The 253,590-nt window shown below is 49.0% G+C and overlaps 4 protein-coding genes and 2 pseudogenes across 8 annotated transcripts; 5 read left to right on the top strand and 1 right to left on the bottom strand.

Annotated features, from left to right (window-relative positions):
* Window positions 1-29,593: 29,593 nt before the first annotated feature.
* LOC131480291 (uncharacterized) lies at window positions 29,594-137,456 on the top strand. Its single transcript, XM_058664178.1, has 5 exons — window positions 29,594-29,693; window positions 97,150-100,350; window positions 119,896-120,201; window positions 127,852-127,978; window positions 137,281-137,456. The coding sequence occupies exons 1-5, from the start codon at window positions 29,655-29,657 to the stop codon at window positions 137,454-137,456; spliced, it is 3,849 nt and encodes a 1,282-aa protein (XP_058520161.1). The 5' UTR covers window positions 29,594-29,654.
* Window positions 102,549-102,674, top strand: LOC131480411 (U2 spliceosomal RNA; annotated as a pseudogene).
* Window positions 137,457-141,181: 3,725 nt separating the features above from the next.
* On the top strand, window positions 141,182-209,493 carry LOC101524019 (rho guanine nucleotide exchange factor 4). 3 transcript variants are annotated; one of them, XM_058664370.1, is made up of 11 exons: window positions 141,182-141,734; window positions 193,470-193,609; window positions 203,116-203,295; window positions 204,182-204,358; window positions 204,441-204,620; window positions 205,262-205,494; window positions 205,760-205,889; window positions 207,185-207,316; window positions 207,871-208,092; window positions 208,794-208,871; window positions 209,289-209,426. In XM_058664370.1, the coding sequence occupies exons 1-10, from the start codon at window positions 141,302-141,304 to the stop codon at window positions 208,833-208,835; spliced, it is 1,869 nt and encodes a 622-aa protein (XP_058520353.1). In that variant the 5' UTR covers window positions 141,182-141,301; the 3' UTR covers window positions 208,836-208,871; window positions 209,289-209,426. The 3 variants fall into 3 exon arrangements, with proteins under 3 accessions (XP_058520353.1, XP_004589391.3, XP_058520354.1); XM_004589334.3 differs by having other exon boundaries at window positions 141,185-141,734; window positions 207,871-208,114; window positions 209,289-209,493; XM_058664371.1 differs by lacking the exons at window positions 141,182-141,734; window positions 193,470-193,609 and adding an exon at window positions 199,837-199,967 and having other exon boundaries at window positions 207,871-208,114; window positions 209,289-209,493.
* LOC101523779 (small ubiquitin-related modifier 2-like) lies at window positions 171,159-171,445 on the top strand (annotated as a pseudogene).
* On the top strand, window positions 199,784-199,954 carry SMIM39 (small integral membrane protein 39). The gene has a single exon (XM_058664380.1). The coding sequence runs from the start codon at window positions 199,784-199,786 to the stop codon at window positions 199,952-199,954; it is 171 nt and encodes a 56-aa protein (XP_058520363.1).
* Window positions 209,494-214,116: 4,623 nt separating the features above from the next.
* On the bottom strand, window positions 214,117-247,173 carry FAM168B (family with sequence similarity 168 member B). 3 transcript variants are annotated; one of them, XM_058664376.1, is made up of 7 exons: window positions 246,890-247,173; window positions 239,718-239,798; window positions 228,356-228,439; window positions 218,040-218,182; window positions 217,761-217,959; window positions 215,466-215,591; window positions 214,117-215,219 (listed from the first exon to the last, which is right to left on the bottom strand). In XM_058664376.1, exons 2-6 carry the CDS (start codon window positions 239,785-239,787, stop codon window positions 215,479-215,481), a joined length of 609 nt encoding a protein of 202 aa, XP_058520359.1. In that variant the 5' UTR covers window positions 239,788-239,798; window positions 246,890-247,173; the 3' UTR covers window positions 214,117-215,219; window positions 215,466-215,478. The 3 variants fall into 3 exon arrangements, with proteins under 3 accessions (XP_058520359.1, XP_058520362.1, XP_058520360.1); XM_058664379.1 differs by having other exon boundaries at window positions 217,761-217,938; window positions 246,890-247,167; XM_058664377.1 differs by lacking the exon at window positions 246,890-247,173 and adding an exon at window positions 246,547-246,576.
* Window positions 247,174-253,590: the final 6,417 nt, after the last annotated feature.

Here is a 253,590-nt window from a genome sequence, read left to right as displayed (position 1 = left end):
TCCACACACAAACTGTCAAGATCCCTGTCCCTGACTGTGAATTGCAAAAGTTCACCTTGGCTTAGAGCTTATATGCCCAAGACCCCAAAAGCCACAGCACAGCCAGACACAGCCCTCATGCATCCAAGATCATGACGAGAGGAGGCAGCTGGCATGCCTGGGAAAGGGTCAGTAGTATGTCCAACCTGGCCAGCAGGTGCAGGAAGAGACAGCCCGGTCACATTATCCAAGATCAAATTCTACCTCCGCCGAAACACTGCAGCGAGATGCCAGCAGACACATTGCCCGCCAAGAGCAGCTACCAGATTTGTTCCTGGAAGAAAGGCCCATCGGCAAACTGCCTGTGGTTACAGGTCTTGTTCCATGCTGAGCTTCTAGGCAAGCTGGGGGGCTCTGCTCTGACCATGATGCAGGCAAGGAAGGATTCCTGCAGAGGACTACAAGCTGGAAGGTGGCACAGGTACCAGGCGCCTCCCAACCATCACTTGGTCTCAGGCTGGCAAAACCCCTGGATACGATGTTCCCAGCAGCTCAAGGGCCTTCTATTGGTGGGCTGCAGGAGGCTCAGGGGTCACCCCTCTTGGGAAGCCCTCCATTGCTCCCCCAGAACCTGTACACAGGGTCATGACAGTGTCACAAAACTCTGCCAGTAGCAGCCTACACACTGGTCAGTTCTCCTGACCCCTGCCTCCACCACAATGCATTTCTTGCCTTCATCTTCAGACTATGAGGTGGGAGGTCCAGGTGGGAGAGTGACTCACCCCACGTGTGTGTGTGTGGCTATCGGCGTGCAACTCCCAGGGCTGGGATGCAAGGCCTGGCTCTGAACTTCCCACTGAACTCCTGTGGCCACCGGCCTTCCTGAATTCTTTCCCTCTCCTACTTGTCCCTTCCATTGTCAGGCATGTGGGAGCCCAGGGGGTCAGCAGGCACCCTCCCTTGTTTACAGGGGGCTTCTCACTCTCCCTGACAGAGTAAGTGTGCAGTGTATGCTTGCTGAAAGAATAAATGTCAAAAGCCTTGTGTCTGCAGAGAGATGGGAACTGATGTTTAAACAAGACCCTGGGTTGACACCCAGACACCTTTGCCGATGCAGAGAGACAGGATGTCTCCTTGCTGCAATGGTGACCCCACATGGCGGGTGTCAGGGTGGGAGGCGGCAGCCAGGCCAAGAGCAGAGTGGGTGGGTCAGGCCCAGGCATCAGGAGAGCTTGGGGTCAGCTGGAGAATATCAAATCCCCCCCTCCTTCTCCATCACCCCAGGATCTAGTGATCATGGCAAAGGGAGGCATGCAGTGACCCAGCAGGCTGGCCCAAGGCTCTGCACCTGGCAGGGCACCCTTTAAACAACTGCAGTGCCCTAAAGAGTCTCAGCAGTCAGGAGAGGCCTGTGGGCGTCTTGCTGGGAGAAGGGGTGGTGGAGACAATGGAAGGGGCTTCTCCCTGCGATCTGCGCCCCCTACCCAGACAGGGAGCAGGCACTGCCCACCCAGCCAGGCTCCGCCGGCCCCTGGGGGGACCCATGGAGAGGGCAGAGAGAGTTGGCACAAGCCTGCAGGGCTAGGGCCAGGCCCAGGCTGGGAGAGTCCTGCCTCAGTGGACGTTTTCCAGGAGTCTCCAGTTGTGGCTGACCCTCTGGCTCACGCATGCAGCAGAGGTTCCTGCGGGCTTTGTCCGTGGCATACGGCATCCTGAGCCCTAGGTCCAGTGACTTGTGCCAGGCCCCCACAGCCCTGGTGGTGGTGGTAGGAGCTGGGTGCTGTTCTTCCCAGCCTTCCTTGGGGGTCCTGGGGAAGGAGGGCATGGCTGGGTAGGGAATGTGGTACAAGTGGGTAGGGGTGACAGCTGATAAGAGAGGAACAGAGAGAGGCTGCAAGGGGTGCCTGGGAGAAGCAGAAGAGGTGACTTTGCACAGCTTGGGAAGAGCCTGGCTTGTGCATCGCAGCACGGAGCTCTTTTTACCTTTTCCAATTTCCTCTTCTGCTTGGTTTAATTCTATGGAATGGGAGTCCAAACCGACAAGTCCCAAAAAGCAGTGGCAATCATGTCTCCTTGCCCCCTCCCTTACCTATCTGTTACTGCAAAATGAATTTTCTCTGTGACAGGCACTCCCCAGAACCCCATGTCCCTCGGTCCATGTGTGTCCCAGAGACCTTGTCTGGTCTGCTCAGGAGGTTTAGTCCTCTGTCACCTCCTGCAAAAGGCATCCCTTCTCCTTTCCCATTCCTGGAATAGCTGCCCGCCCCTTAGCCTTCTGCAGGCTGCAAGGATCTTAAACATTCCCAGGCAGATACACAGGCATTCATGCAGGATCCATGGAATGTTCTCTGGCCAAGTCCTCTTCACAGCTGTCCAAATGCAGCTTCCCAGGCCAGAGATGCACTGTTTACTCCACAGTGCCTCCTGCTGCTGGGACCCTGTGTTCTCGCCTGACTAGCCCCAGGCCCCTGATGCTGAAGCCCAGGCCGTTTCCAAGTGAATCCTGTCAAGCAGAGGGCACAGGTGGCTTTCTGTCACTATGCGGAAACATCTTCCCAGTTGTCATTTCCAGCCTTAAAGAGAAAAGTGACAGGGGAGGCTTGGACCCGGTAGTTAGAAAGAGTCACATCTCGTATCAGTGTGTGTGGGTTTGAATCCCGCCTCCACTCCCGACTCTAACTTCCTGCTAACGATGCAGACCCTGGGAGGCAGCCGGTGATGGCTCAAGTCCTTGGGTCCTGGACACTCACGTGGCAGGCCTAGATTGAGTTTCTGGCTCTTTCTTTTAGTCTGACCCCACCTCATGTGTTCTAGGCATTTGGGGAGTGAACCAGTAGATAGAATCGAACTCACTCCTCTTTCTCTCTTTTTTTCTGTGTATCTCTCAGCTTCTCAAATTAAAAAGAGGTGAAAAAAAAAGTTTAAAAGTGTTGGGATACAGGGTGAAACCAAGAGCATCCCGTCTCCGAGTCCAGGCTGCTCTGCTTGGGGTCCAGCTCTCTGCTAACACCTGGAAGGCAGTGGAGGAGGGCCCAGGTCCCGGGGCTCCTTCGACCCACATGGGAGCCAAGGATGGAGTCCTGGAATCCTGCTTCACTCTGGCCCAGTCCAAGCTGTTGCTGCCAGTTGGGGAGTGAACCAGCAGATGAAGGATCTCTCTGTCTCTTCTCTCCACCTTCTCCCTCCTTCTTCCTCTCTGTTGTCTCTCTCTATGCTACTCTGCCTATCAAGTAATTCAAAAAAAGCATAAAATTAAAACCAGCAACCATTCTGAGCCCAGTAGAACACTGAAATTGTAGGACAAATGATCTGTAGAAACCTGGAGAGACAGGGACATGGGGAGAAATCCAGTAATGGATCTGGGGTCTGGAGCGGAAGTCAGAAGTCAAGAACGGGGCAAAACACAAGAGAAACAGCTCAGACAAGTTGTGGCAGGCTGGGTGCGGAGCGGGAGGCAGGGCTTACCCAGGAATCACTCTGCTCTTACCAGGTAAATTTGCCAGAAGATCAAGGGGAAGGGAGAAGGGTCATTGAGAAGCCCCTCTAACAGCCAGTCTCCCCAACACAGGCCTCCCTCGCAGGGGAAGGGTGACCTCAGAAGGCTGTACTGAGGCCTTTCCAAGCTGAGCAACAGACACCCCCAGCCTCCAGTCTTGCCCAGCCCTCCTGTGCCAAAACCAGGAAATTTGTAGCTATGATGAATACACGCTTTAAAAAAAGAAATAATCTCAAATCAATAACTGAGTTTTACACTTCAAGAGAGCAGAGAAGGAAGAGGAAATGAATCAAGGCAGCAGGAGAGAAATGCCATTAGAGATAAATGCAGATGATCAGTGAAACCAAAAAATAGGTTGAGAAGATTAAGCCAGTTGGTGGGCGTTGAGCTGGATGGACTGAGGAGAGACGAGGGAATGACTCAAGCTGCTAAAATTAAAAATGAAAACAGGGACATTCATGCCAGTTTTACAGAAATATTTCCATGAACAGTTTTTAGAGATTGGTTTATTTGGAAAACAGAGAGTGAAGGAGAGGGAGTGAGAGAGAAGGAGAATCCAGGAAAGGAAGAGAGAGAGAGAAGGAGGGGGGGAGAAAGGGAGTGGCGGAGAGAGAGATCTTTCATACACTGGGTCGCTCTCCAAATGGCTGCAACAGCCAGGATGCGCGAAGTCAAGAGGCTGGAACTCCATCTGAGTCCGCTGTGTGACTGGCAGGTACACAGCACGGGAGCCATCTTCTGCTGCTTCCTAGGACTTATTAGTGAGAAGCTGAATCAGAAATGGAGTAGCTGAGATTCAAGCAGGAGTTAGAGCAGAGCATGCTGGCATTACAAGTAGTGGACTCACCTGCTGAACCCCAATATCAGCCCTGCGGTGAACATTTGTACACCAACAAATGGGATAACCCAGACGAACTGGATGAATGTCTAGAATGCACATCTACCAAAATTCAATCATGACAAAATTAAAAAAAAAAATCTGGATAGAGCTGTATTTAGGATATTGGAACAATAACCCTATCATGTAATAGAGAAAAGCCAAGGACAAGAAAGTATCACTGGTGAATTCTACCGCTTAAGACAGTGCTTCTCAGTCTTCCAAAACAGATGACGAAAAGAGGAAATACATCCTAGTGTGTCCCCTGAGGCCAGCGTTGCCCAGGTACCAAAGTCAAATGAAGACCTCCACACCAATGGCCCTTATAACACACAGGTGGGGAAAAATCCTCTACAAAATACTAACAAACAAAGCCCAGTAGCGTATTAAAAGCACTGTACACCAAGCCCGAATGAGTATCATTCCTGAAATGCAAACATAGTTTGGTATTTGAACATCAAACTATGGGCAGGGAGTTTGATGTAGCAATGAAACCACCTGTTGTTATATCATGTCCTCTATCGGGAAGGTAACAGTGATTGGGCCCTTGCACCCACATTAACGACCTAGATGGAGTTCCCAGAATTGGCCCTGACCCAGTCCTGGTCTTCATAAGAATTTGGGGGAATTAACCAGTGAATGGAAGTTCTTTCTCTCACACATAAATTTTAAACTTAAAAAAAATATATCAGATTATAGACCACATTAAGAGGATGAAGAAATAAATTCAGATAATCATTTCAGTTGATGTGGAGAAAAACAGTTGATGAAACCTAGCATTTTTTGTGATAAAGACACTGGAAGACGTTTTTCAGTGTGCTACAGGAAATTTAGGAAAACTTCACAGCTAACTTCACCCTCAAGGGTGGAAGCCTAAAAGGTTCTCTCATAAGATCAAGAAGAAGATAAGGAGGTATTCTTCTACCACTTCAACTTAACAAAGTGCTGAAAGTTTTACCCTGAGCAAGAAGGAAAAAAAAAAATTGTATCTGTCCCTAGGTAGCATGGGATTTTATATATAGGAACTGCCATAATCCCCTGCTTTGAAACCTGTTAGAACTAATAAATTAACTCATCAAAATTGCAGATAGGAAATTCACACACAGAAATTCGTTCCGGGGCTGGAATTGCGGCACAGAGAGTTAAGCTACAGCCTGCAGCGCTGGCATTCCATGTGAATGCTGGTTCAAGTCCCACCTGCTCCACTTCTGCTCCAGCTCTCGGTTAATGTGCCTGAGGAAGCAATGGAGGACGGCCCGAGTGTTTGGGTGCCTGCCTCCTTGTAGGAGACTTGGGTAGAGTTCCAGGCTTTTAAATCCAGCCTGGCCCAGCCCTGGCCATGTGGCCACTGGGGAGTGAACCAGCAATAGATGATTTCTGTTTCCTTCTCAATCCTCCCTCCTTCTGCCTCTATAACTCTGCCTTTCAAGTAAAATATTTCTCTCCCTCAAGAAACCGGCTGCATCAACTTTTAGAATATTTATTTATACATTTGAGAAGGATTGATTTCTCATTCATTGGTTCCCTCCCCGAATGCCATGCAGAACTGTGCCACGCTGAAGCCAGGAGTCAGTGACTGAATTCTGGTTTCCCTCATGGGTGATCAGGACTTGAACTACAGCTTTCCAAAATGTGCATTAACATGGGCACTCGAAAGAAGGCAGGTAAACGTGGAATGTGGAAGTCCCAGTGGCAGCTTAACAGCTATGCCGACTGCTCACCACGAAGTTGACTTTAAAATGTAGTTATTTTTATTTTAAAAGCAGAGAGAAGGAGAGACAGAGGGAGAGGTCTTTCATCTGCTGGTTCACTCCCCCAAATGGCTGCGATGGCCAGACCTGGGCTGATCTGAAGCCAGGAACCAGGAGCTTCTTTCAGAGTTTCCAGCGTGTGTGCAGGCCCTCGAGTCATCCTCTGCTGATTTCCCAGGCTGTTCCTATCCAGGAACTGGTTAGAAAGCAGAGCTCCCAGGACTCGAACCAGCACCCATACAGGATGCCAGAACCACGGTCTGAGAATTAGCCTCCTGTGTCATAGCACTAGTACCCAATTGTGATGCTTTAAAAAGTGTGGTACTAGTGTTGTAGCATTGTCACACGCGGCTCCACCATCCCACACTGGAGTGTCGGTTCAAGCACCAGATGCTTTGCTTCTGATGCAGCTTCCTGCTAATGTGACTGGGAAGGCAGTGGCATGTGGCCCAGGGGCTCGTGAGACACCAAGGAGGAGTTCCTGCTTTCCATCTTCCACCTGACCCAGATCCGGTTGCTGTGGGTGTTTGGAGAGTAAACCAGTGGATGAAATATATTTCTAGCTCCCTTCTCTCTTTCTCTTTCAAATTGATTCACCTTTAAGAAATAAATTCAAGGTGTAGATCCTGCTCTTAAATTCATCCCACAAATTCTTTTTTTAAGATTTATTTTTATTTTTATTGGAAAGTCAGCTATACTGGGAGAAGGAGAGACAGAGAGGAAGATCTTCCATCTGCTGATTTACTCCCCAAGTGGCCACAATGGCTGGAGTTGCGCCAATCCGAAGCCAGGAGCCAGGAGCATCTTCCTGGTCTCCCAGGCATGTTCAGGGTCCCAAGGCTTTGGGCCGTCTTCAACTGCTTTCCCAGGCCACAGGCAGGGAGCTGGAAGGAAGGCAGGGCCGCTGGGACATGAACCAGAGCCCATATGGGATTCTAGCGCTTGCAAGGTGAGGACTTAAACCGCTAGGCTACAGCACTGGACCCCATCCCACAGATTTTAATCATTATAGCAATTTGATGTCCAATACCCAATTTTATTCTTTTCAAAAGATTTATTTAGTTGAAAGGCATCATGACAGAGATGGAGACAGAGAGAGAGAGAGAGGAAAAAGAGAGAAAGAAATCTATCTGCTGGTTCACTCCCTAAATGCTTGCAACAGTCAGGGCCAGACGAGACAAAGCTACGCGTCAAGAACTCTGTCTGAGTCTCCCAGGCAGTTGAGCCGGGTGCATCAGCAGGAACTTGGATCAAAAGCAGTGCACCCGTCGGGGCTTGAACCAGCACTCCCACCTGAGATACAGGAGTCCCTGGCTGAACCACAACATACATCCCATCCTCCAATTTTTGAAAAGGGGTTAAGTGCTTCTTTTCATTTTACATATTTTTTTCTTATTTTCCAGTTCTGCTTCCTGGGCAGAACTTTCTCCCAAAGTCTGTTTTGTTTAGTGCCATCCTTAACATAATGATTTTGGATGTGAGATATAGAGACCGACAACCTGGGCCCACTTGGGTGGGGGCGGGCAGCGTGGGGATCTGGTGGGCTGACATCCTGCAGGTGTCTACAGATGCGGGTGATGGGAGGGCAGGGGCAAGAAGGGGTTCCCCTGGAGGGTACCAAGGTGTGGACACAGGAAAGGTCCAGGGAGGAGAATTTGAGGCAGAAATAAGCCTGGGGCGGAAGGGTGGGAAGGAGACAAAGGTGAGTGCCTCAACCTCCTGGAGCAAACAGACCTGGACAGGCTCTAGCAGAAGAACCACAGAGAAGGGGTCATGGGCTCGAGCGCTCTAACAGGAATCGGACAGAAGCAAAGCTTGTGTAAGGCAGCAGCTTGTCCGAGGCATACAGTGTGCATCTGTGTGCTCACAGGCGTGTCTGTGTTTGTGTGTGAAGGAAGGGCGAGATGGAGTGTTTGTGGTACTACAATCAGTATTGCACAATACCTATTGTTACTCCAGTGGGAGAGGGTGGGGAGAAAAGCCCCCCAGGTGCTTTTACCAAGAACCCACTGCACTTGTACAATTTCTATTCAGGGGAGGAAATAGTTGCAACGGTAGCCAGGGAGTTCATTTTAGCATGGCTGGTGAGCAGATTCAATTTCCTGAGACAAACCTAGTTGATCACCTGGAGTGTTGTTGAAGCCCGTTTCCTATTAGCAACATTCTGACAAATGCAATTTCCTGAAACAAGCCTAGGAACAAGGTTTTTGGATCCAAGTTACAGATCACAGGAACGTGAGGACAGCTGTGATTATAATTGCTACAAGCAGGAGTTCCTTCATTTCTCAGAAGCAAGCCACGCTGCTCCTGTGTCAGCTAGTGTATCGCCTTATAAGGACAAGATGGAAACATTAAAACAGACCTTCAAGAGCCCTTTGCCCCAGAACTTAATACCCTGTTAGATCTAAATACCCAAAGTGCCAAATTTCTTGGAAAAAAAGAGGTTGTATTTTTGTACCACTGTGTCTTTACAGGAACTAAACAGTGTTCCCAACCCCCTTATGGTATCACAAAGAGGATTTGGGTGTGGTTTGAGCAAGCATCCAGGTGCTGGGGGCAAGGCTGAGGTGTTGAGGGGATGTAGATTTCTGGAGATGAGGCCCTGGGGCAGGTGTTAGCTAGCAGTCAGGATACTGGTTGGGTCATCTACTTACCCTGTTGGGATGTTCCCGACTCCCAACTTCCTGCTCATGGGCACCCTGGAGAGAGAGACGCCGCAAGGGCTCCTAGCTAAGGCAGCAAAGGCGCTGCATTTGGGGCAATGCATCAGTGGATGGAAGTTTTCCCTCTAATTCTCAAAATCATAATAACAGAAAGGTAGTGGGAGGAGTGGGACTCGGCAGAAGGTATCAACGCTGGTTTGACTGAGTGTGTTGGTTTGGTTGTGGGGTGTGAGCGAGATCACACCAGACATGTCTAAGGTTTATTAGGGAGTCTTTATTAACCAAGCTTGGTGATAATAGAGCATACAAGAAATAGCAAATCACAAGTCCATATGGCAATCCAACCAATCATAATCCAACCAAACATAATCCAAAGAGGAACAAGTGGTCATTATCCTGAAGTCCATCCGTTAAGCTGAAGACCTGTTTCCCAGCTTCCCCAACAATTTAAGTTATCCTAAGAGACATGCAACGAATAATCTGGACACACTTACACAGCTGCAGACATTCATCTTTCCCTGGCTTCTCTGCCCACATTCCATCACTGCTAGGCCTCACCTCTCCTGGAACTCCTGATAGTACACAAACCAGAAATAACATTACTATATCCATTGTCCCATCTAAGCATTGCACAGGGTCCTGGGTCAGGTAAGAGTCAAGGTGCCAGAGTCACCGAAGTGGCTGACGAGAGAGGAGAGAGAGGAGAGAGGGAGGGAGAGGGAGGGAGAGGGAGAGAGAGGGAGAGAGAGGGAGAGAGAGGGAGAGAGAGGGAGAGAGAGGGAGAGAGAGGGAGAGAGAGGGAGAGAGAGGGAGAGAGAGGGAGAGAGAGGGAGAGGGAGAGAGAGATGATTAGTGCTCATGGGATGGCAGGAACAGGAACTGGGCTTGTAGCTAAAAACACCTGGATTAATTGGACTCATCTGCATCCAATATCCTGCCTAAATTAGGACGTGAGGGGAGCGGCTGAGGATGGAAGTAACATTCCATTGCTGTTGGGACCCACCTTCAGGACAGAAGGTGGGGGGCACAGCCGCATTTCATTTGCCCACCGTCAGTGGGTGCTGGCTATCACTGGCTGCACCCCATAACAGTTTTTCTGGCAATGGATTGGCATAAAACAAGTTCAGCTGTCTGTTCTCCGACCAGGTCCCTACTGGATGGTGTGCTGTGTTCCTCACTTGCCCACACGACAGGTGACACCAGCTGTGGCAAGGCCTTCTCCGGGGCTGATGTACCAGTGCCATGTACCAGGGGTTCCTGAGATCACAGCTAAGCCAGCCTGTCTTCTTCAGGAAGCATCCAGTCCCAGGTAGGTTGTTTTAGGAATATACAATGGACTAGAACATGGGGATGCTATGGACATGGGGATGCTATGGACATGGGGGTGCTATGGACATGGGGGTGCTATGGACATGGGGTGCTATGGACATGGGGGTGCTGTGGACGGGGTCCCTGCAAAGTCACAGCTGGGAGCCCTAGCTCCCAGTATTGGTCATACTGGGGCAAAGGGCCTCTGAGGCGGTAACAGGTGAAACCAAGAGCCAAGTGCACCCTAACCATGTGTTTCCGGGTCTCATGAGGCGGCTCACTCCAGGCTCTGATGTGGTGGCTGTGACGGGCAGGCCTGTGCGGCTGCCTGTTCCCCTGCGGTGGCAGCTCCAGGGAGAAGGACAGATGCAGACCCCCAGCTTGGCAGGTGGGGTCCAGCCATGGGCACAGTGTGGGCTCAGGCCCCAGGTGGCCATCAGGCCTCTAGAGGCGTAATTAGACAGCTAGGCTAAGAACAGGACGGTTAGGTAGCAAGGAAGTAAGGACAGAAATTTCCCTGAGACGAGCCCAGTCCTTGAGCCACTTCAACTGCCCCCTCCCCTGGCCAGACCACCTTCGGTAACAACCCACAAACTGAGAGTAGTTTTGTATTATTATTATTACTAAAGATATATTTTATTCTTTGTTGGAAAGGCAGATTTATTGAGAGAAGCAGAGACAGAGAGAAAGATCTTCCATCTACTGCTTCACTCCCCAGGTAGTTGCAATAGCCAAAGATGAGCCAATCCGAAGCCAGGAGCTCTTCCAGGTCTCCCAAGTGGGTGCAGGGTCCCAGTGCATTGGGCCGTCCTCAGCTGCTTTCCCAGGCCACAAGCAGGGAGCTGGATGGGAAGTGGAGCAGCCAGAGCTTGAACTGGCACTCATGTGGGATGCCAGCACCACAGGCAGAGGCTTCACCCCTAACGTGGTGACACTGGGTTCCAGTATTTTCAAGACTGACCAGTGTTGCACATACCAGTCTCCCCGTCCTTTCTGTGGCTGTGGCATTGGACAAACTGCATTTACTTTAACCACTCTTCGCTTGATGTCTGAGTTGTTTTCCTTTTTCTACTGTTACACATCAAGTAGCAATGAATACTGATGTCCGAGTTTTGATGATGTGGACTCCTGCTGGAGCTTCTCTCGGGTAGACACATCCGGGAGCGGAGCTGCTGGGTCCATTGATACCTGCTTGTTTACCATTTTTTCCAGAAACCTCCAAGCTGTTTTCTCTAACAGTCACACCATTGCCCATCCCTCCCGGCAGCCTAAGATATCTCGGCATCCTGGCTCTTGCCAATCAGCTGTGCCGGCGAGGATGCAGTGCGAGCTTACCGTGCTGATGGAGCTGAGCATCCTTTCCTGATCCTATCAACCACGTTAGGAAACATGTATTCAAATCCCTGCCTGCCTTAACTGTCATGTTTGTCTTCTTATTGTTGAACCACACGAGCGCCTTATGCATTTTTTATCTTACCAGATATAATTTTGCAAATTCTGTGGACTGCCTTCTCATTTTATTGATGATCTTTTGAAGCACAAAGCTTCTAATTCATTTGAATGCTTTCTAATTTGTAAAGATGCATTTATTCATTGGAAAGGCTGAGTGATGGGGATGGGAGACAGAGGGAAGATAGAGAAAGGGATTGTAAGATGGCTGAGCTTTGTCAGGCCCTCTGAGTCTGCACGAGTCTCAGGGTGAGCAGAAAAACCAATGTTCAGTTAGGGACACATCTGCTGAACTAGAATATTAGAAAGACACCTACTATATACTTAGAACCTTGGCTAACTGCAACACTGGCTTTTCTGAACCACATTTGTTTTCTTGCTCGCTTCTTTCAGCCCCTCGCTGCCCAGCAGGATGTAGCTCTTAATCCCTACAAACACTTGCCCAGGGGCTAGCTTGGAGTACAGGCTACAAATGGACCACCAATAAATGCTACATGCTCCATCAGAGGCCACATCACACTTTTTTTTTTTAAAAAAAAGACTCTTATTATTTTTTATTACAATGTCAGATATACAGAGAAGAAGAGAGACAGAGAGGAAGATCTTCCGTCTGTTGATTCATTCCCCAAGTGGCCGCAACGGCCCGTGCTGTGCCAGTCCGAAGCCAGGAACCTGGAGCTTCTTCCAGGTCTCCCACACAGGTGCAGGGTCCTAAGGATTTGGGTTGTCCTCCACTGCTTTCCCAGGCCACAAGCAGGGAGCTGGATGGGAAGTGGGGCTGCTGGGATTAGAACCGGAGCCCATATAGGATCCCAGTGCATGCAAAGCAAGGATTTAGCCACTAGGCTATCACACTGGGACCCCACCTGAAGGTTTTTAAGCCTTAAAATTACATCCTGTTTGACAGAGACCTTCCAGAGAGCAAGAGAGAGAACACAAACTTCGCAACATAATGAACAGTCTTACTGTTTCTCCTAGTGGTGCCTGGCAGTTGGATTGCAAGTGGTCTCCCCTCTGCTTAGCCTCAGATTAGCACTCAGCTACAAAGTTTCCCCTGAAAGTCCAGGTCAACACACAGGTCTTGTATATGTTCCTCACCACCTTTCCCAGGCCATGGGCTGCTTCTGAGCTACGGAGTTCCCATGCATCCAACAAGACTCCCTACGAGGAAAGTGTCCACCCTTAAGAAGACAAGAATGATTCCTGACAGTTCCTCCTTTGTCCCACTGTGCCAATGTCAGTCTACTTGGTCAGGCAGTTTGTTAAGCTGGTGTGAGCTTCCAAGCCCCAAGGAGCAGCTGTCTAGGCTGCTTCTTTCTGCCACTTGTGGTGGCATGGAAATAAAAACTCCCGAGCTTCTAAGAGTCTGCCTCTGTTCTGGAATAGAATCGGTCACCTGCAACAAGATCTTCCATCCATTGGTTTACTCCCCAAATGACCACAAAAACCAGGACCTACACTTGGGTTATCTTCCACTGTGTTCCCAGTCGATTGGCAGGGGACTGGATGGAAAGTGCAGCAGCCGGGACTAGAACTTGACCCACATGGAATGCCAGTGTTGCCAGTGGTGGTAGCTTGACATGTTTTGCCACATCAGCCCCTGTTCTGTCTCTGTTTTCCAAAAGGTGACCACACACACACAACCACACACTCCCTCTGCTGGTTCACTCCCCAGATAGCTTCAAGGACCAAGGCTGGTGCACCCAAGATCCTGGAGCTCCATCCGGGTTTCCCACATGAGTGCATGAGTGCAGATGCCCAGGTACTTGGCTCATCATCGGATGCCGACTTTAGAAACAGAAGCTTCATCCGCAGAGCCTCTTCCTATTGCTTTCAGCAGCCTGTGGGCAGCCCTATGACCCCCTTCCCTCACCGTGCCACTCCTTGTGGGAACACACTTGCTGGACTGAGAGGAGGCGGCTCTGGCTCCAAGCTTCCATCCATCCATCCAGAAGCCCACAGCACCTTGCAATGCCAGAAATTGTGGTCTGCTGCCCTCTGGTGGGCATCAGGTAATATTTCATCGCTATTTTTATTTGGTGTTTTCCTAGGACCAACGAAGCAAAATTGTTTTTGTTTGATCTTCCTAGTGGGCATCCTGGCCTCCTCGCCTCCTTTTGTGTGCAGTGAGCTTCTACATGCATCTTATGCATGTTTCTTTGTGTCTTACTGATATCTATAAGTCCGCCATGCACTCTGTATATATATATATATTTTTTTTCATTTTCTTACAATAAATTTCTTTTTGATGACGTTTACACAGTTGAGAGGGATGCCTGCCCATGTGGACCATCGACTAGGGTGAGGAAGGTTGAGGAATGGGGGAAGTGAATGAGACAACTGACTCCAATCTCCTTTTTTCTTCCTGATAAGGAAAATGAGGAGGGCAAAGGACCACCCCAACAGCCCAGTTGCATCAGTATGTAGGGGATGGGGGATAGCCACCTGATGTCATCCCGGAGTCCCTGATTGGGAGCATGTTCTGAGGGCACTGCTCAAGCGGTTTTGATCTGAGATGCTGTTGGTTTTGTTGCTCCAAGGTCGAGGAAATCCTTCAAAGGTCCATTGGCCAACGCAACCCACCTTAGAGTCTCCATTAGCCCAGATACTCGCTGTCAAAGCTTGGCTAGGAGAGCTGTTCGAGTTATTCTACCCTCCTGGTAGGAGTCATCTGCAGGACTCAACGAACTGGCTGCCATGTCCCCCAGTGAGCATCTGGTCATGCTGTCCACTGCAAAGCTTCAACAAGCCAGCAGTTCCAGTTCTGACACATGCAACCCGCAGTCAGGCCACAGATCCTGCGATTTTCCCCGTGGATGGAATTCTGAGTCCAGTCGTCCAGTGTGTGTGTATGTGGGGGGGGGATCCCCCAAAAAAACATCGACTAGAGGCAACCCCAAGCCTGAATCCTGTGTGTGCCAGCCATCTGGGGTCTGCCTTTGTCCATCACTCACATCCGCCTACATGCACACTGGGGGTTGCAGTACTCCAGTGAGTTCCGTCACCAGCCCCACCTCATACACACACCAAATGAAAAAAAGAAGCAGCAGCAATTATTGGCACACTGGTGTAGTTAGCACAGATCTGGCATGAACCAGGCCCAGGATGCCTGCCAGCTACCAGCTGCGTTTCTCCCAGCAGTGTGACACTTGCCTAGGCCCTGCCTACAGCTGGGGACGCACTCTGTGTATTCATTTATTGTTTTCCTGGGGGTTGATTTTGTCTCTTTTGATGTTTTCTGACACTGCAGTAAATTTCATCAATGTTTTCCTGTATGATTTGTCCTTTTTCAAAGAAATTAATTATTTGAAAGAATGACAGATTAAGAGAGATCTTCCATCTGCTGGCTCACTCCCCAAATGGCCACAATGGCCAGAGCTGAGTCAGTCCGAAGCAAGGAGCCAGGAGTTTCTTCAAGGTCTCCCACGTAGGTGCAGGGGCCCAAGAAACTGGGTCATCCTCCATTGCTTTCCCAGGCGCCTTAGCAGGGAGCTGGATTGGAAGTGCATCCAGGACTCGAACCAGTGCTCTGATGTGGGATGCTGGCACTTGCAGGCAGAGTTAGCCTGCTATACCTTGGCGTCAGCCTCACAAGCGGTGTCTGGATCCACTTTGCCACAACATGCATCTCTGACTTGTTTTCATGTGTCTCATTTATGAAGCCTATGCTAATTACAAATTCCTAACTATAGTATGTTGTAGTTTCTTCTAGCAGTTTTAAACATGGCTTTCCACTCTTAGGCCTTTAATTCACCTGCAAAGGATTTTTATTCGGCTTCAAGCAAAGAACCAAATCTACTTCCCATTGCACAAACCTCTGCCCAAGACTCCCCTGGCAGGGGCAGGAACCACCCATACCCCCATCCACATGAGGGGAGGAGGAGGATGCAAGGGTCTGAGAATGCAAGGGTCCTGGCCAGTGCAGGACCTGGAGGCTGCAGAAGGGGCAGCACTGGGCTTCTGCCTGCCTCTGACCTCAGGTGGGAGGCAGCAGGTGGCTGGTGCTGGGACAGGTACCTGTAAGACTCCTGACAGAGTCTGCTTGGAGGCACCTAGGCTTGGATGCTGGTGAGGACTGTCCAGACCAGAGGCCTGCTATGGGATGCCCCCTCCCTACAGCCCCACCTGCTTGGGCAGTGCCTGCCTGCATCTGGCATGGCACATGGGGACACAATGCTCAGGTACCTGAAGGGGCAGGGCAATCCTACAGGGTCATCCTGGGTGAGCATGCAGGCACTATCCCATATAACATGGACAACATAACGTCAGAGGGACGTACAGGACTAGCCAGCCTTGACACAGCAGCTCAGGATCCGGGCAACCCTTCCTGCCTTCTCTCTGTCTGCTGCGGGGTCTAGCTCTCTTCACCCTACGGGGACAAAGGAGGCAGCCAAGACAAGTACCAGAGTCAGAGCAATGGATAGAAGGGCTTGGTACAAAGCCTGGCAGGGGCAGGCACCGCCTGTACCCCAGTGTCCCACTTTTGCCACTCCACCCGCTCCTCCCACCCCCGCCACACCTTCCTCCCACTCCTCCCGCTCCTCCCACTCCTCCCGCTCCTCCCACCCACCCCTGCCACACCTGTCGGTTGTCCTTGAGACTTGGTGCAAGAGAACGCCGACTTGGGCAGGCTCGGCGGGCCTCACCTCCAGGAGGGACTCTGCCAGATTACAGGGTCGGCCATTCTCACACTCGCACTCATCCTCAGCAGGCAGGCTGCAGTGGACGGAGACTCATCAGCTGCCACAGGCCAGAAGCAGGTCCGGAAGGGCCTGTGGTCGCTTGGCTCACACCTTCCAGCCTGCTGGGACTGATGCCTTGTCCCTCCCATCGGCTCTCACCACTTTTCTGGGGGTTGGGCATTGTGCTAGCGGCTCGCAGGAGTCATGAAAGGAACCTGGACTCGCACCAGGCCCTCAGTATGGGATGTCATTCCAAAGAGAGGGAGAGGGGTGAGTGTCTGGCGTAGCAGCCACACGCCAGCTCTTGACCGCGGCTTCCGTCTCTATGCACCCTGAGATAGCACACAGGCGTGGGCCCCTGCCACCCACCTGGGAGATGCAGATGGAGTTCTGACCTCTTGACTTCTTCCCCCTGGGCATTGCCCTGCATCTGGGGAGTGAACCAGTGGCTGGGAGTCCTCTCACCCCATTTCTCTCTCAATCTGGGGTTTTCTGCCTCTACCAGGGCTGATATCTACATTCCTGGGGGCTGGAAGGACAGAGGCCAGAGCGGCTCCCTGCGGCCCTGGGCGGCTGCGTTAGCAGGTGGGAGGAGCCAGATTCTGCTTCTGTGGGCTTGGGGTGGACACCCGCAGTCTGGAGGACACGAGGGCGTGGACTGGAACCGAAATGTCAGGGTGCGATCCCACTCGCAGCCACACGAGGGCGCCAGAGCCCTGCGGACGCGAAGGGGGAAGCCGACCAGGAGCCGGTGCCCTCCAAGATGTCAGGCGGAGAGTGGGGTGCAGGGTCCCAAGCCTGCGGGACTTCCTCTGCTGCTTCCCCAGCTGCTTGGGGGGTCGGAAGTGGAGCAGCTGGGACTCACCCGGCACACATAAGGGATGTGAAAACCAGTCAGTGGCCTACCCAGCTGCACCACCAGGTCCCTGTCTTTTCCATCTCAGTTGTGCGCTGAGGCCTTGCACTTTTTGTTTTTAAGTATTATTTATTTGTTTCTTATTGGAAAGGCAGGTTTACACAGAACAGGAGAGTCCAAAAGATCTTCTGTCTTCTAGTTTACTTTCCAAATGGCCACAACAGCCAGAATGGAGCTAATGTGAAGCCAGGAGCCTCTTCCCAGTCTCCCACATGGGTGCAGGGTTCCAGGACCTTGGGCCATCCTCTGCTGCTTCCCCAGGTCATAAGGACTCCCAAAGGGAGTGAACCAATGGATGAAAGCTCTTCCTCTCCTCTCTCTCTCTCTCTTAATATGCCTTTCTAATAAAAAAAAAAAAAGTACTAATACATCTTTTTGGGGAAAAAAGCAAATGGGAGAAAAGGTTCCCTCTCTGCAGAGGACGGGTTCGGGCAGGCCCCAAGGGCAGGGCAGTTAGCCAAGTCTTGGCCACACCCAGACACGCACACACCCCCGGCCTGGGCTGGCTCCCGGCCCACTGCACACCACGGTGCAGCTGCCCAGCACCCAGGCAGGGCGAGCAGCAAGGCAATGTCCCTTAGGACCACCCACACCCTGGCCTTGGGACTGGATCACTGGGCTCCCTTGGCAGGTGCACAAGGAAAAAGATTGCTGCCTGCCTCTCAGAGCCCCCAGCCGTGCTCCCACACACGCCCCTGTTGCACTCATGGTCACGCCTGGGACTAATAATTCGCCCCATTCTGTGCCCATGTGCATGGGCAGGAGGCAGCTGCTTTAGGCATGCGTCGATGACCCCACACGCAACGCAGGATCGCTCAAACCCTAGCTGGAGAAGTTCAGCTGTCATGGAACCTGTGTGGGCGGAAACCCCAGCTTGCGCAAGCGCCCATCATCAGGGCTACTGGGCTAGGCTAGAGCTGAGATGCAGGTGGGGGCGGGACAAGAGCAAAGAGAGAAGCAGAGCCCAGGGGAGGGGGCTGCTCAAGGCACGGGCTGGCTCTACCAAGTGTCGCAGGTGGCAGAGAGGTGTGTCGGGGGCAAGGTGAGGGGCTGGGGGGCTCTGTGAGGAATCCCAGGCGCTGCTAGGACTTTCTTCCTGGGGAGGAGCCTGGAGCACACACCCTTTCTTCTCAACACCCCCATCACGGAGCCAGCCTCTGCTCCCAGGTCCGCAGCGAGGCTTGGGGTGGGGACAAGAGCACTTTGTTTTTCCCCAGCTGACTCCCAGCTCCCGAGGTTGCTGAGGTCTGCCGGCCTTGAACGGGTCCCTGAGGTCCACAGGGCAGTCTCGTAGCTGCTCCTAGCCAGCCTTTGTGCACACCGCAGCCCACGCCAAGCCTGCGTTGGAGCAGGTGTGTGGCCCGCAGCCCTCGCCCCGTCCCCACCCCACTGCCAGTCTCAGAGGTTACTCCCGGCCAGCAGCAGCCTCAGCTCTGGGGTACACCCTGGACAGAGGCACACAGGTCCCCGCCTGTCTACACCATGACAAGCTCAGCCCTCGCAGACGTGGGGACAGCCTCCACGTCTCTACACGTGGCCGATCGCAGAACCCGGCAAGCCTGGACGGCGGGAGGCTGTGTGCGGGAAGGCCCGCCTGGAACTGAGTGCTGCGGTTGTGACCGCCTGTAACCAGCAGGGAGGGCACTCAGTGTCCTTGGCAGTTAGAAGGGGGTTGTGGGGGCAGATCAGGTGGAGGGCCAACATTGCCCTGTAGCAAGAACCACACAAGCATGCCTGTGGTGGCTCAGTGGCTAAATTCTTACCAGGTTCCTAAATGGGCACCTGTTCTGGCTACTCCACTTCCCATCTAGCTCCCTGCTTGTGGCCTGGGAAAGCAGTAGAGAATGGTCCAAATCCTTAGGACCCTGCACCCATGTGGGAGACCTGGAAGAAGCTCCTGGCTCCTGGCTTCAGTTCAGCTTCAGCTCTGGCTGTTGGGGCCATTTGGGGAGTGAACCAGCAGGTGTAAGATTTTTCTCTCTGTCTCTCCTTCTCTTCATAAATCTGATCTACCTTTCCAATAAAAATTAATCAAATCTTTTTTTTTTTTTAAGTGCTGATGAAGGTCGTGCAGCAAGAACCTGGGATGATTATGTACTTGGTGCTACAGAAACAACGGGGACAGGGAATGAGGTCAGTGTGTCCCTTTGTGCCCATCTGTGCCCAGCCAGGCTCCTGCACACTGCAGCTTAGCCCGGTGACAGCTGGCAGCCGGGGTCCTCACCTTGGCAGACAGAGGTCATTCCGCATGTGCAGGGAGCTGGGAGGAAAGCCACACTTCTCTGCTCCAAGTCCACCTGCTACCTGTGGCTGCCCCTGTGGCTGCCCCTGGCCACACCCTTCCTCTCCCTACTCCAACAATGCGGAAAACATCAGCTTTAGCGCTGTGGCCTTTTATCCAGAAAAAAAAAAGTGAGGTTCAGCGATAGCAAGCAGCCTCCCAACTTCAAAGAGAGGAAGTCAAGTGGGAACACAGGTGTGGGTCTGTCTCAGTCTGCTTTTTATTGCTGTAACAGAGCACCGAGACTCAGAACTCGGTAGGGAATACTGAGTCATCGCACTCACAGTACAGCAGAAAGGGCTGTCCAGTGGCATGGGGCCGGCACCTGCTGGGCATATGGTGAGGACCTTAACTCGGTGCTGGGCATCCACAGTGATACCGGGCAAGCTGCCTGCTCAAGTCTTACCCAGCTGCTCTCACTTCCCTACCAGATCTTCTGTCATGAGCTTGATGGCTGCAGCCGCAGGTCTGGCCCTGCTATGTCTCCAGGTGCCGCTCTAAAAGGCAGTGGCCAGGGGTGGGTATGAACCTAGTGGTTGTGCTGCCTCTTGAACCTCCTGCATCTTGCTCAGAGTGCCTGGGTTCGATTCCTGGCTGTGGCCTTTGCCTCCAACTTTGTGCTAATTCAGACTCTGGGAGGCTGTGGTGATGGGCACCTGCCAGTCACGTGGGAGATATGGCTGGTCACAGTCTCCTCTCTCTCCATCTCCATCTCAAATGCACTGGCCCCCAGGGAGCCTTATCCTTGTTGGTTGCCATGTTATTGGCTACACTTCCCCCAGGAGCGTGCACTGTGGGGGCCTATGGTGGATGTGTCCAGCCACATGCCCACCCTATGTGAGCCTTCAACAATAACTGTCCCCTCCCGGCTACAACCTCATTTGCATACTCCATCCCCTGCAGGAAGTCCCACCCTGCCACCTGCTTCCTGGGCATATCTAACAGCAGGCAAAGAGGGCGAGGGAGTGTTTCAGAAAGGCCTCAGCTCAGGGTCAAGGGCAGCTCAGGTGCCCAGTTGCTGATACGGGCTGTGGGCTGCCCGTCATCTGCAACCTGGAGACCCTGAGAGCCCCACCCCACCCCACCCCGCTCCCTTACCATGGTTCTTGCTTCAAAGAGCAGGAGGGACAGAGGTGGGAGGTGAAGAGGCCCTCACAGCCAGCCACTTGGTGACCCCCATTCTCCAGGAGGAGCGTGTGGCCTTGTATCCTCGGTTGCTGCTGGACTCATTTCTGGGATAGAATGAGGTGATGCCTGGAGGTAGCCAGAACAACATTTACCCACAGCTTACCATCCTGGCATAGGTACCGCAGGTGGGTGGCCTGCCATCCCAGAACGAGGCTGGGAAGGAAGATGCTGCTGCCCTGCCCCACCTCACGCCACGTGATGTCCATCCCGGCAGGGAAGGCTAAGACCAGGGCCCCACCCTGACGGTGAGGGAGGAAGGCAGTGTCTGGCGCCCTGCAGTGGGGGTGGGAAAGTTCAGAGAAGCTGGCTGAGAGGGACATGAGCTTTCTGGCCAAGTTCAAGCACCAGAATCGAGAGCACCTCCCCATCATTGGGGGTTTCTGGGGGCTGGCAAGGGGAGTGGTTACACAACACAATACTGCCCTCTCTCGGGTCCCAGGTGATGAGAGGTGAGTGTCATTTGACTCACAGGTGAGCAGAAAGGATTACACAGGTGGAGGATGTGTGGCTCCCAAACTCGTGACCCTGAACTAGCTGCCTGCCTAGCCCACAACCGAGAGCATGAACACGTATTCAAACCATAGCGGAGGCATCAAACTCAACAGCTAGGGTAAAACTCAATGGGATTCTTAAAGAGACCAAGTGGTTTCAGTCAGGCCCAGCCCTGGCCTGCAGATGGCGCAGGGAGAGCTTGGCATGCTCTCCAGGGCCACAGTCTTCTCTTGCAGGAATGAGATGACCCAGAGTAGCAGCTCCCAGGGGTGGGGCTGGCCTGGCCTTCTGGATTGTTCCTCCTTGTCTGCCTGCATCACAGGGTATAGATAAGCCCTCCTGGAAAGTAAAAACTCCATCAGAGGCCGCAGAGGCAAACATGGCATCCAAGATTCCATAACTGGTCCCAGGTCTGGGCATTCACCCTGAACACACGCATGGGCAACAAGGCCTCTCCTTGCCAGACCATAAGAAGAGCTGAAAGTTATGTGGGATGGGAAGTGAGGACATGGTTCTGCATATGCCCAAGTCTCATCATGCTCCACTGGATATGCCTGCTCCTTGTTGTCACAGCAGGTGCAAAACCAGAGCTGGCAGGAGGGCTGTGAGAACCAGGAAGGTGACCCTGACACCTACCGTGTCCTGGGGGTCGTTGCCCATGCTGAACTGGTTGGGAACTGGCCCCCTAGTATCCCAAGCCATGTCACCCCCAGGCAGTGTTGCTGAATGGACAGCAGGGAGGTCTGAAGCCACCGGGCAATGGACAACTCCACCCTGGGGTGCAGTCCCCATTACACTGAGAGATCAAGGGTCAAAATCCTGGGAGCCGAGGAGTGTGCCCCAGGCGGAAAGCACCCCCTGTTGGGAAAGGAATCCAGTCCAGCCACCCAGCCTGTTGGAGGATGGTGGCTTCTGGAGCCATCAAACCAGGCGCTTCAAGCTCATGAACTCATACCTTCTCCCCATGTTCAGGGGGCCTCGTGAGTCCACAGAGTGCTCCGACTTGGGGTGTAAGTGTCACAGGCGGTGACTTGACTGACTGCACAACAGCAACCCTTCCCTCCCTGTCCTCCCTGATCATTTCTGTATCAGAAACCTAAAGGTTCCATGAAGGTCCACCTCTTCGCTAGGCTGCTTCCTGTTTTGGAAATGGTGATTGTTCAATGCAGAAGAGAATTGATTCTCAAAGACACCAGTGTCCACTGCACAGAGAGGCCCACATCTCGGCCCAGGGGAGGGTGACTCATCCAGACTCCCAAACGCCCACCCCGGGTCAAGACCTCTGTTCAGTCTTGCTGTTGCTGAGTGGGACTGACTCACACACAATGCACACGCCCAGGCGTGTGTATACATGACCACACATACACCGGTGTCTGCATATTCACACACACATGTGCACACATGCTCATATATACACAACTTACCCACAGGTGCACACACACACATTTGTGCCTCTCTGTAAAGGCATCCGACCCAGGAGCCAGGCATGACCTGACTGACCAACAAGCAGATGCTTCTCTGTGCTGACAGAAGCCTTGATCTCCCTCTCCAGCCCAGGGGCCCAGAGGCCAGCCCACCCAAGCAGCCCCATAGGCCATGGACTCGCCAGCTAGCATGGGGAAAGCTTGCATTGTGTGTATGGCGGGGGTGGGGGGAGCATGCTACAGGGATGCCTGCTCAGCGTGTTGTCCCCAACGCCCTCTTCAAGAGCAGGCAGGCTGTTTGCACAAACCTGCTGGGCTCTGGCCCAGCCTGCAGCCTGGTGGAGGGGGACACAGGCTTAGGGATGTCCAGCTCAGGAAGGCCAGCCCAGTGCCAGGTGCAGCTCAACACCTGCCCTCCGCGTGAGTCTCAGGCAGCTCTCCATCCCAGGCCATGTGCACGCCTGGCCAGGCTACAGGGTCCCTCTCAAAGGAGGCCCCACTGTACTCTCCTACATGCCTGTCAAAAGGGACCTTGCACACACTTGGGATGCCCCACCTTGCAGCCAGGGCTGGGCACTCCTGTGTAGGGACACGTTGGGGTTGGGGGGTACTGACAGGCAACGGGGCTCCTAGCAAGGCACACCCACCCACCCCCTGGGGGAACTTTAGTAGCCTCGGACTTCTTCCTTCCACTGCACCTGCTTCTCATGGAGGAGGGGCAGACACTGTCTGGGAGTAGGCGTGGCCTACAGCTGCAGCCCTGCTACAACAGGCGGCTGTGGCAGTGCCTTCCCCCACCCTGCCTGGGTTCTTTTTCTGGGTCCCAAAGCCAAGTCCCTCGCCTCCAGGCAGCCCCCTATTCAGAGCCCGCAGACCCTGGCTTGGGCCAGGAATCAAAGCCATTTGTTGCCTAGTGAGGGTCGGAGGTGGGCATCCTTACCACTATTCACGGGCCCCTTTCTTCCCTGCCGGCATCCCCTCCCTCTGCCCCCACTGTCCCCTGGGAACAGCCCCCCTCCCCGATCTGCAGCACACAAAAGCCCTTTCTGGCTCAGCCCTTTGAAATGCGCGTCACCCTGGAGACTGGCGTCTTGCAGCCTGACCGGTGCACTCCCCAGCCCCGGCCCAGCCCCTGCCTATTGCCGCCACCTCCCCTGCTCTTTCCCCCAGACACCGCCTTGTCTTGCCCGGAGGCGGTGGGGGGAATCCTGCCAGTTCTACGCTGGTTTTGCCTCATCAGCTGCCCTGGGTTGCCTGCCCTCACTCCAGTTGCTTCCACACCTCCCAGCTGGAACTCCAAACGTGTCATACCCTCTCCTGGTGCCATACCTGCACGTGTGCAGATGTCTGGGCTGCAAAGCCCTTCACACGGTGCTTGGGAGTCAAGCACTCAGAGCTGCTAACACATCATTCAGGGACAGAAGCAGATGTGTGCCACTGAGTCCATGCGAGCTGAAAGCTGCTCCAGGAGTCTCCTTTTTGGTAGTAGGACACCAGAAGTTCCCCGGGCCTAGGACTTCATGCAATCACTTCTTTATTGCCTCTCATGTGTGCTGGGCTCAGTGCAGAGGGCAGTGATCCTGGGTGGCAGAAGGTCCCTGAGGGAGAGCCCCAGGTCACTCAGCTGCTGGGATATACCTGCCTGGCACATACAGGATCCCACCTCCACAGAGGGGGAAAACAATAGAAGATGACCCAAGTGCTTGAGCTCCTGCCACCCATATCAAGGACCCAGATGAAGCTCCATGTTCCTAAACTTGGCCTTGCCCAGCCTTGACCATCCCAGCAGATGGAAAGTTAACCCCTCCCCCCAACTCCCCGCCTATCTCTCTGTTAAGTCCACCTTTCAAATAAGGAAATCTAAAGCAAAACAACAATGAACGCAAAGCGCACACACAAAGACATGCAAAAAGAAGAGAAAAACCCCAAAGGTAACCCCTGACAGCAGGTGCCAGAAAGGGAAGGATCAGGGCCAACTGTCTGTGCTTCATTCACTCATCATAGCCGTCCACCCCTGGGTCAGCCACTGGAGGAACCCAGCTCAGCTGAGCTGCTTGTCACCACCACACCGCATGGACCCACCTGGCCAGGCTGGTGGCGGCCCAGGAAGACAGGAGATGAAAGTCCAACTTTGCAGACGATACAGCCTTAGGGAGTTTCCAAGCAGCCACACACCAGGGTCGGAGCCCCATGTACTCCCTTGGGCAAGGGTTGGGGTGGGGAGGGGGTGATGCCTGGCACCTTGTGCCTGTGTACGTTTTGCCAGCTTGGGATCCTTGCCCAGAGCTGCGCTCAGCTCCAAATCAGGAACACTCTAGTCACGGTCTTCTGTCCTGGCTAAAGCTAAGTCAGCTGAATCCTCAGATCTAGTAAAGCGATACCAAGGACCTGCTGGAGGCTGCTGCGGGGGAGGCAGAGGCAAGGCCCTGAGGACTCACCCCAGCTTGCCTGGCGGCGGCAGCCTCCACCAGAGTAGCTGGAGGAGCGGGGTGGGGTGGGGGGAGAGGGGGACAGGGACATGCGCAGTGAGCAGCAGCCCTGAAGGCAAAAAAAAAAAAAAAAAAAAATCCACTCCTGGCCTGCACTCTGGAAGCTTTCTCGCTTCCACCCTGGCCTGAACACGGGCGTCTCCCCATGCAGTGCTCCTCCTGCACGGTCCCCACCCTCATAGCTTCTGGGGACAGGATGGGGGGCAGGGGGTATAAAGGGCAGGGTGAAGAGGGGCTGCATGAACAGTGTAGGGTTTTGGGGGCTCCCTGTGGCAGCCTCCTTCCTTGCTGGGGGTTCCAGCAGCAAAGGCAGCAGAGAAGGTCTTCCTTGTTCTCAGACTGCGCCTCTCCTCACTTGCTTTTCATTCCTTTTCCTTTTCTTGCCTTTTTGTGAGAAACAATTGATGGCCTGCACTGCACCGACCAGGGACTCACTGACGCCTTTCTTTGAGGGCACTGAGCAAATTGAGCATGCTCTGTGAGTCACACCCGCAGGGAGCCACACAGAGGCTTGGCTGAGTCCAGTGGGTCTTGGCGGGGCCAGAGATGGGAGACTCCATTTATGCAGTGAGCAGGGTTCATTGTCGCCAAACCCTCCCTCTCTCTAGGCTCAAAGCCACCCCATTCTACCCTGGTGGCAGCCAGCCCTGCCTAAGGCAGCCAGGATGGTGGTCTCTAAAGGCAATGCCCCCTCTGCTCTGTCTAGCCCTTGGAAAGCAGTGGCCGCCACACCCCTACCAGCCTAGTTGTTAGACAGGATACAAGTTTATAGGGGGTGGCCCAGTGGGTTAAACCTTAGCCTGTCATGCCAGCAACTCATATATGCACCGGTTCAAATCCCAGCTGTTCCACTTCTGATTCAGCTCCCTGCTAATGCACCTAGGAAAATAGCAGAGGATGGCTTGGACCCCTGCACCTACATGGGAGACCCAGATGGAGCTCCAGGCTCCTGGCTTCAGTGCAGCCCAGCTCTCCTGCCTCTGCAGTTATTTGGCTAGTGAATCAATAGTTGGAAGATCTCTTTTTCCAGCTCCGTCTCCCCTGTTCTGTCTGTGACTGCCTTTCCAATCCACAGATTAAAAAAAAAAAACCTCAGAAATAGTGGTTTATTTGGCTCATGGCTCTGAGTTCTCTCCTGCCTGGGATGAGGAGCCAGCCTGACCCCCTCCTGGAGGGCAGGAGATGGAACAGAACAGCTGTCATATCTGGGAGGTTGGAGGGCATGGGGCTGGCGTCTGGCGTGGGCCCATTTGCTGAGTCATAACATGGTGGAAGGCAGCCAGTGGGGAGACTGCTGACTCAGAAGGCTCCTCCTCCCACCAGCCTTGCTGAGTAGCAGCACTCATGTGCATGTTACTGGCTGCAGACTGACGCCACTCAACCCTCAAAGGTGCCCAACAAGGGGGCAGTGTTGGATACTAATGGAAACAGCTGGGGACGGAAAGGTTGGGATGGCATTTTAGATCCTGCTCGAGGTGTCTGCATCCTATACGGGAGGGCCTGGATTCAAGTCCTGCTAACACGGATCCTGGAGGGCAGGAATGCAGCTGTGCACGGGACATCTCTGTTGGCCTCTCTGCCTCGGAACATCTGGCTCTCCCACTGATGTCAGGAAGGAAGCCCCAATGAGCATGCCATCAAATGTCAGGGCTGCATGGAAAGCAGTCTTGAGAGATGGTACTCCTGACAGCCCATTTCTCGGAGGAGAACACTGAGGTACAGGAGCAAGCGGCAGAACCAGGCTCTTGACCCTCTGGGACCTCTGCCTCTCGGCCCACTGCAGCCTCCGTTTGGCCCTGCCTCCATGCAGATGTGGGGAGTGGGGTGGAGAGAGAGAGAAGAGACAAGGAGGCAAGGAGGCAGTACTGGCTGCCACCCAGGCGTTTGGTGGTGGGGGTGGTCCTAGATATGATGGCTGGTCTGCTCCATCTCCTGCCCTCCAGGAGGGGATCAGGCTGGTTCATCATCCCAGGCAGGAGAGGACTCAGCTGTTATAGGTGAGGGTGAGGTCAGCCACCCAAGAGGGAGCACACGGGCTCTGGGGTGCAAATCCTGGGCTCTGGGGTATCAAGCCCAAATCTCCCTGGCGCTGATGGCCTGTGCTGCCCACTCTGCCAGTCCCTGGGCTGCTGTCCTGCCTGGCCTGGCCTCGGTGGTCAGCACTCTGTCCCATGAAGCCCTTCCCAATAAATGCATACCCCTGCAGCTTTAGGCCCTGGAGGTACCAGCAGCGGGCGAGGGTGCTAGCTGCCTTGACAGTGGCCCTGGCTACCAGTCAGTCCCACCTCCCTCTGTGCACTGCAAGCTGCCGTGTTCCCCCATGGCTGACACGAGGCTGAGTTATGGCAAGGCAGTGAGCAGATGGGACCACTGCTGGGATCATTCGGCATGGTTGGGAAACCATGAGACCAGCCCGTCTTTCCTCTCTGGACCAGAGGTTCTCTGGAGCCTCTGTTAAAATAAGAGACAACCTCTCCAGACACCTTGGAGTGGGCCTACCTGGCAGGTTGATCTGCACCTGGGGGCCTAAGCATCCCAGGTTCTAGGGCCTGTTGGCTGTCTTATAGGGAATCCAGATCAGAGGGCACGGGGTGACCATGGGGGTTGCAGATCTTCTCCTTGCCCCTCCCCCACCAAGACTTAGTACTTCAAGTCTTCCAAGCAGAGGGAGGCAGTTTTAGTTGAAATTTCATCAAAGCTCTCCCCCTCTTTTTAAAAAAAGATTTATTTATTTATTTATTTTATTAGTAAAAACAGATTCACAGAGAAGAGAGAGGGACAGATAAGACAGTTGGAAGCCTTGTTGACTCTCGAATCAATTGATTTGTTTACCTAACAGAGTTACACACAGAGAGAGGGGGCCTCAGAGAAATCCACCATTCGTTGCTTCACTCCCCACATGGTCTCCATGGCTGGAGCTCAGCTGATCTGAAGCCAGGAGCCTCTTCTGGGTCCCCCACGTGGGTGCAGGTGCCCAAGGACTTGAGCCATGGAAGCCCTCACTCTTCTGACAACCCAGCCTGGCAGGAATCTCCTGGGTTGAACACAGGCCTGACAGAAGTCGATGAGTTTGGATCTCCATGTCTTTCCTCCCAGCACCTGGCACTTCCAGCAGGGATATACCGGCCTGGGGACTCCCAGGGTGGGGCTGCAGGCACAGAACTCTCCGAGGTCTCTTGGTGGCTCTTGGATCCCCAAAACTCTGGGCACCCATTTCCCAGGCTTTCTGCACCGGCCTGGCTTCTCGCAGGGTGGTGTGTGAGGGGAGAGAATGTCCTGTGTCAAGCCATGCTGGACACAGCTTCCCCTCTCCCTACTGCACTGAAATGCACACAGTCCCCAGCACCTGTCTTTAAGGGCCCCTTCCTGCATCAAAGTTAAACATTTAAAAGTGTATTTTATGGGGCCCGGTCTGTGGCATAACATCCCATAGATGTACGGGTTTGTGTCCTATCTACTCCACTTCCACTCTAGCTCCTTGCTAATGGCCTGAGAAAGCAGTGGAAGATGGCCCAAGCGCTTGGGCCCCTACACCTACACAGGAGACCTGGAAAATGCTCTGGCTTTGGACTGGCCCAACTCTGGCCATTGCAGCCATTTAGGGAGTGAACCAGCAGATGAAAGATGTCTCTTTTTCCCTGAGTTTCAAATACAAATAGATCTTTAAGAAGAAGAAATTGTGTTTTATGTCTGTGTTGATACGAAGACAAATAAACTAGGATAGTTTCATTGTTAGTAATGTTATGAATGCACTCTGCTGTTTTATTCTGATTTTAAAAGAAACTAAAATGGAAACTTTTCCCCCCCATTGAAAATAGTGTGGTTGAAGCCGTGACTGTGAGGCAAACTTCTGCCTGAGAAAGTATGGAGGATGTCTCAAGTGCTTGGGCCCCCGCACCCACGTGGGACCTGCAAGAAGCTCCAGGCTCTTGGCTTCAGATCCGCTCAGCTCTGGCCATTGTGACCATCTGGGGAGTGAACCAGCACAAGAAACATCTCTCTCTCTCTCCCCCTCACCCTCTCCTTTCAATTACATAAATTAACTCTGCCTTTCAATCACTTAAATAAATAAATGTTAAAATAATAAATACATAGCGTAGCCCCAGGGACCAGCTAAAATGTACCCTGGGAAGTCCCTACCTCTTTCCACACCACTGAGCAAGCCGCCAAGACTTTTTCTGCCGGGAAACAGCTGCTCTCCTGCGCAGGCACCTGAGCGAGGGTTCACACACCTGCACAGGTAGGGAGGGAAAGAGGGGGAGCCGTGCACGGAGATTTGGCTGGCGGGTGCACAAGTCCAGTGGACTCTGTGCTGTGTCTTTGGACACCGGTCAAGCCGTGTCCTGAAAGCCCCCGGGGAGTGTTGGGCACTCGGGTGCCTGGCACAGGCTTTGGGGTGCGCTATGCCTGGATGCTAGCTGTGTTGCGTGAGATGCACCTGTGGTTTCCCTCCGAAAACCGTGCGCTGCGGGGCGTTTCCGTGCGTGCCTGGCCGTGCGTGCCTGGACGCGTTTCCCCGCGGAGCTCGGGCCTCGGGGAGGCGGGGCGCCAGGCTGTCGGGGCGGGCCCCGGGGCGGAGCGCGGGCGGAGCAGGAGGAGCCCGGTTTGGCGGCGCGGCCCGAGCTCTGCAGGCGGGCTCCGGGCGCCCCAGTAGCCACCATGCTCAGCGTCTTGCACTTTCTCCGGAGCTTCTTCAAGGTGAGAGCCCTCGTCTCGGGACCTCCGGCCTCCGGGGTGGAGGCGAGCCTGGCGCGCGCCGTCGCGTCCTGGGTCGTTGCCCCAGCAACGGCGCCGGCACCCGCTCCCGCTCGCGGCCAAACTTTCCGACCCTCAGGCGGCGACCGCCGTGGTTGTCCAGAAGGAGCTGTGTCCTGTCAGAAACCGGACTTGACCCGTGGCCCTGGCGTGGCAGCCTCCCCGGGCACTCGCAGCTTCGATAGCTCGGCTCGGGGCCGCCGGTTCCGGAAAGGGGGGCTGATGCCCGGCCCAGGAGGTGCCCAGGAAGTGTTGCTGTCTTTATTATCACCCGTGGGAGTAGTGGGATAGTGGCAGGGGGACGAGGTAGGGGTGTCCAAGCCGCGGCCACCCCTACATCCGTAGCTGGCGCTGTTAGAGACCCCGCGCCTGTCCGGGGTACCATCCCTCGTCAGGCCTGAGCTCTTACTAGCTACTAGCCCGTCTGAGAGTCAGCGGAGACGCCACGGCCCTGCAAAGTGGGCTGTGGTTCCCGGGGCACTGTCAGAGAAGAGGCCGGTTACCGACGGCCACGCTCCGCTTCCCCAGGTGAGCGGTGACGTGGGAGAGATGGGGGTGCCCTGCAGGGCGCAGGTGGGCACTGACTGTGCGAGGAGGACGTGGAGAGCTCCCGGCAGGGCGAACTCAGGGAGGAAGCCCTGTGCGCGGCCAGTTCCTCCTGCCGGTGCAGACTGGCCGGTAAGCTGGGCGCGGGTGACTCAGGTAACCCAAGGCGGACCACAGGAGCTCTGCCCTCAGCCTGTCCCTCAGCTGGCCCTGAGAAGTTCAGCTATGACCCTCTCTGTGCGCGGGAGTGATTGCGTGCGGTACACACCAACACCAACTGGCAGAGCAGGGCCAGGCGGGAAAGGAGCTTTCCAGGGACAACTTGTGTTGAGTGACTGAAGAGGGCGAAAGCTAGGGCTTCTGTAGCCCTGCTTAAGAAACTGCAGTGCTGGGGCGATTCCTTCAGCACTTCATCTGTGTTGACCCCTTTCAACAACTGCGGGACAGCCTCATGCCCCCAGGGCTAGCCTGAAGGACCTGTTGAGAAAAACACGCAAGTATCTACCAAAGGGTGGCCCCCAGACCCTGACTCTCTCCCACCCACAGCAGCCGGCAGCAAATGGCCCGGGGCCGGGGGTGTGCACAGAAGGTCAGGTAGCAGAGAGGAGAAGCTACTGGATATTCCTGGGCAGCCATCTTGTCCCACCTGCGGGCAGGTTTCCCTGGGCAATGGGGCCTTTAGGAAGGTATGCCCACTGTAGACACAGTCCTCTTATTTCCTACTGTTCTGAGTGACAGCTCCTATTTGGTGCCTCTGGGCCCCAGCCACTGGTACCTGCATCCTGTCCCTGTAGGTCCTGGGACCCCCTCAGGTCCCACTGTGCACACCAAAGGCCTCTTGGAGACCCATCCATGGCAGAGGCGCCGAGGGCCTCAGCAGCAGCCCTCTTTGTAGCTGTGCAAGTGTGTCCTGCTTAGCCACCTGGTAGGCACAGTTCATACTTGTCCATCCTCCTGTAAGTCCTGTGGGCTGTATCAAGGGAGCCACCTGCTGGTGCCTCCTGGGTCTGGGCCTGTGTGGACCACCTGAGGTGGACACATGGCTAGGGCCCGGAATGCCCACTCCATTTTGGGAGCCTCAGCTTCTTGGGGTTCCACTGACACATCAACAGCCTGGGAGAAGACAGTGTCTCAGGCCCCTGGTGATGGGACAGCTTGGAGCCTCTGTAGGGTGTCCTAGTCTGCTTTGTGGGGAGTGGACATGAGGGGCACATTGGGGAATGAAGGCCATGTGCTGGGGCAGTTCCTGGTGCAGGTGGGCCAACCAGAGAGCCTGCACTTGCCACTTAGAGCATGCCGCCCAGAGCTGGAGTGGTTCACTCAAGGTGGGGAGGAATGGTTGCCTCAAAAACCCAGAGCAGTGCCTGTACCAAGGTACAGATCTTTGGTTCTCCAAGACCTGTTCCAGAATGTTCCAGAATGTCTGCCTGTAGACCTCAGTGAAAACCTCCCACCCGACCCATCCGCCCCCGTCTCCATAGAACGGGAGCCAAAGACTGATCCACAAGCATCCATGCATCAAGGGAATCCTGCAGTTTTACTGTACCTGTCAGCCTGACAGTCACACCAGGTCCTGTGGGACAGAAAGTCAGATCCACGGTCCCTGCTGACTGTCTTAAAGCTCAGAGTCAGTGAGTGGAGGTCTGTGGTGGAGACTTAGTGTCCCCCCAACATAGAAAAAGCGCCCTGCTTCTGCTGATCCTGAAACGCTGGGCAGGAAGCGCACACGCGCGCGCGCGCACACACACACACACACACACACACGACAGAGTTTTTGCCAAATGCAAAGCTTTGTATTCGTGTCCAGGAACATTCTGACAGTTCTGGTCCCACCAGGAGGTTGCCTGTGGTTCCGTGCAAGTGTCAAGAGTGACCACACAAGACTCTTCCGCGGTCCACTGAGGTTCAAGGCCCTGTGTCTCCCAAACAAGCTGAGCCAGCAGGTTGAAGTATGGAGGCAGTGGGGATGTCTCTTCTAGCTGGATAGTTTGCTGATACCCAAGAGTGAAGGTCTTGTTGATGATGGAAGTTTGATGGGGTTCCAGAGACTTCCAGTTAGCTGTTCTGCTGTGGAGGTCTCCCTGTGGTGGATCAGGAATCAGTGTGGCGTTTCTTGCTCATCCCTGAGACCCCCACCTCTCTCTCTCTCTCTCTCTCTCCCTCCCTCTCTCTCTCCCTCTCTCTCCCTCTCTCTCACTCTGTGTGTGTGTGTGTGTGTGTGTGTGTGTGTGTGTGTGTGCTGGATACTCAGGAGTGCACTGTGGTGTCCAGCACTTCCAGGTATCTGTTACATGCCAGGTGTTGCACTAAGTGCTCACAGAACTTCTGTGTAGCAGGTAGCAGGTCTAGTCTTTGTTTTGTTTTGTTTTTGTTTTTGTTTTTGTTTTTGTTTTTGTTTTTGTTTTTTTTGCTTGTACCTAACAGGACCCCATGGGCTTCAGTCCTGGTGGCCCCATGAGTGATTTGGTAGTGTCAGATCATTGTCATGCCACTGTGGGCTCAGGTACTTGAATGCTGCTTGTCTTTTGTAGTGCCCGCGCCGCCATTCCAACCTGTGGAATGCCCACCCATAGGTGGGTCTCCCACCGGCAGCTGCAGCTGGCTGACACAGTGTCCACAGTAACCTTCCAAGGCGTCGGTCTCCCCCGTGTCATGGGGTGAGGCTCTCCTGGGGCATGGTTTGGACAGTTCTTGGACAGTGCAATGCCAGCACTGTGTCCTCTCTTCAAGCAACAAGGAGTCCTTGGCTCCACAGTCTGGTTTCCTCTCTAGTTGAGCCTTCTGTCAGCCAACACATCACCTTCCGGGTTGTATCCCAGCCGCCGGCTACACCCAGCGTGGCCATTCATCTTGCCTTTGAGTTATGTTCCTTGAATCCATCCCACAGGTTTCTGTTGGCATGTGTTGGCACAGTCATCATTGGCTGGCATGTGAACCTCATCTTTGTCATGAGTTCCCATGGCCACACTGGACCCATCTATCTAGGGGTGGGTACAAGGAGAACTGGTCCTAAGTGTGTGCTGGGCTCAGGAATCCTACGGGTCTTTGCTCTTGGAGGAAGGCTACTCTGTCTCTTCATGTGAGTCCTCCAGCCCTGAGTGCTGTTGCCATGGTGTCCTCTGCCTGGCTCCAGCTTCTCCTGGGCACCCCATCTGAGCCCTTGGTTGGGGTGCAGGAGACACAATGTGCTGCCTAGGAGACTCTGAAGTCCTTCATTTGGTCAGGGACTGGAAGTTCTCATGCTCCCAGGGTGCCATGGGGTGTCTCCCCACTGTACCGCCCTGTTTGTCCTTCAGGACATAGTGATGCCTCTTCCAGCAAGTCTCCTGAAATGCCTTCTTCTCTCAGCTACCCCTTCTTAACGCTCTCTGCTGCAGGAATCCCCGCTAAACTTACTGACACTAGCAAGCTTTAAATGTACAAAAGTTGTGAAGTAGTACAGAGTTCCTGCAAACCCCCCACCCCAGCTTTTCTGGTTAACATTTCATATCATCTCTGTGTTATAAATAATGAATTACTTCCAGCTTCCACCTTCCCTTTTTTTTTTCTGAATCTGCTCCGTCCCACCCACTGCTCTTAGCATCTGTGTCCACATGGAGGTTTGTTGGAGGTTCTGCTGAGCAGTCTCTCCACCTTGGTTATCTGGTGAAATCTAAGAAGTTGGGGCTTGTAGACTGATGTTCCTCGTGGCTGAAGGATGCTTAGCATTTGTATTTTTGGGTTTTTCACCTCTTGGGTTGTCAGAGCGGAGGCTTCCAATTTTGACTCAGCAGCTGAAGGCCTGGCAGGACTTTTGGTCTCATCTAATGGATCCCTCTCACAGGCTGGAAAATTTCCATTCATTCTCCTTGGCTGTGTCTCCCACATCTTCATCTTCACTCTGAGATGTTGTTGGCTTCTTTGTAAAGAAGCCAGTGATATAAGTGGTGTGTCGAAGCCAGACCATCCCATGCACGGGTTCTGGTCCCTGCGATCAGAGACTCTAACACATCTGGGGCCACTGTAAGTGAGATTAGATGCTGCTTGCTAACATCAAAAGCCGCTGTTGGGGCTCGGCAGCGTGGCCTAGTGGCTAAGGTCCTCGCCTTGATCCCATATGGCTGCTGGTTCTAATCCTGGCAGCTCCACTTCCTCTCTATCTCTCCTCCTCTCAGTATATCTGACTTTAAAATAAAATAAATCTTAAAAAAAAAGTGTATACTATTTAAAAAAAAAAAAGCCACTGTTCCCCCACTCCTGGCCCCCAACAGCGGGTGCTGATGCTTGACTCAGGTAGGCCATGTGCTCAGGCCACCAGCTGGGATGGCTGTCGATTCTGGCTCTTGTACGCCAGCAGGTGCAGCAGCCCGGTCTGGGGAGGCCCACAGTGCTGGCTGTCTGGGGCTCCCTGCCCTCACACACCCAACTCCAGCTCTCTCTTGTGTCCACAGGTGCAGCAGCTGGCCTTACAGCTCTGCCCGTACCATGAGCCCTTATTACCCCCCACCCTGGCTCAAGGACCTCAGAAGGTGCATCAGTCCAGCTCCTAGCCCATGCACAATGCGCATGGCTGCTCCCTGGTGTACAGAGCAAGGTGTACAGAGCAGCAGAAGCTTGGTTTTTTTTAATTGATTGGTTAAGGCAGAGAGACACATGAAGAGAGCTCCCATCTGCTAGTTCGCTCCTTAGATACCTGTAACAGCCAGAGTTGGGCTAGACAGAAACCAGAAGCTGAGGAATCAGAGAAGGTGCCTCCCAGTGTCACATCAGCAGCACGCTGGTTTCAGGAGCTGGAACCAGGAATAGAGCCCATGTACATCTGGTGTGCTGGGCTGAATATCCACCAGAAGTTACTTTTCTTGTCCTGACACACTCCTGATGTGCCAGGAGATGCCAGCCTTGCATAAAGGAGGGGAGTGGCTTCCTGTTGCCCCTCACAACACCAAAGCCAGCACATGGGGAGTTGACCCTGACTGTGTGTCCGTCTTATTCTCCAGCCTGGGCAAGGTCAGGTTGGAAGCACCTTGCAGGCAGGAGGCTGTGTGATCAGACGGGACATCCGGGGCCTGTATGGCACCATGCTCAGTAGTCCCAGTTAAGTGCAGTCCAAGTGTTAAGTGGGTTGCCCCATGCTGCTGGGTTTCCCTGGCCTGCTGGGATTCCAGGCTTTGGCTGCATGGTTACTGTGCCCAGCCACATCCTGGCAGAGTGGGTCAGAGTTCAGACTGGAGCCAGCTTTTTTTTTTTTTAAGATTTATTCATTTTATTACAGCCAGATATACACAGAGGAGGAGAGAGAGAGAGGAAGATCTTCCGTCCGATGATTCACTCCCCAAGTGAGCCGCAACAGGCCGATGCGCGCCGATCCGAAGCCGGGAACCAGGAACCTCTTCCGGGTCTCCCACCCGGGTGCAGTGTCCCAGTGCATTGGGCCGTCCTCAGCTGCTTTCCCAGGCCAGAAGCAGGGAGCTGGATGGGAAGTGGAGCTGCCGGGATTAGAACCGGCGCCCATATGGGATCCCGGGGCTTTCAAGGCGAGGACTTTAGCCGCTAGGCCACACCGCCGGGCCCTGGAGCCAGCTTCTTGTCAGGCCACTCACTTTCACAGTGTCCTTGTTGTAGTGGGGAGCCCTGTGTTTTTATGCAAGTTCCCTTAACCCTTGCATTCTCCGGGATTGGGGTAGGGGGTTGTGAAGGTGAAATAAGAGTAAAGCCAAGAGCAGCAAGTGCAACCGTGGGACACAGCTACATCTTTTGTCCCCACAACAGGTATGTTTGTTGGGAGAATAGGGTCCCCGTGCTGAGATGTGGCTCCTGCTGGGGGCTACCCTCACCCATGCTGCAAACAGGGAGCTTCCTAGGAGGATGCTGTCCCAGAGGCTCATGGGTGTGACAGGTAGGAGAAACGAGGGTCTGGGGCAGCTTCTGAGAGAGGTGCGTCCACCCATGGGAATCCTACTGGGGCTGGGGGAGCAAGTCCTTCACAGTCTGCACCCCCTACCTAGGTATCAACAGGCACTGAGCCAGGCCAGGCCTGGGACAGCAGATGGACAGTGGAAGGTCGGCCATGCCTATAGCCAAGCAGAAGTCATCCTGGTTTCCTGGGCTAGGTGCTTTGCTCAAGACTCATGGGAGGCAAGTACCTCAGTGCCACCTTGATTGGCATCCTGTGTGGTTCGTGCCATAAGAGAGAACTGTGCCATCCCAGAGTGAGGGAGCAGCTGAGACTTCCCATACCTGAGAGGGGAATCTACTCATCTCAGGTGGTGGCCTCCTGGGAAAAGTCAGTGCCCATGACCCTAACTGCCCCCTCCTACTTGTTCCCAGGCCAGCACCCTTCCCTGTAGTGGCAGGCTGGGACTGTGAATCCTTCTGTAGGGTGGTGTGCAAGGCTTGATGTTCCAGTCTGCCCTGTGAGGGATGGTTTGGGGTGCCAGGTCTTTGCTGTGCACAGGGACAGGTGGGTGATGGGGCATCTGTCTCCAGAAATTGGGGCACAGGAATCAGGTGGATACTGTGAGCGAGCGAGTGGTTGCCACAGCTCGGAGCAGCTGGCACGAGGGGCTGCTGGCTGCAGCATGGCCTGCATAGCGAGCAGCATTATCTATGCTCAGAGGTGAGCCTGCCAGGGCTTGTTTTCATCCTAGGGTTCTGGGACATGGTTTTATGGCAGAGCCGTGTTGCGTGGTGGGGGCAGCTCTTCCCTTTCTGGTGCAATTGGATATGCAGGGATTACACCAGACGTAACTGGGGCACATTTCCAAACTCTGCTGCCCCCTCCCAAGCCCTGTGGCCCCTGAGGAGACCTGGGCAGGTGATTTTGTTTCCTGGGAAAAGCCCCAAGGCTGATTCTGAACCTGGCTGAGAGCCCCACCTGCCGCTGACTGGCACTGCCCCCTTCCTGCCCCGCTCAGCCCCACCCTCCAGGAGCAGCTGCCTCCCTCCCCCACTTTCCCTGCAGGCATCTGGCCTTTCCTAGCCCAGCTCCACGCCTAAGCCACACCTGACAAGCTGGACGGCATTAGTGACCAAGGAGGACCCTGCCCCTGGTCTGCTGTTCACTTGGGGCATGGATGTCTGAGGCCAGAGCAGGCCAGAAGGGGAAGCAATAAAGACCTCACAGTTGGCCCCAGAAAAGCCAGATGATTTTACCTTCCCGTCCTCAATCTCCATAGCTGTGAAATGGGTATCTCTATATATCCCTCTCTCTGGAAGGAGAATAGTGAGTGTCACGGTGAGACTAAGCAGGCTGCCAGCTCAGGCTTCCCTTCCTCTGATGTCACCTGTCCCCACCCTCCTGGCCTCAGGTCACCCCAGCCATCTCCCAAAGTCCCACTTCCAAATACCATCAGCCAGAAATGGATAAAATTGGAGTTCTTCTTGCAATATGTGAACTGGGGGGACCCCGTCGTAACCCCAGAACTGGGGCTCTGTGTGTGCTACTTTAATAAGCTTATTTTTAAATTTTCAAAACATTCTTTTTTTACTTATTTGAAAGGCAGAGTTACAGAAAGAGGGAGGAGACAAAAAGATCTTCCATCTGCTGGCTCACTCCCCAGATGGGCCCTACTGTCCAGGGCTAGGCTGGTCTGAAGTCAGGATCTTCTGAGTCTCCTACGTGGGTACAGGGGCCCAAGCATTGAGCTATCCTCTGCTGCTTTCCTAGTTGTGTTAGCAGGAAGCTGGATTGGAAGTGGAGCAGCCAGAACTTGAATGGGTGCCCATATGGGAAGCCGGAGTGGAGGGAGCCTTACCCACTACACCTCTACATCCACCCCTCTGTGTGTGTTTTAGCCAGAGATCCAATAACATAGTCGGGGCACTGGAGGGACAAAAAGCCAGAGCACTGCCTGAGTGAGGCAGCAGTGAGGAGCTGAGAGAGTTGGAGGGAGGCCTGAAGTGGTGTGGCTGGACACTGGCTGGCCATCTGAGTGCCCCAGCAATCTTGGCCAAAGACAGTGCCTAGGAGATGGTGGGCAGAATAGGAGTCCTCCTCAGAGAACCAGGTGGGCTCTGAAAACTCCAAGTCTCACACCCCAGTGAGTCAGGTGCCTCTCAAAGACATGGGGAGGCCGGCCAGGTGAGGAGGAGGCATTTCTCACCCATGTGTCCTGAACTGGGCAGGTGCCAGCCTTTCCCGTGAAGAAGGAGGAAAGAACAGTTTGGGGGCCACCTGCTGCTCCTCATTTCCTTCTCTTGAGTCTGCAGCACCCTCCCCCACCCTATCCATCAGGCCCAGGAGCTGCTTCCGGCTCTAAGAAGGCACCTGTCAGGCCTCCCGTGGGAAGTAAACAGGCTGGGGTGGAGAGCTGGAAGCAGACACCCTGCCTAGCTGGGTGTCTAACATCATGGCGGAGGGCCCCAGGGAAAGTGACTGGAACTCTCTGCCTTCTGTGGATGTCAGCCCCTTGCTGTCCACAGCGATGAGGGCTGAGTGCTGAGACCCTAGGCTGGCAGGGCTAGCAGCCCCCTGCTCTGGGGTGTGTACCCCAAGGGGCTCTCTGTTCATGCCATGGAACCTGAAGGCAGCCGTGCTCGAGTCTCAGATGCTGCACAGAACACAGGTGTCCAGATGCACTGTGTGTGTGCTGCATAGTGTTACTTCTTTCCCCCTCCAAAGTGACATCTTTCAGCACAGCAAACAAGCGGTTATAGATGACACGTGTGGTCAGGAAACGTAGCACGTGGCATTGCCAGGACCCAGGACCCAGGCACCACCCTGAAGGCTCCCTTAGTGCTAGCTCACGCCAGCATGCCTTGTTGGGAGCCTCCCCGTTATATACAGGGGAGCTGGACGGGCACCCCAGGGAGGAAGTCACAGATTTCTCAGAGGCTCCTACAGGGGCCCCGCCCAGCCCCCCCAGGGCCCTGTAGTGCATCTCTGTACAAGTGTGTATGTGTGTGGTCAGGCTGCGTCCATGTCCCGTGCAGGGACGGAGCCCTGTGACTGGTGTCAGCTGTGTCCCTGGTCCTCTCCTCTGGATAGGGTGACCTCCCAGGGCTTGCCAATGACACCGCTGGCCTGAGTGTGCCCAGAGAGACACTGTTGCCCCTGGCACCTGCAGGATGTCCCAGCCCACATGTGCTGTGTCCTGGTCTTGTGTGGTTGCCTGTTACAGCATGTGTGTGGTTCCTGTTTGCAGGGTTTTGGAAAGGGTGGTTGGGGCAGAGGAAAATGTAAATTTTGAGGTGGGTGCTGATGGAACCCCAGGAGTCCTGGCTGCCACTGAAGGGTTTGCACCTGGCAGAAGTGGACGCTGAAGCTGGAGGATTGGGGGAAAGTATTTCTCCCTGGTCAGGGGCAGGCCCTAGCCTCTCTTGCCTGGGAAGTGGGAGGGAGGAATGTGACCTGGAATGCAGGGCAAAGAGAGCCCTGATTAATCAGGACACGTGTGTGGCTGGTGACAGGTGTCGTCTGCCAACCAGGGTGGGGCCCAGCTGTGGTTGGGTGGCAGCCTAAGGCGGCTCCTTGCCAACTCCTTGCCTTATCAATCCATCGTGTTATAAAGTTGCGCAGAGAAAGGACAAGGTGGGCGGCTGACAACGTGGGTGAGAGCAGGCTCCCAGCCAGGGTCTGGGTGCACTCTGTTAGGGCTGTGGAATCCTTCCCAGGATGCTGTGCACAGCAAGGACCCCACCTGTGCTGCTGTAAGCCCACGGCCTGCAGGCAGAGCTGGAGGCTGGCAGGCTGGGAACTCCCAGGGTGTGGGCAAGGCAGCAGGTGAAGCTTGGGGCCTTGTGGGGGCATGTGAAGAAGCAGATGGTGTCACCGGTGTGGGCACAGGCCGACTCCATTTCCTGCCTGCCTGTCTGCCAATGTCCTCAGCTCACCAGTGAGCCAGAGCCGGGTTCCTGCCCTGGCAGGGATTCCCAGGACACCGCCAGCAGGAAGCGCGGGACTGTGCAACTCGTCCCACCAGTCTCCTGGGCTTCTTCTTTTTTTTTTCATATTATTTATAACATATTTTTTTGTTTTGTTTATTAAATTTATTCATTAATTACATTGTAAGGCTCAAATGAGACAGCACGAGTTAATGTTTGCATCCGCCGAAACTGGGGATTGGGAAGACCTGGTTTAAAGTCAGATGGGCAAAACGCTCAACTGTCCGGAGCTTCAGAATCTTCATCTGAAAGATTCAGGGCATTGCACCTGCCTCGCTTTAGGATCCAGTGATGTTTAAAAGGCACAGGGCACAGAGCAAGCTTGGATCCATGGCGAGCTTACTGTTGCAGGTGTTATTTTTACATTCTCACATTTTTTAGAAGATTTATTTCTTTTTATCTGAAATAGTTACAGATGGGAGTGAGGTGGAAAGAGAGAGATCTTCCATCTGCTCGTTCACTCCCCAAATGGCTGCAAAGGCCAGAGCTGAGCCAGTCCTAAGATAGGAACCTGGAGTTCCTTCAGGGTCTCCCACATGGTATAGGGGTCTAACCACTTGAGCCATCCATCCACTGCTGCTTTCCCAAGTGTATTAGCAGGGAGCTGAATCAGAAGTGGAGAAACCAGGACTCGAACTGTTGCCTATATGGGATGCCAGCACTGTAGGGGGAAGCTTAACTCACCATGCTATGGTGCTGGCCCCCTCTCACTTCTTACTCTTTCAAGTTTGCAGACCACCTGCTCTGGGCAGGCTCTCCGCTGGGCTGGGAGGCTTAGAGAGGCCAAGAAATGCTGTGCTGTCTGAGCAGCTTCATGCATAGGTGAGCTGACAATAGCAGCAGCCACAGCCACCGTGGCAGCCATATGGACAGCAGCTCCATCACCCGTGTAGTCAGGGACATACCCAGGAAATGGCTGGTGCTGGAGAACCCAGGGAGGTGGTACCCAACCCTGCCAGCCAGGAGAAGGGGGTTACAGGGAGCTGGACACTGAAGACCACATCACAGCAGTGCAGGAAGCCCATTGTTGGGGCACTGTTCCAAGAAGGCTTCACGGAAGAGGAGGCACCTAAGTGAGACTTGCAGGGAGCCCGGCCGAGACCATAGAAACAGCATGACCAAAGGCAGAGAAGCAGCCAGCATGTGTGTTGTGAGTGGTGAGACTCTTGGGATGGGGAAGCCAGGACATGGGAAAGAAGTGTCTGGAAGCTGTGCAGGGCTGGGACATTTCCTGACATTTTCTGCAGCAAATGAAGGGCTGATGGGGCAGGGGCAGAGGGAGGTGCAATAAAGTGTGAGATGTGAGGTTGTGCTGAGATCCAATGCCTGGGCCAACAGACACAGAGGCTGTTTTATCTTAAGGCCGTGGTCTCTGTGGAGTCAGGCCTGGAGGAGAAGCAGGCAAAGGCTTGGCAGCAGGAGGACCATATCCAAAGGCCTGGCACTCTCCCAAGCTCAGAGATTCTTGCGTTCCAGGCCAGAGCTGCCTGGCTCCCTGCGGATGGATGCTCCCAGATCGGAGTCCCCATCATGGCTTGCCAAGGCCATGTTCAGCCAACAAGGTCACCCAGAAGGGAAACAACAAATGAAAGAGCCATAGCTTGTCCGTGCAGAATGGCTAATAAAAGCATGGTGCAGAATCACATTGCACGACTTGAGAAGATGCTTGCAAAGAGAGGAGGCTGACTCCCAACTGTCTTAGGGGATGATCTCCTAATAAGCTCAGTCTGAATTGGAAATACCCACTGCTGATGCACCTGCTGCAGGCAGCCCTGGACATGCTGGCTTAGCAACACAGTGGGCTGTCTGTTGGCTCCTTCCCCTCCTGATCTGGGCCGACCAGAGCTGCGGCTCTAAGCGAGACCCAGGATCCCGGTACACGCCATCAGCCTGGGAAGAGAGCCAACTTCAGACGCCAAAGGAGGATTCCTTCTGACCATGGCTTGCCTTAGCACCATGTACGGCTGGATAAGAGTCAGCAGAAGGGTTATGAAGCTATGGGCTTTGTGTATACCATTATGTTATATAACTAAAGAATCTATAAGGCAACCTATAATTTCGTGCTAAATATAAAGTGTGTGTGTAAGCTGCAAGATACCTTGATGTGTTTATATGACAGGTTGTGCCCTGTTCTGGATGCGTGGGAATTAGCCTGCAGTGGCACCAGCAGAAACTGCTGCCCTGCTCTGCAGGGTGACAGTCCACAAGCTGAGGCCATATGCCCCACCTCCTCCTGGGCAAGGGTCCCCAACAAGTGTGGTTGGGAAGAGAGAGCACCCTAACCTGCCCATTCCCGTGCTGGTGCTTTCTTTGTGCCCCATGCAAAGCAGGCTGCTGAGCTCTTACCCATATCTCCATGCTGCCGCAGGAGTGGTAACTCATGACAGGTCAGGGATTGCTTCCACACGCTCAGCCTCTGCCACAGGTGGAAGCCTGCTCCAGGCACAGTGGGAACGCTGGAGTCCCCACTCCAGCTTATGTATAGCATTCAGGTTCCATGCCAGGAAGGGCAAGCCAAGAAGACCAGGAGCTGCAAGCTAACTGGTACCTATCAGTAGAATAGGAACGTGGCTTGAGGAAAGCAGCTATCCATGCCCAGCTCTGTGCCCTGGTGCAGGGGCTCTGCCCAGTGGGAAAGGCAGGCAGGTTCCCAGAACCCTGCAGCTCTGCCACAGGAGTCTAACTGTTGATTTGGAGAGCTCTCCAGATATTACTAAAAATGGCGGAGAGAGATCAGGAGGAAGCTGGTGGCTTCATGAATCAGGGGTCACCGAGACCAGCTCCGTGCTCCGCCACTCACTAAGACCTAACAAAGCTGCGGTACGCAGTGTCGTGGTTTGTTACACTGAGAAGGCAGAGACTGAAAGCAGCGAAAGGAGATGTGATGGGAGGAGTCCGAGAGAGAATGGGGGCAGCACAAGGATGAGGCATGACACATGCAATAGCATATGAACCTCAGACGATCATGCCTAGTGACAGGAGCGCTCACCAAGGCAAACAAATGCATGAAACCATCGATGGAACCATGAGGATTGGGCAAATCCTCAGAGAGCAGGTTAGCTGTGACCCAAGGTGGAGGAAGGGGGAGCGAGTGTGTGTTGGGAGGAGTGGGAGTGAACAATGAGAAATACGGGGTTTTCTGTTTGGAGGAACAAAAATATTCTAAGTATGGATAGTGGTGATGGTTGTGTCACCCTGTGAACTTATTCAGAAGCATTCAGTGTCTGCTGGAAAATGGATTGTCTGTATGACCTGTGGGTTACAGCTCCATGGATCTTTTTTGTAAACGTGAGTGACAGCAGGTATATGCGCCACCTTCCTATACTAAATGACTTTGTGTCCTGGGAGTGGAACAAGTCGACTAGCTGGTATTTCCTGAACATCTTCATCATGTGCACAGCTCATACAGCCTGTAGGGTGGAAGTCAGGTTCCTGGTCCTCATAGGAGGAGATATTTGCATATGTGAAGGTTAGATTATGGTTGTGTGTGTTTAAGGGGAGGATGGAGTATAGAGGTATAGATCTTGTCAGGTTTTTAAAAAGATTTATTTTCTTTGTCTGAAAGAGCTGAGAGATGTTTCATTCACTGGTTCACTTCCTGAGTGGTCGCAATGGCCAGGACCCAACCAGACCAAAGCCAGGAGCTTCATCTAAATCTCCCACATGAGCATGGGGATCCAAGCTCTTGGGCCATCCCCTGCTGCTTCCTTAGGTGAATTAGTAAGGAGTTGGATTGGAAGCAGAGCAGCCCGGGTACAAACCAATGCCATTGTGGAATGCCAGCATCACAGAAGGTGACTTTACCCTGCTATGCCACAACACTAGTTTAATTATGAAATTTTAAAGATTTTGTTTATTTGGAGCACAGTGTGACACACACACAAACACACAGAGAGGTAAATAGATGTTCCACCCACTGGTTCACTTCTCAAAGGGACACAACAGACAACTCCGTGCCAGGCCAAAGCCGAGAGCCAGAAATTCCATCCAGATCTCCCACTTGGGAGGGGGGTAGAACTTGGGAGCATCCACTACTGCTTTCCCAGGTGCATTAGCAGGGAGCTGGTTTGGAGGCAGAGCAGCTGAGATACTAGCTGGCACTCCAATATGAGATGCTGGCATCACAAGCAGCGGCTTAACGTGCTGTGACATAATGCCGGCCCTGCTTAGGAAATTTACAGCTAGTTTAAGACTTGGAAGAATTCAGGGAGAGCTACAGTGATCATTACAGGTGTCTCCAACGAGGGAAGTTTTCTAGAACCTTTAAAGTTAGGTGGTTGGGAACTAGAGGAGTAGGGGAATGTGGCAGACCAAGGCAGCTATGGGGACATGGAGGCTCCTGAAGACCTTCTGAGGAAGCCCAGAAGATGTTAGGTGACTCTCATTGCTGGCAAGACATTTCTTGTGTTATGTGGCAATATCCTCCTGCTAACAATGCTGTTACCATTTTCAAACATAAACTTGTTGTTGCCAGAAGAGTGTTAAATCACGGATATTTTCCCTCAAGCCATTTTTTCCCACAAGAGATGGGTACCATCACTGCCCTGCTTCCTGGTCATCATCATTATTTTCCAAATGGATAACTCTGAACTTTAAGTGTTAATAAGTGTCCGGTTCACAGTCTGAAGCTATTGTGTGCTCTCACCCTGTCTCCACTGGAGTCTGTGCACAGCGAGTCCCAGTTGTCTTCCGTATCTTGCTCAATCCCTGCTCACTCACCAGGTTCTTTGCTGTGTTGTTCACCACCTGTGATCAGACTGCTCAGTCCTTTGCTTGGGTGTGGGTGTCTGGCTGGGGTGGGGTGCATGTGCTCCATCCAACCTGGGCAGTGTTGGGCTCCCAGCACACTCTTCTGCTACCTACCTCTGAGTCCTGCCTCCTACACCGGCCTTAGCTCTCCTGACAACCACATTCTGTTGAGTGCTGAGATGTCTGGGCCTGTTCCTCATGTGTTGCCTTCTTGGGTCCAGTGACCTGTCCAGGGGTGACCCGAAGTGCTGCATCTGCAGCAACAGCCTGGATACTCAGGTTTGAACTTAGGAGGAGGGTGATCTTGCTCTACCCCAGGGCAGCCTTGCCCATGCCTAGATAAAATGGCTACTTAGGAAGCAGAAAACGCTTGTATGGTGCAGGATCAAACAGGGCTGGCGACTCCTAAAATCTCTCTGTCGTCCCCATTATGCTGATGTCTGATAGTGCCTTTCTTTCCACATAGAACACCTCACCTCAGTGCCTCAGAGATATCCCAGAAACGGCACAGAAAGGGCATGTTGGCTCATGAACCCCGAGGTGCAGTGACTAATCAAACGTTACTTTATTGAATGAGCCAACAGGCTTTTGTTAGGCTTTTTTTTTTTTTTTTTCTGAAAAGGAGAGAGCCAGACACAGTGGTATCACAGGTTCTCTCCCCATGACTGGGCCAAAGCCAGGGAGTAGGAGTCTCATCCAGGCCTCCCATGTGGGTTGGCAGGAACTCAAGGACTTGAGCCGTCACCAGCTATCTCCCCTGTGTATTGACAGGAAGCTGGGATTGGAAGCAGAGCTACAACTCCAACCATGAGGTCTGGGTGTCTTAACTGGTATCTTAACCATAAATGCCCAAGTGGGCTTTTTTTAAAAAAAAAAAATTTATTTATTTATTTTACTGGAAAGGCAGATCAGATTTACAAGAAAGAAAGAAAGACAGAAGATCCTTCATCTGTTGGTTCACTCCCAAAATGACTGCAACAGCCGGAGCTGAGTTGATCCAAAACCAGGAACCAGGAGCTTCTTCCAGATCTCTCACATGGGTGCAGGGTCCCAAGGCCTTGGGCCATCCTATACTGCTTTCCCAGGTCACAAGCAGGAAGCCAGATGGGAAATGGAGCAGCCAGAACACAAGCCAGCACCCATATGGGATCACAACACTTGCAAGATAAGGATTTTAGCTACTGAGCCATCGCTCTAGGCCTGCCCCACGGTTTTGAGAGAAAGGTGGAGAGTGGTTGAAACTTGAAAAGTCGAAAAGAGAGACACACATCCCAGGAAGCTTGGCTGAAGCTGTCAGACAAACTGAACATAAGCCCTCCCTAGGGGCAGTGAGCATGGGATGGCAGTGCTATGCAGTTACCTCACCAGAAACCTCCTGTGTCGGGCAGGAACTTGGGGCCCCTGATGCTCCTCCCACATCATGTGCCATGACAGCATTACCCCCCACACAACTGAGGTTGCTGATGAACAAACCCTAAATGAGCAGGCAAGTTGTTCCTGGCCAATCCAGTAGGACTGACTTCATCACCAGGGTCCCTATGAGTTGAAAACAGAGCAGACGAGGCTGAGGCTGAGGAGCAAAAGTGATGCAGGATGAGAGACTCCACACATGGGTGCTGGGTTACGGCCTCGGGGACCACTCTCCCTGGAGCCTCCAGCCAGAGCGGAGCCCAGCCTTGCTGCCACTTGACTGTAGCCTAGTGGGACCCATGCTCTGCTTCTAACCTGCAGAGCTGCAAATAATTGGTGTATGCTGCCCGAAGCTGCAAGTGTCAGAATTTGTTACCACTGCAACAGGAAACTCCTTAAATCATTGCCCTTATGGTTTCAATTATCTGCATTTCTTGAGTGGCTACAGGTTGGACATGTATTTGTGTGTGTTGTCATCTCTGTAGCTGTGTTTGTAACGTTAGCTGTGATTTTTCTGTAGATATTCATGATCGAATTTAAGGCGTTCGCCTCTATTCCCAGCTTGCTGAGGGTTTTTATCCTGCAGGGATATTGAATTTTGTCAACTGTTCTTTCTGCACCCATGAGACACAGAATTCTTCTTTTCTAACCCGTGAGGGATGACATTAGTTGATCTTTGAATGTTGAACCAGCCGTGCACACCTAGGATCTAGCCCCCTTAGGATGGTGTCTGATTTCTTGTTATCCATCAGTGAATTTAATTCACTAATATTTTGCTGAGAAATTTTGCATCTCTGTTTGTAAGAGAAATTGGTCCCTAGTTATTATTATTTTTGTTGTTTTTGTTTGAAAGGCAGAGTTCCAAAGAGAGAAAGGAAGAGATAGAAGGAGAAAGGAAAAAAGAGAATCTTCCATTACCTGGTTCACTCCCCAAATGGCTGCAGTGGCTGGGGATGGGCCAGTAGGAAGCCAAGATCCGGGAATTCCATTTGGGTCACTCACATGGGTGCCAGGGCCCGAGCACCTGGGCTAGCTTCTACTGCTTTCCCAAGTGCATCAACAGGGACTCATATGTGATGCTAGCTTGCAGGCAGCTGCTTAAGCCACTACACCGCAATGCTGCCCCTAGTTTTCCTTCTTGTAACATTTTGCCCCCTTATTTCCTAACCTTGGCCTCATTGGATGAATGAAGAAGTGTACTCTCTGCTTCTGTTTCCTGAAAGAGGTTGGAACGAGTTGGTATCGTTTGGTCCTCAAACATTGGATAGAATTCATCCGTGATGCATCTGGGCCTGGGGTTTCCTGTTTGGAAATGTTCTGAAGGAATGGCTCCATTTTGTTAGTAGCTATTGCCCTACCCAGATTATGCCTTTGCCGTAGAGTGAGCATTGACACAGTCCGTAATCGGTGCCTCTTGCAAGGAATTAGCCCACTGGGTGCAAGTTACCTAACACTTGGGGCAGGCGGACAGAGTTCTGCCTGCTACCCCTTGATTCTCCCTTTGACTTCCTTGGTATCAGCAACAACAGCTCCTTTTCACACCTCATGTTTTTGTTGTTCAGTGCGAAGTGTTTTCTACTTTCAGCTGTGATTTTCCTGGGGGCATCAGAGCAGGGAGAGACTCAGAGCAGTCCTGAATGCAGGGCTGGGGATCCTTCCCTGATCCTGTGCTTGTCCCTGTCCCACTTGTAGATCCAGAGATATCAGAGGTAAAAGACACTCTCCTAGTGGCACTCTGAGGTCACCTCTTCTTCCCTGCTCAAATGCTGCTGTTTGCTTAAAAACTGCACTGTACATTTTTAATTTTAACTTCTTTTTAAATTAGTATCATCTTTCTAGGATACAGTTCCATAGGCCCTGGGATTTCCCCTGTCCCCTCCCCACCACTGAATTCCCCGGTATTATTTCTGTCGCATAGCTCTTCATAAACGTGTTCGTCATTGTGGGCATGAACACGGGCAGAGAGTCCAGCATGCTATTGTCAAGGTGCAGCTAGTAGTTTCATCAGTACTGAATGGAAGTAGTCCATCTTTGGTCTGGAAGTAGAGATGCACACTGCACCGCATCCTCACATCTGGACATGACAGTCTCCATGACACAGTCACCTCACATCCCGCTTAAATGAAAGGTGACAATACAAAATCAACAACAGGAAGAAAAATAGAAATTTATAACACCATGAATTTCTCAAGAGGTTTTGATAGTTCAACAGTCCTGAATTGCTGGCGATCTCACCACTCCAATCACGATGAAATCTCTCCCAAATCCACTGGCTGCTATAGTCCACCTTAGTGTCTCCGTCTGCCCAGATCTTCACTGCCAACAATTGGCTGGGATAGTTGATCAATTTGTTTTGTCCTCCGTCCTCTGCCATGGTACCAGGTGTCCTCTGGAGACTCTAATGTACTGCTATATCCTCCGAGTGCATTTGGATAGGCTGTCCTCTGTGCATTTGAACTTCATGGTTGCAGTGGGTGGGAGAGTCAGCATGGAGGGTGCTCATTCGCTTGAAATTGGAGCCGGTGCCTTCTGGCTGTCTTTATTCTATCGGGACATTTCTTAGCAGGCAATGATAAAGGCAAGCCAGTGTCATACAGTGGGAGCAACTGGCAGCTGCCTGCCCCAGTCCTGGGGGATTAGCCCTTGTGGCATTTAAGAAGATCTGAAGCATTGCTGACTCCTTTAAAAACATGTGTTTATTTACCTGAAAGAGAGGCAGAGAGACAGAAGGCGAAGAAACAGAGAGATCTTCCATTCACTTGTTCACTCTCCAAATAGCCATAACAGCTGGCACTGAGCTGGGTAGAAGCTGGGAGTCGGGAGCTTCTTCCGGGTCTCCCATGCAGATGCAGGGGCCCATGCCCTTGGGCTATCTTCTGTCACCTTCCCAAGCACATTAGCAGGGAGTCAGGAGCGGAGGAGCCAGGATTGAACCAGCATCCATGGAGATGCTTGCATTGCAGGCGGTGGTTCTATTCGCTATGGCACAGCGCCAGTCTGCCTTGCTGACTCTTGACTCAAGCATGGAAGCAGAGGTTGAGGGAGGTGTTCTAGGAGGAGGGCAGCTGTGGTTCGGAGCTGTGAAAGGGCACCACCTGTAAGGAATGAAAGTAAAGGATCCTGTCACAGACCACGCCAGACAAGAGAGAGGACTTTGTATCACTCTAGTGAGTTCCAGTTTTGCCCTGAAGTTCCAAGAGAAGACATTAAGTTCCTATGACTACTGTAACAGGCTACCATCCATATAGTGACTTGAAGCACTGGAGTCAGTCTCAGTGGACTTAAAGCAGGGGGCAGCGGGGCTGGGCTCATGCCGATTGCGTCTTCCTCTTACCCAGCATCACACCTCCTCTTCTGATACCTTCTTGCCCCTCCCAAGCCCCTTCATGACTCTTTTGGGCCCGCCTGCATAGTATCAATCTCCCGTCTCCAGATGCTTAGTCACATCTTCTTTGCCATAAAAGGCACCATGCCCAGGTTCCTGGAACTTGTAATATGGACATCTTGTGGGTGATTTTTCCACCTGCCATAGAGTACTTCTCATGAATTTTAACTGAAACGGGCGATGGGGCAAAAACATTGAATTTGAGGCTTCCAGAGACCAGTGTGACCCTGTCTTGCCCCAACAGAAAGCTACCCAGGAGATAAGCAGGGCATTCCACCGGGCACTTGGGGCCCTGAGGCTGTGAAGGTGGCTGGAGGCAGCCATGTGGTGGTGCCAAGCAGAGCGGTGGTCACTTATGCTGTGATGGAGTGAGATGAGCAGGGACCATGCTGAAGCCAGTAGCAGCGTTTACAGATGGGGACAAGTGAAGCACAGAGGGGAGCCAGCGAAGTCAGGCAGCACCAGGGAGAGGGTCCGTCCTGGGCCAGGCACGCTAGAGCCGATGCATTTGCATTCAAGTGGTGTCTGTTCACCTTTGGAAATGGCCGTGTCTTACTGCGTCTGACCCTGCAGGAACAGGGAGGGGAAAGCGTCTGTGTTTGTTGCCAGTGAACCTTGAGTGCCAGTGGCTGTGGTTGGGAAGGGGCAGCTGTTTCCTGGATGTTCCCTGGATGCAGGTTACAGGGATCCTCTTGTGGCAGGGCTCACTCTGGCAGCAGCTGCAAAGCACCATGAGCTGCTTTTCTGCACACATTCACCTAGCAAAGCATGAGTGTGGGGGTTTGGGGAGGCCTCTGCCACTCCGAGACACGGCTCTGAGAACAGGCTTGGCCCCTGCACTGGGGGCTGGGGAGCATTGGTTGGGCACTTCTCCACTGTGCTGTTGCCTTCTCCCTTGCTTGCAGAGATCAGTGTCACCTCAAGGTGGACCCAGACCCTGGGAAATGATGTAACTACCAGCGGAATCTGTGGTCCGGAGCAGGGAGCAGGGTTAAGTGGAGTGGGATGGAGCAGCAGGAGCTGGGGCCAGGGTGGGGTAAAATTGTCTGCCTGATTGGAGGGGGGAGTTCACAGCTCACATCCCTGGACCCCAAGCTGCCAGGATATGGCCCAGGAGATGGGGCGGGGGATGTGAAAGGTCTTTATTGTCCCCTTGTCTTTTTCATGTGACACTCGCAGGACCTGGTGTGTGGCGCTAAGTGAGGCTGAGAGAACTCAACAATCTCCCTGGCAGAGTGGCCAGCGAGGCCTGCGGCTAGGAGGGGAACCACGGTCTCCTCCTGCCCAGGGTAGGGAAGCAGGCTGGCTTCGCAGAGCCACCTACGTGCCATGTTTGTTCCCATCCCACAACCCTCAGCTGTCCCAGAGCTAAGCACCAGTGGTATTATTTCAGAGCTGAGGAGCCAAGGGCTGGAGGAGGCAGTCCCAGTCTTAGGAGAAGCCGTGAACAGAGTCAGAGCCAGCACAGTGCCCCCCACAAGCCTGTCTGCAGTGGGACAGTGGCTCCCCTCGCTTCCCTGTGCTGGGGAAGTGTCTGGTTCCTGCTGTCCAGTGGATGGCAGAGCTGGGCTGGGCTCCACTGCATCCACGTAAAAACCCAGGAACTTAGAGCATCCTTTGCTGCTTTCCCAATCTATCAGCAGGGAGCTGGATCAAAAGTATACATAGCAGCCTGGGCTCTAATTGGCCTCCAATTGGCCTCCAATTGGTCTCCACATGGGGTGCTGGCTTTGCAAGCAATGACGCAATCTCCTGTGTTACAATGCTAGCCCCTAAATATTTTTTTTCCTTACTCCCACCAGTGGAGCAAGGTACATGGAGAGACCTAGTCTCCTTAGCTTTGAAGATCCATGAAAAAGTGTATGTAGGAGGTGAATGATGTGATATCAGATCTCATGCGTCCCCCCCATCACCCGCCGCCCTGCCTTGCCACCTGCCAGCCGCATAAACCTGGGCAGGTGCTGAGCCCATGAAATGCCCGGTGCCATCTGTCAGCAGGAGCCACAGTGAGGCTGAGAGGAGGGCGAGCCGACTGTCGCTGCCTTCCTCTGCGGGCATGGGCTTAGCCTTCCAAAAAATGAGTTCAAGTCTGTCTCAAGCACTTGGCCTTGTTTGGTAAAACAGATTAGTGCTTCCTCCTCTGTTTACCAAAACACAGAGTTCAAGCCTCAGGGAGAAGCCAGCCCTGCCTCCAAGACATCCCTGGACAGACACAGCGCCCAGCCGTACCATGTTCTGGGATGTGGGACTAATGTCAGGAGCCATTCTGGAACCGAGATGGTCTTGGGAACCCTGGCCCGAGTGGCTCCTGTGCCCCTGAGTTCCCTCATCCTGCTGAGCTGGACTTTCCAGGGTGCCAGCCCCCCAGTCTCTTTCCGGGGCTTAGCTTACTGGCACTTCCCGGCTTTCCTCTGCTCCTCCTCCTCCGAGCTGAATCATGCCAATTGTGTGTGTGTCCCTTCCCCGTGACCCGCTGGGCACAATCACTAATCTTACTGTGCGCAAGTTCTTTTGTTCAGCTTCTTAATGGGCTTCTACTGGAGTGGCGAGAAAGAGACTGTTTTCCTGCCAGCTCCTGGGAACCGAGAAAAAATTTCCTGGGTGTTTTGGGATTATGGGCTGCAAGAGAGGACGAATTCAACTGGAAGCAACCGCAGCTCAGAAGGTGGGCTCAGGCCTCAGACAGCCCGACTTGTGGACTCAGCCAGCCTCTCCAAGGGCCCCTCCAAAACACAGCTTGAGGCAGATCCAGCACACGTGTGCCCCTTTGCCAGGGCACATGCTCACCCAGGGAGCCCACGTGCAAACCCTCTGAGTATTTGCTTGCCTGTTGGCACCCCGTTGAGGGTCTCAAAGGCATGCAAAGCTGTGAGCCAGATGCCCAGCGCAGGGCTCAGTGTGGCTGTGGCTGTTCTGTCTTCATGTTTAAAGGCAACAGCACATACCAGCTCTACAGGCCCAGGGCCTGGGTTCAAATCCCGCCTCGGTTCCTTCCTGGTTGATGTGATTAGGAACCAATGCTCCAGTGTGTGTGTGTGTGTGTGTGTGTGTTGCACAAACAAGGGAAGCAGTGTGCACTTCCTGTGGTGGCTCCAAAAGGGTTTAACACATGTTGTCACCCTCGCTCTGTTTTCATGAAAGACGGAGAAAGACTAGAGGCTGACCTTGTGGCAGAATTTATTAGGACACACGCCTGATTCTACACGGAGCCAACTCTGTAGCGTGTATAACACTTCAAATGGTTCAGGGGAAACAGAATTCGAAGATAGCTTTGTTTTGGTGCACAAGAAATTGAAGCCTGCAGTTTTCGCATCGTACACATTTTCATGGACTTTTTCGAGTAGTCTCACGGGCATGGATGGCAAAACGCATGCGCCAAAATAAATTTACCTTTTTCGGACATTATCATGTTCTTCAAGAGGCAGAGGGAATGAGAGAGAGAAAGTGATCCTACCTTCTAGTTCATTCCTCAGCTACCTGCCCTGGCCCCAGGTCAGTCTGGGAGAGGGCTGTGAAGCTGTGCAGGAATCTTTCCAGGGTCTGCCTTGGCCCAACACTGGAGTCAGGGGCTGGAGCCGAGGACTGAATCCATGCTGTCCAGTACGGGATGCAGCCGCCTTACCACGCCAGGCAGAATGCTCTCTGTAGACTCATCTTTTCACTTCCCTTCCCAAAAATACATTTATGTACCTTGTATCCAGCTGCTTTTTGGCGATCCAAACGGGAAACCCAAGCGGGGGCTAAGAGAAGCCAGAGGGGATCATGCTGGGGGCAGGGCTTGGGATAAGGGAAGTCTGGAAGAATGGGGGTGGAGAGGGGTCACCAGGTATGCTTTCCTGGATGTCCAGTCCCCAAGGTGACCTGCCTTCCCTCAAGTCTGTTGTTCTGGGCTCCTTGCTGCCCTCTGCTGGAAACAGGCACAGCTGCACAGGTCGCTTCTGCATTCTCTCCACTTATCAGAACAGCCTGTTAACCGCTCAGCTCCAAGCCCACCTCCACATCGCGTGGCACTTTTGTACTTCTCGTTTTCCATGCACAAAATCACGAGCACCTCGTCCATGGCTTCCTCCTTAAGGGCTGAGAGAGCAGGTCGGAAGTCTGGCGAGGGTGAGAGGGGATTGCACACCGGCTCAGAAGAGAGCTTGGATGCGAAACCTTCCGATTCCCCAGGTCAGGTGCAGCCCCAACAAGCTGGACATTTGTGGAGGTAGTGTAGCTCCACCTGCAGCTATGAAGACGTAGCACAGAGAGCCACCTGCAGCCGGTTTCCTCCAGGGGAAGCCGTGCCTCAACACCACACCTGGGATGTTGACACAGAGAATTCCCTCCGCACAAGAATCGCTCATGCTGGGGCCGGCCTGGTGGTGCAGTGGGTTTAAACCGCCACTTGCAGTTCTGGCCTTCTGTATCCAAGTGCTGGTTTGAGTCTTTAATGCTCTGCTTCTGTTTCACCTCCCCGCTGATGCTCCTGGAAAAACCAGTTTCCTCCTGTTTCTGATGTTATTGATCAAGATTCACACCAGTTAAGATGCTGTGCATTATTATACTGATTTTGTGTGTCGAACCATCGTTACTTCTGAATCTCGCTTGGTGATCAGCTACAATCCTCTTAGTATGCTGCTTAATTCAGTTTCTTAGCATTGTATTAAACTTCTGCATTCGGGGCTGTAGCTGAAGCTACTGCTTGCCACAGCCCCATCCCGTCAACCAGTGTCAATTTGAATCCCAGCTGTTCCATAATCCAGCTCCCTGCTAACGCCCCAGGGAAGGCAATGGAGGACGGCCTACATGCTTGGGCCCCTGCCGTCCATGCAGGGGACCTGGAAGGAATTCCAGGCTCCTGACTTTGACCTGGGTACTGCAGCCATTTGAAGAGTGAACCAACTGGTGGAAGATCTCTCTGTGTGTCTCTCTAACTACCCTCAGCAACTCTTTCAATCAAATAAAAAATAAATCCTTAAAATATTTTTTACCTTAATATTTACCAGGAATATTGGTCTCTAGTTTTCTTGCTTTGTATTATCTGTATTTTGGTATGAAGGTAACACTTAGAATGAGCGAGGAAATATTCTCCAACTTCTTAGAAGAGTTTGAGAAGGACTGGTGTTGGTTTTGTGGCCTTTTATTGTTGAGAAGTTCTGAGCCATTAATTGAATCTCTCTCAGTGAGGGGTCCTTTCATCTGTTTGGTATTTCTTCATGATGCAGTGTGCTGTGTGTCTCTAGGAATCAGCCTATCAAACACGTTGGCCTATCATCTGTAGTATTGTCCATATCTCAATGACTTCTAATATTTCCACTCTTGTACTTCCTGTTTAATCTCTCTGGCTAAGAGTTTATCAATTTTGTTGCTATTTTGGCAACCAGTTCTTAGTCTTGTTAATTTTCCTGTCATTTTTCTAGCCTCTGTTTGATTTATTATTCTATTTACCATTTCCTTCTTTACAAGTGGGGCTTAGCTTGTTTTTTTTCTAGTCTCTGTGGTGGGCACTTAAGTCATTTATTGCAGGTGTTTCTTCTTTTAATACGTGTATTGATAGCTAGAAATTTTCTTTGTAGTTCTCTTTTCATCACATTCCATGTATTTCTGTGTTGCTTTCTTTTTAAAAAAAAAGTTTTTGTTTTTTTTTTAATTGTTGGAGGGCCTGGCGGCATGGTCTAGCAGCTAAAGTCCTCGCCTTGAACGCACCGGGATCCCATATGGGTGCCGGTTCTAATCCCGGCAGCTCCACTTCCCTTCCAGCTCCCTGCTTGTGGCCTAGGAAAGCAGTTGAGGACGGCCCAATGCATTGGGACCCTGCACCCGCATGGGAGACCCGGAAGAGGTTCCTGGTTCCCGGCATCGGATCAGTGCGCACCGGCCCGTTGCGGCTCACTTGGGGAGTGAATCATCGGACGGAAGATCTTCCTCTCTCTCTCCTCCTCTCTGTATATCTGACATTTGTAATAAAAATGAATAAATCTTTAAAAAAATTGTTGAAAAAGTAGATTGACAGAGAGAAGGAGAGACAGACAAAAAGATCTTCCATCTGCTGATTCACTCCCCAGATGGCAGCAATAGCTGGAACTGAGCCGATCCAGAGCCAGGAGCCAGGAGCTTCTTCCAGGTCTTCCATGTTGGGGCAGGGTCCTAAGGCTTTGGGCCATCCTCTGCTGTATTTCCAGGCCACAAGCAGGGAGCTGGATGGGAAGTGGAGAGCCAGGACATGAATCGGCCCCCATAAGGGATGCTAGTGCTTGCAGGTAGAGGATTAGCCAGTTGAACTATCGTAGAAGTCCAGTATTTATTTTATTATTATTAATTTTTTTGTTTGAAAGGCAGATTTACAGAGAAGGAGAGACACACGGAGAGAAAGATCTTTCATCTGCTGATTCACTCCTGAAATGCCTGCAACAACCAGAGTTGAGCTGGTCCAAAACTGGGAACCAGGAGCTTCTTCCAAGTCTCCTCTGTGGGTACAGGGCCTCAAGGACTTGGACCATCCTCTTTTTCTTTCCCAGGCAGAGGGCTGGGTCAAAAGTAGAGCAGCAGGGACTTGAACCAGCATCCATATGGGAAAGTGACATCACAGACAGCGGCTTAATGTGCTACGCCACCATGCCAGCCCCGCTTTTGTGGCTTTCTAGCTTCATCACATTCTGTTATTTGCTTTTTAAAAGAACGCTTTCCACTTATTTTACTTGGCTTAGAGTTGTATATATTTATCATAGATGACATGTTGTCTTGAAATATGTGTACACGATGGGAAGCCTAAACCAAGCCTGTTAACGTAGGCCGTCCTTTCCATGCCTTGTGTGGAATGTGATTTAATTTTAACGTGCTTCTTCAGAGTGACAGGCTGCTAGGCTTCAGCGACAGCAGACGAGCCAGCCCGCAGCATCATCCTGCCTTCTCAGGGATGCTCCTCTGAGCACCTTACATGCAATGTAGCCACCTCTTCCCCCAACCCCAACCAACTCAACCTTGGAGCTCAATGTCTCACTTAGCTTTTTTTCTTCCTCTCCCTTTTTTAAAAAAAGAGATTCTCAAAATTTTCTTTTTTAAGCTGTATTTTATTTTTATATGAAGGGCAGAGTTACGGGGAGAAAGTGAGACGCACAGAGAGATTTTTTTCCATCTGCTGGTTTACCGCCTAAATGAGTGCAACAGCCTGAGCTGGGAGCCAAGTCTGTGTCTCTCAAGTGGGTGCAGGGGCTGAAGGACTTGGGCCACCCTCCGCTGCTTTCCCAGGCCTTAAGCAAGGAACTGGATCAGAAGTGCAGCAGCCTGGACTCAAACCAGCGTCCACTTGCAATGCCAGCACCACCAGCGGAGGCCCAGCCCACTCACTCTTTCGTAGCACCTTCATCCCACACACAATACCTGACATGAATTGCTTGTTCATTGTCCAGATCTCCCATTACATTGTCAACCCCATGGGGTTAGAGGATCGACTGTTTGCTCTGTTCTGTGCCACCAGTATCCCAAACACTGGCAGATGCAACATCTGTAGAGGAAGGTGAGGGCTCTGTGATCTTCACTGAGCCTTACCTGCTGTACCCAACCCCTGCCCTGTGCTTGGGGGAATCTTAGAAGCAGAAGGTAACATTCTCCCTCAAGGAGTTAACTCCAGAGACATCTCAGAGACTCGGGGTTAATTGTACCCTCCTTACGTGGAAAGCTTGGCAAATATTTCATTTTGAGAATGGGATCCGGAATAGGCATACGATCTAAGGGCAGAGACGCCGGCTCCCACATCAGAGTGTCTGGATTCGACTTCCAGCTGTGGCTCTCAGCTCCAGCTTCCTGCTAATGCAGACCCTGGGAGGCAGCAGGGGTGGCTCAAGACCCTGAGTCCCTGCTTCTCTTACGGGAGACCTAGTTGGAGTTCCAGGCTCCTGGCTTAATAGAAGGCATATAGTGAATCGGTGGGTGGGAACTCTCTGCCTTTGTCTCTCAAATTAAAATCTAGGGGTCAGCACCTTGCCACCGTAGGTGAACCTCCACCTGTGGCGCTGACATCCCATCGGAGCACTGGTCATGTCCTGGCTACCCTACTTTGGTCCAACTCCCTGCTAATGCACCTGGCAAAGCAGTGGAGGATTGCTCAAATACGTGAGCCCCCTGTACCCACATGGGGGACCTGAAAGAGGCTCCTGGCTCCTGGCTTCAGATTGGCTCAGCTTGAGCTGTTACAGTCGTTTGGGGAGTGAATCAGTAGATGGAAGATATTTCTCTTTTGCTTTCTCTCTCTTTGTCTGTCTGTCCGTCTGTCTTTCACTCTTTACCCCTGTAACTCTTTCAAGCACAAATAAATAAATCTAAAAAAACGATAACAGGTTAGATATGGCTCACAACCTGCAACTTGCTCAACTCTGAGATAATAAATTATCTGAACACTGTTAGAAGACAAGAGATTCCTGGGGACAGCGGACAGGATTGTCCCCAGCACAGCAGGTGTCAGAAGTTCCTGTTTCTGCCAGTTCTTGGCTCCTGCGAGTCGGCCCAGAGGGCACTTGACATGCTGTGTAAGCAGTGTGTTTGTATCCCAGCCGAGAAGCCCTGTGCTTGGGCAATCCCTTTCTGTGTAGCCAGCCTGCTTTTTGTCCCACAAGGATGCATTACCTCATCCTCAGGGTTGCTCACCACCAAAGCCAAGACAAGAGGGAACAGCAGTGTTCATTGTTAGTTTTCCCAGCCAACGCACACAGGAATGCTAAGGTGAATGGCCTCTCTCTCATTCCTCTGCGTGGTCGGCAGAATCAAACGGGGTCTGATGCCTTGCCAGCACATATCCACAGGACCAATAAACAGCACAAGGAGAAATGAGATATGGGCCTCTTCCTGTTAACACCCAGGAGATGTTAGCAGGTGCAATGGTATGTGTTCGCAACAGAGACCCAAACTGTTTTGTGCTGTGGTGCCCCTTTTGGGGCATCCTAGGAACACAAAAGAGAGAAAGCAATTCACTAATGGATGCCTGGGCAAGGCAGCATGGGAGTGGAAGGGATTTCCAGGTAGAGAATCCAGCATGGGTAGAAGCATGTTGGAACAGAGGGAAGGGTTGGGCGTGGTGGACAGCGCATGCGGGAGGGGCCGCTGGAGATGCAGGGAAGGAAGGCAGGAAGCGGGGAGGGGCTACGTGCCCCAGGAATCACTTGCTTGGGAACAGCTCATCTGACCCCCACAGCCTGTCGGATCAGTTATTGGGCATATACCGGAAGCAGACTTTTTTGGTTTGTTTGAAAACCTTCCATAGGGGAAATCCACCTCTTACAGATTTACTTACTTTTTGTTGTTGTTGTCAAAATTGAGAAGTAAAAGTTGTAGACGTATGTAGCTTACAACCTCATGTTTACATATCTGCATGCCTGGCAAATGAACACACCTATGTTTGCACACGCTCACCATTCTGTATTTTGTGGTGAGAACATTCCAAATCTCTACTCTTGGTCATTTCCAAGAATTATTTGCAGCTTGTTCTTCAGTATAATCATCATGCTGATGTGGTTGTATTTTTTAAGATTTATCTATTTTTATTGGAAAGGCAGATTTACAGAAAGATCTACCATCTGCTGGTTTGCACCCCAAGTGACCACATGGCTGGAACTAAGCTAATATGAAGCCAGGAGCCAGGACCCTCTTCCGGTTCTCCCATATGAGTACAGGGTCCCAAGGCTTTAGGCCATCCTCCGTTGCTTTCCCAGGCCACAAGCACAGAGCTGAATGGGAAGTGGAGCAGCCCAGACATGAACAGATTCCCACGTGGAAGGGGGAGGATTAGCCATTTGAGTCATTGTTCCAGGACTGGTTGAACTTTTTCTTCCTAACTGAAATGTTGTATCCTTTGATCAACATCTCCCCCTCCCATTTCCACACTCCTACCTCCTTCATCTGGGGCTCCCACGTGGGTGCAGGGACCCAAACACAGTCATCTTCCACTGCTTTCCTAGGTGCATTAGCAGGGAGCTGGATTGGAACAGCTGGGACTTGAACTGATGCCCAAACTTGAACTTGAAGGGATACCAGTGCCATAGGTAGAAACTTAGCCTACTATGTCACAGTGCTTACCGTTACACAGTGTTCATCGCGTCTTAGGCATGATACGTTACCAGGAGATGACAAAGTTAGGACTGTGTAGGGGCTATACAGAAGCTATGTAAGTGACATGAGCGTCCAGTGGTTATGGCATCTTTGGTCCTCAGCAGCCACTGGGAAGAGCCATACCACATTTTCTTTGCCTGTTCATCCCACTGGTGGACCCTGAGGCTGGCACTGGGTCTTCCTGTGGTGGGTGGTGTTCATCCAGAGCTTCCCGGCTGTCAGAATACTCTCCCCTTCTCTTCCTTATCACTGTGTCTGTTAACCCTTTGGCAAACAAGCAGCCCTGAACCTTACTTCCCATGCTTAGAGTTGTGGCCTTTAGAAAATCTGGGCTCTGGGTCAGGGTCTGCCTGATCCCACAGCCCATGCTCTTCAGCACACGCCTCTATGGCTTCAGCAATGCAGGTTCAGAGGTGACGTCATCTGCTAAGGTTCTGCAGCTCCGTAAAAACACGAGGATGTATGCCCACATCCATCTACCTGCAAAAGCAGAGCTACCTCCTGGCCCTACAGGCGACGTTGTGAGCCAACGAGTTCCCCGTAATGAAGGCGCTCACTGCTAACTGACAGCAGTGACTTGAATGGAGGTGTGACGGAAGAGTGCAGACAGGGAGCCACACACGAAGAAACCCTCAAACACTGTCTTTTGTGTGAGCTGTTCACAGTTCCTTTCAAAAAAAAAAAAAAAGGAGAGATAGGTGTTTATCTAAGAGTAGGAGGTAACATTGCACAGTGGTCAAAAACATACTTCATACTATGAGCAACTTGGTCTGAATCCTAGTTGCACCACCAAACCATATCAGGGTGCTGCGTAATTCACTTTCTTTCTCTAAGTATATTTCTTTGAATGCTTCTTTCCTTTTTAAGATTTATTTATGTGAAAGAGATATAGAAAAAGAGAGAAAAGAGAGCTCTTCCATCTGTTGATTCACTCTTCAAAAGGCCACAATGGCTGGGGATGGGCCAGGCTGAAGCCAGGAGCCAGGAGCTTCTTCTGGGCCTCCCCAAAAGGTGCAGGGACACAAGCACTTGAGCCCTCTTCCATTGCTTTCCCTGGCACAGTATCAGGGAGCTGCATTGGCAGTGGAGCAGGTGGGGCTCGGATCAGTGCTCATATGGGATGCCAGCATTGCAGGTGGTGGCTTAACGCACTGTGCCACAACACTGGCCCCGTTCCAACACTAAATTTCCTGCTTGAATGTTGACTTAGTGCTTGGGACATTGGAAAACCAGAGGCAGGACAGGAATCTCCTGTACCAGCTTCACTCAGGGTGTACTCACGTCCTCGGGAGTCAGTGAACCTCAAGCAGGGTTAAGAAGCCGGAGGGAGAGAGTCCAGGCTGAACATGAACTGAATAACCCAACTATTCACAAGAATTAGTCTCCGAGGGCACCCCCTATCCGCTGTGACCCACAGACCACCCACTGGCTCCACCTGTCAGATGCCATCATGATGTCAAGTCTCCACGGTCCATCAGTCAGCCATCCACAGTAAGGCAGCAGCATTTAAACACCTGCATGAGTTCCGAGAAGGCGAATCCTGCTCAACCCATAGCATCCCTCATCATGCAATTAAAATGAGGGTGTTGGGACCAGTTCAGTGGCATAGTAGGCTATGCCTCTGCCTCCGGCACTGACATTCCGTTACAGATGCTGGTTCACATCCTGGCTGCTCCACTTCCCATCTAGCTCCCTGCTAAGGGACCGGGGAAAGCAATGGAGGATGGCCCAAGTCCTTGTACCCCTGCACCTACATTCACCAATCCAAAAGAAGCTGCTGGCTGCTGGCTCCTGGCTTCAGACTGACCTGCCTCTGGTCATTGCAGCCATGTGGGGAGTGAACCAGTGGATGGAATATCTCTTCTCTCCATGTAACTCTCCCTTTCAAATAAAAATAAGTATATATTTTTTAAATACTGAATGTCCTTCTGAGGTCCTTGGAGACATTAGATGTGTGAGTTCACATAGAATACATGGAATAATGCCATTCTCTATCAATGCTCACTGCCACTGCTGTGACATAGTCAATGAACCACTGCCTGCAGTGCCTAGCATCCCATATGAGCACCGGTTCAAGTCCTGACTGCTCCACATCTGATCCAGCTCCCTGCTAATGTGCTTGATAAATATCAGAAGATAGCCCAAGTGCTTGGGGCCCTGCACCCACATGGGAGACCCAGATGAAGGTCCTGGGTTTGGCCTGGCCCACTGGCCCAGCCATGGCTATTGTGGCTATTTGGGGGGAGTGAACCAATGGATAGAGAATTTCTCTCTCTCTTTCTCCTTCTTCTTCTTCTATGTAACTCTGCCTTTTCAAAACATCAGCAAGTAAATAATGTTTTTTCATAAATGTCACCAACTGCCGTCGCTATCCCCAGCAGTCCTGTCCATCCTTGTGCTGATTGATACCATTTCAAGCTGCAAAGGCAGCAAGTGACGTGAGGCTTCCAAAAAGGCTGTGATGATCCCCCAGGGTTTGGAGACCTAAGAAAGCTTTCTGAAGGAGGCAGGGAATGAATTGCACCTAAAGAAAAGTGCATATAAAAAACAGGGCATGCGTGGACAGAGGAACATCAGAAAGTCTCAAGTTGATTGATACACACAGAAACACACCATCATTTCATGATTTAACAGTCCAGCCCCTGGAGCCAGACTGCCTTGTGGGGTGCCTAGGTTTAATGTTAGCCACGTGACATAACCACAGTTGCTCTGCCTCTCTAGGCCTCTGTAAATGGGATGATTAAAACTCTGCCTCCAGGGGGGGCAGGCGGAGGGTTTGATATGATTAAAAGCCCTCCGAAGTGCTCAATGGTGTGGGCTGGCGCTATTAGCAGTGCGCTTGGTATGTGGCCTCTGGCTTGACTTTTGATCCTTGGAGGGCTAAAGGGCAGGTTGCAACATCCACTCTCTGAGTAAAGCATTCAGAGAGAGATAACAGGTCACCAGACACTAGGCAGTACCTGAAAGCACCTCAAGCAAGCCAAGGGAGCCACGAAATGCTCTGGGCTGGTTAAAGGCTGCATCCTAGCGTGGAGGGTGAGCAGCAGGCAGCTGAGGCCTGGAATCCCAGCCTCTGTCACCACCTCATCCACCCCAGAAATGACTGCAGGGGGGGACCAGGCCAAAGCCAGGAGCCTAGAACTCCATCCTGATCTAACACGTGGGTGGCAGGGGTCCAAGCACTGGGCCGTCTTCTGCTGCCTTCCCAGGCACAGGATCAGGGAGCTTGCTCAGATGTAAAGCAGCCAGGACTTGAACTGGTACTCTGATGTGGCATGCTGGCATTGTAAGTAATGCCTTAACACGTCAGTCCCACAAGTTTTTCTTGTCCTACCTGGACATGCAGTATGTCCAGCATTCTCTATGTAAATTTTTCTTTCACTTGTGGCATCATAGAACAATGACAACAACAAAAACAACTGAACTTTGCAGATACACATGGTTTAAGTTGTGATTTCTGCTTGCATCCATTCATCTATTTATGGTAATTGTACAGTGCTTTGATTACTGTAGCTAGAGGTGCTTTGCGTGATTACAATGACCTACCCGATAGCATCTGCTTATGAAGGAAAGGATAACAGGAAACCTCACCGTTTGGCATGTTCCAATTCCAACCTGCTTGATGCAAGTAAGGAAACCGTGGCAGGTGACTGAGGACAGAGGAAAGGCCATGTGACAAGGCAGGACACAGCCAGAAGGTAGACTCAAGTCCAGGCTCTTCCAGCAATCCTTTTGGAAGAACTGACTTCTGATAGCATGCTCCAAATGGCGGGTGGACCTCATGGTTGCTGCCACCTCCTGAAGGCTCCACATCCTTCCAGTGGAAGCACCCTAGAGACCAGGCCTTAACATCAGTGGCCCCTTGGGGACCATTGAATACCCACCCAGTCCCATGTACAAAACCACAGCAGGACCTTCATAATCTTGCTCATCTTGAAACCCGGCAGAGAAGTCCCCTAGTTTTGATTATCCTTTTTCAAGACTGTCCTAGCTCTTCAAAGACATTGCCATGTACATTTCCGATTTCCACCACAATGTCTGCAGAATGCCTTCCCTCCTCCTCCTCCTCCTCCTCCTCCTCCTTCTTCTTCTTTTTAGGATTTATTTATTTTTATTGGAAAGTCAGACACAGAGAGGAAGAGAGAGAGAAAGATCTTCCATTCACTAATTCACTCTCCAAGTGGCCACTACAGCTGGAGCTAATCCTATCCGAAGCCAGGGACCAGGAACTTCTTCTAGGTTTCCCACACGGGTGCAGGGTCCCAAGGTTTTGGGACGTCCTTGCTTTCCCAGGCTACAAGCCGGGAGCTGGATGGGAAGTGGGGCCACTGTGACATGAACTGGCGCCCATATGGAATCCCAGTGTATGCAAGGCGAGGACTTTAGCTGCTAGGCTACTGCTCTGGGCACTGGGCCTGCCTTCCCTTCTTCTGATGGGGGTTGTAATGAAGCTACAGTTCAACCCGGGGACAACCCATATCTTCACAATGTTTCATTTTACTACACTGTACATTGTGACTGTGTCAGAATTGGGCCACTTCAGCTAACTCTTCAAACTAATTAGCCTAACCCTTTGATTAGTAGAGGTTTTTTTTTTGGTTCGTTTGTTTGTTTGTTTGTTTGTAACATGCATAATGAGGGCCTTCATTTCCTTGTTTTGTATTGGTGTGGTGCACCTGAGCTTTTTCCCGCATTTGTCTTTTCAGAAGTTGATGGCTGTTACTCAAAGTGTTTCTGGTTTCTCGAGCAACGACAAGCCAGGCATGCAATAGCATGGAAGTTTATTCTCTGAATGGCTGTTTCCAAGGGACAGTGGCTTTCCTCCCAGTGACGCCATGGGAGCCTTAGGTCTCCTGCTTTGGCCAGAACAACTTCCCCTCACAGTGTCCAGAATGACTGGGACCCCTTCCATCACGCAGTAAGGGGAGGCTCATGGAGGGCTTTGTAGGCTGGGACTGAGCATGGTATATGTCGCTGTTACGCAGTTCCTTTGAGAAGATCTCAGTGGCAGGGCCCTAACCAGGCAGGGGAGTCGGGGGCTGCCCAGCCCTATTCCCGGGAAAAGGCTGAGAGGCAGGTATATGCTGCAGTCCAGTACCACTTTCTGTGATTTTTACTGTTTTCATAAATCCTTAGTGTTGTTGATTCTCTGTTATATATTTATTTCTATTGTTTTATCTGGGAGGACAAAGGAGAAAAGAGAGAGAGATACATTGGTTGTTTTACTCCTAAATCACCCACAAAAGGGGCCAGGGCAAGAGTTGCGGAACTCAGTCCAGACCTTCCACGTGGGTGCCAGGAACCCAGTAACTTGAGCCATGACCACTGTCTCCTTGGGTTTACTGTAGTCAGACCCAGGGTCAGGGGGCCAGTGTTGTAGCCTAGTGGATAAAGCTACCACCTGTGACACTTGCATCACATATGGGCCCCAGTTCGAGTCCCAGATGCACCACTTCTAATCCAGGTCCCTGTTAATAAACCTGGGAAAGTAGAAGAGGACGGCCCATGTGAGAGACCCAGGTGGAGTTGCAGGCTCATTGCTTTAGCCTAGTTAGGATGTTTAATTGTACTGAATCAGAGAATGTGTTCTGAATTATGGATTTTGTAATCATTACAGTGTTTTCCCCACTTGCTTAGAAGTTGTTCATTCTCTGGATGTTTGTGTAAGGCATAAAATGTGCTTATTTGACCCATCCAATCAGTCCCTCTCTCTTCCTTGTGGGTAACGTCCTGCTCTCGGATCACTTCCACTGCAAAGCTTCTGTGATCCAAGGCTCAATTCTGTTGTGTATCTGAACCGCTACTTGATGCCAGGACTGTTATCTCGCATAGTGTGCTGCTGTTTGCTCACTTCCTTCCTCTCTTTGCTGTTCGCTCTTCCATCTAGGCTCACTCTTCTTGGGTCTTTGGCCCTTACACTTGCTATCGTTCGAGTCTCTGGAAGGTGATGTTCTCAATTGCTTGTTTTCTTCAGTTGTGCTTCTGCTGGGCATGTGTGTTCCAGTTTGGCTGCTGTCCTCTCTCAGCATGTTCAGGATAACTATTTTACTGTTTTCTGGGTTCTCCTGGTGCTGCGAATGATAACTCTTGTCAAGTAGTGAGTTTTCCTCTCTGGCTTTTCTGAATATCCTCTCATCCCTTCTCTTGATGGTTCCAGTTTAACTAGGATTTGTCTGGGGGGTAAATTTCCACTCTGACTTGTCTGCTGGCTTTTTTAAATACAAGAAGGTTTCTTTGATCAGTTCTATAATTCTAATTTGTTAATTCCCTAAGTTTGATGCTGCTTCATGGACATTTGGAACTCTGGTTTACACTCGTCTCAGACCTCACTTTATCTATCACGTCTTTACAGCTGTCTTCCATTGGTCTATCATTTTATCTCTCTGTGATGTATAACCTGGAGATTTTTTTAAGTCTTCCTTTGACTCACCACATTTCTCTTTAATCCTGTCCAATCTTTTATTGATATTCTGTAGTGTACTTCTAAGCCACTTATTACAGTTTTTGTGTCTAGGAATTTTAATTTCTGTCTCCATCTGGTTCCCTGGTTTCCTAGACACTTAAGCTTGTCTTTTATTTCTTTAAGCTAGCAGGTACACTTGCTGTAAGTTTCAGGTACTTTGTATTTAATCTTTAAAGCCATGAGATATCATGATGACCTGCATAGAGATGAGAACACAGAGCCATTTGCCAGCTGTGCCTTTTGTACCATCTGCCTTCAGTTGCTAGCTGAAGCACTGATGAATTCAGACTTGGAAATCAGAAAAAAGTTTTGGATTCCTGCTAGAAAGACACAGAGGAATGAATTCTCCCTGACAGAGCCCCCTCCGCAGCAGACAAAAAAGGCACAGATCTGTTGGTTATGAGGAGGTTTAATAGCGCTGATTCTTGTGACTCACTGTAGTGTGAGCTGCAGGACAAGAGACTAAGTCTGATACAACTGGTGATTACAATGCCTGGGACAAGACTCAGAATAAATATTTGGTGACAGCATGACTCAGTGATCCAGACACATAGCTGAGATGCAAATGAACTAATAAATGTCTAAAATAGCAATACATGAAAAACAAATTAACGTGAGCTATATTTGCCCGAGGTGTGTTTATCAACATCCAGTTATGAACATCTACATCAGGGTTGGCAGACTTCCTCCGCGAAGGGCCTGATAATATTTACATTGGGTCTTGCTGATCGCATGGTCCATTCACAGGTTCTCATAACTGCGCTGTAACTGCTCATGATTACCTGAGGCTGCCACAAGGAAACACTGCAGTCTGGGTGGCTTCCAAGGCAGGCATTCAGCGACTCATGGTTCTGCAGCCTGGAAATTGAGATCAGGGGGCTGCATGGCTGGTTTCTAGTGATGTGGCTCCTCCTGGCTCATGGCTGGTCGCCTTCTTCTTGAGTCCTCATCCGGCCTTCCCTGTCTGCACAGCCATCCTTGGCATCTCTTCCTTGCATGACCTGCCTCATGTGCACCCATGACCTTGGTATCTCTTCCTCTTCCTGGAGGAAGACTAGTCTCATCACATTAGCACCCCACCCTGTGCTCTGGTATAACCTCAGTTGCCCTCTTTAGATCCTCTGTCTCCAAAAATAGCCAGATTGAGTTTCAGCACAGGAATCTGAGGGGCACATGGGTGGGTCCCCTACATGATCCAAAGCAACCATAGACAATGCCTAAGTGAATGCGGACAGCTACTGTCCAGGAAATGTTTATCAACATACATGAGAGGTGAGCCTGCGGTTGGCCAACTGCTTATCTTAACATCTAAAGGTGATTGATGTGGAAGTGACAAAACTCACATGGGATGGTGCTTCTTCAGAAGACTCAGTCTTAACTCAAGCACCTGTAGGAGGTCAGGTTCTAATTTCCACTCGCTCTCCCCAGCCTGCCCCAGAAGCTGTTGTGGGTCCTGGCTGGTAGTCTGTAAGCCACAGACAGGTCTAGCTCCACCATCTTACCTGTTATCTCCTTCAGAGTCAGGTGCAAAGCTATTGGTGTGGTGTGCACGGTGAGACCACACACGGCACCATCCATTCATTCATCCCCGTAGGCAATGAGGAGCTCCAGGCGCGGCAGGTACAGGCACAGTCTGGGCTTCTCAGGGCTTGAGTTGGCAGGATGTGCTACTGCTCTCAGCGGTTCCTCTCTCACCAGCGTTTCCCCATGTCTCTGTTTCTCTGCCCTTCGGAAGGTGCCTGCTGTCAGTCACTTGGCTCCTGCGGACGGGTTGCCTGAGTGGCCTGCCTGTTGTTTGCAAGGATGCTTCCGTCTGCTTGCTGTTGCTAGGGAACGCAAAACAACCTGCTGGGTGCAAGAGGCTACTTTCCTTGGCGATGGCCTTGCTGGCAGAGTCCCAGAGCGGCACAGGGGATCCCTGGCCATTTGGACTCTGAAAACAGACTCACTCCCCAGACACCCCATTAACCAACCCAGCATGTGCATGGATTATGTGAGGAGTGGCTCGAGTAACACTCCGGAGACTGAGGTGACCCGCCATCGTGGACCGGCGTCACTTTCTGCTTCTTCTTCCCATGGCACGCAGGTTTCCCGCCAATTGGCTGTGACCTCATGGGCCGTCCCTGACAATCCCATCCACCAATCTCTTGCAGCCCTTCCCCATAATCCCCGCCCACCTACAAAGCCCCTGCAGCTCCGACAATCCTATCCACCAATCACCTCCGGCCGCCCTCCCATCCACTTCCTCTCTCTTCCCCTGCACCTGCTGAGGCTTCCTGGACTGGCTCCCTGTCCTCAATCATCCACCCTTCCCCCTTGCGGCCCCTGCTGCCATGATTCTTTCTCCCCTCTGTGCCACTACTCCTAACCTTACCCTGCTGGAATAAAACACCTCCTAGGTACCTCACTGCATCTGATATTTTAGATTTAATGGCAGCAAATTTATGCTGACAAGAGGACCGGTTGCAGGAAATTAGCTGCATGTCAGGACTAATTGCGGGTAAAAACTAACAGATCAGTCCATACATGATTACACACAGCCCTGATCAGCCCTTGAACCCCACCTGGGCCCACTTCTTAGCAATTCATGATGGGATCTACATTGCAATGTGAATTTCAGGGGAGACAAATCACATTCACCCCATAGTAGACCGGTTTGGACCTTAAAGACCCCTGCGGAGTTTGACTTGGAGGGGAAGTGATTTTGTGTTTAGAGTGAAGGCTGTCTATATGGAGAAGGAAGGCAGCAAAGGCCATCATGGGTATGGTTCCACCACGAAGCCTCGTCCTCTCTTAGCAGCCCTCCCTGACCTTGGCATCTGGGTGGGCTCTGAGGGTACCACAGGCTCATCCTGAGCTGGGGGACCTTAGAACTGGTTCTGTAGGATGTGATTGGTGACTCTCATCAAGGAAACCCTTGGCACCCTGGTGGACAGGGAAGGCATTTCTGAGGCAAGTGTGGGTTTTCCTGGACTGCCAACTGCCTCTCTTCCTTGGCACCGAAGCAACAAGAGGTTGCACAGCCAGGTGACAAGCCAACCACCCCAGCTGGTGAGGACTCATCTCGTGCAAACCTGCCCTGTCTTCGCCTTTGTTCTAGTGCAGTGCTGGGAACAGAGCAGGTTCTCTGGTTCCATGAGAGTGCGGGATTGAGCCTGAACTGCTCTGTCTGCCTCTCAGCCAGTCTAACAAGGCAGGGTCGGAGCTGGGAGAAATCTCCTTCTCCCTTGGCCTTGGGGACAGTCCCACACACACAGGAGGTGGAGTTGAAGGAGGAAAGCCTGTGTCCTCTGTGGCTCCACCTGGTGAATCAGCCCAACCAGAAGGGGCGTGTGGAGGCACGTGTCATATTGCAAAAGCCCAGAGGCTCTTGGCTTCACCGGGCCTCCCTCCCTGCCCAGGCACATCCTCCAGCTCACCGGGGAAGGCACCACGCTGCAAAGGGCTCAACCTTGGTTTACCTGCATTCTGGGACAGCTGGGCACCACAGGTAAGAATGGACACAGATATAAGGAAAAAGGCAGATTGGTCTCTTGACTGCAAGGCCATGTTTCAGGCAAAGGCTTTGATGGCAGAAGAAATTAAGAGTCTTGAGGTGGTCCTGTCACAATTCCCAAAGTGCTAAGCCCTGCTCTACTCACTCTGCCTTATTGGGTCTCGGGGACATGGCCAGTAGCCACAATGGCCAGCTGGGCTGGAGGCAAGGCATGGACAGACTGCCAGTGAGTGTGGCTGCTCAGTGGGTCTTGTTCTAGGCTGCGGAATCTGGGCCTCTGCAGCCCAAACTGTGAGCCCAGGTGCCGGAGTGCTCAGAGCATGGCTGCTTTCTGTACCCATGATGGTGTTTGTGGAGGTGCCTGGTTTCAGGCATGGACTGCACCACTGTGCAACAGACACTCTCTGCTGCTGACTAGATAAAAAGATGGGGCCTGGGAAGGGTTCATTTGCTCCCGAGAGGATCCCTAGAGCATGTTGAGTTGGGGATTCTGTGAAAAAGGCAGACTGTTGTTAGTGTATCCTCAATGGCAAGCTAAGTGTACTTGTTGCTTCCGGTCCTTTTTCACTAAAGACCCCTGGGGAGACCTGGGGGGGAGGAGAAAGAGAGAGAGAGAGAGAGATTGTCAAACTGGAGGAGTGTGCACCTGCCACTGGAGCCTTCTCTGGGAGGGGATTTGACTGTGGTTTTTGTCTCCTCTGCACTCCTTGGTTTACCTGTATAATGAAACATGTGTTGTTGTCCTGAGTTTTTTGTTTTGTTTTTTTTTTTTTTTAAAGCTACACTTCTTTGGGAAGGAAGAACCGTGGGATTCCCAGACAGTGCTGTCCTGTTGGGATTTTGGTGCCACTTTCTCAATCCTCTTTCCGTGGCTCCCTGCAGTATGAACTCTCCTCCCGTGCCCTAAGGTGGAGAAGTTCCCACCCTCTCTGCTGACAGATCTGGGCCTGTGCTGACACAGCTGTCCTACGCGCTTTCCCATTAGGCGGCTGTGAGTCTTCGCTTGGTTACCCACAGCCGTTACAGTGCAAGGGCTATTCGCTTGACTGAGGCACAACGCTCATGCAGTCAACTTGTCTGCGTGTAAAGGGACAATGCGTGAGCTTTGACAAGTGGGACCTGTTGTGTGTCTGCCACCACCATCATCCTCTATTGTTTTTTTGTTACTTGGAAAAGTTCCTCTCTGCTCTTGCCTTTCCCTGCCCTCACCAGCTGCCGATCTGTTTCCTGCTTTAGACAAGCTTTATCCTGAAGTTTCTGAGAAATGGATTCTACAGGGTATATAACCTGTGGTGGTCTGGTTTAGATTAAAGCCTTTGGGATTCAGCCAAGTCACAGTGGATGTAAAGTCGGTTTCCCTTTAAATTTGTTTTCCTTTATTTGGGGGAAGGAGAGTGCAGGAGAAATCCTCACCACCCACTTACTCATTCCCCAAATGTCCACAGGGTCCAGAGCTGAGTCAGGCCAAACTCGGGCGCGCAATGCAGGTCTCCCCTGTAGGTGGCAGCACTCTAGTGACCTGAACCATCACCGCTGCCTCTCTGGGTGTGTATGGGCAAGAACTGTGGAGTCAAGGAGCCAGAGGTGGGAACCGAACCCAGGCACGCAGGTAAGGCACACGGATGCCCAAGCTGCCAGGCTCAGCACCTGCCCTGCAGTCTCTCTGAATGGCTGAGGAGTGCCTGGTTCTTCCATGTGCCACCATGGGTTTACTTTGTGCCAGTGCATGGACATGTAGTTTGTTATAATAAATCCTTTGCTTGTGAATATCTGCTCTCAGATCTGGGTATGCACAGGTGCGTATCTAGAAAAAGTGTGAACAAACACCTAGGAGTGGGGTCACTGGCTAAGTGTATGTTCAACTTTATAGAAAACTGTCCACCCATCTGTCCAAGCGGGGTGCCATTTTGCATTTCCACCACTGGAGTGTGAGAGTTCCGCTTGCTCCATATCCTCACCACACCCAGTATTTTCAAGGTCTTGTTAGGGGGTGGGGGAGGGAAAGTGACGGGGTGGATTTCCGCCGTCCTGCTAAATGTGAAGAGTTGTCACATTCTGGTTTCCCTGATGGCTAATGATGCAAAGCACCGTGGCACGTGCTTGTTGCCCAACAGTCTTTCTTCTTGGATGAAGTCTGTTCAAATATGTTGCACGTGTTTCACTTCAGCTGTGTATCTTCTTATCAGAGGTGTGGTCTCCATATCGCTCTTTGTCAGGTGAATTTTTCAAATACTTTCTCACAGCCTGTGTGGCTTTGCCTTTTTATTTCCTTAGCTTTATGTTTCAAACAGCAAGAGTCATTTTTTTTAATCTTGATGTAATCCACCTTCTCTCTTATCTTTCATAGTTTGAGCTATTTGCATCTTATTACATAATCCAAAGCCCTGAAGGGTTTCTCCAACTTCTTTCTGAGAGTTTCATGGTTTAACCCTAAAACTTCAGGCTGAGACCTTAGTTTTGGGTTCATTTGTGAGGTGGGATGGTTTTTGTTCTTGATTCATATTTTCCATAGGGTTACAGTTCTGCAACCAGGTATTGAAAAGACTATTATCCTTTTGCTTGTAAATGACCAGAATTTGATTTTTTTTCTTCCAAAAATTATTTAGTTATTTGAAGGGCAGAGTGATGGAAAGAGAGAGAGACAGAGATCTTCATCCAGTGGCTCATTCTCCAAATGGCTGCAATAGCAAGGGATGTTTCAAGTTGAACCAAAGAGCCTATGGCTCTACCAGGTCTCCCACATGGGCGGCAGGAGGACAAGAACTTGGACCATCTGCCTCTGCCTTCCTAAGCACATCAGCAATGAGAGGCATTGGAACCACAGGAGCCAAGATTCGAACCAGGGTTTTGATATGAGATGCTGCCGGATTTGCATGCAGTAGCTTAGGTCACTAGGCCGCCCTGGAAGTATACTCTTTTGGTCAGTTTTTAATCTAAGGCTTTGCATGACACATGGGATCTCTGATGTAAATGCCAAGAAATGATTTTTTGTTCTTTCTATGTAACTAGAATACTTGTGATGTCATGTTCTTATAACACATGTGTTGTCACAGAGCCCTCCCTCCACACTGGCGAATGGGAGAGTTCTTAGACATATGAAGACACAGAGAACCCCTTGTAAAAAATATGTATTTGTTTATCTGAAAGGCAGATTAAGGAGAGAGAAAGAGAGCTCCCATGTTTTGGTTCATGCCTCCAAATAGCTGCAGGAGCCTGGAACTCCATCTGGGTCTCCTCTGTGGTTGGCAGGGGCCCAGGCACTTGGGCCATTTTCTTACTGCCTTCCTAACAGCGCTAGCCAGAAGCTGGATCAGAAGTGGAACAGCCAGGACTGGGACCAGGGGTTCTGATAGAGGTTGCCAGCATTTCAGGCAGTGCTGGCCAAAGTGCTGGCCTCAGAACCCCATTTGCTGTGGTTCAGGAAGAAACCATTCTCTGGGTGGTGGTGGCTCAGGGCCATTACACCATGTAATTCTTCAGTACCTCCAGCATGTGGATATGGGAAAATACAGCTGTTCACAGCCCATGTACTATGATGTAGGTGCCCAACATCACCCATTCCACAACAACAGGAGATGGGAATGCCTACCCCACTTTGCAGAGTGCACAAGTGGGTCTCAAGGGATATGGTGACTGTCCCCCAAAAGAACAAACATGAGAGCTGGGATCTGTCCTGCTGGCTCCAATGGTTCCAGCCGCGTTCACACTTTTTACCATATTAAGATTTCAGCACCACTTGTCACTTACCATGTTTTATTATTAGTCCATTTTCTATGACTGTAACAAAATGCCTGAGCAATTTATGAGGAAAAGAGGATTGTATTAGCTCCAGCTTTGGGAGTCTAGAAAGTTCCAAGATCAAGTGGTCGCATCGAACGAGGGTCATCTGTTGCTTTAACTCATGGCAGGGAGATGGAGAGGGGATACAAAGAAAGGTGAAAAACCACTGTGAAGGGAAAGGCCAGACTTGCTCTTTGCATAACAGCTCTCTCATGAGAACTGACTCAGGCTCCGGTGAGAACTGTGTTAGTCCCTTCCAAAAGCAGCACCCCAAATGATCTAAGAACTTCCCTCAGGGTTCCCCACCACCACCTCTTTGAGCCTCCACAAGATGAGCCTTTGAAAGACAACCCACATCCAAGCTATAGCCCCGGGCTAGAGAAAGAAGATGTGCTACAGCTCCTGTGAGATTTCAATGAAAGATCGCTAGGCTGCAGGCATACCCAGCAAACTCCATGAATGCTCACCTCTGCCTCCAAATGCTGCCAGCAGAGAAGTATTTCCTAGGCAATGCATGTGCTTGTTGTCTGGGGACACAGTTTTGAACTGAATAATCCATAGTGCACTTTCTATAAAATGCATGTGCGCTTGCTTCCTATGGGGGTGAAAAAAAAAAACAGCAGTCATTGAGCAAGTAACCCTTCAGGTGGATTTAATCTGTTGGCTGCAAGTCTGGAAGTGTTGAGACATGGACTGGGCTGCATGGGCTGGTAGATTCTGGGGCCCTAAAAAAAATCCATCCTGTTTTGGCTAGCCTTCTGGGGAGCTGAGATGATGGGTGAGTATTCACACATGCTAGCCAGCCAGCGGTGAGCTCTGCTTCATCCACAAAGAAGGGTCTGATGTCCAGTGGTCCCCACAAGGGTCACCCTGGATCAGTGTGATGGGCTCCACACTAAAGGCAGAAGGTGTGGGTTTGAATCTTGCCTGCTCTGCCAGTTGGGTTAACCTTTCCCAGCTTCAGTCTGGCCAATTTGAAAATAAACGAGGAGAAGTTACAGTGAAGTTGTCCTTAGATATCCCCAAAAGAATCATATTCAGGACAATGGTCAAGTCCTCCACACCAATGATGTAACATTTGCAACTACCCTACATACTCCTCCAGGGTCCTTTGACTTTTTGTTCATTTTTATTTCATTTGAAGAGGGGGCTGTGGAAAGAGAGAGGGAACATCAGACAAATGCCAACAACAGGCTGGACCAGGAGGAAGCCAGAAGACCAGAACTTAATTTGGTTCTCCCACCGTTGGGGGGGGACCCGACTACTTGAGTCTCTGCCCGTTGGCTCCCATATGCACGTGGGGAGGAAACTGAGCTTTGAGGCTTCAACCCAGGCACTCCAGCATGGGATATAGGCATTGCCAGCAGCACCTTAACCATTGCACGAAACAGCCACCTCGATTGTATACACTTGGAATAATCTTTTGATGAATTGTAGAATCTAATATGTAAATTCTGTGTCAGTAGTTGTAGACACCACTGCAGGCCTAACTGCATTTTCAGTTCGTGATTGTGGAACCTGCAGCCTCAGAGTTCACTGTGTGCTGGCCATTTCATATCATTTAACTCACACATATATGTATGACCTACTGTTCCTCATCCCCCCTCACACACACATCTTACAGATAAGGATATGAGTTCCAAGCCACATGCTTACCCACCAACTCACAGTGAGGTGGCACCTCTGATCATGGAATCTTTCCATTCTTCTAAGAAACCATGCTGCCGGAATCCAAACCCAGGCAACCTAGAGCAATGGTAAAATCATGAACATAAAGGCTGCAAACTGCCAAACATAGCAGATCCATTTTAGCTGTTCTTCCTTTTTTAGGTTGAGGCAACCAAATGATCCTTCTGCTATGGAGTGGATATACTGGAGGAAAAACACAAGCCCAGGCAGAACACGGGGCTGTGTGTGCACATGTGGAGGTTAATATGCAGGCATACTGTACTGCAGTCTTCTATTTGTAGTTATTTTATGCACATAGCCCTCTTGGGTCACGGAATAGGTTCGGGTCCTAGACAGGCCAAGTGCACACGTTTTCTGTGAAGCAGACTGCTGGAGCACCAGGCACAGTGCTATCTGCAGGCACCACGTTGATCCCTTGCCACAGGCCACGGCGGAGCCTTCTACATGTGTGGGGCAGGAGGGAGAGAGGTAACCTACCTTTCCCAAGGAGTCAATGTGAAGATGCGGTTTCAGCCTGTGCTGTGGGGTGGCTGTGGTTTGGGCCCCAGAATGGCCATGTTAGGAGGTGATGATGGGAGAGGAGCATCTGGCACATTGGTTGAAATATAACTTAGGCTGCCTGCACCTCACCTCCGAGTGTCCAGGTTGATCTCAGGCTCCGCCACTACAAATCTAGCTTCCTGTTGGGAAGCAGCAGGTTGTGGAATCCCGACATTCTTGTGGGAGACCAGGATTGTGTTCTAGGATCCTGGCTTTGCCCTGGCCCAGCACTGGCTGTTGAGGGCATTTGGGAAGTGGTCCAGTAGATGAAATATACCCATGTCTCTTTCTCCCTGTCTTGCAAATAAATTTAAAAACATTTAGAATGATTAGATTTTATTTTCCTTAGTACTATTAAACTCTAAGAAACAGTTGAGACATCTGGAAAAATAAGCCTTTCCCAAGCTATAATTCCTTTTAAGAGTCAGAATTTATCAGTTAACACCATGCCAGAAGCTTCCCAAACCAGAAGTCGAAACCACTCAAGGATGCACTTCTTCTTAGGTTTTTTTTTGGTTTTTTTTTTTTTTTTTTGAGATTTTCTTTTTCTTTTTTTTTTTTTTTTTATTATTTAACTTCATTAATTACATTGTATTATGTGACACAGTTACATAGATACTTGGGTTCTCCCACCCCTCCCCAAACCCTCCCACCATGGTGGATTCCTCCACCTTGTTGCATAACCACAGCTCAAGTTCAGTTGAGATTCCCCCATTGCAAGCGTATACCAAACATAGAGTCCAGCATCTTATTGTCCAGTCAAGTTCAATGTCTTCTTAGGTATACCCTCTCTGGTCTGAAGACAGAGCTAGCAGAGTATTATCCCAGTCAATTGAAAGCTCTATCATACCATCAGCAAAAATTTACATCATTATGGAATTAATTGACATAGTAATGAGTAACCAACATGTTGAAAGTAAATGCGAGTTCCCAGCCACCTTCTGTGACCACCTCACCTATACTTCAATTTAGTTTATACACAACATATAACATTCAAAACATAACATGTTATACATAACATCATATCATCTTAAATTAAGGCAAACATGTGGTATTTAACCTTTTGTGATTGGCTCATTTCCCTTAGCATTATGGTTTCCAGTTTGGCCCATTTGGCCACAAAGAACTGCATTTTGTTTTTTTTAATAGCTGAGTAGTATTCCATGGAGTAGATGAACCATAGCTTTCTTATCCAATCCTCTGTTGATGGGCATTTTGGTTGCTTCCATGTTTTTGCAATTACTGATTGTGCTGCTATGAGCATAGGAGTGCATGTTGGTTTCTCATAAAACAAGTGTTCTGGATATATTCCTAGGAGTGCTATTGCTGGATCATACGGTATGTTGATTTTGAGTTGTTTGAATGTTCTCCATACTGATTTCCATAGAGGCTGTACCAGCCTGCAGCCCCACCAGCAGTGGAGTAGGGTTCCCTTTTCCCCGCAACCTCGCCAACAAGTGTTGTTGGTGCTTTTATTCATGTGGGCCAGTTTTACTGGCGTTAGGTGGTACCTCATTGATGTTTTAATTTGGATTTCCCTTATTGCCAGGGAACTTGAGCATTTTTTCATATGTTTATTTGCCATTTGGGTTTGTTCCTTTGTGAAGTGTTTGCCCATTTCCCGTGCCCATTTCTTGAGTGGCTTGTTTGTTTTGACATTTTGGTTGTTTTGTAGCTCTTTGTATATTCTGGAGATCAGCCCTCTATCACCTATGTGATTATCTAGATGCATCTCTTTCCTTCCCTTTTTGGACATGCTTCCCTTTCACTCTCCCCAAAGGGTTTTAGAGATGTTTGAGACTTGTCTTGACTCCCGGGACAACAAAAGGAAATCCTTATTTAAGAACTGAGCTGGGCCGGGCATAATGGCTCAGTTGGCTAATCCTCCCCCTTAAAGCACCGAGATCGCATATGGGTACTGGTTCGTGCTCTGGCTGTTTCACTTCCCAGCCAACTCCCTGCTTGTGACCTGGGAAAGCAGCAACAGATGGCACAAAGCTTTGGGACCCTGCACCCACGAGGGAAACCCAAAAGAGGTTCTTGGCTTCTGGCTTCAGATCAGCTCAGCTCCAGGCCATTGTAGCCATTTGGGGAATGAACCTGTAGATGGAAGATCTTTCTCTCTCTCCTTCTCTGTGTAGATCTGCCTTTCCAATAAAAAAAAATAATATTGAAAAGGAACCGAGCTACATGTTGTCAGCAGTCAACTGATTCAACTTGCTTCACTTTGCAACGACTTAGCTTTGCTTTCATCAATACGCCACATGTACCAAGGGCAAACCCTCTCAGTAGAACGCCTTACAATGTCCATCATGACTGGCAGAGGAGGGAGGGATGGGGAGCAGAGCTGGCTGCTTTTGTGACAGAAGATCCTGTAAAGGGCACACACTTTGAAGTCAATAGGTGGAAAAATGATAAATGACCATTCTTGCTCTGATGAGAACACATGTAGCCCAAGACCAGGATGTGCTAGTTCTCAAATTCTAGCGTGTTTCATTGTTTGCATTACCTTCAGCATTTATATGACTCATTTCCCTGAGTTTAGGTTCACGATTTGGTAGGGATATTTTTTTTGGGGGGGGTCTTTTTTTTTTTAATCTATTTTATTGTATTGTTGACAATCTTTACATAGTTCATTACAGTTAAAGAAAGAAAAAGAAGAAAAAAAAAGGTTCAGGGGGATAGGGAAGTGGGTAATGCTATTATGTCCATATTGTTTCCATCATGTATCTGAGGTAAAGGGGGATATTGAGGGAGAAGCCCCACTCAGTTTCCCGCCCACCCCAAGACCCGGATGTGGGGCATGCTCTGAGATATGTGCTCGAGTGGTGTTAATAGTTCTCCAGTTATGAATTGCTGCCAGTTTCGCTCGATGAGGTCGTCCACTGATTGATATGGTCCATCATAAAGTCTCCGTTTGCCCCATATTTCGCTGCCAACATATAGCTGAGATGAATGATTGATCTGCTCTGTCTTCTGTCTTTTCTTGATTAGAGTTCTGAGTGCAGCAGTTCGATTGGGGAGATCTCCAAAGAAACTTTGAGGTATTCCCAGACTAGTTTCTTGTATGTTCTAGCAAGCACAGGGCCCGGCACAGTCCATCACCCCGATCAGCTGGTGGTTGCAATTGCTGGGTTGGTTCTGTTTTCAGTCCCGAGTTGCACTGGAACCAATGGGTGTTGCAGTCCAGTCTGGTTCGGCCCTTACATCAACCAGTGGGAGCTGCAGCCTAGTCGGGACGACCCACAATAACCCCCACCAGGCCCGTCCCCTACCCTGGTTTGCCAGTATGTGTAGCAGAAGACCAGTCTGTCCCCCATCCCATTTGGCTCTTGTACTTGTCAATGGGTATTAAAGCTTAGTTCTATCTAACCAACTCAACAACGGGTGTTGTTGAGTGCCTCTCTATCTAGCCATCCCAGCTCCCGTCCTAGTTTTCATGCCCTCCCACGGGAATAGTGACCCAAGAAGGGGGAACCCACTTTTTCCCTCCCAGGTCTCTCTGTCCCGGTTTATGCACTCTCCAGGTGGTTCTGTGATTTGACTTGACAGAATTAGTTCCCAGTGCCAGCTTCTGCGGCTATGCCCATACATCCCTCACCCACTCTAAGTTATGCTTGCACCAGCAGGAATAATCAGCCCAGCCTGGCTTTTCCCTGGTCTAGTCCACATGCAGCGCACAGGTGATGTAGCCTTGCTTAGTCTGGTCTGTCTCTATCCCAGCCCACGCTCTCCAGTGGGAGTAGCTGTCCAGCGAGGGAACCATCCCCTTAATCCCCCCGCTGGTTCTGCCCCTCCCTTCCTGGATCTCACGTGTGCTGGTTGGGTGCTGCATTCATATCCAGTACAGGCAACCACGCCCTGGCATTCCATAATGTGTTCTTGTTTTGTCGCGACCAAACCCGGCTCATCCCACACTCTGTTCTGGTGATCGGATTTGCCAGTGGGTGACATGAACTGATTCAGCCTGGTCTGCTCTTGACCCATGCTGAATGTGTGCCAGTGGGAAACTTTCCATGGCCTATTCTGGGCTGTTTCCTATCATGCTTCTTGCGCTAACCTGCAGGGACTGTGTCCTGCCCGAGGAGTTGCCCAGGTTCCTCCATCAGAACCCCTCCCAATAGCAGATTTTGCGCATGCCAGGGGGTCCTTGAGCCAACCCTACCCAGCTCACCTCCTGTCCTAGCAGGAACAGTGGCTTTTCCTGGCTGGCTTTCACCCCATTCTGGTTCTTGTTGTTGGATGTTTCAGCCCGGCCATGGCTCGTCCATACCCACATGCAGCTCATGCATGGCTCAAGAGAGGAGTGAGACCCAGCCTAATCAGTCCCACATCTACCCTCTGGTTCTCCATGACACCAGATGGTGTTGGGATCTGAACTGGCCTGGTGCATCCAATCCCAGCCCACACTAGTGCCTCGGGTGACTACAACTGTTTCCTAAATAGAATGCAGCCCCCATTCCAGCACACGCTCCCCTTGGTGGGAACCTCAACCCAGTTAAGGTGTCCCCATGCCTCCCCAACTGGGCCTGTTCCTAGCCGTAGATCATGCGCCTGCCAGTGGTTGCTCTGACTCAGCTTATCTCAGTCCCTCACTTGTCCTGGCCTCTGCCTTAGACAGTGTGACTTAGCGTCCTTGACTCAAGTAGCTACCTACGCAGCGATTCAGACAATCAATACCCCAGAGCTCCCTGCCCGGGCAGCCAGCAGGCAGAGCCTGGCACCACATGGTGCACTGGCCGCCCTGGGGGAGGCCGAGGACTCATTCACTGCCTTGCGGCAGTGTCTTTGGCGTGAGCCCCCAGCATTGGGTCCGACCCGGCAGGGGCACCCCCCACAGCCGCCACACTGTGAGGAGCGGCACTTGCCCCCGATTCCAAGGCCCGAGGTAGGGATATTTTAAAGAGATAGCTAGTGGAGGCAAAGGAGGAAACAATGAGTTCATCTAGCAACACCTGGGAGAGTAGGTCCTCTCCGTCACGTGGATCTCGATGAACATTTCCCGTGTCCCCTTGCGTTTGCAAGGGTCACAGAGGGAGATGATAATTTTCCTTTTTATTGTTATCTGTTTGGACTTCCTAGTACACCTTTCCCCATTATATTATCACTATTCAAAAAGATAAATAACCTTCCTCAAAGGTGCTGTCAAATACACTCTTCTAACTGGGATTATTGAGTCACGGAAGTGAAAGCCTCAACATCTGTTGATACAGTTATTTCCTACTTGCTGCCTTTTCTCCCTGGAGCTGGTTGACTTCCATCATCCCCATAAACTCTACTTGATGCTAAGGATTGAGCCGGAGTAGAGCCTGACCCCCTGACAGAGGTAGTGAATGGTTCCACGTGGATGTTTTGCTCCAGGTTGTGGCCTTGAGTCTTGAGATAGGATGGTGGAATATTGCTTCAGCAGTAGCCCGTGACACGGCTTATAGACTCGCTCTGGATCGATACTCCAAAGGAGAGGCAATTCCTTTGTAGAAGTGCTGTAACCTCTAAGATGTAGAGCCCAATGTGGAGTCATTGGGTTTCTACCCTCAGCAGGCATTCATAGTCCTCTTATGCAATGAATTAGTCCTTCTCCCATGAAAGTTGCTGTCAAAAGAGCAAGACAGGCCCTTCCTCTCTCTCTGGTTTCCTATTTTATCTCCTTCCCAATGGTGCCGTGACAACTATGATGCCATCTGCCATAATGTGACATCATCAGAGGACCCTTACAAGAATCAGCATTATGCTATTTGGATCTTCCACTGCCAGAACTCTGAGCTCAGTAAGCCTCTTTTCTCTACCAAGCAATCAGCCTCGGGCATCCTTTCATTACAGTAGAAAATAGACAAATCCATGTTGACTCTGTCTGCGTGTCACTAATGCCAAGCATAGAACGTAACATCCAGCAGGTTCAGGGGTTTCCAGAGAATGACTGGGATCAACTTCCAGAATTCACACCGTGAGACCAGGGCTCCTGAGAAGCAATGCAGGTGTGGTGCACAAGGAAGAAAAATCAGCCAGGTGGAAAGAAGCCACTGGAATGGAGAAGAAAGAAATTCAATTGGGTTGGATGGCTCAGAGGCCAAAGTACCTCAAAGAAAAGGTGCAAGTTGGATGCTTTAGACAGGTCTGGTTTGATAGAGAATGAAAGTGTTTCTTGAGCTTGCAACAGCAAGGTCCCCGGTCACCTCCTGACAAGTACTCCCTGGAGAGGCTTGTGGGAGTCAGGTGGCAATGACTGGGAGAAAGGTATGTAAGGGGACAGAGGGCTGCAGAGAAATGAGAGTTGAGAAAGTTAGGGGAAGGGCTTCCTTGTTCAGGTCCACATCAAAGAGAATAGGTGGACTAATGGCTAGAATTGGGAAGATTACGATTTGGAATGCAAACTGAGAGAAGGGAGCAAGGTGAGCCTGAACCAGGAAAGAGAGAGGACTGAATGGAGCTGCAGGGAACATAGAGGGCTGGGAACATGAAGTTGTCACCAGCTGATGGCCTGTTGTTCCCGTGAAAGAGGAGGTGATCCCGTCTTCTGGAAGAGGCAGGCAGACATTCTGAAAAGGCGAATTGGGCACAGGCAGGTGTGCGATTGCCCCAGTGGGGACTGGCAAGGAAAATGGAGCCCTGGAACCCAGTTTCTGCCACTGCCTCTGCTGAACTGTAGGCCTGGAAAGAAGCAAAAGAACTTTTCTTTCCTGTACCAGAGGCAGATTTTTTTTTTTTTTTTTTTTTTTTTTTTTTTTTTTTTTTGTCAAGAAAGCTTCAGCAGAGCACACAGAAATGATCTGTTTTCCACGGGGTGTATCAGTGCGGTTAGAGCAAGGGCTGGGCCGAGAGCTGGATGGTTCCTTCTTCCCTCACTCCCAGCAAGCCTTGCTCATTCATCTGAGCCCAGAAGGGAATCTCAGAATCAGAACCAACCATTGGCAGTCAGTGGCAATGCGCAGAAGCATGACATGAAACCAGTTTTGTTTTTTAAGATTTATTTATTTTTATTGGAAAGTCAGATATACAGAGAGGAAGAGACACAGAGAGGAAGATTTTTCATCCGCTGATTCACTTGTTCTGTCCTCTGTTTCCTGGAATGTGTCCTCTCTGCTTCATCCTGATTAAATGTTTCTCTGTCCGTTTTTTCCTTTTCTATTCTTCTTAAAAATATGTATTTGTTTATTTGAAAGTTAAAGTTACAGAGAAAGAGAGGGAGAAGCAAACAACAACAACAACAAAAATCTTCCATCTGCTGGTTCACTTCCCTGGTAGCCACAACTGCTAGGCCTGGGCCAGGCCGAAGCCAGGAATCAGCAGCTTTGTCCAGATTTCCCACATAGGTGTGAGGTCCCAAGAACTTGGGCCATCCTCTGCTGTTTTCCCAGGCCACAAAGCAGAGAGCTGGATGGGAAGTGGAGCAGCTGGGACTAGAACCAGTGCCCATATGGGATGCCAGCACTTCAGGTGGAGGATTAACCTATGAGCCACCCGACTGGCTCCACATTCCATTTTAAACAGTAGTCTTGAGTTGTTATGCATGCTTAACTTCCCTCTGGGCCCTGAGGATACCACCCCAATAAAAATGGTGCATTGAGTCATACTGCCTTGTTCCTGGAAGTGAAGAAGCAGGGGTTGACTCACACTTTGTGTTGCTGCAGGGAGGGGTGGAAGCAGTACTTGCAGCCAGGCCACAATGATCACTGCAGAGAGAAGGCCAGGGGAGAGGAAGGGCAAGGCAAGCAGCAAGACACGTAATCCGGCCTTCATCATCCCTTGTACCATACTGATACTGGCTGAGGGCAGAGGCTGGGAGGGGAAGGAGGAGAAGTGAGGGGGGAAGTCTAGTTGCTGTTAAATTCTCCTTTATCTACCCCTATTCACTTGAGTAGCTACTGGATTAGGTAGAGGCCAAACTCCCCCTGCACCTGACTGGCACACCGAGACAGAGAAATGGGACCTGCTTCCACCCTGCAAAGCAAGGTGCAAGTCCCCAGGGACCCACTGGCAACAGTGGGGCAACAGCCCCAGGGGAGGGAACAGGACCACCTCCAGCTGCCTCCCAGGGACCAATAGGAACACTCAGCCCCGTGGCAACTGTGGGGGAAGGGAACAAGGTGGTCATCACTGCTTGGACTGGACAGGTATCACCAAGGATAGGGTCACTTATTTCTCCCTTTTGCAGTTCCTTTGACTGAGAAAAACATCTTTTCCTTAGGGCTCGTTCACTCTCCCTCTCTTTCATGCTTTTTGTTCTCACCCTGTGGTTAGTTTTGATTGAAAGTTCTCGGATAGGAGGAAGGCCTAAGAAAATCAGAGGACTCATCTCTTCCTTTGGTCCTGATGTCTCTAGGCAACTACTGCCTTCTTCCTGCCATTCAGATTTGCTTTGCTTGTGTGGTTCGGAGAAGGACATGGGAGGAATGGAATTGTTCCACCTGAAACATCAAAAGTCTCCCAGTATAGTTTCAAATTGAAATTGGAATATTATATATAAAATTTTAAAAACTGCGAGTTGGGATTGTGGCTTAACATTGGGTTAAGCCACCACGTGGGAACACCCTTATGCCATATTGAAGAGCCGATATGGGTCCTGGCTATCCTGTTTCTGGTCCAGCTTCCTGTTGATATACCTGGGAAGGCAGTAGAAGATGGCCCAAGTGCTCAGGCCCCTGACACCCATTAGAAAGATCCAAATGGAATTCTGGGCTCCTGGTTTAGGCCTGGCCCCTGGGCTTAGATGTTTAGGCTGTTTGAAGAGTGAATCAATAGATAGAAGATCTCACACTTTTTCACTCTGCCTTTTAAGTAAACAAATCCTTAAAGTATTCTTTCCTTGAATATCTTAGACGCGTATTAAAATAGATTACTAGGCACTAAGGTATGCTTTTACCAATTTTTGGATTATTTGTTTTGATTATTCCTTCTAAATATCCTTTGATAGAATGGTTTTAGAAACACAGTTCTTGCTATGGATCTTCTTAAACATATAATTTGTCTGAGAATTCTTCTGGAATTTCTCTGAGAATGGAGATGACTATTTTTTTCTGTTATAATCTTTATCTAGAACACGGGTTCCCCACATCTTTAGAATAACATCAGAGTTGTCATGGCAGCCCTAACTTGTCCATGGCTTCAGTTAAGAGAGGGCTGTCATTTGAATTGGTATTCCTACGCAGATAACGCTCTATCGGTTTCCAGAACCTTGGTTAGGAGGTATTTGGATTTCCTGGGGTGGATAATACCAGGGATCCCTTCAGCTTCTTGCATCCATGGTTATGCTTTTTGCCAAACTCACCCATTATTTGTTGGAGAACTGTTTCATCCTTTCACTCTTCTTCCTCCAGGACTTCAGTGCCGTAAATGACCCCAAGGCTGTGATCGTTTGCTGGGGTGGAGGAAAACAGAAGAGGAGGATTCTGTTTTCTCTCTGTTGAAAATTCTATTGACTCGATTGTAGTTCGGCCAGTTTTGCCATGTGTCTCTTGCATTGTGTTATTCCACCAGTCATTATACTTTTCCGATGCACGATATCAGCTTGCTTTTCTTTTTCCTTCTTTTTAAAAGATTTGTTTATTGAAAGGTTTATGATGGGGGTGGTAGGGAGGAGGACAGAGAGAGAGATTGTTCACCTGCTGGTTCACTGCTCACACGGTTGCGCTGCCAGGGATGGACCAGGCTGAAGCCAGGAGCCTAACACACCATCTGGGTTTCTCACATGGGTGGCAGGATCCCAGGCACTTGGGTCATTTTTCACTGCTTTTCCAGAAATAGCAGAGAGCTGGATCAGAAGCGAAGCAGCTAGGACTTGAGCCAGGATGCTGGTACTGCCTTGCTCACTGTACCACAACGCCTATTCCCTTAGTTGCTTCCTTTTTGTTTTTTTTGTTTGTTTTGTTTTGTTTTTGAGGTTTTCTATTTTTTAAAGACATTCATAATTACTTGTTAAGGCAATTTTATGATGGCTGCTTCAAAATCAATGTCAGATTGCTCTAAATGATTCTTCTTGATATTGGCATTAACTTTTTTTTTCCCTCATTCAAGATGTGATTTTTACTGGTTCTTGATATGGTGTGTGATTTTCAGTTATTCTAAGCACTCTGGATAATATATTAAGAGACTTTCAATTTTTTTTTTACTTAAAAAAGCAGATTTACCAAGAAAAGAAGAGAGATTTTTCCATTCGCTCACTATTCATAGGTTATGTCGTACCACTGGCTTTAAGCCATTCCAACAGACAGAACAAATAAATATAACCCATATTCAGATGCAAATTTGCATTTTGGTATCTACCTATTTGTGTGACTATCTCTGAGTGAGTGGATGCATCTGTATATGGGATGGTATACAGTTATGTATGTACGGTATACATACATAAAACATACATACCACTTTAAATATAGGTTAATACTGATAGCTCCAAGCTGGCAACACAGATATAGAATTAATCCTTTACTCGTTATTTTTTTCTCTGACAGTGGCTGTCATTACTCATAAGATACTTAGTTATTTACTCAACCATAGTATCCATGTACAGTAGTTTCAGACTGCCAGCCTGTGCCCTTGTGAGAAATGTACCCGTCAAAGTCAGTGTTTGTGTAAAGTTGTTTTACCTCCCAGTATCCAGTCAATGCACCATTTTTCAAAGCTACCTGGGTCAGTTCCTTCCTGCCCAGCTCCCTCCTACGTGTCTCTTCATTCACTTGTAATTCACCCACAGCCTTTGTCACACTCGATATTTCATCTTGAGCTTTGCCAACATTCTAACGTGGGTGTGGCCATCATTTAGTTTACGCAGGGTAAAATTCATTACCAGTGGCATGCAGTTCACAAATGGCAACAAATCCATGGTTCTGTGTTGGTGCCACACCACCATAACAAGCAGTTCCACCACTAAGAACTCCCTCTTGGCCCTTCTACAGTCCAGCCTCCCCTAGTCCCCAGTCCAACACATGAAACCACTAATCTATTTATCATACCTGTAGCTTTGATTTTCCCCCAATATTATATAAACTAAATCAAATCTCATTAATCTCTTGAGTTTGGCTTTAGGAAAACAAACAAGCAAGCAAACAAACAAAAGATTTGCAGAGAGAGAAATCTTCAATATTCTGGTTTACTCCCCAAGTGGGTGCAACAGCCTGAGCTGAGCCAGTCTGAAGCTGGGAGCCAGGAGTGTCTTCTAGGTCTCCCACATGGGTACAGGGTCTCAAAGCTTTGGGCCATCCTCTGCTGCTTTCCCAGGCTGCAAGCAGGGAGCTGATTGGGAAGTGGAGCAGCTAGGATACGAACTGGCACCCATGTGGGATGCTGGTACCTGCAGGTGGAGGATTAGCCTCTTGTGCCATGGTGTCAGCCTCAAGTTTGGTTTCCTTCATTTAGCAAGATGCGTTTATAATTCTTCAAAGTGGCTGTATTCTTTCGTTGCTGGGTTATGTTGTTTTGGATGGAGGGACACCAGCTTGCTTATCCATTTGACTATGGAATATGTAGTTGTTTAGAAATTAAAAACAGAACTGCTTTAAAAGTTTACATATGAAAGTTTTGGTATGAACATAATATTTCAGTTCACCTGGATAAGTATCTTGGAGTGGGTTTCTTGGGTCTTATGATAAGTATAGCGATATTATTTCTGTACTCACCTATGGGGGATGAGCCTTCCAGTGGCCCTACTGCCTCCCCAGCACCTGATGTTCTGTTTTCTTCCCAAGTTCTTCCAAATTGATAGGTGTGTGGTGGCATCTCATTAAGGTCCAATTATTGTTTTAATTTGTAGTTCCCTAATGACTAATAATACTGGATATTTTTCAGGTGCTTATTAGTCAGTCAGATGTCTTCTTTGTTAATATGTGTATTCTGTTCTTATGCCCATTTATAAATTCAATGCTTATTTTCTTATTCTTTACACATTCTAAAGATAAACCTTTTAGGATATATGTGTTTTACATATCTGTTCTAATGTGTGGCTTGTCTTCCCATTCTCTTAGCAGTGTCTTTCACAGAAAATTTTTTTTGAATTTTTTCTTCTGGAGATCCTATTCCAGACATATCTAAAAACTCTTTGTCAAACACAACATTCAGACATTATCTTATGGCACTTCCTAAGGGTTTTAGCTTTTGATTTCAATTCCATTTTCAATTATTTTTGTATAAAATGTGAGGGGTGGGTCACAGATTGTCCATTTTGCATTTAGCATCCTTTCCTAAAAAGATAATCTTTGATCAAACTGTCAAAAGTCAATTAACAAAAAAAGAAAAAATTAAAAACAGAAAAACAAAAGTCAATTAACTGTGTTTCTGTGACTCAACTTTGGGATCATCTGTTCTATTTCATTTCATCAGTACCAAGCTGTTATATTTACTGGTGCCTTACAGTAAGTCTTCCAAAAAATAAGTATTAATTTGTGCTCATTTGAAAAAGTGAGAGAGAAATTTCCTGTTCACTATTTAACTTCCAAATTGTTCAGTGGCCTAAGTCAGGAGACCAGAATTCCCTCCAGAAGGCTGAGCACTTGGGCCATTTGCAGTTGCCTTCCCAGGCACCCTATCAGGAAACTAGATTAGAAGTGCAGGAACCATGACTCAAATAGGTGCTTCAATTAGGGTTGCCACGGATACAGGCAGAGGATTAATCTACCCTTCTACACCAAAATGTGGCCACGACATATATCTAAAAGTAGTATGACTTGGCTATTCCAAACTTTGATTTTGCTTCCAAAATTACTTTGGTGCTTCTAGTTCTTTTACCTTTCATTACAGATCTTAGAATCACTTAGTTGAGATATATACACAAGTTTATTATGATTTTGATTAGGATTACATTGGCGTTGTAGCTCAAACTGGGCAGAACTGACTTCTAAAGATACATATTTTCACTTAAAAGTTAGATCTTTACAGAAGGGGGAAGACACAGAAACAGAGAGGTTGTTCATCTGCTGATTCACTTCCCAAGCGGCAGCAATGGCAGGAGCCGAGGTGGTCAGAAACTGGGAGCCAGGAGCTTCTTCAGAGTCTCCTATATGGGCGCAGGGAACCAAGCTCTTGAGCCATCGTCTGCTGCTTTCCCAGACCATAAGCAGGGAGCTGGATGGAAAGTGGAGGAACTGGGACTAGAATTGGTGCCCATATGGGATGCCAACACCACCAATAGAGGATTAGCTTGCTATGCTATTGCACCAGCCCCAGGAACTAACTTCTTAGTGATGGTAACTTGAAGACCTCGGCCACCATATTGTCCTCATTTATTGACGTCTTTAATCTCTTTCATTCATGCTGATTAATTACCCATGATGGTGTAACAGCAGCATACAGACCCTGGGTATATTTGGTTAGATTTGAACTGAAGGGTATCATTTCTGGCTATTTTTATCAGTCAGGAATGGGGAATCCTTTTCTGCCAAGGGCCATTTAGGTATTTATAAAAGCATTTTACTAATCAGACATAATTACGAACTTAAAAATTAGTCTGCTTAAGATTTATTGAATTTCAAGTGCCAACAGCAGTTGTCTTGACAAGATTACACCAAATGATTTGGGGGACCTTATGTGGCTTGCGGACTGGACATGTCCCACACCTGTGATAAACACCATGCTTTTACTTGAAGTTCTAGTTGCCTACCACTAGTGTATAGGAAATTCAATACATGAGCTACAGGAGCCAGCTCCAGAACGAGGGCCAGAAGGGAGCCAGCTCTGGGCTTCCGGTGAACTCAGCAGCTTTCTCCTGCTCCACCCCTCCACAGCACACCTCTGCCAGCGTCTTCTTTTCATGACTCCACTTGACTAACATCTGCTGGGAAAAATACCACCCATGCATCATGTCCTGAGCTCAGCCCTGCAGCTGGAGGAAACAGCAGGGGCCCCGTGAACACGCAGAGAGGGGAAGGAATACGATGGGAGTCACCTCCTTTGCTTAAATCATCAAGAATTGCTGCCGTTCTATAGTAAAGCATAGGCACAAGTTGACAAGCTCAAAACCTAAGGTCTTTTTCTTTCTCTCTTTTTTAATCTCTAGCAGCACTGGCCCGTGCTTGCCATCAGTGGAAAATGTTCATGAAAGTGTGAAATCACCTTAGGGTATGGTGTGTGGGAAGACTGGTCTGTGAATAGTGTTCAAAGAAAACTGATTAATAAATGTAATCTAAGAGAATTTATTTCAGCAAAGGATAATTCATGAATTGAGCAGCACTGAGAAGCAGCAGGTTCAGAGAGCTCTACTGCAGTAGCGAGGACAGTTGAGCTTTTGTAGGCTGAAAGTGAGATACAGAAAATGTGTTTGGTTGATTAGAAAAGAGAGGTGTGGTTACAAAGTAGCTGGCAGCTTCTGACCGGCATGTGGCCTTGTGGCTAAGGTGTCTAAGCCCTATATGAAGTGCCTTGGTTTCACTCTTGACTCCAGCTATGTGCTGATGCCAACCCTGGGAGGCATCAGGTGACGGTTCACAGAATTGGGTTCCTGACACCAACGTGGAGGGGAGCCTAGATTAAGTTCTTTTTTTCTGATTTTTTAAAAAATTACATTTCATTTTATGACACCATTTCATAGGCTCTAGGGTTCCCCCAACCCCTCCCCGTGCCCTCCCCCCATGGTGGATTATTCCACCTTATTGCAGTATTACAGTTCAAATCCAGTCATGATTCTTTCATTGCAAGCATGTGCCATGCATAGAGTCCAGCATCTTAGGTTAAGTTCTTGGCTCCCAGCTGTGGTCATGGCCCAGTCTTGGCCATTGTGGTCATTTGGGAAGTGAACCAGTGAATGAGTGAACTTTCCTCTCTCTCTCTCTTTCTCTGCCTCTGTCTCTCAAAAAACAGAATTTAAAAGGCAGTCGGCAGCCTGTGATTGGTCAAGTCACCAGTCTCATTGTACTATTCAAGTTGGGCCGTTTGCTTACTTAAGTCACCACAGCCTAACAGTTTCCCAATTTAAAAAAATTTTTTTAACAGTTATAATGCTTATGATGTCATAGCCACTGTAAAATCTGAAATGACTGACAGAAACTGACTCTATACAACAGTTTGTATGGGAAGAGCAGGGAGTTACAAGATGGGATGTGTGTGTGTGTGTGTGTGTTGATGACCACAGCGTTCAGGCAACAAGAAAGACACTACACTTGGGGCTGGGGTAGCAGGTGAGTTCAAAGAGTGTGTGCCAGGTTAGTAGCAAAGGCATCTGGCTTGGACTTCACCCTGAAGACAGAGGGAATGAGTAATGAACTTGGAGCAAGGAGGGTTGTGCTTAGTTTTAAATTTTGTTTTATAAGCTCATGGATAACAGTGTGAGCGAGGGAGGAGGCAAGGAGGGAGAAAAGGAAGGAGGAATGAAGGGGCAAGGGAGAGTGGAGAAGGAGGGAGAGAGAGAAGAAGAGAAGGGGAGAGGAGAGGAGAGGAGAGGGGTAGGGAAGAAGAAGAAGACTGCAAGAGAAAATTCCCAGGATGAAGAGAGAGAGAGAGAGAGAGAGAGAGAGAGAGAGAGAGACAGAGAGAGAGAGAGAGAGAGAGCGAGAGAGACTCAAAATGTATGAAATGCTGTCCTGAGTAGAAACCTAAACAGATCAATGATCACAATAAATGCTCTTGGGGTGAATTTTCTGGTTCAAGTGACTGACAAGGCAGGTTAAGAAGCTCACGTTCATATCCATGTGCCTGGGTTTGCATGCTGGCTCTGCATCCAATCCCAGCTTCATGCTAATGTGGGAAGTAAAAGGAGATCATCACCCACAAAGGAGACCTGCGTGGAGTTTTGGTTCTTGGCTTGGGACTGGCCCGGCCGCAGCTTCTGCAAGCATTTGGGGAGCGACCCAGCACGTGGGAGCTCACTCTCTTTCTCTGTCCCCCAAATGAATATTTTTTTTTTTAAGAAAAGTGATTGAAAGATTGAAGTTTATAAACCCAGCTCTATGTTAGTTATAAAAACATGTCTTGGGAAAATAAAAAGATTGAAAAACAAAAGGATAGAAAAAGATAAACCAGATGAATGCTAACCCACAGAAAGCTGGTGACAGGATAGTAATACCTTTAGAACGCAGCCTTTAAATAAGTCTTTAATGACTTTATGACTTCTAATAATGAAGGAGCCACTCACCAGGAAAATGTAACAATTCTAAACCTGTTGGCTCACCTATTAACATAATGCTGAAATATGTATCTCATTGGTGACAGAATGAACAGAGGAAGTTGACAAACCCACTCCTGCAACAGGTGATTTCAACATTCCTCTCTCTGTAACAGAAGAAAAGCTAGTGAGATTACAAAGGGTTTAACTGCAATCAATAAATCAATGAGTGCTTGGGAAATTATTAGTAAGCACTGAACTATTCGAGACGGCACATTCTTTTCAGAACATCGATATCACACATATTGACAACAGTGGAATCAAAGAAAAATCAGAAACAGACAATTAAAACTCTTAATGCGCCATAGGTCGGGGGCTGGTGCTGCAGCAGAGTAAGTAAACCAGTTGCCTGTGCTATTCAGGTCCTGGATGCTCCACTGCTGATCTGGTTCCGTGTGGATGTTCTGGGAAAGCAGCAGGGGGTGAGTCAAGTGCCTGGGTCCCTGAACTCACAGGACAAGTCCTGGAAGGAGCTCCTGGCTTCTGACTTTTTAGCTCTTGTGGCCATTTGGGAGTGAACCAGAGGATGGAATATTTCTCTCTCTCTCTCTCTCTCTCTCTCTCTCTCTCTCACTCTCACTCTCACTCTCACTCTGCCTTTCATATAGGTCACAGAAAAAAAAAATCATAGTGAAAATTTTGGGGAAAAAAATAATATGCTAAGATAATGAAAATACCGCATTAAAACTAGCGGTTTTCATAATGCTAAGGGAAATGAATCAATCCCAAAAGGTTAGAGACCACATGTTTGCCTTAATTTAAGATGATATGATGTTAAGCATAACATGTTGTGTTATGGATATTATGTCATATGTAGTATATAAACTAAAATTGAACTGTGAATGTGGGGGTCACAGAAAGTGGTTAAGAAATCGCATTTATTTTTAACATGTTGACTGCTCAATACCATGTCAATTAATTCCATAACGATGTTAATTGTTGCGGATGGTATGTTAGTGCTTTTATTTGACCGGGATGATACTCTGCTGACTCTGCCCTCAGACCAGAGAGGGTCTACCCAATAAGTAGTTGGACTTGACTGGACTATAGGATGTTGGACTCTATGCTTGGCATATACTTGCAAAGAGGGAATTTCAACTGAACTTGAACTATGGTTATGCAACAAGGTGGAGGAACCCACCATGGGGGGAGGGGGGAGAATCCCAGATTCTATGTAATTACAACACAATGTAATTAATGAATAAATTTAATTTTAAAAAGTATTAAAAATAAATAGGTTAATAAGGGAAAAAAAACCTAGCAGTTTTAGTCAACCCCCAGACTACCATGCCATGGGGCAAACCCCAGGGGTAATTAGATGTATACTGAGCATGTCATTCCTAGATTCACTCAGGGAGGAAGATAAACTGCCCTTCCATATCTACGGGGAATTTGTTCCAAGACCCCAACAGGCACCAATGCCCATGGATGCTCAAATCCCTGTATAAAATGGCCTGCTGGCTGCCCACACACATCCATCTGAATATTTTTTGCACATATTAGCACAATATCTAATACAATGTAAAGGCTAGGTATATAGTCGTCCTACTGTACTGTTTAGGGAATAATGGGGAAAAAATCCCTATTCAGTATAGATGCATTTATTTAGAAAGGCAGAATTACAGAGAGGGAGGGGGAGTCTGGTCTCTCCCATGGGTGGCAAGGGCCCAAGCACTTAGACCACCTCCTTCAGCTCTGCCCAGGCCATTAGCAGGGAGCAGGATTAGAAATGGAGCAGCCGTGATGTGAACTGGCACCGTTATAGGATGCTGGCATTGCGGGTGGCTACTTTATTGTTACGTCACGATGCCAGTCCCAGATGCATTTCTTTTTTGTGAATATTTCTGGTCTGCAGTTGGTTGAATTCTCACGTCCAGAACAAGTGGATGCAGATGGCCGAGTGTATTCTTTATAAGACTAAGCCGCCACCCACCATGTGTACATCCCATATAGGACGACTGGTTCAAGTCCAGCACCTTGCTAATGCATCTGCCAAGGCTGCAGAATATGGCCCAAGTAGTTGGACTCCTGCCGCCCACGTTAGGGACCAGGATGGCCTGCAGTCTGACTCAGACCTGGCTGTTGCAGTCATTTGGCGAGTGAAACAGCAGGTGGAAAATCTCTGTCTCCCTGCTTCTCTCTCTATTGCTCCACCTTCAAAGTAATAAATATATATTTAAAATACCCAGCTGTGGTTCATGATCCATGCTTTCTGCTCATGTAGACCCTAGGAAGCACCAAGTGATATCTCAAGAAGTTGGGTTTATTTTTTAGGATTGGTTTTATTCTTTGAGAGTCAGATTGAGAGAGACTGAGAGAGAGAGAGTTTTCTACCCACTGGTTCACTCCTCAAATGGCCACAACTCCTGGAGCTAAACTGATCTGAAGCCAGGAGTTTCTTCCTGAGTCTCCCATGTGTGCAGGGTCCAAAGACCTGAGCTTTCCCAAAGCTGAAGGTCCAAAGGCCTCCACTGCCTTCACAGACCATAAGCAAGGAGTTGAATCAGGAAGTGGGACAGCTGGGAAACAAACTGGCACCTCCATGGGATGCTGGTGCTGGCAAGTGGAGGGTTAGCTTGTTGAGCCTCTTCACCAGCCCCAGCAGTTGGGTTTCTGTCACCCAGGGATTCCCTGCCTGGCTTCAGCCGGGTCTAGCTCCAGCCACTGCAGGAGTGAATATGGGAGCACGCTCTCTTTCTGAGTTTCCAACAAATAGAATGATTTTTTGAGTACTCTTCATGTTTCAGTATTTGTGCCGCTCCACATGTGTTAAACCTGCTATGCCAGTGTTCTTGCACAGACCACACAGCTTTGTAATCTGAAAGAGTTATCTTGGATTCTGTCTCCCCAAAGCCTTTGATTTTCCTTGAAATGGAGCCAGTCCCTCTTGTCCAAATGCCTGGAACTCAAACAAAGGTTTGATCCTCCCTTCATCCCCTGGGGCGTCCCAGGTTGTGTTGCTGAGCAGGGGGCTAGACCAGAACAAGCCTTCTGGCATTCAGGCTGCCAGTGTCCTGACAGCTACTGGCCCTGTGGGACCTGGGACTTGACCAAGTGAGCACTAGTGCTGGCGTAAATTAGGAGAGGCAATGCCGGCTCTGGCGGTGCTGGGATGCTGGCTCCGACGTTGTGGTCGGCTCTTGGGGCAGTAACTGGGGCACTCAGGAGCTCTGCTGAAATGCAGTCTGCTAAGCAGGACCTTGGGCGCGCTTGTGGTTAGCTTTCTGTACACACCAGGGCATGACAGCAGGCACTTGCCACTGCGCAGCCGGCTGTGCTTGTCAATGCATGCTCACATCCTCATCTTACATGATAAGGGAGGTGTGTAGACCCCAGGCTGTTGGCTCTGCTGGGCAGTCAGGATAACCAGAGCAAGTTCTTGCAGGTGGCCCTGGTATAACCCGGCATCCTAACTTCTCTTTGCTCTCACACACTGCCCTCCACAACAGCCCTCCTTCCCAGGTATGTTAACTCCTTCCTGTTGAGCGGCATTTTGGAAAGGATGGTAGATTGCTCCTGACTTTCCCACCTTGCCCTTGGCCAAGAGCCTCTTACACCACATACTTGGGTGCTCTCAGAGTTGGAACAGTAAATGCTATTGAACATTGTGGAATCTCTTCTGGCAAGCTCAGGGAAGCAATGATGGAAGAGGGCTGGTGGAGGATACACCTTCTGTATCCACACTGTCTGAAAGCACTTTGACCACAAGTGGAGCCAACATCCAGGCTTGCCCAACATCCGGCCTGGGGAACTGGATAACTGAATGCTGCACACAACGTTATCTCCAAGTTCAAGTCATTGTGAGAACCAAGACATGCTACACAGGAGGCAAGAAAGATGGCAAATCCTTAGGTACATGCTGCATACTCTATCCTTGTAGAACTCTAGGAGACAAAACTAGACTGTGAGAGGTTGATTCAGATGCCAGATAGGATGTCCTGTATCCCATATTGAAATTCTTGGGTTCAAATCCTGGCTTTACCCACAGCATCCAGCTTCCGGCTAATGAGGACATGAGCATGTATTAGCTCAAATAGTTGAATTTCCAACTGCCCACATGGGATATCTGCTTGAATTTCTGGCTCTGGCTTTGCCCTGGCTCAGTCCTAACACGTATCTAGTAAGTTAGTGGATGGGACATCTCTCTGTGTGTGTCCCTGTCTCTCTACTTTTCAAATGAACGAAGTCTATAAAGAAATTCTTTTATTTTAAAAAAATTTCTAAGGATTGGTTTTCATATTTATTTGAAAGAAAGAGTCCCAGAGAGAAGAAAAGACAGAGAGAGAGATTGTCCGTCTGTTGGTTCACTCCCCAAATGGCAGCAACAGCTGGAGTTGGGATAATTTGAATCTGGGAGCCAGGCGCTTCCTTAGAGTCTTCCGCGTGGGTGCAGGGGCCCATGGATTTGAGCCACAAGCAGGGAATTGAATTGGAAGTGGAGCAGCCAGGACATGAACCAATGCCCATATGGGATGGAGGCTAAGCGTACCATGGCACCAGCTCCTAAACAGACACATTAAAAACAGAACAAAATAAGAACATGGCAAAAAACAGGTGGTTGCCTGAGGAGCAGGCTGGGAAAGGACAGGGATTTCAGGAACGATGGGAACAGCCTTGATCCCGCTTCCGGCAGTAGTCCCACAGGAATGCCTGTTCCTCAGAACTCTACACTCTACACGTACACACAGAATTTGTTATCTGAGTAAGAGATGTGTTAAGTGGAGGAGTCATGCCACAAACACTTGCACAGTTCTCTGTTTTTCTTCTTCTTCTCCAAGCCGTCTTGGGTGTTTATCATATCCCAGAGTGCAGTTGCAATTCCAGCTGTACCCCATCCCCCAGCAAACCAAACTTAGAATGTACCTCTAGGGACTGGATGCCAGTGGACTAGGTAAGAACAAACAGAACTCAACGCAAACAGACATGAATCTGTTCTTTCTTGCTGAAAACACTCGGCCGAGATCTGCTTCGCCCCGTGACTCATCCTACATATTTATACTTGCTTCAACGGCACATGCCCACTCACCCTCGTCTGACTCTTAATAGGGTTGTGTCACCCAACCATGCACTCCATTTTCTCCTTACTGTTTGGGTTTGGCTTCCTCCCTTGTTTTCTGTGTTCATGAAAGGTAGCTCTTCATCCTTGCCTCCCTTCCTAAGGGCATATGGGGGAACTAATGAGACGTGTCTGAGCCTCCCTCCCTCCGGGGAAGGCAGACACGGGTGAGCGCACACACACACACACACACACACACACACACACACACACACACACTTGTCCCAGGGGCCTCTCTGACTCTTCTCTTGCCCTTCCAGCCTGCGGAGCCCAGCGTCCACCTGCCTGGTGACAGTGAGGCTGAAGATCAGCGGTTCCTCCCACCCCCCGCTGAAGCAGAGGATCCGACATGGAGCCGGGAAACAGACCAGGACGACTTTGAGACACTGTCCCATCACAGCGACAGTCGGTCAGACACCAGAACCGACCTCTTCGAAAGTGCCTCCGATGCGGAAGACTCTCTCCCTGGCGACCTCACCTGCGACGCCTATCTCCCTCCAGGTGGCACCCCCCTAACTGAAGCAGCATGCCAGCTAGGGCCTGATGTCCCGGCCCACTTGACCAGTGTCCCCTGGTCGGATACACAAGAACTAGATTTGTCCCCCGGCTTCAAAGAGCAGTCTTGCCAACATGAGCTGCCCGTCTTCGCCGCGGGAGCTGGAGGCCAGGACGCAGGACACGGTTGGGACTGCGTGAGCGGCCCGGAGCAGGTGTGTCTGCTGGCGGCGGGGTGCTGCCCACGAACTGCCGAGGGCGGCAGCAGCTCCCAGGGTGCACGGGAGGTGTCTGCCCGCCATCTCAGGGGGCTCCCTCGTGTTCCTGTCCCCAGATTCCGATCTGAGAGCTGTCCGGGTGTGCACCCTCTCCCGCCCTTCCTTCTCCCGCGCTGTGAGCTTGGTCGGAGCTGGCCTCCTATCCACAAGGCGGGGGCGCCCCCTTGTGGAGGCTCACTGGACAGCATCGCCCCCCTGGGGTCCCAGGCGTCACCCCGGAGACGAGCTTGTCGCTTGCAGCCCAGGCGTCACCATAGCGCCCCAGGAAACATCAGTGAGGTGGGCAGGGTGGAGCCGGGGCAACACTGCTGGCACATGAGGACTCTGGTCAGGGCCCATTCTACAGCAGGGTTTCCTTCTGAGGAGCCCCTGCGGCAGAACGGTGGGGTGTTTGGAACCCATTTAAAGGATGGAGCGGCGACAGAAGGAACTCCAAGACCCTCAAACTGCTCTTCCCCTAAGCCCACCCCACTAACTCCTCCACTTCTGGCTGCTGCAAGTTCCCAGGAGGAACCCAGCAGCGTTTGCAGCTTGCAAAGGACTTCACAGGAAAACCAGTTGCAACAGGATTCCAGGTCACGCTCCGTGGCTTTACGCTTTCCTGCAGAACTGTTGAAGCTCCACCCACAGGCAGCGACTGGGCCCGGGGACTGCAAGTCAGAACACAGCCCGGCCAGCCAACCCAGACAACCCCACAGCCCTCGCGGCCCTGCTAACACACAGAAGCAGCTTCAGAGCTTGGTTGTGGAGGTGGGGAGCCAGACCAGTGATGAGGTGCCAAAGCACGCTCTCCATGGGAAAGAAGCGCTGCCCATCAGTGCCAAGTTCCCACGCCACTGGAACAGCGACGAGACCCCCACCTGCAACACAGGCCTGATGGGCGGCTCGCAAGTGAGTGACTCAGGGGCCCCTGGGAGCCCCCGCACACCAGCAGGAAAGGACTCTCCTGAGGAAACACAAGAAGCAGCTATGGTTCTAGATCCCCACTGTACAAAGAGCATCTTGCAGGACAGTGCTGAGCTCAGAGCTCCCAGCTGCAGCCCTGGGAATACCCAAGGGGACCAGAGGCCTGCAAGCAGTAACAGGTGCCCACTCTTCATCATTGCCGTGGAGCACAAGGGACTGCAGGCTACCACGAGGAAAGCAGTGGGACCTCCACTGGGGACACAGCCTGCTGGCCTCCCTGCACAGAGACTGTTGCCTCCCCTCAGCTTCAGCACAAGCCCCTGTGGGTCTCCCACAGACAGAATGGGACCCACGTGTGAGTTGCCAGCAGCCCCCGCATTGCAGGAGAGAGATAATGAGGCTTGTCATTGCCCCAAGAACCAACACACAGATCTTGGGGCTCTGGTCCCTGAGTCTGCTTCCGGCATAGAGGAGGTTCCAGAAGAGAAACTGCCTGGGGAGAGCCAGAGTCCAGGGCCTGAGGACACACAGCGGGTCGACATAGGCCTCCAACCCTCTGGGAGCTCCAGGCCGCCAAGCCCAAGCAGGAGCCCAAGCCTGGGTCTGGAGTGCGACCCGGAGGATGCAGAAGGCTCCAGCGTGCAGGTCCTTGAGGAAGGCACTGCTGCAGGGGCTGTGAAGACAGGTCCGGGTACTCCAGCCTGGGCCATCGCCCATGCGCTACAGCAGCCAGGAGTGCTCAGTGGACGCGGTAAGGCTGTGCAGGAACCGGGGAAGCACTTGGTGATGCCCAAAGTGACCTCTTTTCAGAAAGGCAAGCCCTGGGCAACTGATGGCACAGGAAGGAGCCCTTCGGAGCCCCAAGTGGATGAGAACGCATCCCCAGAGCCAAGGGAAGGAGGGGGCGATGTGGGGACCCCAGGAGACCTGGCTAGTAGAAGGCCGTCTTCCCAGCGCTGCCACCCAAAGAGACAAAGGACCACAGAAAGGAGGCTCAGGGCAAGGCTGGCCTCGGCTCACAAGACCTTGACCAATTTTTTCGAGTCCAAAGTTTTTGAAAGGGAGCACCCCCAAGAGCGCCCCCAGGGGTCTCTCAAAGGTGAGGAGAAGCGCAGGTCACGCCAGAGTTCCTGGCGGACGTTTCTGAGAGGTAAAGACTCCGAAAGCCCCAAAGGGTCCTCCTTGGCGGGTCAGCTACCTGGACCACCACCCCTGGAGCCACCCAGCCCACCTCTCACAGTGCCAGGGAGCCACCGAGAGGGGTGGACGGAGGACGTGGTCAATTGTGCCTTCGGAGAGCCCTGGATTCCCCCACATGTCCCTGTACCTTCGATGTTTCCGGAACCCAGGAGACAGAGCGAGCCCGCCATCAAGTGTGCTGCGCCCGAGGAGGGCGGCGGGTGTGGGGTTCCGGGCCAAGCAGGGCTCAACCGCACCCTTCCCTCCAGCTCTGCCTGCTGCCTGACCTCTGAAAACCAGGGCATGCCCCGCAGGCCCTTGAGCCCCAAGCCCCGGAGCCCCAGGCCCGGCAGTCAGCGCAGGGATGTGCGCTTCCCCGGTAGGGGCAGTGCCGTCTCCATGGTTTCTCTGGGACACTACCAGGATGGGGACAGCGTTGCAGGCAACTGTGAAAGGGTCAGGTCCCCCACAGTCCGGACCTGCCTCCTGCTCTCTCTGCAGACGCTCAACCAGGACACCCAGCAGGAAGAGTGTGACAACAGAGGCCCCTGTCACCCCTGCCTGAGCGCAACACCCTCGCTAAAGGACCTTGCTAGGGGCGAGGTGAGTGATCTCTACTGACCCCCAACGGCAGGAGGAGGGAATTGGGGCTCAGCGTATGTTTACCCACGTCCTCCTCCGAAGCTGGCATCCCATATGGACACAGGTTTGAGTCCTGGTTGCTGTGCTTCCAACCAGATCCCTGCTAATCCACCGGAGAAAGCAGCAGAGGATGGCCCTAGCGCTTAGTGCCCTGCACCCACCCGGGAGACCGGGAAGAAGCTCCTGGCTCCTGGTCTTCCCTTGGCCGAATCCTGGCTGCTGTGACCATTTGGGGATTGAACCAGCAGATGGAAGCATTGCCTCTTTCTCTTCTTTCTCTTTCTCCCCTTCTCTGTGTAACTCTCCTTTTCAAATACATAAATCTTAAAAAAAAAAAAATAGTGGGGGAGTGAGGAGGAAGGAAGGGGAGAAAGGGAGAGAAGCCTTCAGGAATTTTCCTAAGTGAGAAAAGGGGCAGAGGAGGAAGATGGAACTGAGACGACCCCAGTTATACTCCAACATGGCGAGGGACCAATTTCTTACTACATTTTTAAATTTTTGCTTTTATTTGAGAAAAAGAGCAAGATCTCCCACCCACTGATTCACTTCCCAAATGCCAGCAACAGCCACGGCTGAGCCAGGTTGGAACTGGCAACCAGGAACTCCGTTCCAGTCTCCTGCCCCTGGGTGCCAGGGTCCCAGGCACCATCCCAAGGTGCACAGAGTCTGGAGTCAGAAGTTGGGCTACAAATGGAACTCAGAGGATATCTGAACTTGTATCTGGGTGCAGTGTAATACTATGTATCAATGTGTAATAGCCAGATGGTGTGATCTCTACGTAGGTGTTGGGACCCTTCAAGTTCGTTTCCTCTCATTATTTTGAAATGCATAATTAGTTGTTGCTAATTGAGTTACTTCCTGCGTTATGCGGTATTAAAACTACTTCCTGTCCTCTGACAGTACTTTGGCACCCGTACTATCTCTGTGACATTTCACATCTTGTGTTTCCATTTGGCCCTATGTCACTCGAGCCATGTGAATTTCTTTCATTGTTAACGGCTTGCCCCTAACCTTCGCTCATTTCCTATTGAATGGTTGGCACAGAGGGTTTTCCGGTTTTGGTTGGTTGGTATTTTTATTGTCTTTGTCAAGCTTCATCCTTTCGACTGCAACACTGAAGACAAATGTTACTATCGTGTCTTCTACTGCTTTAACATTTTTTTAAGATTTATTTTTATTTGAAAGGCAGAGTTACAAATAAAGGAGAAATAGAAATCTCCCATCCACTGGTTCACTCCTCAGGTTGGCCACAATGGCTGGAGCTGAGCTGAGCCAAAGCCAGGAGCCAGGAGCTTCTTCCGGGTCTCCCATGTGAGTACAGGCGCCTAAGGACTACAGCCATCCTCTGCTGCTTTTCCAGGCCAGAAGCAGGAATCTGGATTGGATTGGCAGGAGGATTCCAATCAACAGAAAATAAATGCTTGGACCTCACATGGGAAACCCAATGAGCACCGGTTCCCGTCCCAGCTGCTCCACTTAAATCCAATCCTTGTTTATGGCCTGGGAAAGCAGCAGAGGATGGTTCAAACCCTTGGGCTTCTGCACCAACGTAGGAGACCAGGAAGAGGCTCCTGGCTCCTGGCTTCAGATCAGCTCAGCTCTGGCCATTGCAGCCATTTGGGGAGTGAACCAGCAGATGGAGAGCTCTGTCTCTCCCTTTCTCTCTAACTCTGACTTTCTTTCTTTTTTTTTTAAAGATTTATTTATTTTATTACAAAGTCAGATATACAGAGAGGAGGAGAGACAGAGAGGAAGATCTTCCGTCCGATGATTCACCCCACAAGTGAGCCGCAAAGGCCGGTGTGCGCCGATCCGAAGCTGGGAACCAGGAACCTCTTCCGGGTCTCCCACGCGGGTGCGGGGTCCCAATGCTTTGGGCCGTCCTCAACTGCTTTCCCAGGCCACAAGCAGGGAGCTGGATGGGAAGTGGAGCTGCCGGGATCAGAACCGGAGCCCATATGGGATCCCGGGGCGTTCAAGGCAAGGACTTTAGCCGCTAGGCCATGCCGCCGGGCCCTGTAACTCTGACTTTCAAAGTAAATCAATCTTTTGTTTTAAAAAAAGTCCTTTAAGAAAAAAAAAAAGCTATCCATCCTACTATTTCAACAAGCACTTGAATTATCTTTCATTAATACATCCTTTTATAAGTAGGCCTTATAATCGCTTCTCGGCCTTTTGGCTAAGATCAAGTGTAGTAGGCCTTATAGAGGGAGTTTTGGAGAAACGGATTATATTGATGGCTCACACACATGTATTACTGTATCTACCACAGGTGGGGAAGCTTTTTTTTGCCAAGGTCATTTGAATATTTGTAACATTGGGCCATACCAAATTATCAATTTAAAAATGAACGTGCTACAGAGTAACTTTTGAGTCCCGTCTGCTGTTGTCATGGTAGGGCCAGGCCCACTGATCCCAGGGGCCTCACCTGGCCCGTGTGTCACACACTCCTCACTCCCACACTGGTCTTTCAGCGGCTCATACTGCTCTCTCCCTAGAAGCTGCACAGTATTTCATTGTCTGTACTGTATTCCATGTCACAGTTCTCCTGAAGATTGCCACAGAAGTCTTTCCTACCTTGAGTCATCACGCATAACGCTGCCACAGCATCCTCCACAGGGATCCTTGGGTCCAGGTCCTTTTGTTTCTGTAGGATATACAAAAGATACTGGGCTATCAAAGGGTACTGTGTTGTAGATATCAGACCACTGCCTGCAAGGACCGTGGCAATTCACACTCAATGGCATATAGGACTGCCCACTTCCTGACACACTTTCCACCAAGTTACCTGTTGATTTTTTCAAATTGCCACTCTCCAGATGCAAAGGAAATGCAATTTAAAAAGAAAGACGTCACAACAGCAACTCCAAGGTGCCTACAAAGACAGTGACTCAGGAATTGTCAAGCCTGACTCAGCAGGGCTGGCTGAATGTGTGGGTGCGCAATACTGACACACAGGAAAACAGACATTGCTGCAGGCCATTGCCATGCACCTGTGGGTGCTGTGTACGGAACAGAGCAAGTGCAGTGGGGCTCAGACAGGCACCTGCACAGCCTGCGCCCAGTGTTAGGCTTTTCTCTTCTAGACCATAGGAAGTTTGCAGTTTTGCACATCACACCAAAGACAGGGAAAGGGAAGAGGGAGAAAGCTAGTTTCTCTCTCTCTCTCTCTCTCTCTCTCTCTCTCTCTCTCTCTCTGTCTCTCTTTCCCTCCTCTCCCCACCAAACGCTAATGAAGCATTAACCTCCTTTTGGCGGTAGGATTGCTGCACCTTCTGCACACTCCTGGGAGAGCGGGCAGTGCAATTGAGCCGGTGTTCTGATTTTCTTTCTTTTAAGGAGCTTCTGTTCTTTCACTGCAATACCTCAAGTAAACCATTCCCAGAACTTCATGAAATTTCATCCAGCTTTGACTTCCATGAAGAAGTCTGTGCTGCTGCGGGCCGTGTGTCCACCCTTCTCTGTGATGTGTGGGTGTCTCACGGTGCACAGCCTCTTCTCTTCGTGTTCCTTTAGCATCACAGGTGTTGACTGAGAGCCCACTGTAAACCAGGCAGTAGCCCAGGGGCTGTGGGTGCAGCTCTGAGAGGGGCAGAGCCAGTCGTCCTCAAGACAGGGGGCAGAGATGAGCAAATGAGATCATCTCAGACACTGATGACTGTAGGAAAAAAACAGGGCTTCTAAATAAAAAAACATTAATAGACTAAAGTTAAGGGGCTTCGGTGGGCCCCCTTAGCTTGGAGGTTTGGGGTCTGACACTTAAAGGTGGGCCTGGCAGATCCAGTCCAGCAGTTCAGTAACAGCACAGCCATCTCCGGGGCGGGGGTTGGAGATGGTTTGTACTTCAGATGCTGTTTTTTTTTTCTTTTCAAATATGTTTTTATTTTAATGGACACATGGTGATGGTGCCTATTTCTGGGTTACAGCATGGCATTGCAATGCATTGTATGCAATATGTAATGAGCAGAGTAACTGGTGTATCTGTCACCTCTGACAATGATTTCTGTGTGTTGGGAATGCGACAGAGTCCTGCCCACGAGCTGTTTTGAGCTCTTCAGTCCATTGTTCCCAAACTGCCTCGTGGAACATGAGAAGCCATTCTTTTCCCATCCAACACCAGCCGGGATCCAAGAACTGTCCTCTCTCCATCCGTTCCTCCCATCCCCTGTGCAGCCTCTGTTCTTTGAGATAAAATTTTCAGCTTCCATGTGCATCATTTGTCTTATGTGCAGGACTTGCTTCAGTTAACATAATCTCCAGCTCCGTCCAGTGCTGCAAATAACAGCGTTTCCTTCTTTTACGGCTGAAAAATCCCAATGTGTATATGAGAAGGTTATGTGTGTGTGTGTGTGTGTGTGACATCCGTTCTACCCAAGTATCTGTCCCTGGGCATCCTTATTGACTCCATATCTTGCCTGTTGTGCTGCAATAAGCAAGCGAGTACAGACATCCTTATGGCACTTTTATTTGAAGTCTTTTGGACATACACTTAATTGCATGATGACTGGATCATACAGCAGTTCTGCTTCTGGGTTTCTGAGGTGTGTCCATACTGATTTCCATAATGGCTGCATTAATTTACACTCCCTTTGCATCCACACTGACATTTGCTGTCTTTGTGATGACATGCCATCTAACCAGGGTGAGACAGTATCTCATTATGATTTTAATTTGTATCTCCTCAATGACGAGTGATACTCAACATTTTCTCATACACTTTCTTGGCTATTCATATACCGTTTTTCTTTGAGAAAATGTCAGTTTCTATCAAATTGGCTGTTGTTCTTGTGTTGAGTTTCTGACTTTCTCAAACATTCTGAGAATCAGTCTCTTGCCAGATGAATAATTTGCAACCATTTGCTCCCATTGTGCAGGAAGTCTGGTTACTCTGTTTATCCTTTTCTTGGCTGAATAGAAGCATTTGAATTTGTTGTAATCACATTTGTCATTTTTTGCTTTCACTGCCTGTGCTGTGGGTGGGTATCGTTTCCCAAAACAACCTTCACCCAGACCCATACCTTGAAGCATTTCTGCAATTCTATAAGTAGTTTTGAAGTTTCTGGTCTCTAAAGGGCTGAACAGTACATACGATGAAAAAACTATGCATGGACTTTCAAAACTTTTGCCTCATGATTATCTTTTAATTATACTCTTTTTTCTAATATGTATTTATTTTTTATTGGAAAGGCAGATGTACAGAGAGAGAGACAGAGAGAAAGGTCCTGCTAGTTCACTCCCCAAATGACTGCAACAGCCAGAGCTGAGCTAATCCGAAGCCAGGAGTCAGGAGCTTCTTCTGGGTCTCCCATACAGGTGCAGGGTTCTAAGGCCTTGGGACACCCTCCACTGATTTCCCATGCCATAAGCAGGCAAAGTGGAGTAGCTGGAACAGGAACCAACACCCATGTGGGATCCCAGCACTTGTGAGAGGAGGATTAGCCAAGTGAGCCATTGTGCCAAGCCCATAATTATGTTTTCAAATCCCTGCAAATACACCTATCTGTAGACACCAGATTTTTACCAAAAGCAGCTGGAACATGCATTGGAAAATGGAAGGTCGCTTCAATAAATGGTGCTCAGAACTCTGGACAGGTTTTGGCGGAAGGAAGGAACTAGTTCTGTATTTCTTACCACATACAAACCTCAACTCAAACTGAATCAAATGCTTATGTGTTGGCCCAGAGTTGGGTTGAAGTGTAGTCAAACTGGCACCCATGTGGGATGCCCAAACTGCAGGCAGTGGCTTTATCCACTATGCCACAATATCAGCTGTTTCTGACATTTTTGATTTCTTAGTGATTGCTTTTCATGTGGTTTCTTTTTTATTGTTGTGTTTTGGTAATTTTCCATCATGATAAGGTTTGACTCTTCTCTTGTCCTCTTTTCTGTATCTTCTATGAATGAATTATATATATGAAGTGTATATATATATATATATATATATATATATATATATATATATATATAGTTTCCATGATGGTTATGATAATACTTTTACTTCTAATGTAAGTTTTCCTTTAGACTTTCTTGTAGGGCTGGTCTGGTGCCAATGAATTCCTGCACTTCGCTTGTCATGAAAGACCCTGTCTCCTTCAGTCCTAAAGGATAGCTTTGCTGGACACAGTATTCTTCATTCAAGATCTTGACTGTATCATTCCATTTCATTCTGGCTTGTAAAGTTTCTAGAGAGATGTCTGCTATTGGTCTAATGGACTCTGTTTTACACATAACTGGATGCTTTTCTCTGTGTTTAGAATTCTCTCCTTTAACTTTTTACAATCTGACTGCAGCATTCCTGGCTGATCTCTTTAGTTTGAGTTTGGCTGGATCCTCTGAGCTTCCTGTGTCCAGAGGACTACATCTGTGTAAAAGCTAAGAAAACATCTAAGGTGCAGCCCAGCTCAGCCAGCATGCTCATGGGGACCTGAGGGTGCGGGCTTGCAGAGGCCTGGGGGATGGTGCTGGCAGGGACAGTAGGGACCTGGGAGTGCATGCCCAGGCAGGCAGAGTGAGCCTGGGGTTTTTTCATGTGCTTGGGTGGCAGGAGGGGAGGGGAGAGCCCTATGTTAGCATGCTTAAGAGCTGGCAGTGGTGACGGGCTGAGCTAGTCATGACCATGGACCCCTCCAACACTCATGATGCTGGGGTTGGGAACAGGCCAGGCTGATCCAGGCTGTAGCACCCACAGGCACACCCAAGAATAGGGTGTGGAATAGGCTGGGCCACAACATCCACCAGCTCATACAAAGGCCAGGACAGGGCAGACTATGTCTAGTGCCCACTGGCACATGTGAGATTTGGGCCTGGGAGTGGGCCTGGTGGGGGAACTTAGGAAACTCCCCTGGTGGGCTGTAGCTCCCACTGGTAGGCATGTGAGTCAGACCTGGCTATTTTTCAGGCCCGGCAAGGTAACCCATCAGCAAGTGTATGGGTTGGATCTGGAGAGGGATCTATTGGGCAGGGCAGGGCCAGTCTTAGCTCACTGCCAAGTGCAGGAGCCAGGCTGGAGTGTCGGTCATATCAGGCTAGGCTATCACACCTACCTATTCGTATGAGCCAGGAATGGGAGCAGACTGGGCAGGGCTAGGCTGCAGCACCCACCAACAAGAATTGGTACTGGGAGCGGGCAGGCTGGGCCAGACCAGGTGGCAACATCTCAAGGCAAAAATCAAGATGGAGGTATGCCGAGCTGGGTCAGAACAACCATTGGCACATACAAGATCTGTGGCTGGGAAAAGGCCTGATTGGGGAGCTAGGGGGACACCCTAACTGGGTTGTAGTGCCCACTGGTGACCACAAGAGCCAGAATGGGAGCAATGATCTGAGCTGGGCATGACTCCAGTGTCCCTTGGCATGGGTGTGACCTGGGTCTGGGGTGAGCCAGACAGGGCTAGACTCCAGCACCCACTGATGTTCATGATTGCCAAGGTGGGTATAGGATAGGCTGAGTTAGGTCTTGGCACCTGCTGAACCATGTGAGAGCTGGGTCTGGGTGTGGATCAGGTATGGCTTGGTTGTAGTACCCAACAGTAAGAACTGGAATGAGTGTGGGGTAGTTAGGCTAGGTCACTGTTCCCAGCAGGACAGGAGGTAGACTAAGTCAGTCTGGGCCAAGGACCCACCGGTGTGTGCGAGATCTGCCACTGGGAGATGTGATAGAGGAACTTGGGGAACTCTTCTGTCAGGATGCAGTTCCTGCAGGTGAGCATAAGAACCAAGGCTGGGAGCAGCCCAGGTCATGATACCCATCAGTGTATATGTGGGTCAAGTCTGGGGGCAGACCAAGCTGGACCAGTTCATAGCACCCACTGGCAGATCTGAGAACCAGGATAAGGTGTAGGACCAGCTGGGTAGGCCAGAACAGCAGCCAGTTCACATCAGGCCCAGGAGTGGGGGTTGGTTGGGCTGGGTTAGGCTGTAGCACCCACAAGCATGAGCTGGAACCGGAGGCGGTGGGGGTCAGGCCAGTCTACAGCACCCACTGGCAAATGCCGAGGTGAGGCAAGCCATGCCAGAGTGGGCCACAGCACCCACCAATTCACATGAGACCCAGGGTGCAGGGCTGCAAGCTCAGCAGGGGAGCTGTGGGGGCCCCCCTGCTGGCCCATTGCCCCCACTGGTGAGCATGAGAACTGAGAGCAAGGCAGACCAGGTCAGATATGTGTGGGGCCTGTATGTGAACTGGGTTGGAGAAGGAGCCAGACTGAGCTAACTGTACTCATTGGTACATGCATGAGCCAGAATAAGCGCAGGCTGATTGGGCTTTACTGGCAAGTGCTGGGACTGGGGGGCAAATCCTGTCAAGTTAGACTGAGGACTACCTGGTGAATGCAAGATCCCATGCAGGACTGAGAGTGGGCCCAGTAGGAAATGGTGGGCATCTCTCTGATGAGTTGCAACTCTCACTGGTGAGCATGAAAACCAGGGCTTGGAGCATGCCTGGCTAGACAGGTAGTGGTACCCACAGCCACAAGTGTGGGCTGGATAGTGGGGCCATTGAATTGAGCTAGGCTTCAACACCCATTGACATGTGTGAGAGCTGAACTGGATGTGGAACAGACCGGACCAGTCCGCTGCGCATACTGGCAAGCGCAGGAACCAAGACTGGGGGTGGGCTTGGTGGAGGTTATAGGAGGTCACTCCAACTAGGCTATAGTTCCCACTATGTACATAAGCCAAGTGCGTGGTGGGCACGGTTGGGCTGGGCTGCAGCACTCATTGGTTTACGTAAGAGACGGGGTTGGACACAGAACCAACCCAACAGTTGCAACTACTAGTGTGTACATAGGCTGATGTGGGGGACAGAGTCAAACCCTGTACAGGCAAACACACACAAGTCAAGTCTGGGGTCACTTCAGATGAAGTTAGTTTGGGGATCCCCTCTACTGAACCACTGGACTCAGAACTCGAACCATGGGGAGAACCACAGGATCTATGGTCTGAGAGTGCAGTGTGCGTGTCAGAGCTGGGACTCCTTGGCTTAGAGCGGTGGATGGATACCCAAATGCACATGGAGGATATGGCAGTCCACCGGGGCCTGCAGAGGACACTTCATATCATAGCAGAGGATGGAAGACAGAACAGATTGGTCAATTACCCCAGCCAAGGGTTGACAGCTAATATCTGGGCAAATGATACTCTAAAGTGGACTATGTCAGCCAATGGACCTTGGAAGGATTTCCTCAGCCTTGGATCAGCGAGATTGACAGCATTCCATAACTATCAAAACCACTTGAGCAGACCCCTTGCAGCATGTTCCACATCACATTGGGGACCCTGGGATGACATCAGGTGGCCGTTCCCCATCCCTGGGTGCTGAGGCAGTTGGGAGGCTGGGTGGGGCTCCCCCCACCATCTCCCTCCTTCCTGCAGATACAAGAGAAAAAAAAGAAAATTTGGAAACAATGCTCTCACCCACTTTCCCATAATTAACCCTTTCAACCCTAATCAACTATATAAACATCAAAAATAAAATTTTAAAAAACCTGACAGACAGACCAACAAAAAAAAAAGAAAATTTCTATTTTTCTTAAAGGTCTATTTATTTTTATTGGAAAGTCAGATATACAGAGAGGAGGAGAGACAGTGAAAGGAAGATCTTCCGTCTGTTGATTCATTCCCCAAGTGACTGCAATGGCTGGAGCTGAGCCAATCTGAAGCCAGGAGCCCAGAGTCTCTTCTAGGTCTCCCATGCGGGTGAAGGGTCTCAAGGCTTTAGCCCATCCTGGGAGCTTTCCCAGGCCACAAGCATGGAGCTGGATGGGAAGTGGGGCTGCCAAGATTAGAACCGGCACCCATATGGGATCCCAGCATGTACAAGGTGAGGACTTTAACCACTAGGCTACCGTACCGTGCCCTCTATTATTGTTTCATTAGATATGTCTAGGTGGACCTTCTCTTCTCCTACCCTCACAGTGAAATGTGTGTGTTTAGTGGGGTTTCACATGCATTGCAGGAATCTATTATTTTTAAGTCTTTTTATTGTCTAACTTGGGTATTTCTCTTTAATTTTTAATTTAATTTTTAAATATGTTTACATGGTTGATGCATGCCCCTGTGGGCCTCCCGTGAATGTGAGGAATGTTGAGGTATGGAGGAAGAAGGGTGGGATAAATGTTTCAGTTCTTTTCTTTTCCCTTCTTTTCCCCTGTGTTTGCTGGGTGCAGGGGTAGGGAGAGGGCCACTCCTTGCTGTCAAACTACATCAGCACCCAGGGATGGGGCTCAGGCATTTGATGACACCTTAGAGACCTCAATGTGGAGAAGAATGTTCTGAGGTGTTACCTGAGTGGTTTTAGAGTTCTGAGACATTGCTGGCTTCACTGCAGCAGCGTTGAGAAAATCTTCCCAAGGTCTATTGGATGACAAAGTCCACCTTAGTGCATCCACATCCCAGATGCTTGCTGCAATGCTTAGCCAGGACAGTGGTCCAACCTGTCCTGCCCTCCATCCTCTGACAAGGCAGTCAGCATCCTCTGCTGGCCTAGATGAGCTGGCTGTCACGTCCCCCATGAGCATCTGGGCATGCTGGCCACTGCACATGCATCAGCAACTGCGGTGGCCCAATCCCAACAAAGACACTTCAAGGTTAGACTACTTTGGCCAGGGTTGAGTCCAGTGGTCTAGTTGGGGAGTCCCCCAAGAAACCTCACCTGGGTTGATCCTAGACTTGACTGTTTTATCGGCCAGCCAGTGCAGGGTCAGGCTTGATCCATTACCTGACTCAGCCAATGCACATATCAATGGATGCAGCTGCTTAATCAGTTCTGCCCCAGCCCTGTATCTCACATGAACCAAAGACCAGCCCAGCCCAGCCCAGCCCAGCCCTCCACAGGCCTGGTCTTTGGCCACACCAGCAGGTGCTGCGGCCTAGTTAGAATGACCTCCAGGTCTGTCCCCAGCTTCAGTTTTTCCATGTGCTGGCATATGCTCCAGCTTAGCCAGGCCCAGCCCTTATCCCATCCAGCTCCCATCAGCTTCCTTGAGGTGCTGTGGCTTAATTCAGTTCAACCTAGACTACATATATGCTGACATGTGCCGCCACCCTGTCCAGCCAAGCATGCCCCCAGCCCTGGCTCTCCTGCTCACTAGTAGGAACTGCTGACTAACATAAGAACATCCACAGTTTCCCTACTAGGCCCACTCCTAGCCCAGAATCCTTGCCAAGGGTACTGCAGTCCAGCCTGACATGACTCAGACCCAGTCCCAGACTTGCCATCAAGTGCTATGGCCTAGCTTCACTAGTCCACATCCATTCTAGATCTGGTGCATGGCAGCAGGTACGGCAACCTAGCCTAGCCTGGCTACCCCCAGACCAAGCCCACACGCCAGCTGACAGCCCTGCCAGTGGCCAGCCAACCCCTACTCCCAGCTCACCAATGTAAGCAGCGACCTAGCAGGGGAGTTCCTAAAATTCCCTACCAGATCTGCTTCCAGCCAGTGGATGTTATGACCCAGTCTCAGTTGTACCACCCCCAGTTTTGGCATCTGCTGGCAGGTGTTGCAGGCTGGGTCAGCCTGGCCAACCCCTAACTTGGATATTTCAAAAGTCTTGTTCTCAAGACCGAAAGTTCTTTCTTTGCCTTGTCAATGCTTTCTAGATCTTTGTTAGATTTATAATTCATATCAAGCACTGTTTTCTTTTAACTGTTTGTTCCCTTTCATTTCATTGAGTCACCATGGCTCATCATTTTGCATTCTTTTCTCAAGCATTTCATAGATGCCCTTCAAATCAGGACTTATTTCTGAAGAACTGTTTCTTTGGAAGTGTCATGTGTCCTTGCTTATTCATGTCTTCTGTGTCCCTACCTTGATATCTACTTATTCACTGTAATTTGCTTCTTCCTCGAGGAATGGCTTTCATTGGAAAATACTTTTGTTCAGATGGGATGCCAGGTATCAGTTGTATAGTTGCTTTGGCATTGGTTCTAAGTGAGCCCAGAACTTCCATTTGACTTTTTTTGTCACTATAATCTACATCAGCAGTATTTATGAACACAGAAGTTCATGGATGTAGTGGTGTCACTTGGTAGTGGACATGTTTCCAAAGGTATGTGTTGTCAGGCCCCACAGAGTTAAGCGCCAATTGCACTGGGCTTTGGGATAGGAGTACCCACTTTGCTGGTGTTATCGGACACAGAGCTGTCCCCAGGTATGTGTAAGTGATGTGGCTCTTAGCAGCAATAGCTGTCTCCTTGGAATGGTGGGATGTGAGTGGCACCTCTCCAGCTGCAGATGGGTGGATGTGGGTGAGAACAGGACTTGAACACCAACATGCATAGTCCCAGAGCTGCAGGATGCAGTGGGGACCTTAGTCAGGTCTCACGAGTGCAGCTGTTGATGGATGCTGTGCACTGACAGGAACAGGTCCTGAGTGGTAGAATGCAGAAAAGGTCTTCCCTACATCTCACACAAGTTTCAGGAGTGCTCTTCCTATTTCTGTGAAGGAACTGCTTTGAACGCTGACACCAATATGAGGAGAATGCGCATGTTAACTACATTAGTCCTTCCCATCTGTGGATATGCAATTTCTTTTCCAGGTTGGGATTTCCATTGTAAGGATCATGTACTTCTTAAATTTATTCCTAGATATTTTGTTGTTATTGTCTTTGTGTCACTGCTTTCTAAACTTCCTTTTCAGCAATTTTATTACTGGCATATATATATATATATTTTTTTTTTTAAAGATTTATTTGTTTTTATCAGAAACTCAGATTTACAGAGAGAAGAACAGACAAAGATCTTCTGTCCGCTGGTTCACTCCTCAAGTGGCCACAACGGCCGCAGTTGAGCTGATCTGAAGCCAGGAGCTTCTTCCAGGTCTCCCACATGGGTGCAGGGTCCCAAGGCTTGGAGCCATCCTCAACTGCTTTCCTGGGCCACAAGCAGGAAGATGGGTGGGAAATGGAACAGTTGGGCATGAACCAGCACCCATATGGGATCCTGGCACATGCAAGATGAGGACGTTAGCCACTAAGCTACTGCACCAGGCCCCATTATTGGTATATTTTAAAGCTACAGCTTTTTCTGTGTTGATAGTCCGGCAACCTTGCTGAGTTTATCAGTTTTAACATTTCTTGGTAAGGTATATGTGTGTGTGTGTGTGTGTAGAGAGAGAGGGACATATATCTCATGTCATCTATAAGCATGAATAGTTTAAATACTTGAGTTTTGGATGTTCTTTTTCTTGTCATATTGCTCTTGGTAAAACTATTATTACAATATAAAAGTAGTAAAAATAGTCACCCTTGTGTTGCTTTTGATCTTAGAGAACAACATCAACTTCTCCCCATTCAGTAGGATTTGCCTGTAGGCCTGCCTTACAGAGCCTTTCCTGTGTTGAAGTGTGTTCCTTCTATAACTTATTTGTGGGGACCTGATGAGATAGGACTCCCACTTACTGAATGCTCTTTCTGCCTCTTTTGAGATGATCATATGGCTTCTTTACTTCATTCTGCTGATGTGTCATATTTATTAATTTGTGTGAACCATCCTGCCATCGCTGGGTTAGATCTCACTTGATTATGGTGTATAATTTATTTGATGCGCTGCTGGATTTGACTGAATAGTGTTGAGTTTAGGATTTTTGCAGCTCTGCTCATCAAAGGTATTGGTCTGTAATAAAATTTTCTGCATCCTAGTCCAGTTTTGGTATCAGGATAATGCTGGGCTTGTTCAATTAATTTGGAAGGTTTTTTCCCCTTTTCATGACTTTGGAATAATTTGAGAAGGATTGGTGATGATTCTTGTTTAAAAGTTTTGTAAAAATCAGCAGTGGAACCACCTGTCAGGAAACTTGGTTCTTGTTGTATGTAATTGGCCTTCTCTGGATCCCTGTGTCCTCGTGGATTAATCTTTGTGGGTCACAGTTGTCCAGAAATGGATCTTTTTCTCCCAGGTCTTCCAGGTTGTTTATATGTCATCCACAGCAATCTTAGTCCCTAATCCTTTGTATTTCTGTAATATCCATTTGATGTTGCTTAAAAAAAAAACAGCTCTTCATTTCTCTGATCACTTTTTCATTTATCTCTGCTAATTTTCCTTCTAATTCTGGGTTTGATTTGTTCTTGTTTTTCGAGTTCTGTGAGTTGCATCACTGGGTTCTTTATTTGAAGTCTTTCTGTTGTTTTTAAATGCTGTGTCTACTGCTGTGAACATTCCTCTGTCTTTTACTGTATTCTGTAGATTCTTGTATGTTGTGTGTTTTCACGGTCATTTGTTCCAATGAGTTTTCAAAAATTTTTTTTTCATTGATCCATTGGCTTTTCAAGAAAATGTTGTTAAATTTGCATGTTTTGTGCAATTTCAAAACTTCTTTTGTTGATTTCTATTTTTGTCCTTTGTTGAATAGATGTGAAATAAAAATGATCTCATTTTTATCTGTTGAGACTTGTTTGTGAGCTGAAATATTGTCTGTCCTGGAGAATGCTTTGTGTACTGACAGAAGACTATACATTCTATCACTATTCAATAAAATGTTCTATAAACGTCTGTCAGGCCCATTTGGTCTTTCTACAGTTTAACTTCAATGTTCCCTTGGGTGAGTTGTCTGTTGATGAAGTTGAAGCATTCAACTATTATCACAGTAGAGTTGAGCTCTCCTTTATAAGTTTGGAATTTTTATTTATTTATTTGTGAGAGCTCCAAAGTGCTGGTCCACTCCTCAGATGTCCACATTGGCCAGGGCTGGAGTGGGAGCTGGGACTTGAAGCCAGAAGTCCAGGGGAATACAGTCCACATCTCCCACATGATCAGCAGCAACCCAATTACTTTAGTCATCATTGCTGCCTCCCCGAGTCTGCTCTCAACTGGTATCAAATCCAGGCATTTCAATTTTCCTTTTTCACTCCATTCTTTTCTGGCCTGTAGTTTCCTCTGAGACGTGAGCAGTGAGTCTGATTGGGACTTCTCTATATCTTAATTGATTTTTATGTGCATATTTAAGTATCTTTTCTCTGTGTTCAACTGAAAAGACTTTGATTATCATGTGTGGTGGTAACGATTGCTTTTGGTCAACCCTTATTGGTAATTCTGTGCCCCTCCTGTATTTTGTTTGCCAATTCTTTCTCTGGTTTATGGAGGTTTTTCTTTATTATTTCATTGAATACATTTTTAAAAATTTTTATTTATTCTTTTTTTTTTTTTTTACAAAGCCAGATATATAGAAGGAGGAGAGACAGAAAGGAAGATCTTCCATCTGATGATTCACCCCCCAAGTGAGTGCAACAGCTGGTGCTGTGCCGATCCGGCACTAGGATCCAGGAACATCCTCCAGGTCTCCAAGTGGGTGCAGGGTCCAAAGCATTGGGCCGCCCTCCCCTGCTTTCCCAGGCCACAAGCAGGGAGCTGGATGGGAAGTGGAGCTGCCGGGATTAGAACCGGCGCCCATTTAGGATCCCAGCGCATTCAAGGCGAGGACTTTAGCCACTAGGCCACGCCGCCGGTCCCCACTGAATATGTTTTTAAACCCAGCTTCTCTTTCTGTGCCTTCTGGAACTCCCATAACTGTTATATTTGGCCTTTTAATGGTGTCCCTTAATTCTCGAATAGCTTGACTCAGTTCCTCTTTCAGATTTTGATTTTTCCTTCAGTGTTGAAGGAAATGTGTTACAATTCTGAGATTCGTTCTTCTGCCTCATTTATTCTATTATTGAGGCTTTCCACTGAATTTTTAATTTGCTCCATTGTGTCCTTCATTTCTAATAATTCAGCTTGATTTTGTTTCAGTGTTGCTATTTCTTGTGTGACATATTCTTTAAATTCCTTGAAGTCCTATATGTGCTTCTCATTGTTGCTAAGAAGCTTTATAACAAGTTTTTAAATTTCTTTATCTCCCATTTTCTCCATGTCTTCCTCAGTTAATTCTGAGGTTGACAAAGACTTCTGCTCCTTTGCGGGCGAGTCTTCATTAATACTTATTGTGCCTCTGTCTTCTTTTTGCTCTTGGTCATTGCTCTTCTGGCTAGCAGGTGCCTCTTCTTAGGGCCAGTTTCTAAGCTGTGTTGTACACTGGTCTACAGGTTGGTTTTACTGATTGCATTAGGTGCCCAGTTCTTCATTTGCAGTCACTTGCGCCACTCCCTCCAGCGAGTTTAAGTCCCAGTTTCTTGTGCTAGGCTTCTACCATGGTCTCCATAGACCCAGCTCCTGGCTCACCACGCTCCACCCCCTGTGATCCTGTGCTGTGTCCACACCATTACCTGTACAACCTTTCTCCCACTTCCAGTTTGAGCAATGCCTGAGATTAGGGAAACACCAGCTGTCCTAAGTCATTGGGTTGTCAGCAGTGCTAGTCTTTCTGGGACCTGCTGGCCGTTTGGTCTGGAGACCACTTGGACCTATTTTGAGTGGAAACTGTAGGATGCCAAGTCAGTACTATTTTCCATGTGGGACCAGTGCAATGCATTGAGACAGATGTGAGTTCTTTCCAGCTTAACGCATGTGGACCTCACTGTTGTTCCTCCAGCACTCCTCCCCCAAGGCTTTTCCTTAATATACAAAATGGAGCCCAGTGTGGCACTGATGAGGAGTCTGGGCCTTGGTCATTAGGTCTGGGGCCTTGGTCATTAGGTTTGGAGTGGAACCTGTAGGATGCCAAGTAGGTACTAGTTTCCCTGTGGACCTAGTGCAATGAGTCGAGCCAGAAATGAGCTTGCTCCTGGCTCAGCGCATGCACAGCTCGCTGTTGTCTCTCCAGCCTCACAGCCTTTTTCTCAGTGCACAAAATGGCACTGGTATGGCACTGGTTGAGTCTGAGTCATCCATCCTGTTCTTCCACCTACTTCCTTGGGCTCTGCCATTCTGCTTCAGCTCAAAGTCAAGCACATCAACAGGACAGGCAGTTTTCTGCCTGGGTTCACCTCCTGAACTCCTGGTGAACTCCCCTTCCCACCTAGCTGCTGGTGGAACTCTACCACTGCTAGGATATCTGGCCACTGGAACACCACTCCATTCTCTGCTGCTTCCCCATGTCCACAGGTCTCCAGGTGTCCCTCTGTCATCGGCCTGTCCTCTCCTATTCCCAGGATCACGGCCTCTCTGGTTCACCCTGGTTAATGATTTTCCATCTGTTTAAACAAGTCCTTACCCTGTACTGACTTTTTGTCTCTCCTAGCAGTATTTTTGTGGAATCCCCCATGTGAGTGTGGCTTGCCTTCCTTACAGGTGATTTATGTCATCTGCTCCCTAAATGGCTCTAGAAGGACCCAGTGTTTTTTAATCTTGTATATACAAAATACATACCCTGGAGCTTCACATAAAGATATGCTCAGTTAACATCCGTTCGTTTGTGGTTCCAGGTCTCTACCAAAAGCTGTTAGATGTGGCTTCTGCCTAGTTATGGGGGTGTGACTTCCACCTATGAAAGGGCAGGAACAGATCTGACACAGAGCAGTGAAAGGACACAGGACGTAGGGTTAGCAGACCACAGTGACACACAGGACTGTGCATGCAACTCATACAAACTCCGTGAGGTTTTATCACTCCACCTACAGGACAGGACTAATGCTTCAGCAGTTTCTAGACCACAGGGAATCTGGGAAAGAGAAAACTGGGCCTTTTCAGAACATAAAGCAGTATTTGGAAGCTAAACAAAAGATATTATTGGTGATTCCCTTAGCTGAATATTGGCATCACCTGGAAAGTCTGGGGAATGTCTCAGTGCCCATTCTGTACACCAAAACCATTATGCAGCCATCCAGCCATCCATCTCTCTCTCCCCCTTCCTCTCCCTCTCCATAAATATATGATTGTGTATATGCTTCTGAAAAATACTTATTTTTATGTGAAAGCCATAGTTAGAAAGATATGTTCCATCCCATCCCCTGGAAGGAATGGCCACAATGGCCGGAACTGGACCAGTCCCAAGCTGGAAGCCAGGAGTTTCTTCTGGGTATACCCTGTAGGTGTAGGGGTCCAAGGCCTTGGGCCATCCTCTACTGGTTTCCTAGGCCATTAGCAGGGAGTTGAATCAGAAGTGGGGCAGCAGCCGGCGCTGTGCGATGGCCTAATGGCTTAATCCTCACATTGCACACACTAGGATCCCATATGGCCATGGTTTGTGTCCTGGATGCTCCATTTCCCATCCAGCTCCCTGCTTGTATCCTGGGTAAGCAGTAGAGGATGTCCCAAAGCCTTGGGATTCTGTATCCATATAGGAGACCCAGAAGAAACTCTGGGCTCCTGGCTATGGATTGGTTCATCTCCGGCCACTGTGGCCAACTGGGGAGTGAATCAGCTGATGGAGATCTTTCTTTCTCTCCTCATCTCTGTAAATCTGCCTTTCCAAAAAAAAAAAAAAAAGAAAGAAAGAAACAATTTTTTTTAAAGTGGGGCAACCAGGACTCCAGTTGGTGCCCATAGAGGATGCCAGAGCCTCATGCAGAGTATTAGCTTGCTATGTACCATGCAGGTCCCCAGTGTATACATTTTTAAGAGACTCTTGAAATGGTTAAAAGAAGCCCCACCTTAGTTTCTTTCAAAAAGGCACAGGGTATATGGGGATAGCCTTCCACAGAGGTGCTTGCTGGGAAGGAAATGTCTCCTGGGCTGGAGCAGGGGTGGGTATGGAGTAGGGCGTGGCTACACTTGAATAGCACATATGAAATAAAGGCTTTCGCCTCAGTAGTCACAGGTTGATTTGCAAAGACCAGAGATACCGGTGCTGCCCGCACAAGCTCAATAGCTCTGCTGGTGTGGGAAGGCAGTCTGAGAGCATATATGGGACAGCAAAGCCAGTGGGTGTGGGATGGAGCCACACATAACTTCTGCCAACATCTGTGTCGAGCAAGACTAAACGGTGCCTGGAGTGTGCTGCTGCTGCTGCTGCTGCTGCTGCTGGAATTCTGGTCTCCAGGGCCACTGTGCAAGCAGGAGCCCAGGGCCACCATTACTGACCCATGCAATATATTTTTAATGAGCAAGCTGTTACTTTCAAGAGCTAACTCTCTGATCAGAGTAGAAGATGGAATGGTTTGAAATGGTCTTGAAAGTAGGCATTTGAGCCAAGAAAATACTTGTTTTATTCCTAATCTTCCCATATTCAAAAATGACCATGAAAAAAAAAAAAGGACTTGGGGACTGCCATTGCAGTACCATAGGGTTAAGCTGCTGTGTGAAATGTTGGCATCCTCTGTGGGGGCCACTTCAAGTCCCAACTGCTGTACTTCCAACCCAGCTAATGCACCTGGGAAGCAGTCCATGGGTCCCGACACTCATGTGTAAACCCTAGATGAAGTTCCACGCTTCTGGCTTCAGCAGCTTTTTCCCAGTCTGGACCATTGTGACCAGAGAGTGAACCAAAAGATGAAAGATTCTCCCTCTCTCTCTATGATTCTGCCTTTCAAATAAATGTTTACATCTTAAAACAGAATTTCATTGGAATTTGTACTTGGAGAACATAGTGCTGCATCTAAGAGAAGGTGAACAGAGGAAGGACGATGCACCCCCATGCACCCTGTGCCATATCTGTCCTCTCCGCTGTGCCTGATCCCTGCTCTCTGCTCTGCAGGACCCTGACACCTGGGAAGAGTCGCCAGGCGAGAAGTCCAGTTGCTCCGGCATGCAAAGAGCTTTACACGCAGAGCCAGCTCAGAGGCCACTCTCCGGCGCCCAGGTGGCAGGGGGGGCGCTCCACTCCCTCTCTGTAGGGGCTGCCCCCAGGGAGGCCCTCGCCCCTGCCAGGAGCAGCCCATGGCGCCCACACCGCAGTGTGGATGACCTGTGGCTGGAGAAGACACAGAAGAAAAGGCTGACAGAGCAGGTCCAGGTGGAAAGGAAGATGCGAGCAAGGGTCCTGCGCAAAGACAGTGTCCAGGTAAGCCAGGACTTGCCGGAATCTCCTGCTCCCCTGAAGCTGCCTGCTGTTCCCTGACTGTTCTGTGCTGTCCCTCATCATCACCCTCAGGCCGCCAGGTTTCTGCAGACTGAGCTCCTACCCAGTCACGGCAGCATGCTCCCCAGAACACCCGAGACTGGGGCTCCCTCCTCTTCCCTGGAATCCCTGTTTGTGCCCAGCCTTGCAAGAAGCAGAGAGGAAGAATGGGGAGCCCCTGGCACACAGGGACTTGACCACAGTGGTCACTTTTAAGTGAGTGTCTACTGTGTATCCAGAACTGCACTGGACCCTGCGCCAGCACTAGCTCTCAGGCTCGCAAAGATGTGTGACATTTTCCTTTAGCAGTCTTCATTAAATTAATTCAATGAAATTACAGTTTCAATTACATTTTGTCCCATGGACATTTTAACACCACAGTTTGTTTTTCATATTGAGAGGGTATTTTTTTAAGATTTATTTATTTTGAAGGAGTTATGTCTAGACAGATTAGATATCGATAATTATAGATCTATAGATATAGAGAGCATAAACAGAGGGAATGCTCTTACATCCCCCAGTACACTCCCCAAACTGAGCAAAACCGGGAGCCCAGAACTCCATCTGGTCCTCCCACATGCCTGGTACTTGGGCCATCCTCTGCTGCTTTCCCATCAAGGAGCTGGATCAGAAGCGGAGCAGCTGGGACTTGAAGCAGTGTCCATAAGGGCTTGCCAGCACTGCAGGTAGTGGCTTTACTCCTTACGCCACAGTGCCAGCCCCCAAGCCTTTCACTTTTCAAAATGTATTTTATTTCCTTGAGGGACAGTGAAAGTCCAACAGACACACGGAAAGCTCCCACCCAGTGGATCTCCAGCAACACCTGCCACTGCACCATGTCAGAGCCAGGAGCTGGAACTCAATCTGGGTCTGCTCCATGGGTGGCGGGGACCCAGCTACTTGAGCCATCCCTATTGCTTCCCAGTGTCTGCATTAGCAAGAAGCTAGAATCAGGAGCCAAATAAGTGACGGCACCTTATTCTCAGGCTTCAGAAACACAAACTGACGCATCTGGGTTGAAAGTGTACACTCAGACCCCATCCCGTGTGCAAATCTCATAAAAAGAATCACAAGCTAAGTATTCAGCTTTGGGTATTATATCAGCATCACATGGACTGAGATGCTCCCTTTATTGTTGTAGTTATCATGCGTGTATCTATTGACATTCTTTGAAAACCTCATCAGACAACATTATCACTTACGCTTTTAACTGGAAAACATGCCTTAACTTAAAACGACGGGCTGTTGTATTTGCATAGCCATTTAACATTTCTGCTGTTCTTTCTTCATTCCTGAAACTTGAGGCTGCCCTCTGACACTGAGTTGATCCTGCCCTCTGAGATGATCCTCCCTGAACACTTCTTTAGGTCTCTTGACTGTGACTTTTCTTAATATTTCTCCTGGGGAATGTGTCTGCTTCACCTTCACTGCTGCCGTGTACTCTTGCTGAAGAGAGAATTTGTTTAATTGGGGTTTTTTTTACATTTTATTATTATTGCTATCATCTTATGCTACAGCTCCATATTCCCTTATCCCCTCCCCTATTCCCTCCCCCCAACCTAGTTCCTCTATATCATTACTAACATATAGTTCTTCATACTCAGTCATATGTCCATCATTGCAGGCATGGACAATGGCAGAGAGTCCAGAATCCTATTGTCAAGGTATAGTGAACAGTTTCATTGTAAGTCCATCTTTGTCTGGAAGCAGAAATGCATACCACACTGCATCCTCACATCTGGATGTTAGTCTCCATTACACAACTACTGTACATCCCCTCAAATGAAAAGTCATGATACAAAATCAACAGTAGAAAGAAAAACAGAAATTTACAATGCCATGAAGTTAAATGACATGTTACTAGATATGACAGTCTCCATGACACAGCTACTATACATCCCCTTAAATGAAGAGCCACAAAACAAAATCAACATCCGAAAGAAAAAAGAAATTAACAACACCAAGAAGTTAAATAACATGCTATTAAATGACTAATGTGTACCTGAAGAAATGAAAATCAAGAACCTTCTTGAAGAGAATGATGCCACTGCATGATCTACGAGTCACTGAATGATTTAATCAGAAGGAAGTGTTTTGAACAGATGAAACTAACAGAAAACAACAAAACCCATGCGATATAGTTTCCGCTGATCTTTGTTGAAGTGTGTCTCCTCCAGACAATAAACAGATGGGTTTTGTTTTTTAATCCAGTCTTCTAATCTACGAAGTTTGATTGAGCTTAAGCCATTTACATTCAGAGTTTAATATACATGGGTGTTACTTTGGTCCTATCATTTTAAGAATGGGTTGTTCATTGGTTTAGTCTTCTGTTGTCATTTTACTGGGATGTTCTTCCCATTTGCCTTTGGTTTTGGTGGGTGCTATTCCTCTTCTCTGTCAAGAGAACATCTTGAAGTATCATTTGTAGGGCAGGTTTGGAAGAGGCAAATTCTTTTAACTTTTCTTTACTGTGGAAGAATTTCATTTCATTTTCAAAGACAAAAGAAAGCTTTGCTGGATATGTTATCCTAGGCCGACAATTTTTTTCTTTTAGAATCTGGAATATGTCACTACATTCTCTTCTAGCCTGTAGAGTTTCCTGTGAGAGATCTCCTGTGAGCTTAATTGGCATTCCTTTATATGTGAATTGATTTTTTCACGTGCACATTTAAGGATCTTTTCCTTATGTTCAATTGAAGAGAGCTTGATTATCATATGTCGTGATGAAGATCACTTTTGATCAGGCCTGTTGGGAGTTCTGTGCCCCTCCTGGATCTTGCCTCCCAATTCTTTCTCCGGATTAGGGAAATTTACATTCATTATTTCATTAAATACATTTGCAAACTCAGCTTCTCTTTCTGTACCTTCTGGGACTCCCATAACTCTTATATTTGGCCTCTTAATAGTGTCTTTCAATTCTTGAGTACTTTTTTTGGCCTGATCCAGCTCTGCTTCAAGCTTTTGGTTTGCTTCTCCCTGGTGACAGGAAATATCTTCAAGTTCTGAGATTCTTTCTTCTGCTTGCTTCATTCTACTTTGGAGACTCTCCACTGTACTCTTAATTTGCTCTACTGTGTTCTTAATTTCTGATATACCAGCCTTGATTTGTTTTGTTGCTTCCTTAAATTCTTTGAACTCTTGCATGAGCTTCTCATTGTTGATCAGAATCTTTAAAATGAGTCTTATGAATTCTGTGTCCCCCATTTTCTTGATGTCTTCCTCAGTTAACTCTGTGGTTGGCATAGGGTTTTGCTCCTTTGCAGGGGAGTCTTCAATAATATTCATTATGCCTTTGTCTCTTCTTTTGCTCTTGATCATAGTACTTCTGGCTAGCAGTCTTCTCCTTAGGACAGGTTTCTAAGCTGTGCCACCCACAGGTCTACGATGAGATTTTACTCATTGCGGTTAGTACACAACTCTTTGCTTGCAGCCACTTGTGCCACAACCTCCAGCGAGTTCCAGGTCTGGGTTCTTATGTCAGATTTCCACCGTGGTCTCCACAGCCCCAGCTCTTGGCTCACCACTCTCCTGTGATACTGTGCTGAGGCTGCACTGTTGTCTCTGTAACCTTTCTCCCCCTTCCGGTTGGAGCAGGTCCCAGGATTAGAGAGACACCAGGTGTCCTATATAATTAGGTTGTTGGTGGTGCTGATCTTTTCGGAATCCGTTGGACGTTAGGTCTAGGTGCCACACAGACCTATTTTGGCCGTTACGATGCCACAGTCGGTATTATTTTCCTGCGGGACCAGTGCAATCCACTGACCTCAGTGAGTTGTCCCGAGCTCAGCACATGCGCAGTTCACTGTTGTCCCCTGCAGTCCCAAAGCTATTGCCACAGTGCGCAAAATGGCGCCTGACATACCACCACTACAGTTCTTGATCTGCTGGCTGTCAGATCCGAGGGCTATCCAGACCTGCCCTGGCTGGAATCCATAGAATGCCACGTAGTTGCAGTTCACCAAGTCAGAAATGAGCTCACTCCCAGCTGTGTGTATGCTCTATCCTTTCCCTTGCCTTTGCCTCCTTACGCAAAATGGCACCCAATTCAGCACTAGGGGGCTGACTGTGCTGTGAAATCCACCCTGTTCTCGCACTGTCCGTCTGGGATCTGCTGCTCTGTCTCTGCTCCTGGTCAAATCAAACGGACAAGCAGGACGGACAGATCTTTGTCTGGGTTCACCACCCGAGCTCCCAGTGAAAGTCCCTTCCCACCTGGTTGCTGGTGGAGTTCTGGCTGCTGGTGGAGTTCAGATCACCGTGCTGGAGTATCAGTCACTGCAACACCACACTGCTGTGCCTGCTGCTTTCCCGTGTCTGTCAGTCTCCAGGTACCCCTCTGCTGTTGTTCTGTACTTTCCTATTTCCTGAAATATGTCCTCTCTGCTTCATCCTGATTAAATGTTTTTCCATCCATTTAAACGTGTCCTTACCCTATTCCGCCATCTTGATTCTCCTGAATAGAGAATTTGGATGAACTGCGGTTTGGCACTTTAAAATATTGTTTCCACTTCTTTGTGAGCTCCAGGAAAATCCTGCAATCATTGGAATGATCATTGCAAGATGTGTGGTTCACTGGTTGCTTCTGGTCACTTGTAAGATGTGTTCACGGCAGTCTGTTGATGTCTCTGGCATTGACTTCCTTGGGTTTTCCTGGTTGAAGTTCGCCGAGCTCTTACATGTGCAAGTGATATTCTTAATATTGACACCTCCACTCTGGGATTTTAATGAGCACATTAGAGCTTTGCTGGGGTCCCATGAGTCCCCAAGGTTCTGTTTTTCTCTCCATCTTTTTCTCTCTGTTCCTCAGACTGGATCATTTCAAATTCTGTGTTTACAAGCATACTGATTCTCTTTCATTTTATTTTTATAATTGAACTCTGCCAGTGAATGATCTCAATTATGCTTTTCAGTTCTGAGATTTCATTAGTATGTTTATCTGTGAACCTATTATTCTCATTCATTTCAAAATTACCATTCTTACTTCTTAGAGCATTGTTATATATGAGCTGTTTTAATGTCTGAAAATTTAAATCACTGTATCATTTTGGTGTTGGCCTCAGTTAACTGTCTTTTTCCCTTAAAAGTTGGGGTGTTTTCATAATTCTATTTATGTCAAGTCATTCTGGGTTGTATCCTGGGCACTTTGAATATTATAAAACCCTTTGAATATTATAAAATAAGTTCCTAAGAATAATGATGATTCTTATTGAGTTTTCCAGGCAACTGGGCCAGAATAGTTCTTCTGGACCACTGTGGTCTGTCTGTTATGTTAGTACAGGTTTCAAGATCTCTTCAATGCTATTAAAGCCAGTATGGAATAGGCAGAACATTCTACCCCATGGTACGGTTATCAAAGACCTTAAGACTCTGTTTGGGGTCAGATCCATTCATTCACAGTTTGGAAGTTAAGCCAGGGGTTAGACATAAATATGGGATCATTCTCCAGAGCCCCTTCATCTCTTCCTTGAAGATTTCTGGTTTGTTTGTTTGAATTATTTATGTGAATAGCAGCTCGACTGACGGAGGGATCTCCCTTACCTTCCTCCTTGCTGGTTCATTCCTCAAATGGTCCCAATGGTCACGGCTGGGCCAGGCTGAATTCAGTAGCCTGGAACTCCATCTGTGACTCCCATGTGGATGTCAAGGCCCCAGGCATTGGGCCATCATCCATTTGCTTCCCAGGAGCATCATCAAGGAGCTGGACCTCTTGGTCAATTCCCTAGAAGTCCAAGGCTTTTGTTTTTTCACTGTGCCACTGACTTCCTGAGCCTGCAGAAAGATGACACGAGACTAGAAGAAAAAAGGAAATGGGAGCTTTTCCCTCCTCTTTTGGAACTGCAGTCGGTAGGTCAGAAAATATCCCCCTCACTCAGAGTTTTAGGATTCTGCTCTGCCACCTTTGCCATGAATACACTGTGATTGCTGGGGGTGGGGTGAGGGGTGCAGTAGGAAAAAACAGCATCAAAATATACAGGATTCTCCCATGTCTTCATGTCTGTGGGCCCCCCTTTTCTCCCTTCATACAGAGAAGGCTTCTTTTGGACATCCTCCTGGTCCACATCTGGTTTCAAGCTGTAGGTGGGTTTAGGCCAAGGGCTACCACAGACAGAGCCAACCAGAAACTCACCAGAGGATTGCTATGATTCACATCTGGTTTCCTTCTCCAGTTCACCTGCTGCCATGTGGCTTCAGTGTCCTCAGATGACTGGTCTAGGCCACCTGCCTGGTGCTTTTAGTTGTATCCACCCCCTGGTGGATAGTATGGAGTATGCCACTGCACCTTAATCCTTGTTTTCATAGTTTCAGAAATCACTAAAAGAATTTCCTAAGCACTGATTTTGCTTAACAAAGCAAAGATTGCAAAAGCAAAAGGAGAGGGGACAGGCATTTATTTGAATACACACCATGGTTTTTACTTGTTTGTTTTTAAGGTTTATTTATTTTATTTAGAAATTGGAGAGAGAGAGAGAGAGAGAGAGAGAGAGAGAGAGAGAGAGAGAGAGAAGATCTTCTATCAGCAAGTTCACTGCCCAAATAATTGCGAACAGCCACAGCTGGGAGCCAGGAGCTTCAAAGAGTCTCCCACATAACATCAGTGCAAGGGCCCAAGGACTTGGGCCATCCTCCACTGCTTTTCCAGACACATTAGCAGGGAGCTGGATGGAAAATGAAGCAGCCAGAAGTAAAACTGATGCCCACATGGGATACTGGTACAGCAAGTGGAGGATTAGCCTGCATGCCACCATGCTGGCCATATACCATGGCTTTTTATATGTTGTTTTATTATTTGCATGTACTTATTCACACACACGCGGGGACTGGGGAGGGAAATAGAGGGATATTCTATCAGCTAATGCACTTCTCAAATGCCGGTAACAGCCAGGACTCAGCCAGGAACCTGAAACTCTCTCAGGGTCTCTCACATAGGTAGCAGCGGCCCAAGCAGTTGAGCCATCATCACCTACGGCCTCACAGGAACATTTGCAGGAAGCTGTAAGGGAACTGGAAGAACCAGGACTCAAATGAGCACTCTGATATGGATTGTAGGGTGTCCCAAACAGCATTTTAATCCAATGTGCCACAGCATCCACCCACATACAACTATTTTTTTTAGTTAATAACTTCATAAAACAGAAAAAAAAAACTGTAGGGGCCAAGTTTCTGTCTGGATGATGGGATGGCAAAGCAAAGGACAACATCCCTTGCCTACCCAAGACCCCACAGAACACTGATGCCTCCTCTCTGAAGGGCAGGGCTTATTCTGTAATTACAAGCCATCAGCATTTTAACCAAGTGCCTTCCAAATAATACAACTTAGCTAAACCAGCCTAGTAGATTTAGGGATCAGAGACCTCAGCACATCACACAGAGCAGGGCTGCCACACCATGGCTAGGCAGGCTGCACACAACAGATCCCAGGAGAAGTTTCCTCAGGCTTTACAGTGTAAGGTGCATCTCCCGGATCTCTGCCCACCTTGACTGTGTGCTTTGCTCTCAACGATGGCCGTGGGCACCAGGAACAACGAGGAGGTGGCAATCGCAGCGTGTCATCTCTTTTCCTCATTGCCCTCTGCCTCTTTCCTGCCCTCCCAGGACTGTAGGAAGATGACCGTGGCCTCTCCAGTGTCTCTGAAACATTCCAGAAGAAGCTGTCCACTCTCCCAGAGTGCCCCAGCAGCACTGAACCACCTGGGCCGGCCACAGCACACACCTGTCAATGGTGAGTTGCACACCTCCTCTTTTTTGTTACATGTTCCAGTGTCCTGGCAAGGACAAGAGTGAATGTTGCTGGAGGCTTTCTCCACAGAAGTAGTCTTCCAGTGAGAGAAGGAAAAATAAGTGTCTCGTCCCCTTGGTTAGGAAGGAATTCTGCGTCCCAGAGAAAGGGGGATCTTGAGCTTGCAACAGATTTCATTGTTGAATCTCAAGCCTGCTATAACTTGGTTTGACTGCGCCTAGATCTTACACATGTCAAAGATGCAACTTGAAGAAACATTAGCCACATCATGGCTGTCTTTAGTGTCAGAACTTGCGGGTTTCCCCTTGAGATTTATGGCAAACAGCGTCACATGCCATACTGATTCAGAAAAGAACTGGCTTTTTGTGCTAGAAGAAACTTGTGCCAGGGTGAAGGTCGGCCACAGCTACCACCTTTCTTCACCCTGACCGAGGATGGACTGAGTATGCTGAGAATGTTCAAGGTTGGGTCTCACATCTGGAGCAGGTGATGTTGTAGTACCAGTGGTTAGAGGAAGCAGCCAAATGCGGTGCTTAAGCAGCAGAAGTGAGGGTACATCTCTGCACAGAGATGAAGAAACAAAATAGCTATAGTTGTCAAGCACACGTGCATGTTGTCAGGCTTGAGGAGTGACGACTGAGTGGGATGGCATTCATGGCTGTTACTAGTTTGACTCTGTTGGAGCTTAAAGAAAGCCAGAAAGGTTGGACAGATGATGAGGCAGAAAGATGAGTAAATGCCAGTTTACACCAAGCAGTAGAGTTTGGCACCTGCCCCATGAAGGAGGTAATACTGATTAGCCAGATCTAGGATTGGATTTCTCATGCCTTTTTCTGTCATGTGTATCAATACGTCATTCCTTTTTGTTTTTTTTTTTTTTGTGGCTGGACAATAACATTTCATTGCATGGATATACTCTAATTTGGTTTATTCGTGAACATTAGGGTTGTTTTCACCTCTTGGTGATTCTGCACAATGCAGCTGTAAAATCTGGGTACAAACTGCTGCCCAGCCGTGTTCTGATTTCTTTTGGGTATATACCTAGAGATGTATATGCAAATGTGGGTCACACGGGGACTCTATTTTGAAGCACCCAAAGAACTGGCAGCTGCACCATTTGACATTTCCACCAGCAGAGTGTGAAGGCCCCATTTGCTCTACTTTCTCACCAACCTTTGATATCAACTTTGGATTTTAGCCAAACCAGTGGTTATGAAGCTGCATCTCATCATGGCTTTGATTTGTGCTTCTCTGGTAAATAATGATGTTGAGTATATTTTCCTGAGCTTTTCAGTCATTTGAGTTTTTTGGAAAGATTTATTTTTCATTGGGAAGGCAGATTTACAGAAAGAGGCAGAGACAGAAAGATCTTTCATCCACTGGTTCACTCCCCAAATGGCTGCATCAGCCAGAGCTAAGCCAATTTGAAGCCAGGAGCCAGGAGCCTCCTCAAGTGAAGGACCCCAAGAACTTGGGATATCCTCCAGTGCTTTCCCAGGCAACAAGAAACGAGCTGGAAGGGAAGTGGGGGGGGGGGGGCTGGGATATGAAATAGTGCCCATATGGTACTCAGCACTTGTAGGTGGAGGATTGGCCAATTGAACCATTGTGCCTGCCCCTTACTGGCCATCTGTATATCTTCTTTGGAGAAATGTCTATCCAAACCCTTTACTTCTTTGTCAATGAGGCTGTCTTTTTTAAAAAAAATCAAGTTGTGAGTGCTCTTTACGTTCTAGATACAAGCCCATTTTCAGATATGATTACAGACATTTTCCCTAATTTTGTACATTGTCTGTTCATTTTCTTGATGGCTTCCATTGACGTTTCTTGAAAGTGTTGAGGAAGTCCATTTTATCTTTCCTTTTTTGCGTGCATGCTTTTGGTGTCACAACTAAGAATTCTTTGTCGAATCCCAGCTCAGAAGCATTTGTCCCTATGTGTTCTCATAAGAACTCTATAGTGTTAGCTCTTCAAGCTCCCCTTTGTTTGCAGTGTTTGGTAAGGGTTAAGCTTCATTCCTTAGCTTGCCAACTGTCCTCACACCATCAATTACAGGATGTAGTCTTCTCCCCCTATGGATGGTCTTGTCACTGCTTTGAAAACAGCTACATTCATAGGTTTTTATCGGGACTGTCCACTGCACTCCACTGGTCTGTTTGCTCCCCTTTGTGCCCAAACTACACTGTCTTCATTACTATTTTTGTACAGTAAGCCTTGAAATCAGGAAGTAGGAGTTTTCCCACTTGATTCTCAGGATCTTCTTGGCTAGTCTGAGTCCTTTGCAAGTGCATATCAGTCTAGATGTCAAGTTTTTACTTTCCACAAAGAGTCAGTTAGGATCCTGATTTATTGTTCTGCATCTGTATACGTTTTAATACGAGTCCTCCAAGGCATGAATGTGGGAGTTTTACATTTACTTGGAACTTTTAAAAGTAATTTTAACAATATTTTATCATTTTCAGAGTCTTAGGTTTTCACTTGTTAAATTTATTCCTAAATCACTCATTTTGATACTTATGCACAAAATAGAATCGCCCTGAAAAAAAATCATAAAGTGGAGCCACATTATTCTCAATGTAATTGGATAATGGAGACAGGGCCTTGCCATGATTCATTCTATGTTGCTGGAAGAGAGCTCCAGAGACTGAATAACTTATGAGATATGTTTCTCATAGTCCCGCAGGCTAAGGCCAGGGCTAAGGAGACAGCATGTCCCCTCATGCTGCATTATAACTGGGCAGAGAGCATCATATCTGTGACAGAGTAAGGCAGAGAGAGAGCAAGAGAGGGTTTAGTCTCTCTTATATATTAGGTCCCACCTTCCAATAAGATTGCACAGGAGATTAAAGCCTAACATCTGAACCTTGGAAAGCACTTTGAAACCATGGCATGCCCCGCCAGTTCAATCCTTACATGCAAATACAGTCATCACTCCATCATAGTAGCCCCAAAGTCAACTTATCCCAGCCTCAGCTCAAAACTCAATGTCCATGGGACAGCACTGTGGTGCAGCAAGTTAAGGACATCCCATATCAGAGTGTCATATCACAACCTGGCAGGTCCTCTTCCAACCCAGCTTCCTGCTAATGTATCCTGCAAGGCAGAAGATAATGGTCCAGTACTTGGGCCCCTGCCACCCACGATTGGTGATTCAAATGGAGCTTCTGGCTCCTGGTTTCAGCAAAGCCAGCACTGGCTGTTGCATTCATTTGGGGAATAAGCCAGCAGATGTTTCCAACATGTCTCATTCCCTCTGTCTCTCTGTCTCTCTGTCTCTCTCTCTCTCTCTCTCTGTCACTCTTTCATTCAGGCAAATAAGTAAATTTTTTTCAAAAACTCCATTAAGATAAATAAAATGCCAGATAAATAAATATAATAGATAAATAATTTTTTTTAAATCCAAAGTCCAGAACCTCCTCTAAATCAGATATGGCAGAAGGATTCATCCCAAAGGAAATTCCATTACTACTCTGAACCTGTGAAATTAAACAAGTTATCTCCCTCCAAACTACGATGGTGATAAAGGCATAAGATGAGCATTTCCACTTCAAGGAGGAAACACAGACAAGAAAGGCATCATTGGTCCCAAGGATGCCTAAAACTCAACAGAAGAAATAAAAGCTAGAGAAGCAGGTGAGCGCAAGAACCAAGACAGGGAGCAGTCCAGACCACGCCAGGTAACGGCATCCACCAGTATACATCTGGCTCAGATCTGGGGTGAGCCAGGTTGGGCCAGTTCATGTCACCTGCTGGCAAATCCAAGAACCAGAATGGTGTGTGGGTCAGGCTGAGTCGGGCTGCAATACCAGCCAATTTATTTTAGAGCCGGGACTGGGGGTTGCCTGAGCTAGGCTGGGCTAGACTGTAGTCCCCCTCAGCGTCAGCTGGAACTGGGAGCAGTGCCGGGCTGGGCCAGGCTACAGCACCCACTGACAATTGCCGAGGTGAGGTGGGTCATGCCAGAATGGGCCACAGTGCTCAACCAGCACACATGAGACCTGGGGAATAGGGAGCAAACACAGTAGGGGGCACTGCATGCGGCTCCCCTGCTGGACCACCACTCCCACTGGTAAGTGTGAGAGATGGGATTGGGGGCATACCAGGCTGGGCAGGGCTACAACACCTATTGGCCTCATGTGAACTGGATCAGAGGAAAGCCAGTCTGGGTTGACTGTTTGTACTGGTGCATGCATAAGCCATAGTGGGTGTAGGTTCGTTAGGCTTTACTGCAGCATCAACTAGCAGATGCTGGCACAGGGGGGAAATTCTGTCAAGTTAAACTGCAGAACCATCTGGAGAGTGCAAGATCTGGGAGTGAGAGTGGGCCCATTAGGGAAACAGTGGAGACCTCCCTTTTGGGTTTCCACTCCGACTCCAGTGAGCATGAGAACCAGGACTGGGGCAAGCATGGCTTGACAGAGAGTGACACCCGTCAGCACATGTGTGGGCTGGATAGTGGGGCTGGTTGGGTTGAACTGGGCTTCACTGCCCATTGACATGCACAAGAGCTGAATGGGATGTGGGACAGACTGCATCAGTCTGCTGTACATACTGGCAAGCATGGGAACCAGGGCAGGGGCGGGCCTGATGGAGCTTATTGCAGGTCACCCCAGGCTGGGCTGCAACACCCATTGGTTGGCATAGAGGACAAGGGTGGAGATAGAACTGACCCAGCAATTGCAACCACCAGTGTGTACATAAGCTGATTGGGGTGACAGACTGTGCCAGACCCTATATTGGCAAGCACAAATAAGAATCATATCTGGGATCACGTTACATGAAGTTCCTTTGGGGAATCCCCAACTGAACTGCTGGACTCAGAATTCCAACCATGGAGAAAAATTGCAGGGTCCATGGTCCAACCGTGGAGTGCTTGTGTCAGAGCTGGGCCTCCTCAGTGGCCTGGATGAAATAGTGGACAGCATAGCCAGTTGCACATGGAGGATATGACGGTACATTAGAACTTGCAGAAGATACCTGGTACCATAGCAGAAAAAGGGGGACAGAATAAATTGATCAACTACCCCAGCCAAGCATTGGCAGTGAAAATCTAGGCAAACAAAGACTCTAAGGTGGACTATGTCATCCAGTGGCTTCTAGAGAGATTTCATCGTGCTTGGAGTGGTGAAATTAATAGCAATTAAGAACTGCTAAATTATCAAAACCACTTGAACAGAGTGCTCAGAGCACACCCCACACTGGAGACCATGGAATGGTTGGGAGGTGGGTGTGGCTTTTCCTTTTATCTCTCCTCTTCCCCCAGATACAGGAAGGAAAAAAGAGAATGTGGAAACAATGGTCTTACCCACTTTCCTCTAGCCCTTGACCCCTTGCGCCCTAATCAACTATGTAAAGATCATCAAAAATAAAAAATAATAATAAAAAGAAATTGAGATTAAAAATGTTTACAATTTTTAAAAAGATGTAACTAAAAAAAAAAGGTAGAGAAGAAGCTCCTTTTACTCTGTGCTCTGCAAACTGGGCATATTTGGATAACTGTGCATCCTCCAAGGCCCCCAACAGCCCTGCTCCCACCTATGGCATTGCTTGTCCACTAGGCATTAGAGTCCTGTGCCCTTGCTCGGCTGGGCTGCATGCTGGTGGCTTCCATTCTGTGCTGTAAGGAGCTCCTCCAGACATTGTCCTGATGGGGGTCTCTCCCCTCCGATATCTCTGCCTGGATCCTGAAATTATCTTGGTTTCCTCTTTTCAAAAATGTAATTTCTGAACTTGATGCAATGGCTCAGTTAATTAATCCTCCACCTCCAAGTGCTTGGGTCCCATATGGGCACCAGTTCATGTCCTGGTTGCTCCACTTCCCATCCAGATCCCTTCTGATGGCCTGGGAAAGCAGCAGAAAAAGGCCCAAAGTTGGGACCCTGCACCTGCATGGGTGACCTTGAAGAAGCTCATGGCTCCTGGCTTCAGCTCAGCTCCGGCTATGGTGGTCATTCGGGGAACGAACTGTGGATGGAAGATCTTTCATTCTGTCTCTCCTTCTCTCTGTAAATCTGCCTTTCCAATGAAAATAAATAAATATTTAAAAAAATAATACAATGTAATGTAATTTCTATCCCCTTACTGATATTCTCTGTTTGCTATATTATTATCTCTGTGTCTTTTACATTATGGTTTCCTTTAGCTCTGTGGATGTGTTTATAACAGTGACTTTAAGTTTGTTTCTGATGACTGACATCTGGGCACTCTCACATGCGTTCCCTGGTTTCTCCTCCAGTGTGTGAATCTTACTTTCTGGTTCCTCTGCCTGTCTCAGGTTTTGTTTGGAAACCGGACATCGTGGCTCTCATACTGCAGTACCTTTGACAACTGCCTCTTCACCAGGCCTGCTCTTGTTCTTTGGTTGTCTGTTTAGTGATTCAGTGAATCATTTCAATGGAGTGTGTTCTTCCTGAAGCCAGTGGTGTGCCTTGGGGAGGCGCAGTTGAGAATGTCCACGGTCGCCCTCAGAGGAGAGTGGCTCTGCCGGGTGTCTGACTCTTCTCTGGCTGCACTCAGCTATTAAGCTATATGCACTGGCAGCCGCTTGCTCTGTGGTTTTTGATACTGTCCCACGGCATGTGTGGTTCCACAAACCGCTCTAATCAGAGTCTGGTTCACTGGAAGGCGTACAGGTGCCTTTGCTCCTCCGTAGCTGGTTCCAGGACCCTGAGGGAATATCAATATTCAAGGAATGTTCAAGGTGCTTAGTCAGAACGCTGCAACATTTGCAATCCAACCTAAGTACATCCTGCTACAGATACTTCAAATCATCTCTATGCTAACACAACGCAGAAGCTCTGTAAATAGCTCTTGTGCTGTATGAATGAGGGAGCTAAAAGCAAGGAAAATAGTTCATACATGTTCAATACAGATGCATTTTTCTCCCTTAATATTTTCAACCTGTGGCTGCAGAAGCCACAGATAAAGAAAACTCTGTCCTTCCGGAGGTCAAGGCTTGGTATTTTTTTTTTCATCTTCCAATCTGTCTTATTCTCACTTCCCTCATGCAAAACACTGTGGTTACAGCGAGGCTCCACCTTCAGTAGTTCCTCAAATCTCCTTATTCCTTTAACCACAAGCTCCATAGCTGTGGACAGCACCTAGAGGTTCAAAATTACGCAAAGGAGGTCGGCTCCTTTGGAATGAGTTGAGAGGTTATGTTTCACAGATGGCTTCTGGTGCTAGGGGTGAGGGCAAGTGTCAGCTTCTTGAGTGACATTCCATGGAGTCCCTGGCTTACGGGAGCAGTAGCGAAAGTCCCCTCAGATCAACTCTCCTGGCAGGGAACCGTGACTTATAGGCAGAGACTGTCAGAGCATCCTTATTCCCAGGAGGCCAAAGGAAGCCTCTACTCTCATCCACTCTCACACAGCAGCAGGAAGCGAGGCCAAGGGGAAAACACTGACAAGCATCCAGCCTCTGGCTGGGCGTGGGGGACAAGGAGTCCTGCGCTGTTGGCTGTAGCAGTCTGCAGCAGGCAGGTCTCTGCCTTGCTGCACTGTGTCTGGGAAACGAAATGCATTATCCTTCCAGCAGCCAGCGAGATGTACCCTTGGGAGCAAGGGAGCAGTCCTGGCTTAGACACCATGGAACCTTGCCTTTCTTCCTGAACAGTCCAGGAGAGCTGTTCCTTTATTTGCTAAAGAAGCCTAACTGGATATTTATAAAATGCTTTATCACCAGGCAATGTGTCACTGGAGTTCTCCCGCCCAAAGCTGGTTATCCATTCAAACTTTGGAACAGCCCAAGTGAAAGGACTTTTGTTTTGTTGTTGTTGTTGTTTTATTAATTACATTGCATTATGTGACACAGTTTTATAGGTATTGGGATTCACCCCACCCCTCCCCAAACCCTCCCCTTGTGGTGGATTCCTCCACCTTGCTGCATTGCCACAGTTCAAGTTCAGTTGAGATTCTTTCATTGCAAGCATATACTGAGCATAGAGTCCAGCATCTTATTGTCCAGATAAGTTCAACGGCTTCTTGGGGAGACCATCTCTGGTCTGAAGGTAGAGCCGGCAGAGTGTCATCCCGATCAATTAAAAGCCCCAACATAACATCAGCAACAATTTATAATGTTATGGAATTACTGGACATAGTATTGAGTAACCAATATGTAAAAAAAAAAAAAAGAAAGAAAAGAAAAAATGCAAGGTCTTAGCCACATCCTGTGACTTCTTCATTGACATTTCAATTTTAGTTTATATACAACTGGGTTCTATACACTTTAAAATGGCTATAGATTACTATTCAGCTGTCTCGTGTCTATTTTCATTGTCATATTTAGCTTTGTATAGCGTTGAAGCATAATTTTGCTGAACCTGGCTTTTTTTTTTTCGGGAAGTCTAGACTGGCTTATAACTCTAACAAGACATATGTCAACAGTTTAGGTGCAGAACAGTTTTAAGGATGGGTGTGCAGAGAAATCTTCAATGCCCTAGTGAGGAGTAGCTAATCTTTGTGTCCCACCTAGTAAGATATAAGTGAATCCATGCTGAGCGTTTCCTGTCTGATTCTAGCTTTCCTTGTTGTTCTCTATCTATTTTAGGTTTTTTGTTTGTTTGGTTGGTTGGCTGGTTATTTGTTTGTTTTGAGGGGTTTCCGGTCATTGCCAGAGAAGGTGTGGACCCAAAGTTGGAACTAAGTAAGGACCAGAGAAAGCTCCCCTCCCTAGTCCCGAAGGAAGTTTACTGTTCTTCTGTTTCTGCGGACTGCTCGGGGCTCTTGGCTGTTGTTCCGATGCTCTTGGATCCTGCGAGGGAAGATTTGGACTTCTTCCATCCCATGTGATAGATTCAAGTGGGAGTGGATGACCTCAGAGTTCTTGGCCTCCGAGGGCACTCCAATTCCCCGTGGTCTCCTTGGTAGTTGGGATGTAGTCCTTGGTGCTGGTACTGATAGAAAGGACTTTTGTTTTGAAGTCTTAAGCATTGCAGCTTTGGAGAGGCAGGCTCAGATAGCTCTGAATGGACTATTCTAAAGAAAGGCAGGAAGGTGCAGACTTAGTATGGGCAGCACAGGCTATGGGACCAAGAGAGAATAAAGCATGGACAGAGTGGAATGTCATAAAACAGGGTCCCCTAACCCCTGGCTGTGCTCCTTGAACCTCTTGGGCACAGCACAACAGCCCATATTGCAGGCTGCAGCTGGAATCCTGCCTAACTCCTGCTCTCAAAGTGGCTCATTGACACTATTTTGAGAAGCACTGTCAATGTTGTTCTCATCGTATTCTCCTTCTGTTTCCACAAAGACTTCCCTGTTTTCACAACCTATTGGTCGTTTCAGTGAGCGCGGTCAAGGAGATGCGCTGGATGGCTTATGAGCTCCCGTCGCCTCTGCTCTACATCCAGTCCCTAAACGTCCCCCTCATCTCCCAGTGGTTAGCATTGTGCTCTGCGCATAGCAGGCCCACAGTGTCACCTGCCAAGGACACTGACGATATTCCAGCGAGAAGCGCCTGAGGTATACGCAGAAAGTGGAGGAAAGCCATTCACCGTTATGTAGACACGGAAAGCGTGCAAGGCAACCACCTCCCAGGTGCTCGACCTTGACTTTCCCAGAGCCTCAGTTCATTTCAACCATGAAGCGAAGCTAATAATAGCACCTATCAGGTAAAGTTATGGAGATTAAATAATATATGCAAAGTACATAATATCTAGAACATTTTGATCAGTACAAGCTTCTATTTTAGACATGTGGCTAGGCACTGTTGCCTCTCTAGGCATCATTTCAACAATCCTGCAAAAATAACTGTGAGTATTCCTACTGGATGGGTGAGGATATAAATACAGGTAGGTTGCCCAAGGTCGCAAGTGGTCAGAGGGACAGCAAGAGTTAGAATCTAAATCACTCTGCTCCACTTCTGAGCCGTGTACTCACTAATGCACCTGGGAAAGCAGCAGACGATGGCCCAGTGCATGGGGCCCTAGTGCTTAGTCCCCTGTCCCCATGTGGGGGACCCAAATGAAGCTCCTGCCTCTTGGCTTCAGCTTAGCCCAGCCCTGGCCATTGTGGCCATCTGGGGGTATGAACCAGTGTGAATAGAAGATTTTCTTTTTCTCTCCCTTTCTCTCCTTGCCTTTGCCTTTCAAATAAATAAACCAAAAGAGGAAAAAAGATGGCCACAATGTACAAGGAGATACAGTCTTATGAAACCATGGCCCAGTATGCAACCTGCTGACAAATGCCTTTATGTGGCACATATGCATATGTGCATATAAGCATATTACATACATGTATATATACACATACATAAACCTAGTTATTTACAGCTATAAACCTTTATTTCAATGTACATGCATATATGTGTGTATTATGTGTACATACTCTCTATGTATGAACAATATATGTAAGAACAACTTAATAGTTATTAACAAGTATGAGCCTGTCATGGACCGGTAAGGGAATCAATCTCTCACTTCTCTCAGTGTCATAGAATCCATAAGCTTCTTGGTGGCTGAATTTCCCCCAGTGGGGGTAGCCAAGACTCAGGGTACCAAGCTTCGTCCGCAGTGATCCCCCACCCCTGGCCGAGTGAACAGTACCTTCAGCTGTTGTCACCACTGGGACACACGAGCAAACACAGACTTGTTTTCACACTGGAGCTTTAAGTGTGGATTCTCTAGCCTTCCCTGCAGTGTAGCTCAGACAGGACCCCTGGTGCAAACTGAAGCCTGGATAAAGTTTCAAAGGGAAGGGGGACTTGTGGCAGCAGGGAGCTCACATGTCCAGCAGACACAGTGGCTTTCAGAGGAACCATTCACTGCCATTGGATGCACCTGCACCTCGGTCTTCTCAGAAGCCTCTTGCCTGGCTGGCCTCCTGCCCAGGTAAGACCCATTCATTCCCCCTCTGCTGCTGACCAAGCACCAAGGCTGCAGGAGACACCATGGAGACACTGCACTCACACAAGCCGAGCAGCAGACAAGGGCAAAACATATGCTGCTGACAGATGAAAGTAGTAGGAAGGAATAACCAAACGTAAACAGATCTGTGGGGATGAGAAGGAGCTGATAGCATGGAAAGCAGAGAGGAGCATCCCAGTAAGTGCCAAGGCCCTGAGCATGCAGGAGAGGCAGCAAGGCTGACCACCATGGCTGCCAGGCAAGCAGCAAGCGACTGACGGGAACCAGGAGTCTGTGGGGTCGGTACACGCAGGGAGAACAAGGGAAACCTCTGAAGATGGACAGAAAGCCAGTGAGGGCTTTGTGCCCCTGGGGACTTGGGTTACAGTCCCCAGAGGCTAATGCAGAGAGGGACTCCCCAAGCAGAAACGAGAAGGAGGGGTGGGGAAGGCATTCTTCCCAAGGCCAAGAACAAGATAGAAGGGGAAATGAGGCTAGGTTGGCGTGCTGCTAGGGACATCTGCCGCCCATCAGCAGAGTCCCCGTTTGGCTTCCTATTCCAGTACCCTGCTACCACACAGCAGCAGGTGATGGGCAAGTGTCTGGGTCCCTACCACCCAGGTGGGAACCTAGGGTGGAGGTACTGGCTTTGGTCTGGTCTAGCCCTGGTTGTTGAAAGCATTTAGGGAATGAGCTGGCAGGTGGAAACAGTCTTCTCTCTCTCTCCCTTGCCCTCTCTCTGCCTTTCAAGTATAGTGGAAAAATGAAACTTTTAAAAATTATGGACCTAAGGGGCAGATGTGTGCATGCCATGTTTGCAGCGGAAGGAAAGGCACACAGATCCCCCAAAGAGGATGGTCAGCTAAGGACCTAAGGCACCGCCACTCAACACCCAACAAAGCAGTGCTACCTTGTACATGCACAAAGCTGGGTGCTCCTGCCCTGCCCCTGAACAAGCAAACAAGCCTCGTGAAAGCACATGGTCTTCCACCTGGGGCACCCGTTCGAGTTCCAGCTGCTCTGCTTCTAATCCACCTCCTTGCTTACAGCATGGGAATCCAGCAGCGGATGTTCCAAGACCTTGGGACCCCACACACCAAAGTGGGAGATCCAGAAGGAGCTCCTGGCTCCCGCCTTCAGACTGGCCCAGCTCTGCCCATTTGGGGAGTGAGCCAGCAAGTGGAAAATCCTCCTCTCTGTGTATGTCCCTACCTCTCTTGTAGCTCTAACTTTCCAAGTAAAATAAATAAATCTAAAAAAAGAAAAAGTGCATGAGCATTAGGAAGCAGACAAGGTGAATATCCAGCTTAGAAATGGACATGAGCTACAGCTAATGTGAGAGCAGGCAAGGGGATGCCCACTTCCAAGGCGCACACCCTCTGCTGACCAGCCAGCCAGGGCACACAGCATGCGCCTCTCATCCTTCTTCCAAGGGCCCCGTAAGCTAGAATCAGCTCCGGTATGCTGGAAGAGGATGGGGTGAGGATGATGCCATGCATGGGACTGAGTGTGGTGGTGGTGGTTGGGGGAGGGGACCATAAACCTTCCAAGTGAGGTCAGAGTCCACTGTGTCTCACCTTCTGAATTCTGTAATTCTCACACTGACTTACGGCAAATGGCCCGGTGTGTTTTAACCGCATCTCACCTATTATCCCAGGCACCTGCAGAAGTGTCTGGAACTCAAGGGAGAGACCCTCAGAGATACTGCCCTCTCCTATCCCCACCCCCACTCCGCACGCACACCCTCGCGGTGAAAACCACGCCACGCACATCCCGTACCCCGGTTTCTGGGCCGCGTGCCTCGTGGCCTCCATGGTGTCCGACCGACAGGTTCCTGAACTTTTTCACGCACTCTGCAAAACTATCCGGCGCGTTCCGTGACCTTACTTGTCCTGGCTCTTCCTGCCTGCTGTCAGAGCACTTAGACAGGCCCAGCACGGGGGCGTGTCCCGGCCGAGCGTGCTCCCCTGGCGGGCACGTTTCGCCTACCAGGGTTGGAGTCCAGCCATCCACCTGTGTCCCCGCCCCAGCCGCCGCCTGCGGGAGAGCTAGCTCCTCGCCGAGGCAAAGCGAGAGCCCGCCGGCTCTACTCACCACCGCGGCGCCGCCTCCCTGAGATGGCTCTGTCCTGGTCCACGCGTGCGAACGCGCGGCCCCGCGGGTCCAGGGCGGTCCGGGGGCCCCTACGCGCCGCGCCCGCGCCCGCTGCTGCCGCCGCCGCCTTCAGGTCTGCGTGCGCGCGTGCGTGAGCGCGTGCCGGCCGGGCCCGCGACCCGCAAGCGGGGTCGCCGTCGCGGCTCAGCGCCCGCCGGGCTGGCCGGGAGCGGAGACGCCGCGCCCTGCCCGGTGGGCGCCTGGCCTCGCCCCGAGCCGCGCGTCGCGCGCCCCGGCGCCTGCACAGAGGGTCCCCGCGGCCGAGCGGGTGGCGGCCGGCCGGCCGGGAGCCTCCTTAGCGGAGCCCCATGATGTCAGCCGGCCGGGAGCAGCGGCCGCGCAGCGGTGAGGATGGGGCCGAGGACTCCGCGCGGCCGCCCGCACGCCCCTCGCCCTCGGACGGCAGTGCCCACCCGAGCCCCGGCTCGCGCGCCCCGTCGCCCGGCGGCCCCGCTGCCGCTGCACCACCACCACCCCCGGTCCAGCCTCCCCCGAGCCTGTGGCTGGAGCTCGGGCCCGCCTGCATGAGGGCACAGCAATGCCCCAGCGAGTCAAGCGGCCAGACTAGCGGCGGCGACCCCGGCACTAGCAGCAGCAGCAGCAGCAGCAGCGCCGGGCTGTCCCCGGGCTCCGACTCGGACAGCAGCGGCGTGGTGTGCGGGGGCCGCGGCAGCAGCGGGGGCATGCGCGGCGCCCTGTCCCGCTCCTGGAGCCTGGAGAGCCTGCGCTCGGCCACCGCCGGTAAGGGCGCCGCCGCCCTCCGCGCCCAGTGCGCGCGCTCTGTCCTCTCCCGCTCCTTTGCCTCCCCTGCCCTCAGCACCGTCTTTCCTCTTCCCCTCTTTTCCCGTTTTTCATCTCTACCTCCTCGTCCCTTCCTCCCCCGTGGTGTGCCCATTTCTATTTTCCCCTTTCCTGCTGTTCATCTGATCCTCTGCTCTGCCCCGGCTACCTAGCACATTTCTGACAGGCGGACACCTGTTACGGCCTATGAGCCAAGCGCATCCTCAGCCGGGGAAACTGAGTGTTTGCGGTGAGACAAGAATTTGGCTGGGTGTGCTCGCCCCATTTTCTGAACTATGTGTTAGTGACCTGTAGCACTTCTCTGGCTCTTTGACCTCTGTCTACAAAGTGGGGAAAAGGAAGGCAAGCCCTTTGGTTGAGGGTGGGCAGGTGCGCCACCTGGCTGTGCGTGCCCCCGCTGCTGGCCCCCAGGAGGCTGCTTCAGGGCGCTCTGGAGCAGGAGGGCTGGCTCTGTTAGAAATCCCAGAACCTTTGTCGTGCCCCCATGTCAACTTAGAGAGCCCGCTTCTGGCCACTGGCTGTGAGGAAGGTTTTGGCTCTGAGACGAAGTCCAGAGTGGTTTTGTGAGCAGGGTCACCTGTCCTCAGCCCCTTGCTCTTTATCTTTTGCTGCATAAAAGTATCGTGATCCTCCTGGGTGGAGGCTGCGAAGGAAGACAGCTAGCTGCTGCCTGGAAATCAGCGAGGTGGGAGCATCCCTGGTGCTTCTGCGCGAGGCTGGGAGTGCAGCCTCTGAAACCTGCAGGGCACCGCCCCCCAACAGATGCTGAGAGGGACATGCCCGAGTCAAAGGAACCCTGAGGGTCCTTGTCTTCCTTTCCAGGGAGGCAGCACACGCCCTGCTGGGAAGGACTGTGATTGAAGGGACTCTGGCAGGGCTGTGAGAGCAACCAGAAAGGGCAGGCGCGGGGTTTGGACTTGTTGCTGCTGTTCGGTGAACTTAGAAAAGGGAAGTGAACAACACGCAGGAACTTCTGCAGTGAACGCTGCCTGGCTGCCAGAGCCAGCACAGTGAACTCAATGAAGTTCAGCAGTCCCCTCATTGGTGCCTCTGCCAATCGGAAGTTCCGTGTCTCTGAGTCCCTCCGTTCCCGTGTCCCTTGAAATACTGTTCCCTCCGTCCTCACACTTAAATTGAACCTCCTTTTGAGAAAGCCAAGCTGGATAATACCCTAAGGGGTTTGAAGCGTAGGAACAAAGAGCCCCCTGCCCCTCTTTCTGCGCAGGTGGCTCTCCTTTGACTTCTGCGGAAGCTGTTCTCACCTCAGCACCTGCAGACCCAACCCAGGAGGCCCAAGAGAGGGGGCCCCAGTTTCCCTAGGGAGTCCTCCTCCATTCTTGCTTCTGTCCCGCGGAACATGCACCAGTGAAGAGATGGAGAGGGCAAAGACCTTTATTTTCTTTGAAAACCCTGAGACTCAGGGACTCCCCAGCCCTGTGCAGGTGCACAGAGGCAGTCTGGATGAGTTTCAGAGAGAGAGAGAGAGAGAGAGAGAGCGAGAGAGAGAGAGAGAGAGAGAGCAGCCATGCTTGGCTGAAGGTCTGAGGCCTTCCGGTGTCTGTCGTGGGCAACACATCAACTCCTTTCTCCTCTTCTACTGTGAGGCTGTTGGCCATCCTTGGGAGGAAGTGTGAAGACAGGCACTGAAGGAATTCTCTTTGGATGTGTGGTTCAAATGAGGACATCTCTGGAAAAAGCTGCCAGAGAGGAGAACTTAGTGGGAAGGAAAAGAGAAACTTACATTCTTTGGGCAACTTTCTGTAGCTCAAGAACAATGTTCTCTATTCATCTGGATATGAAAACAGCCTCAGAGAGGTAGGGCCATTCACCCAGAGTTGCCCAGGCCTGGACTGTTGTGACTGTGATGGGGTTTGGAACGGGGAGCTGTCTCAGGCTAGGCTAGGAAAGGCCGAGTGCTGGTTGGGTTGACCCGTGGAAGCAGAGCTGTGGTTCCACACTCACACTCACGCTGCTGATACCAACAGTTGTGACCATTTTTGTGGATGACAGCTTCCCCGTGTGCAAACCAGCTGAAGATCAAAGGTCTGGCGTTTGTTGAACCCAACTGTGAACTTGCCTGATTCTAGTACACGTCTTAATTTGGGGTGGGCCCTTCCCCGAGCTTGCGCTTGTGGCCACCCTTGTGTCTCAGTTTGAATCTGTTTGTGCATCTATGACACAGCACCTGTGTGTGCAGTTAAGCTGTGTTCCTCTTGCAGGAAAAAAAGTTACCAGCAAGAGATCCTTCAGCAAAATGCATTGTTGTCTTTTGATGGGGGAGGGGAGAAGAGCTATTGCTACTCTACACAAACACACATACGCGAATATATTGCAGTTTCCAGCAAAATCCAGAAAGGCTAGTACTTAGGCTTGACATCTCAGCTTGCATAAAAAGCAAAGCATTAGGCAAAACAAACAAACTAACAAAAAACCAGGCGGGAGCTGCAGTCTGCAAGTTGTAAATTAAATGTCCAGCACTGGCATTCCCCACCAAAATGTCATCCGTCCAACTGTGGAGAAGAATGCTCTGGAAAGCAGAATCCGAAGACGAAATGGGGTTGACAGAGTGGAATGCCCATGGCCCATCTTTCTGTCCCCGTGTCCTCATCTCCCGTTAGCATCAAAGCCTACAGAGCCCTCGGCTCTTATCAGGCTGCTGTGACTTGACTAAGGCTTTTTCAAATTTCCACCCTGTACATGTTGTCTGACAAGCTGACTCCTCAGTCTGGGTTTCTGAGATTGACAGCTTTTACTCCCTCAGCCTTGTCACAATCTATGTCTCCCATCTCTTCTCGTGGGAGAAAATCCATGCCACCTCCACAGCCTGCAGCAGACCTCAGGGGCGTGGGGAACTTAGGCGGGAATCAGGTATTTGAGCAGGCAGGATCACACGTTTATTTATTTTTTAAAGATATACTGATTTTTACTGGACAGTCAGATATACGGAGAGGAGGAGAGACAGAGAGGAAAATCATCCATCACTGATTCACTCCCCAAGTGACTGCAATGGCCAGAGATAAGCCAACCCTAAGCCAAAAGCCAGGAGTCTCTTCTGGGTCTCCCACGTGGGTGCAGGGTCCCAAGGCTTTGGGGCATCCTTGACTGCTTTTCCAGGCCACAAGCAGGGAGCTGGAAGGAAGCAGGGCGACTGGAATTAGAACTGGCGCTCACATGGGATCCCAGTGCGTGCAAGATGAGGACTTTAGCCACTAGGCTACCATGCCGGGTCCCACACATTTTTTTTTTAAGATTTATTTTTATTCGAAAGATAGATTTACAGAGGAGAGACAGAGAAAAAGATCTTCTGTCTACTGGTTCTCCAAACGGCCAGAGCCAAGCTGATCCAAAGCCAAGAATCAAGAGTTTCTTCTGGATCACCAAGCAGTCACAGAGTCCCAAGGTATTGGGCTATTTTCTAGTGCTTTCCCAGGCCACCAACAAACTGGAACACTTACTCGTGCCCATATGGGATCCCGGCTCTTAGGAGTGGAGGATTAGCTAACTGAGCCATGATACAGGGTCCAAGATCACACATTTAATACTTGTTGTGAAGTCCCAGGCCCCAGACATGGTTGATGAATCACAGGGGTTCCCTGCAGTTAAGGAGATCACAGCCCATAGCAGTAAGTGTTCAGCCTGGTGATTAGGACACCCACATTGAGTGCCTGGATTCGGTTTCTGGCTTTGGATCCTTATTCCAGCTTTCTGCTGCTTCAGTCCCTCGGAGGCAGAGATGATGACTAAAGGAATTGAATTCCTGCCATCCACTGGGGGAGACCTGGATTGAGTTCCTGGCTCCTGGCTCCAGTCCCAGTCTAGCCTTGGCTGATGCAGACATTTGAAGAATGATTCAGCAACATGGCAGCGCTCTCTCTCTCTGTCTCTCTCTCTCTCTCTCTCTCTGTCTCTGGCTGTCTCTCACACTCTCTATGTCTCCACCTTTCACATAAGATGAGATTTCTGAAAAGTCAGGCCTAGAGAGAAGCGGACAGGGTTGCCCCCACAATACACGCTGTGAGGGAAGTTAGCTCAGCAGAGTGATGTGTGAAGGGTGCCAAAGGCGCATCCTCAGCCAGGAATTTGCTGCAAGGACTCAGCTCAAAGATACTGGTGCATCACAATGACAAATCAGTGAAGACCTTGGAGAGACAGAGCCACAAGCTCCCAGGTGTCCTTTCCCGTGGAAATGCATGGACTGCACTTAATTTGTCCAGCCATGCTATGTGACTGCATGTGTGCCCTGTTTCCAATGGCAGAGTTCCCCAAGTCTCATGTCCATTATTGGTTATTTTTTCACTCAGTCTCCAGCCCCTCCAGAGGGCATGCTGATGAAGAGTAGCTCAAGGTCCCCCTCATAAGCCACATTGTTAGGATCAACTGTTCAGCATAGCCAAGGCCCTGAGTGTGCGATGTCAGCAGGATGTTCCAAGGGATCTGCCAGGACATGGTCCAGTTCTGTCTTCAGCCAGGACTTCAGTGCATGAATGAAGAAGCTCAGAGGAGATGCGGGGAGGCAAGGGACAGGAAGAACTTTGGTCCAGGGAAACCTGTCACACCTGCCAATTGGCTGGACTAAGCGGCAGAAGAGACTCATGTGGCCAAATGCACAGGCTGTGTGAAGGCAAGCAAGGCCCGTGTTCACTACACCACTGCGCTGGCTCCTGCAGGATCTGTCGATGTGCAGAAACTGTAGACGGTGTGGAATGACAAGCCTGACAAGAATTACAGCCTCAAAACAGGCTGGGGCTGCAAAATAGGAAATCTGGGCTAGTGTGCCACTCAGAGCCATGGAGTCCCATCTGTGCTTACCCCAAATTTGTAGTTTCAGTGGGATCCAATGTATCATCATGCTTCTTTAAGGGGACATCATTTTGCTTCAGTATTAAGAACTGGTTAGCCTGAGGTCACAGAGTACCTGCTATGTTTTCTTCTAGAACTACCATGGTTTCATAGTCTATATTTAAGTAGAATCTATTTTTGAGTTACCTGAGTTTGGAATAAGGGATAGGATTCATTGTCTTGCTTGTGCATATGCAGAATTCCTCTCCTTTCTGCATCAATTACCTTTGTGTGTTTGTCAGAAACAAACGATCTATATTTGCCTGGATTTGTTCTAGTCTCTGTTCTGTTCTATCCTGTTTCTTTTTTTTTTTTCATTTTTATTATTTATTATTATTATTTTTATCTTAGTTGATTAGGGCACAAAGGGTCAAGGGCTATAGGAAAGTGGATAAGACCATGGTTTCCACACTAATATCATCATTTTTTCCCCTGTATCTGGGGTCAGAGGAGAAACAAAGGGAAAAGCCCCACCCAGCCTCCCACCCATCCCAGGTCCCCGATGTGGGGCATGCTCCGAGGGTCCTGCTCTGTCCTATTTCTTCAAGTCAGATAGCGGAGTCTTCCAGTTTTGCTCCTCCTTTCCAAGATTGTTTTAGTCAGCCTCTTCCTTGTGGCTATGTTTTAGAATCAGCTTGTCAATATCTACAGAATATCCTCTTGTCATTTTGGAGTGGGTTATGTTGAGCCTGGAGATCAATTTTTTTGGAGCATTAAAATATTAACAATATGAAGTTCTCTATTTTGTAAACAGCAGACTTCTGAAGCTAGGAGACTGAGAAATCTCCAGCGTATCCCTTCTGCAGTACCCAAAGATTTGGGTGAATTCCTGCCTGCTTGAAGTTTCTGAGATGTCCTAAATTCCTAGACCTGCTAGAGTTAACTTGTCTCACTGATATGTGGGACTGAGCACTTTATCATCAAGCTACTTGACCTGTTTTTCCAAGAAAATGATGAAACTATTGGCTTTGTATAGTATATGGTAACTCCTTAAACATATCTGTAGATAATTTAATTAAGTGAGTATCATTCTCAAATGTGACATTCCAGACAAGTTCTTGGTTGCAAAGCCAATATTTCTAATAGATGTCCTGCTACAAGGAGGACAGGTTCTAGTTAAACTGAAATTGTTGTATCTCCAGGAAGATAAGAATACTCAATAGGAATTATTAAATTCTGGATGGATGAGGCAGAGAGAAACATATAGAATTTATGAGTGTTTCCAGTCACAAAAGCATACCCTACTAAGTGGCTCTATTAAAGGTAATCCAAACAAAAAAAGAGATTTCAGAAAATAGAACATGAAGGTATCTGCAGTGTTGTGAATGAGTAATCCCACCTACGTTTCTCTGATTTCGTGTGCAACAGGCATTCCATAACTGCACACTCTACAACCAACCCAGGTCAGAAATCTTTGGGGGGAAAAGATTACATCTCTACTAAGCAGGTGCAGACTTTTTTTCTTGTCATTGGTGTTTAAATAATACAGTAGAGTGATTTAGAAAGCATCTGTGTTGCATTGGGTGTTGTAAGTGGTTAAGTGCGATGAAAGTATAAAGGAGGATGCCTCGGGTCGCATGCATGTACTGTGCCATGTATAGAGATGGCTTGAACATGAACCAGTCCCTGTGGATGCTGCCAGACAGAACTAAGGTTCTTTATGATCCTGTGTCAAAGTATTTAGCTCTTTCCCAAGTCAGAAACTTTTGTTTTCTTGAATGATCAAGGACTTGACAAGATCCACGTCAGGCACGGAAATGATTCTGCTAATACTCAGAATTTCTGCTATTCAGGCAGAATACAGAGAAAGCAACTGATAACCTTTTACAATATCTTATTAAGAGCAGACTGGTGATCCAGCAAAAGCTGTTTCTGTTTTAACACAGAGAACATTAAATTCTTCTTTGCAACAGGATAATAGTTGATGCTAAAACTGGTCTAAAAATTTATTTTAAAATCCGTAAAATCTTTGAGCATGACAGAGCAAGACAAATAAAATTTCCTTTTGGTATCCTTCCCACTTCTTTCTGTGTCTTCATATGTCACAAACAATTTCTCAACACTAAAACCAATCACAAGCATACAAACTGTATATAACCTCTGTGTAGCATGTAGAATTTAAAAAGGGTATACAAGTAAATTGCTTTGAGTAATCATCAATACTTTATCAGTTAACTCCAAGATTTTAAGTTACATAAAAGTCTCAAAATTTTGCTTCCAACTTGTAGAGTGAATAAGAATAATGATTGATGTATGTTTTTCCTACTATTGAGCAAAATATTGCTATTTTGTTCAATCATAAAACCTATCCTGATTTAAGGGGAACAGATACAAGTATAATAAAAATCTACACTTACAGTTAACATGGATAAATCACAGAAGATATGGCTTATGTTTATTACACCAAATATTAAACTGCTATTGTTTGTTAAAGATTGATCTAAATATATTGGAATTTGAATACGTAAAACATCGAGTTTTTTGTTAATAAGAATGCCTCCGTTGTTTGTCAGCATTATAAGCATTTGAGATTCAGTTCCTTTAACTTCTGTTAATTAAAAAAAATTTAGAATTTCTTTTATTTATTTTTGTTGGAAAGTCAGATTTACAGAGAGAAGGACAGAGAGAAAGACCTGCTATTCACTAGTTCACTCCCCACGTGGCCATGACAATCAGAGCTGAGCTGATCCGAAGCCAGGAGCCAGGAGCTTCTCCAGGTCTCCCTCATGGCTGCGGGGACTCAAGGCTTTGGGTCATCACCCACTGCTTTCCCAGGCCACAAACAGGGAGCTGGACAGGAAATGGAGCAAGAGCCCATGTGGGATTCCGGCACATGCAAGGTGAGGACTTTAGTTACTAGGCTACTGTGCCAGGCCCAACTTCTGTTAAAAATATTTTTTAAATATTCAGTTTGCACAGGTGCTTTCTTATCTCTAAGCCAATCCGAACAGAGCTCCTTTGGGAGATTTTTGTTTTGCACACTTATTTTATTTTTATTTGAAAGGTAGAATTACAGAGAGAAGGAGAGAGACAAAGAGAGATATTCCATTCTTTGGTCCACTCCCCCAAATGACTGCAATGGCCAGAGCTGAGCTGACCCAAACCAAGAGCCAGGAGCTTCCTCTGGGTCTCCGACGTGGGTGCAGGATCCCAAGGACTTGACCCATTCTCCACTGCTTTCCCAGACTGTAAACAGAGATCAGCATAGGAAGTAGAGCAGCTGGGACATGAGCCAACGCCCATATGGGATGCTGCTGCTGGAAAGGAAGTCTTAGCCTAGTACATCATGGTGCCAGTCCTCCTCTAAGAGATTTCATATCAGATCTGATAATTCTATCTGGAATTAGAAAATTATCACACACATACAATGAGAACAACTTTTCTGAATTTCAGCCGTAAACATGCGGCCACACCGAACACTTCAGCCTCCAAACACAAAATTTCAAGTATGAGTCAAGGACAAATAGAGAAAAGTAAAACTCACAATCTGAATATCCACTTCCCAGTGGACATGAACTTATAATTGATCTAAGCTCAGGACAGGCAAACAGAAAAGACCAACAAGAGCAGAGTCTGTGTCACCCTTCCCTAAATAGAAACAAGATTACTACCCACTATGAATCTGATTCCAGCCATCAGGCCTGAGATCAAAAGAAGCCACCCTCAGAACCCCACAGAATCTCCAAAATGAATCAAAATCCAGTCCTTACAGTGCAATCCATGGGCACAAGACTGGAAGTTGGTTACATCATAGGTTCTAGATCTCCAGGTGGGAACAGAGAAGAAGGTGAGGCCCAGCCCCATCCAGGTCACAGCACTGAAACTGCCCAAGACAAAGTGTACAGGATAAACCGTGGACATGGTTTTGTTTAGGCTGTAGCGATAAGGAAGATATTCATTGATGAGGAATGTCTTAAAGTGGGAGAAAACTGCATTTCTAGTTTTTTTTTCAAGGTCAGGGCAATCATTAAAGAAGTGGAGAAATTAGTTTTATACCCAAGACCTAAGAAGACAGGCAGGTGGACGTTTGTGGCCAGTCCTCTCTCAAAGTCCAAGAGGACCCTAAAAAAAAGGCAGGAGGGGCAGCTGCTAATGATACTGTCTGGGCTGTCCACACTCTGTGTGAGAGTGCTCCGTTCCACTTCCAACTCTGAATCCTTGTTCATGTGTACCCTGGGGAGCAGCAGGTGTTGGCTCAAGTCCTTGAGACTCTACTTCTCACATGGGACACTAGGATTGAATTCCAGGTTCCTGGCTTCTGCCTGGCCCAGCCTTGGCTGTTGAAAGCATTTGGGGAGTGAAGCAGCACATGGAAGAACCGTTTCTCTGTTTCTTGCCTTTGAAACAAAATGAAAATGAACCAAAAGTTAGAAGTTTCAAAAGGTAAAGGTGACAGAACAAGGCTTAGATCAGTTTTGGCCTTGTTGGAGCTGTTAATTGTGGGATTATGTTTTCCTGAGATGTTTGGGTAGAATTCAGTTGTGTGGCCATCTGGCCCTAGAGGAGTTTGCTTTCGAGTTCAGTTGTTTGAATGTTCTTATATATGTCGTTCACTTTAAGGACTGTTAATAGCCTGTATCTTTACAAGAATTGGCCCATTCATCTCAGTTGTCAGATTTATGGAATAAGATATTCATTGTGTTGCTTCTTGGACTTTTAACTAAGATCAAGTGTAGATAATCATTGAATTCTCTTATGCTTTTAAGGTATTAAGAGCTAGTGTGTCCTTCTTAATTGTAGTAACCGTATTTTGTGGAAATTTTTTTTTTAATTGTTAAGTCAATTTGACCTAGAAGGCTCATCAGCTTCAAAACATTGTCTGTTGGTTTCACTGATTTTTCTCTGTTTCTAATTTCCTTGCGAGAGAGCCTGCATCTCCCAAGGTTAGCTGGCCAGTTCTTAGAGACAGCATTCACTCACTCTTCATCTCCCTTCCTTGACAGGGCTGTAGAGCCACCAACCTGTCCTTGTCACCCTGAGGGCCAGGTACTAGGCACCCTGGGGCAGTCCCATAGCCCAGAGGCACGGAGAGTATTCAAAGCAGTACTCCTACACCTGCTCACCCCGCCCCACTGGCCTCTTCCACAGAAACCACAGGGTAGGCTCTCACCCGGGCTGTCCAACTCTCCCCACCCTCAATGGCAGTCACACCTCCCATTTCTAAGAAGTTTGGAGTGTTAACTTATTCCCTGTCTCTGTGTCTTACTATACCAATTGAAACAAATACCAAGTACATTTAAAAAATGCTAATTACTCTGAAGCAATGACTCAGGGGATCTTGACTTCTAGACACGTGTGTGTGTGTGTGTGTGTGTGTGTGTGTGTGTCCATGTCCATCAGAGAGGCAGGGCAAATGCCTTTTCACTGTGGAATGTCCTCGGTTCTCTTATCCAGATCTGATGAATGGGAGCTCACAGAAAACTATAAGCTGCCCATGGGGGTCCCAATCATGCAGGGGGTTCGCAGAACAGCTTAAGGGCCAACATTGTGGGGCAGCAAGTTAAGTATCACCCACATGGGTGATTCTGGCATCCCATATGAATGCTGGTTCAAGTCCCAGCCACCTCATTTCTCATCCAGCTCCCTGCTGATGTGCCTGAAAAAGCAGGGAAGGATGGTGCTTGGGCCACTGCACCCATGTGGAGGACCCTGATGGAGTTCCTGGTTCCTGGCTTCACCCTGGGCCAACTGTAACCATTGTTGCCATTTATGGAGAGAACCAATAAATGGACTGTCTCTTTCTCTCCTTCTCTCCCTCTCCCATCCCCTCTCCTTTTCCCTCCCTCCCCGTTCTCTCTCTACCTGTATCTTCCCCCTCTCTCTAACTCTGCCTTTCAAATAAATAAATAAATCCTTTATTTAAAACAAAACAAAAACAGAGCAGCTTAGATTTGACTCCAGATCTGTCTGATTTCTACCTTTGTCCCATTGTGCCTGCCTCTGATCTGAGGTTCCTGTTTAGTTCCGGGGCAACCAATGGGGAAACAACGCAGAGAAGAGGCAGTCCAGGACATCGGTGTGAAGGTGAAGCTGGAGTCATGTCCTGGTGTGTCCCAGCAAGTGTGGCCTGGCTGCACTGCAGTCTTGGGGGTCTCACTCTGTTTGCTTTCTGTTGCCAAAAACAAAATACCATGGGCCAGGGGACTTACAAGGCAGAAGCGCAAAGTCAAGGCCCTCTGTCTGGTGCTGGCTTCTTGCTGGCAGGGTCTTGAGACAGCACAGGGCATCCCTTGGTGAGTGTTGGGGGACATGTGCGGGAGTCTGCTACTGGTCTCTCTCCCTCTTCTTATGTTCTCAGGACCTTGTCGAATCCCAGGCACCACCTCTGTGTCCTACTTCTGAACACCACTGGCAGGTTAAGTTCTCACCTCCCCTACCTTCTCAGCACCCCCTACTGGGGATGAGACCTCAATACCTGGAGCCTTGAGGCACTCTCAAACCTTTTGCAAAGCATGCAGGGGCACTTCAGAAAGCTCTTGAGGAAACAAATATAATTTGGTGTAAGCTCTTATTGAAATACATGTAGTTTTCCCATGATGTGCATTTTCCATGACTTTTTTGTAAGACACTTCATAGCGAATAGTAAGTGGGAGAGGGTCCCGTGAGGCAGGTGAGTTTGGAGAACCCAGGTCACCCATCTCAGGTGTTCTGACCTGCACAGCACTGAGCCCTTAGGAGTCATTGGTTGGTGCATGTGTGTGTGTGTGGGTGAGTGTGCGTGTGTGTGGTCATCTGACAGAACTGGTTTTCTGAGAACCAGGCTTGGGAATACTAAGCTGGCACCTACATGTCTTGCCCCCACCCAAACTGGGCTGTGAGCTTGGGAAAGCAGTGGGCGGGCTGTCTGGTGGGAGATGGTTTAAGGGATCCTGTGCCTTATGGTCACTGACGTCAGCCAGGAATGGTGCCGGGAAGTGAACACTGCGAAGGCAGAGGCTTCTAGAAGCCTTATTCCAGAAAGTTCCAGAAAACAGACAATTCCTCATGAATCCAAAAACCCTACTTGAAAACCTGAAGGTGCACTGACTAAAGAAAAGGTGGGCTCCTTAGACTGGGGAAAAAGGAATGTAAACTAGGAGGCAGAGGCAAAAGCAGAGATGTGCTGGGGGAAAAAATGCAGTCCGGCTTACTCAGAGTCTGGGAATCAGGCAATAGTGTGTGTGTGTGTGTGTGTGTGTGTGTGTGTGTGTGTGAGAGAGAGAGAGAGAGAGAGAGGGTCTGGGAGAGCTTCGTGGTATGTGTGGTACTTGGGGCTTTATGTATATGGTTAATGTTGTACATTTTGTAAATGTGTGCTGTGGTTTGCATGTTGTCTGTTCATGTGTCTGATGAGAAGGTATCTGTGTATGCATATATGAGATGGTGTGGTAGAGCTTTGTAGTATGTGTGTGGTGTGTGTCACTTTATGTATGTGGTGTAATGCATGTTGCACATGTGTGTTGTGGTTTACATGTTGTGGGTTCATGTGTGTGGTGTGTTGCATGTGTAAGGCATGTAAGCAGTATGTGTGTGTGTGTGTTCTACCTTTCTCTACGTCAGCTTCCTCCTTTCTGTACTCTGGAAATCAGTGACTCTTCCTGGGTCTTTTGGGGTGGCCTGCAGTGTCCAAGGTCACACGTAGCAGACTGTCCACAGGGAGGGAGAGAGGCCAGGTGTCTCTCATTCTCGCTTCCAGATCCCCGGGGAGGCTCCTGACTCACGGTGTGGACCAGACAGCCCAAGCTCCAAGAGCAATCAACTGCCGAGTGTCTAGACTTGCTAAAAAAGATGCTATTTATACACACGAGGAAAAGAAGGCACAGATTGCTGGAAAGTGTAGCCCAGACAAGGTGCTGAGGCATTGAAGGGGGGAGAGGCTCCTGTGCAGTGAAGGGTTTTGATCTGAGTGGGTGTAGCTGTGCAACTGTAAAAGGCTCAGGAAGCAGCGAGGGAGGGCCCACCTGCCACCGTGACCATAGGACAGAGCTGGGACCACAGCCCCATGGGACCCAGCAGGACACGCCCCTCCAGGACTCATTTGACTTCACCTCTGTCTTTTGCTTGATTTCAGCTTCCACCCTCTGTCCCAACACAGCAGATGTTAGAGGGGACAAACGTGAGAGGAAATTTGGGAAGTGTGTGTGGCATTCTGTATCAGCCCCTGTTCTTCCAATACTCCTGCCTCATCTGCTCTTTCACAGTTGATTTGCTTATCTGTTTATCACTTGAAAGGCTGAGCAACAGGGAGAGAAAGAAAGAGATTTCCTTTGTAGATTTCTTTTATTGGAAAGGCAGATTTACAGAGAGAAGGAAAGACAGAGAGAAAGATCTCTCATCCATGGATACACTCCCCAAATGACCACAACAGCCAGAGCTGAGCCAATCTGGAACCAGAAGGAGTGTCTTCTGGGTCTCCCATGCAGGTGCAGGGTCCCAAGGCTTTGGGCCAATTCCACTGCTTTCCCAGACCATAACCAGGGAGCTGTGTCAGCAAAGGAGCAGCAGGGACACAAACCTGTGCCCTTATGGGATGCTAGCGCCAGCGAGTGAAGAATAAGCCTGTTAGGCTACCCTGCCAGCCCCCAGACTGAGCTCTTAAACTTCAATGAAAGAATCTTGATTGAATTTGAACTGTAATACTGCATCAAGGTGGAGGAATCCACCGGGGGGAGGGGAGAGGGAGGGAGGGGGGGATTCCCAGAGCCTATGAAACTGTCACATAATGCAAAATAATTAACAATAAAAAAAAATCTATTATTTTATTTTCTTTTTTCAAGCTTTATTTATTTTGAAGAAGAGAGAGGTTGCTTTTCCATCCACTGATTCACTCCCCAGATGGCTTCAACAGCCAATGCTGGGCCATGCCAGTCAGGAGATTTGTTCGTGTTTCCCATGTGACTAGGACGGGCCCAAACACGTGGGCCATCTCTCACTGCTTTTCTTAGGCCATTAGCACAAAGGTGGATCGAAGTACAGCAACCAGGACATGAACAAGTGCCCGTATGGGATACAGTGTAGCAGATGTCAACATTACGCATCATGCCACAACATTGGCCCCTGTTATTTTTTTTAACCATCTAATTTGTTTGTTTGTTTGGAAAGATTTACAGAGAGAAGGAGAAACAGAGAAATATCTTCCATCCACTAGTTCACTTCCCAAGTGGCCATAATGGTTGGAGATCAGCTGATCTGAGGCCAGGAACCAGGAACTTCTTCCAGGTCTCCCACATGGGTGCAGGATCCCAAGGCTTTTGAACATTTTCGACTGCTTTCCCAGGCCATAAGCAAGGCTGGATGGAAGTGTAACAGCCAGGACATGAACTGGCCCCCTTATGGGATCCCAGCAGATGCAAGGCAAGGACTTAGCCTCCAGGCCATCGCACCGGGTTTGGCCCCTGTTACTTTAAAAGAAACAACCCTTAGGGAATGTTGGAGTACTATTCAAAGATGCTGGCCACGGCAGCTACACAGACACTGGGCTTGGATCCCATCCGTGACTCTCCCTGGGACAAAAATGACAGGTGACCTAATTCTCTGTCTCGGGTTTCTCATGTATAAAGTCAAAATTAGCACATGATTCTCAGGATTTTTCATGAGGTTGAAAGGAAGTCATGAATCTCTGGTAGCAAAGCCAGCTCATCTGTTTGGGGACAGTAGACCTGTCTGTGCCCAGGGAGAACCCAGGGACCCTGACAGTCACCTGCATAGCTGCCCGCCACTGAGGCTGGAGACCTCTGTGCCCCTGGGGATTCAGGAAGGAGCCTGCCCTGTTGGCTGTAATAGACTAGAGCTCACCAATCCAGAGCCCAGATCAGTGGGTGTTGTTTTGGTTCTAGCGGCATCTCAGCCTTTTTGGCAGGCTGGAAATTAGTGTCACCTACACAGTGATCCCTGCACACAAAGAAGTAAGCGTGGCTATGGAGTTGAAGAGATCTGAAGTGTTCTGTGTTCCTGGCTTTTGTTATTCCAAAAGCTGTGTTCATTACAGATATTTCAGGGAAAATGTATCATGTAAAATCTCACAAACAGAAATCATTTCTGTTAATGTCTTGCATCTATCTTTCTTCTATGTATCATTGTTCATTAGTTAAATGGAGTTTATAGCATGTATTTTGTTCCATGATGAAGTTTTTCCTGCATTTATTAAACCTAACTTGTTTATAATCTTTTCATTAGTCCCACCTGTTTCTTATTTGCTTTTCTCTTCCTTTTGCCTTTTTGGGACCATGTTTTATTTTCCTATTTTTTTAATCTTCTTTTAACTTGACATGTGTGCATTCTTCCTACTTTTCCAGGACTTGTCTTTAGAGGTGGAACACACAGCCAGCTCTAGCTTTTAAAAGCCCTATATATCATGTTATATATCATATATATCATAATACATGCCTAACATCTTCCTGGGCAACCTGTTGAGTGCCTCCTGTCGTGAGGTCATTTTTACATACTTTGGTTCTCTGTGCATTTTTTAAAAAGATTTATTTTTTATCGGAAAGGCAGATATACAGAGAGGAGGAGAGTCAGAAAGATCTTCCATCTGCTGGCTCACTCCCCAAGTGGCTGCAATGGAGCCAAGTCGATCCAAAGCCAGGAACCAGGAGCTACTTCCGGGTCTCCCACGTGGGTGCAGGGTCCCAAGGCTTTGGGTCATCCTCTGCTGCTTTCCCAGGCCACAAGCAGGGTTCTGGATAGGAAGTGGAGCATCCAGGATATGAATCACCGCTGTGCCACTAGACTATCATGCCAGGTCCCTTCTGTTCATTTTTAATTCGGCAGGACGTCATTGTTTTTATAGACTTGATAATCACACTCATTTCCTTGTACGTTGGCATTCATGATGTTCATTGCTTCCTGACTCTCCACCTTCCTGTCTGGGATTGAGACCTTGCTGTCAGGATGACACAGGACTGGTATTTTCTTGAAGGTGCATCTGCCGAGGCCAGTGTTGTGGCACAGTGAGTTACACTGCCACCTTCAAGGCTGGCATCCGTGAGTGGTGATTGAAAGCATTTGTTCCTCTTCCCAGCAAGAAACAGCCACAGCATCCAGCTTCCCTGCCTGTATCCTGGTTGTTCTCATGGCTGTGACTCACTTGTTTCTTGAAGCACTTGAGTTTAACATCGGTCTAATTTTTTGCAAGCCGCTGAATTCTTTGAGTTATAGAGTGCTGTTGCCAGGAGCCAGGGTCCTGTTGGCCTTGGTTTTCAGACTTGCCTGCATCACTGTGTCAATTTCAATCTTTCGATTCTCATCGTAGCCTCTAGAAACGAATGAGTTTACCATGTTTTTTGTCTATTACTCCATAAACAACTTCTGAGACTGCCTTCAACCATCTACTCCTACCATCAGTACTACCAAATTCTGTGGGAATTGTGTGAAATATCCAAGAAGATATGGCCAGGCAGTAGGGAATTAGGTGTGTGCTTGTTATTCCTTTTCCTTAAGTGCTACCAGGTGACTGCAGAATCATTGCATCAGTATCACCCCAATCAACAGTAGAAGCCTGTCTCCTGCACCCTCGTCAACCCTGCGGTGTTTCAGCTTTCCCATTTTCCTCGAGTCCTCATGGCTATAAAGTGGCAAGGCGGAATGTTTTTAACAACCTTTACTTGAAAGAGAGGGAACTCCTTCATCTGCTGGTCAACGCAATAGTCGAAGGTAGGCCAGGCCAACACCAGCAGCCACAAACTCCGTTCAAATCTCCTACTTTTTTGGCGGAGAGAGTCTAGTGCTTGAACTGCCACTGCTACCTTTCAGGATCCATGCTGGCAGGAAGCTGGGGTCAGCAGGGGCTGAATCCAGGCACCCTGATGGGGGCCATCCGAACTGTCTTCTTAACTACTAGCTGAAGTGCCCACTTCACACGTCATCATTTTAACTTATATTTCTCTAAGTACAATTTGACTATTTCGGTTCCTGCCTCTTTTCTGCTACTGCACATTAGTTCTTTTTGCATTTCAAATATTGTTCCTTGTTGTGTCTAAACATCACAGAAATAACCTCACATCTAATTGCCAGGCTGTCATATCCCCTGCTGCATAAAATAGATTCATGGTCAAGATTTTTGGAATATACCTCATGCTTTAGGTATTTATTTAAGTTATTCATTGACCCTATATTTGTTACGTTTTCTCATTCATGTGAATGTATTGAAATCATTTGGAAGGCTCCAGTGTGTGGGTAAGAACACAGTCTCATTCTTCTCCACAGAGTAGTCCGGCTTTCCCACCGCTGGCTGTTGGCAGTCTGTCTTTCCCTCTTGCTCTGTGTCCACATCGTTGTCAGAGATAAAGTCCCCATAGACTCATTGTCTGAGCTCTCTACTGCATTCCACTAGTTCATCCCTTTGACTTCTGTCATTGTAAAACCATGTTATGCTTGCTGTCCTATCGTGGTTTCTGTCTGTCCACTCAGCCCACTTTTGACCATGTTTTTCAAGTTGACTTACTGATGCATGATGTTTTGTTTTACATAAATATTATAAAGAGAGTTTCTCAACAAACTCCTCAAATTCTTATCAAGCTACTAGATTTTCTACCCCCATTGCCTATGCCTGAAATGTTATCAGGCACTTAAATAGTGGAATGTTACACTTGTAACTGTTACTAAAGGACTATGCTACTGGGATAATGTAGAGGGAGGGAGAGAGGAAGGGGAAGGGGAGGAGGGAATCCCTATACCTACAGAACTGCATCATGGAAAATGATAATAACAATTAAAAAAAATAAAGGTAGACTTTTAAACTAGTTTTCAATAAAACATTATTATCAAGTATTAACTTGATAGGTAGATAGTGAACATTTTGAAGTTGTCCCATCAGAGGACATGCACTTATTTTTTTAAATTATGCATAACATTTTCTATGTTCCTTTAATAGAGCTTCAAAGTTTTCTCTTTAGAGAGTTTAGTTCATTTTTTTGAGTGGTTTGGTCAATGTGTGGTGCAGTGAGTTAAGCTGCCACTCAGTGCTGCCACCCCCATCATACAATGCCTATTGAAATCCTGGCTGCTCCACTTCCAGTCCATCTCCCCACTAATACACCTCGGAAAGCAGCAGAAGCTGACCCACGTTCTTTTTTTTTTTAAAGATTTATTTATTTTATTACATAGTCAGATATACAGAGAGGAGAGACAGAGAGGAAGATCTTCTGTCTGATGATTCACTCCCCAAGTGAGCAGCAACAGCCGGTGCGCACCAATCCGAAGCCGGGAACCTGGAACCTTTTCCGGGTCTCCCACGTGGGTGCAGGGTCCCAAAGCTTTGGGCCGTCCTCGACTGCTTTCCCAGGCCACAAGCAGGGAGCTGGATGGGAAGTGGAGCTGCCGGGATTAGAACCGGCGCCCATATGGGATCGCGGGGCGTGCAAGGTGAGGACTTTAGCCGCTAGGCCATGCCGCCGGGCTCAACCCAAGTTCTTAGGATGCTGTGATCCACAGGAGAAACCTCAATGGAGTTCCTGGCCCCTGGCTTTGACCTAGAGCAGCCTTAGCTGTTGAAGCCATCTGACCCTTAATTTATCTGGTGAAAGAACTTTCTGTCTACCTTTGTCTCTTCCTTTTTCTGTATGGTTGTGCCTGTCAAATAAGTGAATTCAATAAGCCTCTAAAAGAATAAATATTTTTGAAACTCTAAAAAATGTATTTAAAGGGCAGAGAGAGGAACAAAAGAGATAATCCATCCACTGGTTCACTCTGTCTACAAAAGCCAGGGTTGAGCAGTTGAGCACGAGGAACCTGGAAGTGCATCTAGGTCTCCCAAACAGGTAACAGGGACCCTCGAACCTGAGCCATCACATGCTGTCACCCAAAGTGTGTATTAGCTGTCAGCTGGGTTAGAAGCTGAATGGAACTGGAACCCAGGCATTGCAATGTGGGATTTAGACATCTCCACCAACAGTCCAACTGTCCCTCTGAATATTTCAGGGTCTTTGATGCAGACATTCCGAGACACATGTAAAGCAGAGAAGCTCCTGAGTGCATACTATAGCCGTGCACAGTCTTGGAGTCATAGATGGCCTGACCCCAGTGTCTGATGTTTTGTTGTCCCTTGGAATATTGCTTGATCCCTTTCTTCCCACAGTAGAGCTAGTTATGTACCCTGAGCTTGGAACTGTTATGGGCTATTCTGACCTTGTGGAAACTTAGCTAATCTATACTCCACACACCAGCTTTCCCACCACTTACACTATGCTTTTGTAAAAGTATAAAACCCCTCACTTTCTTTATCTTGATTCATCATCCTTCGAGATGATGGCTGCCCTGCTGCCATAATAAACATAACCAGATCTGTACAACCTCATGTTCTTCATTTGTTAATTCCCACCAATTTTATTGCTTTGGCTTGTTTTGTGCTTATTCTTTTTAATTTTTTTAAAGATTTGTTTTTATTTGTTTTAGTGGCACTGGGAACAGAGTGGGTGTCTGTCCAGTGTTGATAGGAAGAGCTCTGATCAGGAGCACTGCTGATAAGCCAGCTAACTGGAGAAATCTCTGAGTTCACCAAGTAGCTATCAAGATGTGTAGATCTGTGTTATATGCTTCATGATACAGCACAGAAATAAAGGGCAAAAAACAAGGCTGAAGGAAAGAGAGAGAATGGATGGGAGGAAGTGGATCTGTTGTTAATCACATCAGGAAAATGGAACTGACAGGTTTGCAAGGGTTGTGGTTGGGCTGACTCCAGAACTCTTACAAGGAGCAGTGGAATGGCTGGGAGGAGCATGAGTGGGACAGAAATGAGTCTGGGGGAAAAAATCAGGGTTTGAAAGGGTCTCCCAGAATCCCAAGTGGTGATATGAACAGAGCGTTGGATATGATCTTGGTCTCTGGCTGGAAGGCGAGGCGGGGGGTGGGAGGGGCTGAGATATAAGGAGTAAGGAAGGATGAGAAAGGTAAGAGGGGCAGGTCCTGTGGTGTGGCAGGTACATCCCCACAGATGCTGGTTCAAGTCCCAGCTGTTCCATTTCTGATCTAGGTCTCTGTTGGGATGACCCAAGTCCTTGGGCACCTGCACCCACATGGGAGACACAGAAGAGGACGTTCCCGGCTTCAGACCATCCCAGCTCTGGCTTTTGCCACCATTGGCGGGGGGGAGGGTGTGAACCAGAGGATAGAGGCTTTTCCTCCTTCGCTCCTTCAGTCTGTAACTCTGACTTTCAAAGAGATAAATCTTAAGAGGAGAGATCAAGAACTGGGCCCCGGAGCCCAACTTAGGTCTTTGGGAAGAAATCCAGCGGTGAGAACTGAGTAGGAGTGGCCAGGAGACAGGAGAGAAACCAGGGAATGTGGTGCTGTCCTACCAAAGGACAGAGGATGAAGAGGGAGCGACATGTTCAGGATGTGGAGCACTCGCTGGAGTTGTGCCCCCACCCCTCTCCCCAACCCTAGGATACATAGCAGTCTCCATTTGGTACTCTGGATACTAGCCTGAGTCTACCACGCAGGGTGGCCTGTCCAGCCAGTGGGACTATAGCCATGAAGAGTTGTCTCCAGCTGACAACTGGTACCAGTGGCGTCAAGGGACCGCCCATCTAATGCTAGACTCTGAAGTGGCATCATCTGGCCTGGCACAGTAGTCTAGTGGCTAACGTCCTCAACTTGCATGCCCCAGGATCCCATATGGGTGCTGATTCATGTCCTGGTTGCTCTGCTTCCCTGCCAGCTCCCTGCTTGTGGCGTGGGAAAGCAGTCGAGGACGGCCCAGAACCTTGGGATCCCTCACCTGCGTGGGAGACCTAGAAGCAACTCCTGGCTCCTGGCTTTGAATCAGCTCAACTTCAGCCATTGTGGCCACCTGGGGAGTGAACCAGTGGATGGAAGATCTTTCTCTGTACATCTGACTTTCCAAGAAATAAGAGCAGGCATGATCATGATTTTAGCCCCATACATTTCTAGACTACTTGTTAGGCAGGAAGGAGAGAGCCATGCAGGTTGGTTGGTAGGCATCAGGGAGAAAGTAGCCTCTTGATTGATCCACGGAGAATGGGAGGGATCTAATAGGAAGTGCCTCAACACCTTTCAGTCTGGGACATGTGATCCAGCACAACGCTACCATGGAGCAGGAGAAATGTGAGACAGGGGACCAAGGACTGTTCTTGTCCCCTTGGCAGATCCCAGTTGGAGTTGATAGAATTCGAGGGAGTGACAGAGAGCCTGGGAGAGGCCAGGGATCAGGTGGACAAGGAAAAGCAGAGATTAAAAAGGAGAAAGAAGGACCGACACAAATGACAGTGGCTATATCCTCACCTTGCAGGGGCAGGGATCCCATATGGGCTGGGAATCGTGTCCTGCCTGCTCCACTTCCCATGTAGCTCCCTGCTCATGGCCTGGAAGAGCAGTCGAGGACGGCCCAAAGCCTTGGGACCCCGCACCCGCATGGGAGACCTGGAGGAAGCTCCTGAATTCTGGGCTTGGATCAGCTCAGCTCTGGCTGTTGTGGCCACTTGGGGAAGTGAGCCAACAGCCGGAGGGTCTTTCCATCTCTCCTTCTCTCTGTGAATCTGACTTTCCAAAGAAAGAAAGAAATCTTAAGAAGAAAAGGAAAAAAAGATGACTTGAATAGAAAAATATGGAGGGGGTGGTGGAAAGAAAAGCTGGGAGAGGCAATTAAGACAAAAGGTGGGAGGAGATGGGTAGAGAGGAAGATGGCAGAGTAAGCCTGTCTTGTCCATCTGTAATTTTACCAATTCCACTTAAAATTAAATCAACCTGCAGCAGGAATACTGATGCTATTGAGGAGATGTGTGGGTGCGGCAGTTAACGTGCCAGTCTGGACACCAGCATGCGTCCCAGAGCTTGCATCACAGCTCTGCTTCCTATCCAGCCTTCTGCAGATGTGCAAATGAGAGACAACAGGTGATTACTCATCACTGCGTCCCTGTCATCCACGTGGTAGGTCCGAGTAAAGCACCTGCATCCTGGCATCAGTCTGACCCAGACCTGGCTGTTGGAGGCATTTGGAGAGTCAATCTGCAGATGCAAGAGGGCTCTCCTCTCTTTCTTGATCAAATAAAGATATATTCATTTTTAAAATTAGAAATGAATATTCTCCATGAGACAAATACCAGCCACAGGTGAGAACAGCTTTAAAACCAAGCTCAACTCTGTTGAAACAAATCATAGGTCTATTGAGAGCTTTCCTTCATTCTAAACATTATAAACAGATTTCATGAAAATGAGAAACATGGGCTGAAATCACACCTCAGAATAATTCTACGTTCCTTTGTTTTATACCGTATGCTCTTGGTCAAAACAAAACAAAAACAAAGCACAAGCTATTTAAGTATGGGATGAGACGTACAGGTGTCTAATCATGATTTTTATTCCACTGTTTGACAAAAATCTGTTATGGACACATCTAGGGGAAAAAGTGTCAGTATTAAATTCCATGAAGTAACTTAATCGTGGCTGCTAATTGGGACATGTTGCCTGATGCCCCGCTCGAATAATTAATGAACATTTTTCCTACCTGGTAATCAAAGAAAGCTTTTTGGCTTCAAAAGTAAGTGGCTTTGGGCCTGGCGGCGTGGCCTAGCGGCTAAAGTCCTCGCCTTGAAAGCCCCAGGATCCTATATGGGCGCCGGTTCTAATCCCAGCAGCTCCACTTCCCATCCAGCTCCCTGATTGTGGCCTGGGAAAGCAGTCGAGGACGGCCCAATGCATTGGGACCCTGCACCCGTGTGGGAGACCCGGAAGAGGTTCCTGGTTCCCGGCTTCGGATCGGCTCGCACTGGCTCGTTGCGGCTCACTTGGGGAGTGAATCATCGGACGGAAGATCTTCCTCTCTGTCTCTCCTCCTCTGTGTATATCTGGCTGTAATAAAATAAATAAATCTTTAAAAAAAAAAAAAGTAAGTGGCTTTGATTACAGAAAGGTCACGGTTTTGATGACTGTTTGAAGATTCCATCAGCGCCATCTCTGATGATCAGGAATCACTTTTGTGAGATGTTCAAACTTTCTTAAAGTTCTTGTACTCCAAGTCTTAAAAGAGTGCCTTAGTTAACCTATGATGATTTATGGTGACTTCTATATTTTCTAAGAAGACACTAATTGATGTGCGCACACGCACACACACACACTCGTCAACTGGAAAGAATCATTCCTCTTCACTCTAATGGAAATTGGTAAGTTCTTTGTTGAAGCTTATTTTACTCTTTAATTATGAATATATACACACACACCTGTGTGTGTGAGTGTGTGTGTATGTGTGTGTGTTCATGGGAGAAGCCTAGATTGGACAGACATTGGAGGGAGCCTGGACCAAGTCCTCTATATTTCATCATGTAGATATTATCTAATTTGATGCTAATAAATCATCCAACAGTAAATTTGATGTGATCTTCTGGAAATATCTAAAAGCAAATATTTCTTAGGGTATTCTTCCTGTGTCAAGGTTGAGGTATGGATGACTGCCAGCTTTTTGTCAATAAAGTTTTATTGGCATATAGCCAGGTGCATTTGTTTGTCTGTGATGCTTTCACACCACAACAGCATGTGAGAGTGGTTGTGACAGAGGGTATAAGGCTTTGAAGTACTAAAATATATACTCTTTTTTTTTTTTTTTTGCTTTTCAGAAAAGAATGGCTGAATGCTGCTCTATTTGAATCAAGCATTTCTTATTGTAGTGCTTGACCTCCGGGGTTTATTGTTCCTTCTCTCAATAAGTTTCACAGAACTGAACGTTGTGATAGGGGCATTTGTGCCAATCCAAGTCTCAGTAATGCTAAATGAATACATTCCACTATATTCCATCTGTGACTGCCTGTCTTGAAAACTAAGCCACCCTCCTCCCTCCCTGTCTCTCACCACCCCTTTTGCTCAATGAGCAAGCCTTTCCTCATCTCCCTATTCAAACCAGCACGGCTTCAATGCCTTTCCTAGATTATTGTAATAAGCTCTAATATATTCCGTCCCCATGCTTTGCCTTCTTCCATCCATCCTCCTCATTATAAATAGAGTAATCTTGCCAGAATGCAAATGAACTTGTCACTCTCTTTACGCAGTCCCTTTATTGCTTTTCATCCTCCAAAAGTATACTGAAACCTTCTTCACCTTGCTATCCTAGCACACGGGTAGAAGAAGAGCTGTTCTCTGCTTTTTTTACACACACATCTTGCTGGAATTCAAGTGCTAAATTTAGAGGTCATTTATTTTTTCGTGAAAAAGAAGGGATTCTAAGTTATTGTTGTTCATTCTTCTATGTGATGTTTAGTCGGGGGCAGCCATAGGAGAGGCTCAGAAAAGTGAAATTCAACATGCTCACACAACTAGGGATGGACGGCACAGTAGGCCATGCAGGGCCCTGTGGGAGTGTTCATTGTGGTCAGGACATGGAAAGAGTGACAAGGAAAGCCTAGACCAACGTCCTCAACTGGGTTTCTGAGTTTAAGGCAAGACAAGCCAGATCAGACAATTTAGGACATCATGATCTGAACAATTTTGGTAGGCTGCAAACTATGGGAGTGGTTCCAAGTACTTCAGTGATTGACATTCGGATGAGTTAAAACAGAAGAAGATGAGGTGCTTTGGTCAAGAATGTAGCTCATGATATTTAATTTAGATGATCAATGACAAGCTTCGGGCTGAGTTGCTTTTTGTCTCAGGAAAGGCAGTATCTTCTCATTTCTAGAAAGGTTTCTCTGATGTAAAAATACCATAATATGCAGAAAATTCTAATATATACATATATATAAGTAAAGATTTTGTTCATACAATAGTGGATATATATACACATGTGTATAAATATATGTAAGGCATATATAAATAAATAAAATCTATTATGTATACAGTGCACACACGCATATATACATTATACACACACACACACACACACACACACACACACACACACACACACACACAGAGTTACCCATCCCATAATAGTTTCCCTCCCTGGGACTCTGAAGGAGCAGATGGAATGAGGTTGCTGGAATTCATGCACTGCTCTGGCCATGTCCGTGGTACAGCAGGTCGTGTAGGAGTGCAGGTGATCTGATGAACACTGGGCATCTACAGGATGATGCCCAAGTCTTAGCGTGGAGTGACCTGACATTGACAGCCTTCTCCAGGGGCTCTCTCACCACAACTACAAAGTCTTTCTGAGTCCATGACCCGCCGGGGGCTCTATGATCTTTGCTCTGTCTTCCACATCTTGGTGTGCTTGGTGCATCTTTCCCTGTTTCTGCTGTGCTCCTTCTCATCTGCCACTCAGTGTGCTCCTCTTCATTCTTCAGGAATCAGCTTCTACCCCTCTTGTCATATAAGACCTTTTCCTGGTCTCTCCTGTCAGTTAAACGTATCTGCTGCTTCCCCTGAATGTCTTGTATGTGTGTTGGTTTCAGTGGCTCTTAGATTGATCCCTGAAAAGCTGTGTGCACAAAAAAAAAAAAAAAAAAAAACAATCATGTGGTCATGCCTGTAGAGGGCTGCAACTATACACTTTGTCCTTTTTTCTTTACGTTAATAGAGCCTGAGATAGCCCCTGTCTCAGAGAATGGCTTATTGCATGAATGAATTTTTGCTTATTAAAAAAAATCAGACAAAATGTTATTGTGTGTTGATGTAATCCTGTCCCAGCAGAGTGATGAGCTGGGTGCCATATCTCTGAAAACATTGAGAAGTAAATAGCCCAGACTGAAACAGGTGATATCATTTCAGTCTTCAGCAGATTTTCTAGCGGCACTGGCGTAGAACTGTATTCTCCACTGACAGGGAGCCCCTTCCCCTAGTCTGTGTCAAAGGAGTTGTAAATTGAGGAAGATTCTTGGAGAAATCTTAAGATTCCATAGTCTTATTTACATGAACTCTGAAGAACAGCACATGCCCTGGATATGCAGAAAGCTTTTTTGAGAATAATCTGCGAGGCCCTCTTCAGTAAAACACACCACTTCACTCTTGATGATCCTCTACCCATCAGCTGCCAAAAACATAATGTTGTAAGAGAAAATAACCACTCACCGGCATGTTTTTTGAACCTGCAGGAGTCTTTTAAGGCAAGATTTTTGTCTCCATATGTAGTTGTTAAATCAGCCAGTTAACAGGGAAAAGTTCGAACAGGAAACTGCACACTACAACTCTGTGTAACTGTGGGTTTATTTTTTTTTTATTTAAAAAAATTTCTTTAGATGAGTTGACTACCTGCATTTTTCTAATGAAGTTGCAGGGATTAATTAGTGTTTCTGACCTAGTAACAATGAAATAGCAAGTTTTCCCCTACAGTCACTGTCTAAAGAGATGGGGCCGGGACGGCGGGGAGGGTCGGGGGGAAGGGCGAGGATGCCCTTTATGGAACCAGTGTGAGAGTTTTACAAGGAGACGACTGAGCCTGAGCATGAATGGTGAGTGAGGAGCTGATTTCTAAGTTTCCAACAATAGGATAGGAAATAACTAAACCTGATTAGCGACAAGAAACCTGTGAAACCAGCAATGTTCCTTGGGACTATTTTGCACTCAGAATTGTCCCTGAAAACATAGGGTAAAGCCATTAGTGCTGAATTTGCCCACCTGAATCAAAGTCATTTGTTAGAGGCAGAATGGATGTAAATGGAGACCACATTGTGATGGAGGAAAAAGTCTGGAATGATTTGTGTGTGTGGTCTGACATGAAAGTGGGTGGCAGAGGTAAAGGAGGAAAAATGAACGACCTTTCCGGAGTTCTTTTCTTTCAGAGTCTATGGCAAGGCTTGTGTTTCATCAACCTGGGATGATTAAAGAATGAGACCTAAAGAAAAAGGTGACAGGGATTGTTATTAAAATGCTTTCATAGTGATGGACAAAGCGTACGAGACCTGATGTTGTGATTTACACTGGAATGATATGGAACGTATAAATTTGTGTAGGTGGATTGATAGTTTGATGAGAGAGGAGGGCAAAGGCAGGAAAACTACGAGAGTATTTTCTGAGATCCAAAAGTTGGAAAACAAATAAGTAAATATATTTTTTAGAAATTTTTATTTAATAAATGCTCTCAGTGTCTGAGACTGTTTTATGAATAACAGCTCAGTTACACTTTCGCAGCAATCCTTTGTTCTCTCCATTTTTCTTAGGGTTCAGAGATGAAGGTCGCTTAGCTCCTAAGTGGTGTGTCTGGGTTCAAATTCAGGTAGTCTGGCTCCTGGCCTCTTGTCTTAACTAAAGAATAAGAGACTTACATAGAGAGAGAGAAGAACGAGAGGTCCCAGGCATATAATGCACAAGCAGGGTGTGGTGCTGATAACAAGGAAAGAAGCTTCAAATTTTTAGAGCGTTTTCTTCCTACCACCTGCCTCTTACTCTTCTCCTGGGCAAGGATTAAAAAAGCTAAGAAAAAGAGAAGCAAAAGCAAGACAAGCCTGAGCTCAGTCTGATTGGAGATAATATTTATTAGTCCAGCAGCTCTGCTCATAGTGTTGAATAACACAAGGTGTTCCTTACTAGTTTTCATGTCAGATTGTTTTTTTAAAGATTTATTCATTTTATTACAGCCAGATATACACAGAGGAGGAGAGACAGAGAGGAAGATCTTCCGTCCGATGATTCACTCCCCAAGTGAGCCGCAACGGGCCGGTGCGGGCCGATCCGAAGCCAGGAACCTGAAACCTCTTCCGGGTCTCCCACGCGGGTGCAGTGTCCCAATGCATTGGGCTGTCCTTGACTGCTTTCCCAGTCCCCAAGCAGGGAGCTGGATGGGAAGTGGAGCTGCTGGGATTAGAACCGGCGCCCATATGGGATCCCAGGGCTTTCAAGGCGAGGACTTTAGCCGCTAAGCCACGCTGCCCGGCCCTCATGTCAGATTTTTTTTTAAAAAGATGTATTTGTTTTAATTGGACAAGCAACTTTTATAGGCAGATAGATTCTTCATCTACTGGTTCACGCTTCAAGTAGCCACAATGGCCAGAGCTGAGTTGATCCAAAGCCAGGAGCCAGGAGCTTCTTCCAGGTCTCCCATGCAGGTGCAGGGTCCCAAGACTCTGGGCCGTCCTCAATTCCTGTCCTAGGCCACAAGCAGAAGCTGGATGGAAAGTGCAGCAGCAGGGGTATGAACCAGTTCTCATATGGGATCCTGACACATGCAACATGAGGATTCAGACACTGAGCCATCGCACCAGGCCCTTCACATAGTTTTAAACTGTCTTTCTTTCTTCCTTTCTTCCTTTCTTTCTTTTGTTCTTTCTTTCTTATCTCTCTCTCTTTCTCTCTTTCTTTTCCTTTCTCTTTTTTTCTTTCTCTCTCTCTTTCTTTCTGTTTCTTTTCTCTCTTTTTTTCTTTTTTTGGAGAAATTTTTTAAACAATCTTACCAAAGATCCAAGAAAATGATAGATGACATGTACTCTTTAGCCAAATCTATGTGATTCAGATATTGCAGGGCTTCCTAACGACAGTGCTACACAACTGTTACATGGGCAAGTGGATCTTCCTTCACTGAGTGGTGTCCAAGAGAAAATTGGTGAAGTCATGTCACCTTCTGCTTTACCTAATGTTCCATCGATTCTAACTGATACTGAAGGAAGCCCCGCTTGCCTGTAAAACAGTTTATATCACTGTGAATAGAATTGGTTCCTTGACAACCACTCAGACACATGTTCATCTTCCCTGTCCTGCTGCTCTTTGCTGATACTCTGTACAAGACTTTGGTGTGCTACAGTGGATTTTACACCTGCAGCTCCTGTGGGACTTGCAGATGGCTGGCCTCTGGGCTCATGCAGGTATCTGGTGAGTCACATCTTTAAATTGTTTTTTTCTGTACAGTCAGGTAGCTCTGAGTTTTGTTGTCATTTTTATCCTCTGCTCTGTTAGAAACCTCAGTTTTCAGACTAGCAACCAAACTGACACAGTGTACCTGCAAGGTCACTAAAATATGTGGTAATAGACAATAAGCTTTGTGCAACACAGAATCCTTGAACCTATTACAAGGTCAAGATGCTTTCTCAAGTCATTGTACACAGGTACTTCAAACAGTTGTTAGAAAATGTGCCTGTCTTTTACTTCTGTTTTCCTTGACTGCTTGAAGCACTCTCATACAAATACTTTAAAAAGGAAGAGCCTGACTCTTGTAGTTTCCATAGTAGAGCATACCAGTGCAAACCCTCATCTTTGATTCCCTGTTGAAATTGACTGCTTCAGGTTCAGGTCAAAGTGTCCAGTCTCCATGTTGTGTAACCTCAACCTGCAACCTGGAATGATCCCTCCTTGGCATGAGTGTGTGTTGAAAGCATGCCACGCGTGTGTTTGTCAAAATTCCCTTATGCGTTTATATATTTTGTGAGGACATGCAAAAATATTGTATAGAACATTTTAAATTAAAATATAGTATCTTGTACGTGAAACAGTTAAATGTATATCCATCACATTTCCAATTATAACACATTTCTCTTTTTCATTTTCATTTTTTGGCCCATATAAATCCTGACTTGATGAGTGATAATATTTAATCTGTCCATGATTTAGACTAGTATCCATCTTGCCCACTTTACTTGTGAAATATGGTATTTATAAACTATGAAGTTGGCCGCTCCTGGTGCTGCCTGGTACCTGTTTTGTGAAGCAGCAGCTGAGGAGACTCCAGTGCTTGCCATGGCTGACGAAAAGCCTAGGAAGGAGTCAAGACCAAGAATAATGATCATATTTATTTGAGGATGGCAGGGCAAGATGGCTCTGTCGTGCAATTTAAAACTAGAAGGAATACACCACTTAGTAAACTAATGAAAGCCTATTGTGAATGACAGGGTTTGTCAATGAGTCAGATCAGAGTCCGATGTGATGGGCAGCCAATCAGTGAAGCAGACACACCTGCACAGTTGGGACTGGAGGATGAAGATACCGTTGACGTGTTCCAACAGCAGACAGGAGGTGTCTACTAAACAGGGAGCCTGCTGCTTTCCTCCAGCACTCTCGTCTCACAGACAAAGAATGCATTCTCACTTAGAAAATGGCATTTGGGTTCCATCACACTCTGACTGCCTCAGTATAGTTTTCCTATTCTTTCATTGTCCCCTTCCTACATTCCTTTATTGTACATAAAGTAACTGGTGTATGTGCACAAACATATTGCATTTTTCTTTTCTTTCTGGTTTTTTTTTTTTCTGGATGGCCAATGATATGTTTTGGTTGACATCACTGGGAGATGGAATAGGGAAATAAACTGGTTCCGTGACAATGCCCACTTCTCCATTCCTGGCATGCTCATTCAGCTATATTCCAGTAAGTTATTTTGCTCACACTATTTTAACAACAACAACAACAAAAATGAACAACATAAAAATCTTTGCATACTTTGGTTAGAGAATTTTAATGTTTTTCATTTATTATTGTAAAACCAAGGACAATTTTTGTAACTTTTTCGTACGTATGTGTTACATGTAGGGCAATCTGTCTTTAAGTAGGGGTAAATTATTCTTAAAGAAATGAATCCTAGCTAATTTTCCCTTCAGGAAAGTGTCTTGTTATTTAAATAAACTTCTTGGATCAGTGTTGATTGGATTATGTTTGATCGGATTATATCCGATCAGATTAGTGTTGTTTGGATTATATTTGAGCGGGCTTTATTCGATTGGATCAGTGTTGGTTAGATCATAGTTGATCGAATTGTATCTGATCAGACTTTGTTGACGGGATTACAGGTGGCCAGTTTAGTGTTGATCGGGTTATAGTTGATCAGATTAGTGTTGATTGGACTGTGGTTGGTCAGATTGTTGTTGGTCAGGTTGTAGCCGATCGGATTAGTCTTGATTTGATTATCTTTGATCGGTTTATATTTGATCAGATCAGTGTTGATTGGGCTGTATTTGATCGGATTTATGTTGATTGGGCCATAGTTGATCGGATTGGTTTTGATCGGATTAGTGTTGGTTGGATCATATTTGATTAGTGTTGATTGTATTATATTGGATCGGATCAAATTATGTTAGACTTAATTAGATTGGAATGGACTGGTTTGATTTGGTCTGGACTGGATTGATCCGGCCTGGACTGGTCTGTACTGGCTTGATCAGGTCTGGACTGGTCTGGATTGGTTTGATCCAGTCTGGACTGGTTTGACCGGTTTGATCGGTCTGACTAGTCCAGACTGGGCCACGCAGACACATGCACTATATTCTCTGTTTTTAGACATGATCCACTCTTTAACATTTGACTTGGAGAATGAGATTTGCCCCCAAACAATTTCTCTGTTAGAGAGAACACTTGAGGATAATGCACCTTTCACGTTAGACTTGAGTGTACTTGCTTCCACAAAACCCAGCTGGTGCATCCCACTGGGAATAGTTTTGCACAGAATAACACGGGCACCCAGCTGCACACAGCTGTCAGCCACCTCAGTTCCCCACACGTGTCCTGAGCCCCACTTACCACTGCTAGAGTCATGACTGCCCTCTTGTCTTCAGGTAACCTCTCCCCACTACCACCACTTCCCAGCATCTCACAAGTTGCAGTCTTGCTGATAACCACTTCACCAGTCAGAGCACCTGTCAGAGTCAAGTGTCACATGTACTGGAGTGTCGGTGCTGTGTTCTTCCCATTGCACGTCAAAGTTTGTACTGCCGGGTTATTATTATTATTATCATTATTATTATTATTATTAAGATGTATTATTTTCAGCAGCTTTATCTTTGTGGGGAAGAAAGTGTACAGATGTTATAGAGAGTTCCCATGGATTCCTTCTCTCTGGTCCCAGCTGCCCCTATTAATGGCATGTTGCATGGAAAGGATGCCTTCATTACAACTGATGAACCAGTGTTTGAATGCTATTACCAACGAAAGTCTGCGATGGTCATACACTCTGTGAGCCTTGGTGCGAACATACTGCTTCACGTGTCTACCGTTGCAGTCATGCACGCTAATCTCTCTTCCGAGCTCCATTTCCTCACTTCAGCTTGAGCAGCCGCCACCTTTTCTTACAATCTTCATAGTTTGGCCTTTTCCAGTGATGTCCTACAGGTAGCTGGTATTACACAGTACTTTTCCCATTGGCTTCATTCACCTGCCACAAGGCGTTTAAACGTCCTGCTTGTCTTTTCAGGGATTCTCAGCTCATTTCTTTTATTGCTGAATAATTTCCCATGCTCTGCACGTGCTGAATGTGTTCATGCATTTGCCACTAGAATAAGGGCATCTTAGTTGCTTCCATGTTTTGGCAATTATGAACAAAGCTGCTATAAACACCCATGCACAGGTGTTTTTTGTGGACATATTTTCAATTCATTTGAGTGTGTACCAAGCAGTATGATGGCTGGGTCACATGGTATGAGTATTTGAGTTGAATTTTGTAAGGAACTGACAATCTGTCTTCGACAGTGGCTGTGCCATATTGAGCTCCTCCCAGCAATGGCTGGGAGTTCATGTTGTTCTACATGCTTGCCAGTGTTTGGTGTTGTTAGTGTCTTGGACCTAACCGTTGTAGTCATTGTTTATCTCATCCTTAATACCACAACATGTTGAGTTTCTCTATATATATGTTTATCTGTCATCTGAATGTATCTTTGGGGAGGCATCTATTCAGATCTTGTGCCCATTTTAAAATTGCGTTGCTTTCTCATTACTAAGTTTCAAGGGTTCTTGTATATTTCTGAATACTAATCGATGATTGGATGTTTGTTTTGCACATATCCTATTTTTATTTTCTGGGAAAATCATATCTACAGAGAGAAGCAGAGCCAGAGAGAAAGATCTTCTGTTCACTTCCCAAGTGGCCGCAATGGCCAGAGCTGAGCCGATACGAAGCTAGGAGCCATGAGCTTCTTCCAGGTCTCCCACGCAGGTGCAGGGTCCCAAGGGTTTGGGCCATTCTCGACTGCTTTCCCAGGCCACAAGCAGGGAGCTGAAAGAGAAATGAAGTTCTTCTGACTGTAGTACTGATTCAACTTGTAGGAGCATCCCTTTTGATTGTTCTTTCTTGGTGGAATTAGGTACTAAAAAAGGCTGCTGGGAGGAGAGCTTGTTCCTGCTACAAAGCCAGCCTCCTCTGCTTTTGTGGGCAGCTTGACTGCTGTCAGTCTGCTCCCTGCATCGGGTTTTTTCTTTTTTTAAGATTTATTTTCATTACAAAGTCAGATATACTGAGAGGAGGAGAGACAGAGAGGAAGTGGAGCTGCCGGGATTAGAACCAGTGGCCATATGGGATCGAGGCGAGGACCTTAGCCACTAGGCCACGCTGCTGAGCCCCCTGCATCGGTTTTTTAACATTGCTGATTTAACTTCTGGTTCATAGAATGAACATGCTAGAGCCCTGTGGTTGTATATGGAGTCACCTGTGGCAAAGTGCTTTCAGGAATGAACATGGACAAGTCCTTTTTAAAACAAAAATTATTTAAAAGAATTATAGAGAGAAAGAGAGAGGGAAAGACAAAGAATCTTCCATCTGCTGGTTCACTCCTGAAATGGCCACAATGGCCAGGGGTTGGGCAAGGCCAAAACCAACAGCCAGGAGCTTCTTCTGGATTTGCCATGTGGGTGCAGGGACCCAAGCACTGGCAGCCCAGTGCTTTCCCAGGTGCATTAACAAGGAGCTGGATCAGAAGTAGAGCAGCCAGCATTCCTGTTGATGCTCGTGTGGCATGCTCACACCACAATCAGCAGCTTTACTTGCTGTACCACAACCTCCCCCCTCTGTTACCCCATGTATGGTGTTCTAAAAACCACATTTGCTGGTAGATATTTTTACAACCTGACTTTGTATGAGACACTAGGATGGATCCACGGGGATCAGAAAGCTATAAGCCAAGAACTCTGCTCTCACAGATCCAGCAGCGTCCTCATGGTGTGAGCCACACTAGGAATGGGAGGAAGGGTTGTTGATGGGATGTCCGCTGTTCTAGCTTGTGCACTAACTCTCAGAAGCTCTGGAAGATGGTGGTGCCAGGAAATCAAGGCTCCTGTTTCCAGGGGTCCAGGTCTTGCTGTGAGTGAGTCACGACCCTTCTGGGCTTCCATTCCTGATGGTGAAAACAATGACAATTTCCAAGCTAGAGTGTCTTTGAACTGAGTGAAGCAGTTTGCATCACAATCTCTCACAAGGTTGGTATGGAGAGGGTCATACTGGCTGGGTCATGGAGAAAGATGATTGGCTCAACCTCCTGTGAGGTCTTCCTGTCTCTGAGTCTCGGGTGGCACTAACGTTAAGATTGAGATAATCTTTTCTGATGTCTGATAGAGCTGGCGGCCTACCTTGCATTGGATAGTACGTGACAGTGGTTGCTAGAACAATGCTAAAATGCAGACACATTGGAAAGATCACATTTGACAGCCTGACCTAGATATTCAAACCTGCACACAAACCCGTCAGCCAATGGATTCAGAGCAGTTCTTTGCGGGAACAGGTATATATGAAATCGATGGGCTTAATTAATAAGAACTTCACTAGGATACGTGGGCAGTCATGACTTGGAAATATCTACAGAAGGACACATGTGGAGTTTCTGCTAAAACAGGATTTTGTAAAACTCAAAGCCTTAAATAGCCAAGGGATCATTTGTGTTGGAAAATGGCCATGGAGGAGGCACCTTCAGCCTGCACAGATCCCCAAACACCCCTCACTTCCAGAGGGGCCAGACTCACCATGGGGAGATGGGGACTGAGTGTAGTGCAAGCTCTGGGTCCACCTTGGGAATCAAGGTGTGTCACCTGTGTTGTCTTTTTGGCGGTTGATTTTTGTAGACACATTACTGTCAAGAATTTATGAAGTACAATGTGTTTTTGTTTTTTTAAGATTGATTTACTTATTTGAAAGGTGGTTACAGAGAGAGAGAGAGAGAGAGAGAGAGAGAGAGAGAGAAATAGGGAGAGATCTTCCATCTGCTGATTCACTCCCCAAATGGTTACAACAGCCAGGACTGGGCCAGGTTGAAGCCACGTGTCAGGAACTCCATCCTGGTGTCCTGTATTGGTACAGGGATCTAAGTACCTGCGCCACCATCTGCTATTCTCCCAGGAGCATTAGCAAGAAGCTGGATTGTAAGTGGAGCAACTAAGATGCTAACCAGCACCCATGTGAGATGTTGGTGTTGCAGATGGCAGCCTAACCCACTGTTCCCACAATTCTGGCCCCCAACAATGTAACTTTCAAAGATTTATTTATTTGAAAGGCAGAATTACAGAAGGAGAGAGAGGGAGAGAGACAGAGATCTGTCCACTGGTTCACTCCCCAAATGGTTGCAATGGCTGGGCCTTGGCCAGACTGAAGCAAGAAACCTGTATTTTCATCCAGGTCTCCCATGTGGATGTCAGAAGCTCAAATACTTGGGCCATCCTCTGCTGTCTTCCCAGATACATTAAGGTGCTGGATTGGAAGCCTGGATTTGAACCAGCTGTCCAATATGGAACCAGCTGTCCAGTGTTACAAGCAGCAGCTTAACCCCTGTGCCACAACACTGACCCTTCAAATAAATGTTAGACAGATCCTCAGGAAAAAAGGAAAATGGGTAGAACACCAGAGGAAAAGATGAAAAGTATGGACATGTATTAGAAACTGTACAACTCAGAGCCAGAAAACCCAGGTTTATCTCACTACTGGCGTCCGTAGCGTCTGAGACTTGCAGAATTTCCCTGTATAAAATGAAGAGAAAAAACAGAGAAGTAAATAGAAATGGTGGTTGAATCTTCCTCCAAAAGATTTCGAATGCATTTTCTTGATAGTTTTGGAAGCAGTGTAGGCACGTGCCCTTTTCAATCCTCCTCCTTCCAACGTTAGCCCACTAACCCCACCCCCAGGATATTCTAAGTCTCATCAGTGTTCAAGGCCAGGAATTTTATAGGAAGTGTTTTGACAAGGAGAGAAAAAAATAGCCTTTAGCAAATTCATTTCATCTGTCTTTAAAAAAAAAAAAAAAAACGTGCATTTGAACAAATAGGATCAGGATTGATAGGAAAAGGGGTAGTAGCAGAAATAAAGCAAAATGTGATTTCTGGAAGTCTTAATGCTTCCAGCAACTTCTGAATGTGTACATTTCAGTGGTTTCTGGAGGGTCTGAACATTTCTTTTTCTCAGGTTTATTTTATTTTTATTAGAAAGTCATATATACAGAGAGGAGGAGAGACAGAAAGATATTCTGTCCGATGGATTCACTGCCCAAGCGGCTGCAATGGCCGGAGCTCCCATGCAGGTACAGGGTCCCAAGGCTTTGAGCTATCCTCAACTGCTTTCCCAGGCCACAAGCATGGAGCTGGTTGGGAAATGGAGCTGGATGGGAAATGGAGCTGCTGGAATTAGAACCGATGGCCATATGGGATCCCAGCACATGCAAGGTGAGGACTTTAGCCACTAGGCTACCATGCAGGGCCCAGAAGGTCTGTACATTTCTAATGATTTTTAGAAGGTCTTAGGTTTCCAGAAGCTTCTGGAAGGTCTTATGTTTCCAATGATGTTGCAGAACCTGAGATCCCTGGTTATCAGGACCTGGGTGCATCTGCATGCTCTAGGTGTCCACTGTAGCGGTCCCCAGTGGCTTCTACCAACAATGGTGAATTCAGATTGGTCAGGAACCCACTGGATCTGAGATGGAGCAGAGTCAGCAATGGAAAGGCAGAAGGGGAATGGGCTCAGGAGGCCATGGTGAGGACTTTGACCTTTACCCACTGAGATGGGAGCCTTTGCAGAGACCCTGTGCTCTGACTGTGACACAGTTGGAATCTGGACCATTAAGAGAGAAATAGAAATAAGGGGGTGCAGAGGAGTCAAAGATCACCCTAAGAGTGTGGTTCTGAGTACGTGAGAGTAGGTAGTTGTTGGGTGTTGAGATCTAGACACCAGTGTGGGCAGTGGACAGACTTGTGCATGGGGCAGATGAAGGTTGGGTGCCTGGCAGGTATTCCAGCAGGCAGTTGGAATGTCATCCCCTGGGGTGGGAGGAACAGCAATTCTGCCTCACGGCAGGTCACAATCTGCATTCCAAAGCTCCTGTTTGATTCACTGCCACCACCACCACCCCTCGCCCCTTGCATGGAAAGCAAAGATGGCAGTATGAAAGCGTCCAAATGTGGCCAAGTCCAACAGAAGAGAAATCCCCGAAGAGTTCTAGTGAAATGCCCTGTTCTTATGGCAGGGACAGGGATATGAACAAGTGCAGAAGGACATTGTGCAGTTGATGGCAAAGAGAGCATTGCCAGTCTGCCAGCATTTCATCCACGTGTTGGGGATGATGGGTGCATACAGAACTCACCATCGTCAGGAGCCATGAGCAGCTGTTCTGATTGAAGAAACTGGAATCTCCATGAAAGAACTCACCCCAGCAGGTGCCAGGGAACCATGACTCACAGAATGTCTTTGGATGCTGTAGTTTCAGAACGGGGAAGGGAAGGGGCTACTTCAAGAACAGCACAAAGCTTAAGGAATCCCAGTTATTGCCCACCTACAGTAGTCATCCCTTGGTATCCACAAGACTGGATGGACCCCCTGCAGATTCCAAAATCCATGGATTTGCATAGTATCTATGCACATCTTGCAGCATCTTCTTCTTGCTGTTGTTTCCATGTTAGTTTCCTTGCTGAGTAATGTATTGAGCATATTTTCACATGCTTGGTCATTTCTGTGTCATTTCCACAAATGAGAGGGAAAGGAAGAGAGACAGAGAGAAAGATAGCTCCCATCAGCTAGTTTGCCTGCAATGACTGAATCAGGGCTGTGCCAGGCGAAGCTGAGAGCTAGGAACTCAACTCCAGGTCTCCCACATGGGTGGCATGAATATAATCACTGGAGCCATTGTCACTGCCTGGCAGAGTCTGTGCCAGCAGGAAGCTAGACTCAGGAAACAGACGTTGGTACCTGGATAAAGGTGGGACAACTTAACAAGCATCCAAACTATCAGGCCAAAGTCCGGTGTTCCCCCAACCCTCCATATACTTCTTTTGTTTGTGTAGGACATTTAAATACTTGAGTTTAGATGGGTGGAAAATTATTTAATTCAGAAAGTATCATTTTCTTCCCACACATCATGCTCTGTTTTCAGAAATGACCTTGTGACCTATGTCAGTAGGAGAAAAATAGTAAAAATCAGACACAAAAGACAAGATGAAATAAACTGATTTCTGGTTATCCACAGGAGATGCCAGTGCCTACCACACACTGAGAGAATCATACAAATCAGGAACTAAGGTTTCTCTGATCACAGATTCCCAAAGAGCTGGAGAAGAAGAAATGGGATGAAGGGTTGGCGTGACAAGGAGTGGGTGTCAGCAGCCGCTGTGTTCTGAATAAAGTATCCTCTCTTGCAAGCAGTGAATTCTGAGCAAGGCTAGCCTTCAGGGTATTCCTTGCACTGCAGAGGGAAAGTTCCCTGCCAACAGGGAGCTGGTGTCTCTTGTATAATCATCACTGTGTACAAGTTCAGCCCTCTCCCCCTCTGTGTCAGATGTGTCAGCATCACTGTCATCAATGTTGTCACTAGGCTTATCTTGGTCCATGTCCCCAGGGAGGCTGTCCACTTCAGTTGTGCTGGAAGCATCATTATCTGGACCCCTGCTGAGCACTTTCAGAATTATGTAACCTGTCTTCAGCCTGTGAAGGGCAAGATGTAGGGCAAAGTCGGCTATACACCTGTCAGAGCTGAGGAGGAGGCAGGCGGACCTGGAGGGAGGCCAGGAAATCGTGTACAAGGAAACAAATGTAGAACACCTTGTCCAAGAAGAGGAGTTATAGGAACTCCCTGATGCAGTAGCTTAAGCCTCCACCATGACACCACCAGTTCAGGTGAGTCCCAGCTGCTCCACTTCCGACCCAGCTACCTGCATGTGTGCCTGGGAAAGCAGCAGAGGAGCGCCCCAAGTGCTTGGGGCCCCAGTACCCACATGGGAGACCCAGATAGAGTACTGGGCTCCTGGCTTTGTTCTGGCCATCGTGGCTATTTGGGGAGTGAATCAGCAGATGGAAGATCTCTCTCCTTCCCTTTCTCCCCATCCTTCCACCTCTCCCTCTCTACATACAGCTGCCAGTCAAGTCTTTATAAACACCTGGATTCTCTTTGCTGTAAGGTTGGGGAATGTGTTCAGAGGTTTTATACGGATTTCGATCCTTGTCTCTCAGTACTTTCTCCTTTAACTGTGGCTGTTGCACTAGGCTAAACTCCATCTGATTTCTCCGTGTGCTGGATCATCTCTTTTAGTTCCTTCATCTTCACAAATGTGAGTCGGACCACTGGGCCTCGTTTTTCATATTCCTTTAATTCTCTCTTCTGGGCTTTCAGGCTTCATGAGTTTCTATGCTTTTTTAAAAGATTTATTTACTTTCATTGGAAAGGCAGATTTACAGGGAGAAGGAGAGATCTGCTGATTCACTCCCAAAGTGGCTACAACAGCCTGAGCTGAGCTGATCTGAAGCCAGGAGCCAGAAGCTTCTTCCAGGTCTCCCATGTGGGTGCAGGGGCTCAAGGCTTTGAGCTATCCTCTATCACCTTCCCAGGCCACAAGCAGGGAGCTGGATGAGAAGTGGAGCAATCAGGATACGAACAAGCACCCATACGGGATCCTGGTGCCTGCAAGGCAAAAATTTAGCCACTGAGTCATCGCACCAGGCCCTCTTCTTTTTTTTTTTAAAGATTTCTTTATTTTTATTTTCAAGGCAGATATTAGGAAGAGAGGGGGGTCTTCCATCCACTGGTTCACTCCCCAGATATCTGCAATGCACAGTGTCCTGCTACTAGAGTCTCTGTTTTTATTTTTTTTTTAAGATTATTCATTTAAAAGACAGATTTTACAGCTAGAAAAAGGAGAGATATAGAGAAACAGTCTTCCATTCACTGGTTCACTCCCCAAATGACCACAATGGCCAGAAAGAAGCTGATCCAAAGCCAGGAGCCAAGAGCTTCTTGTTGGTCTCCCATGTGGATGCAGGCGCCTGAAGAACTTGGGCCATCTGCCACTGCTTTCTAAGGCCGTAAGCAGGGAGCTGGATGGGAATTAGAGTAGCCGGGACTTGAACTCACACCCTGATGCGATGTCAGCACTGTAGTTTGGAGGTTTAGCCTGAACCAACATGCCAGCCCCACATCCCAATTATTTTTTTTAATGAAATGACATTTGGAGATGATTGTGTGGCCTCAGAGCATTTCTTAAATGTCAACAGCTGACCTTTGTTTCCCAGGCACTGCATGCTTCTAACGAGAGAGCATCGAGGTGCACAGGATGACCCCTGGGAGGGAGCAAAGGGCTTCCTGAGGGAGAAGCTAGAGACTTGCAGGCTGGCGACAAGGGCACTGGGAGAGGAAGGTGACCCATGTGGAGGACAGTCCTATGGAGGGGTCTGGAGGAGCGCTGTTTCAGTCCTGCCTCTGATGCTGGTTGTCTGAGAGAGATCCCAGCATGTGTTTTACCTCTGGGAACCTTGCCAGCGCCCACAAATGTCACGTGCCCTCAGACGTGGGCATGTATCAGGTGTGACAGTTGTCAGCACAGGGCATACTCTCAGAAAAGGTTCTGTCGGTGCCCACCAGTGCAGACTTGGGGATCAGGGAGGTTCTAAGAGAAGTTCATGATCAAGCAGAAACCCTGGGAGAGAATCCTTGGAGGGTGGAGGACTCCGATATGGGGCTGTTGGTGGCACAAAAAGCTTCTGTTACAAATGAACAGGCCCTTGAAAAAGCTAAAGTAAGTGAGCTTTTGTGTGCCAGCTGCAGCTGAGGAGGTGACTGTATGGGTTAAAGGACTGTGGGAAAATCTGAACAAAGCATGAACTGCAGCTACTCATCAGGTGTGGGTTCCCTGGTTTATTCACTATAACAAATGTACCATATGGACTTGAGATACGAATAACCAGAAGACCACGAGTGGGTGTGCTCCACTGTTCTGGAAGTCCAGCTCTGATTGAAAACGTAAACTATGTTGAAAACTCAAGAGCTGGACATGATTTTGAGCTGAAGCAGATGCCAGCCCATGAGTCAAGCCAATGGGGTTAACCGAGAAGATGGAGAGAGACCAATCCCAAGTATGGTTTGGCATCCAGGACGAGGGCAGACAGCCTCAGCGTTAGTTCTTTCTTGCTCTGCCCTGGGGGCTTGCCGCTGGAATATAGACCAGACTTTATGAAAACAGGACAGGAGGTGGCCCCTGTGCTGCTTCCAATGGGGATAGTAAGTGATTGGGCACTGCTGTGCTGGTTACTGCTTGAGCAGTCAGTGTGGATCTAACCCATACTCAACTCTCCTGCCTGCAAGACAGACACCCCCAAAGCAAGCCCTGTCTGTTGATAACAGCCCAGGGGGTCGACTGGCCTGCGAGCTGTGTGACCTCTGGCTCCCAGCCTCTCTACTTTCAGGGTGGTCACGTCATTGCCCATTCTTGACTGTGTCCTAAGCATGTTGGGAAAAGTTTTGGTCAGCATGGTCTGCACCTGCTGCCCTGTCAGCCTAGGGTCCACCGGCATCCTGGCAGCTGCCTCCCAGCCTTGCCGCTCTGACTGCCCTCCCTTACTGCCCTCCCCTACCTCTCACTGCGCTCTGCTACCCTTCCTTGTCTTTGAGCAAAGCCGCCTCTTCCTTCTGGGACCACTGGACTGCAACATTCTTCAGCCCCCTCGTCACTCACACTTTCGCCTCCCAGCATGTTATTTTCCCATGTTGAACCATCCTCACATTCCAGAAATAAATTCCTTTGGGTTGTGATATACAATCCTTGGGCTCTGCTGTTGACTTCTGTGTGCCAGTATGTTGTTGAGTGGTTTTGAACCTTTATTTATGTGGGCTCTTCATCTGTACTGCTCTTTTGTTAAAGCTTCTTTGGTTTTATTATCAGGGTAATACTAGCCCTACAAAATCAGTTAGGAAATAAGTATGAAAGAGTTCAAGCAGAATTGATGTCAGCTATTCTTGAAATGTTTGCTACTACTCACTATTGGATAGTAGAAGCCATCTGGTGCCGGGCTTTTCTTGGTTGGCACATTTTAATTACTCATATGTCGTTTCCTTACTGATTATGGGCCTATTCAGATTTTTCCGTCTCGAGTTTGTCGATTTGTGTGTGTCTAGGAACTTTCATTTCACTCTTTTATCTAACTAGTGGATAGACAACAGCTCAAAATATTCTCTCACAATCGTTTTTACTTCTATAAAATGGGCAGTGAGGCCTCCTTTTTATTTTAAATTTAAATTTAATTTTATTTTCAATATTGCTTACATAGGTAAGAAGGATGCATAGGGGTTGAAGTATGGAGGAAGGTGGTGGGACAAACGTTTCAGTCTTTTTTTTTTTCCTCCTGTGTCTGCAGGGGAGGAGAGGAAGGGACCAATCCTTGCTGTCAAATTACCTCAGTTCCTGGGAATGGGGGACAGCCAATTGATGACGCCCTAGAGACCCCGATGCGGGAAAGAGTGTTCTGAGGGTGATATCTGAGTGGTTTTGATAGTGCTTTGTTGCACCAGGATTGAGAAAATCTTTCCAAAGACTGACAGCTGACCAAGTCCACCTTAGTGCATCCAGACCCAGACCCTTACTGCAAAGCTTGGGCAGGAGAGTTGTCCAACCTGTTCTGCTTTCCATCCTCTCAATGACCTCTGCTACCCTAGAAGAGCTGGTTGTCAGATGCCCCTTGTGCATCTGGGCATGCTGTCCACTCCCAAGCATCAGCAGCTGAGGAGGCCTAGCCCTGATACATACACTCCAAGGTCAGACCACATATGGCCACATGTAGTCAGGGTTTGAGTCCTCCCAAAAAACCTTGCCTTCAGTGATCTCAGACTTGTCTTGTGTGTGCCAGGTGCTGAAGGTCAGGTTCGATCCATCACTGCACTTGCACCTGCGCCAGCACATCCGGGTTGTTGCAGCTGCCTGCTCAGCACTACCGCCAGGCTGATCTCTCACACAAACCAACAGGTGCTGGGACCTAGCCCAGCCCAGCCTGCCACAGGCTCGGTCCTCACACACACCAGTGAATGCCATGGCATAACTGGGGCAATCCCCAGTAATCCCCACCAGGCCCATCCCGGCCTTGGTTTTTGCACATGCCGGTATGTGCTGTGGTCCAGCCTGGCCTATCCCATATCCCATCTGGCTCTTGTGCACACAGGTGCTGAGGCTTATTTCAGTATGATCCGCCCCCCCCCGACCCAGCCCACACACATGCCAGTGGGTCCCACAGCTTTGTCCAGCCTGGTCTGCCCATAGCCCAGGTTTTCATGCACTTGAGTGGAAGCTGCAGCCTACCAGGAGTGTCCCCAGGATTCTCCTGCCAGAGCCATTCCCAGGCCCAGATCTTGCAGGTGCCCATAGGTGTTTCAACCTAGCCTGGCATGAAGAGCTTTGTTTTGCCAACGAGTTTTTTTACAATAAAGCAACTCTTTGGGGGAAGGACAGTCTGTTCGCAGATGGTACTGAAACAATAGACCATTCACAGGTGATTAAAAAAAAAAGTCTTGATCTAAAGCTCACATATTAGACAAATAGAAGACAAAACAGAAAAAAAAATACCGCCAAAATGGATCACAGACTTACAAGTACAAGGTAAAACTATGCAACCTTAAGGGCCAAATGTAAGAAAAAATCTGATGGGTCCAGCACGATGGCTCAGTGGCTAAAATCCTCACCTTGCATGTGCTGGGACCCCATAAAGGCACCGTTTTATGCCCTGGCTGGGCTGCTCACTTCCCATTCAACTCCCTGCTTGTGGCCTGGGAAAGCAGCAGAAGACAGCCTCAATCCTTGGGACCCTGCACCCACATGGAAGACCAGGAAGAGGCCTCCTGGCTTCGGGTCAGCTCAGCTCAGCTCAGCTCTGGCCATCGTGGCCACTTGGAGTGTGATCTAGCTGCAATATCTTCCTCTCTGTATAAATTTGTCTTTCTAATAAAGATAAATAAATCTTTTTTTTAAAGGAAGGAAAGAAAATAAATAAATGAATAAATCAGGGAGGATTTCTTGGGAATGGCACGAAAAGTATGACTCCCAGAAGGAAAGGTGATAACATGAACAGCTTGAGAAGTCACACTTTGTTGTACAATAGCTCTGGGTAAGTGAATGAAAAGATGAGCTACAGGCTAAGGTAAAATACTTGTGAATCACGTTCTGATAATGAACTCTTACTAGAACCCGTGAGAAATTCTCAAAGCTTTAATGTTAAAAGTAACAAAAGAATCCAATTAAGAAAATAAGCAAAAAGGGCCAGCATTGTGGGGCGCTGAGGGTAAGCTGTCACTTACAAGGGCGGTACCCCACATCAGAGCACCAGTCTGCTGCCAGTGTGTCTTCCTCCTGATCTTCTGGGAGAGGCTGTGAAAGACAGCCCGAGTGCTTGGGCACCTGCCACCCTCATGGGAGCCTCTGATGCAGTTCCAGGCTTCAGGGACCTGACCCAACTCCAGGGCTATCATGGCCATTTTGGGAGTGAATTAGTGGACAGAAGCGGTGTGTGTGTGTGTGTGTCACTCCTTCTTAACCTTCAAGTGAATAAATACATCTAAAGAAAACAGGCAACAGACATAAAATGACATTTTCCCAAAAAGGTGTAAAAAGTAAAGAAGCAGATTACAGATGTATAATTCAGCAGCAGTTTGGGAACTGCAAGTTAATACCATGATGAAAAATCATCACTACACACCACTCAGATGGCCTAGGATATAAAACAGTGACTGTGGCCATAGCTATGGCTCAGAGAAACTCATCTCCCTTCTGTTGCTGGTGAGAATGGAGAAGGGCATGGCCACTCTGAAAACTAGTTCGGAAAATCCTTAAAAACTGAATATCAAGAAGAAGGAGGACGAGGAGGAGGAGGAGAAAGAAAGAAAGAGAAAGAAAGAAAGAAAGAAAGAAAGAAAGAGAAAGAGAAGAAAGAGAGAAAGAAAAAGAGAAAGAAAGAAAAAGAGAGAAAGAAAAGAGAGAAAGAAAAAGAGAAAGAAAGGAAGAAAGAAAAAGAAAGAAAGAAAAGAAAGAGAAAGAAAAAGAGAAAGAAAGAAAAAGAAAGAGAAAGAAGAGAGAGAGAGAGAAAGAAAGAAAGAAAGAAAGAAACAAACAAACAAACAAACAAACCTCCCTCCTGGGCGTTTGTCTTGGAGGAAATGGAAACTTGCTGTTCATATGGAGGCTGCTTTATGGATGCTTGCCGCAGCTGTGTTAAAATAGCCACCCTGCAGACAGTGACTTCAGCAAACGGTGAAGCTATCAGCGGCATTTCTGGACTATGGAAGGCAACCCAGCCATCAAAAGCAAGTGTTGATGATACCTCAAATGAACTAGATGGATCTCAGAAAGCCAACCCCTAAGGCTTACATCCAGGTGTGTTTTGGGGGGGCTACAAAATGACATAGGTCAGGCCCCAGCACCGCAGCCTAGTGGATAAAGCCTTGCAAGTTCCAGGATCCCACATTGGCTCCAGTTCATGTCCCAGCTGCTCCACTGCCTGTCCTGCTCCCTGCTTGTGGCCTGGGAAAACAGCAAAGACTGGCCCAAAGCTTTGGGACTCTGCACCAGTGTGGGAGACCTAGAAGAAGCTCCTGGCTCCAGGCTTTGGATTGGTTCAGCTACAATTGTTGCGGCTACTTAGAGGGTGAAGCAGCAGATGGAAGATCTTTGTCTCTCCTTCTCTCTGTAAATCTGACTTTCTAATAAAACTCAATCAATAAATAACTCTTTAAAAAATGACATAGGTTAGCAAATGGCATAGAAGTCTGTAACACACATTATATCCATGTTAGTTTCATGGCTAGGCTATTGTATTAGCCATATATAAGATATACTGTTGGCGGAAACTGGATTAAGAATCCTCAGGCCTATGTTTACCGCCCTTTAACTCTGTAATTATTTCAAAATAAGAAGCTTTTTTTTTTTCTGGGAAGAGATGATAGGGTACATTCACAACCTTTGATGGGCTGCAGTTGGCTGGAGATATATCTTGTGGTTATTTTGTCTTAAAAGAGAGAGCTGTAGGGCCTGGCGGCGTGGCCTAGTGGCTAAAGTCCTCACCTTGAAAGCCCCGCGATCCCATATGGACGCCGATTCTAATCCCGGCAACTCCACTTCCCATCCAGCTCCCTGCTTGTGGCCTGGGAAAGCAGTTGAGGACGGCCCAAAGCTTTGGGACTCTGCACCCGCATGGGAGACCCGGAAGAGGTTCCTGGTCCCGGCATCGGATTGGCGCGCGCCGGCCCGTTGTGGTTCACTTGGGGAGTGAATCATCGGATGGAAGATCTTCCTCTCTGTCTCTCCTCCTCTCTGTATATCCGGCTTTCCAATAACAATAAAATCTTTAAAAAAAAAGAGAGAGAGAGAGAGAGAGAGCTGTAGTGTTTCTTAGATACAGACCTATGATGTTTTTAGGTGGAATTATATCATATCTTGGATTTTTCCAAAAGATTTATTTATTTTTATTCCAAAGTCAGATATACAGAGAGGATGAGAAACAGAGAGGAAGATCTTCCGTCCGATGATTCACTCCCCAAGTCGCCGCAATGGCCACTGTTGCGCCAATCTGAAGCCAAGAGCCAGGAACTTCCTCCAGGTCTCCTATGCGGGTGCAGGGTGAGGCTTTGGGCCGTCCTCGACTGCTTTCCCAGGCCACAAGCAGGGAGCTGGATGGGAAGCAGGGTTGCCAGGATTAGAACTGGCACCCATATGGGATCAATGTGAGGACTTTAGCTGCTAAGCCACAACGCCAGGTCTGGATTTTCTTTTAAAACATTAAGTTAGGGAGGGGAATTGTAAAAGGAATCAACATTGGCCACTGAATAGCTAAAGTTCCTTAAACTATAATGTTTCTTTTGCACACACTTGAAGCTTGCCGCAAAAATACATTGTTGAGGTGGAAATGGAGAATATTCTAATGGCTTCTGGGGCTACTGACTGCGGATCAGGTCAGGAGCAGAGTCCTGGGCTCTTGCCCACAAAGCCGGGCTCAGACCAGTGCCAGCAAACCAGAAGCAGTGTATCCCAGGTGCCTGCCACTGTGACACATCTTATGTGTCCACATTGGACCACAAGCATGGAGCTGTAACTGTGACTCTGGCCCCAACGGCGTGGACCCTCCCAGACCCTCCCAGACTCTAGCTTGAAGCCGCGTGCGGTGTGCACAGCCCTTCAGCCTGCAGGGCATCCTTCCATCCTATGTGTCCATCTTCTCATCGTTTCAGTTCACCTGCGTAGTCACCATCCAGCCGCCACTCCTCCATCCATTTGCTTGCTCCTCAACTTATTAACATGACCAAATATCAGCATCACTGAGGGCCCAGCCCCTGCTTCCTTCAGAGTGCACCGTGCGGCTGGGGAGAGAGCCCAATGCAGGCAGCCAAGGTACCAAGACAGAGGCAACAAGGTTCGTTTCTGGAGCAAAAGATTCTGCAAGACTCCCACTCTGGAGGGAATGCTGGAGATGGGCTTCACCTCTGCTGGGCCCAGCCTGACCACCCAGGGTCTGCTGTCTGTTTTAAGATCAGCTGACAGCAGCCTTAACTCCTGCTTGCCATGTCACACGATGTAGCTCTGGGGATTTTCACCTTTTGGAGACCATTTTTCTACCTCACAGGACACAGTCCATATGCAGACCCAGCTCCCTGGAAACCTGACCTAAGGTAGACAATGTGGATTTGCCCAGGGAACGGACTGCCTTTTCCATAGATGGTGCTGAGGCCATTGATGACAAGAAACATGGGGTTGGATTCTCATGCCACATACAAAACCATTTCCAAATGGATTACGAAACTTATGTATCGGGGCCTGCACTGTGGCATAGCAGGTTAAGTCAGCACCCCATATGAATACTGGCTTGACTCCCAGTTGTCCCACTGTGACCCAGCTCCCTGCTAATGCTCTAGGAAAGCAACCAAGAATGGCCTGTGTCCCTGGGCCCTGGAGCCCACAATGGAGTCCCGGATGAAGCTCTTGGCTGCTGGCATGGGTCTGGTCCATCCCCGGCCATTGCAGCCATTTCAGGGGCAGGGGTGAACCAGCAGATGAAAGACTTCTCCTTCCCTCTCTGTAATCCGTTCAAATAAAATGCATACATCTTAAAAGGAAAAAAACAGTTACATGTCAGCATAATCTGTGTTAAAATAAAAAATTCTTGTTTGCCAGAGGCATCTTAAAGAGAATAACAGAACAAGCTAAACACTAGAAGAAGATGGTGGTGACATGCATAAGTGATAAGCTTATCCAGGGCAAAATGTGTATTAGGGGTGGCAGTTCAAAGTGTTCCTGGAAAAATGGAACTAAAAGAATTAACTTTGGTACAAAAAAATAAAAACCCATGCATAATTTTTATAATATACATTTCTCATATTTTTTTCAAATGTGCTTCATATTCATGAACTTCAAAAAATGTTTACACCCAAATATACTTCTCCTAATCCAATTTTCCACATTATTGTCCTTTCATATACATTTTTTTAAAGATTTATTCATTTTATTACAGCCGGATATACACAGAGGAGGAGAGACAGAGAGGAAGATCTTCCGTCCGATGATTCACTCCCCAAGTGAGCCGCAACGGGCCAATGCGCGCCGATCCGAAGCCGGGAACCTGGAACCTCTTCCGGGTCTCCCACGCGGGTGCAGTGTCCCAATGCATTGGGCCATCCTCGACTGCTTTCCCAGGCCCCAAGCAGGGAGCTGGATGGGAAGTGGAGCTGCCGGGATTAGAACCGGCGCCCATATGGGATCCCGGGGCTTTCAAGGCGAGGACTTTGGCAGCTAGGCCACGCCGCTGGGCCCTCATATACATATTTGTATATATACTTCTTAAAAGATTTTATTTATTTATTTCAAAGCCAGAATTGCAGAGAGTTAAGGTGAGACAGATAAATATCTTTCCTCTCTGGGCTGGCTCAGTCCTGGATTGCTATGATGGCCAGGGCTGGGCCACACTGAAGTTAGGAGGTAGGAATTTCTTCTAGATCTTCCACATGAATTCAGGGACCCAAGCACTTGAACCATCCTCTGCCGCTTTCCCAGGCCATTAGCAGGGAGCAGGAAGTAAAACAGTGAGACACAAACCAGTGCCTGTAGGGGATTTGCCCGATATGCCACTTGTATGTATTTTTTAGTTCAACACTAAATGTAAAGTGAGCCGTACAGTACACTAATGGGAAAAACTCATAGCCGTTCACTAAATGTAAACAACAAATAGAAACAGTATAAGGCGTTCAACCTGTTAGTAACTAGAAATGGGAATGAAGACCACAGAAAGGTACAACCTCATGCCGATTTGCCTCTCTGAGTTTAACGTGTGTGACAACACCAGTGCCAAGCATTGGCTAGCACAGAGCTACAGGAGCATCACACACTGCTGTCGGGAACCTAAACTGGTAGAATAGCATTGGGAAATGACTTGGGGGGCTTAAACCCCAGAGGGGCACACCTTGGGCTCGACATCCCACTCACACTTCCGGGCAGTGATTATTTTTCCCTGGGACTGTTAATGGGCAGTGACTCACTCAAGGGCCACCTGATGTAAGCAATACACTACACACCTGTGGGATTGGAGTATCACTGGGGACATGGAGATTGGGAAATCTATGTGTAAGAGGCTTCTGGTGGGGGCAGTAATGAGCAACATGACCCCCAGAGAGATTCCTGGACACATGTGAGGAGGAGTGGCAAGGTGGATGCAGCGGCATCTGACACATCCATCAGTAGCAGCACCTCAGGCAGATGTGACGTGTAAGGTGCGGATTGGGTATCGGGAAGAATGAGTCCACTGCTACTGTACGAGTCAGTGAGCAGAACCAGTCATGAAAAAAAGAGTTCCTGAAGGGCTCCATCTTCAAGGGCTCAACCAGGCAAAGCCAGCCCCTGATGTCCTGGTGTAGCAAGCTAATGATTTACCCGCAGTGCCAGCATCCCAGACAGGCACAGGTTCACATCCAGGCTCTTCCACTTCTCATGCAGCTCCCTGCTTAGGAGCTGGGAAGGCAGCCATCGCCCAAGTCCTTGGAGCCCTGTTACCCATGTGGAAGATTCAGATGAAATTCCTGGCTCCTAACTTCAGCCTGAGCCAGCTCCAGCTGTGGCAGCCATTTTGGGGGAGTGAACCAGCAGACAGAAAATCCTTTCTGTATCTCCTTCTCTCTGAGTGACTTTGCCTTTCAAATGAAAAAAAAAAGGGGGGAAAAAGAAAGAAAGAAAAACAGACACAATTGAACAAAAATAAACACCAAGACAAAAACAAGCAGAGGAATGGTTTATAGAAAGTGCAGACTATCCGATCACCAGAACAGAGTGTGGGATGGGCCGGGTTTGGTTGTGACAAAACCAGTACACATTATGGAATGCCAGGGCGTGGTTGCCTGTACTGGATATGAATGCAGCACCCATCCAGCACACGTGAGATCCAGGAAGGAAGGGGCAGAGCTGGCGGGGGGATTAAGGGGCTGGTTCCCTCGCCGGTCAGCTACTCCCACTGGAGAGCGTTGGCTGGGATAGAGACAGACCCGACTAAGCAAGGCTATAACACCTGTGCGCCACAAGTGGACTAGATCAGGGCCGCAGCAGAAGCTGGCAGAAGCTGGCACTGGGGACTAATTCTGTCGAGTCAAATCACAGGACCACCTAAAGAGTGCATAAACCGGGACAGAGAGACCTGGGAGGGAAAAGTGGGTTCCCCCTTCTTGGGTCACTAGTCCCGTGGGAGGGCATGAAAACTAGGACGGGGGCTGGGATGGCTAGATAGAGAGGCACTCAACAACATCTGTGAGGGCTGGATGGTTGAGTTGGTTAGATAGAACCAAGCTTTAATACCCATTGACAAGTACCAGAGCCAAATGGGATGGGGGACAGACTGGTCTTCTGCTACACATACTGGCAAACCAGGGTAAGGGGCGGACCTGGTGGGGGTTATTGTGGGTCGCCCCGACTAGGCTGCAGCTCCCACTGGTTGATGCGGGGGCCAAACCAGACTGGACTGCAACACCCATTGGTTCCAGTGCAACTCAGGACTGAAACCAGAACCAACACAGCAATTGCAACCACCAGCTGATCGGGGTGATGGACTGTGCCGGGCCCTGTGCTTGCTAGAACATACAAGAAACTAATCTGGGAATACCTCAAGGTATCTTTGGAGATCTCCCCAGTCGAACTGCTGGACTCAGAACTCTAACCAAAAAAAGACAGAAGACAGAACAGGACAATCATTCATCTCAGCTATATGTTGGCAGCGAAATATGGGGCAAACGGAGACTATGATGGACCATATCAATCAGTGGACGACCTCATCGAGCGAAACTGGCAGCGATTCATAACTGGAGAACTATTAACACCACTTGAGCACATATCTCAGAGCATGCCCCACATCCGGGTCTTGGGGTGGGCGGGAAACCGGGTGGGGCTTCTCCCTCAATATCCCCCTTTACCTCAGATACATGATGGAAACAATATTGACATAATAGCATTGCCCACTTCCCTATCCCCCTGAACCTTTTTTTTTCTTCTTTTTTCTTTAACTGTAATTAACTATGTAAAGATTGTCAACAACAATACAATAAAAAAAAAAGTGCAGACTAAAGGAGAGAGGACAAAGGCTGGGTTAGCATGTTCAGAAGGTGGGGTGCTAAGATTCTAGAGTTCTGCTTAAGCAGCATTATAGGAACAACAGCTATTCACCGTATTACCTGCACTATGTTTGCATGTATGAACCATCTGTTTTTCTAAATACACACATCTGCATTTTCCAGCACATGTGTAACATTTTCTTGAGGACCCTTCTATTCAGCTGACACCCTCGATGTAGTTTTATTGGAAGCCGTGGGAGCTGATCTCAAGTGTCCAGCTGTAGCTGACCCTCATTTCCGTGTCTCTCCTGAGCTGCTCTGGGTTTGGCAGCAGGTGCCTGGCGGCGGTGGCGTGAGTCAGCAGGTGAACTCCATCTGCCACATTTTTTCATCAGGGATGGTGGAGGGGGCCTCTCACCAGCCCCTCCCTGAGTTGGCCCCGAGGCTGAGCTTGGCTCACCGCCCTCTGCTCCTTCTCTGCCAGCTGCTGTCTCTCTTTCAGTCATGCCGGATGGAGCCCTGGACACAGTCGTCCGTGCTGAGGAGGCGGGCAGCGAGGAGGACCTGTATGACGACCTGCACGGGTCCAGCCACCACTACAGTCACCCTGGAGGGGGCGGTGAGCAGCTGGCCATCAATGAGGTAGGGTGACAGCAGTGTGGGCAGAGGAGGGGGCAGGGTGGCACTTGACCACAAGCCTGGCAGGTGTGGGCCTGGCCATCAGGGTGACCCCTGGGCACTGTGCAGGCCAGTTATGCCCAGCTGTGTTTCAGCTAGACCACAGCAATGCCAGCCTATGGCTCTCATAGTAGATTACAGAGTGTCTGAATAGCAGAATCTCCTATCCCCTCACCTGGCTGACATGCCCCACGAAGCTGGTATAGTTAGAGAAGGCTGAGTGGTGGGTGGGAGCCAGAGCTTGCAGCCCTCCAACAGGTAGCCAGGGCAGGCTGGGGCGCAAGGCCAGCGAAAATCAATTTTCTTCCACAGACACCAGGAGCTCAGAAGGGAGCTGTTGTGATGGCCACCATGAGCCAGTTTTGTTATGTTTTGTTTTTGCTGTTCCTACAGAGCAGAATCTTACAGAATGAGAACCCGACTCTGGGCAAAACAGGGTGCCGGCTTTTACTTTGGCTTTGTCCAAAGAGAGAAAAGTGTGAGCTTCATACGTGACTCTTGCTGTCTCAGGTCTTGTGCTCTCCCCGGCCCCTCTGGCTGCCTTCGGAGGGCTGGGGAAGCATCAAGAGTTTAGCCAAATGTCTAGAGGGAGCACACAGCCAGGGCAGCAGCATGTAGCTCGGCTTGCAATGAAAACTGGAGCTTGCCACACTCATACCTTTTCAACTGGAGGGGCTCATTCTTTAAGAAGTCGGCCTTTCATGATTGCATGCCTGGGGGGCTACTCAGAAACCAGTGTGGGCCATCATAGAAACTACACGTGCAAGTAGGTCTTTTCAACAAGTCAGACTGCTGACTGCCTCTTACAAACCATGGTGCCTATCAGGGCACTTCAAAAGTTCACGGCAGTGCAGATTATGAAAGAACTATGCATGGATTTCAAAAATGGCTTGAAGCAAAATAATCTAAAATAAATAAATAAATAAATAAATAAAAGGAGCCAGCTTTGTGGCTCAAAGGGTTAAGCTGCAGCCTGTATTGCTGGCATTCCATATAAACACGGGTTTGAGTCCCAGCTGTCTGCTAGTAATGGGTGTGGGAAAACGGTGGAAGGCGGCCTGAGCGGGAGACTTGGATGGAGTGTTCTGTGCTTCTGGCTTTGGCCTGACCCAGCCCCAGCCATTGCAGCCATTTGGCATGTGGACCAGTGGGTGAAAACTTTTCTTTCTTTCCCTGTCTCTCTTTTGTAAGTCTGCCTTTCAAATATTTTTGAAAACAGATATCAGCTTATTACAAATACTTTATTATTTGAGACTCTGTGTGTGTGATGGGTGGGGGTAAGGGTTGGGGTTACCAGCCTCTAGCTGATTCTCCTGAATAGCCACAGCAGCTGGGGAACTGAAACAAGAAGCTAAGAGCTAAATCCAGATCTCCCACGTCCTGTCTGCGCGATGTAAAGCTGTTGTCAGAAGCCAGAGTCAGTTACTAACTGCAGGGACTTCTGTGTTGGACACAGGTGTCTTCCCTGACCTCCTATCTACTAGGTCAAACAGCCCCAAGTATGTCTTGGAATGTCCTGTTTGCCACAGATTTCTTGAGGTCTCTCTAATCTTTTGGATGGAAGGTATCCTGGAATCATGTTGCTTTATGCAGGATTCACAGCCAGTGGCTGTACTTTTCCATCAAGGCTCAGCCTTCACCCTCCATCTTGGGAGGATGGGGCCTGGCCAGAGGAGGGGTGATGTGGAGAACGGAGCAGATGGCTATCAAAGCACTGCCTCACTGTGACCGCAAGGCTGCTAGATTCCCAATGACGAGCATGGGAGGGTCTCTGAAGAGGTGGTGGTTACCTGCCCTGCTTTCGCTGCTCCATTGTGAGAGTTGTAGTATCAGCATTGATAAATGCTATGTCTGCTACCTGGCGATGATGTCACAGGATGGTCCCATCTTGCCACTGGCAAGGAGGTGCCTTTTTGGGTCTTGGGCTCCTTGACGACTTTTTTCTTTCTTTGCTTTTCAAAGATTTATTTATTTTCATTGGAAAGGCAGATTTACAGAAAGAAAGATAAAGATTTTCCATCTGACGGTTCATTCCTCAAATAACCACAATGGCTGGAGTTGAACCAGTCCAGAGCCAGGAGCCAGGAGCTTCTTCTGGGTCTCCCACGTGGGTGCAGGGTCCCAAGGCTTTGGACCTTCCTCTGTGCTTTCCCAGACCACAAGGAGGGAGATGGATGGGAAGTGGAGCAACCAGGACACAAACTGTCACCCGTATGATATTCTAGCACTTGAAAGTGGAGGATTAGCCAGTTGAGCCAACAAGCTAGTCCCAACAATGTTTTTCATATCCTAAGATGCTTTAGCTAAGGCAAGAAAGCCAAGATCCAAGACTGGTGGTGTGGAGCCAACAGGTCCTGACAGTAAGAATCACAGATAGAAAGAAAATGGATCACAAACTGTGTAAGCGTCTGATGATGAGTCCCTCAGGAAATTCATGTCCTGTTTGGTTTAAAAGTCTGCCCGAGAGCTCTTATCCTCATGGGACCCTTGACAGGAAATGCACAACCAATGTCTGTGTCCCGTGCTGAAGGACGTGCCATATCTCAATGGGGACAGTGAGGAGGACTGACAGCACCCCTTCCCAGTGCCCCAAGGGCTGCATAGGGCCATGGCCAGCTCCTGAGGCTGGTGGCATCCACCCTCACACTGCCCTTGGCTTCTCTAGATCATGATACAGCCGGCCAAGAAACACATTTCCTACCAGAAGCTCGTCAAAGCCACAGGTGTCAGAGTAGAGTCCCTGCACTCAAGGCTATCTGGCTTGCTTTAAAACTTCACGTTCACTTGCGTTCTCTAGTAGGCAAGTCCATTTGTTCCAAAGTGGCTGGGTCCTAGATCATGTTGATTTTAGAAAGGGAAACCACATCTTGATTCCCTGTGCAGAAAGGGGGCCAAACCATCTGACTTGGGGGCATAACAGACACAGGAACCAGAGAGGCAACTGGTATTCTGGGTGCCTGAGCAGTGAGTTTTACACACACACACACACACACACACACACACTCCGAGAGAGAGAGAGAGAGAGAGAGAGAGAGAGAGAGAGAGAGATGAATGTGTGCTGTTTTTGTGTTATACACACACACACCCCACATAAGTTACTGAGTACCTGCCATGTGCTGGGTGGGTGAGTGACCCCAGGAGACAGTAAGCTGTGCAGCAGGTGGGAATACCTACATGTGTCTGTGAACACCTTCCCATGTGTGCTCTGAGAAGGTAGCAGGGTCTCTTTTTTTTTTTTTTTTTTTTTTTTTTTACTCCCTGCACAGTCTTATGCCTGGCCTCCTCAATTGTCCAGGCCCCAGCTCAACAAATGCAGATGCTGACTGTTCTGCAGCACTCAAGATCCACCCCCCCTTCTTCCAGCCTCATCCCCACTCATGTCTTTTTTCCACAAGCCCTGGCCAGGCTGTCCTACCATCATCCCCAGTGGTCAGGCTATGTTCAGCCCAAAGACTGTTTCTAAAGAGGTGAGGCTGAAAGTGAGTAGAGCCTGCCAGCACGTGTCTCTGGAAGACATTACCCACCCATGACCAACCCCCTCCCAGCGCCCATGCTGTGCTAGCTGCTCGCATGTATGCTGATGAATTCAGCAGATAGGAGGATGTGGCAGGCCCAGGGTCTCCTGCTGCCCACCTCAGCACCATGGACAGCAGCCTGAGCCACAGCCAGCTCTTGTCTGCTCTCTCCTGTCCCATACACCTCCCTGAGGGCCTGGAGGCGTCCGAGTCTCCTCCGTATACCCATATATGCAGCAGCTTGAGCTCCCTGCTCTAGGATGGAGAGAAGGGGTCTGTGAGTGACTTCTGGAACATGCTGCTGGGAGGAGATGCAGTCTGCACTAGAAGGCAGGAAGGCAGAGGAAAGCAGTGAGCCACAGAAGTTGTCACCTGGGCCTCAAGCATGAGAGGGGGCAATGGGGAACTACCTGGCACAGGCACCCACATGTGTATACATCATGTATGCATGCAGGTGCCACTTTCACATTCCCAGGTGCTCACATATGCACACTCGTATAGGTTATGTGCATAGCAAAGGCAGGAGTGCCACAGCCTGTCCCCTAGGTCATAAGGCTCTGCTTTCCTCCCCTCTGGCTCTGCAAGTTGATACAGGGCAGAAGGTCGGCCCTTGGCTGCCCTTCCGTGGAGCCCATCTGACTGTCTTCATGGAGCTCCTGGGAGGCATGATTGGGGTCATCCAGCCCGAACCCCATAAAGACCCAGACTCTTTGTTATGCTTTTGGCTATGAAACACACACACACACACAAACTAGTACCCGTGTCACCCCTGCTATTCGACTCCCTGGGATAGAAAAGCTGGGCCCCTTGGCAGGGGGAGGGACCAGTACCACATTCAGTTCTTGCAGACAGCCTGCTGTAGTGTGGGACTCAGGGCTCCCCAGGCTGGGCATGGCTAGAAAGGACTAAAGCACACCTTCTGGGCCTGGTGTAGCAGGAGAGCAGAGTGTTGTGGACTCCATGGCATTCTGCTGTGCAGGCCACAGGGTTCCCCGGTCCTCTACACCCAGGGGTCCCAGGCCATGTGGCCTCCGAGGCTTCCCTTCTGAGTGGCCAGTGGCTCTGGAACCACAGGTGCACAGAGAACCATCAGCCTAGATCACCTGTTCCAAGTGACACCCCATTAGAGGGCAATCCTGCAGTCATACCTCAAGAGCTGAGAGTTGAGGGTAGCAGGGAACCTTCAGGTGCCTTTGGAACCTCCACCGTCCTCTTGAGAACTCAGGATGGGTGGGAGCAAACCCTGAGTCCTCAAGTTTCCTGAAGAACCGGGCAGGGGGACCCCACAGACAGATGGGCCCACACTGAAACCTTCAGTGCAGCCAGGCAGACAGCTTTCTGGACACATCCCTCACCCTTGTCTGCACTCACAGGTGCCCACATATATATACACATGCCTGCATGCACATATCTACGCAGACAGGCATCCCTGTGGGTATACAACAGGAGCCCACGCTTTAAAACACATGTATGCACAATGGTGCCTCTCTCACAGTACCCACATGTGTACACACACATACATGCATGTAGGTGCCACCTCCACATACCCAGGTGCTCATATAGGTAACCCCACCTGTGTGCACACACGTGGATCACACGTGCCCTCTGATACACGCACAAGCCTGCCATCCATCCTGCTGCAGCCTCTGCAAAGGGTGAGGACATTGACATGCATGTTACCGGGGCTCACATGTGTTTGGTGCTGACACGCAGGGAAATCCTAGCCTACAACTACAGCCACCTCCGTGTGAACAGCCAGTCTGTGCGCACTCCCTCTGCACCCCCTCCTTTCCTGTGCCAGGAGTCATAGCTCCGAGCCTGCCACTCAGAACTCTGCCCACGCCCGAGCTGTGTCCTGGCAGCTGAGTCTCCTAATCTCTTCGAGGGCCGCACTGATTGAGCTTCCCCTTGGCAACAGAAAGAGCGAGCTATGAAGCCTGCAGACTCAGCTTGGGGTTCTAACGGGTGGCAGTGAAACCTCTCAGTGCTTGACAGAAAGCGACTGAAGCCAGCAACTTCCCCCAGCCCAGGGAAGGTGGAGCCCTCGTGTGAGTATTTCCTAACCAGGGTTCCTATGCGGTCCATATTCTCTCTGTACTACTTGGCGAACCAACTGATTGCTGGCCCCTTCAAGGCGTTATCTACTCATCCTTGAGATGTATCCCAGGGCGCGTGTCTTTTTAGGAATCAGAACCGCTGGCCCCGCCTTCCCCAAAGAGCCGGTGCCAGACGTCTTGGCCCCCGGTCAGGGCATCCCCAAGCGTCCCGTGGCCATCTGTGCGCTTGGCCAGCCCAGCTCACGGCCCGCTGGGCCGGTCTTAAAAGTTCCCCCGCCCCCTCCCAGGGTGGTTCCAAGGGCAGAGCGCTTCGCACGTGGAAGGAAATGCCGCCGCAACCCCTAGCCCCTGAGACGCGCAGTTCTCGCCGGCGCACTGGGCTCCTTTGCCAGGCCCCTGTGCTTGGGAGACGCGGCACGCACGGCGCCGGCTGTGCGGGAGGAGCCGGGGGTCAACGAAGCCGGCGGCTCCGCCCCCTCCGCGGGCGCTGCGGGCCGCCGGCTCCTACCCTGCGTGCCGGGGATCTCGGGGCCGCACGCACGCAGCGAGCGCGGAGGCAGGGCGCCATGGCAAAGGCCCCGCAGCGCCGGCGCGGCCCCGCGGCGCCCGGGAGCGCCCTGCGCGCCCTGCTGCGCTGCAACCTGCCACCCGGCGCCCAGCGCGTGGTGGTCTCCGCAGTGCTGGTCTTCCTAGTGCTCATCAACGTCGTGCTGATATTCCTGTTGGCCTTCCGCTGAGTGGCTGGGAGGGGTGAGTGGAGCGGATCGCGCGTTCTGTGCGGGCCGCGGAGGGGTGGACTCCCTGCCCTCCCCCACCCCCTACCCCGCATCGTGCTGTCAGAGCTCTACCCTGGGGGTGGTGCCGTCCTACGGGTGTCCGAGGGGTGTGGTGACACACGTGCCACAGGGGTCCTGCGGTCCGCTCTCGGTGCCACGGGCGGGGGGATAACTAAAATGGCGCGTCTCAGTGCGTGACTTAGGCTGCGGATGCTGCTGTGGCCGCGGCTGGCTGTGTTCTTGTGGGGACGGTTTGCATGTGACTGCCGGAAAAGGGAGCTGATCTGAGCATGCTCTTAGACCGGGCATGCTGAGCCACGGCATGGATGGGTACCTGGACACCTTGGCGCACAGTATCTGCCGGTGCTCTTTTTGCGGTTTAGGCCTTTGCAGAAGCGTCAGCCATGTCAGAACCAGCCTGGAATCCTCCAGGTCCCCCTCTCCTGTGCCCGGCTCAGCTGGAACCTGGGGGCTTCAAGTGTGGCTGTCCCCAAGACAGAGCAGTAGGAAGGACCCTCCCTGACTGGAAGTCGGCTTAGTTGTCCTGGAAGTAGAGCATATACTCCCCCTACACTGTCCCGTTAAATGAGTCTCTGAGCTCCTGAGACCTCCTTGGTCTTAGTGACCCCACAGAAACCATCAGTGTCACTGCTCTGACTTGCTGGGGTGTCTTCAGTTGTGGGCCAACCATGTGTGGGCATAGAGGGCACAGTCCTGTGTCCATCCAGTGCCTCCTGTGCTGCACCTGATGCTGGAACAAGGAAGTGACAAGGGTGACCAACACCTTCTGCCTTCTTCTTTCCTCCACCCACCCCCACCTCCAGCCCCCACCCAGCCAGGGCTTCCAGTTCTGGACACTGGACTCCAGTGGCTATACCTGGAGCCTTGCCTCTTGGGCCTGCAGCCAGACTCTGTCCTGAGTAGAAAACTTCCTAGGAAATATCCACCACACCTGCCTACAAGGATGAACAGAATAGGGGAAGAGAGGGGTGCACATGGAGTGGCCTTGGGGCGGGGCTCCTCTGAGAAGTACTGGGGGACAAAGAGAGACACCTCAACTGGCATAGGAGCTGGGAGGAAGCTGGGCTGTGTCACTTCCTCCTGGCCTATGGCCTCAGACCCCCCCCAAATCGGGCATATGGGCCCTTGTATCTTCATGGACTTTCACACAGTAAGCCACATCCTTTAAGGTCTTGACCGGGAGTCACGGGAGTCAGCTTGTCTGATTCATGCCGGCTCCCCGACTACACTCCTGCTGTGTGACGGTGAGGCCTGGCCTACCTGCAGAGATCTGCAGAGGTGGGAACAAGTGTCCGTGGCCTCCGTGTGGTGGGTGGGCTTCAGGACACACCTGGAGGGACCCTGTCTTTTCAAGGTATGGGACAGGGTTTGCCTCCAGGGGAGAGTCAGGGCTAGTGGTTGCCTCCTCCCTGGACTGGCTTGCTGAAGCCCTCCTCTGGGAGAAGGAATCGCATCTGAGCTGGCAGTAGTGTTGCAAAGTGGCCATGCCCATGCCTCATTTTGCCCACAGGGGACACACACACACACACACACACACACACACACACACACACACACACCAGCTGGCAGGGTCCTCCAAGACAGTGGCTGGGAGTCCAGGGATAAGGGTGGAGAAAGTGTGTGTGCAGGCAGGCCCTGATGGGTGAAGCAGCCCCTCAGGATTCCTATACTGAAATGTTTTTGCACACGAAATGCCCTAGGTACCAAAGGAAACCTAAAACGGCTGCGGGGTGTCGGGGTGGGGCATGGGAGGGCAGCAGGACCACACAGTGCGGAGGGCCTATCTGGTAGTGCTCCGATTCTACCTTGACCGCTAAGCCAGGCCACTGTGGGGTGCAAGGGCCATTGTCAGCACGTGGTCCCTGTAAGGTGAGGCACACATTCCCTCAGCCCCACCCCTCCTCTGCTGTCCCAAGCCCCTGGAACTGTTCCTCCATCCAGCGCTCAGGAGCAGAAATGGAGCCCAGCAGGCAATGGAGCTCCGGGGCTCTGCGGGGGCTGCGTGGGAGGGGCACAGGAGCGTGCCTGAGGCAGCCACTCAGCAGACAGGAAGCATGCAGGGAAAAATGAACGGGAGAGCTGCGGGCCAGAACTAAAGTGGTTACCTGGCAACCGCGTGCACCCCTCACGGATGGGGCTGCTGCGGGTTGTACCTGCTCCTGAGCTGGGAAATCACAGGAAGGAGGCTGTGCTTGTTAACACTTACAGTCCTAGGGCTCCAGACCTAGAGCTCTCATTGGGGTGCAGCTGCTGCTGGGATTTGGGTGGGGGAGGGGTGTGGCAAGGGAAAGCAGAGCCCAAGAGGCTGATTCTTTTTTTTTTTTTTTTTAAGATTTATTCATTTTATTACAGCCAGATATACACAGAGGAGGAGAGACAGAGAGGAAGATCTTCCATCCGATGATTCACTCCCCAAGTGAGCCGCAACGGGCCCGTGCGCACCGATGCGATGCCGGGAACCAGGAACCTCTTCCGGGTCTCCCACGCGGGTGCAGTGTCCTAATGCATTGGGCCGTCCTCAACTGCTTTCCCAGGCCACAAGCAGGGAGCTGGATGGGAAGTGGAGCTGCCGGGATTAGAACCGGCACCCATATGGGATCCCGGGGGTTTCAAGGCGAGGACTTTAGCCGCTAGGCCACGCGGCCGGGCCCCCAAGAGGCTGATTCTACGAAGGTTTGAAAACTACAACAAACCTGATCTACAGGTGCCATGGCAGATGGGGTGGGGGGGTGAATGTGGCATTATTGAGTGTGAGATGACCTCCACAGACCCTGCAAATCCATGGTGAGCCCAGTCAATAGTCACAGCCCCGGCCTGGCCAGCAGATGTGGATATGGAGGGGGAAGCTGAGAGGGAGTTGTCTTATCACAGGTCTGTGGTGGTGTGCAGACAGCATGGCTGGGCAAGGGAGCATGCCATGTCAGGGACAGCCATTCCAATCCTGCAGTCAGGCCCCCTGGCAGCTCCATTGCTGAACTCTGCCCAGAGAGCACTTCCAATAACACCTGTAAAGATGGGAGCCCTCTTCCAGGGGTTACACATTCAGTGAGCATCCCCCACCCCAGCCCCTCCAACCCGTCCACCCACGACTCTCCCCACAGCTCATCAGCGATGGCAGCGTGGTCTGTGCCGAAGCACTCTGGGACCATGTCACCATGGACGATCAGGAACTGGGCTTCAAAGCCGGGGACGTCATCGAAGTGATGGATGCCACCAACAGAGAGTGGTGGTGGGGCCGTGTCGCCGATGGCGAGGGCTGGTTTCCCGCCAGCTTCGTGCGGGTAATGGTTCTGACCTGCCCTCCCCGCCCTCTCCAGCCCCTAGAGAACCACCCCACCCTGCTTGGCAATCCGAGGTCACAGCTTGCAGGGGGCAGGGGCAAGGAGCATTGGGCAAGTGGTGCAGGGGAGCTTGACCCCCAGCCCTCCAGCTCTGCAAAGTCAACACCACTTCCTTCATCCCCTACTCCCAGCCCCACTCCTGGTGAGCCCTGGGTGGGTGGGGATGGGAGCTGATTGGAACTCATAGCCCAAGTTAGTGTGCACCATCTATTCCAACTTGGGACACACCACTGGGCATTTACTCGGTCCCACAGAGCACTCCCTGGGGTCACCTCAGTGACCTTTCTCCAGACCCCAAGATGTGCATGCTATGATTTCATCCATGTCATTAACTCAGAAGGGACTCAGGTCCTACCTTTGGGCTCCAAGGAAGGAATCCAGATGCAGTCATCCCAAGGCTAGGCTGAGGGTAGCCAGGAGGGGAGGTCCCAAACAGGTAGCCCTCCTGCTGCAAATGCTGGCCCCCCAAACTGTTCCTTTTGGGCCCCTAGTTATAGTTCAGAACTACTCCCCAGCAAGGCAATCCTCCTCATCTTGAGGCTGTATGAGTAGGCAGTGCTGCACTGACACCTGGGGTGTGTCATGCACACAGTGCATCAGAGGGGCCTGGTGACCCGCAAGGAACACTGATGACAGCTGCTGGCTGCTGTCCTGTTGTCCCCCCATCCAAGGCCTTGTGCCTGAGCTGAGGCAGTGGGAAGCTTCTCAGCCAGAACTCCCCCACTCCCTTTGCATGTCCCCAGAGACCCTGCTCCCTCAATACTGCTGCCCCAGGGAGGGATATGGGACACTGACGGTGGGCTGGCGGGTGTGTGGGTTCCTGCAGCTGCGGGTGAACCAGGATGAGCCTGTGGACGACGAGGCCCCACAGGCTGGCACGGGTGGGGTGGAGGACGGCGGAGCCGAGGCACAGAGCAGCAAGGACCAGATGCGGACCAACGTCATCAATGAAATCCTCAGCACGGAGCGTGACTACATCAAGCACCTGCGGGACATCTGCGAGGTGAGGGGCAGCCCTTGGGCTGTGGGCACTGCGTGGTGGCCGGCATGGCAAGGAACATGAGCTAACCCCACCCTGCCCGCAGGGCTACATCCGGCAGTGCCGCAAGCGTGCCGACATGTTCAGTGAGGAGCAGCTGCGTACCATCTTTGGCAACATCGAGGACATCTACCGGTGCCAGAAGGCATTTGTCAAGGCCCTGGAGCAGAAGTTCAACCGGGAACGACCACATCTCAGCGAGCTGGGCGCCTGCTTCTTGGAGCATGTGAGTGTCCAGAGTGGCCTCGAACCATCCCCAGGCCCTGCCCAGTCAGCCGCACCCCTGCCCTGGCATCTCCACCTCCCTGTGCACCTGCTGCTTTCTAGAAGCTTCCACATGTCTTGGGTGTGCCTTGCCTGTTGCTGTCACCCTGCAACACAGGCTTTTTGGGGGGAAGGGATGGGGACAACATGAGGGAGGGAAGGGGGGAGGTCCCCAAGGACTGGGAGGCGTCAAACTTTGCCATGGGGAGCAGAGGAGGGAAAAGGTGACCCCGGGGGCTGTTTGTGGCAGATTGCGGGGTTCCTCAAACTGGCATGAATGTTGAGTCCACTCTCAGTGCCGCTTGGCCTTTAGCCAAGGAGCTTTGGATGGGTCTGGTTGAGATCCTGCCCAGCGTCACCTCTTCCTGCAGCAGGCATGAGGCTGAGCGGAGGCTCCGGGACCCCTCCACCCCCTCTGTGCCTCATAACCCTTCCTGATGAGCAGCGCTGACTGCGACCCCGGTGACAGGGGCTTGCATGTGCAGAGATGGTCCCACCCCTGGTGCGGGGGGGGGTGCAGCAAGGCAGACACCTGCGGCCAGCTGGTTGCCTGGAGGAACAACCTGCAGCTGTGTCCCCTCCCTCTCTCCATCCTTCTCCCAGCAAGCAAACTTCCAGATCTACTCGGAGTACTGCAACAACCACCCCAACGCCTGTGTGGAGCTCTCCCGCCTCACCAAACTCAGCAAGTACGTGTACTTCTTCGAGGCCTGTCGGCTACTGCAAAAGATGATTGACATTTCCCTCGATGGCTTCCTGCTGACCCCGGTGCAGAAGATCTGCAAGTATCCTCTGCAGCTGGCCGAGCTGCTCAAGTACACACACCCCCAGCACAGGTAGGCAGCATGAAATCTGGGACTGGCAGGGGAGGGGAGTGGCCTGAGGCCTTTTAATTCCTTGCTCAGTGCGTCTGCCGCTCACAGCACAGTGGTAGGCACATAACAAAGCAAGCTGTGTGGTTGGGAGCTTTTGTGCAGGGGGAGGGGCTGTGCCTTTGTCAGGTGAGGGAGGTGGCAGCATGCATGGGGCTGCAGGGAACTCCCTCCTCTGCGTCTCCCCCTGCAGCTCTGTTGCCTCCCCCTACCCCCTGATCCCCACCAGGGATTTCAAGGATGTCGAAGCTGCCCTGCACGCCATGAAGAATGTGGCCCAGCTCATTAACGAACGGAAACGGAGGCTGGAAAACATTGACAAGATTGCTCAGTGGCAGAGCTCCATAGAGGACTGGGAGGTGAGGGCCCCAAGGACCCAGAAAACACCCTGGGTGGGGACTTGGCCTCTGGCTTTGAGATTGTGCTTGCCCCAGGGAGCTGAGGTGGAAAGCCATGCTCCTGGCGAGCTGGGGGTGGGAAAGCTAATCCTGTAGTGAAGGTGGGGCCTGGGTGCAGTCACCCTGCAGTCATCCTGCACCCCCCAGGAGCAGCCAGCCACACCACAGAATTCCTAAAGAGAGGGAAGTGTTTCTCCAAGTGCTGGTCTCTTCCCCTGCCCTCAGGGGATGCACTGGATCCCTGAGTTTGAGTTGACACCCAGGATTCCCGACAGAAGGGATCAGGTCCCTCACAGTGCACCAGGACAGGGATGCCTCCTGGTTCTGTTTTCCTGCTTGCACATTCTGGCACCTGCCACTCTTGCCTTTTAGGGCAACATCAAGGCCTGAGCTAACGTCCTGAGTCCTCCCACTTCCCACCCCAGAGGCCCAGCTGTCTCCTACACAGTCTGTGCTCCCGGGGACTCCCACCCGCGCGGTGACATTGCCATGCACTGTGCCAGCTGTCAGAAAGCAATCAGCCACAGTCAGCTGCACACTATGACAGAAATCCAGCATCCTAGGCCTCGCCCTCCGCAGACTGAACTAGAATCCCTGCAGTGGGGCTGAGCAGTGTGGGACTGGGTTTTGGGGGTCTAGCCCTGGTTAAGGACACCTACAAAACACAGTCCTCCCAGGTGAATGGACAGCTGGCAATAGCTCCTGGCCATGGTTTATCTGTTTAAGGAGGACCTGAAGGTGGGGAAGGGCTTACTCAAATGATGTTGAGATCCAGATCGCAGGAATTGGGGCACTGCAGGCACGAATATGGGGTCTGTGTGGGCCTCCTTTAAGGAGACTGCAGAGTCGACTTCCTTCCAGCGAGGCCTCTATTCTTTTCCTCTGGGCCAGCACTGAGATATAAGTCCCCTGTGGAATTCTACATCTTCTAATAGCCACCCTAAAACACATTAAAAGGTGACACTTTCATGTTACTGAATGCAACGTATGCAATGTATCATTTCAGCCCGGAATCAGCACATCGTTTGTGAAATGCATTCATTCCCTTCTTGACTTCATCCTCAATCTTCAAAATCAGAGTGTACCTTACATTGATGTTTCTCAACAGGGACCAGCCGCATTTCCCGTGTTTAGGGGCTGTGTGGCTACCAGAGTCCCATTTGCAAGGAGAGCTAACTCAGGTGCACACTCCCGGTGCAGAGAGAAGCCCAAGGCTGAGTGCACTGGGCTCACGGCTGTCCTTGGGATCCTCCCAGGGGGAAGATCTCTTGGTCAGGAGCTCAGAACTCATCTATTCCGGGGAGCTGACCCGCGTAACGCAGCCGCAAGCCAAGAGCCAGCAGAGAATGTTTTTCCTCTTTGACCACCAGCTCATCTACTGTAAGAAGGTACCAGGGTCACTCAGACTTACAGAGCAGAGACGGATAGCAGCCACAGCCCGTGCAAGGGGACCTGCTGGAAAACATGCGGGTAGTGCCTCCTTCCTGGGAGCTTGGGCCCTTGGGGCTAGGATAGGCACAGCTCTCCCAGGCTGATCAGGGCCCAGGGCTGTTGAGAACACTTTGCTTGCTGTCCTCCCCCTCCCCGCCCTGCTCAAACCCCCTCTTCTCTCACTGCAAACCTTAAGCCTGGGATCCTGTGCTTTGGGGTCTCACCCCGGCCTCCTCTGTCTGGTGGCCATGTCCGTGAAGCTCTTCTTAACCAGTGCTCCTCTTGCTGTGGGATGTGGGCCATTTGTCCTCCAGTTGGCAGGTGTACTGCCAAGGAGCCAGGCTACTTCCACTCGGGGCTCAGCACAGCTGTTGGCCAAACTGTGTCTTCAGGAGTTTGTCACCTGCAGGGGCAGTAGAGTGGATGGGTAGGTGGGCAGAGGGGTTGGGAGTGGCCTGGAACATGGTAGGTGAGCACTAGAATGGCCAGGGCTCAAAATTGCATCCGGCAGGACCTGCTGCGCCGGGATGTGCTGTACTACAAGGGCCGGCTGGACATGGACAGCCTGGAGGTGGTAGACCTGGAGGATGGGAAGGACCGAGACCTCCACGTGAGCATCAAGAACGCCTTTCGGCTGCGCTGCGGCACCTCGGGGGACAGCCACCTGCTATGTGCCAGGAAGCCTGAGCAGAAGCAGCGCTGGCTCAAGGCCTTTGCCAGGGAGAGGGAGCAGGTGCGGCTGGACCACGAGACAGGTGCGAGACCCTGCTGGGCCTTGCCCCACCTCTAGGACCCACCCAATTCACCTTCCTCTGCTGGGTAGCCAGAATCACCTTGAAACTAAAAAACATACATCTCAGGCCCAGGGCTTCACTGTGTGGCTCCAGGCACCTCCTGGTTCCGGGGGAAGCACGCGGCACCACCCTCACCACTGACAGGAGTGGCTTTCTGCAGCATTCAGCCCCAGGCCCTGGCTCTGTGCGCTTCAAACCCTGGGGGAACATGGAGTGGGCACTGGGCACTGGTCCCCAGGAGTGGCTCCTATGTGCATGTCCCTCCCTGTTCTGGGTTCCCCGCATTACTCTCAGCAGAGACCAGGTCAGTTCTTGGTCTGGGGGAAGGGTCCCCACAATGGAGAATATAGAGCTTACTGGCTGCGAGGAGCAGGCTGGGGTATCATGAGGGTAAAGGAAGGACCTGTCAGTTCTCTGTCAAGGATTCCTCCCCAGCATCTGCCCTGTCCAAGCTAGCCAAGGCTTCCTGGTGGGAGCCTGGTACAACCAGGTAGCCAGGATACAATCCCTGTGACCTAAGGGGCCCTGGGGCATTGTGGGCAGTACAGGCAGGCATGCACCTGGCACCTCAGTACAAGGAGAGAAATGGGCAGGGTAGTGGTCTCATGTGTTTGTGCCCCAACCCTTCCTTCCCATCCAGGCTTTTCCATCACTGAGCTGCAGAGGAAGCAGGCCATGCTGAATGCCAGCAAGCAGCAGGCCACAGGGAAGCCCAAGGGTAAGTGGACAGTGGTCCCACCTCTCTAGCTGCTCAGATGCCACTCGGGTCCTCAGGGGTGCCCTCTGCCCAAAGACTAGAGAAAAAGGGCTAGCTACTGAAGATGACGCTTGTGCTGACAAGTGATGCTTTTGCTCTGGGCCCCCACCCACGCAGCAGTGATGCTGGATAGTGAGGGCACATATTTTCCCCGGGTGCCTTTCTGAGAGCTGCCATAGAAAAGACGGCCAGAAGTTACGCACCGTCTGTCCTCTGTTCCCACTGCAGGCCAGCAGCTCAGGCCTTTGGGAGCAATCAGAAAAGTCCTGTGTAGCCAAACTGTCCCTTGGTGGGGGTAAATGTCTGAGACAGTGCTCCCAGCAGCAGAGGCTGCTGCTCCACTCTGACCCTAGCCCCGTTTCCCCCCCCCCACCCCAGCTATTGGCCGGCCCGGCTACCTGATGCGCCAGAAGCACCCGGCACTGCCTGCCAGCCGGGCCCAGCAACAGGTCCTGGTGCTGGCGGAGCCCAGACGGAAGCCATCCACCTTTTGGCACAGCATTAGCAGGCTGGCACCCTTCCGCAAGTGACCAGTGCCCACCTGACGGGACTCTGTGGACCTGTTCTTTGAGGACCGCTCCATCTGGCCCTCCATGTGGCAAACAGCCCAGCTGAGGACAGGAGTCCCTGGGTGCCACCAGGAGGATGCATGGGGTCTGTGATACTGGCATAGTGAGAGACCAACTGGGAGACGCAGAGCCTTGCACGTGCAATCTCTTCCTGCAGCCAGGGCTCTTGCTCGCCCACCAGCCTCCACAGCCCCGGAACCCAGGCACCACAGCCCAGAACCACCGACCAAGCTGGCGCACAGAAGTTCTGGCTGCTTTGGACCTTCCTTGGAAATCTAATCATCCCTCTTGCCATTCACTTCCCTGTGGGCAGGAGATCCACTCCAGCCTTCAGTTGCCTACAAAGCTGGGCCCTGTGCCCCTCTGCCCTCCAATTCTCCTTTGGGGCCCCCATCCCCGAAAGGCGGCTTGCATCCTCAGAGGGGGTGGGAACCAGGAACTCTGTGCCCAGATGTCTAGCCCAGGGCCACCCTTCTTGGCACTGCTGGCTGTGGGAGACCCTCCTCCTTGTGACGCATCAGTCTACAGCAGGAAGAATAGAGCCGTCCAGGTAGCTGTGCCCTCTGGCCCAGCCTCGTGACCCATCAGCCTGCAGCTGTGGAGTGGCTGCGGGTCCACCTGGTGACTCCTGGTTCTTGTCTGGATTTTGTCATCTGTGTTTTTCTGACAATGGAGAAAAAAAATCATTGTTAGTGACACAGAAAGATTGCCTTACCCTAGTGAGCGTGAGAAGCCATAAGAACTGCATTCTGTGGCCCAGCCGGGTCAGTCCCGGCTGCACGTCTGGCAGCGCTGGAAGTGCAGCTAGGGCCTGGCGCACTGGGATGGAGCCCAGGGGACTCAGCAGCATGGACGGTCACTCTTGCACTATACCTTCTCCAAGCCAGAAGCCACATTTAATTTCATAAAGAAACTTGTGAAAAGTCACCTGCCTGCTGTCTTTCTGACGGTGTCTGTGCTTTCCTTCCCCTCTCCCATCCTCCCAGTGTCGCCTGGCACTCCATCTCTGCCCTAGCCCTCTCCGAGCAGAGGCAGGCAGCAGGTGGGGTGTGCCTCTCGGGTCCCCAGTGCAGGCTGGCTCAGATGTGGGGCTCATGCTGAGGGAGGTCAGGGGGAGCTGGGAGGGCATAACCAGGTTCCAGTCACATGGACACACCAACCCCACCCCGCCCTCCATCCCTAGGCTGCTCCCACGTGAGTAGCTGGATGACCAGGCAAGTGTGAGGGGACCCCCACAGTACTTCCTAGCCCCGGTATCCTCCTCAGGGAGTATGCTCTAGGACAACCTGGCCACAAGCCCAAAATAAAGAGGCATCTGAGGCTGGTTCCTTCCTCTTCCCAACAGTGGGAACAGCCCCCCAATCCCTCCCCCTCTACCACACTCCAGCACCTGCGAACCCTGGCATCGCCTAACTTGAAAGCAGCTACGCCTCCTTACAGGCAGATAAAAACCCATAGAGCAAAAACTGTGACAACCAGAATATGCAACACAAGTCAATCTTTATTGAAAACTGCAGTATTAATACATAACAATTCTTGTTACAATAAACGTGCTTTTAAGAATTTTAAATCTGAGCTCATCTACTCATCAGATTGCATAAAAAAATTAAAAGAGTCTGACTTTCCCCTAATGGAACTGGCTCAGGATGGGTGTTCCACTCCTTTGTACTGACACGAGTTCAATGCAGAGGCGAGGGATGCCTTAACACTGGAAGACAATGCTGACTGAAGCTTAAAAAACGTACCAAGAGAATGGTGTAAAAAACAGTATTTAAAAATTGTTTTAAAAAAAAAGTGGGGAGGGGAACCATTCCTACCCCTTGAGGCTCCTTGCAGCCCCTCCTCCAGGAGGGGCAGCCTGCCAGAAGTATGAAATAGCTGGCCCAGCTCCTCTTTCCCAGGGCCCACTTGTGTGCACAAGGTGCAAGCAGCAGCCATGGTGAGGGAGGAGGGGCCATCACGAAGCCTGGGGCTACGCAGCGCAAGTGACTGAGCTGTATTTCAGCCCCTCAGGGTGTCTGTTCTTCAGATGAGTGCGAAAGGGGGAAAAGAGACAAGCCCTCTGAAACACCCAAGACCAAATCCCCATTTTCTACCAGAAATGATCACACATCCCCATCTCAGCTGTAGTACACTGGAAACTGTAACCTATAGACAGCTCAGGAGGGGCTGAGTCATGGCTCAGAGACAACACCGCGGGAAGATGTGCTGGAGTAGAGCCAGGCCCTGCCCTGCCCTGCCCTCCCCAGCCAACCACCATGCCTCTTGAGAGGCCCCTCAGGAAGCACCAGAGAGAAGGACCATACACAGCTGTGCCCGCTGGCCAGTGCATGCACTGCAGTGCCTGACCTACTGGGCAGTGCCAAGCTGACAATGATAGATATCTGTCGGCTTCCAAATAAGGAGATGGCCCAACTGTTTAGAGTAATACTGTTTTCACAAAAGACCAGTGAAGAAGTCTGACCTCCTCTTCTAAAGCAACCCCAACGTTGCCATGGCCAGTCTGCACCAGCCTATCACCAGCAGCCCCCAGGCAGAGCACCCTGTCCCTGGGAGCACACTCCAAGCTGCTTGCCCTCTCACGCTGGACACGTGCCCCAAGAGACACATGCACAGGACTTCCCAGCTAGATGGAGGAAGGCGCTGGGGGCCCAGCTAGGGAAGGGACCACCAGGCTCCTGGAAAATGCTACATCTGCATAGCACGGCTTCACAGAAGAGCAACTGGCAGGCCAACAGCCATACCCTTCAGAATGCTTTTCAATGACGGATCACAGGAGACAGGATAGATTCTGGAAATACCTCCATGCCCAGCTCTGGTTCTGCAAGTGGCCTCACATCCCAGAGGCAGCAATCTCCAGAGACTAGTCACTTCCCACTGACCACTTAGCCCCCAGCCGAGACCTACACAAGCTCTAGGGGCACCGGGCAGCAGCAGCTTTGCAGCCAAGCCACACACCTCCCAGGCCTTGGGGAAGAGGAGGAGCCAGCACAAGGATTCAGCTGAAGGACTCTCAAATTAGGGATGCTACAAAAAAAGCAAAACTTTCTCAGAATGTTCCACAGTATGCTTGCAATACCAAACTATACAGCCGTGAAAGAGGATTCTGACTCAAGTTCTATTCCTTGATTCATCTGGTTGGGAATGAACACTAATTAAAACTACACGCTGACAGGCTGGTTCCTGCTCTGAAGCCCAGAGTCTCCCCTGATCTGCAGGAACTATCTTACACAAGTACATTCCACAGCTGACACTGCTTCAAGATTTCCACACACATACACATCGGATCTGATAGTCCCAACTCAACTTCACAAAATGAAAACAAGATAAAAGAAAAACATTATAGGGAGAAACATTTAAGAAGCTGATGTAAATGGGAGGGCAATACAACCGGCTCTGCTCTTCTTTAAAGTATCCTTTCAGTCTGTGCTGATGGAGCCACTGGCCCTGGGTCTGTGGAAAGCCTGAGGACAGTGCACATGACTGCCTGTCACGTTACCCACGGCTAACAGGTAGTCTGTGTGTGTGTGTGCGGGTGTGTGTGTTGCTTACTGTGTGTGAGCTTCCACTGTTGTCGTGTGGGACTTTTTCAAAGCACACACTAAGATCTAAGTATTTTCTACTATCTACTGTCACTCAACTGGGAAAACTGACGTCTCTGTTAGTCAGCTGAGACTTGGAACCCTTAGGATCTTTGGATATTGCAAACCATCTACTCTACAGATGGAATCCACAGACTCAAAGCAACGGACCAACTGTGTGGCGCCTGGGGTAAACGTTTGCCCTTTGCCGCTCTCCCCCCCTCCCTACACACACGGGGTAAGTGCTCAAGAAGCAATTTGAAGTACTCATCAGTAAACATTCTATGTTAATAGTCATTAGAAATAAGGAATCTTCTGTTTACAATGATCCATGCAAAAATATTCCTAAACTCCTTATAAAATAAAAATGTGGAAAAGGACATTATGAAGAGTACTTAATATAAAAAAAAAAAAATCTAAAGTTATCGAAGGCTCGGTGGTCAGGTGTTCCACTTGCCAGAGGGGCTGAAGGCCAGTGGGCAGCCCCCCCCCAGCATCAGAGCCCTGACCTAGCTGCCAGACACAGAAGCACAGAACCCCCTCCCAACCGAGGTGCAGCACTCACAACAACGGGGTGGAAAAAGGCTGTACCCCCATCCCCCTCTTGACAGACCCCTAAAAGGAAACAAATCCTCACATTCCCAACCCCGACCCTAAGTGAAAACAGACACCCACACCTATCCATACCAATCCAGCACATTCTGGGAGAAACAAAGTGGGGGGAAAAAAACAAAAACCTCTTGGAGTTCTTATGTACAATATTCAGATCATAAGCTCAAAACCCTTGCCCTAATACACAGCAACAGGCAGGTGCAGCTGGCCCTGCCTGGCCCTCCCTGCTGTCCGTGCCTGCCTCGCACTCAGTGCCTCCAGCTGCAGAGATGGTGGCTGAGGCTCAGAGGCCAGCCCCCAGCCCTCCTGCCTCCCTCGCCCCATCTGCAGGAGCCCTCTCCAGACAATCCCGAGGACAAGTCACCGTCAGAAGTTCAGGTTTCAACATTTTCGGACGTTATCCACAGCCCTGACTCTCTACAAAAGACATGAGGAATTGTAAAATAAAGTTTTGTTCCCTTTTAATCATTCTTGAATATACAACTTTCATCATTACAGGCAGATGAAATCTTTGCCCTTCTTTGGCAGGGGTGGGGGTTGGGGGGCACAGAAATGCCTACATTTTCAGCTGAGTCAAATGCTTCTCAGGGGGGAAAAAATATGAAATGATTTTCTATGCTAACTAAAGCAGAGGACAATACCTCCTCCAAGCTTGGCTGTTTTCCACCTATCAACCACCCCGGGAAAATAAATCAATTCTACACAGGACTTTCCAAGTAAGATGCATACATCACCATCCTTCTCATTCTTCTGTAAGGAAAATTTAGATAGCAGGGAAACTGTTTTTGCTGATACATAAACCACCCCCTCGCCCCTAACTGTCCCGTCATGTCGCTCTACTCTCTTGGGCTGATCTTACGGATGTCCCTGTCCCAGTGACCGCACCAAGCCCATCGGAAGGGAAGAGACGCTAACTGGCTGCATCCCATCAACTGCAGCCTCCCTTCCCTTTCCTTGTCCCTGTAACCCGCTCCCACCAGTGCAGTCAGTGCCAAAGAAACAGTTGCTGAAAATTAAAAGTCCATGCCCCTAACTGGCAGCCCACATCAACCCCAGAGGGTTGAAGAATCATCTAAGGGATTTCAGATGCTCTATGAAGAAATTCACTTTAACACTTAAAACTTGAAGACTCTGCATACATTACAACAGTGCATTAGTGATACAAGTTGTAAAATACGTTTCCATTCCTTTGGATTTTGCATATGATGGTTTTGCATCAGTCACTGCAGGTAGATTGAGCAAGCTTTGTTTTTGTGTTTGTTTAAACATGCATTCAACTAGATATGATTCAGAATAGATTAATACTCCCTTTTTATCATTACAGTTAGCTAAAAAATTGCCAGGCAGTCCACAAAACAGGATTTTCTTTGAGACCAACCCACAGAGTTAGTTGGAGACTAACGGCACTGGGACCTGCTGGGCCGGGATCTAGTCGAGTTTAGCTAAGTGTCGAGAGCAGAGAGAACAAAGTCCTGGTTGGAGGCTCCAGGCCTGCAGCACCAGCTGTGGAACCCCAGTGATGTGACTGCACAGCTCGTTCCTCAAACCTGCGGGGAAAAAAACAGTCAGTCAGAATTCTCTGAACACCTCAGCCCCAACAACTCAGCGAAGACCAGAGCCAACAGGACTTGTTTCTTTCTCCCTTCTACTTTGCCAAGTTCCAATAAGAATAAAAAGTCCCACACTGCCCTGCTCTTGGATCACAGGTTACATGTGTCTGTCTCCCTCCGTTACCCTCTGAGAAGCGCACTCCCTGTAAGGACCCACCCAGCCAGCTTTCACTGGTAACTTACATTTGCAGGGTGATCACCACTGAGGGGGCACGTAGCTGTAGGTGGGTGTTCCTGGGGCCCGGTACGTGGGTACAGTGACTGGATGGGGAGCGACGGGAGTTGGGGAATGAGCAGTCAGCAAGGTACCTACAAGAAAGAACAAGCTGCCACACACACCGCCCGGCCCGTTCCTCCAAACTGCCCGGCCAAGAGCAAGCAGGCCTGCACCTCTGAAGGAAGAAGAGCTGGTCCAGGCTCTGTAAGAGCTCAGAGCACGTTAACTGTCTACACTCACAAGCTGGACACACAGGCCCACTCATACTGATCACATGTTTGGTAAAAGCTGACGTGCCTTCCCTTCATAGGGAACACTCAATGATTTCTGCAGGTCAAACTCTAAAATTATAAAAATAAGTACTATTCAGATTTTAAAAAGAAAATTCTGATATATGCTGTTACACCAAGTTTAAGAACATTATGCTAAGTGAAATAAGCCAGTCACAAAAGGACAACTAACGGTTGATTCCACTGACAGGAGGACCCTCAAGGAATCAAACTCATGGATACAAAGCCCAGCAGGGTGGTGGCCAAGGTTAAGGGGGCAGGGGACAGGAACTACTACTTATTGGTGACTGCAGTTTCAGATTTGCAGGATGAAGAAGTTCTGGAAATTTATGTCACAATGTGAAGGCATTTAACATCACTGAACTGTACCTCTAAAAACTGGCAGGATTTAAAAAAACAAATAGAAAGTGAGACCTGGGGATTCTAAGCTGCACAAGCTTCTGAATACATCAAGAAATATACATTTCTCCCATACTCACAGAAACTTAGCAATTAGCTCATGTGTGCACAAGCAGCACCTCACGCACAGTGGCCTTCACCCCTGCTGCCCACCCACACCCACTTCTGCCACTGCCCTCCTGGGGGGCTCTCAAACATGCAGCCTCTGACTATGCCACACTATCTTTTGCCTTGGCAGTCCTAATGAGAAAAGCTAGACCTGACAGACTATGAGGAGAAACACACATGGAATCAGCATACCTTTCTGGCAAAATTTCCTTTTACTGAGGTACAGTTCAGAAAAACAAGTTATAAAGTAGTTTTTCTTAAAAGTATCAGTTCTGGACAACCAGGGACATCAAACGTGAGCACTGCCTGAAGCTGTACTGCCATATTTATTCAAAGTTCAGGACGCAATCTAAACCCCCCATGGTAGAGTCCGGCACATTGGCTCAACTGGCTAATCCTCCACCTCCACGTGCGGCATCCCAAATGGACACTGGTTCATGTTCTGGCTGCTCCACTTCTAATACAGCTCCCTGCTTTACGGCCTGGGTAATCAGCTGACGACGGCCCAAGACCTTTGGACCCTGCACCTGTGAAGGAGATGCATGGGAGCGCTGGCTTCGGATGGGCTCAGCTCCGGCCAACTGCAGCTATTTGGGGAGCGAACCAGTGCAAGCAAGATCTTTCTGTCTTGCCTTCTTTCTCTGTAAAGCTGTCTTTCCAATAAAAATAAATGAAAATTTAAAAAAATCTGACCAACAGCCAAGGCCATTTGGTCTGGTGTTGCCAAAGCAACCACATGTGAGATTCGAAATTCACTTAATCCATAGCAGGTTAAATTTTTGATATATGATTTTGTATGGTCCATCAATGATGTTTGTAAATCTGCAAAGAGCCCTGAGCAGAAACAGGGTTCCCCAGCCCAGGGTTAGATCAAAGCTTCCAAGGCTCTAGAGCCCCCAAGTTCCAGGACCACCTGGCCAAGGTCACTGGTTTGTTTCCCTGGCTTGCAGGAGACCCCGGGAGGTAATGCAGAAGAGTGTCAGAGGCCTTCTACAAGCTGCTATTTCTATTACAACAGATCAACTTTCCTAGATTCACAAAAACTTCTCCATTAATACAACCTGGCCTGCAGAGCCCAAATTCAAAAGAAGCTATCAAGACCACCAATCCCCCTAGAACACAGGTTTCACATGCTCATGAGGCTGGGAGTGCGTGCTGCCACACAACAAAGTGAGTGCAAGGCCAGGGAATGCCATTCAGCCACACTCTATGTGGGGGCCCTTGGTTCATGGGTTGTTACTTCACACCCCACGGTTCAGTCTCCTCTAAGCTAAAAGGAGAGAGGAAGGAAAGGGAGAGAGGCAATGTCCAAGGCAACTCACTGCTCCTTCCCCAGGGAATCAGATGTCCTTCCACACAGCCATGGTCATGAAGTCCACACCAAGGCTCTGAACGTCCGACCACTCTCCGCTGTCCGTGGCTCTCACATCTCTCAGAGTGGACACCCCAGGAACGAGAACTTACCTGCTGACATTGCCATCGTGGTCCCAGCCACCATGCCCATGGTGACCCCGTTGCCTCTAGGAGGAGGGATGGGAGCAGGGTACACCGTGGCTGGCATGCCATTGGGCTGCACCACCGTGGTGTGGTGGATGACGTGAGGGGGTGCTGCATACAGCGGCTGCGTGTAGTAGGTGCCTTGCTGCGGGAAGAATACAGAAAACTGCCATAGGGCCCCATGGCTGGGCATGAGACTCCCACAGCACCAGTCCTTCCCACATCTCAGGGCATAGCCAAGCATACCTGTGCATATGGGCTCTGCTGGGGGTAGGCACTTCGCACGGGATACACAGCCGTCTGGTAGGGGTTGGGGGAGGAAGAATATGGTGGCACAGCCCCACTGGTAGGGGAACAGGACACTTTGTAAGGTGTGCCGGGAGTGTAACCTGGAACAAAGAAAGCAATGGCCTGTGTCCACCCATGTCAGGCACGGGAGGACAGCCTCCCTGACTCAAGTTTGCCTCCCCTGCTTCGACCCAATGAGCAAAGACTTGTTGGGAGAGGAGGACAGAAGTGTGTCTGCCCACATCAAAACGAAATAAACACCTGACCTGCTGGAACATAAATTAGCCTGGTCTTCCCAGGGTTTGACATGTCTTGTAGTTCCACAATTAACTTCTAAACATCTTAAAGAAATAAATGTGGTGGGGGGGGGAGGAAGAAAGAAATGGGGAGGGGGGCAGAGCTGTGTTGTAGCAAGTAAAGCCACCACCTGTGCACAGACATCCCATACGGGTGCCAGTTCAAGTCCCGGCTGCTCCACTTCCAATCCAGCTCCCTGATGATGGTCTGGGAAAGCAGCAGAGGATGGCCCAAGTGACTGGGTCTATATAGCTCTGCCTTTCAAATAAATAAATTTTAAACACATACACATATATAAGACTTAGCTACAAGCATGCTTGTCACAGCAAAAACAAAAGAAGCTTGTTAAATACCACCAGGTCAAGAAGACCTGGTTAAACATACCCACTTCCCTTTGTCCCTACTCCAAACAACATGACAATAACAGTAAGGCATATTAAGAAATAAAAAGATAAAAAGCCACACAGAGACCAAGAAGGCAAAACACGGCATCCTGAAACCTACAGAGCTTTACAGGAAAAGGAGTTAGCCACCTTGACAAAGTCGCACACCCTGGCAGTAGCAGGGAAAGTGAAGAAGCAAGCAGCCGCTCACCAGGCCTGGAAAACACTCAGCAACCCATTTCCAACCTGATGAAGGATTCACAGAACAACAGCTGGGAGTAAGAGAGGGAGGGAGAGACAGTGTGGTGACAGAGAATGCTAACCCTCTGCCCGCAGTACCAGCATTCCATACGGACACCAGTTTGTGTCTGGGCTGCTCCACTTCGATTCTGCTCCCTGCTTATGACCTAGGAAATTGGTGGAGGATGGCCCAAGGCCTTGAGGCCCTGCACCCTGGAGGAAGCTCCTGGCTCCTGGCTTTGGGGTCAGTTCAGCTATGGCCGTTGTGGCCGTATGAGGAGTAAACAAGAGGATGGAAAACCTCTCTCTGTCGCTCCTCTACGTAACTGTACCTTTTAAAAAAGAGAAAGAAAAGAAAAAAAAAAGTTATGCTTTTTCATGCCCTTCACAGTCTTACAGATGGAGATGCCAAGGCCAAGACGCTTCTGTATGCCACAGACATCCCACCAAACAGGTACCTCAGACCTGGGGACATCTGCAACCTGGGTCTAAACCCCATCCCTCAAACAGCTCCACCGGAACAGGGATCAGATCTTCCCAGGTTTCCCTATGTCACTTTAAATGTCATCAACTGCTATTTAAACATGAAGTCTCAACCAACTTCCAATAAGACAGACCAGAATACACAGGTTTTCAGCTGAGACTCGGAACCCAAGCTCACAGATGAACAGTTCAGAGTCCCTTTCTCTGCTCAGCTCCTACTCTTTCAGAAGAAAGGCAAAGATGGTTGCATGAGTATATTAGGTTAAAATTCATGAAGCTGAAGTACTAAATGTGCATGCCCTCTTGTTTGCCAATCATACTACAGCAAGGTTGTAAACTATTTCCCTTAATTATAAATGTACGATAGTATGAATGCCATCATGTTTTAGCCTTCCACAAATATAACTCAGGTCCTCCCAAGTGACTGGCTATTTCCAAGGAAGAAAAGAGGCACGGTGCATGGTGGACACATTGGTGACCAAACAGAGCAAAAGGCGTATTGCACCAACACAGTGGCTCAATCACCTACTGGAGATGACCTATAAAGACCCAGCCCTTCCTGTAAGTTGCATGACTGTGGGGAGCGAATTACAAGAAAACAGACCAGTATCACAGCAGTCCTAGGCAGTCTTGGCAGGCCAGCAAGGGACAGTTAGCTCAGCCTACAGGTAAAGCCTGTATCAAAACAAAGGAGCTGTGGCAGTGCAGGCCTGTCCTCAGCAGTCCTCTGGACAAGCACACACACAAACCACCCCACTGATGCAACTCAATTCCTGCACCACTATTTCTACTGGCCTACATAAATGACATCAGGACTCACTAAACCCACATCTCACGAAGATGGTAACAAGTTCTTAGAAACAATCTTGTGCGTGTGACATTTTGAGAACATACACTACATGAAAAGTTAGGAATCACCTGGACTTCTCGAGCTGGCATATTTTCACATTGTTTGAAGCAGAGGTGGGGAACCTGCTTCTCTGTTAAGGGCCATTTAGACATTTACATCATTTGCGAGCCATATAAAATCAGCAACTAAAAATGGGCTTGCTACAGATGTACTGAACTTTGAGCCCTACCTGCAACTGTTTTGACAAGGCCATGCCAAATAATCCTGAAGGCTTTATATGACCCAAGACATTCCACACACCCAGAAAAGAAAAACCTAATAGGGTCCCCTTCATTCATCATACAATTAAAAAAACATTCAAGCAATAGATGAAACAACTAGAAATATGAACATTATAACTCTGATATACAAGTTGATAAGTATTTTGGCACGATAACAATACCTATTTTTTAAAATTTTCTTTGAATTCACTGATTTTTATCTGAAAGTCAGATTTTACAGAAAGAGGGGAGAGAGAAAGATCTTCCATCCTCAAATGGACACAACAGCCAGAACTGAGCCAATCTGAAGCCAGGAGCTTTTCTGAGTCTCTCATGTAGGTGCAGGGGCACAGGAGAGCTGGATTGAGTTCTGCTCCACTGCTTTTCCAGGCCATTAGCAGAGAGCTGTATCAGAAGTGGAGCAGCTGGGACACAAACAAGTGCCCATACGGGATGCTGGCGCAACAAGCAGAGATTAGCCACTATGCCATCATGCTGGGCCCTAAGACTATTTTTTAAACACTAAAAAGCTGATGAATTTGATGTCTAGATGTCTAGATCTGCTTCAAAATAACATAAGGGAGGGTGAACAAATTCCTGCTAATGCCAGGTAATGGTAGGGATTATCCTGCTAGGTATATGTGTGAATATTTGAAACTGTTACTAATAAAAACACTAAAGGGGAGAAGAAAATGCTAGGCAGACTGTTACGGATCAGAAGAAACCAGAGGGACAGGTGCTTGGTCTAATGGTTAAGACGCTAGAGGATGTTTGCACCTCACAGCAGCATGCCCAAGTTCAACTTCCAGCTCAGGAGACCGATTCCAGCTGCCTGTTACTGTGAACACAGGCAGGCAGCATGTGGGTTCCACTTGCAGGAGACCTGGATTGAGTTTCTGGTTCTTGGCTTCAGCTTTGACCAGTCCAGGCCATTTCAGCCACATGGGAAGTAAAATAGGATGGGAGCCTGCTCTGTGTGTGTGTGTGTGTGTGTGTGTGTGTGTAAAGCAAACCAAAACAAGCACATTTTTACAAGCAAATTCAATACGCCTTATTGAGTGAGTACTGAGGGATAAATGAAAAATTTCAATATGAACTGTTAAATAAAATTAGGGAATCATTGTTTTTAAATGTAATAATGGTGCCATACACATGCATAAGAATGTCCTCACTGCAACGTTAGGAATGGCCATACTGAGTACACAGAACACAAACCATGAGGGCTACATATAATTCTGAAATCAGCAAATATTAAAACCACCACCTATACACACTCATCACGATACAAAGTAAATGTGACAAAATGTTAACTTATGAATCTAAGTAGTATTGAGGAAATTCACTGTACTGTCTATATAGTCTTCAAATAGATATTAACAGAATGGACAAATACAAAGCTTCCAGATAGCTAAACACATCTAAGTGGAACGGAAAAGTTCCATCCTGATCACCGTCACGCACGGCCTGAAGAAACAACCAAGGGAAGGAGCTAGAGGAGCCCAAGCATTGCCACACCCCACAGCCCCCTGGAAAAGTAACGCGATCTGCTGGACCTGTGAGACAGCCATAAGCAGGAAGGCAGGGCTCTCCAGCAAGCCGACCTGCCAGTTCAGCATGGGCAGGAGAACAAGGTATTCAACACTGAATATTCAATGCACACAGTTAATCTTCATCAGCAAATTATGGTTATACATAACAAAACAGAGAAGTTATTTGAGGAAGTGAAAATGCCACAATGAATTCACAATCTAAAAACATCCTCTTAAAGACTCAAGAGTATTCTTAAAAAAACAAAAGGCTAGAACTATTTTGTCTATTCAAATCACAGAACAGCGTGAACCCAGAAGATGGAAGCTTGACCATCAGAAAAAAAACTTCTAAGAACACAGAACGCTGCCAAACCCATGGAGGAAGAACTGGCCACAGTCCCCTGGAGACAGGCTCTTGGAGCCAGAAGCACTCTGCAGCTCCAACACATCCACCAAGAAGGGTGAAGTCCTCCCCACCCCCTTAAAAGCATTTTATAAATTATGTATTTATGTGAAAAGCAAATGTTCGCAACAGTTGTTTCTGAACCAGGCTAAAGCCAGGAGCCTAGCACTCATTTAAGGTCTCCCAAGTGGATGAGAGAGACCCAGATCCCCAAATCATCATCTGCTGCCTCCTGGGGTACACAGCAGGAAGGAGCTGGAGCTGAAGCACGGCCAACAGCCTCGGGCCAGGGCTGGAAGCCAGGGACTCAGAGGAGCTGGCCGTCCCAAACAGCGTACTCACTGCTATGCCCAGTGTCCTCCTTCACCGCCTGGTTACTTCCTTAGGAAACAGGACTGGCAATTCAGTAGGCCTTTCTCATTATCTACTCAAAACTTGTGACTCTCCTATACACTGCAGGAGAGTAGTACAGCAAACCCACCACCAAAAGCAGAGTAAAGTCGGAAAGCAGACAAGGATCCAAACGAAGAGCGAGGCAAGAAGCTCTTGGACTTGAGGAAGAACGCCCTGGTGAAGGTTCAGAAGACAAGCAGTTCATGGTGGAGCAAGAGGTGGAGGCCTCCAAAAAGAGCATCCCCAACCCTGTACCAGCCACTGCCTATGAATTCGGCATCCCACATGGGAGCTTGTTCTAGTCCCAGCTGCTCCATTTCTGATCCAGCTCCCTGCTGATGTGTCTGGGAACACAGTGGAGGATGGTCTGCACCCATATGAGAGATCAAAAAGAAGCTGTGGACTCCTGGTTTCAGCCTGGTCCAGGTCCGGCTTTCACACCATTTGGAGGATTGAACCAATGGATAGAAAATCTGCTTCTAACTCTGCCTTTCAAATAACTAACTAAATCTTAAAAAAAAAAAACAAGAAACAAACAAACAAAAAAAAAAAACAAGAAACAGAAAACAGGGTCCAGTGCAGTAGCCTAGTGCTAAAGTTCTTGCCTTGCAAGTGCTGGGATTCCATATGGGCGCTGGTTCTAATCCCGGCAGCTCCACTTCCCATCCAGCTCCCTGTTTGTGGCCTGGGAAAGCAGTCAAGAATAGCCCAAAGCCTTGGGACCCGGCACCCGTGTGAGATCTTGGCTTCGGATCAGTTCAGCTTGGGCTGTTGCAGCCACTTGGGGAGTGAATTAGTGGACAAATCTGACTCACCAATAACAATGAATAAATCTTAAAAAAAAAATTCTCTCTGCAAATAGGCCACGCATCCTCTGAGATGAGATCCCAACTCCTGGGGAGTAGTGGCGGGGGGGGGGTTGTCTTACTAAGGACAGGTTCCACACAAACCCAATCCAGGTCTCCATGCAAGTGCTTATCTACAAAGGGCAAAGGAGCTGCAGAAGGATACACACATGCGGCACAACTGCACAACGTGTGCAAGACCACAATCACAGGAAGAGACATGCAAGAAGGGAAAGCTGACTTCACGTCACCCAAACAAGGCACCAAGAGGCTCCCAGGAAGAACGGCAGCAGCACGCTACAGGAACCATGGGAAGAGCACCACAGCGACAACTCAGAGTCCAAGGGCAGACCTGCCCCTGGGGTGCAGATACGGTGCTGCTGACAAGGTGGTACTGCTGATTTTCAGGTTTCAAAGTCTTGCAGAACTACTGGAATTGTTCAACCACGTGCAGGCAAGCCTTTAGCTTGAGAGAAAAAGAAACTCCCACAACCCTCCCTCTAAATGTTTGCTCTCGAGTGGGTGCCAGGCAAGTGTGATTTTTAGACAAATCTCTTGTCACCTCATGGACATTACTCTGAGTATAAAAACAAAGGCTGACTCATAAAGCATATTGACTTTTCAAACATTCTTCATTTGTACCCTGACCAAGGTACCCTAGATGATACTGTTTAATGAAACCATTACACTGTTAGTTGTACTTGCTCATAAATATTTACAGATCTGATTACTGATTCCCTTAGGCTGTCACCTTGGCAACTCTTACGCACTGTTCAAAAATACGTGCTAACATAATATCTGAACAAACTGTTACTAAAGGTTACCAACAGGAACTAAATGCTTTCTTGACAACTTCAAACCATCACTGCAATATTAGTTACAGGTGCATGTGACAGTAAGCAGGAACCAGAGGCCTGAATGGCCTGGCCTTACTGTCATCTGTGCTGCTCATGAGCCTGGGGCCAGAATCCTCTAAGTCCACTTCCAAGTAATATATTTATATAATTACTATATATGTATTTATATATTTACTAAGACTGAAGTTAAACAACTTTCCCAGGACTGACACAAACAGCAATTAAGCCACATTCAACTTAACGTCACAGTCCAAAAACAGCACATTCCAGCCATGCATGCAGACGGCCCACTACAGTCACCTGCTAGGAAGACAGAATGATCAATACCCTCACCATGTACAGGCTAAGCAATGCAAACTCCCAGCAGAAGCTGTGACATTTCATCAGCAGGTCTCTGGACCTCTTTGTGCCCTGCTTGGAAGAGGGCTAGAAACCGGCCAAGCTGACACTATGAGGCATTCTACAAGCTCCTGCACCACAGACCAGCCTTATCCAGTGCTAAGAGAACCAAAAGGTAGATGAAGAAAGCCACAGTAATGAATAAAAACTTGCCTGTTTAATATCTGATTTCTGGTGGCTTCGGTTTGCTCAAAAAGGGGAAAGGCCCATCAAGAAGAGAGATTGTAAAAATTGAAGACATGAAAACAAGGAAGAGGCTGTAGAAAAAGGGTGCAGTGTGGGACAGACTCGGGTCAGATGTCGTCAGGACCATCAAAGTGCCTTTGTTTTTCCATTTATCAATTTCATGCAGAAATCTGTATTTGTAGCTTCTCCCAAAAAACCAGAAGAGGTGGCAGTGTTGGGTCACCTGCTGGCACCCATCAGTAGGCGCGCTTCAACAGGGCAGCCTCAACCCCACTTGTCTGCCTCGGCTTCTTCCTGGAGGAACCACCACAGAGCAAGCTTGGAAAGGGGGCAACAAAGAGTGCTCTGAGAGGTGGCTGCAAGGGGCGGTGGCTGACCCTGCCTTGCCTGCAGGCTCCACATGGGGACATGGTGAGAGGTGGCTGCGAGGGGCGGTGGGTAGCCCTGCTTTGTCTGTGGGCTCCACATGAGGACAGCAGCAGTAGCATTGCCCTCCCCTGCAGAGCAGGGCTGGGCACTTTTCCAAGAACAGTTCTGTGAGCCTCAATGAAACCCGAAGCTGGTTTTATAAAATGAGAAAGGGCTGTAGGCTTTTGGTACATTTTCCCATGGTACTGTATGAAGAAAATGAATACAAGTAGGCTAACTGAACATTCTAGAATAATTTATACTGGTGTCAGCATGAGCAGATGTGAAATAAACACTTAAGCAAAAAAAAATGAATCTCAACTTTTTCTTACCACTATGAACAAAAACTGACCCCAAATGGATCTCAAATATGGTGGCAGAACAGGCCAAGCCACTGCCTGCCGTGTCAACCTCCCACGTGAGACCAGCTAGAGCCCCACCTGCTCTACCTCTGACAAAACTCCCTGCTAATGTGCCTGGGAAATCAGAGTAGCACAGTCCCAGCGTGCGGGCCCCTGTGCTCACATGTAAGTCCAGACAGAAGCTGCTCACTCCCAGCTTCAGCCTCGTTCAGCCTCAGGCACTGTGGTCCTTTGGAGAGTAAACCAGCAAATAAAAAGATCTATGTCTCCCTCTAACTCTGCCTTTCAAGTAAATAAATAAATGATAAAAGCAAAACAAAACAAAAGCCTGAAATAGTTTATAAAATTTGCAGAAGAAATAGAGAATGTGAAGTTTTGGTTAGACAAGTTTCTTAGACTCGATATTAAATACAGGATCCATAAAAGAAGACAACGATAAACCAAACTATTTGGAAGATGCCATTAAGAGAATGACAAAGCCACAGCCTGGGGAAAACATCTGCTAGTCATACAGCAGCAGGGGCGGGTACAGTCGTTAAAATGCCATTTGGGATGCCTGCACCCCATCTTGGGATGCATGGGTCTACGTCCTGCTCTGTTCTCACCTGCAGCTTCCTGCTGATTGGACCCTGGGTGGTAGCTGTGAAGATGCCACCCACAGGGGGCCCTGGGCTGTTAGGAGCATCTGGGGAAGGAACCAGTGCAGGGGAGCTCCGCTCGTCTGTCCCTCCCACACTCTTCAAATAAAATAAAAGACACTTCCCTGAAAGACTTGTACACGAATATTCACCACAATTTCATTTGTAATGACCAAAATCTGCAAATAACCCAGAAGCTATGGAAAATGGATAAGCACAATATAGTTCTGGAATACCACCAACAATAAAAGGGAACTACTGATACACACAATATGAATGTCAAAGTAATTATGATTTAAAAAATCAGCCAAAAAAAAGTATACCCTATACGATTCTATTACACAAGATTTTAGAAAACAGAAAGAGCATCTATAGCAAGAGAAAGCAGATCAGTGATACTGTGGTGTCTGGGAACTATCAGAAACGGCCAAGGGGACATCCGGCCAGTGATGTGTATGCTCACACCCCCAAGTGGGATGGTGGTGCACATCAGAACAAACACAATCCAAACTGCACTTCACATATGTGCAGTTTATGGCTTATGTGAATCCTCAACAGAGCTTTCTCTTTTTTTAAAGCAAAACAATGTGAAATGTTCTACAAAACACGGGTGATGCCAGTGAAGAGCTCACTGTGTAGTCACATGTGATGACACCTACCACTCCCTAACAGACCCAGCAGACAGGCAGAGCAGAAGCAGTCTGGGCCAGGTGGAGTGAGATCGCTACACAAGGACACAAATCAACACCTGTTCTGAAAAGATTAACAGGGACAGTGTGGAAAAGAGCTGGCGAGCTCAGGTCCAACTCCTGGCCTGAACGACCTCCAAGTCATGGGAAGGCTCTGCTGGGCAGGGACAGCGTGGGGGCACCACAACCGAGGAAGCAAGGCCTTTCTCTGGCCATGAGCTGAGGCTGATGAGAAGTGGTCATGGAGGGAGCAGTGAGGAAGAGGAGGGTGGACGGGAAGAACACAAAGGCAGAATATCAGATTAACAAGACAGAAAGAATTCAGGAAAGGATATTGCTAATGTCTTTTCAATGCTGAAGTTAACTGAGAGACAAAAAATAAAACTCCCAGCAGCCTCCCCAGTAATGTGTCTACATGGAGCTCCCAGGAGAGCAGGCCTGCGGTCAGAGCACAGGCCAGGAGCACTGCAGCGGAATCAGAGCGTCCTGTCCAGGGATCCGAAGCTCACGAGGACCCAAGCAGAACGTAATGCAGTGTTGCTCACAGCACAAAACCCCAAGATACAAACAATTAAGTTTTACAAGATATAGACTCAAACCAAGGCCATTTTCAATTCTAACAAAATTTCAAAAAACCTAAATATAACCCCCTGCACTCAACAGAGGAAACAAGAGACTTCTTTTTGCAAAAATAACTGATGTGCTGTAAGAACATCAAATTCTGCCTCTAAGCCCACGAGCACAGGAAGGCGCCACATCCGAGCAAGCCTAGATGGCCCTCAGCCTAGTCAGCTGCCAGTTGTGTCACAAGGAGCGGCCTGAAACAATCCGGCACTTCAACTGAAGCCGCTTCACTGGGAAATGAGAAACACAGCAACTAGAGCTTTAAGTGTGCAAAAACAGAAAACATCTCTTCTTTCCTGTATCAACCGGGTTATTCTATGGACAGAGTAAGTCAACCCCGATTCCTAATTCAACACATCCTCTTTTTAAAATTCGTCCCCTTCAAATATCTCCGAGCCACATGCACAGAGCATGACACGAGCACGTACCTGTCTGGAAGGCAGGATTCGCTCCAGGGTACATGTTGGGAGAGTAGGCAGGAGCAGCTGCTGCATAGCCCATGGGGAAACCAGCTGAAGAAAAGCACACAGAACAATCAGATGTCAGCAACCGAAGGAATGACGTGATTTTACACCCAGAGCTCCCGCAGCCCCACCATTCTCACTTTATTCATCCTATCTCCACACGACGACCTAAGGGGCCCCAACAGCTTATCTAGAGATGTTTTGTTTCCTCAGAACACCGATAAAAGTAATTTTAAAAAAATTAAAACTTAAAAGGGAGCAGGCAGTGAGCATAGCTAAGATACCCGCGTCCTATCTGAAGTACCTAGAGCTCAATTCCTGGCTCCCCTCCAGACTCCAGCTTCCTGCCAACACAGACCACAGGAGGCAGTCGGCGGTAAGGGCTGCAGTAACACAGGTCCCTCTAACCACGTAGATCTGCACAAAGCGCCCGGCTTCGACCCAAGCCTGCCTCCGCCCTCTTGCCGGCCATTGTGGACATGTGGGGAGTACACCAGCAGATGAGAACTCTCTCTCCCATCTGTATTATTGTCTCTCAAACTTTAACATTATTTTAATCAGGTCATAGTCATATCTTTTAAATTTGTAACTAAATGCTTATAACTTTCCACAACTGGAAAGATCGGCAGAAACCAACAAGTCTACTGTTTCAGAAGTGGCACTAAGATGTCACCCCTTGAGACACCCAGAACCCACTTCTGAGTGCCTGGAATCAAGTCCTGTCTTTGCTGCCCAACCAGCTCCGGACCACTGGAAGACAGCAGATGCTGGGTCAAGCGCCTGGGTTATGCCACATACATGAGACCCGGCTGCAGCTTCCACATCCTGGCTCCAGCCCAGCGAGCCCCAGCTAAGGAGTGAACCAGCAGCTGGAAAACATCTTTATGCCATTCTGCCTCTCACATAAATAAAAAACAATAAACACCAAAAAAGGGGGGGAAGGACTCAAAGAAGACACACACACACACACACACACACACACCCGCAGCACAGCCAGAATCACAATTAAATAAACTAACCCTCAAGCTGGATTCAAAAACTCCTCAGACTATGTGAGCTGTTACTCAACAGAGCAGTTACCAATGCTAAAGGCCTCACCTGCCAGCTCCTGTTTCACGGCCTTCACTGAACGTCGTAAGGAAGAAATGGGGATCCAAACCTAGCTGACATCCAAACGCCTGTTTTTGCTGATGCTAACAAACAGCAAAAAGTGTTTGGTTTTTAAAAGATTTACCCATTTTACTTGAAAATCAAAATTACAGAGAAAATAAGGAGAGACAGAAATCTTCCACCTACTAGTTCACTCCCTGAATGGACACAATGGCCAGAGCCGAGCCCATCAGGAGCCAGGTGTTCCTTCCGGGCCCTTCTAAGTGGCATATTTTTATTTAAAAGATAGAAAAAAATAGGGCTGACAACTAAGGCATGGCAGTTAAGCCACTGCCTGAACAGGTGCCAGTTCAGTTCCCAGCTGCTCTACTTCTCATCCAGCTCCCTGTTAATAGACTTAGGAACGCAGCAGAGCAGGGCCCACTCAGCAGTCCTAGGATGACCTAGAAGAAGCTCCAGGCTCCTGGCTACACTGGCCTGGCTTCAGCCATTGCAGCCATGTAGGGAGTGAAATCAACGGATGGATGGAATCTTGGTATCTCTCTCTTGCAATAAAATAAGTACAACTTTAAAAGACACATATTTTAAAAGGCTAGTAATTTTTTTTAAATTCTAAGGCACTGTTTAAAAACTTCTAAACTCACTTTGGGCTTTTTCACATTCTGAAATTTTTTTAAATAATTATTTTATTTTTATCGGAGAGGCATGTTATACAGAGAGAAGATTCAAGGAAAGACCTTCCATCCACTGGCTCACTCCCCACGTGGTGCCAACAGCTGGAGCTGAGCTGATCCAAAGCCAGCAGTTTCCTCTACATCTCCCATGAGCGTACAGGGTCCCAAGGCTTCCCAGACCATAAGTAGGGAGCTGGATGGGAAGAGCAGCAGCTGGAACACAAATTGGTGCCCATATGCTATCCCGGCACTTCCAAGGTGAGGATTTAGCCACTAAGTCACCATGCTGGGCCCCCACATTCTGAAATTCTTTTTTTTTTTTTTTTAAATAATCTTACTTAGTTTATTAGGGAACAAAGTGTCAAGGGTTACAGGGTAAAAGTGGGTAATACCATTGTTTCCACAGCAATATCATTTTACCCTGTATCTGGGGTCAGGGAAAAAACAAAGGGAAAAGCCCCACCCAACCTCCCACCCATCCCAGATCACCAACTGGAGGCGCGCTCTGAGGGTCCTGCTCATACAGTTTTGATAGTTCATCAGTTCTGGATTGCTGCCAATCTCTCAGTTCCAATCGCAATGAACCCTATTCAGAATCCACTGGCTAACAGTCTCTTCATGGTTGGGGTTCTAAGATAAGCAGTTCAGTTGGAGGGATCTCCAAAGAAACTTCGTCTGAGATGATCCCAGGCCTGATTCTTGCTAGTACAGAGTCCGACACCGTCCGTCACACCAATCAGCTTATGCTCATGCTGGTCGTTGGGAATACTGGGTTCGTTCTGTTTCCAGCCCTGTCTTCCTCGTGAACCAATGGGTGTTGTAGTCCAGTTCAATCCTGCCCACTTCATACTCGGTCCTCACGCAAACCGATTGGAGCTGCAGCCTGGTTGGGGCGACTCCCCATAACCCCCACCAGTTTTGCCCCCTACCCTGGTTCCCATGGTTGCCAGTACACACCGCAGGCTTGTCAAGTCTGTCCCGCATCCTGTTTAGCTCTGGCACGTGTTGATGGGCATTGAAGCCCAGCACAACCCAACCAACCTACTATCCAGCCCACACCTACTGACAGGTGCCCTTCTGTCCAGCCACCCCTGCCCCTGTCCTGGTGTTCGTGCTGTCCAATGAGAGTGGTAGCCCCGATGGAGGTGCCCACTATTTCCCTTCTAGGCCACACTCACTCCCAGATTATGCACTCTCCAGGTAGTTCTGGCATCAGACTTGACAGAATTAGCTCCAAGTGCCAGCCTCTGCCAGCTAGTACTGCGGCTAGCTCAACCAACCCTCACCCACTCTAGTTTTTGCTACATTCTGAAATTCTAATCACAATTTCCATAATTCAAGATGCTCAGTCATGGGCTCAGCACGGTAACCTAGTGGCTAAAGTTCTCACCTTGGAACCACTGGGATCCCATATGGGCTCCAGGTGATGTCCCAGCTGCTTCACTTCCCATCCAGCTCCCTGCTTGTGGCCTAGGAAAGCAGTAGCAGATGGCCCAAAGCCTTGGGATCCTGCACCCACACAGGAGACCCAGAGGAGGATCCTGCCTCCTGGCTTTGGATTGGCTCAGCTCTGGTCATTGTGACCACTAAGAGAGTGAAACAGCGGATGGAAGACCTTTCTCTCTCTGTCTCTCATTCTCTCTGTAAATCTTACTTTACAATAAAAAATATTAGGAAAAAAGATGGTCAATCACACACTCAAGTTGCAAATGTCATTAAACTTCAAACACACACGTGCAATCACAAATAATGATCCTTGTGCAAGATGATCTTTTTATGAAAGGCAGAATTAGAGAGAGAGAGAGAATTAGCCTAACCCACTGCACCAGACACACAAGATAATCTTTGTTAACATAAACAAGAAACCCTTTAGGCTAAACCAAGCCACTGACAGTTCCTAACATGAACATAATAGAAACATCAAATAAGACTGCCATGTGTGCATACACAGAGGGTCTCCATCACTTTGTCAGCTCTCTCAGGACGCAAAGAGTGGCGAGGCCCCACTCCCTGTCTGCCGGACCCTGGCTCACAGTGGCAGCTGGGCATTAGAAAGCTGTTGAGGGCACACAGCCAACAAGATGGCCCAAGTCTTGACTACTACAAAAGTTCTAACTTCCCTCACCTGGAAATACAGTTTAAAGTGAACAGCTGTCTTTAAGGAAACCACTGTAGAGGCTCAAAGAAAGGCATCTTTGAGGACACCCTGACCAGGGTACTCAAGGTGGTGGCATAATCTTCAGCAACTGTGAAGGCAGCGTAACAATAGCCAAGATTCTCTCATTTGAAAGGTAGAGTGAGAGACCCATTAAGTCCCCAAACAGGGGCAGTGGCTGAAGCCAGAAGCCAGGAACTCCATCTGGGTCTCCCACAGGGATGGCAGGAGCCCAAGCAGCTGGGCCATCCCATCTTCCACTGTCTCAGCAGGCACCTTAGCAGAAACTAGAAGCAACCAGGATTCAAAATAGCATTCTGGGGCCCAGTGCAGTAGCCTAGCGGCTAAAGTCCTCGCTTTGCACACGTCAGGATCCCATATGGGCACCAGTTTGTATCCCAGCTGCTCCACTTCCAATCCAACACCCTAATTGTGACTTGGGAAAGCAGTCAACAACAATCCAAAGCCTTAGGACCCTACACCTGCATGGGAGATCCAGAAGAAGCTCCTGGCTTCGGATCAGGTCAGTTATAGCCATTGCAGCCACTTGGGAAGTGAACCAGCATTTCTCTGTCTCTGCTTCTCTCTGTAAATGTAATTTTGCAAGAAAAAATACATAAATCTTAAAAAAAAAAGTGGCAATCTCACATGGAGTGCAAGCTACAGCTTAACTCACTGTGCTACAATGCAAACCCCAGGCGCAGTTCTAATCAAAGAGTCTGAATAAAGCCCTTCCCTTCCATCCGTCCTCAGTCAGTGCTGCCAGTGCCCTGGAATCCCTCTGCCCGTGCCTGGCCCGCATTCACCAACTCAGGTCACTCCGAGTGCTGTCCTCGCTTCTTGAACTGACCCTTCCCCTCAGCAGAAGTTATTTTGGGCTTGCTCCTGGATTCTCACTCTCCCAAATGCCTTAATCAGACAACAGTGTGTGACGGTCAAATGTTTTATCAAATCTATTCACTGTGGACATAAAATGCAGATTCCACTTGAAGCAGACTGGAAAATGGTCACTGTGAAGACCAGAGCAGTGGCTTTCCACAGGAGTTCTATGGACCCCACGGTTCCCAGAGGCTCTACCTTGAGTAGAGCAAGGGACGAGTGGCCTCTGGAACTGCTGCAGTTCCCTCTGGAGCTGCTGTGATGCAGCTCAGATGCCTGTATCTGATTCAGATGAGGTTTTTCTCCCTCTGAAACTCACACTGCAATGTGATCTTTGTCCCCACCTCCAGCTGCAGGCAACTGCCCAGGTTTCCTTGTACCCACAAGTGTTACACTGATGGGAGAAAAGCAGCCAAAAGCTGGCTGGCACTCTGGGCCTGGTTCACGCCAACTCTGTGTTCACTATACCAGCGTGCCAGCAGAGTAGCCAACTAACTCTTTGGTGGGGGTGGAGGGGTCAGAGGGCAGATTCACAACAAGCTGCAAATGGAGGATTGGGGGCTGGGCCTAAGACTGGCTCACCCCCTCCAATGAGGTCTTATGATGTGGGCAGAGCTGAAGCCCCAGGCCTTAGCAAGCCAGCCACTGTACCCACCAGTGTGCACAAAAACCACGGCCAGGGTTGGGCAGGGCCACGGGCCTAAACAGCCACTGTGCCTGGACTCCCTGGGCAGGCTGCAGCCTCGGCTGTGACAGGAAGACCATCAATGGCTTTTGACCTTAGCAAGCAGCACATAACTTCATCTCACGGCGAACTCACATCTCAGGGACCAGAGTCCGTGGGCGTGTGGTCTGGCCTTAGTGCCTACACGGCTAACTCCTGCGCAAAGAAGCCAACAACATCTCAGAGTAATGAACAAGATGAGGGGACACAGCCAATGGGCACCGAGTGGAACTTCTTTGGCTCGTGAGAAGGGTGCACTAGACAAGTGAAAGAGTTCTAAACCCGGGACAGGCAAACCCTGTTCCCCTAATTGGCAAGAAGTACTAGAGAAAACATGATAAAACTGTACCCTTCAGCAACCCTTAGGTGAAGAGTCGGAAATGAAATGGAACAGGTGAGTAGCCAGCTTAAGGCCATGAACTAGAAGCCACATTCTTCCTGCTCTTTGCAAATCCCACCTACCTATCAACCAAACGATTCCTTCAGCACACAGGGGCCAATGGGTGGTATCATCAAACCACTCGCCTTCCCAAGGACACAGAATGGAAGACGGAAATATTTCCCTCTCCCACCTTTCCCCTCTTGACCCACTCTACCCCTAAGCATGCCTCATGTGTACCTGTGATCTCCCCACCTTTTAAATATACTGAAAATGAATGTGATTCCCCAGGTCAGAGCTGAAAGGCTATAGGACCATCCCGAACTGTTCGGCTCACAGAGGCTCTGCCCTCACACAGATGATAAATGGGGCTTTCACAAGAGTGCATTCTTTGCTGTGAAACCACCATGTCATAAAAAGTGGGTCTCTTCCTCTCTCCACCATTAATTCCCCATGTTCCTAAGTTTTTACTCCATGAGGCCCTCAACAAAAGCCAGGCAGATGCAGCTGTGCCACAATGGACTTTCAGCTTCCAAACCTGTGAGCTAAATAAATCCGTACCTAGTCCTATTTGGTTATGGCAACACAAAATGAACTAAGATATCGCAAGTAGTTTGAATACATTTCTAAGTAGTTTCACTGTTAAAAATCAGTGTTGTGGCATACCCATTAAGCCACCGATTGCAACATCAGTATTCCATATGGGTAACCAGTTCGAGTCCTGATTGTTCAGTTTTCGATCCAGTTCCCTGCGAATGTGTCTGGGAAAGCAGTGGACAATGGCCAAGAACCTGACAGACCCAGATGAAACTCCTGGTTCTGGTCTAGGCCGTTCTAGCCATTTCAAGAGTAAACCAACAGAGGAAGATTCTCCATCTTTCAAGCAAATAAAATTAAATCTTTTTTTTTTTACTCAGACTTGGGAACATTCAGGGTTTGGTTTTTTTTAAAACTCGTTAACAACTTTCAGGCTCAATGCTTTCGCTTTCGTCATCAATTACAGCAGGATCAACGCTTCCTACTTCATATCATCACATGACAATCTAATGGACAGCAAGAGATACAATTTTAATGTTCTGTTTCTGTTCTGCACATTAACATATTTCACTAGCTTTTGTTTTGCTCAATGAATTTGTAACAATGTCAAAGCAAAAACCCCGAGCATGTCGGAAAGAATTTTAGAAAGCCCTTAAGAAACTAGACTTAGCATATCCACGATGGATAGCAAAACACAAGCTTTCAGATTTCCAGAAAGGGATGCTCAACATCCCTACAAAATCATCCAAAGAGCCACCAAAAGAAAAAGGGGACAATAAACTGTGAAAAGCCCATGAGAGGAACAGTTATGCAGCAAAAATTATGAACAAAAATTACAAAGAACAAGGCTAGTCTGGACTTTCATGCAGTGATTCTTGAAACACACTACTTTGCAGCTCTTTTCCAGAAAGATCTTCCTGTTCAGCAAAGAGGAGACTGTGGGCCAAGAGCTCCCCAGCAGCATCACCTGTCCTCCAGACAGTTTCTGCCTAATGCAGGCTGCCCCCAACAGCCAGGCCTTGACCCTCAGTGCTCAAAGCAGGTTCAGACTTCAGTAAAAGGCTGTTCTAGTCTGAGGCTCTCTCCAACTAATACTGTTCTTAACCTTGACTTGTCACAAGGATTAGCCTCACAAAGAATGCCTGCTCTCCTAATTCCATCCCAGTGTCCTTCAACCTTTCATGTAATGAAGGAGAAATTAGAATACAGCAATTCAGGGACAGCACAATGGCTCAACTGCTTAATCCTTCACCTCCAAGCATAGACATTCCACATGGGCACCAAGTTATGTCCCAGTTACTCCACTTCTGATCCAGCTCCCTGCTTGTGGCCTGGAAAAGCAACAGAGGACGGGCCAAAGCCTTGAGACCCTGCATCCATGTGGAGACTTGGAAGAGGCGCCTTGCTTCGGATCAGCTCAGCCCCAGCCGTTATAGCTATCTGGGGAGTGAACCAACAGATGGAAAATCTGTCTATCTATCTCTCCTTCTCTGTGTAAATGTGCCTTTCCAATACAAGTAAATCTTTAAAAGTCTTGTAAAAAGATTTAGCCAGCGAGAGGATGGATAGACCTAGGTCTTCTGTAATCAGGCGGCCATGATCAGAGGCTGATTAAAAAAATCCGGGTCTGCAGGAAGCTTCAAACCTAGCTGTAATCCTCTTTACAATATATGCCAAATCCTAAAGCTACCCTAACAGATGAAAACCAAAAACCATGGAAATGTTAAGCAATTTCCCATGCTAGTCAGGTACTTAAGAGGCAGAGTTAAAGATCTGTAAGAGAAAAGGGTTTTGTAGAGTAAGCCAGACTGACAAAGCCAGCACAGCAAACCAAGGGGACTGAGCCTGGCCATGGGCGACCTTCTCTAGCTCAAGCATCATCACCAGGAGCTGCTGCCCGACCTGATCTTTGCGGGTATGATCAAATTGTGATTAGGTCCTCTTGGACACTGTCTGCAATGACAACTGTCCTTAAAAATACACAAAAGAGAGATACGGCCTGCAACACAGAGATGGGAATAAAGTAGCCACAAGGTCACTTGCTGAGGACTGCCAACAGATGACAGCAAGTGACCCCAGAAACACGCAAGTAGAGAAGCCAGTGTGTGGTGATGACAACAACTCATGTCTGACTTAATACAACAAACTGTTCACCAAAAACAGGAGCACCTCAAGGCAAGGTAGTGATGACAAAAAATGAAAAGCATTTTAAAATGTGATCTTTATAGTAACCACTAAAAAGAACAATAAAATAGTATTAAATGTATTTTAAACAGAAGGAAAATTGAATAAAAGGCAAGAAGATAAAATAAACAAAACCTTGTGATATCAATGAGAAAATGCCGGTAGGTAGGTATTTTATAAACCCAATTGTGCCAGTAACTACCTCACTGCAACTGAGGACAAAGTGTCTTTGAGAGGAGCGCAGGCTCGGCACTAGGCTGAGAGTGCAGCCAGCAGCTAAGACGGCAGTCAAGAAGCTCACATCCCGCACTGGGGTGCCCAGGAATGCGGACCCTGGCAGGCAGTGGGGACTGTGCCAGCCTGCTCCTGTGGGAGATCCGGATCAAAGGCCAAACCCCCGGCTCCGACATCTGGGAAGGAAATCCATGGATCATTCATCTGTCTCTCAAATAAAATTTTTAAACTTTTTAATTATTTATTTTTATTGCAAAGTCAGATATACAGGGAGGAGAGACAGAGAGGAAGATCTTCTGTCCGATGATGCGCTCCCCAAGTGGCCGCAACGGCCAGTGCTGTACAAATCCGAAGTCAGGAGCCAGGAACTTCCTCCAGGTCTACCATGCGGGTGCAGCAACCCAAGGCTTTGGGCCATCCTCGACTGCTTTCCCAGGCCACAAGCAGGGAGCTGGATGGGAAGTGGAGCAGCAGGGACATTAACCGGCACCCATATGGGATTCTGGCACATGCAAGGCGAGGACTTTAACCACTAGGCTATCACGTTGGGCCCTCAAATAAATTTTTAAAAATTCAAACTCTAAAACCAAAACAAAAGACAAACATAAAGAACTTATTTAAATTGTCTTTTAATGTAATCTTAAGACAACAAAATATATGGAAGTGCTTCGCTCCAAGTCTCTTGACAAAGGGGGAGTCAACCAACTGGAGTCCTCAGGGCAAGCCTGATTCAGCCCATTTTAAGCTTTATTTAAACACATTACCCCGGGGATCCACCAAGGCAGAGCTGAGCACATGTATGATCCGCAGACGACAGCAGCTGTAACCCAGCCCTCCACAGTGTGTACTAAGCAGAGTCCGGGAAAACATGCACCTGCCTCAGCACTCGCAGGCTGCTGTCTAGCACCCAACAATCACACACTCACATCTCGGCTTTCTGGCTGCTGCCCGGGCTCCAGATTCACTCAGGACCACCTTCAGCTATTTCACATTTTGTTCAAATTTTAAAAACAGCAGGTCTCATCACTAAATCACTGTTCATCAATTCGTTCTGAAACGAACACCTTCTCTTCCGGTTGCTCTATTCAGCTCTTTGAGAACTCTTCATTCTCCTCAAACAGCTGAACTTGGCTGTCTTCCCGCTTTCCTTACATCAGTCTGCATGTCTGCTCAGCAATGCTGTTTCTGCAGATTCATCTGAACTCTGTCCAAATGTTTTTCATTTAGGTTCCAGTGGGTTCACTTTTACCCCCAACATCTACTTCCTTTCTTACACTCTCCATTTTTCACACTTGCAGTCTTTCTACCCTGGTCTTGTGACATGGTTCCCACCCGATGGTTGTTCCTGCAGTCTGTCGCAGCTGCTGCTTCCTCGCCAAAGGCCAGCTTGCCGTGTTTTAGGATGACTCTGCAGGCTAGCAGGCAGCATTTCGTGGCAAGTTCCCACGCAACCTAGGCTGAGGATCTGCTTCCAGCACAGTTCCTCACTTGCTGCTGCCAGGGGCTTCAGGATTCGTGCAGCCTGGAAACTACTCCCTAACGACAGTCCCTCCACTTCTGGCTCCCTGGGAAGTGCAAGTAATAAAACCAGAGCTCCAAACACCCCTGAATAGTCACACACTCCTAGGAAAGATTCTCCCATCAGGAGCCCAAGCAGACACACGTCCTTGTGGGAAGTGAATGGGCAGCTGAATCTGTCTCTTCTTTGGCAGTACCACCCTCTAGGGGCACAAGCCCAGCTTTACAAGCTTCACTTTCAGTCCAGACGTAAGCCGTTAAAATCCATAGACCCTAAATATCTCCAGAACAAACACAACATTAGCTCAATGGCCAAATGTGCTAAGTTTCACATCATTTTCTTATTTAGCGCCACAAAGTTCTCTCCTGCAAGTTCAATTATACATGTGTAAGATGTATTACTCCGTTTTTTTAAAGTTGCTTGGCACCGAGGTTTTAGTGTTACCTCTTTACTGTATCACCAAAATCCACAATGAAATTTTAACATAACAAGTGATCATTATTTGCATGGAGTCTTTGACCAATCAGCTAGCTGATTCCACCAAGGATGAAGAATGTGATTTGGCTCCACTGAAGGTGAGGAACGTGGTTCAGGCCTGTGTTCATCATTTAGAATTCCCTCCTTGACCTTGTGTGGAGGGTGAAGTCACTTGGGACAAACCCTAGGAGCCAGCCCCACTGCGCTTCCCAGCAGGGTAGGTAGTGAGGCTGCTGCCTATAGAGCCTAAGGGGAGGCGAGGGGCCTGTAAGCAGCACAGCCACACCAGGAAGTGCAGCTGACCCCAGGAGGGAGCCCGTCCTACTGCTCTTCCTCTCCACACTCACCTAAGCCACTGTAACCTGGACTGTCTTTTGGAAGCATTCTTAAGTGATAATGAACTATTCCAAGTGCTCAAAGGTCAGTAATGAAAACAAGGTTTTTACTTACTTACCTGGATAACCAATTCCTTTGGCATTTGCATAGGGAACCCCAGAAGATCCAGGGCTATAAACAGGATTCATGATTTCAAGTACTAGAAGAGAAAGAAAAGTGATTTAGTCACTTACTTTGCTCTTAGATTTTCCTGCAGTAACAGCCTCAAAAGCACAGGGAGCAGGACTCCTCCCGGCGGCCCACCCGCACTTCATGCCGCCCCAGCCAGCAGGCAACACGGGGGTGCAGTGTCCCAACAGTGCCCAAACTCCATTCTCTTCAGTCCATCAGAAGCTAGCGGTGAACATTCTACAAATAACCTAAACATCCTTGTAACAGAAGGGTAAGTGTAAAAACCAAAATGTATCCAGAGCACGAAATACTGGGTGGCTTCTTTTTTACATGTGCGTAAAACCCTAAAAATGGGAAAGAAACTATAACACAGTGATTTAATCAAGTAGCTCCTTTCTTAACATCACAAGAATGGGATGCACACTGTAGAGCAGTGTATTAACCTGCCACCTGGACGCCAGCATCTGTTTGCAGCTAACGTACCTAGAAAACAGGACATGTTGGCTGAAGTGCTACAGCCCCTGCCATCCACGTGGGCATGCAGTGAATGAATCCGTACTTGGAACAGCTATCTCTTCTGTCACTCTTATTTTTTAAATACATAAACATTTTTTAAAAAACCACATAAACAAAGCAATGTTAAGTGAAAAAGCAGGGTATGGGGTCCCAGCACAATCGCTCAGTGGCTAAATCCTTGTCTTGCATGCACCAGGATCCTATGCAGGCACTGGTTCATGTCCCAGCTGCTCCATTTTCCATCCAGCTCCCTGCTAGGCTACTGCGCTGGGCCCGCCCCTGTATTCTTAAGGGGTGAGTGCTCACTATTCCTCACTGGACAAGTCATTCACTCCCAGATGTGGCTGGAAGGATTAAGGTGACCAGTAAAACAAAAGCAGGCAAGTGAGGGGGCAGGGAGCATGCAGGAAGTCTATTTTCTGCTTGATTATGCTCTAAAAAATTATCTACTGGAAAAAAATTGAAAGACATAAAATGTGTACTTATCTACCTATTTAGTGTCCCCTTTCCTCACATCCTCAACGGGAAAGTACCCAGGTGAGCAGGGAACACGCACTCTGCCCAGTTCAGCACCAACAGCCACACGTGGTGTTAAGACAGGAGCCTGCAGACCTTCCAGCACAGGAGGTAGCAAGCCCCACCACAAGACAACACAGTCAAAGCCTTCCCGCTTCAGCACACGGGGTCAGCTGAGAGAGTGCACCAGCCCAGCAGGTCAGCACAGACTAACAGTGGGGGCTCAAGCCCTGTAAACAAGCTCCAATCTGAAGGACCAACTGGCAGTGCAGGCGATTAGCTCACAGGTCACCTGACCAACTGTTCAACATTTTTGTTGATTTTTAAAAGTCAGATGACGAAACTGATAACAGCTACAGTGACGTGTTAAGACTCAATCAGTCACCTGCCAGAAGTGAGCTGCCTCAGCTTCAGTCTACTTCCGTTTGACAGACACAATGCTAGGGAGATACACCTCGAATGGTTCGAGTAGACCTGAGCAGGGAGACAAGGACAGGACAGCAAGCAAGCAGGAGAACCAACTGCTTCACGCTACAATTCAGGGATAAACAAACTGGCCACTGCCAATCTCTGCTCTGCACGTTATAACCCATTCTTGGCAGATTACAACATAGGACCTGCAGAGGTAGGTATTTTCATCTACTTCCCTCGTTCAACTACTATCCCTTGAGAAGCGAATGCTTTCCAAACCCGGTTTCTCTTTTCTGTGCCAAAACCTAATTTTACTTTCTCAGTTGAATTCAAAACAAGCAAAGTGCTATGCAAAGGCCACAGAAAAACCAAAGAGTAAAAGCACAGTCCCTTTGGAAACCTATGTGTGTGCTGTCCAAATATAGTAACCGAACAGTCACACGTGGATGACAGCTACTACGCTAGACAGTACAGGCCTCGAGTTCTAACGAAGACAAAAATCCACCAACAATGGGATTACAAGGACAGAATGTTAAGAGTCATTAGAGAATAAGTATCCTAAGGGTTGAGCTGGGAGAGCAAGAATCCAACCAGGAAAGGGAGAAACGGACAGGAAGAACGTCATTACAAAGGGTAGTATTTCCAATCAGCAAGATATGGGAAGATGCAGGGTAGACCGTAATAGTAGGCAAGCAGGTTCTGCTGGAGCTGAAGCCACTGCAAGGAATCAGCGATCCATCACAGAAACAGACTGGGCCACAACCATCAAGCGAGGACCCTTAATTGTGGGTTGACACAGGAGCTGGTTTCTGGTAAGGCAACGAAGCTTACAAACAGCCGAGCGGTTCAGGAAAGCTTTAGGTATATTACTAAGGGAGATTAAGACATGACTACACCAAAAATATCACATAAGCTTTTATTACAGCATAATCCATCATAGTGTGAACTGCAAAAACCCAATTGGTGCACTGAACACCAAAAGGCTCTCCCTCCACCATGACCTGACTTGGCATGTAACAACTTTACAGAACCCGATCTGAATTCCAAATACTGTTAAGTTCAAACTACCCAGAACTTATATTTTCTGAAAACATTTTTTTTTATCTTTCTCAGGGGTGTTTCTTAAAGCTGTAATGAATTCAAAATTATGGGTGGACAGAGTATAACAGAACTGAAGAAACAAATTACAGCTCCCTCTTGAATTTGACAAAAGGATTTGCTCTGCTGAAACCAAACCAGTAACATATCAGCCATGCTAAATGCCAAAACGTTCCTTAGGAGTTACTTGTTCAAATGATGAGAATTCTCCAAGAGCAGGAGCCCAAGGTGTGCACCATCTCCCCACAGCTCACACAGTTGCCTCATAAATGTCTTCTCAGTTGTTCCTGAGCAACTGAGAAACTACCCAACAGAAACCATGGATGGGCCCAGCACAATAGCCTAACGGCTAAAGTCCTCACTTTGCATGCGCTGGGATCCTGTATGGGTGCTGGTTCTTATCCTGAACCTGGCTGCTCCACTTCCTTTCCAGCTCTCTGCCTGTGGCCTTGGAAAGCAGTAGAGGATGGTCCCCTTGGAACCCTGGCTTCAGATCAGCTCAGCTCTGGCCATCGCGGCCTCCTAGGGAGTGAACCAGCAGATGGAAGCGCGTGTGCGCTCGCGCGCTCTCTCTCTCTCTGTAAATCTGACTTTCCAACAAAAACAAATAAATCTTATGAAAGAAAGGAAGGGAGGGATGGAAAGAAACCATGGGACTCTCCATTTACTTGAAAATACAATTCAGAATTGTTAAACACGCCTGTTTGATTAGTGGACTTGGATCCTGAGCCCACAGATCTTGTTTTTATATAAACTTACCTTTCAAGAATTTCTAAAGCGTATTTACTTACTTAAAAGGTAGAATGACAGGTACGTTCCACCCGCTGGCTCACTCCAATGCCATCACAGCAGCCGGGGCTAAGCCGGGTGCCCAGAACGTCCCTGGTGTCCTAGGAGGTGGGGCAGGCCCTGGGCCATGCACTGCCGGCTCCCAGGACACAGCAGCAGGAAGCTCCATGGCCTGGACCTCCAGTGGCACTCATACAGGATGTGGGTGACCCAGGCGGCACCTGACCCGGCTGTGCCAACGACACCTACTGACCTAAATGAAGAGGTACTCAACACCATGTGCATCCTTAGGAGACGTTAGGATGAATTTCTAGTGTCACAGAAGACATACTGCTACAAATAGCAAAGTGGAGAAGGAATTGCAAATATTTTGCATCATCTATTGTTATATCCTGTCTACCCGGTTTACAGAAGACACCGAAGCTCGAGAAAGATACTGAATGGTACCATGACGCAATCAGACTAATCCAAAAGTTGAGCTGAACAGTGACTTTAATATGTCAATAGTCTGGAAAAGGATGTTGCGGGGGGAGGATGTATTCTCCCACAAGACAAACATAAAGGTCAATTCTGTTTGGATTCTGATTTTGTTTGCAAAAGCTAAAAAGATTTTTTAAAAATATTTGGGACACAACAAAATAAAGGCTGGGTCTCAGATGATACAAAATAAGTTTGTTAAATGTGATAACAGCATTGTGGTTACTACAGACATATATATTAAATATGTCAGGATGAAAATAACAAACCTGTAATTTAAAATATTTCCACAAAAATGGGAAGCGCAATAAAAAGGTAATAATCTTTACATCAAGATGTTAGGTATAGGGACGTATTTTAATACTGGTATAATAAGTTAGTAAAGACAAAACCCAGGGCCAGTGCTGTAGTTTAGCCAGTTAAACTGCCACCCCCAATACAGACATCCAGCTCACACTACTTCCATGCCAGCTCCCTGTTCACAGGCTTGGAACGCTGTGGAAGATGGTTCAAGTACCTGAGACCCTGCGCCTACAGGGAGACCCAGATGGACATCCAGGCTCCTGGCTTCAGCCTCGCCCAGCTCGGGGGGGATGCAGCCCTTGGGAACTGAACCAGCAGATGGAAAAGAGAACTCTCTCTCCATCTCTCTGGTAACTCTATCTTCATATACAAATCTTTTTTATGAAGATTTACTTATTTTTATTGAAAAGTCAAATATACAGAGGAGAGACAGAGAGGAAGATCTTCCATCCCACGATTCACTCCCCAAGTGGCCACAGCTGCACCAACCCCAAACCAGGGGCCAGGTCATCCTCTTCCAGGTCTCCTATGCGGGTGCAGGAACCCAAGGCTTTGGGCCGTCTTCAACCACCTTCCCAGGCCACAGACAGGGAGCTGGATGGGAAGCGGGGCTGCCGGGATTATAACTTGCACCCATATGGGATCCCAGCGCGTTGAAGGCGAGGAATTTAACCACTAGGCTATCACACTGAGCCCATAAACAAATCTTTTTAAAAACAAAGAAAAAAAGCTACCATCAGCAATCTGTCTCGGATCCTCGTGCTACTGGACAACCAATGACCATCAATTTCCACTGAACCCGAATGCTAAAGCGGCATCTAGAAGTTTCCCATTTGAGGGACTGGAATTGTGACATAAACACAGCCAATGCCTGAGGCACCAGTACCGGCACAGGTTTAAGTCGCTGTACCACTTTCAGTCTAGGTCCTCTTTGCTAACATGCCCAGGAAAGCAGCAGGTGGATGGTTCAAAAGCTTGGGCCCCTTGCACCCACGTGGGACACCTAGAGGAATAGCCCAACCCTAGTCGTTGAAGCCTTTTGGGGAGCAAACCAGCAGATGGAAAATCTCTCCCTCCCAGTGTAACTCTGCCTTTCAAACAAATAAAAATTTTTAAAAACAAAAAGGCTGACACCCACATCAAAAAAAAATGCAGATTTACCTTTAAAGAGATGACAGCAAAAATCCTTAACTTGAAAATCCAGTAATAATCAGAAAAGTTTAATCTTGAAAAATGAAAGGCTCATCACTTTTGATTTCTAACATACTAATTACAGTATGCTAAAAGTCCAGTTATCTTAATATCAAGGGACTTACATCCTACCCCTTTCAGGAGCACGCACATACACAATACTCTTCAGAATGCTCACAGGGAAACATTCTCAGCAGGAACTCATTACTCTAAACGGCACAATTAGATTTCAAAGATAAAGACACGTGAGAACCAAATTCCTCCAACCGCGGTACTGCTGCTAAGACTAGCAGACAGAATGTTCCCTTTAAACCGCAGAATCTGTAAAAAGTGAAAACATTTTTTTTTAAAGCCCTTCAGATGTTTTTCCAGTTCTAATCCTCTACCCGTGGGGCATTACACAACTCTTTAGTTCGTTTGGAATTCAAGTAACTTTGCCATCAGAATTCCATCTAACCTTAAAATGAAACCAGGTTGAAAGCAGTGCTACAGCGAAACTTAACAAATTTGCCAAAACCTAAGGGGAGGGCACAGCCAGTGGTGGCAGCTGGGGTCTCGCACAGCCCCAATCCTCGGACCACTGCAAAGGAACGAGGAAGAACCCAGCAGTTACGCGGCTCATCCCGCGGACACTAAGAACCCAGGAGCGCCAGCCGCCCCCAACTCCTCCAGCCAGCGCCACCAGCGAGTCCCTTAACTAGCTTCGTCACAATCTCAGCGAATGTTAACTCCTGCTAAAGCTTTCCTGCATGCCACACACACCCCCCAAAATTTAACCCGAGCAACAAGGGCAAACGCTGTACCAAAGTCCGCAATATGAAAACCAAGAGAAACGAAACTCTTCAAAAAAAAATTTTCTGCCACAGTAACTTCCCATTCAGGAACCACAGTATTTAATACCCAACTCCCTGCTGTCAACATAAAAATAATAATAATAAGCCACTACATTCCTGTGCCTACCAAAGTTTTAAAATGCACCCGTAATATTGCCAGAGATTAAGCCAAACTTTTTCACAGTAAGATCTGGGAAACAAATCTCAAATTACACAAAGATAACTGCGGAATTTCAATCTGGGGACCGAGAGGCCTCTTCCATTTTCCCAAGCTCCTCGCAAGCCGCAACACTCCCGAATATCCTAAAGATTAAACATTAACTCGTGCAATCCCTAGATGCGCATCCATCCTCCCCACCTTCTTTTTTCCTATCCCCAAAGTTAACCTAATCTGTGCCAGGGAAACGTCCTTTTCCCAAGGAAAAAGAAATCTTCAGAAGCCCAATTTAATGGTACCTCCCTCCCTCCCTCTGTCCAAGCCGCACGGAGGAGGACGGCTCGGTTTCCGCCAAATGCACTCATTTTTTCTCGGTTGGAGGGACATCCCAAACCCGACTTAGAGAAAGGACGCCCCCCACGGGCACCCCGGTTTAACTGGGGTGGGGGCGGGCGGGGATGCTCGGTCTGCTGCTCGGCGCTCACCGCGCGACCTCTAAGCAGGCCTGGAGCATTCGTGCACCCGGGAAGCCGCCGGCCGGGGCCGCAGCCCACCCACCCGCCCGCACACCTGCACGCACCCGGTCCCGCCCCCTCGAGCCGCGGGGGACACAAAGCGGCGGCGGCCGGGGCTGGGCGAGCCACCCCGAGCCGCGGCCGGCCCGACCTTGGCGTCGCCCCCGGGGGGCCCCGGGCTCACAAAGCGCCGCACTTCCGGCCGGGCCGCGCTGCCGCCCCCCAAAAAATAACCAAAGACGAGGCAGCGCCGCGGCCCGGGAGGAGCCGCCCGCCGCACGGGGTCCACCGGGACGCCCCCGCCCGCACTCACCGCGCCGCCCGCGCCCACCGCGACGGCCTGGACCTCAGGGAGCCCGCGCGCACCGGCCCCGCGGCCGGCAGCACAGCAGCGGCTGGACACAGCGGACAGGACGAGCGCCGCCGAGCCGCCCGCCGGCCCCGCGTCTCCGCCGCCTCCCGCGCGCTCGGCCCCGGCCCGGCCCGGCCCGCCTCTCCGCAGCCCGCGCTCGACCCCGCCGACGCTGCGCAGCCACCGCCGGGAGCCGCCGACCTCACTTCCGCCCCGAGGCGCGCCGCGTCGGCGGCGGCGCGGGCCGCACAGAGCGGGGTGGGGGTGCGGCGGGGCGCGCGCGGGGACGTGACGGGCCGGCGTGCGCGCTCCCGCGGGCGGCCGGGAGGCTCCCGGATGCAAGTGCGCGCGCGGGAGCCGGGCAAGATGCTGAGGTTCTGTTTTGGGGGGGGGTTTTGTCTGTCAAATTTTAATAGTTTTTTTTGCGCTCCTGTGGTTGACTAGTGCTAAATAAATAAGTAAATAATGAAAGCTTTGCAGGACTGTCTTGTGACCGCGGTGGTCGTCAGGGACGCCTCGCCTAGCCGCCCTCGGTGCGGGGCTGCTTCTCGAACGACCGCCCGTCCGCCACGCCGGGGGCTGCCTATTCTGCAGTGGCCTGGGCGTGAAGAGAGTTGGAATGCGCTATTAGCGAGAGACAGGAGAGAAGTCCTGGCCTCCAGGTCTCCTAGGGGTGCTCCCGGGGACACCCACATCCCACTCCCCGAGTGCCCCGCCTGGCCGGTGCCCGTGGGTGGGTGGGTGGGTGTGCTTCCGTGGGAGTGAGCGCTTGCTGAACCCAGGGCCACCCCGCCTGGACCTCTGCTTCCAGAAGGAGCCTAGCCAGGCACCATGCCCACCCCTGTACCACTCCGTCAAGCAGAGGGCAATTCTGGAACTATAATTGTAGCTGGAGAACCTTCATTTTGCCGACTCTTAAATTTCGTAGCATTTTTTTCCCACTTACCTTGCATGCATAGGACCTAGGTTCGGGTTTTTTTAAAGGGGGGGCGGTGACCTTTGCATAACAAATGTATATTGGGGATGGGACCTAAGTGTAAACACGGAATTCATTTGTATTTCCTGGATGCCTTATGCACGGAGCCTGAAGGTAGTGTTCACACGTGCGTCAGTCGTGTTTGCGCATGATACCGAAAGTTCCCCTGGTGACATGTCTTTGCAAACAAACTCCGATGTTGCAACCTTCTGGACTCGGAGTCATTGCATTACGGATGCTCTACCTGCAGCTGTACACACTCAGACTTTAGAGAAAATGTGCATAGCTTTCAATCAGTACATTGTATTTTCCTGTGCACCTGTTAGAAGATAAATACTGCTGTGATTTGATTCTTGTTTTTCCATTTCAAAAATACTTGGAATCAGGAAGGTGTTTCACGCAGCAGTGAAGGCCACCTCTGTTGGGATGCCTGCACTGCGTGTCCGAGTACCTGGGTTTGAGGCTTCAACTTTGCTTTTGATGCCAGTTTGCTGCTGGTGCTAGCCCTTGAAAGCAGCAGGTGTGGCTTGAGTCCATTCCACTCACAAGGGAGACTGGGTTGAGTGTCTTTGGCCCAGCCCTCCCTGTTGTGGACATGTAGATACCACTCTCTTACTTTGCCATACAAGCAGGTGGAAATAAAGATACCTAAAAAGAGGCAAAAGCTCTTAAAAAATTGAAAAGCCTATACAAATAATAGAATTCATTAAGAAATCAACATTTTTAAAAAGTGTAGAACAATTCTGTAGCTGGGCCCGGGATGATGGCCTAGTGGCTAAATCCTCACCTTGCATCAACTGAGACCCCATATGGGTACCAGTATGTGTCCCAGCTGCTCCTCTTCCTATCCAGCTCCCTGCCTGTGACCTGGGAAAGCGTAGAGGATGGCCCAAAGCCTTGGGACCCTGCACTTGTGTGGGAGACCCAGAAGAAGCTGCTGGCCCTGCTATAGCTGTTGCAACAACTTGAGGAGTACACCAGTGGATGGATGAACCTCTCTCTCTCTCTCCTCTCCATAACTCTGCCTTTCCAATAGAAATAAATAAATCTTAAAAAAAAAAACTACATAGTTGAAGGAAAAATGCATTTTATAAGAAATTTATTCTAGGAAAAATAAATAACCAAATTTAATAGCATTTTGAATATGATAAAGTATTTACTTTCCTTATTTACAACTTTCATTTCACAGTACTTATTTATGTATGTTATATATTTTAAAAATAGAATTCTGTATGGATTATAAATAAATGTAAAGATAGACTGTGGCGGTAGACAATTCATGTAGCAGTTAACATACCGCTTGGAAAGGCAGGCCTTACAGCACAAGAGCTAAGCCACTACTTGGGGTAATCCCATGCTCTATCAGAATCCCTGGTTCAGCTCCTGACTCTCCCATCTCTAGTCCCGCTTCCTGCGAATGCACACCCTACAAGGTAGCAGTTAATGGCTACAGTGCTTGGATTCCTGACAGCTGCAAGGGAGACCTGGATGGAATTCTTAACTTCAAGTATGTCTCAATTCTGGCTATTGTGGGTATTTGGTGAGTTCACCAGCAAAGGAAAGAGATCTTTCTCTCTCTCCCATTCCTTTACGAAAAAATTTAAAGGAAAAAAATTATGTAAGAGCAACTACTTTAAAAAAGACAGGAAAAGATGCTCCCTTGGAATGCCTGTGTGCTGGGTTTGAGTCTCAGCTCCACTTCTCATTCCAGCTTCCTGCCCGTGTCCCGTATCTGAGTGCTTGGTTCCTCTGCTCCTGTCCCAGCTTCCTGCCCACATACACCGTGGGAGGCAGCAGATGCTGACTCAAGCATCTGGGTTCCTGCTACCCATGTTGGGAGGTCTGGATGGAATTTGAGGCTCCTGGTTTCCGATCGTGGCTGCTGCAGACATTCAAAGCATAAACCAATTAATGGAAGATATCTTTGTGTCACACTTATCTGAGACTATGTGTATCTTTCTTTTATTATTATTTTTTTAATTGTACAAATTTTATTTTTGATAATTTTTACATATTTGATTAGGGTGCACATTGTCAAAAGCTAGAGGAAAGTGGGTGAAACCATTATTTGAGCATTATGTTTTTTTCCTTCCTGTATCTGGAGAGAGGGGAGAGATAAGAGAAGCTACACCAAGCCTTCCAATTATCCCAGGGTCCCTGATGTGGGGCATGCTCCGAGGGTCCTGCTCAAGTGATTTTGATAGTTCAACAATTCTGTATTGCTGCCAATCTTGCCACTCCAATCACGATGAAATCTCTTCAGAATCCACTGGCTGACATAGTCCACCTTAGCATCTCCATTTGCCCAGATATTCACTGCCAACAGTTGACTGGGATAGTTGATCGATTTGTTCTGTCCTCCATCTTCTATTGTGGTACCAGGTGTCCTCTGCAGGCTCCAGTGTACTGCCATATCCTCCATGTGTATCTGGATATGCTGTCCACTGCTCCATCTAAGCCACTGAGGGGGCCCAGCTCTGACACATGCATTCCTTCATCAGATCATGGAACCTGCAATTTCCTCCATGGTTGGAGTTCTGAGTCCTGCAGTTCAGTTGGGGAGAAACTTCATCTGAGGTGATCCCAGATCAGATTCTTGTGTGTGCATGCCAATACAGGGCCCAGCACAGTCCATCGCCCAAATTGGCCTACGCATGTACACTGTTAGTCGCAGTTGCTGGGTCAGTTGTCTCCGTGCTTGTCTTCTACACAAACCAATGGGGGTGTTATAGTCCAGCCTGATCTGCCAACCGCACATCTGCCCCCCACGCAAACCAGTGGGAGCTACAGTCTAGTTGGAACGACCCACAATGACCCCCACAGGCTCACCTCCCTGGTTCCCGTACTTGCCAGTATGTTCTGCACACTGGTCCAGTCTGTCCCACATCCCATTCAACTCTCATATGCGCGACATTGCCTGTCCTATCCATCCTGGCCTTTGTATGAGCTAGTGTGGCCCAGCCCACCCTACACCCTGTTTCAGGGTGTTCATGCGGGTTCTGCAGCTGGACCTGCCCCATTTGTTCCCAGCCCCAGTACCAGTGAGCATCTGTGAGTTCCATGGTCAAGCCTAGCTCAGCCCATCACCATCCCAACTCTCAAGCTAACCAGTGGGATTTGTAGATCCATGGGGTTGGGCCCACATATCCCCCACAGAATTCAACCTTGGACCTGGTTCTTGTGTGTTGGTTGGTGTCATGGTCCAGTCTAATCTGACACATCCCCTGAGGTGACACTCACTGTCTGGTACTAGGATCTAGTTCTGCCAAACAGGCCCCCAACCATAGCTTGTGTATGCACTGGCGTGTGGTGACCAGCCATGTTCCATGCTAACTTACCCAATGCAGGATTTCCATCAGTCTGCCCCATAAAGATCTTCAGGTCTCTCCCCTCCAAACCACCAGGTCTTAGTCCCCTCACTGCAAGTACAGTGGCCCTGTCGTTGGGTGTCCCTCAGGATTCATTCCTCAACTACATGTACAGTGACCTTACACATGGATGTCCCTAGGCAGTAATTCTATACCCCCAAGACCCCAGAGCTCACTGCCAGGCAGCCAGTGGGGAGAACCCGGAGCCAGTTGGTGCTTTGGCCACCGACAAGCCCAGGACCCTCCCCGCCACCTAGCAGCTGTGGATGGGGAGTTACAATCCCCAGCAGGAAAACTGGGCTGGCACTGGCACAGGTATGTGGCTGGGGGATCCAGACACCCGCACCACTGCTCAGACTTACCTGGACCCCTGTGTATGTCTTTCAAATGAAAAAAACAAATGGATAACTTTTTTTAAAAAATTGAACCAGACAAACACATTGCCTATTATCAAATTAAATTCAAAATAAAGATCTGGCACATTGATTCAGCAGCTAAATCCTCACCTTCCATGCACCAGACACAAGTTCATGTCCCAGTTGCTCCACTTCCCATCCAGCTCCCTGCCTGTGGCCTGGGACAGCAGTGGAGGACACCGCAAAGCCTTGGGATCTTGCAGCCACGTGGGAGATCTGGAGGAACTTCCTGGTTCCTGGCTTCAGATCGGCACAGCACTGGCCGTTGCGCTCACTTGAGGAGTGAATCATCAGATGGAAGATCTTCCTCTCTGTCTCTCCTCCTCTCTGTATATCTGACTTTGCAATGAAAATAAAAAAATTTTTTAAATGTACTTGTATGTCTTATCCTATCATCCTGTAAATGGTTGTGAAAGGAAATAAAATAATACATCTATGCATGGATTTGTACAGAAAAGTTTATAGCAGTTTTGAAAAATGGTTAAACTGTGATATTCTGAGGCCACTGGTCGAAGACAGTGGATATACTTTTGGGAATTGGACATTAAGAACAAATGGCATATGTTCTCAGACTATGCTTTGTCCTTACCTATGCCCTACAGGTTCTTCTGGCCTACCATACCTGTCTGTGGGCAGACTGGAAACCACTGTGCCCGCCACCTCCCGTCCAGGAACATCATGTTACAAAGTTGAAATCCATCATGGCAGGAATACTTACACTAGGAAACACCAACTGATACTGATCAGGTTTTGATTTATGGTTTGTTGATTTTTCAGGATTAAGGATATGATAGAGGAAATATTAAGACTGAACATTAAACTTAAAAGTAATGTCTAAAGTGATCATGCTATGAATAGCTTAGATATTTAGGAAACTTTGAAGCTAGTTCAGTGGTGCAACAGGCTCAACCTCCACCTGTGGTGCCAGCATCCCATATACGTTTCAGGTTGAGTCCCTGATGCTCTCTCTGCTTCTGACCCAGCTCCCTGCTGATGGCCTGGGAAAGCAATGGAGGATGGCCCAAGTCCTTGGGCCCCTGCACCCATGTAGGAGATCCAGAAGAGGCCGCTGGCTCTTAAGACAAGCCCATCTCCATCACTGATGGCAACTGGGGAGAAAACCAGCAGAAGTTCTGCGTCTCTCTGTCAAGTAAAATAAATAAATCTCTTACATTATGTAGTAAACTTTACATTCTTTAGTTAAAGACTTATTTATTTATCTGGTTAGTTAGTTAGTTATGAAAGGCAGATTTACAGACAAAAGGAGAGACAAAGATTTTTCTATTCCCTGGTTCACTCACCAAATGGCTGCAATGCCCAGAGCTGAGCCGATCTGAAGCCAGAAGCCAGGAGCTTCTTCTGGGTCTCCCATGTGGGTCCCAGGAAACATGGTAAAGATACCTTCTATCTTTTTTTTTTTTTTTTGATAATTTCTATTTACTACTATTATTATTTTCCATGATGTGGTTTTGGAAGTACAGGGATTTTTCTCTCCCTTCCCAACTTCCTTCTCCGTTTTTTCCTCCTGCCATTTTCCCCATATTATCACAGTAGTATAGTCCTTTAGAAACAGTTACAAGTTCAATTTTCTGCTACTTAAGTGTTTCATGGCATTGTAGGTATAGGCAAAAGTGTAAACGTAGGTTACTGCTAAGGTATATTTAACTATTTCATTGGGAATCCTCCCTTTATTCAGGAGTAGAGATGCATACGGCAATGGGAATCCCATCCACTCACTGGGCATTTTGACATGGTCAAGAATGATAGCAGTTGGGGTTGGAGGCTTTGGGTTGAAACGGGAGGCCAAGACCAGGCCTTGTCCTTGCTTAGGCTCCTGTGACACGGAAGACAGATATGACAACTAGCAAGAGGCACAGAGAACAGGAGCAGTAGTAGATGATC

Source organism: Ochotona princeps, chromosome 5 (genome assembly GCF_030435755.1).
Source record: "Ochotona princeps isolate mOchPri1 chromosome 5, mOchPri1.hap1, whole genome shotgun sequence".
In the NCBI taxonomy this organism is placed as follows: Eukaryota; Metazoa; Chordata; class Mammalia; order Lagomorpha; family Ochotonidae; genus Ochotona; species Ochotona princeps.
Note: the sequence above shows the minus strand (reverse complement) of the source record. Positions and strands in the feature narration are given on the sequence as shown.

Coding starts and splice junctions, on each gene's coding strand:
- LOC131480291 (XM_058664178.1), top strand. CDS start 29,655: ATGCTCAGCGTCTTGCACTTTCTCCGGAGCTTCTTCAAG. Junction 29,694..97,149: donor TTCTCCGGAGCTTCTTCAAG/GTGAGAGCCCTC, acceptor TTGCCCTTCCAG/CCTGCGGAGCCCAGCGTCCA. Junction 120,202..127,851: donor TGCGCAAAGACAGTGTCCAG/GTAAGCCAGGAC, acceptor CTGCCCTCCCAG/GACTGTAGGAAGATGACCGT.
- LOC101524019 (XM_004589334.3), top strand. CDS start 141,302: ATGATGTCAGCCGGCCGGGAGCAGCGGCCGCGCAGCGGTGAGGATGGG. Junction 204,359..204,440: donor ACCTGCGGGACATCTGCGAG/GTGAGGGGCAGC, acceptor CCCTGCCCGCAG/GGCTACATCCGGCAGTGCCG. Junction 208,872..209,288: donor GGCCACAGGGAAGCCCAAGG/GTAAGTGGACAG, acceptor CCCCCACCCCAG/CTATTGGCCGGCCCGGCTAC.
- FAM168B (XM_058664376.1), bottom strand. CDS start 239,787: ATGAATCCTGTTTATAGCCCTGGATCTTCTGGGGTTCCCTATGCAAAT. Junction 228,440..239,717: donor CAAAGGAATTGGTTATCCAG/GTAAGTAAGTAA, acceptor GCTTTTCTTCAG/CTGGTTTCCCCATGGGCTAT. Junction 218,183..228,355: donor GAATCCTGCCTTCCAGACAG/GTACGTGCTCGT, acceptor TCTTTGTTCCAG/GTTACACTCCCGGCACACCT.
- SMIM39 (XM_058664380.1), top strand. CDS start 199,784: ATGGCAAAGGCCCCGCAGCGCCGGCGCGGCCCCGCGGCGCCCGGGAGC.